Source organism: Panthera onca, chromosome B2 (assembly GCF_046562875.1).
Source record: "Panthera onca isolate mPanOnc1 chromosome B2, mPanOnc1 haplotype 2, whole genome shotgun sequence".
In the NCBI taxonomy this organism is placed as follows: Eukaryota; Metazoa; Chordata; class Mammalia; order Carnivora; family Felidae; genus Panthera; species Panthera onca.
The window spans coordinates 30,588,853-30,855,156 of NC_138343.1; the positions used below are offsets into that span (position 1 = coordinate 30,588,853).

A 266,304-nucleotide genomic window follows, 5' to 3' on the forward strand; every position below is an offset into this window, starting at 1 on the left:
TGTGCTGACAGCTCAGAGACTGAAGACTGCTTCGGATTCTGTGTCTCCCTCTCTCACTGCCCCTCCCTTGCTCACACTCTGTTTCCCTCTCCCTCAAAAATAAAAATAAACTTAAAAAAAAAAAAAAGAAAAGAAAGAAAAGAAAAGCAGAGCCCTACAACCAAGCTGCCCAGGGTTCTCTTTTCTTTCTTCCCTCATATATCCCCCTGCTTCCGCCTGCCAGCCAGAGAGTCTTCCTCTCTGTCTCCTGTGTGGTAACAGTGTGATTTACTGGCCAAGTCAAAGTATTACATCAGCTTACTCACAACTGGCAAGGGAAAGGGGGAAATTAAGCATTTACCCTGCCTTTCCCTACAAACCATGCTTCAGGGTAATCCAACAGCCTTGATGAGGGACAGCTCTTTTTTTTACCGAAGAATTCCAGGTAATAAATGGGGTAGAAATAATAGAATTTAAAAATCAACATTTCACAACCCCTCAAAATAATTGATTCAGGCAAAACCCACCTGTGAATGAAATTGACAGTTGGAAGGTTGTTGGGGGAAACTTATAAAGGAGGGGTCAGGCTGTGGCCATCTGAACCCACTGCTCAATCTCAGCTTTACTCCGAGAGGGAGGGGCAGACAGTACTTGCCCCCCAACCCCCAGGACTCGGAACAGGAAGCACACAGCACCTGTGAAGGATCTTGTCCCACTGACCACCCCCCCTCCCCAGATGGAATGGGAAGCCAAATCTTCAGGTTTGATCATTGGAAATGTGAAAGACGAAGGAGTTAAATGACACTCTGAGGAAGCTGACAAATCAGAGTGGAACGTTCTATAGGACGAATGCCTTTATTTCTGCATAGGTGTTATCAAGAAAAACAAAGAGGAGAGGTGGGACTATTGATCAACCTAGGTTTAAGACACATCAAAATAAAATGTACAGGGTTTCAGGGTGCCTGAGTGGCTCAGTCGGTTAAGCATCCAATTCTCGATTTCAGCTCATGATCTCATGGTTTGTGGGTTGAGCCCCGCATCCGACTCTGCACTGGCAATGAAGAGCCTCTCTCGCTCCTAAACATAAATAAATAAACTTAAAAAAAAAAAAAAGGAAATACGTAGGTTTTTTGGATCCTGATTTATTTTATTTTATTTTATTTTATTTTATTTTATTTATTTTATTTTTTGAGAGAGAACAAGCAGGTGAGGGGCAGAGACAGAGGGAGACACAGAACCCAAAGCAGGCTCCAGGCTCCAAACTGTCAGCATAGAGCCCTATGCGGGACTGGAACTCACAAACTGTGAGATCATGACCTGAGCTGAAATCAGCTGCTCAACTGACTGAGCCACCCAGGCACCCCTGGATCCTGATTTGAACAAATCAACTATAAATAAGACATTGAGACATTTGATGAAATTTGCACGTTGACTGGGTATTAGATAATACCAGAGTTAGTTATGGGTGTGCAATGGCATTATGGTTACATAATAAAATGTTCCATTTTAAAGGGTGAGATACACACTCAAGAATGTAAGGGTGGAGGCACCTGGGTGGCTCAGTTTATTGAGTGTTTGACTCGATTTCAGCTCTGCTTATATTTCAAGGTCGTGGGATCCTTGTTGGGCTCCTTGCTGAATGTGGAGCCTGCTTAAGATTCTGTCTCTCCCTCTGCCCCTCTCCCCTGCTCTTTTGCATGAACTTTCGCTCTTAAAAAGAAAAAAAAAAAAAAAAAAAGGAAAAAAGGTAGGGATGAATGTCACAAGGTCTGATATTTGCTTCAAAGTATTTCAACAAAGAGGGGTGCCTGGGTGGCTCAATTGGTTAAGCATTTAACTCTTGGTTTTGGCTCAGGTCATGATCTCACAGTTTGTGGAATCAAGCTCTGTGTCAGGCTCGGTGTTAACAGTGCAAAGCTGGCTTGGGATTTTTCTCTCTACCTCTCTCTCTCTCTCTCTCGCTCAAAAAAAAAAAAAAAATCAAAGTGAAAAAGAAAAAATAAGAAGCAAACGTTGGATACATAGGGTGTACACGGGGTTCATTAACCCATTTTCTCTACCTTTGTTTTCACAAATGTCTGTAAGTCAAAAAATTAAAGTATTACATTATTGACCACAAATTCTGGATAAAATATAACAAAATTAAATTACACCATATCCTCATATACAGTGAGATTATTCCATTTTTTCACTTTTTCTGATGGAATGAATTATCCTAACATTTCTTAGAGAAGGAAGTTGAAAGTAAAATAAACTGCAACTGTATGTCAATGTGACCCTTATTCCTCAGTCTTTGACATTCTTTCATTTTTTAAAAATTTAAAAAAAAAAAATTTTTTTTTTTAACATTTATTTATTTTTGAGACAAAGAGAGACAGAGCATGAACGGGGGAGGGTCAGAGAGAGAGGGAGACACAGAATCTGAAACAGGCTCCAGGCTCTGAGCAGTCAGCACAGAGCCCGACGCGGGGCTCAAACTCACATACCGCGAGATCGTGACCTGAGCCGAAGTCGGACGCTTAACCGACTGAGCCACCCAGACGCCCCTCATTTTTTAAAATTTTTATTGAGGGAGCGGGGGGAGGGGTAGAGGAAAAGGGAGATTTTTTTTTTTTTTTTTTTTTTTTTTTGAGAGAGAGAGAGAGAACATGAGCAGGAAAGGAAAGGAAACAGAGAGAGGAGAGAAGAATCCCAGGCAGGCTCCACATTGTCAGCACAGAGCCCAATGTGGGGCTTGAACTCATGAACCGTGAGATCATGACCTGAGCTGAAACCAAGAGTCAGGATGCTTAACCAATTGACCCACCCAGCGCCCCCTGAGTCTTTGAGATTCAGACCACCAAAGCTTATGTAGGCATTGTATTTTCTTTCCACATGGAGTAAAGGCATGGCTCTTCCACTCATGTGTTCAATAGCATCTGCCTTAGGATGGTGCTATTTTCTCAGGTAAATTGTCACAATGCTTATTTCTCTGCTGGGCTGGGCTGGCCTGGGAAAGGCTTTCCATCTGCATTTCACACACCTGCCCCTGGCTTGATGGAAGACAGTATCCCACTCCATCTCAGATATAAAACAGAGCAGATTGCTTAATATCTCATGGGGCTCCCCCTGCTACTCCTCATGACACCTATGAAGATGAATCTGTTTTTCTGTGATGAGGAAGATGTGAAAGGGAAAAGAGGATTTAACCGCCAAAGTGCTGCGACTTTCATGGGCAACAGCAGCTTCTTCCACAGAGCTCATTCCCAGCCTCTTACAAGTGTACGTGAAGAACACGCATCTGCATGGACAGAACCACAGAGACATTACAAGTGCTCACTCTCCTTCATTAAAAACGTTAAGTTTACAAATAGTTCAATTTATAAATAGTCTAGGTGGGTGGCGCACCTAGTTCTTTACCCTGAATCCAAATATTGCCCTTACAGTACTTTCACCAACCTGCTCCATAGCCAGTATCTTACCCTAAAGAGGAAGCTCAGCCTTCCCCAATTCCCTGAGTCCAAATATATTCAATTCCACAGGCCTACCTAACCCCGCCTAAAAAAAGGACCAATCACTGCCCTAGGAAGGCAAAAGGGGGTAGGGGGCCAGAGCCAGCAATGATGTGGAAGGGATGTGCTCCTAAGTGAGGGCAGGACACCCTGTATGGAACAAGCCAGGCTTGTAGTCCTAAAAGAGTGACTTCCCTGTCAAAGAGAAATCGATTTTGCAAAAGGCTACAGTCTACAGGCAGGTGGAACTGTCTTTTAGGCACCTCTAGCAGACCCGCTACGGGCCCATGGTTCTGAAGGCTGAGTCCAGGGCCTTCTACTCTGGTGGCAGGTGTACAGCTCAGAGTGTCCCATACACGCTGACTTTGGCCAGGGAGATACTCTCGGTGTACTGATTCCGGCCTTTCTCATACAGGACGTAGAGCTGGGGGGCCTGGTCCTTCCCGCCTACGTTGCCCTCCAGGGCTGCCAGTGAGGAGTAGCCACTGGGGCCTGGCCACAGCTGGACTGTCTCTTTCCGCCATGATGTACCATTGCTGAAACTCCAACGCAGGGTCAGGTTCACTCCTGGGGAGGGCAGCAGAGTCAGAAAAAGGAGGGTCTGTGGCCACACCCTCTCTAGATAAAAGGGGCTCCCCTGACGACCCCCCGCCCCCAACAGACACTCACGGAACTCTGGATGGGCTGGATTGGAGAAGAAGACAATGCCGGAGCTGGTGGCTACAGCTCCTGCAGCTACCACAGGGTCCACAAGCTCAGGGTCGAAGGTCACATCGCGAGGCCGTATGGTATCACAGGCATCGTAGCTGCGGAGGACAATTCGGCAATGGCAGTGGTAGTTGTTCTGGTTCCGGGCGTTGATGACGACTGAGCCATCTGGGAGCTCATAGGGCTGAAGAGAGGGAAAATGGCTTCAGGAAGACCCAAGGAAGGGGGCAGGGCAAATCCTGGGTCTGTGAGTGAAATGGTGCTCTGGAGGGCAGGGCCTGTGGAGTGGGTGGGGAATAGCCCATGGACTCCTGACCTGGCACTCATCAGGGTTGAAATCGTTTTCCCGCTTGGGCTGGCCATAGGGGATGCCGCTGACCCCACTGCCATAGCGCCAGGTGGCACCGTGATCATCACTGAGGAGGCAGAAGACCCCATCCCGCTCCAGTGTCCCATGGCCACACACGATGAGGCGGCCCTTCTGCGGCTCCCGCTGTTTCTGTGGGAAAGGAAGCTGGATGTCACTGAGGGAGACACTGTAGAGGCTCACAGGTAGAGAAGGAGAACCCATCACCTCCTAAGTGTGAGAATACATCTGGTCCTCTTCAATTCTGTCCTTGGTACTGAGGGTCCCAGGAGGATCCCATAAGTATCCACTGCCTGAATTAAGAAACTCTTGCAGAATAAGCTCCTTTAGGACATCTAGGGTATACACCAGATAGGTTGTGCATCAAACAAGGGGGTCCAGCCACAGAGGTGTATGGGAGCTTAAACCCATGCTTGGTGTGCTCACTCACCAAGCTGTGTACAACCCCCAAATGGGAAGACAATGGCAAAATTCTATCTTTCCTCAGGAGGGGGTTCCTCCCAGGATGCCCCTTTCTTCCAAGGAATCCCATCTAAGAGAAAATCTGACTTCATAAGTCCTTCTCCCTGGGAAAAAGTCTAACTGGGGGCATCTTCCAGACTCTCCAAAAGGCAGCCCCCTCCACCCATCTCAGGATAGAGACCTGAATGCCTGAGCCTGGTCCGGGGGCAAACATCTCGGTGCCAATATCCAAGGAGAGGTTCCGGGGAGGGCTCCAGGAAACACCATCATCTTTGCTCCACACCAACATAGTGGAGGCCACCTGGCAGCCAGCCTTGTGAGCACAGAGGGAATAGAAAAGAAACACCACTCCTGTCTCCATATCGTTCACCACTGCCCCCAGGTTCAGCCCATCCGGGGTGTCCCCATCATCTACAATGAAGGCTGTAGGAGACCATGTGCTGCCTAAAGAAAAAAGAGAAGAAATCCAGGGTGAGCACTCGAAGCCTTTTCTACCTCTCCCTGTTAATTTCCACCTCTTGCTAGGGCTCTAAGGCCTTAGAATGGCCCCAGAGCCCTAAAAACCTGCCTCCCCCACCCCCGCCTTACGTGTCTGACCTTATCTATTCTACCCTTGCTCACTCCATCCTATCCCACAAGCTCCTTCTCATTCCTCAAATAGTTTTCTCCTGGAGAAAAGCCACAGGCTTGTGACATCTGCCTGGTACACTCTTCCTCAGGGTTACTCTCACCTTCTTTACTCAAAAGTCACCTATTTAAAATTGCAACCAATCTGCAACATCTTGTTTTATTTCTCTCCATTATATTTATCCCTTTCCAATACAAAAAATAAACTTGCCTATTTATTATGCTTATTGTCGGTCTCCCCACAGACAATATAAGCCCCACGAGGACAGGGATTTTTGGTCTACTTTGTTCACAGCCATACTCACACAACCTAGAACAGTTTCTGTATATAGCAGGTGCTCAATAAATTTTGAATGTTCAACCCTAGGTGATTACAATTTCCAGATCACTGCTCTGTACTGCTTCCCTCCTTAAGTCCCCTCAGGGACTCAGGCCTCGAGCCTTCCCAGAGGTCCTATGTCAAGAGCCCTTGGGCAGGTCAGTCTCCCCACCCATCCAGCCTAACACCAGCACTTGCCACTCAGGAATCTTTATACCTTGGTCCAAGGACCTACGAAGAGCAATGAACTTGGCCCCCTCATCCGATGTGGACATTTTTCTGGCCTCAGCAAAGGCAAGGAGAGTGCCCTGAGGAGTGGTTGTGATGAGCGGAATTCGGAAGGTGTGCACAGAACCGATCTGCCTCCCGCTTACCCACAGCAGCTGCTCCATGGTCACCAGCGGCTGAACCTGCGAAGGGAGGAGGAAGGATCAATACAAATTTGACTTCAGGTTTTAGGACGGTTGAATAGTGGCTCCGAGTCGAGTGTCCCTGGGAAAGACGGGGTGCTGGGAATCAGAGTGGGAGGGGGTGTGTGTCCTAGAATAAGGAAGGGGAACCTGAGGACAGTTTGGAACAAAGCTGGGGGCTCGGAGCGGGGGAAGGGCTCTGAGGGGAGAAGGAACCTTCTGGGAGGTTGGAGGTGGAGAAGGAGCTGGAATGAAGAGGAGACTCAGAGGGCAAGAGGACAAGGACCCGTTGAGGAAGAGGGGTTGGGAATGGATGGAGGAAACGGGGTCCGAGAGCGGCGGGAGAGTCCCTCGGAGGAGAGGGATCTCAGCAGCCCGCGTCCCGGGGGACGCTGGATACAGACCACCCGCGTGGGTCGGGGATGGGGATATACGAGGGGAGACTCACCAGGCTGAAGTCATTCTTTGCCCTAGCGCCAGATTCTGCCAGAGACAAAAGCAGCAGGAAGATGATCGTGGCCAATACCTGAACTCTACAGCCTCCCCAGAACCCCGGCATCCGCGGGTCCCCGGGTCTGCCCAGGAGCACTTGTCCGGCTCGATCCGCCATCATCTCTCCCCGGGCAGCCAGACCCAAGCCCCCTGGGTTAGACGCGGGCTGGCGTCTGTCAGCTGACCGGGCCCTTTAAATGCTAGCTATTCCCTCCCCACCACCCCCACCCGTCCCGAGTCGAGCCACCTGCCGCACTTCCGCGACTCTAATTGGCTGACTCCTCTCTCTGACTCCCCACATGACCTTTTAGCGCCTTGGAGCTGGACCCTCCAATTGGCTCTTTCTGAAGCCCCAGAGCCTGTGACCTGGACTTCATCCCAGCTTATTGGCTGGGATGAAGAAGAGGCTGGCATCATTCCGCAGGAACCTTTTGATTGGCCGTGGCACCGGGGAGCGTCATGGGGGCGGAGCCTATTTTAAAGGGCTAGTGGCGAAAAAAAAAAGCGACCAAAAAAAGGACTGCATGTCATGGAGGGAATGAAAGTCTCAGACTTTTTGAGAAAACAAAATATCAACCTTTAATAAATTTTTTTAAACTACAAAATCGAGATCTGGAAGGAGGGGTGAGGCTGGGAGGCTGTACAGGAGGGGTGCAGCCCTGAATCAGGGCCGCATCTTTCATTTCTTCCTCTTCTTGTCCCCCGGGAGCGCTTCGTTCTTCTTGCCTAGAATCTTCAGAAGGGCTGTGGGCATGTAGTACGGCTTGTTCAGGGAGCCGTCATTCCTCTCCAGGTCTTCCACTGAGCCGCAACACAGACCGTTAGAGCGGACCCTCTGGGGCCACCCCACTCCCCGGGAAAATCAGGGAAGACGAGACAAGCTGCCTGGTTTTAGGCTGCAACGCCACGGGCTGTTCTTTTCGGGTCAGGTTTTGTAACCTACTGGGTAGGTTATATAATTTGTTTCTCATCGGTAAAGTGTGATCAATAATATTTCATAGCGTGGTAACGCTAACAACAACAACAACAACAACAACAACAACAAAATGCATGTCAATCGGGTATTACAGATTGGAGTGGGTACTAAATCTTGAATGTAGAGTTGACCCTTGAGCGACACATGGGCTAAGGGGCGCTGACCTCAGTGCAGTCAACAATCCACCTATGACTTTTGATTCCCCAAATTTAATAGCCTACTGTTGATCCAAAGTTGGACTGATAATATAAACAGACAAGACATATGTTGTATGTTATATACACTGTGTATTGTATTCTTACAATAAAATAACCTAGGGAAAAAATGTTAAGAAAATCCTAAGAAAGAGAAAATACATTTACAGTATTGTACGGTATTTATCAAAAAGAATCCACACTTAAGTTGATCTGTGGAGTCCAAACCTGTGTTGCTCAATGGTCAACTGTATGTAGGAGGGTAAGAAAATCCCCACTCACTACAGCCATCTGCTGGGAAGTCTTTTGTGACTAACTTCTAGTTAGGGAAGGGTACCAGAGTCCTCTCCCCTGAAATGTTCTTTCTTGGGGGACCCTGCCAATTAGCAAACTAGCAAAGTTGTTGTTAACTAGCAAAATTGCTGTTTCTAAAAGCACCAGGTCTCCAAAAAACCCTAAATAATCTGGCACCTTGAAATTTGGGAGAACTGGTAGAGGGTGTCTACTTACAGAAACAGAGAAAGAGTGTGTCCACACACATGCCAAAAACACTGAAGAAGCCGTTGGCGATGACGTAGGCTCCCAGGATGGAGACCTGGAAGATACAGGACGTGTTAGACTTCCTTTGGGGGGTTGCTGGACCGCAAGGCAGAGCCAGGGAATCACTCACCATGATGGGCAGCCAGTAATAGTTGAGGGAGGGGCTCTCAAAATTTGTGCCCAGCCCCTGGATTCGACCGGTGAAAAAAAAGAAGGACAGGACCCCTGTGGGAGAGGTCTGGAGGTCAGTGTCATCCCTTCTCTGAGGTCACCTGTTTGGCTGCCCTGTGCCCCTGCCCTTTGTGCCTGTAACTCCCAGCCCTGGTTCTTACCAACACCTCCAACCACCAGCAGCTTCCCAAAGAACAGCAGCAAGTCTGTAACTTTGTCCAGAACGACCACCCTGTATGGCAAGTTGGGGTGGGTCGGGCATGAGGGGACTGGCAGAGTTAGAAATGGGACTGGCTATATAAGTTGCTGTGTCAGATGTAAAACGAAAATTGGTCACATTTGAAGATGGATGGAGGCAGCAGAACATTAAACCAAGCTCGAGGCCCTCTGAGCACAGCATGCCCAGGAACCCGGCCTTGGGTGGGAGATCATGGGGGTGGGGGACAACCTGACCTGACAATGTTCCGCATGAGCAGCATGAAGGCATTTTTGGCTGAGACACAGAAATTCTTCCCGTAGATGGCAATCTGAGTGAGGTCGAAAGATCAGAGTTACCTGTGCACAGCTTACCTGGGCCAGGGCAGGGGCCTGGGCCAAGGGACCCCAGAGCAAGGGGCTGCTTGTGTAGGAGGGCTTACCATGATGTAGGCATTGCGGTTTAGGAACTTGATAAACTTCTCCAGGCACCAGAGGCAGCACTTAAAGCAGCACATGATGCAGCGGGCCACAGGGTTCTGGGCTCCTGGGAGTAAAGGGGAGCGGGGGGGGGACGACTTATGTTTGGTCACTGGCCCCTGACAGCCGCTCCCCAAGGGGCTAGCTGCTCACCTCTCAGTTTGTTGTCAATGTACTCCAAAACGACCCGGGCTATCTGCACAAGGGTCAGGATGAGGGCTCCAAAGGCTAGCGACCCAGTGTGGTATCTGCAGAGGGGTTAAGTAGAGGCAGCTCCAGGACCCCTGGACTCCCATGCTCACAATTCCCAGCTCCCTGCCCCAGGCTTACCGGAGTGTGCGGATGAAGGCAGAGATCAGGGGGAAGGTGGGGATGTCCCGACGCTTGTCCAAGGCCCAGTAGAAGGAGGCAAAAGCCCCAGCCAGGACACACTGGCCCAGGGCCAGTACCCAGTTGAGGGTCCAGAATAGCCCAAGGACCCCATAGATTTGCAAGTTGAAGAGAGAACGCTGGACCAGACCCGTGGATGAGTAGCTCTGGAAGATGCACATCAGTCCTGGGCATGAGGAGTTCACGGGTTGGGCCTGGGGGTGACAGAGTAGAGTCATTCCCAGCCAACTCCTGCCACTCCCAGAGTAGCAGCCTCCCTGAATTGGGGAAGCCATTTCCTTCCAGAAGATTCTTCTCCAGGTTCAAGTTGGGTTCAGACTGCCTATCATGTGAGAGTAATTAGTTTTCCCTCAGTCTCCATATGGACACAAGAGCATCCAGGCCTCGTGGGCTGAGCCTTAATGGCGTGAAGGCAGTGTGACCAGCACCTTGGCACCCAATCAGCAATCCCCTCTAAAATAGCCTCTGCAACTTCCACTGAATGCTTTCTAGCGAAAATGAACAGACTGGGTATTAGCTGGTATTAAGGAATCATTGCTAACCTTGTTGGGTATGATAGTGGTATAGTCGTTATGCTTTTTAAAAATCCTTATCTGTTGCGGCACCTGGTGGGCTCAGTCAGTAGAGCATGTGACTTTTGATCTTAGGGTCAAGCCTCACATTGGGGGGTAGAGATTACTTTAAAAAAAAAAAAAAAAAAAAAAACCCCGGGGTGCCTGGGTGGCTCAGTCCAACTCCTGCTCAGGTCATGATCTTGTGGTCCGTGAGTTCAAGCAGCGCATCAGGCTCTGTGCTGACAGCTCGGAGCCTGGAGCCTGCTTCAAATTCTGTGTCTCCCTCTCTCTCTCTGCCCCTCCCCCACTCATGCTCTGTCTCTCTCTCTCTGTGTCAAAAATAAATAAAAACATTAAAAAAAAAAAAGAGTCCTTATCTGTGGAGATCCATCCTGATGTGTCTACAAGTGAATTGGCGCTCATGTCCAGAATTTACCTTTAAAAACTCCAGAAAAAAAGAATTGCAGGGGTGGGGAGGAATGGATGAAACAGGACAGTGGGAAGTTGAGGGTTTGTGTGTGTTTGAAAATTTCCATGATAAAAAGTAAGAAACTGAAATTTAAAAACCACCCTGTCCAGCAAATGTGACAAAAATCTTGATAATTGCTGAAATTGCTCAGTGTATGTTTGAAATTTTATAAGAAAATAAACTACTTTGCCCTTCGTGTGGCTTTGTGTCAGTCTCTGCTGCTAGATCCTGAGCAAGTCGAAAGCAAGAACCAGGTCATTTGCAGCTTTGCATACCTAGTGCCTGGCACATGGTGGGTCCTCCCTAATGTAAACCAGTCTCCCTCCCCTTTTATAGAGTGAGCTGATGCCTGTGCGTCCCAGCTCAGATGAGTTGGCCACATGAAAGCTCTGAGGACAGCAGATTGCGGGCAGTTCAGTGCCACTTTCTGAGAGCCTGCAGGGAGTGTGGGGAAGGCCGAGTCCCACCCGCCTCTTGCCTAGGGTGCCGCCATGTTCCCAGGGAGAAAGACTTCAAAAGACTAAGCAAAACTGGAGCACCTGGGTGTCTCTGTCGGTTAAGTGTCACACTCTTGATCTCAGGGTCATGAGTTCAAGTGTTGCACTGGGCCCCGTGCTGGGCTTGAACCCTATCTAAAACAAAAACAACTAAACAAAAACGCATCTACAACTGTCAGCTCTTATCAGGTGCCAGACATTGTTCAAAGCACTTTATGTGCCCAATGTTGTTTAATCTTCTCAGCTCCCCTGAGGACAGATATTAGGATTATCTCCATTTTACAGATGAATGGACTGAGACTGGAGACTGAGTAGCTAATGTCCTCCTGGCAGAGGCAAGTCCAGGGGAGGAGTGGGAAGTGCTGGTAGCCAGCTTTCCCAGGGCCAGTATGCCTTCTCTTCCAGCCTCAGTTTCCTTCTCTGAATAAGGAGGTAGCTCGGCAGGAGTACTGGATCTGGAGTCCAGTGCTGGCTCCCTTTCTGGCTCTGCTGGGGACCTGTTGTGTGACCTTGAGTGAACTCCTTTTTCTCTCTGGTCCTCAGTCTCTGCTGCACAATGAGGGATTTGGAGCAGTTGGCCCCTAAGGTCACTTCACCCCCATGGATGCCTCCATGTCCACCCTAAGTCCCCTCACCATGGGGTTGCATGATGTATTCATTTGCACTTTCTCGCAGCTGGGCAAACTGGCGTTGGGTGCCCAGAGGACATATTGGGGTTGCCCCGATGTGGCCAGGTACCCAGAGGGGAGTCAAGGAAAGCATAGTCACATGGCGGTCTCTACAGGTCTCCTCCTCAGAGACCCATTCCCAGGTACTTGTGCAGGTCGTTCACTGCACAAAGGATTGGAATTCAGCCTGGGCTCACTCCTTCAACTCTGTCCAGGGGCAGGCCTGTGTCTGCCCAGGGGAAGGGGCACCTTCTTCCAATTGCACTAAGGCATTTTATAGGTGAGTATTGCCCCTCCCCTCCCCCCAGGAGGACCTGGCCATGTGAACAAAGGATACAGGGCGGTCATGGCCCAGTAGACAATGCAGATGAGCAGGAGGACAAAGGTGACCAGCGGGTAGAACATGGTAGACATCATGTGCCCCACAGCCCTGTAGGAAGGTAAGAATAGTCTACCAGCATGGCCCCGGTCCCCAGCCCCCACCCAGCTTCTCATGGGGCTGACCCTGGCAAGGTCCCCACCTCTGTCCTTGCCAGGGTCTGCTCTGTCCCCCCAGGCTGGGCACATAGGAGGTGCTAATTGAACAAACTGAATTGAATGAATCAGGCGCTAGGGACCCTTGGAGGAAATTAGAATCACAGAGAAGCCATCTGGGCAGCTTCTGGGAGAGTAAGGGAACAGGGTCCTCAAAGTATGGTCTCTTGATGGTCCTAGTTGGGAAAAAGCTGCTACTTCTCCTCCGTGTGTCTGGGCTCCTGCTGGGCTCCAGCCCATCAACCGCAACCACCACCACCGCAGCTAACACTCAATCCTCCTAATGGAGGGTCTGCTTCACGTTCTGGGAACCTGACAAGACACTAACTCACTTAATCCTCATGATAACCCTACAAAGTAAGAACTATTATTACCCCCATTTTATAGATGGGCAAACCGAGTCTCAGAAAAACGGAGTCAAACGGCAGTGTTAACCACTGCATAATTCTGCCCTTCCCCTCCAGGGCTCCCTGCCACCTTCCCAGAATTGCCGTTCCATGCCTGCACCCCCCGTCCTCTGCCCCATCTCCCTCCCAGACAGGCCCTGACTTGCTGGCCTCCTTCAGGAGGGCGATGGCGATGCGAATCCGCTGCCGCAGGAAGATGAGCATTAGCAGCAGGATGCCTTCAAGCACAGCCAGCACGATCACTGAGGGCGGAGAGGGGGCAGAGGGGGCAGAGGGGCCTCCGTCAGGCCCAGGGCTCAGCATGGCCTGGGGCAGCCCTCAGGTGGCTGGAAGTCCAGAGGTGGGCAGGGCACTCACAGGCCACCAGCCAGGTCTCCTGGACATTGCGGTAGGCGCTGAGGTTGGTGGTGATGCCCTGCTGAGTGATGGAGGCGCCCTTGTCCCGCAGCACTCGGTACTCCATCCAGCAGTGGTAGATGCCATATGCCAGCACGCCCAGCACCCCGAGGATCAGCACCAGCACCAGGGGCCCGGCCACCAGGCGAAGAAGCAGGATAAACAGCAGGCTCAGGACCAGAGCCACACCTAGGGCACTGGAGGCAGGGTGAGGTAGTTGAGGGTCAGACCTCAAATCTTCTCCCCTTCAGAGGCCCCCAAATGCCTCACATGCCCAATGTCCCCAGAGGTTAGTCCCCCTATCTCTTATAAATCTTGGTGGGTTTGGGGACAGGGGCCCCGGCTCCTTCGCCCCTGTCCAAAGTTTCTGTTTCAGACATTAGGGTCGGGGACAGAGGATCGGGGAGGGCAGAAGGGAAGGAGTGAGCAGCGGAATCGGTGACTCACACAAGAATCCAATACCAGGATTGGGCAAAATCTTCAAAGATCTTAACACTGATGTCACGGGCATTGAGGCTGTCAAGAAGACCACTGTTGGGGAGAGACAGAGTCAGAGGGGTTGTGTGCGGGAGGGGTGTAGGACAGAGATGTGGGGGCAGGAGGATGCCCACCTGATTCCCTGGGAGATGGAGGTGTTACTGGAAATCCCTGGGAGTTCAGGTGGAGTACTGTTCAACAGTGGAAGGCAACGCCCCAGAGCTGGAGGGAGAGAGCCGGGGCTCCTGGGTGGGAGGGCCCAGAGCTTTGCCTTTGAAAGCCTCTGGTCTCCACCCAGCCCCCTAGTGGGCTTAGGGAAGGGAGGAGAGGTGGGCTTTGCTGCTCCCCACTCTCACCCTCCCTCCAGCTGCTCTTGACTCCCCAGCCAAAAGAGAGCTCATGCCCCAGGGAGCCCAGTCCAGGCTTCCTTCTCTGTCTCTGAATACCCCCTTCCCCCACCTCCTTGCCGCTGCTGGGTTCAGACCCTAATTTCCTCTGGCCTAACTCTTACACTCCACCCCAACCTTGCCACCCTTCCACCCACCCTCTACGTGGGTGCTAGGGAGACCATGCCTCACCATTACAGGGCTCTAGGTCATTCTGCTGCTCAGACACTTCTAGGAGCTCTGCCCAGGAGTGCCCATGCTCCCTGGCCAGGCTTCAAGGCCCCCACCGGCTGAGCTCAGCCCAGTTTCCCCTCAGCTCTGTGCTTCTGCTCTCCCTGCTCCTCTCTCTGAATGTTCTCCCTCCAGAAATCCCTTCCATCTCACCTCTTCCAGGAAACCTTCTGACCCCTTCCCCATCTCCTGATGCATGTATCATGTGCCTACAGAGGCATGTATCTCCATCCTCACAATGACTTTGGCCGGCAGGCTGGCTTTGACATTTACATTCTTAAGATGAGGAAACAAAGCTCAGAGAGGATACGTAATTGGCCCAAGACCATACAGCTGGAAAGTGCTGGAATCCAGATATGATTTGGAGCATTCATTTGAGATACTTTTTATAGCATCTATATTGAGAATCAGATATCTTTTCTCATGTTATAATTAAAGTTTTTTCTCTTAAAAAATAACATGTACTATTGGAAAAAAGAACATATAGGAAGAATGAAAAAGTTGACTGTGATCCCACCACCTGGCCACGTTTGCTTGTACGTTTGAATGGACATCCGGTCTATTTCTGATTCTCGGGCAGTGTCTTTGTGAACACCTCTGATCTCTGTACCTAAAACGTAGCTCAAGCTGGGAGCAGTTTCATCTGCCCTGCGTCTATCTGGGTGCCTGGTGCACAACAGACACAGGGTCTGTCTGTAGGGTCCTGCTGCACAGGAAGATCAAGACCTGGTGCTGATTCCAATTCTGTCACGCAAGCTGTATGACTTGGCTCTCTCTGGGTCTGCCCTCCTCACCTGAGCAATAAAATCATAGGACTAGAGGATGCCTGAGGAAGGAGCACAGCTTCTCACCTGGAGCGGAAGGGAGGAGGAAACTGGGGCAGAGCTCTTGTTGCAGGCTTTGGATCACTGGCTGGGGGTGGGGGGAGGACATACAGACACACACAGAGCAGGATGAAGGAGTGAGCTCCCTCATCACCACCACCACCGTAATCACCTACCCAACTCCTCCTCACCCCCACCCATGTGCTCCCCCTTGACCACAGCGATGACATTGGAGGCAGCTCTCACCATGTCCCAGGGCACCCCTGGCAGACAAAAGTTCCTGTTTGCAGTGTAGAAGACCTCCCCAACCTTCTGTGAGAACTGGTTTACTTCCACGGTCCATGCGACCTCTGGGCAGGAGGACACGCATACCTGGGGGCAGAGAGCATGCTGAGGGGCTGGTACCCAGACCCTGGGGGAGATCTGGGCAGAGGCAGGTCCCAGGCTCTGACCTGGGGTGTGGGACACTGCAGGCCGTTCTCAGCCACCGTGATGATGTTGGTGGTCAGGACGCAGCTGAAGATGTTGAAGTAGAGAAGATACGGTTTATCTCTGCAGGAGGGAAGGAAGTGTGGGCATCAGGGCCTGGTCAGGTGTGCGGAGAGGGGAGGACTGCCAGGGCTGTGTCTCAAGAGTACAGTGGGCCCAGCCGGGGGGGCGGGGTGGGGCAGGTCCATACCATGAGACACACCACGGAGCTCCTGCCCTTAGGAAGCTCAGGCTAGGGAGATACAGGGGCCACCCAGAAGATTTCCCAGAGTTAATGGAACATCGAAATTGCTAACAAATGATTAAGAGGTTTATGACCTTGAGCAAGTCATTTAACTGCCCACTGCCTCAATTCCATCAGGTGTAAGATGATAGTACCTACTTCATAGGGATTAAATGAGTTTGTGTGGGCAAAGTACGCTGCCTGGAACATAGCACACACTGTAACTGCTCAGGTTTTATTATTTACTGAAAGTTTCCTGCATGAGGAACTGATGGCATCGCTTGGGGGATCACCCTTGTGTTTCAGATGAGGAAATCAAAGCTCAGAGAAGTTGAGTACCTTGCCCAAGGCCATACAACCAGAACTTATTAGCCTGGTTGGGGATTCAAATACCAAACTCTGAACTTGAAAATCCATGCACTTAACCATGACTCCGCCTCCTACTTTGGGGGGGCGGAAATCAGAAGCCAGGTGCCCAGGATTGGAGGCTGCTCAACATGGCCTAGAGTGGTGAGATTCAGGAAGGGTGGTGGGGGGTGGGCAGCAGAGGAAGGCTCTGGAGCTTGAGTGTTGGGGTTCTCTGCCCACCACCCACCTCACCTCCTCCTTTGTGTCCCCTTTTCCTTCCTTCATACTCACTTGTTGGCCCCCACCCCGCAGTAGGCCCCAGTAGAGTTCCTGGGGTAGAGGACCTGCCGGGGGTCTCCGTACACCCAAGCTGGAAGCAGATGCAGAGATGAATCACTGGAGGGAGGGACTTTCGGGGGCGGGGAGGAGCCATGGGGATGGTCCCTCCCCAGGTTATTGCCCCAGCCATGGCCCCAGCACAGCGTAGCTGGAAACTCACCCACGATCCCCACCACGATGTAACCCAGAATGAAGAGAAGGAAGAGGATACAGCAGACGATATCTGTACAGCTCCTGGGAGAGAAGTGGGGGAAGTTTTTGGAGAGGGGATGTGGGGAGTATGGTCTGGAGGAGTCACGGGCTGGAGAGTGGGGGGATGTTGGAGGGTGGGTACGTTTTATTTTATTTCTTTAAGAAAACCTCTCACAAGGCATCAGGAAATAAATAAGAAGCACTTGTTTCCATTTGTCGGGGCAGGGGCCACAAAAGAACAAAATACCATTTTTCTCGGTGAGTAAACTTTCTTCTGAAGTATGACACAGAAAAGTACACAACTTGTAAGTGCTCAGCTGGATGAATTTTCCCAAAAAGCAAAGGCCTGTGTAGCCAGCTCCCAGGTCAAGAAACCAGGTGAAGACTATCACTAGCACCCCAGAAGCCCCCGTGTGCCCCCTCCAGACACAAGAATCCCCCCAAGGGCCCCATTCTCTTGAGGCAGTTTTGTTTCCTTCTTTCTTTCTTCTTCTTCTTTTTTTTTTTTATAAGCTTTTTACCAATATTTCAGCAAATACAAAGCAAAACCAACCTCCTCCCCCCTCCCCCCACCAGTTGGGGCAGTGCCCAGAACTCACCTGTTCTTGATGGGACCTCGAAAGGAGGGGTCATACTTGGCTGGTTTCCCTGAGGGGCACAGGGAGGAGTGCAGTGTGAGACCCTGAGTGAATGTCTCTTCCCATCTCCTGTCCCTCCCACATCCTCCCTTACAGCATTATCCTACCCTGGCCCAGGATCCTTCCTGGGCCTCAGGAGTTTGCGGGGAGACGGACAGGGGCAGGGCTGACTGGAGAGGAAACTGGAGAGCAGGAGAGGTAGGATCAAGGCCTGGTCAGCAGCCTGACTGCTTACCATGAATTCTACCAAGGTGGCCTTGGAGGGAGGGGAAAAAGGGGCCTTAACAGGTTCTTTCCAGCTCATACCTCAAGGCTGGCAGCCAGGGAAATAGCCTTTGCTTTCTGTCCCCATCCTGGCCCTTTTCTCTTGTGTCTCCCTATGGCTGGGATGTGGGACTCTGAGTTAAGCCATCTCAGTGGCTCTCATGCCCCAATCCTTATCCCTTTCCCCTCCCTGTACCCAGTCCAGGGTGGGCACAGGTCTAGAGCACCTCAGGGAGGTCACAGCCCCTCCCCACAGCTGCCCCAGGCCCTACCTCCACCCTCTGGCCCAAGGCCATAGGGAAAGAGCCAAAGGCATTAACTCCTGCAGGGCCGGGGCATGGACGGCCCCTGTAAACCCTGATCCCCAGGCTCCTGCCAGTCTCTGGACGAGCGGTCAGGGTGACACCTGAGCCTGGCAGTTGAGATTGTGGCCGTTTGAGATTGTGGCCATGTCCTGTTCCTGGTCCTCCCTGAGTACACACAGGGAGGAGCTGGGGCCAGGCAGCTTAGGGTCCTGTGTGGGCACAGAGGAGGGAAGGGTTGGGCAAGAGTGTGGGAAGGGGTGGGATCTGTTGCTCTGGACTCTGTCCCTCCATGGCTCTCGGATATGAGATCAATGATTGACCCAAAGCTGCTCCAGGAAGTTGACCGGGGAGTCCTTACTGCTCCTTCCCCTAGCGTGCTTAGGAACTCAAGCTATGCCTCTGGGAGGCCCCTCCCTTGGGGTTCCCTCCCCTCCAGACCAGGAGCTCAGACCCCCAAACCCCAAGGGACCCCTGCAGGCAGGCTCCGAGCCCTTACTGCTCACAGGGGTCCCAGAGGCTGTGTCCCAGTTTCCTCTCCTCTCAGACTGCCCCCCACCCCTAATCTTAGGGGTCTCTGGGACAGGCTCCTAGCCCCTGTTCCTTATGGAGATTCTGCAGATAGGCTCTCTACTTCCTCTCCCCTCAGACCCTACCATTCTCAGGAACCTCTCAACCCCCTGCCTGGATCTCTCATGATACCCTGAGAAGGCTCCCCCTCCTAACAGAGACCTCAGGGGCAGGCCGTGGCCCCTTCTCCACAGAGATCCATAGCCCTAACTCCTCATAGGGACCCCCAAACACACCCCAGTCCTGCTGTCACTGTTCACAGAGACTCTGGCAGGCAGACCTCTAGTACCTTTTCCCCTCAGAGACCCCAGAGTCCAGGCTGGAACTCCTCCTCCTCACAGGGACCCCATTCCTCCTGATGGGGGCCAGACCCCGGCCTCACCACAAGCTCTGCAGCACATAGACCCTCCCAGTCCCTGAGCCCCATCCTTCTGCTCAGGCCCCTGACCCTGCCTCCTTCCCTTCAGGCTTTGCTTCCCAGGGCCCTGCCCTGCGGGACCCAGATTCCACATCTAACTTCTCATGGTGACCCCAGCTTCACTCCCCAAAGTCTCCTCAGCAAAGGCCCCAGGCCCCTAAACCCAATCCTCTTCGCAGGACTCTGGTTCTACTTCCTCCCATCAGCTCTTTTCTGGGCCCTCCCTTCAGGGACCCAGAACTCCACTCAGCTCCTCTCGGGGCCAGCCCCAGCCATCATTCCCCTAGAGCAGGCCCAGGCTGGCCTCCCCTCCCTCTGAGGGTCCCGGGCCTCTACCCTAGCCTTGCCCTCAGACTTACCATAGGCCTCATCCCCGTCCTGTTTTCCCCCCATGGCTCAGTCTCCAGAGTGATTGGAGCCAGGGAGACCTAGCAGCTCACCTGCCGCCCGCCCCGCCCTCCCACACGTCACAGCCCCACCTCCGCCTATGGTCCTGACACATTCTAGTTCCTCCTTCCAACTCCGTGCCTGGGCAGTGCCCTGCTGGAGGGCTGGAAGGCCAAGTCTGCGACAGGGGCTCGGGGCTGCCTGCCGCGGGCTCCACGGACCATGGCTTGAAGGAGCTGGCACGCTTTAAGAAAAAGCTTCATGTTTTTGCAGATTATTTCGTGGTACACTCACACCCATGACTGGACTCTGTCCACAGTGGTCTCTCACAAGCCTCCCCTCCCCTTGGGTGGCTGTCCACACCAGTCCATCCTGCTCAGTCCCTTGGGCCCACATTCCCTCTGGCTATGTGTGCTTCCTCCCTGACCAACCCCCTCTGGCCCCTCAAACAATCACCAAGACAGTTTATTACCAAACCCAGTATTTATTGAGAACAAAAGAAACCAGCTGGCATAGAGGCCCAATTTCAATTCATCAAACTTCAGCTGAGGATGGCGGACAGGGAGCGGCCAGCCCTGAAGTCACCCTCCCAGGGAAGAACCAGCTCTGGGAGAGAGGGGCTGTCAGACCTCCAGGGCCCGGCTGGGGGTCTCTGGCCGAGGAATGTGTGAAGGGGTAAGGGACAGAAGAAGGCAGCACCCCCAGGTGTGGGCTGTGAGCAGCAAGTGGCAGAGGGGGCTGCTGAGCTGGTGGCCATCCAGGGGTGGGGGACGTGTGTGGTCCGCGTTCAGGGATTGACTGGGGGCAGGGAGCCGAGCTCAGGCAACAGCTCGGGGTGGGGGTCCAGGCGGGCCAGGCGGCTCTGTTCCAGGGCAATGGCCTCGGCTGAGTGCTTGCACTTCTCAGAGCCACACTGACAGGTGAAGTATTTGCTTTTGATGTCCCAGAAGCGGTCACCATAGTCAAACCTGTCAGAGGAGCAGAAGGAGGCTATGGGATCCAAACCCAGCTGCCCAGGCCTACCCCAAAGCACCCACCCCCATTTTCTCCAGATGGACTCCAAGCCCTTTTCTGTTTCACAGACCTGCAGCACTGGCACTGCCTGTGACTCATTAGACATGCAGAAGAATCTTGGGCCCCATCCCAAATCTACTGAATCAATCTGGGAGGCTCAGGACTCCATCTACACGGACATCAGAGAGGCTCTGCTCTATCCATGCCTGGAAACCAGGCACTCTCCAGTCTTCAGCTTCTGGTCCCAAGCTTACTGCATCTCCCACACCCCTGGCACACACCAGAGACACCTCACCCCAGCTCCTCCCCAGTCCGGATGTCTCGGGAACTGAAGAAGGCAATGCGTGGAAACCGGAGGTCCTGGTGCAGCATGAAGACACGGACAGGGATGATGTTGGGGTCACACAGGTGGTTGATGAAGCGGCTGATGTTGCCATAGTAACGGGCATCAATGCAGTACACCTCTCCGTCCTGAGGGGAAGGCGTCACTCTTCACATCTACTACTACCCTGCTTGCCTGGCCAACCTCCCCACCCACAGACCATCCAGTCCCTCCTCCCCAGCTTTCCATCAGCTGGCTGGGAGCAAGGTACAGAGGGGTCTCCTGCTTACTTTGTTGTCTAGGTCGAAGAGATAAGAATCATCCTCTCTTACATCAGCCTCAGCATCGGAGATCAGCTCCCCAACGTACCTATTGGGCAGGAAGTGGTGGTTCTGAAGGTGAACAGGGGTTATCGGGAGCTCGCTCCAAGCCCTGTCTCTCCTCAGAACCCCATGGAACCCTCTTTCACAATTTGTCAGCTGCCCCGTCTGTGTCTATGAATCCCACAGACCTAGATGGCTGAGGTAGGCAGCCAAGGCAGAGTGGGCATGGAGGACAGCAGACATCTTGGGAGTGGGGGAGGAGGTGGGTGGCTCCCCTCTGGAATGAGAATGAAAAGGAGGAACAGAGGACACAACAGAGGGAACAACACTGGGCATACTCTTGCCAGCTGGGGTCTCCACCGGACAGCTGGAACAACGGGCAGGACCAGCAAATGTGGGGGAAGTTGGGGCCGGTGGGCTGGGGATGAGCTGGAGATGCAGTGGTGGGGAAGGTAAAGGGAAGGGCCTGAGCTGCACCAGAGGAAGAATCAGCGAGTAGGGAGACACCAAGCGCCTGTGGTTACAGGGATCAGTATCTATAGGCAGGTAGTTTGGGCGGGGAAATCCACGCAGGTTTAGTCACTGGGAGGTTTCTGGACTAGGAATCACACAGCAGGTGGTGGCGATGCCAGGCAGTAGCACAGGAGAGGTTGGGGCTGCAGGAAGGGACAGAGCCACAGGGACTGTGAGGAACTCTAGGAAGGAGCTGGACACAAGGACACCCACATTTAGAAAGTGGAGGAAGAGAAGTTGGTGAAAAGGGAGGATGGATGGGTCAGAGGTAGGACAGCGTCATGGGAGCCACAGCAAGGGAGAGTAGCAGACGCTGGGAGAAGGAAGATCAAGATACGGGGTGACGGGCGGGCTGTCGAGAGGTGGTATCAGCAGAAGGGCAAGGGCAAAGGCAGATTCCGGCAGGGATGAGCAGTGAGTGGATGGTGGGGAAACTGAGGCTCAGGAGGAAGGGGCCATTTGAACAAAGTTGAGAGATGACCCAATAAAGAGAAAATGGATGGTCCTGTAAAGAGGCAAGTGGGGCCAAAGGAGGCCTAGATTAAGTCTGCAGGCCATGGAGTAGGAGCCAGGGGGCAGGAGGGTTACAGATGCTGAGAAAAGAAAGAATTGCTGGAGAGAAGTGAGGCCCTGGTGACTTAGACAGAAAGGTAACTTTATCACCTCCATTTTGCAGACGAGCAAAATGAGGCTCCAGGAGGTTAAGAACTTGGCCCAGGATACCCAGTGACAGAGGCTCAATGCACGTCTGTCTCCCAGCTTGGAAAGGCAGGGGAGGGAAGATGTGGTAGTGGTGACAGAAGGTTCTGAGGTCTGAGCAGGCTGGGAGCAGGTACAATCTGGCCAGAGACGGGCAGTGGGAAGGGGTGGGACCCATCAGGGAGGAGAGCAGATGGAGGCTTGGGAGTCAACTACGGCTGTGCACCCTTCCACCCCTACTCACTCGCAGATGAAGGTTCCTTGGGGGATGGTCTGCAAGGCTCGGACCCCCCAGCCCATCTTGGCTGTTCGGTAGAGCTGCAGTCGCACTCTGGGGGCAGGAAAGGGGGTGACATTAGGCGGAGGAACCCAGAAACCCCCACCGGAGGGGACATGGGGGTGAGGTGGGGGTGAGGGTGGGCTGCAGGGGTGGGCCTCACTTGATACCACTCTGCACCACCCGGTTCTTGCAGTTTCTCCAGCAGGAACACGCCTGGTTACACTCGAAAATCAGTGGGGGCTCGATCTTGTTAAATTCCTGGAGCAGCCGTCCATCCTGGGGTCGAAGGAGGGGAGGACAAGTGGTTTCTGTATGGCGCCCACCTCAGCTGCCAAGGACCCCCAGGACTCCACAGAAAAACCCACCATGGATCCCAGTGCCACACACAGGGAGAACGGGCTGGGGGAGGCCACATGCTGGGAGCAGAGAACAGGAACCACGCCACCATGCCCTTGATTTGCATGTAGTTGGGCACAGGCTCACCTCTATCCTGGCACGCCCCTGGAAGCCCAGGGTGAGGGCACATACCTTGTCATACCAGCAGCGAATGCTGAGCTGGCCACATAGGCAGTTGGAACTGGAACAGTCGTCCACACACGTGCAGTGCTGGGGCGGGAGGCAGGGGATCAGCTCGGCCCTCAGAAGTGGCCTTGTCCCCTCAGCAACCGGCGCTCTCTGCCCCCCAACTGCTGTCCTTTCCCTGAGGTGGTTATATTAGTACAGCAGGTGGTGATGCTCCCGGGGCGAGGAACAATCAAGGTATTGCTGATTGGGGTGTCCCCAGGGCTACCGGGAGCCCATATGATACCTTCACGTGTCCCAGAAAAAGGACCCCTTTCCCAGATGCATGCAAGCCCACGCCAGAGGTCCCTTTCAGCCCCACTCCACTGGCCAGGTGCCTTGTTGGCCCACAGCTTGTGTGTCCCTCCAGGAGGTCCCGGGCCCCTGCTCACTTGCAGGTGGGTGATGTTGCGGTCGATGTTCATGGTGGACGTCTCACAGTTCTCTGAGATGTACTTGTAATCCTCCGGGCAGGGCTCCCCGTCCACACCGTTGACGCAGGGAATAGGCACGTTCTCATAACCCCGAGCCACATCCCTGATGGAAGGGAGATGGGGCTGGGGGTGCTACAGGATGGGGTCAGGGGGTCCACTAGGTACAAGGAGAGGCCTAGGAGGTTCCTGGGGCTGTGGGAGGGAAGGGCATGATTCTGGGGGTTCATCGGGGCATGGGAGGTAAGGTCGTCAAATAAACTGCAGGACACCCAATGAAAATTGGATTTTGGATAAGTAAGACGTAATTTTTTACTATGGATACATTCCAAATACTGTGTGGGATGCTCTTAACGCTAAAAAAGTACGCGCTGCTCGACTGAAATTCCAATTTAACTCTATTTCTGTTTACTGTATCTGGTATCCTAGCTGGGGGTTGGTTCTGGTGATTCAGTGGAGCCTGGGGAGGGTCTGAGGGATGTTCTGGAGGTTCAGCAGGGCTGGGGGAGAGGGCAGAAGGCTGTCCTGGGTGCAGAGGGCCCGGGCTCACCGGCAGATGATCTTCTCGGTGCGGATGGCCCGATTCCCCACTCCAAGACGAAGCTTGCGGTTGAGCTGCAGCGCAAACCACACGTCGGAGCGCTCAGGAGTCAGGTCCCATGCTGTGTCCCCCTCCTTGTTCCGCAGCTCAGGGTTCGCCCCGCGTGACAGGAACAGCCTGGGAGGGGACAGGAAGCCTGTGGGGTCTGGGGCTGCGTGAAGGCGCTGGGGCGTCAGGGCGTGGGGTGGGCTGGGGCTCACAGCACACAGTCGTGGTAGCTCTCCCGCGCTGCGATGTGCAGGGGCGTGTCACCGTGGTAGTTGACAGCGTGGAGGTCGCAGCGTGCATTGAGGAGGACCTCGGCGATGGCAGCACTGCCAGTGAAGGAGGCCCAGTGCAGGCAGATGTTTTCCTCCTGTGGACGTGGGAGGGGAAGGGTGGGTCCAAGCAGTGAGCCCTTGAACCCAGCCTCGTCCTTGCTCAGGGGGCCAGGACAGTCCCCACCTCCATTACCCCCAACAAACTCTCACGTTGTCTGTGAGGGTGACATCGGCGCCCCGTGTCAGCAGCATGCGGATCACCTCAATGTGCTTGTGCTCCGCAGCCCAGATAATGGGCGTCCATCCCCCACTGTCCTGTGGGTGGGGAGAGAGGGAAGAGGGTGAGGGGTCCCCCTTCCCCTGCCCCGGGCACGCCCAGCAGCTGGCCCTGCTTCCCAAAGGAGCATGTGGTCAAGAGCACAGGCTCTGGGGCTAGACTCTGAGTGTGAGTCTCAGCTCCATCACTCACATGCTTTGAGACTCCAGGTAAGTCTCTGGGGTCTCAGGTTCCCGATCTGTAAAATGGGACTAATAGTGTCTATTGCTCAGAGTTATGGAATAATTTTTCTCATTCTAAAAGACACATACTTCCTAGGTCTTTCCACTCAAAAGTCCTAGAACACAGTGACCCAACAGCAATAACTGCTGCTAACGACACAGACTGCAGTCTCTAAAAAAATCTCTTTGTACTAAAAGATGCACTTAAAAGCGGTTGGGTACTAACAAAAACCCCAGAAGCCTAGTTCAAGGGGCTCCTCCTGGACAAAGAATGGAACAATTCAAAGATCAATAGGCTAAAACACACCCAACATATGACAAAGTGAGAGGTGATAAAGAGTATCATTGCACACTTCCAGAGATTAAGGCAGCAACTCATCATTCTGAAAACTGACAGAAAAAGCAAAAAGGAGAAAGGTAAAGAAAAAAACACAAATGAGGAGGGAGAAAAGAGACAGGGACACGCTAGAGCAAGGCGAGATCACGGAAAGGGTCGGAGGTCAGCTGAGGTCTAAAGGGGGCCCAAAGCCCGAAGCTGAGCCAAGGACCCAGACGAAGTGGGCTGGGCAGGCAGCCAGGCCGCTGACCTGGGCGTTGACGTCCACCTGTCCTGTGCTGAGCAGCAGGCTGACCATCTCCAAATTCCCAATTTTGGCTGCATGGTGGAGGCAGGTGGAGCCATCCTCCTCCTGAGGAAGACGTGGGCAGATGAGTCCCCCGCTGGCATCTCAAACCCATCTCAAACCTAGGCCCCGGCTGGCCCGGTCACCACACCTTGCTGTAGACACAGCCGCCACGCTGCACCATGTAGCGTGCTACCTCCAGGTGGTTGTTCACCACAGCCTCCATCAGCGGGGTGCGCTGCTGCTTGTCCACTGCATTGATGTTGGCTCCTGCCTGCAAGGAGGGGGCATGGGGGCTGGCACCTCAGAAGGGCTGGGGAAGGGAGGGCATCTGGGGGCCTGGCAAATGAGGCAGAGGGCTGGGCCCATGCTGACCTGCAGCAGCACGTGGCAGATCTCCACGGAGCCCTTCTGGGCGGCCGCGTGCAGGGGCGTGCGCTTGCTCTGCTGATCGCTCTGGAAGTTGGGGTCCAGGTTGTCCACTGTGGGGAGAGCCCGCCACACCGGAAGAGGGAGGGACAAGTGGTGAGCGAGTTAGGGGGCAGGTGGGACCTCCTCCAGGAAGGCTTCTTAGGGCCCTAACCCATGTCAGGGGCCCCTCGTGAGCAATGTTGTTAACTCCTCTGAACATCCACTGGGAAGGCACAACTGATGGGTTATCTGTGTGTCTGTCTCCCCTACCACACTAACACTAAGTATTTCAGGGCAAGGACAATGGCCTTCGTTGCTGCGCTCCTGGCCCTGAGCCCAGTGTCTGGTACATAACCAGTGTTCACTCAAGGTCTGCAGAACAAACGAGTAAGTGGAATACTCACACAGCATCAGGATCACCTTCTGCAGCTCCCCTTGCTTCACCGACAGGTACAACTGCCGGGGGTGGAAGCGGAGTTTCTTCCTCCTGTCATGGCGAGGGAGAGGTGTAGGCTCCTCAGAAGGAGCATCAACCTCAAAACCTGCAGATCCACCTTTCAGCCCCAGCCCTGGCTGCCCAGCCCGAGAGCAACCCCTCATTCACCTCTCCGATTCCTGGATGACCAGGGCCTTCTCCAGGGCCTCTCGGCCTGGCCCAGGTGGCAGCCCCACGGCTGAGAGGCAGCCCCCATTGGGAAGAGTCAGGGAGGGCCCTGAGCTGTCGATGGTGTCAGCCAGAGGGTCACAGGGTGGGCGCCGGGGCTCCCCATGCCCTCGCATCCGGGCACTGTGGGAGAAGGTGCTGATGTCTACAAGCAACGGGGCCAGGGCAGGGAACAGACAGTCGGGAAAGGGGAGGCCAGTACCTGGGCTGGGAAGTGTCTGCTCTCCCGGGGGCATCCTGAGCCAGGGGTGGGGGGGCAGGGGCTGCGGTGCCAGCTGGTGGGGTCACCCCATCCCCCCGGGGGATGGTCACCTCCTGGGCCTCAGATGCATCCTCCCCACAGTGGGGACAGAAGACCATGCCGTTCAGCTGGGACACACAGGCCTTGTGGAAGCGGTGGGCCACACGGAAGTCGGGGTGGCACTCCAGGAAGGTGCCCTGGAAAATAATGTGGTCAGGATCTAGAAGACCCCTCCCCTGTGGGGCATGCTGCCTGTCTGCCCCACCGGTCACTCACCGCCGTACAGAAGTAGCCACAGCCTGGGCAGCAGTGGTGTTTGACCATGCGGGCACGGTGGGTCTCACAGAGCACCATTAGTGCCACGCGGCTTGATGGCCTCATGGTCTCCCGCTTGAGGATTGCGGCATTGCAGCCTGACAGCTGTGGCAGCGTGAACGGGTAGGAAGAGGGTGAGGCTAGAGCCCGGGGCTGGATCCCCCCCGACCCACCGGCACCTCTCTTCCCAGCTCACAGGGCCCACCTCTCCATCCACACTCTCTGTGGCCATGCACTTGTGCCCAGCTCTCTCGCTGATGCGGTCAATCTTGGGTGCCTCCATGCGGCAGCTGCAGAGGGGCAGCTCCTCAAACCCCCGCTCTGTCTCCAGTGAAGACGTGTCATTGGATACCCCTTGGACGGAGGGAAAAGGGAGCTGAGGAAGGCCATACCCATCACCCACAGGGACCACTGGTAGGGCCTCGCACCCCCGCCCTGCCTTTCCCTCCAAGCTCTAGAACTCCCAAAGCCTGGCCATGGACAGACACCTCAGCTCCGGTGGGGTCCCCCTCCTCCCCATTCCCTCCAGCCCAGAGGGTGCCCCCTAGTGGCTCTCCATCCCAGCAATTGGCAATTACCAGCGTGGTTGGGGGAGAGGGTCCCCTCGCTGGGCAGCTCCAGGGACCCCAGAGGGACCTCCATGTACTCACTGGGGCCTGAGGAGCCCACACCATTCACTCCTGACACAGAGACAGAGAGAGTGAGAGTGCGAGCTCACAGGTGCCTGGACGCGTGGGTACATGCGGGTGTACGTGCATGAGCACATGCATGAGCGTGTGTTCATGCACGCTCTCTGGGGGCTGGCAGGGGGGCTGGAGGAGGGGACCCAAAAGCAGAGGAGCCTCCTCACCTCGTGGCTCCTTGGCCCGTGGAGGCTCGCGCTTCCGCCGTTTCCGGGATGGCTTCACCCATGGGCTGTCCTTCCGCCACTTCTTCTTGGCTTTGCGCCGGCCACTGGAACCACTCTGGGATGGAGGAAGAATTAGAGAGCCTAGCCCCCAGCCCACTACCCCTGCTCTGGGGACTCAGACCTCCAGCCCCTCAGCCCCCACTCCTCAGGATGCCAGCCTCCAGCTCTTACCCTGTCAGACTGATTGCCAGACTCCTCATCTTCCTCTTCTTCTTCCTCTTCTTCTTCTTCCTCCTCTTCCTCTTCTTCCTCCTCCTCCTCTTCCTCCTCTTCCTCACTTAGTTGTTCAGCCAGAGCTTCAACCTCAGACTGGGAGAGAAGCAAGGCAGGGCTGGGGAAACAGCAACCCTCAGTCCACAGCCCTCTCTTGGGAAACAAGCAGGGCAGGACACATCCAACCCCCAAGACTCAATGAAGCAGGATAAATAAAGAACTATTACTACTGGGGTGCCCGGGTGGGTCAGTCAGTTAAGCGTCCAACTTTGGCTTAGGTCGTGATCTCATAGTTCTTGAGTTTGAGCCCTGCGTCGGGCCCTATGCTGACGGCTCAGAGCCTGGAGCCTGCTTCGAATTCTGTGTCTCCCTCTCTCTCTGCCCCTCCCCGGCCCGTACTCTGTCTGTCTCTCTCTCAAAAATAAACATTAAAAAAAAAAATTTTTAAAGAACTATTACTACTGTCCCAGGATGGCTCCCTGGAGGAGGTGAATGGACAGGAGAGGAAACAAAGGGTGTGGGATGTTAGACAGCTGTGAAAAGGAAGGCACCTCACTCACAATGATGTGTGTGAATCTTGATGACATATTAAGCAAAAAAAAAAAAGTTCCAGAAAACAAGCACATGTTTTATGCTTTTTATGAAATTCGTATGTAGATAGGACTACCAGCGGTTGCTAAAAATACCAGATGAAAAGCTAATGAAGAACTTTGTAATAAGGAGAAGGTTGACGTCACAGAAATCTACTATCAATCTTAAATACCACTAACAAAAAGATAAGACGTCCCATGCCCGCTTATGCGATGCAAGAGGAAGCATGCATACCAGCTATCAAATCTTCTCACCATTAAAAACAAAAACACACCCAAAGCTGATTATGCTTTTAGAACTAGTTTATAAAAAATATTAAGGGGGCGCCTGAATGACTTAGTCGGTTAAGCATCCTACTTTGGCTCAAGATCTCACAGTTCGTGAGTTCAAGCCCTGCATTGGGCTATCTGCTGTCAGTGCAGAGCCTGCTCTGGAACCTCTGTCTCCCTCTCTCTAAAATAAATAAACATTTAAAAAAAAGAAAAAAGAACATGTCAGTCGCCACCCAGTCAACTAATTTTAAACGAGAAATTCTGTAGGACAACCAACCTGGCTTCTTCAACAAATAAATGGCAAAAAAAACCCCCTTCTTTTTCAAAGACAGGTAAACCTACCTTTACATCAAGAGAGGCCTAAGGCAAATGTCAATCAAACCAATGTATGGAGCTCATTTGAATCTGGACAAACAAAAACCCATCTATGAAACAACTGAGAACACATGAACACTCATAGCAAGGTGACGGCTACATTTTCTAGGTTGTGAAAACAGTTAAGCAGTGATATTAAAAAACAGGAAGAGGGCGCCTGGGTGGCTCAGTCAGTTAAGTATCTGACTTCAGCTCAGGCCAGGGTCTTGCAGTTCATGAGTTTGAGCTCTGCGACGGGCTCTGTGCTGACAGCTCAAAGCCTGGACCCTGCTTCTCTCTCTGCCCCTTCCCGGCTCACACTCTGTTTCTTTCTCTCTCAAAAATAAATAAAAACACTAAAAAATAAAAATAAAAAACAGGAAGAGGCCTGATGTTTAGAGATACATATGAAAACATTTCCAGATAAAACGATGTGATGGCTACTTTAAAGCAGTCAGGGAGGTGGGTGTGCTAGGGGAGGAAGAGAGGAGTCAAGAGAGGCTGTGTACTGAAAATTGCTGGAGCCAGGTGAGGCTTCATGAGGGCTCACCCTTTGCTCTTTTGTATGTTATTTGAAGTTTTCCGTGAAAAAATGTTAAAAAAAAAAAAAAAAAAGCACAACAGGTAAGACAGCATTATACTGCACAGGCACTTGTAGGAGATAAAACCAAACCAAGAGCAAAAGAATAAACAAGCAAGCAAACAACAAAATGGAATGCTAAACCCCAAGTCCAGGATGGTGGTTGCCACCATGGAGAGGAGCAAGGGGAGGGACTGGGGTGGAGCATGCACTGGAAGTTACGGACCGTATGGGGCCCTGAATTAGGGGGTGTTCACAAGGTAAAAAGGAAAGAGACAAGGCAGGGAATGAAAGACTGGCGATTGAGCCTTGAACAAGGTACGTGCTGGCAGGGAGGTAGGCTAGCTCCTTCTCACCTTGCTGTCAGAGTCCACACGCTCATCCACAGAGTAGGAGTCGTAGTAGAGGCTGAAGTCGTCCCCCACCACTGTCTCCCACTCCTCTAGGGACCCTGGGTCCCCTTTCTCCATGGTCACTTCTCCTGAACCCCGGGCAGAACCCAACTCCTCCGACTAGGAAAAGATCAGAAAAATGGAAGCTGCTGGTACTTCCCCCCCAGCCCATTTCCCTTGAGGGCAGGATGAGGCCCCCTAGGTGGAGAGGCCTTGTTTTCTGCCTCTCCAGGCTCACCAGGCCACCACTGGAGTTCAGCTTCCTCCTTTTGGCCACATCTAGAAGGAGAGAGAGAAAGGAGTAAGGCCTGTCCTTAACCCTCAGGACCCTGAGGTCTCATCCAGCAGCAGGTTGGGTGGGAGGTGGGACTGACCTGAGGTCATCTTCCCCAAGGAGTGCACGTCATCACTCATGCGGAAATGCTGCACTTCAGGGGGCCGCTTCTCAGGGACTGGGGGCTGGGGGCCGAGAGGGAGCACACTTAGGGTCGGGAGTATCTCTGGTTGGGCCTGGGGGCCTGGATTAGCCTGCAGCCCTGGGTGAGGTGGAGGGTAGTTGAGCCACACCCTCAAAAACACCATTTGAAGCTCCAGTGAACCAGAATGTGGCAATCACAAGAACTGCTGTATCCCCAGAAGTAGTATGTTAAGCACATCCCACACCTAACACTTATCTCTTCAAGATCGCAGAAGCAGGCCCTTTTTTGCCCATTTTACAGATGAGAAAACAAAGGTTCATGCTTTGCCTAAAGCTACCTAAACCATACCCAAAACAAAATCATACCAAGAGCCCTAAAAATATTGTCATAAAGCTTCTGAAATTCTGGGGCTTTGGTCCTTTCCCTCACCTCCTACCCCTTAGGGATTCATAGTAAAACCCTTAGAACCTTTAAAAAAGGGAGCAGGGACAGTGTCAAAGGGAGGAAAAAGTTCCCTTGGGGCTTGCTTTGAGGTAGAAAGAAAGAGTGGTCTGAAGTTTCTTTAGTCATTATCATAAGAATAATTATAAAAGTAGCTACACAATTAACTCTCTAACCTTTGTCTTATCTACTTCCCTCTCCCCAAGAATGTAAACTCCAGGAAGACAGAAACTTGTCTGTTTGTTCAGATTAACCCCCAGCCCAGAATTTGACACACTGTAGCCCCTAGGTAAATATGTGAAACTGGGAATAGATTAGAAAAGGTCTGAATAAAGTGTAAAAAAAAAAAAAAAAATGTAAAGAAAGTCCACAAGGGGTTTACAGTGGATTACTCCTGTCTCCCCACTCCAACCCTCTCCCTCAATCCTCACCTGCCCATTTCCTGGTTTGGACATAGTTTTTCTGGCTCGGTGGACCTTGGGCTGCCCCTCTGGGCTGGGTGTGGCCGGAGGGGGTTCAGGCCCTGCTGCTGCCGCCCCCTGGGCTCCCGGCATACTCAGCAGCCTCATAGCTAAACTCTGGACCGATGGGGGTGATTTTCCAGCCCCTGTCATTGACATCTTGGCCCGGCTGGGACAGGCACCCCCCTTGCTGGGGGAAGAGGGGAATGACTTTGTGGCATGGCCTGGAAAACAGACAGACAGGCAGGCAAAGGCAAGATAAGAGGAAAAGTAGTCAGAGGATACCCCACTTCACCCCCCACCCCAAGACTCCCCAGCCTCTCACCCAGCAGGATGCGGCCCCCATGGAGGTCCCCATCTCCCTCGAGATTCTCAGATTCATCTCCAATGAGTGGTGTGGCTCCTACAGGGGTGTCAGCCCCCTCATCACCCACGGTGACCGTGACAGAGGCTGGGGATGAGGGGCCAGCAGGCTCCAGGGAGTCGGGACTGGCCTTGGGTAGGGTCTCCTCACTACGAGGGGTGTCCCCCAAAGAGCCATGAACTGTAAGGGAAAAGAAAAAGTTTGGGGCTAAGCTCTCAGGGAATCCTGTGTTGGGGGAGGTGAAGGTCCAACAGGGCCCGTTTTTCTGCTGTACTCACCTCTTTCAGTGGCTCCTCTAGGCTCCTTCTCCAGCACCAGCGCCCCCATCTCAGCAGGGGCCTCCCCCTGGCAGGGGACACAAGGTAGAGGAGGGCTGGTCAGCCCTGTAGGAAGTTGGGGAGCCCAGGACGCCTGGGCTCTGGGAAGAGAGAGTAGGCTCCGGGGCCTACCTCTTCCTCTATGGGCCCCCCCCCTTCCGCGGCCTCGGCTGCCCGGGGGGGCCGCACGACCCCTCCCCCGGGCTCGCATCAACCCCCTCCCTCTCGGTAGACCCCGCATCTCTGGGGCCGAGAAGAGAGGAGGGGGAGGGGGCGGGGCCTCCGCGCCCCGGCCCCGCCCCCTCCTCCCGGCTGCACGCGCCGCTCCCCCTTTGTCCCCCAGGCCGCGGGGACCCCGGGCACCAACCCCTCCAGCGCCCGCTGCCCCCCAGCCCGGTGGACGGCCCCTCGTGCCCCTCGCGCGTGCTCCTGGGGCCCCGGCGCCCGCCGCCCACTCGGGGGCAGCCGGCGGCTGCACGCGCGCCTCCGTGCCCACTCCCCCCACCTCCCACCCCCTGGTCCCCTCATCCGCCCCCGGTGCTGGCCCTCCGGATTGCTGTAGGTCCCGTCCGGGCCCCCCGGCCCCGTTGCACCCCCGGAGCATTGCACGGGCGCGCGCTTCCCCCGGGCGCGCGCGCGGGCATGCACCCGCCTCTCCCCCTCCCCTTCCGCACCTCGGCGGCCGCCGCCGCTGCAGCTCCCGCCGCCGCCGCCATCGCCGCTTGCGCGGGGGGCTGAGCCGGCGCGCGGCCGCCCCGGGTCACGTGGGCGGGGGAGGGAGGACTAGGAGGAGCCTTAAAGGAGCCACTACGCGCCTTCTGGCCATTTTCCCCCGAGAGCAGCCTCGGAAATGGCAGTGGCTGTCCTAAGCTGGGACTGCAGGGGAGAATTCCTGCCATTCCTGGTGTCAGCTCAGCGGGGAGCCGAAGGTGAGGCACGCCTGGGTCCAGGTGTGGCTTCTCCATCCCCCGCCTGGTTTTAGGTAACGAAAGGAATGTCTGACCCTCCCAGCTCTCGGCTGCGGCTGTCTTTCCAATCTGGCCCGCGTATGCTTCTCCCGCCTCTGGGTGCTTTCTAGTTTGTGGGTCACCAGATAGAAGGGTCGGGCTCGGTTTTGGCCTTGCTTCCCTAACGAGCAAGGAGGGGGCAGTGGGGACGCGCGGACACCTTTACTCTCAACTGCTTCATGTCTCCTGGAGCAGCGTCCCCTTTTGAAAACCGGGGGCTAAACGTCTCTTCTGTTTATGCCATACATGTTACTCCACCATGTGCACTAGCGATCTGGGTAAGACCCTAGAGGCCTGAGAGCCGTTACTGCCTGGTGATACTACTGAGTAACTTCTTTTTTGCCAAACACCTTATATACATAGGCACTGCGTGGGTCACAGCCCAGCTAACAGTATGAATGATGTTACACCAATATATAACCTTGGTAGCATTATTTAGGCTACCATCCCTTTACGTATTACATTCTGGTCAAAGCCTGGAAAAAAAACCTGTGTGATTTCACACGCAGTATTTGATAGAAGCAGGTGGTTGGGGTATTGAGCACCTGAGGCCAATTCAAGGCCTTCTGGGAACTGTAGTTCTCTTTGCTTAAGAACTATTCCAGAGCTTTGTGGGAATTGTAGTCTTCCCCATACCCTAACCTGAACTATTTTTTGTTTTGTTTATTTTATTTAGCTTTCCCGAGGACATGAACCCTTCCTCAGATCATAAATGTCCAAACATTGGCTCCTGCTTAAAGTTTTGGCGGACACAATGATCACACATATAGCTCTTCCATAGCGCAGATACGAAACTCTTCCAATAGAGGGGGAGATAGTGTGTTATCACCACTGCTAATTATGAAACATAAGTGTGGGATATCTGCCAGGTGCTGAGGTTGTAGAATTTGGAGGGTCCCCAGCCAGAGAAGCCCACTTGCACAATCCCCTTCTCTCCTCAAGTCTCCTTCACGCATGAGGCCTACAGGAGTTGTGCGGAGTGTAGAGCAAATGGCATGAGAGAGAAGCTGTCTAGGGTGGGATAGTCATACACATGCAGTTGCCAGACAGAGTATAAAGAAAAAATAAAGTGTTTTTTTTATTATTTTTTATTTTGTGGAAAACAAAAGCAGAAAAACTAAAACCCCAAACTCCAGAAAAAATCCTAAAAAATACGTTTTGTTTTCTTAAAAAATACTGTATAAGTCTCTACTCCTCTCCCTCCCTCCCCAAACAGACCTCCATGTATCCTTTCATCTAAGTGCCCTACCCCCCACCCCCACCACTGTTCATCCTTCTTGCTATTGTCCCCCACTTCATATCTACCCAGGACCCTTATCCCCATGTTCTCTTACCTGGCACCTGACATGGTTCTCCCTAGTTTTGGTGAGTCTTTACCCATAATCCCATTCCCCCAGCATGCAAGAACTGTCTCCCTACTTCCTTTTCTGGAATTCAATAATCCTTTCCCCCTACCACTCCCTCTCCCAAGGATCTATTCTATGCAGGAGTACATAAACTGCCTCCTGCCAAATTCCCTCCCAATTCCCACCCCCCCACCCCCCATCTCAAGATATATCAGAACCTCTCCCTGGGCAGCCTTAACCAGGAATAAAGCATTTTTGTCTTTTTTTTTTTTCCTCATTCCATAAGACCCTTTCCCTCCCTCCACATATCCATGCATGTCTAAGAGAAGAAAATCTTTCTCTGGGAGCCCATATTCTCTTGGTCTTCTCAAAGAACCCTCTCCCTCTCCATTCTTTTTTTCTGAAAAGGCAGGGGTCCTCTCTCCAAGGAATCTTCAGCCCCTCCCTCAGGATATATCCGCTCAGGTTCCCCACCGTACCTGCCTGTTCCCGACCCTCCCACCCCCCTACCTATTCTCCTGGGCCAGGGAGCTCCCTTCAGCCCAGGGACCCCCGCCTCCTGGCCCCCGAGCCTGCCCCACTAGCGGATGAGGACGTTGATCTCTGCCACACTGGCCTCCAACACGTTCTCTGCCGTTGTCTTGCCATGCTGCTCCTTGAGGTGCCGCCTAATGGCAGGCTTGTGAGCGAAGCGCACGTCGCAGTAGGAGCAGCGATAGGGCCTCGCTCCAGAGTGTAGGTTGAGGTGGTCGTGCAGCGTGGACTTCTGTGTGAAGCACTTGCCGCAGATGCCACACGAGTGCGACTTGACGCCGCGGTGCACGTTCATGTGGCGGTTGAGGTTGCTGCTGTGGTTGAACTGCTTGCCGCAGCGTGGGCACATGAAGATGAAGTGCTGCGCCCGCATGTGGAAGACCAGCTTCTCCACGCCCTGGAACACTTCCGGGCACTTGGTACACTTGATGTTCTTTAGGGGGTTTCCACTGGAAAAGCCCCCGGGCAGGGGTCCCCGGCTGCTCCCTGCCCCCAGGCTGCCCCCCGCCCCCCGGGCAGCCATGGCCACTGCTGCTGCCTCCACCAGGCCCGAGGTGGCCCCCACGCTGGCTCTGCCTCCAGGGATCAACAGCAAACCCTCCCCTTCTGCGTCCTCGGACAGGCTATAGCAGGCTTTCACTACACCCTGTGGTGGGGCCACAGTGCTGGGGGGCACGCTGCTCTGGGCCAGCTCCCCAAGGTGGCTGCCCACCGAGCCTCCGATGCTCAAGCCTCCTCCCAAACCTCCGGGAGGTTTGAGCCGGTGTGCCACCTCCAAGGCCGACTCCACTTTGACGATGCAGATGTCAGACACGTCCTCGTCCTCGTCCTCATCTTCTTCCTCAGCCTTCAGCTCCAGATCCTCATCCAGAGGGAACTCCAGTTTCACAGGCCGTAGGAGTGGAGGGGGCAAAGGGGGTGGGGGTGGGGGCTTGGGGGCTGGCTTTGGGGTCCTAGCAGGAGGGAGCAGGGATTTGGTGGCACTGACACTGCTCACAAGGCTGGCATCGCTGACCCCATCCTCTTTGAGGCCTATTTTGGGCTCAATGAACTGGCTGAGGGCGTTCCTGCATTTCTCCACCACGTGCTCCATCTGCAGGTAAGAGGCAGCCGTCAGGTAGTTGACGATGTCCCTGACGGCGAATTCCAGAGCGCCCGTGTAGCAGGACAGGAGCAGGTCGGCCACGATGCGTGCACTGTGCATCAGTGAGACCTGCAGCTCAGAACTGGGGTTCAGTAGGAACTGGTCCCGCAGGAAAGGCGAGCAGGCGGCCAGGATGACCTTGTGGCCACGAAACTTGAGGCTGTCGGCCACAATGGTCACGTCGCAAAACCGCTCCTCTGCGCGGAGCTGGTTCATGTTCCGCAGGGTAGCGGCCTCGTGGCCCGGCAGCTGGAAGCGCAGGACTTCCACCCCAGAGGCCATTGTGGCGGGGGTGGGCAACCCTGGTTGGGAAGGAAACCGGTCAGAGACAAAGGTCTCTGGTTCGCCTAAGCCAAGGCTCCAGGCCCCTCGCTCCCATTCTTGCCCAGCATCCCAGTTTCAGCTCTCCCAGTCTTCAGGCCCGTTCCTCAGTTTCCCCAGTCCCTGGGGAAGCGCTCTCCCTCCGAGAGAACGGAGGCGTGGTTCCCGGGGGCGGGGCAGCGGCGTCCACACCCCCCCCCCCCTCGCCGGACCGCCCGCGAGGATGGGGCGAGCCCGCGCGCCCAAGGGGAAGGCTGGAGAAACCTGGAGCAGAGGCCTGGGGCTCTGGGCTCCGGGGTGGCCCGGGCTGCAGCCTTTTCTCACCCCGCCCCCTTTCCCCGCTGCTTCATTCCTCCGCCCCCCCTTTGCACGTTTGCACGCGCCTTTCACGTCCTCCCCCCGCCGCCTGCACGCTTCGTGCACGCCCCCCCCACGTTCAGAGCTCCGTGGCACGCCCCCCCAGCCCCACGACCCTGAGTGCACGCGCCTCTCACCTGGCCCGGTTCCGCGCGCTGTTTTTTCCCCCCCTATCTCCCCCACCCCCCCAGGGTCGGCAGCGCCCCCAAACACGGGCAGAGCCTGGGCAGCGCGCAGGCGCGGGGGTGCACGAGGCGCGCGCGCGGGGCCAGCTCCGCGTGGGCGTAAGGAGGGAGGGGCGGGGGCGGCTCGTGCAGTGTGTTCCAGGCCCCGCGCGCCTCGGCGTCGGCGAGAACTCGGGGAGGAGGAAGAGGGGAGGGAATTAAAGGAGCAGGATTCGCCCCTTCCAGACCCCCCTTTCTTCACCAGCCCCCCCCCACGCGGTTAAAGGGCCGGATGGCCTGGCCTCCCCTTTGGCCGGTATTATTTGTCCGCCAGAGCGGAAATACGTTCCACACCCCCCTTTCTCGCTCCCCCTCCTCTGTGCCTCCGGGCCCCGCGGCACGTCTGCGCGTGCGTGCCAAGAGCCGCGCGGAGGCCCGCTTGCTCGGGCCCGCCCCCCGTTCCCGGCTGCCTGGGGCGCCGTCCGCTCTGCGCCCCGCAGAGCGCGCCCCCGCCCGCGCTCCCCGCCAGCCCAGCTCCAGCAGACAGTGCTGCCACCTGCTCCCTGTGGTAGCGCCGCTCTGGCCCAGCTGTGCCGAGCAGGACAGGGTTGCAACCGCAGCCCTTCCCGGGAACCCAGACCGCCCCGCGGCTATCAGAGCCGTTGGTCGCTGTTGCCCACGCGTGCATCCTCTGTTTGGTATGTTCATAGTTTCTCCAGCCACACTTCAAGACTTTTTCCAACTCTTCTGAAGTTAGTGACCACCCTAGCCCTCCTGGCCCAAAAGATTATTTAACTTCTTACTGAAACAATGCAGTGTCCTCAACTTTCCTCCGTCTCACAGTCGTGTAACATCACACCCATCCGACCTTCCCCTCCATTCTCAGAATTGATCCCACTTCTTGCCAAGGCAAACGTCCTCCACTTTTATGTACTGTCTATGACCTCGCCTATTTCACCCCTACTGTGTAATTAGCTCAAGTATTAATTTTTCTAATTATGCGATTATTTATGTCAGTGTGATTTTACCGTCTTTAATCTTTCCAACTGCAGCCGTCCTTCCAATCCCTTCCCTGCTCCTCCAAGGGACTGGCAAGGTTAGAGCTCCACCGCCTTAAACAAAACCTCCCATCAACTCTGCACCTCTTTCTTCTCTTTCTGTGTCACTCGCAAACTAACCTGCAGTCTCCACAGATTTACCAACAGCATTTATTAGCACCTCAAGGACTTCCCCCCTCTTTCTTGCACACTCACTTCCCTACCCATTGAAGTCCAGGTGAAAAAGCCTCTGCTTCCCACTGATTGGATTGGTTTATTACATACTCCAGGAGACTAGAGCATTTTTCTTAGCATCAATTCTGATGAAACTGCCTGTTATATAATGGGTTCGACCTCTGGCTTCCTTCATTAGATCATAAACTTCTTGATTGCAGGAATTATGTCATGGGTTATATTTTGCAAATAAAAGGTATGCAATAAATGACTGACTGCTGAAGTCATTCCTCTTCAGTTCAGCCAGCATCCACCCATAAAAAGTTTGTTCCTGACTTAAACTGAATTCCTGAACTCAAAGAGATACCCTTGAGTGGGAGAGTGGGGGCAGTGTTTAGGTCGTGCTTGACTCTGCCTTTCCCTTTTAAATTCTCTGCCTTTTATGTCTGCACTCAGTTCTCTTTATTCTAAAATGCCCTCTTTGTAGAACTCTCCTTTGTAGTCAGGCCATATGAATCTGAGAAAGAACTTTGGCTTTTGTGTCAGACACACCTAGGCTCAAAGCTATATTCCACTCCTTTTTTTTTTTTTTTTTTTTAAGTTTATTTATTGAGAGAGAGAGAGAGAGAGAGAGGGAGGGAGGGAGGGAGAATCCCAAGCAGGCTCCACGCTGTCAGTGCAGAGCCTGATGCAGGGCTCAATCCCATGACCCTGGGATCATGACCTGAGCTAAGATCAAGAGTCACATGTTCAACCAACTGAGCCATCCAGGCGCCCCGAGGTATGTGTATTTTTTGTGTACATCTGGGGAAAGTGGTCTAGGACTAGCTAGCTCATGGCTTACAGCACCATTCTTGGTTACTGATGGAGGCAAACAGTGGTCTAGATAATCCCAAACAGGAAGAGTTACACATTTCTCTGAGACATTCCAAGTAGCTTTGGCAGTGGATGTACTTTTGCATTCTACGTAGCCTAGACTGGAATAATTTATATTCCTTGAGCTACCAGCAGGAAAGGAGGAGGGAAGTTAGTCTGGACTTTTAATCCATAGGCTTGTACAACTTTTCCTGTATAACAATAAAACCTCCAACTTCTTTTTCTTTCTTTGACCCACACTCAGCTCTTGCCCTCGCTGTAGGAACCCTGAGTCCTGCTCGGCTGCTACCTACCTCTCCTGTTGTCTGAGCTACTTCCAGGCCTGTGGTACCTGCCTCAGGCCTGCTGGTGTCCATGCAAATGACCTAATACATACCCCAATTAAAAAACAAAAATGGTCCAGTGTATTTTATGTTTTCTTAGAATTACTTGCATGGTTCAGAATTCAAAAAGTGTATTTATTGAACAAGAGAGGGAATCAATACAAAATGGGGATTCTTTGCTTGATTATCAAGATAATACATTTGACGGGCACCTGGGTGGCTCAGTCGGTTAAGCAGCCAACTTTGGCTCAGGTCACATTCTCGCGGTCCGTGAGTTCGAGCCCTGCATCGGGCTCTGTGCTGACTGCTCAGAGCCTGGAGCCTGTTTCAGATTCTGTGTCTCCCTCTCTCTGACCCTCCCCCATTCATGCTCTGTCTCTCTCTGTCTCAAAAATAAATAAACGTTAAAAAAAATTTTTTTTAATTAAAAAAAACAATAAAAAAAGATAATACATTTGATATTCTTTTGGGAGAGCATTTTTACCTTGGTGGGGAATAAGGGCTCAGAGCACATGATCAAAAATCTTTCTATCACCTTGGGAATCTTGGCCAGCGAAACGGTTCAAGTAATAGCTCAACAAAAAGTAGAAACCCACCTTGACAAGATTAGAGGACAAGACATTTGGCTGCAACAGATTCCTACTGAAGTCCCAGGAACAAAATGGGATTGGTATTCTGGTCTGTTTTTCTGGATTCCTTAAGGAATTCGATCAATACTCTGGGCATTAACCCAAGCGGGATTATCTATCTTGGCTATTCTTTTAATGATTTATCTACTCATAAATGTGGCATGAGATGCTGCTCAAGGCAGCAAAAGCAGAAACTAATTAATGGTTGTCCAAAGCTTTGAAGTTAGGCCAGGCACCAGAGTACTTACGGTTAGGAGCAAAACACTTTTTTATTAAATTTTTAAATGTTTATTTATTTTTGAGAGACAGAGAGAGACAGCATGAGCAGGGGAGGGGCAGAGAGAGAGGAAGACATAGAATCTGAAGCAGGTTCTAGGCTGTGAGCTGTCAGCACAGAGCCTGACGTGGGGCTCAAAATCATGAACCTCGAGATCATGACCTGAGCCGAAGTCGGATGCTTAACCAACTAAGCCATTCAGATGCCCCAGGAGCAAAACACTTTCATTCCCTATGATCCTGACCTCCACCCCTCCTCAGCAGGAAGTAGCTAGAGCAGTCATTGTCCCTATCCCTCAAAGCTCCCTGAATTTAGACATAGCTGCCTCTGACCAGTCACAGAGCCCTTGGTTACTATTAAAGAAACCTGTAAACTTGCCTTAGGAAGTAACATCATGTTGCCTCCTGAGAAGTCTGTGGGGTGCTGTTCTGCCTGAGATGTCAAACATAACATGCCACGTGTACAAGAAAAGAAATAATAATAGTTTGCAGCTTAGGAATAGTCATGGGATGTACAACTTCTGCCTTTGTACTCTAGAGATGATATCACTGAGCACAATCTGCTGAGAAGGTCTTGCAGTTCCAGGCCCCTAAAGAGGAACAGCCAAGCCCCTGCAGCAGAGCGACCACCTCACTGCACTCACACCAAAACCTGACAAGGAGATGCCGAGAGGGAGAAGATGGTCAAGAAAGGAAATATTACAGTCGATCAATCGGCATGATCCAAGACCCTAAGACCCTTACCCTGAACTTTCACCCTTTAAGAACCCCTGCTTGTAAGCCAACGGGGAATTTAGGACGTTAAGCACTAGCTCCCCATTCTCCTGGGTGGCACCACACCAATAAATAGCCGATTTTTCTTCCTTCCAAAAACAAAGCCAAAAACCAAACAAAACCAACCCAAGCCAACCCCCCCAACAAAATGACCAACCAACTAAACAAATAAAACATCCCAAAGACCACAAATTCAAAAAGTGTAAAAGGGTACAGACTGCCCCACTCCCCACGAGGCCTCTGGGCATCTCGGGCATCTCCCCCTTTCTGTTACGTCCCCTCCTTCCCTTTGTCACGTGCAGCACTCAGCTGCTCTGACTTTAGCGGCACCCTTCAGTTAGGTTCTGGGGGGGGGGGATGCTTTATGTACCTGGAAGAGCCCCTTCCTCCACCACGCCCACCATGCCCTTCCTACCTACCCACTCTCCTGAGTCTCCTACCCCTCTCCTGATCAATCTCTTTCTCTCAGCAGACTGGAGTGCTCTCCTTCACACCCCAAACATCCCTTTCTTCATTCATCCTTATTCCCCTTTCCTTAATGTCAGAGCCTGTTGAAAGCCCTCCCTTCCCTCCTATATCCCACTCTTAATCTTGCCTTCTGTTTCTTGCCCTCCTGGGCTTTATACTTGCCCCTTTACTTTAAACCCAGACAAGTCTTTGCTGCCTTAAGAGAAAAAAATCTTTTTTATTTTTTTTTATTTTTTTTTTTAACGTTTATTTATTTTTGAGACAGAGAGAGACAGAGCATGAACGGGGGAGGGTCAGAGAGAGAGGGAGACACAGAATCAGAAGCAGGCTCCAGGCTCTGAGCCATCAGCCCAGAGCCCGACGCGGGGCTCGAACTCACGGACCGTGAGATCGTGACCTGAGCTGAAGTCGGACGCTCAACCGACTGAGCCACCCAGGCGCCCCCTAGAGAAAAAAATCTTTCTTCAGCTTGATCCCTCTCTTGGCTGCCACCACACTCCACACTCCAGCGTAGCCAGCATTGTGATTGTTTACTCTCCTTGACTCGCTTCATGCTCATCCTCTCTCCTAAGAACCTGTATTGTGAAGACATTATACACATTGAAGAGCGTATAAAATGAGCACATATAGGGGCGCCTGGGTGGCTCAGTCGGTTGAGCATCTGACTTCGGCTCAGGTCATGATCTCGCGTTCTGTGAGTTCGAGCCCCGCGTCGGGCTCTGTGCTGACAGCTCAGAGCCTGGAGCCTGTTTCAGATTCTGTGTCTCCCTCTCTCTGCCCCTCCCCTGTTCATGCTCTGTCTCTCCCTGTCTCAAAAATAAATAAAACGTTAAAAAAATTAAAATAAATAAAATGAGCACATATAAAGACAAATGAAACAAAATATTTGGGTATCTGACCGTAGCTTAAGAAATAAATTCCCAGGGGGCACCTGGGTGGGTCAGTTGGTTAAGCGTTCGACTCCTGATTTTGGCTCAGGTCATGATCTCCAGGTTCATAGGTTCCAGCCTGGAGTCTGGCTCTGCGCTGGTGATGCAGAGCCTGCTTGGGATTCTCTCTCTCTCTCTCTCTCTCTCTCTCTCGGTCTCTTTCTCTCCCCCCTTCCCTGCTCTTGTTCTCTCTCTCTCTCTCTCTCTCAAAACAAACAAACAAACAAACAAAAAGAAATTCCCAGGACCTTAGATGTCTCTTGGGCTCCACACTGACTGCATCCCTCTCCCTTCCTGCAGGGTGACCGCTACCCTGAATTTCTCAAATATAGATCCATTTCTTGTCTTGAAATTTCCTTTATCTGTGCACGTTGTAGGTGTTCCTCAATAGCATGCTGTTTAGCTTTGTGTGTTAGATCTTCACATAGATGGAATCGTAGTTTATGTGTTTTTTAACTCGTTCTGACTTTGTTGAGTTGTAATCTTCTTTCTATTGGGTGCTTACACCTAGTTAATCCTTTGTCCTGTTGATGAGCATTTGTGTTATTTAAATTGGTGGTTATTACTACAATGTTGCTGTGAGCCCTCTTTTAGTCTTTTCTGGGTATGACATGTAGGCTTCTCCAGGGCAGCAGGCTTCAAACTAGGAACGTGTATCCCTGTACTGTAAGAGGACTGTCCAGGGGGTAGGTGGACCTGGATAGATGTAAGGGAACCCTTCTCAGATCGGACTCTCCCAAAAGGCATAGGGGTGCTGATGGACCTGAAGAGGCCCCTGTGAAGGAGAAACACGTGTCCCCATCCCCTTGCCCAACTCTCCCTTACCACAGAAACTAGGCCCCAGGGGGAATCAGGAGGGTGAAAACACCAGGGCACCAAAAGGGACAATTCCAAAATCTATGTTGGTTCTGAGAAAGTGAGTGACCTAGTGACATCATTCTACAAGTCAGCTACTTTCTCTGTATTTCAACAAAGTTACGTGTATTTATTATTTTATCCTTTTTATTATTGAGGTGAAATCTACATAACATGCAACTAACCATTTTGAGGTGAAAAATTCAATGGCATTTAGTACATTCACAGTGTTGTGCAACCCCAACTTCTATCCACTTTTGTCTCATTCCAAAACATTTTTATCACCCCAAAAGAAACCTTGTACCCATTAAACAGTTGCTTCCCTCCTTCCTCCAGCTTCCAGAAACTACCAATATGTGTTCTGTTTCTGTGGAATGATCTATTCTGGATATTTTGTATAAATGGAATCCTACAGTATGTGGTCCTATGTCTGGCTTCTCTCACATGCATAATACCTTTTTTTTTTTTTTTGTATAATTTTGTTTTTTAAAAGTTTATTTATTTATTTTGAGAGAGAGAGAGCGAGAGAGAGAGCACGTGAGCTGGGAATGGGAAGAGAGAAAGTGAGAGAGAAAATCCCAAGGAGATTCCACACTGTTAGTGCAGAGCCTGATGTGGGGCTTGAACTCATGAACCATGAGATCATGACCTGAGCTAAAATCAAGAGTCAGACGCTTAACCAACTGAGGCACCCAGGCGCCCCTGGCATAATACCTTTTGAGGTTCATCCATGTTGTAGCATGTATCAGTACTTCATTCCTTTTTTTTTTTTTTTAATGTTTATTTATTTTTGAGACAGACAGAGCACGAGCAGGGGAGGGGCAGAGAGAGAGGGAGACACAGAACCAGAAGCAGGCTTCAGGCTCCGAGCTGTCAGCATAGAGCCCGATGCGGGGCTTGAACTCACAAACCGTGAGATCATGACCTGAGCCGAAGTTGGATGCTTAACCAACTGAGCCACTCAGGCACCCCAGTACTTCATTCCTTTTTACGGCTGACTGATACTCCAGTATATGTATAGACCACAATTTGTTCATTCCTCTGTTGATGGACGTTTGGGCTGTTTCCACCTTTTGGTGATCGTGGATAGTGCTGTTATGCACGTGTATTTGTTGAGTGCCTGTTTTTAATTTTTTGGGGTATGTACCTAGGAGTTGAATTTCTGGGTAATATGGTAGTTCTATGTATAGCTTTTGAGGAACCATCAAACAGTTTTCCACAGCTGTTGAATCATTTTATATTCCCACCAGCACATTGTATGGCGGTTCCATTCTCTCCACATCCTAGGTGTCACTTCCTAGTGGGTGAAGTGGTATCTCATTGTGGTTTTGATTTGCATTTCCCTAATGACTAACGATATTGAGTATCTTTTCATGTGGTTGTTGGTGCCACTTGTATATCTTCTCTGGGAAATATCTGTTCAAGTCCTTTGACCATTTTTAAATTGAGTTGTTTGCCTTTTTGTTGTGGAGTTGTAAGGGTTCTTTATATATTCTGCATACTAGATCCTTACAGGATATATGATTTACAAATATTTTCTCCCATTCTGTAGGTTGTCTTTTTTACTTTCTTGATAAAATGTCTTCAGATTGGGGCACCTGGCTGGCTCATTCGGTAGAGTGTGCGACTCTTCAGGCTGTATGTTGGGTGTAGAGCTTACTAAAAAAAAAGCCTTTAGATGCACACACATATATATTTTTTAACGTTTATTTATTTTTGAGACACAGAGAGACAGAGCATGAATAGGGGAGGGGCAGAGAGAGAGGGAGACACAGAATCTGAAACAGGCTGCAGGTTCTAAGCGGTCAGCACAGAGCCCGACGCGGGGCTCGAACTCACGGACCGTGAGATCATGACCTGAGCCGAAGTCGGACGCTTAACCGACCAAGCCACCCAGGCGCCCCGAAGATGCCCACATATTTTTAATTTGGATGAAGCCCAATTTATCTGTTTTTTCTTTTGTTGCTTGTGCTTTTGGTGTCCATATCTAAGAAACCATCACGAAGGGGCACCTGGCTGGCTCAGTTGGAAGAGCGTGCCACTCTTTTTTTAATTTATTTTTGAGAGGGAGAGAGACACGTAAACGGGGGAAGGGCAGAGGGAGAGGAGGACACAGAATCCAAAGCAGGCTCCAGGCTCTGAGCTATCAGTATAGAGCCTGATGCTGGGCTCAAACTCACAAACCACGAGATCATTACCTGAGTCGAAGTCAAATGCTCAACCAACTGAGCCACCCAGGTGCCCCAGGAGCAGGCCACTCTTGATCTCAGGGTTGTGAGTTTGAGGCCCACATTGGGTATAGAGATTGATGAGGGAAACAAAGACAAGAGAAATGTAAGATAAATTAAATCTCCTTACAGTGTAGCCCACTGATAGACACCTGGAACACGCAGAGTGTGACCTTGCTCAAGGAGCTCATGGCTGCCTTACTTCCTTGATGTTTTTGTTTCATTAAACACTAAAAGTAACCTTATCTTCACAGTAGCTAGCCCCTTAAGGTCCTGAAAGCCTTTCTTTCAAATTCCTTAGAGACTTACTCTATCCGTCACCCCCACTAACTGAAAAGTGTATGTCAGTCACTCCTCACAGCTCCAGTGCAACTCTTTCTATCCCCGGGTCCTGTCCTCATGCTTTAATAAAATCATCTTTTTGCACCAAAGACGTCTCAAGAATTCTTTCTTGGCCATTTGCTCAAGAACCCCATCAGAGATTACTAAAAAAATAGATAAACTTAAAAAAAAATCACCAAATCAAAGGTCATGAAAATTTAGGTTTTCTTCTATCGGTTTTACGGCTTAAGCTTTTATGTATTTATGTTGTTGATCCACTTTGAATTAATTTTTGTATCCAATGTGAGGTAGGGGTTTAACTTCATTCTTTTGCATGGGAATATCCAGTTTTTCCAGCACCATTTGTTGAAGAGACCAGCTGATTTTTTATTATAAGTCACCATGTTTTGGTACATAACTTCGTGTGATTTCAAAGAACTTCAAAGAACTTAGTGAGATTGCTATGACAAAACTCTTTCCATTTCCATCTGCATATGAAATAAAATGTTCAGTTCTTACGTCTACAAAAATTATTAAACTAGGAATATAATTCATGCTGAATCCTGCCTAATTCTAGCAAATAAGTAATGTTGACCCATAAATACATGAATTAATTAAAAAGAAGGTGTCCCAACCATCTTAGACTTTCACTTCTTTTTAAAAAATATTACATATTATTAACTTATTTTTTTTTTTAACATTTATGTATGTACGTATGTGAGCTCTACACCCAACATGGGGCTTGAACTCAACACCCTGAGATCCAGAGTCGCACACTTTACTGATTGAGCCAGCCAGGCACTCCTAGGATTGCACTTCTTTTTTTTTTTTTAATTACAAAAATTGTTTTAATGTTTATTTATTTATTTTGAGGGGGAGGGGAAAGGCAGAGGGAGACAGATAGAGAGAATCCCAAGCAGCTCTGAGCTATCAGTGCAGGGTCCCATGTGGGGCTCCATCCCATGAATTGTGAGATTTTGACTTGAGCCAAAATCAAGAGTTGGATGCTCAACCCACTGAGCCACCTAGACACCCCTAGAACTGGACATAAAAAAATTTTTTTTTAAATCTTTATTTATTTTTGAGAGAGAGACAGAGTGTGAGCAGGGGAGGACCAGAAAGAGAGGCAGACACAGAATCTGAAGCAGGCTTCAGGCCCCAAGCTGTCACACACAGCCCGATGTGGGCTCGAACTCACGAACCGTGAGATCATGACCTGAGCTGAAGTCAGACACTCAACTGACTGAGCCACCCAGGTGCCCCTAGAATTGTACTTCTAATCTAATATCGTTTTATTTTATTTTTAAAAAATATTTATTTACTGTTGAGAGTGAGAGAAACAGAGCGTGAGTGGGGGAAGGGCACAGAGAGAGGGAGACACAGAATCCAAAGCAGGCTCCAGGCTCCAGGCTCCGATCTGTCAGCAGAGAGTCCAATGCGGGGCTTGAACTCATAAACTGTGAGATCGTGACGTCAGCTGAAGTCCAATGCTTAACCGACTGAGCCACCCAGGTACCCCTATTTTTTATGCTTAATTTGTATATATTCATGTTGTTTTGACAAATTAATTATTAATGATAATCATAATAATTAATCCAGAAGAAAAAGTTTAAAATTTAGAGCTGTAAGGCCACAAGAAATTTTAAAAATTCAATTAAAAAAATGTTTATGTATTTATTTTGAGTAAATAAAATAGGTGCCAGGCAGGCACCCCTAAAAATTCAGTTTTAATCTACATACATATTTTTGTTGCAGAGAACAGAATACTTTCAGGCATAAGGTACATTTTTTAAGCTAATGTTTTGAGGGGCACGTGGATGACTTAGTTAAGTGTCTGACTCTTCATTTAGGGTCAGGTCATGATCCCAGGGTTGTGAGATTGAGCCTGGTGTCAGGCTCCACGCTGAGCATGGATTCTGCTTAAGATTCTCTCTCTCTCTAAAATTAAAAAAATTAAGACAGAGGCTTCTATCTTATTTATATTAAACAAAGATAATGTTTTGATAGGTTGAAATAGAAACGTGAATTCAGAAGCAATGGAACAATGTGAAATTTCTGACTGTTAAATAAGAGAGTGGTCATGTGCTTTTTTTTCTCCTTTTTAAAATATTTATTTTTGAGAGAGAAAGAGCGAGTGGGGAGGGGTAGAGAGAATGGGGGACAGAGGATCTGAAGCAGGCTCTGTGCTGACAGCAGAGAGCCCAGAGATGGGCTCAAACTCAAGAATTGTGAGATCATGACCTGAGCTGAAGTCCGATGCTTAACCCACTGAGCCACCCAGGTGCCCCAATAACATTTTTTTTAAAGGTCAATGTTCACAACACACTGGACATTGCACCTTTTTGCAACTATTTAAACATTTGAGGAAAATTTTAGATAATAGCATAAAAATGTGCAAGGGGTCATGCATAGTTTGCAAACTTTTTTAAACACAAGCAAAAAAGCTTGAAGATGAAGTGTTTCTCACACTCACAATTCACTGTGCACATGAATCATCTGGAGATTTGTTCAAATGCAGATTCTGAGTCAGTAGGTCTAGATGGCACCTGAGATTCTGCATTTCTACAAGCTTCTGGTGATGCCAATGCTGCCAGTGGATCACACTTTGAGTAGCAAGAATCAATACACAGTAGGCCCCCACTTAGCCATGGGGAGACACATTCCAAGACCTTCAGTGGGTGCCTGACACTGTGAAGGTACTGAACCCCACATATACTATTGTGTTTTTTTTATTCTTTTTTTAAAGTTTATTTATTTAGAGAGAGACAGAGAGAGAGAGAGAGAGAGAGAGAGCGGGGGAGTGGCAGAGAGAGAGGGAGAGAATCCCAAGCAGGCTCCACACTGTCAGTGCTAAATCCGATGTGGGGCTCGAACTTACAAACCGTGAAATCATGACCTGGGCCGAAATCAAGAGCTGTATGCTTAACTGACTGAGCCACCCAGCCGCCCCTTGTTTTTTGTTTTTTTAAGTTTTGTTTTGTTTTGTTTTGGAGAGAAACAGAGACAGCAAAAGTGGGGGAGGGGCAGAGAGAGAGGGAGAGAGAGAGAATCCCAAATAGCCTCTGTGCTGCCAGCACAGAGCCCATGTGGGGCTTGAACTCACGAAACCGTGAGATCATGACCTGAGCCAAAACCAAGAGTCGCTTAACTGACTGAGCCACCCACACGCCCCATACTATTGTTTTCAATACTTACGTACCTACGATAAAGTTGAATTTATAAATTAGGTACAGGAAGAGATGAAAAAGAATAACCAAGTAAAACAGAAAAATTATAACAATATACTGTAATAAAAGTTGTATGAATGTGATCTCTCCCAAAATGTCTTATTGTACTGTACTCAAACTCTTCTTTATTATTATTTTTAATGTTTATTTATTCTTGAGAGAGAGCACGCGTGCGCGTGAGCCAGTGGGGGAGGGACAGAGAGAGAGAGAGGGAGACACAGAATCTGAAGCAGGCTCCAGGCTCTGAGCTGTCAGCACAGAGCCTGACGCAAGGCTTGAACCCATGAGCTGTGAGAACATGACCCGAGCCGAAGTCGGACACTCAACTGACTGAGCCACCCAGGCACCCCATACTCAAACTCTTCTTATGGTGATGTGAGATGATAAATTGCCTGTGATGAGATAAAAGGAGGTGAATGACAGGCATTAGGTCCTGTTGATCTATCAGAAGGAGGATCATCTGGTTTCAGACGGAGGTTGACTGTGGGTGAGTGCAGCTGCAGTAAGGGGGGTACTGCTATGCGTCTACAAGGGATGGGCTCTTCACATATTCAACTCCCCTGCCTGATGCTGAATAGGTTCTGAAGCAATTGTACCAATTTACACTACCAAACAGCACTGGCACTGCTGCTGCTTGTGAAAAGGTCACTAAAGGCTTCCTGATTTTCAGTGCTCCCCTCACTTAAGCCTTCCGCAGCCAGTGGCACATTTGACCATGCTTGTTTGATACATTGTCTTCCTTCGGTTTCTGACACCTCTTTCTTTGGGTTCCCTTCCTTCTACAACCTCAGCCTCCTCTGCAACCCCTCGCTCTTCTTCCTTTGTCCATCTTTTTACTATTGGGGTCCTTGGCCTTTATCTTGTTCTCCCTGGGTGATACCTTGTGCTTTTTTTTTTTTTTAATTTTTTTTTAATGTTTATTTATTTTTGAGACAGAGAGAGACACAGCATGAGCAGGGAAGGGGCAGAGAGAGAGGGAGACACAGAATGTGAAGCAGGCTCCAGGCTCTGAGCTGTCAGCACAGAGCCCCACGTGGGGCTCAAACTCACGAACTGTGAGATTGTGACCTGAGCCGAAGTCGGACGCTTAACCGACTGAGCCACCCAGGCGCCCGATATCTTGTGCTTTTAAGAGGTCGGTTACCACCTTGATGACTCTGTGATGGTTAGTTGTATGCGTCAACTTGGGTGGGCCACAGTATCCAATTGTTTAGTCAAACACTAATCTGGATATTTCTGTGAAGATATTTTGTAAATATGATTAACATCTACACTCAGTTGACTCTGAGTAAAGGAGATTATCCTTGAAAATGTGGGTGGACGTCAACTAATCAGTTGAAGGCCTTAGGAGCAAAAAAACCAAGGTTTCCCAGAGAAGGAATTCTGCTTCGAGACTATAACGTAAAAATCCTGCTTCAGTTTCCAGCCTGCCAGCCTGGTCTACAAATTCCAACTCAAGACCACAACATCAATTCTTCCCTGAGTTTCCAGCCTGCTGGCCTGCCTTATGGATTTTGGACTCAGCAGTCCCCATAATTGCATGAACCATTTCCTTAAAATAAGTCTCTATGTATTTATGTTTCTGCTGCTCTGGAGAACCTGGACTGATACAGATTCTCATGTTTCTGTCTCCCACCAGACCTGCCTCCTGTTTCCAGTCTAGAATATCTATTTCCTCCCGAGTCTTCTAAAGGTACTTAAAACACGGTGTGTCCTGGATAGAATCTGTTCTCTTTCTCCCCAAACCCATTTCTTCTCCTATAGGTGTCACCATCCATCTTATCAGCCAAGCTAAAACCTGGGATTCAATATGGACTTCTCTTTGTACTTCATCCCTCATATATAGTTAGCCACCAAATCCTTTCCCCATCCATTTAATAAGTATGTAAGTTTCTATGTCCCAATGGTGAGCTAGTGCTGGTGGTTCAAAGGAGAGTAAGACACATTTGCTGAAACCCTTGTTAATGGGAATATAAAATGGGACAGCCACTATGAAAACAGTACGGTGTTTCCTCAAAAAAATTAAAAATAGAATTACTGGGGCACCTGGGTGGCTCAATTGATTAAGTGGCTGACTCTTGAATTTCAGCTCAGGTCATAATCACGCGGTTTGTGCAGAGCCTGCTTGGGATTCTCTCTCCTCCTCTTTCTTTGCCCCTCCCTTGCTCTCTCTCTCTCTCTCTCTCTCTCTCTCAAAAATAAGATAAAAATAAAAATAGAATTACCATGTGATTCAGAAACTCTGGGTATACAGCCAAAAGAATTGAAAGCAGAGAGATAGTAGTACATCCATATTCACAGCAACATTACTCACAGTAGCTAAAAACAACCCAAATGCCCATCACCAGATGACTGGATAAGCAAAATGTGGGTACACATACAATAGACTATTAGTCTTAAAAAGGATGGAAATTCTGACACAGGCTACAACATGGATGAACTTAAGGACCCTGTGCTAAGGGAAATTAGCCAGACGCAGAAGGACAAATACTGTATGATTCCATTTATATGAGATACTTAGAGCAGTAAAAATTATAGAGACAGAAAAAGCAGGGTACCAGGGGGATACCAGATACCAGGGCTGGGGGGGGGGGGCGGGGAACAAGGAGTTAGTGTTTAATGGGTATAGAGTTTCAGTTTTACAAGATGAAATGAATTATGGAGATGGATGGTGGTGATGATGCATGACGTTATAAATGTATTTAATGCCACTGAATTGTACACTTGAAAATGGTTAAGATGGTAAATGTTATGTGTATTTTACTGCTTAAAAAAAACTTCTAAAGAAATGAGAAATAAATTGATTTAGTAGTGAATAATCATTTTAATACAGAAAATTGTCCTGTCAAACAATAATTCTTGAAAAAGAAACCTATCTCTTTAGTAGCTAAAAACCTGTATCTGTTTATTGGACCCATTTTGCTTCTCTTGTTGGTTTCCCAGGAAGCTAAAACCTCTCTAATATTTCACTGCCCTTTAAAGTGAATAATAAAATGTTAATTTGTAAAAAACCAAAAAGACATTTCCTACCCTCAAAAAGACTACGGTTAATAAACAGGCAGTCAGAGTATGCTGGGGTAAGTGCAGAGATGCAGGCAGCTGGGTGTCCATGGAGCTCAGCGGAGAGCGCAGAGGCGCCTCCGGGGCCTTCTCCTCACTTGTCCTGGCTCTTCTTCCCCACTTCTCTGCTTCTGTTTAGGCCCTTGTCTCTTGCAAGGATTATAAATGTCTCCTAACTGGCCTTCCAATTCACCATCTATACTGTTTCCAGAATAATATTTTTGAAATACAGATGAAATCCTATCACTTCCTTTATCTAAAATGCCATAGAACTAATTGCCTTACAGGGTACCAACCTGGCTCCTGCATAGGGCATGCTCTCCTCCACGGTCTCATCTTACTGTGGCCTCCCCTTCCCTCTCTCACCCTAAAACTTCCTAAACGTCCTGCAGTTCCCTAACTGTACTCTGGGGTTCCAGACTCCAACCGGTTACTCACGCAGATCGCTTTGCCTGGACTGCCCTCTCTCTTCCTTGTTGGGTAGTTGAATATATTCATCTTTAAAAATTTTTTAAAAATACTTATTTATTTTTGAGAGACAGAGCACAAGTGGGGGAGGGACAGAGAGAGAAGGAGACACAGAATCCGAAGCAGGCTCCAGGCTCTGAACTGTCAGCACAGAGCCCAACACGGGGCTCGAACCCACAAACTGTGAGATCATGACCTGAGCCAAAGTTGGATGCTCAACTGACTGAGCCATCCAGGCCCCCCTGAATATATTCATCTTTTAAAGCTTATCTCCAGTTTCTCTAAGAAACTTTTCTGAACCTCTGAGAGATCTGATACCTTCCTCTTTGCCTGTCTGTGAACTTCAGATGCACTCTTATCTCAGCTTGTATCAGTCATAATGGCTAAATAATGCTGCAGTAACAAAGACCACCACAATCTCAGTAGCTTAACACAAAAGTTTTGTTACTCATTCATGTTACCTTTTGGGCCAGTGGGGTGGGGTTAGGGGGCCTCTGATCACTGTAATCACTTGGGGATCCAGGCTAAAGAAGGCTCCACCCAAAGAAGGCGCTTCAGTATCTCCGGTTGCATTGGCAATTAGCACTCCTGTCTGGAAAGAACAACACACAAGGCTTATGCTCACATTTCACTGGGGAGAGCAAGCTATTTGGCTATGCTTAACTTCAAGAGTGCTGAGAAATTCAATCCTACCATGTGCTTGGAAGAAGGCAGAAAATAGGAAAATTGGTGAACAGCCTTAATGACTACCACAGCTTGGTGCAGTGCTTACCTGCTTCCTTCTCTCCTACTGGACACTGGGGATCCCAAGCGTGTCACAGGGTCCCTGCCCTTGACCAGTTGGTGTTCCAGTAATGGGGAGAGACCAGTAAACCAATGGATTGTAATTCTCTGTGTTAATGTTACACAGGTTTGACCTGGTGTGTTGGTTGAGGAAAGCCAGTGAAAGGAGAGCAATGGATTATGGGAGAGGTGAACGGGGAAAGGGACAATTTTTGTGACCCTGAAAGCAGAGGCTGAGATGTAGGTGTAGGCAGTTAATTTAGGTGATTCCAGAAAGCAGAAGTGAGGCAGTGTGATATCATGAAGAAGGAAAAGCCAATTTAGGGGATAATAGCGAAGTTACTGTTGTGTGAGATGGAAATTTGATTCCACTGGAACTTTCTGAAGAGAGAAACAGAATGTCTCTGGAAATTGCCCACTGGAAGGACAGGGGACAGGAGCATTTAGCCACCAGTTCCATTCTCTGATTGATTGCAGGTTGGCTCTGGGGCATTATTTTCCCTGTCTTTCCCATTTGTGCTTGCCCACTGGGCACTGAGGCCCTGGAAAAGGCCCAGGTTGGGATGATTTAGCACAAGGTGAGTCTGAGCTCCAAAGATCTGTCCACATCAGCCATAGCTGAAATCAGAGAGGGGCAGAGAAGATACAGGATCCAGGAAGTGGCTGCTACAGGGGCCTAATGTTTATTGAATTAGTGCTTCCTGTCAGTTGCTATGCTAGGTGCTAATTTATGTAACTTACCCTCATTTAATACAGCAACCTTATGAAGTAGGTTTTGTGGTAATGTATAGAAAGATGGTAGCATGTCATCTGAGCAAGTATAATAGGTGCTCTGACAGGGTGGCTCTACCTTCATTTGGTCATTTCAAAAAGGTCTATCTCAGAAATGGGATTTTAAAAATGCAGATATGACTGGGCTGCAAAGAACTGACTCATGGCTAATAACACTCATGAAAGACTAATGTATGAATGGCTCATTTATTAATTTCAGTGGTAGGTGTAACTTGCAAGATGATTCAATGTGTTCCCCGAGCTTTATTATTTATTTATTTTTGATATTTTTGACAGTGCTTATTGTGGCAGGGTCTTTGTATCTTATCTAGTCTTTTTATTTGTTTGATCTGAGTGGTCAAAGGGGGTTAAATTTTTTTATATTTTAACTTTGTAGTATGGAAACTTTCAAACCTACACAAAAGCAGGTAGAATAACCTGCAGATAACTCAGCTTTAATCATTTTTGACAGTTTTCCAGCCTTGCTTCATCTGGCCTTCCCCTTCCACTGGAGGATTTTAAAGCAAATGCCAGACTTCGTATCAGTCCATCTGTATATACCACTGTTTGTATACTTAACATCAAAAGAATTTTAAGACAATTTCACCCCAATGATCATACCTAACAAAATGAACCATAATCCATAATATCATCTGCTATGGCCTCTCTATGTTCAAATTTTCCTGAGTCTCAGAAATGTCCTTTCACAGTTGATTTGTTAGAATCAGGATCTAAGCAAGGGTCACACATTGCATTTGGGTGATATGACCCTTAATTCTTTCAGTCTATAACAGTTTTCTTCCATCTTTTCATGACAGTTATTTGTAAAGAATCCAGATCCTTTGTTCTGTTATTCCATATACTCTAAAATGTGGAATAAAATTCTAATTCAGAGAACAATTAAACATTTTATAAAAAATGTTCAAAAGAGGCATTTCATTTGTGAGAGGCCGAAAAGTGGAAAGAAGTGTTTTAAGGGAACTAAAAGACTTGAGCTTTTACATAAAAAATTTATAATGAAATTATGTTTTAAAATTAAATTTTGGGGAGAGGGTGGGAAATGGCTAGAAAGGGCACAAGAGAAACTTGTGGGGTGGGAAATGTTCCATATCTTTTTTTCCTTAATGTTTATTTATTTTTGAGAGAGAGTGAGAGAGAGCACAAGCAGGAGAGGGGCAGAGAATCCAAAGTTGGGCTCTGTGCTGACAGCAGCGAGCCTGATGGGGGCTCAAATTCAGGAACTGCGAGATCATGACCTGAGCCAAAATTGGACACTCAACTGACTGAGCCACTCGGGCGCCTCAGTTCCATATCTTGATATGAGTTGTGGTTACTCGAGTGACGATCCGTGTAAAAAGTCAATAAGTTGTACACATAAGACTGTGCACTTTATGTGTGTTATATCTCAATAAAGAAAAGATAATGCAAGTAGTGTGTCAAAGGTGAAGAGTCACATGTTATTAAAAATAGATTTGATCATTACATGTAGGTTTTCCAATTTGCTAACATGGTTGCTCACAGTACTTACTTACAATCCTTTTTATTTCTGTAGAATCAGGAATAACGTCCCCAATTTCATTTCTGATTCTAGTAATTTGTGTCTTCCCTTTTTTTCTTAGTCTGGCTAGCTAAAGGCTGTCAATTTTGTTGATCTTTTCAAAAGAACAACTTTTGGTTTCATCGATTTTCTCTATTGTTTTTCTAGTTTCTATTTTATTTATCTCTGCTCTGATCTTTATTACTTCCTTCCTTCTGCTAGCTTTGGGTTTAGTTTGTCCTTTTTCTAGTTCCTTTAGCTGTAAATGCAGGTTGTTGATTTGAGAACTTGTTTTTTAAATGTAAGTGTTTATACATTTCCCTCTTACTACTGCTTTTGCTGCATCCCATAAGTTTTGGTATGTTGTGTCTTCATTTTCATCCATCTTTAAGTATTTTCTAATTTCCCTTGTGATTTCTTCTTTGATCCATTGGTTGTTTAAAAGTGTGTTGTTCAGTTTCCACAAAGTTATGAGTTTTCCAGTTTTACTTTTGTTGTTGGTTGCTAACTTCATCCTATTGTGATTGGAGAAGATACTGTGTGTGGTATCTACCTTTGGAATCTATTGAGATATAATTTATGGCCTAACACATGGTGTATCCTGGAAAATGTCCCATGTGCACTGGAGAAGGGTGTGTGCGCTGTTGCTGTTGGGTAGTGTTCTGTACATCGTGTCTGTTAGATCTAGTTGGCTTGTTGTGTTGTTTAAGTCCTTTATGTTCTCACTCACTTTTTGTCTGGTTGTTCTGTTTATTATTAAGAATCGGTTATTGACATCTCCTGCTGTGACTGTAGACCTGCCTTTCTCCCTTCAATTTTGACGCTTTTTGCTTCATATATTTTGTTGGTCTGTAATTAGGTGTGTAAATGTTCTGATTGTTGTATGTCCTTGCTGTATCGAACCTTGTATTTATGTGTAATGTCCTTCTTTGTCTCTTGTAAACTTTTTAAATTTAGCTTTTTATTTTTAAAATAGTCTTAAAGATTTTTTAATGTTTGTTTGTTTGTTTATTTATTTATTTATTTATTTATTTATTTATTTTTGAGAGCGAGCACAAGCAGGGGAGGAGCAGAGAGGGGGGAGACAGAGAATCCAAAGCAGGCTCCACGCTGTCAGTACAAAGCCTGACATGGGGCTTAAACCCAAGAACTGTGAGATCATGACTTGAGCTGAAGTTGGACCCTCAACTGACTGAGCCACCAAGGCGGCCAAACATTTTTTTAAGGTTTACTTATTTATTTTGAGAGAGAGAGCAAGTGGGGGAGGGTCAGAGAGAGAGGGAGAGAGAGAGAATCCCAAGCAGACTGCAACTGTCAGCTCAGAGCCCGATGTGGGGCTTGATGTGGGGCTTGAACTCACAAACCACTGTGAGGTCATGACCTGAGCCGAAATCAAGGGTCAGACACTTAACCAGTTGAGCCACCCAGGTGCCCCTGTATTTTTTTAAATCCAGTCTGCCAGTCTCTGTATTTTGATTGGTGAGTTTAACCCATTTACATTTAAGGTAATTACTGATAAGGAGGGACTTCTGTCATTTTGCTATTTTTCTTTTTTTTTAAGTTTTTTTTTTAAGTTTATTTATTTATTTTGAGAGAGAGAGAGCACAAGCAGGGAGGGGAAGAGAGCGAGGAAGAGAGAATCCCAAGCAGGCTCCACACTGTCAACATGGATCTGGATGTGGTGCTTGAACTCACGAACCATGAGATCATGACCTCAGCCGAAACCGAGAATTGACCTCTTAACTGACTGAGTCACCCAGGTATCCCTTGCTTTTTCTTATCTGTATGCCTTATAACTTTTTTTGTCCTTCATTTCTTGCATTACTGTCTTCTTTTGTGTTTAGTTGAAACATTTTAAATTACTTTATTTCCTCTTATGTATATTTTAGAGTTATTTTCTTTGTGGTTACCATGGGATTACTTAAAAAATTTTTTTTTACATTTACTTATTTTTGAGAGACAGAGCACAAGTGGGGAGGGGCTGAGAGAGAATGAGACACAGAATCTGAAGCAGGCTCCAGGCTCTGAGCTGTCAGCACAGAGCCTGACGCAGGGCTCAAACTCATAAACCGCAAGATCATAAACTGAGCTGAAGTCGGATGCCCAACTGACTGAGCCTCCCAGGCACCCCAGCATGGGGATACTTTTAATACCCTAAAGTTATAACACTAATTTGAATTTATACCAGCTTAATTTCAATAACATACAGACTGCTCCCTTATGACTCTGTTCCAACTCCTTTTGGTTGGTGATGTCAAAATACTATATGGATGTATTTATTACCACTGAACTGTAACTTAAAGATGATTAAGATGGTAAATTTTGTTATGTACATTTTACCACAGTAAAAATTTTTAAAAATAGATATTGCTAATTTTTTAAAAAGTGGGATAATTGGAGGCATCACAATCCCAGACTTCAAGCTATACTACAAAGCTGTAATCATCAAGACAGTATGGTACTGGCACAAGAACAGACACTCAGATCAATGTAACAGAATAGAGAATCCAGAAATGGACCCACAAACGTATGGCCAACTCATCTTTGACAAAGCAGGAAAGAATGTCCAATGGAATAAAGACAGTCTCTTCAGCAAGTGGGGCTGGGAAAACTGGACAGCGACATGCAGAAGAATGAACCTGGACCACTTTCTTACACCATACACAAAAATAAACTCAAAAAGGATGAAAAACCTCAATGTAAGACAGGAAGCCATCAAAATCCTTGAGGAAAAGCAGGCAAAAACCTCTTTGATCTTGCCTACAGCAACTTGTTACTCAACACATCTCCAGAGGCAAGGGAAACAAAAGCAAAAATGAACTGCTGGGACCCCATCAAAATAAATATTCATCAAAATATTCATATTTCATCAAAATAAATATTCATCAAAATAAAAAGCTTCTGCACAGCAAAGGAAACAATCAGCAAAACTAAAAGACAGCCGACAGAATGGGAGAAGATATTTGCAAATGACATATCAGATAAAGGGTTAGTATCCAAAATTGATAAAGAACTTATCAAACTCAACACCCAAAAAACAAATAATCCAGTGAAGAAATGGGTGAAAGACATGAATAGACACTTCTCCAAAGAAGACATCCAGATGGCCAACCGACACATGAAAACATGCTCAACATCACTCATCATCAGGGAAATACAAATCAAAACCACAATGAGATACCACCTGACACCTGTCAGAATGGCTAACATTAACAACTCAAGCAACAACAGATGTTGGCGAGGATGCGGAGAAAGAGGATATCTTTTGCATTGTTGGTGGCAATGCAAGCTGTTGCATCCACTCTGGAAAACAGTATGGAGGTTCCTCAAAAAATTAGAAATAGAACTACCCTACGACCCAGCAATTGCACTACTAGGCATTTATCCACGGGATACAGGTGTGCTGTTTCAAAGGGACACATGCACCCCCATGTTTATAGCAGCACTATAAACAATAGCCAAAGTATGGAAAGAGCCCACATGTCCATCAATGGATGAATGGATAAAGAAGATGTGGTATATACATACAATGGAGTATTACTCGGCAATCAAAAAGAATGAAATCTTGCCATTTGCAACTATGCGGGTGGAACTGGAGGGTATTATGCTAAGTGAAATTAGTCAGTCAGAGAAAGACAAAAATCATATAACTTCACTCATATGAGGACTTTAAGACACAGAAAAGATGAACATAAGGGAAGGGAAACAAAAATAATACAAAAACAGGGAGGGGGACAAAACAGAAGAGACTCATAAATATGGAGAAGAAACTGAGGGTTGCTGGAGGGGTTGTGGGATGGGGGATGGGCTAAATATGTAAGGGGCATTAAGGAATCTACTCCTGAAATCATTGTTTCACTATATGCTAACTAATTCACTATATGCTAACTAACTGATGTAAATTTAAAAATAAAAAAATAAAAAAATAAAAAGTGGGATAATTGTATTATTGTTCCATTCTCAAAAAAAGGAGTACTTATCTTGTAGAGATGCATACCTATGTATAGTAACAGGTGAAATGTAATATAATGTCTTGGGTTTGTTTAAAAGTAATCCCAGAAGGAGTGGGTGGGTCTACAGATTGTCCATATATTGCTGATTGTTGAAGCTGGGTGATAGGTACATGGAGGTTCATCATATTATTCTCTTTTCTTTTTCTTTCTCTTTTATTTTGTAAAACTTCAGTCTGCAGAGAGGATGCATAAGGGTCTCCTGTTAGTAATACAGCAAGGTGGCTCTTTTGGTGTATTGGAACATTTAGGTAGATATTCAAATCACTTTTTCCTGTAAAATGACTTTTTTTTTTATACTGGGAACAAGACTGAGGATGCAAAGAGGTGCTGAGACTCCCCAGAGACCCTCTTCAAGAATCTTCCTGCCTGGTTCCAGAACGTTCTTCCATGGCTCCCTATTTTTCCCTTCATCTGTTTGAATATGTACCACATGTACCCAATAAAAAGTGCAAAGAGAAATGAAGGGGATTCCGTGATGAGTAAATCTCTCTCCTTGCCCCACACCCTATTTTCCAGCCCCCAGTTCTCCCCAAAGACAAATCTTCCATCCAGTTTTTTGTGTACCTTTCCAGAGAAATTGTATACATGTAAGGAGCATATGTTGGAAAGAGAATAGGACTGGGAGGAGGTTCTGCTGAGGTATAATCTTGAGGCTGGGGTGTAACCATGAGCCTTGATGTTACTCATGGAGCTCGTTGTTTCATTAGACCCCCCTTGTGTCCTTTCTCTGGGGAGGCTGAGGTGAGCACACAAAGAGCTAAAAGGCATATGCCCTGTGTGGGCCCTATAAGAATCTGGAGGACTGAGAGAGCTTCCTGAAGGATGAAGGATTGGAGGAGAATAGAGAAGGTGTCCCAGGAGATGGGATAGAAAGAGGCAAGCGTTCAGGAGATAGAGGACTTGGGGAGGTACAGTGTGAGGGGGTGGGTGGGGCACGGCCCTGGAGGGGGATTGAGGAATCTCAGAAGAGCCACTTCAGAGAAAGTATTAGGAAGAGGCGCTGAAGCATCGGCTATGAGTGTGGACTCAGGAGCCATGCTGCCTGGGTTTGAACCCTGGCTCTGCCACTTAGCACCTGTGTGAATCTGGGGCCAGTCGTTTAACCATTTCTGTGCCTCAGCTTCCTCATCTGTAAAGTGGGGATGACAACAGAATCTGGGTCATAGGCTTTTTTGTGAGGGTTTAGTGAGCTTCTACATATAAAGGGTTTAGAATAGTGTCTAGCACATAATGGGTCCTGTTAATATGAAGTCTTCTCCAGAAGCAGCCCCCAAAGCAAGGATTCAAGGGCAAGTAGTGCATTTGAGAGGTGGTACCAGGAAACATGGGTAGGGGAGTGGGGCAGTGGGATAGGGAAGGAAAGGAGTCAATAAAAGACAAGCAAATTTACCATTGCAGATGAGTGGAGATTAGCCCCACTGAGGAACCCTGGAGTTGTGTAGAACAGCATAATTGTCTCATGGGGGCAGCGAGCCAGCTGGGATATTTATATGCCCATTTCTTGTAGTCACAGGTTGAGGGTGGCTTTCAGGGGGCCTTAGTTCTCTGGCATTCCCAGCTTTCTATACACAGGTGAAGCAGGACACCAGAGAAACCTTCAGGCAAAGAGCTGCTATTGGAAGTCAGTGTCCCTCCCCAATGGTGGGGCCCAAAGGATGTGAGTGAGGTAAGGACAGATCCCCTACAAATATAAAGAGGCATGTTGAGTAATATTGACTCCACAGCTAAAATCACCTGGTAGCTATGAATCAGGCCAAGTCAGCCTAGTTTCCAAAACTAGGGGGTGATCTGGAAATGAGAATTGGCACTACAGTCACCATGGAAGGTTGAGGGTGGTAGATCCTAAGATGTCAGTTAGATCCATGTTTAAGTGCCCAGACTGGACAAGGAATAGACTGTGGCCAAGAGAAGACACAACAGGGGCCCTGTCTGGTTTGCCAGCCTGTTTACTCTTTATAGGAAATTTTCAACGTTTTTTTTTTTTTTTTTTTGGGACAGAGAGAGACAGAGCATGAACGGGGGAGGGGCAGAGAGAGAGGGAGACACAGAATCGGAAACAGGCTCCAGGCTCCGAGCCATCAGCCCAGAGCCTGACGCGGGGCTCGAACTCACGGACCGCGAGATCGTGACCTGGCTGAAGTCGGACGCTTAACCGACTGCGCCACCCAGGCGCCCCGAGGAAATTTTCAAGGAGCTCATAGTAAGGCATCTTGAAAGGACATCACATCATCATTTCTTATTTATTTATTTATTTATTTATTTATTTATTTATTTAGAGCATGCATGTGTGGGTGAGGGGGGAGAGAGAGAGAGAGAGAGGGAGAGAGGGAGAGATTGAATCTTAAGCAGGCTCTGCGCTCAGGGCAGAGCCCACCTGGGGGCTTGATGTCACAACCTGAGACTAAATCAAAAGTCTGACACTTAATTGACTGAGCCATCCAGGTGCCCCTGTCATTTCTTTTTATTTAACCTGTGATAGGAGATAAGTCACAGAGTATGGTGTGTTGCTTCCTTCCTTTAGAATTGGTTCCCTGGAAGTAAGTATTAGAAGCCTTGAACTGATGAGAAGAAATTTGGACAAGAGGGAAGACGCTGGCAGGAGTGGAGGGGCTGTCATTTTAAGCATTAGTTACCTCCTTCCTTCTATCTGGGGTGAAAACAGGTGCATTTGCCAGGCTTTTTAATGATGCAAAAAAAGGACTAGCCAGGATCACCTTCACCAAATGGGGATCTACTGAAAATCTACTTGGGAGTCTAAAGAAGGGAATAAAGATCTGATGTCTTCAGGTCCAGAGCCTCTCAGGTAATGGTCCTCCCACACTAGACTGGGCCTCATGGAGAACTGGAGCAGGGACCCAACTCCAGTGACCCACTTTTTTGTTCACCTTGATTTGCCACTAGGCTTTGTGGTGTTTCCACAAACAGTTTCCCATCATAGTTGACCTCCTCTGTTTTGCATGTTGTTGTCTCCTGAAATCCATTCTCTTCCAATATAGTATTAGAGTTCCAACTGTGCACATGGTAAGCAAACTAGAGACCACATTTCCAAGCCTGTCATATAACCAAGTTTTTGCCCACAGAATATAAGTGGAAGAGTTGGGTGAATTTCCATGACCTTACTTGTCCTCTATTTTTTTCTTTTTTTTTTTTTAGGAGTATTTTTTTACTTTATTTATTTATTTTGAGAGAGAGAGAGTTCAAATGGGGGAGGGACAGAGAGACAGATGGAGAGAGAGAGAGAATCCCAAACAGACTCCTCACTGTCAGCATGGAGTCCAATGTGGGGCTCGAACTCTCAAACCACAAGATAATGACCTGAGCCAAAGTTGGACACTTAACTGACTGAGCCACCTCGGTGTCCCCCCTGCCCCCCATTTTTTATTTCATTCCACTTACTTGGGACTGGAAGACTTTGACCATGCAGACAAGGACAATTCTCAATGGTATGGCAGAGCCACCCGATGGAAGGAGCCTGAGATCCTGAGTGATACTGATGAGCAACAGTGCCCTGCCAGCCAAGGCCACCCTTGCCATATCAGCCCTGTCTGCTTACACTGAGGCTCTTATTTGGGAGAGATGTAAACTTCTACCTTATTTAAATCACTATATTTTGGGCTGTCTTTATGTATAGCAGTTTAGTTTAGACCTTGATAAACACATGTCTGTGGGTGGTGCCTTTGGCTCTCACATTGATTTCTGGCTAAGTGTATTAGTTAGAAACATGTTTGGCTGCTAAAACAAAGGCTAGAACAACAGTGGCTTACATGGGCTGAGCATAAGTGGTCCAGGGGAGTCATGGTAGGCCTGCAGGATTGGGGAGCAGAACTTCTTTAATTCTGTTTCTTTCTCACCATCAACATGTGACTTCCATCTTGTGGTCTAAGGTGGCTGTTTTGGCTTCTACCCATCTGTCTGCATTCCAGCCAGGAGGAAGGGGAGAAGAAAAAATGGAGGAGCACATCCTGTAAAAAAAAAAATGTTTATTTATTTTTGAGAGAAACACCAAGGAGGGGGGAAGTGCAGAGAGAGAGGGCAACAGAGGATCCAAAGCCAGCTCTGTGCTGACAGCAGAGAGCCTGATGTGGGGCTCACAAACCATGAGATCATGACCCGAACTGAAGTTGGATGCTCAACTGACTGAGCCATCCAGTGTGCCCACACACCCCTTTCTTTAAGGGCATACTCCAGGGGTCCAGTGGAAAACTTGCAAGTTTTAATACTTAAGGAAGAAGGGATAATGGGTTCTGACACACTGCTAAGTTTATTTAACTTAACAAATGCTGAGAAAAAGTCACAAAAGAAAGACACCCTATTACTTAAAGGCAGCTATTACACATGAGCTGGGTGGATGTGTTAGTCTGCTCAGGTTCCATAACAAAATACTCTAGACTGAGTGGCTTAAACAGAAATATATTTTCTCACAGTTCCGGAGACTGGAAGCCTGAGACCAGGGTGTCAGCATAGTTGGTTTCTGGCGAGGACTCTCTTCCTGGCTTACAGACAGTCATCTTCATGTGGCCTTTCCTCTGTGACACATGGGGATGGGAAGGAAGTGTCTAAGATAGAGAGAGAGAGAGAGGGAGAGAGAGAGAGAAGGAGGGGGAGGAGGAAGAAGAGGAAGAGAGAAAGAGTGAGGGAGGGAGAGAGGGAGAGAGAGAAAGAAAGAGCACTCTGGTGTCTCTTCTTATAAAGACACTTGTCCCAGGGCACCTGGGTGGCTCAGTCGGTTAAGTGTCTGACTTCAGCTAAGGTCATGATCTCGTGGTTTGTGAGTTTGAGCCTCACATCGGACTCTGTGCTGACAGCTCGGAGCCTGGAGCCTGCTTTGGATTCTGCGTTTCCCTCTGTCTTTGCCCTGCTCGTGCTCTGTCTCCCTCTCTCTCAAAAAATGAATAAACATTTAAAAAATTTTAAATAAAGACACTTATCCTATTGGATCAATGCTCCATATGGTCTCATAACCTTAATTCTCTTTATAGACCCTATCATCTTTAAATATAGTCATATTGGGGCTAGGGCTTCAGGATATGAATTTTGGGTGACGTGATTCAGTTCATAGCAGTGGCCTAAGGAAGGTACCCCAAATTCAGGGACTAGGTATTCAGTCAAGGTGAGGGTTCATTATGTTCTGATAACTAACAGCTCCCAAATTTCACTTGCCTTAGTGGTTTGCAAAATGTGGCCATAAATCTCTCCTATTCTAGTGTGTATGCCTCTTTGCAATATGACTTTGCTATTCTTCTCATCATGAGGTAAAGTTTCCCCCACCCTTACTGGCCCTGTGATTTGCTGTCACCAGTAGAACATGGTGGAAGTGACGTTGTGTGACTTCTGAAGATAGGCCTCAAGAGACTGTACAGCTTTCACTTTGGATCTCTTGGAATGCTTTCCTGAGACTGCTTATGCTCTGCAAGGCTAAGGATGAAAGACCATGGGAGAGAGAGAACTCTGGGTGTCCAACTGTTCTTGCTGAACTCAGCCGTCACTGCATGATGTGAGTCCAGGCAACAGCAGCAGCAGAAGCACCGGGCCAACCCACAGAATCATGAGAAAGAAGAAATCATGTTTTTAAGCGCCTAAATTTTGGGTGATATCTGTTTTTTCCAACAGCAGTGGTAATGTAATAGATTAAAACAAAGATTTTTTTTTTTGCTCATATTATGTACATATCCTATGAGGGTCAGCAGAGGAGTGCTTTTGGTGTCAACTCAGGAACGTGAGCTGGTCTCCACCATCTTGAATGTTGCCATACAGGGGGAAAAAAGCACAGTGAGGACTGCACTGGCTCATAAAGCTACCATCTAGAAATGATACATGTCACTTACATTCATATTTCATTGGCCAATGCAAGTGGATAGGGAATTTCAATCCTGCTATGTGACTGAAGGAAGACAAAGCCAGAATCTTTGTGAACATCTCCCTTAAGAGAGTTTATTTCTCTGTTAACAATATGAGTAGTAGGGCAGGGCTGGTATGACATCAACACAGCGTCAGGGACCCAGGCTTCTCTGTCTGCTTGCTCTGCCATCCTCTGGATGTTGTGCTTCAATCACCATCAGATTGATATGTTATTTTATTTTTGTTTTCTTTTAAAGTTCATTTATTTATTTTGAGAGTGGGGGAGGGGATCCCAAGCAGGCTTTGCATTGTCAGCACAGAGACTGATGCGGGGCTCAATCCCATGAACTACAGGATGATGACTTGAGCCGAGATCAAGAGTCAGGCACTCAACAGACTGAACCACCCAGCGCTCCTACCATCAGGTGTATATTTTAGCCTATGGAAAGGGGAGGATACTCCCCTTTTATTTTAGGGGCATAACTTGGAAGTAACATGTATCAGTTCTGCTCAATTCCTATTGGCCAGAACCAGGTCACCAGTTACCTAGCTGCCGGGGTAGCTGGGAAATGTAGTCTTTGGCTAAGTGACTATGTGTCTTGCTAAACATCTTACTGTAGAAGGAGGGAAAGAGAACAGATACTGGGTGCCAGGGAAGCACCAGCAGCTGTGCCACAGCAGCAGCTTTGGGACCCCCAACACCGAGGATATCATGGTCTTCCTGCATTCAGTCAGTTTTGTCCAAGTGTGAGCCCTATTTTGCATATGTGTTTGGAAGAAGTTATTTGTGTGTATGTATGTATATATGGATATATATATAATTTTAAATTCTAGTTAACATATAGTGTAATAATGATTTCAGGAAATAGAATAAATAAAATTTAGTGATTCGTCACTCGCATGTAACACCCAGTACTCATCCCAACAAGTGTCCTTCCTTAATGCCCATTACCCTATTAGCCTATCCACCCACCCAACACCCTTCCAGCAACCCTCAGTTTGTCCTCTGTAAGAGTCTCTTATGGTTTGCCTCCCTCTCTGTTTTTATATTATTTTTGCTTCCCTTCCCCTATGTTCGTCTGTTTTGTTTCTTAAATTCCACATATGAGTGAAATCATATAGTATTTGTCTTTCTCTGACTGACTTATTTTGCTTCGCATAATACCCTCCAGTTCCATCCACATAGTTGCAAATGGCAAGATTTCATTCTTTTTGATTGCTGTGTAATACTCCATTGTGTATATATACCACATCTTCTTTATCCATTCGTCCATCGATGGACATTTGGGCTCTTTCCATACTTTGGCTATTGTCGATAGCACTGCTATAGACATTGGGGGTGCATGTGCCCCTTCGAATCAGCATTTTTGGATCCTTTCGGTAAATATTCAGTAGAGCAATTGCTGGGTTATAGGGTAGTTCTATTTTTATTTAAGAAGTTATTTGTAAATCAAAAGAGTTTTCACAAACTTAAATGATTACTTCAGAGATGTTTCACATCTATCTGTTTATTTATTTATTTTAAGAGAGAGTGAGCATGTGGTTGCATACGTGTGAGTGAGGGAGGGGCGGGGGGTGGGAGAGAGAAAGAGAGAGGATACCAAACAGGCTTCATGCTCAGTGCAGAGCCCTACTCGGGCTTGATCCCATCACTCAGATCATGACCTGAGCTGAAATCAAGAGTCAGACACTCAACAACTGAGCCACTCAGGTGCTCCATTTCATCCTAATTTTTTTATTTAAAATTTTTACTTATTTATTTATTATTATTTTTTTTTTGATGTTTATTTTTTGAGAGAGAGAGAGCCCATGTGAATGAGTAGGGGAGGGGCAGAGAGAGAGGGAGAGAGAGGATTTGAAGCAGTCTCTGTGTTAACAGCAGAGAGCCCAATACAGGGCTTGAACTCATGAACTGTGAGATCATGACCTGAGCCGAAGTCAGACGCTTAACCAACTGAGCCACGCAGGTGCCCCTCATCTTTATTTTTAATTGATCTTATTTATTCATATCCCACATTGTTTGACAAAGTATTAAAGAGACTTCTGTGGATAGGGGGGTAACATGTTAGCTTAGAGTTTGTTTCCTTCCGGCATTTCATACAACTACAGTGTGTAATTTAAAGACATATCCAAAATCCCCAAATACCTTTGTTCCTTTGGGTAACCAATCCCAGACTTATTTATTTTATGAGTGGGAATTTTTTCTACTGGACTTCCCGTAGAAGTGTTTTACACATCTTGCAGTCTCCAAAACTAAGCATTGATTTCATTTTTACCTGCAGATTTCACTCTAGAGGTTGCAAGGAAGAACAAGATTGTGATTCTTCCAATTTATCAAGACTGTCTGAGAAAATTAGCCTCCATTCCTTGGAGATTTATGTTCAAGAACACAGTGCTGTCCCAGGCTCTCAGGAAATAAAGTCCACTTGGACACCCAAGAGAAAACTGAAACTTTACTTAAATAAACAATTTTGCAATATCTTGGATGGTTTGTGGGTTTGCGTGCTTGAGACGACGCATGCAAGAGCATGTGTGTGTGTGCGTGTGTGTGTGTGAGGGGTGTGCAGGCTGAGAGCGGTAGGAAAAGCTTATGGTGCAGATCAACTGACTAGGATATGTGGGGATTAGGGAGATGGGCAAGGGCTTCACCCTCTCAGCTCAGTCTCCAATCCCTGATTTTTTTTCCATGCTAAGAGCACATCCCCCTTGCCACTCCCTAGTTGTCCTTCTCTGGCAGCAAATAAAGCAGCTGCTGAGCCAGCTCTGGGTTTCGGGAAGTCAGATGACCTTTTCCCTCTGCAGGCTCTCTGCCTCTCTCTGCCTCAAGGTGGACACCATGGACCCACTGATGGCTTTCCTTTGCCTGTTGTCCCTGTACCCAGGTAGGAGCAGGGGAGGGGAATTCTGGGGTCCCTGTGCTGCCCAGGTTGAGTTCCCACTTGTAAATGGACAATCTCTCTTGCTTTCCTTTTCTCATCTTTTCTCCATTTCTGTGTTGTGTCCCACACTCACAGGCTTGGCTGCAGCCACCCCCTCTTGCCCTCAGAACGTGAATATCTCCGGTGGCACTTTCACCCTCAGCCATGGCTGGGCCCCTGGGAGTGTCCTCACCTACTCCTGTCCCGTGGGCCGCTACCCAGTCCCAGCATCGCGGCTGTGCAAGAGCAACGGACGGTGGCAGACCCTGAGATCCACCCAGCTGACAAAGGCAGTCTGCAAACGTGAGGCTCTCTGTGGGTCTTGCTTAGGGTGCCCACCAGTGGCTTCTCCAGATCTTCCATTTAAGAGTTGCTCAGGGTGGGGCTTACCCTGACTAGGTGATGTGCAGGGATGGCCGGGATGCTTTTCCATGGGGCTTTTCAACATAGTGGGAAAATGCCCATTGTCCATAGCAAGGCGTTAGAGGAAGGCTTTGATGGAGATTGTGGGGTACTAAAGCCGGATTTTTTAAACACTTGGGATGATTTTTTTTTTTAATATTTAACAATTGACTGCATAGTCCCAATCATTCAGAATATGTGCCGGAGTCCCTTGTCGTGCCAGGTGTTACGCCTTTGGTTGTCCACTTGTGGGACATCTGAGGACCTCAGGGGAGAGGCTGGGATGACCATGCCCTCAGAGGGCTGAGAGAAGTGGTTATTTATCAATCTATTAGGTTGAACTGTGTGAAATTGCCAAAATTCAACCAATTGCCACAAGCAGCGATTTCACATACAACAACCCAATATTTTGACAACCAGTTGGCTATTCCCATGCACCCAAAATGAGCATCCCTCAGCCCAGGTGTTATCCATCCATGCCTATATTCTCATTCCCTTCTCTCCCTCCAGCTGTTCGCTGTCCAGGTCCTGTTTCCTTTGAGAATGGCATGTTCACCCCACGGCTCGGGTCTTACCCTGTGGGTGGCAACCTGAGCTTCGAGTGTGAGGACGGTTTCACACTGCGGGGCTCGCCTGTGCGCCAGTGTCGCCCCAATGGCATGTGGGATGGGGAGACAGCTGTGTGTGACAATGGTGGTGAGTGCCCTGACTGATGGCTGTATGGCGGCTGGGGTCTCCTGGGAAACTTGGAGTAAGATGTGTGCCCCGGGGGGCCTCTGTGGGGACAGGGGCCTCGTGTTTCCGATGCCAAAATAATATTTCCTGAATTTTGGTAAATTGAGGTCTACAGGTCACACATCACCAGCCTGCAGGGAGCCTGGCTGAGGCAGGTGGTGCTAAGCCTCGGATCCGACATGAAGGCTTCACACACTCTGTCCAGCTTTTCCAAATACCTCAAAGCAAGACTAGTGCTGTGCTTAGTACCTGCCCCTGCTGCCAGTTTGGGCCCAAGCCTGGCTCTGACTTGGGCAGCCTTTGGCCAGGTTATTTAACCTCTCAGTGCCCCAATTTTCACATCTAAAATGGAGATAGTAAGAGTGGCCACCAGATGAGGTTGCCGTGTGGATTAAGTGAGTTGATGTTAGTAAGTGTCTAGAAGAGTCCCTGGGGTCTGGTAAGTGACACATATACTTTTGTCATGGTTATTACTGGCCCTGTCAATGGTGGGGAGGTTCTGCTTGATAGAAGTGGGGCTCCCAGGAGTCTCTGGAGCCACATTGCCTGGGGGTTTTGGGAGCTTCCTGGATGATAGTTCTGAGCACATAATACAGAAGACACGGAGTCCACGAGATGGTAGGACCATACCGTGACCCAGTGGGCCAGCCATTGGTTCTCTACTTATATTCATGACTCTGCCAAATAGCCATTGATTCAAACATAAATAGAATCGATTTGAAAATTGAGGTGCAATCTACCTAAAGTGTACAAACCTTAAGTATTCAGCTCTGTGAGCTTTTGCACATGTATCCACCAGTATAATCACCATGCAAGGTAGAGAACACGTCCGGCAAAGTAGGAGGCTCCTCCTGTCCACTGCTGACCGCAGGGTCACCACTCTGACTTCTGTCCCCATAGTTTATTTTAGTTCATTCTTACATTTCATACAAGTGGAATCATATAGAATATGTTCTTTTGGCATCTGGCTTCCTTTACTCAACATTCTGCCCGTGAGATTTATCCGTTTGTTATTTTTTATTGCTGTGTAGTTTCCTTATACAAATAGATTATAATTTATTTACGCATTCTCTTGTTGATGGGCATTGGGGTTCTTTCCAGTTTGGGGCTATTATAAGTAAAGCACTATGAGCGTCCTTATACATAACTGCTGGTGCACATATGAACTTTCTTCTCTTGAGCATGTTGTCTAGGAGTGGAATTGTCCACTCGCAGATTGGCATTTGTTTAGTTTTAGTAGAGGCTCCAGCAATGTATCTGAGTGCTGGTTGCCTGACATCCTCTCTGACACTTGGAATTATCCAAGTTTTAGCCATCTTGGTGGGTGTGTAGTGATGCCTCACTGTGGTTTATGAAGTGCAAATAGTATCTGTGTAGGTGTAGGGCTTGTCAGCTAGCATCTTCCCTGGGGCTCTGGGACGGATGCAGGCTGAGTCCCTGGGTTGGGACTGGGATGCTTTAGCTGGCATCTGAGGCCACTGAGTTCTAAACATTTTGCCCTATTAAGATTTTCCACACATACCCTTGGGAAGCACAGTTGTGGTGTCTCCCAAGGAGGAGGCCAAATGACCCACAGAGCTTCCACAGGTCTGGAGAGGAGGAAGAGCTCTGAGGGAGAAAGTGGGTGAGCGGGGCCAAAAGGCTGAGGAGGGGTGCCCCTGCTCACTGCCATCTTCCTTTGTTCACTCACAGCTGGCTACTGCCCCAACCCGGGCATCTCGGTGGGTGCCGTGCGGACAGGGTCTCGTTTCGGGCTTGGAGACAAAGTCACCTACCGCTGCTCCTCAAATCTGGTGCTGACCGGGTCTGCGGAGCGGGAGTGCCAGAGTAATGGGGTCTGGAGTGGGACGGAACCCATATGCCGCCGTGAGTAGCCAGCTGCCCTGACCCTCCAGAGATTCCCTGGGCATCCTACCCCTGACTCTGGCTGACCTCAGTGGCTCTTCCCACAGAGCCCTACTCTTATGACTTTCCTGAGGATGTGGCCCCTGCCCTGGGTGCCTCCTTGTCCCACCTACTTGGAGCCACCAATCCCACCCAGAAGAAAAAAAGTGAGTGTTTGGGGTGGGGACAGTAGGGTGCTGGGCCTGGGATTGGAGGAGCAGTCTTCCCAGAAGATGCTCAGAGCTTCCAGAAAGCTCAGTGGCAGCTGAACTGACTGGAGGGGAGGCAGGGAGGCCCTATCCTTTAGCAAGAGGGCTGGTGGGAGGTGGATGTGAATCAACCCCTTCCATGTTTCTCACAGAAAGCGTGGGCCGTAAAATCCAAATCCAGCGCTCTGGTCACCTGAACCTCTACCTGCTCCTGGATGCCTCTCAGAGTGTGGCCGAAGATGACTTTCACATCTTCAAGGAGAGCGCCAGTCTTATGGTGGACAGGGTCAGGAAATCGGAGTCTGTTTACAGAGGAGGCCTTCCTATGCCCACTGTCTCTCTCTGGTTCCTTCCCTTCCTCAGAATCCCACTTACAGCCCACTTCCTCCAAAAAGCCCTCCTAGAGTATGGGCATTCCATGCAGGAATCGTGGATTCAATTTATAGAATCACACAAACACTCCTGGGATACTTACTATGTGTCAGGCACTGTGCTGGGTGCTGGGTGCTGGGGGACATCAAAGATGAACAAGGCTGAAGTCCTACTTCCCAGGAACCCATAATCTAGAATGGTGGTCTCCACAGAAGGGTATACAAAATAATTCAGTGCGGTATGGTAGACAAGTACTGGTATCCTTGTTGAATAATTTCAATTTAAATTAAACCAATAACTTAATATTTAAGACTTACCTTTAAAAATTCCAAATTTTTAAATATTTAAAATGTGTATAATATATTTGAATGGCATGCTTTATAAATATGAGTCACTTTTTATAAATATATATACCTATATTTAGATATGTGCTCAAAATGTTTTTAATGATGAGATGCATGAACAGGAGAGTTTGGAAGCCACTTAGTATAGATTCTTTGCCAGCACTTTGCCTGGTAACTTTTCACAATAGTTTATGTAGATATATGTTTTCCTTCCCACCTACAGTAAACAAGGCAGTTTACCTACAGTAAACAAGGCAGTTTTTATGCTCCTTAGAGTCTCTGAAGACCTGTAGTGTCCACTAAGCTGTGGGGCAGCAAAATCTGCTAGTTAGAGAAGTGCCTCAGATTCATGTGGACAGGTGCAAATTCGACCTCCACTTTGCACCAGTGGTGTGATCTGGGGCAAGGCAATAAGCTTCAATGTCCTCATCTGTAAAATAGGGCCTTCTCACCCCCTCCCAGAATTGATGTAAGGATGCATGAGGAGTGAGTGAGCCTATCAAAGACAGTAGATGGTCCACAAATGTCAGTTTCCTGGCTCCCTGCAATCAGCAGTCTCTTAGTAAGTGACTACTTGTGGCCCTTGCCTCTGTCAGCCTTGGTCCAGGCTCTCTGCCTCCTCTGGAGCCCTTGGCTTGCTCTCTAACCCTCTCTTCTTTGGCCTCTCACTTGCCCTTCACAGATTTTCAGCTTTGAGATCAATGTGAGTGTCGCCATAATCACCTTTGCATCAAAGCCCAAAATCATCATGTCTGTTCTGCACGACAACTCGAGGGATGCGACTGAAGTGATCAACAGTCTGGACAATATCAACTATAAAGGTACAGGTGTCATCAAATGAAGGCGATGAGGCAGGGGGGAGGATAAGCTGTCTGCGCCTGCAAAGAGATTTGGGACAAATTAGAGAGCGAGGCCCTTTGGTGACATTCAAGTCTCAGGGCTCTGGGGCTCAGGTTCCTCAGGTGGGGATAGCTTCCAAGTCAGGTTCGTGGTGGCCGACTCCCAGCTCCCACCAGCTCATGGCTTACTCTAATGTGCTACATGTCCAAATCCTTCACACAGGTCTTTGGCTCCTTCCTCCTGCCAGAACTACATGGGCTTTCTTGGCTCACCACTGGAGTCTCCCCCATGTCATTATGAAACTACCCGGGTGGTAGAAACCAGATGGCTACAACCACCCAGGTTCCTTGGAAACTCCATCTTTGAATCTTGAGAGTATAGAGTGGCCACTGGGTTATGCAGTCTATCTAAGGGGAAAGGTTTTTAATGTTTGAACAGGCAATGATGCCAAACCTTTGGCTAGCTAATGTCCGAGTTTATCAAGTCAGTTGATAAATGCATTTCCAATGGTTGGGAGAAGAGAGTGATTCCCTTCTCCCAGGTGGGAAGTGTTTAAGACAGTCCTTCCTCTTCACATAATCCAGACCATGAAAATGGAACTGGGACAAACACCTATGCAGCTTTAGATAGTGTCCATATCATGATGAATAACCAGATGCAACGCCTCGGAATGAGCACAGCGGCCTGGCAGGAAATCCGACATGCCATCATCCTTCTGACAGATGGTGAGTATGGTCATCTCTGCGAGTGAGTCTGGCACAGTGGAAGGAGCACCCATGTAGTGTCAGGACACCTGCATTCTGGCTCTCCCTCTGCCACTTTGGGACTAAGTTTCTTGTTTGTGTAGTAGAAATAGTGTTGATGGTGACAATGGAATGACAATGATGATGATGATAGTCATAGCTGCCCTCCTTCCCTTACACAATGTTTATGGACAACAATTGAAGTACTTTGTGTAAAAGTGCTTTATGATTACAAATATCAATTATTGTTACTACCTGGGAGGTTGCCTTGAGTCAGCTGGCAGGGGAGGGGGTTGGCTTTGGGGCAGGAATGTCAAGGCGCACAGATAGGACAGACTGTGTAGTGGATCTGGGCTATGCCATTTATCTCTTGATCATGTCCATAGAACTTGGTTTTCTTGCCTGTATAATTAGGATACCTACACTACCTGAGGTTTCAGGAGAATCAAATGAGATACAGTTTATGAAGCTCCTGGCCCAGTGCCTGGAATGTAGAGAATTTCAGTAAATAACATATCTTGAAACACACACGGGAAGTGGTAAAGGTTGAGATTCCCAGGCTGAATGCCCGCTCCTCCGAGACTATGGGGAGTCCGGACATACACCCCAGATGGACAATTCTTTTCCCTCCGTTCTAGGAAAGTCTAACATGGGTGGCTCCCCCAAGCTGGCTGTTGACAATATCAAAGAGATCTTGAACATCAACCAGCAGAGGAACGACTACCTGGGTGAGCCTCTACCCCGCCCCCAGCTGTGCTGCCCCTGCAGGGGCACAATTTGGGCAGCCAGCAGTCTGGTCCACACCTTGGCTTTGTTTCCAGTGAGACCTCAGGCTGTGTCGTTCTGTGTGAAGGCAGCTTAGAGTCATACCGAACAATCTGGAGTCAAATGGCCCCGAAGTTTTAGCCTTTGAGCCTTGGTTTCATCTTGGGTTGGCCGTGGCTGTGGGCAGTTTCTGCATTTGCAGAAACTAGAGGGGGAGGGTGCTAGGACCTACCTAGCACCTACCTCAGAGGCCAATAGGGGCGAATGCTCAGCTCTTACTTGGTACAGGGGAACAGTGTATGTGAGTGGCCACTGCCACCATTGTGGCCATGAACCTCTCCAGAGAGGAAAAAGGACTGGATTCCTTGTAGGGACTGTCCCTGGCATTTCCTCTTTCAGGGGTATAGATAACTAATGCTTTGGCAGTTGTAGGTTCGAAAGGAATAATTCCTCAGGTTCAGACTAAACACAAATTGCACTGATATTTGACCAGAAAAGAATTTCAGACGGAAGTGCTCCGGATAAGTGAGGATTATCTTTTGAGCCTCCAAGTTTCACTTTCCCCTTGGGTCCTCTCTTTCTTGTTCATGCCACCAACCCTACCTGCCCAGTAGGGGCAAGCGGATTCCTTTTTAGAACTCTAGCTTCGCGAACGCAAAGCCCAAACTCTCCTCCCAAACTCCTTAGCATCACTGGGCTAGGGCTAAATGCTCAAAACACCTTATTGAAAAGAAGCAGGAACGGAAGGGACGTAGGCACAGAAAACACATGGTACATAATTGTCCAACCTCACAGTGACCACTTCTGGCCTGCCTGAGGATAGATTGCTTCCTGAGAAAAGCCTTATCTCCCAGTCTATCTGAGCATCTCACTCTTTGCATGCCACCCAGGATCCTCTGGGAGTCAAAAATGGCCAAAAGGGATGCAAAGTGTCGTAGACTCTGGGTCTAAAGTTCTCTCTTGTCTAGCAAAAGAGCGGGACGCAGGATTGAAAGTGAGAAATGGCTAATGTCCGGGAAAAGACCAGAGCCCTGAATAAGGTCCTTGCCCCATTTTTATTAGGATCAGAAGGCTTACAAACATGGCAATGGATGTGCACAAAGAGACAATGAATCTGTGAACATTAACTTGTGGACGTGAGGGAAAGGGGGTCTTGAGGATATTAGTGGTTGGGGGTTTGGGTTAATACAAAACAAAATCCGGGTGCCAGACAGTCGGGAGGAGGGTTGTTTACAGCCGACGTGAGGCAGCACCTCTGTTTATCTTAGCTAGCCTAGGGAATGAGACCGGTAGGACAAATAACCTCAGGGTTGACAAGGCACCTTTTCTTTTGTTAGCCATCTCTGCTCTGGGCTGCTCTGCCTGCAGTGCAGCGGTCCATAGTCCAATTCACCAGTTTACCTAACCCAGCCCTATCCTTCTGTGAAAGCAGCTTTCTGCTATAGTACTAAATTTGGGGTGCTTTCACCCTGAATATCTAATCTTGTTCATTTTGTATTCCTATGTATTGGGTAGCTTTGTGCCATTTCTATTTCAGGCCTTTGCCTCTATTTTGGGGGCTCTGCACCCCTCTCTATTTTGTGGTACCTTCACACCACCCTATTTCTGGCACCTTTGCACCTCCTTATTATCAGGGTGCCTTTGCACCCCCCTATTCTTGGGGTGTCAATCTGGTTTACCCAAACTCGGGTGTGAGCACTTTATGACTTTGTATTTCTTTATGCCTTGTCAACCCATTGGTGTAAGCCCAGGGGATTCCTAAGCTTATGTCCCACAGCAAAGCATGGGGGAAGACTGGAGTCTGTGGGCCGCCACCCCAAAGCAGCTCTGACTGGCACCCATGCTGGCTGGAAGGGAGGGCACGGATGATTGTGTGGGTCCAAATTCTCCAGTGGGAAGAGATGGCTCCAGGCCCCTCTCTCAGAGCCTACACTTTACAGAGGAACCAGATCTGAAGTTTTGCCTCCATGCATGCTCATGAGCTCCTTATTCAGTCATATAAATGTACTTACTGAAAGTCTCTCCTGGACACCATTCTAAGGATGCAGCTGTGAACAAAACGACAAAAATATCTTGCTGGGGTTGTCATCCTGGAGGGGCCATGTATTAGTCTTCTAGGCCCGCTGCAACCACAAGCTTGCGTGGCTTAAAATAACAGAAACTTATTCTCTCACATTCAGGAGCCTAGAAGTCCAAAATCAAGGTTATCAGAAGGGCCCTGCTCCCTCTGGAGGCTTTAGGCAAAGACTCTATTTCCAAATAAGGTCACATTGACAGGTACTAGGGGTTAGGACTTGAATATATCTCTTTGAGGGACACAATTCTACCCACTGTAGGCATTAAACAAGACAAATAAGGAAACTATATGGCATGGTAGATAGTGACACATGCCAAGGTATAAAATGGAGCAGAGAGGGAATGGAATTGTCTGAGGCATTGCAGTTTTAGACAAGGAGACCAGGGAAGGCCTTGCTGAGATGGTGACATTTGAGTCAAGACTTGAAAAGGTAAGAAAGTGAGCCATGGGGACAGTCTGAGAAGGAGTGAACCAGGCAGACGCATAGCTTATACAAAAGGCCTGGGGTGGGAGTGTGCTTGCAAATTTGTGGAACTTTGAGGAGGCTCTATGGAAGGGAGTGAAGGGTGAGGAGTGGTAGGAAGTGAGTTCAGATAGGTAGTAGGGGGTGAGGGTCCAGCTCATTTAGAGCTTTGTAGGACCCAGTAAATTCCAAATGATAGTTTCCTGTCTCACAGGGTAGCCCTTCAGCCACTAGATTCTGGTGATTTCCTTCTTCTCATCAGACATCTATGCCATTGGGGTGGGCAAGCTGGATGTGGACTGGAAAGAGCTGAATGAACTGGGGTCCAAGAAGGATGGTGAGCGCCATGCCTTCATTCTACAGGACACAAATGCTCTGTACCAGGTCTTTGAGCACATGCTGGGTGAGTGCGCTTTGCCCTCTTCAGAGTGGGGTGGGTGGTGAGGAGCCAGCAAGAGCTCCAGGTGGGGAACGTGCTCACAGTGCCCCTCACATACCTCTTTCCCCCTTTGCTCCCAATACCCACAGATGTCTCCAAGCTCACAGACACCATCTGTGGGGTGGGGAACATGTCAGCCAATGCCTCTGCCCAGGAGAGGACACCCTGGCATGTCACTATTAAGGTACCAGGAAGGAGGGATGGGGCTTGGATCCCAGAGGTGGAAGAAGCCATGGGCCAGAGACATAGCAGTTCCTGAAGATCACCTGTTTCCCTGCAGCCTAAGAGCCAGGAGACCTGCCGGGGGGCCCTCATCTCAGACCAATGGGTCCTGACAGCTGCTCACTGCTTCCGCCATGCTGAGAACAGCTCTCTGTGGAGGGTCAATGTGGGTAAGGCAAGGCCCACACCAGGTTCCTGAGCCCATGGCCAGGGCTGCCACCCTTTGTTCCTAGTCCCTGGCCCCTTCAGGGGCCCTGGGCCAGCCTAATCTGCCATATTATTCACAGGGGATCCTAACTCCCAGTGGGGCAAAGACTTCAGTATTGAGAAGGCCGTGATCTCCTCGGGGTTTGATGTCTTTGCCAAAAAGAATCAGGGAATCTTGGAGTTCTATGGTGATGACATTGCCCTGTTGAAGCTGGCCCAGAAAGTGAAGATGTCCACCCATGCCAGGTGCTGGAGTCTGGGATGAGAGGGCATCCTCTGGGGGAGAGTGCTCTGGGGAGTCCCAGAGGAGGGGACATAGGGAATGCGCCTGTGTGACCCTTGTCCTTCTCCCCAGGCCCATTTGCCTTCCCTGCACGGTGGAGGCAAATCTGGCTCTGCGGAGACCTCCAGGCAGCACCTGCCGAGACCATGGTGAGTGCTGGGGCTTAGGGTGCATGAGGAGCTAGGACCAAGGCTTAGGAGTGATGACATGGGCTGTGCAACAGCCCCCAATCTGGAGCCTGGATGCTGGGTAAAGGGACCAGCACCACACCCCTTTCTCCTTGACCACAGAAAGTGAACTTCTGAACAAACTGAGTGTTCCTGCTCATTTTGTGGCCTTGAATGGGAGCAAACTGAACATTAACCTCAAGATGGGGACAGAGGTGAGGATCTCAGGTCTGGGATGCTGCGGGGGAATGGGACTCCTCTGTGGCAGCTCCTCAAAAGTCTCTCTTTGTCCCTTCCTCCTCCAGCTCTGGCCGCTTTCTCCATCTGACCCTGTGTTACCCCTCCTACAGGCCTAGCTGAACTTCTAGGTGTCCCCTGGGACTGCTTATTCTCTCCTCTCTGTTCCACCCCTGCCACAGTGGACAAGCTGCATCCAGGTCGTCTCCCAAGACAGAACCACGTTCCCTGACTTGACGGATGTCAGAGAGGTGGTGACAGACCAGTTCCTATGCAGTGGAACCGAGAATGATGACAATCCCTGCAGGGGTGAGCCCCTCCCACCCCCCACCCACGAGCCTGGATTCCTGAGGGAAAGTCCACCAATGTCCCTGTGACCAGCATGCATGCCAGGGCACTGGTGCACTGCCCTGATAACAAGGGAGCAGGGTGAGTCAGGATGACAGTCTCTTGCCCCTCCTTTCTGACAGGAGAATCTGGGGGAGCAGTTTTCCTTGAGCGGAGATACAGATTTTTTCAGGTGAGGAGAGAAGGGGGAGGAAGCTCATGGGACTCGGGCTACAGAATCTTGACCTTAAAGGAGGCTGAGGGAGGCCTTTGGATGAGCCAGGGAGGTTGAAGCTTGGAGCTGGGGCTGTGACAGCCTCCCACCCCATTCTCTCCTTCTTCCAGGTGGGCCTGGTGAGTTGGGGTCTCTACAACCCCTGTGGCAACAGCAATAAAAACTCCCGCCAAAAGGCTCCCAGGGGCAAGATCCCACCACCACGAGATTTTCACATCAATCTCTTTCGCCTACAGCCCTGGCTGAGGCAGCACCTGGAGGGTATCTTGAACTTTTTGCCCCTCTAATTGTGGTTACTGACTCCTCTGTTGTCTTGCCAGCATCTGTCAGTCTCCCACTCTTGAACTTCTACTATCAGACCCCATGACCTATCTATGCTCACAGCTCTAGGACCCCGTGCAGCACATCCAAGCTGTGGAAACCCCAGGGCCCCACCCTCTGCTGTGCTTGGCTCACTCTCCTTTCATTTTCATGTGGAATTTCCCAGTTTTGAAATTAATAAAAATTGATGATTTCCTCATCTGTCTGTGTCTCTGCCTGGGGGCTGGCCAGGGGGCAGAGGATTCCAGAATGATTCCAGGAACAACAGGGAGGCAGGTCAGAGACCCTGCTGGACAAACAGTGGGTGGACTCTGCTCCATAACAGAGTCAACAGGGAGTGAGCCAGCCTTACTTCTGGTCCCTAAGGGGGCGGTCTGGGATTACTGGGGAGGAACTGGAGCTGAGAGGTGGTATTGAAAGGGTAGGGCTTATGCAGTTCCTATTTCCTTGGCTGGCACCTCGGTGGGGGCCCTCCCACCTGGACATTCCGGAAAGTGATGTGGGTAGGTGGGGTTAGCCACAGGTGCCAGAACACAGATTGCATAAAAGGCTGGAGGTTGTGGGGGGCAGGGGAAGGGTGTGCGACCAGGCCCAGGTCTGAAGTTTGTTTGGATATCAAGCCAGCAGACAGGCAGCACAAGCCGGGATAGACCATCTTGTCCCCATACCTGGTTTCTCTCCTGCCTTCCATCGCTATGGGGAGCAGTCTCAGTCCCCAACTCTGCCTGGTATTCTTGGTGCTGGGCCTCTTGTCTGGAGGTAAGAGAGAGGGTCACCACTCCCCTCCCCCCACTTCCTGCTGCCCCCAGTATTCCTCCTTGGCCTTGGGAGGCTGGGCTTCATCAGCCTTTTTCTTTAGGTGGGAGCATACCACCATTGACTGTGGTTGGGCCCCAAGGCTCCTGCTCTCTGGAAGGAGTAGAGATCAAAGGTGGCTCCTTCAGGCTTCTCAAGGAGGGCCAGGCACTGGAGTATGTGTGTCCCTCTGGCTTCTACCCATACCCTGTGCAGATTCGTACCTGCAGATCCACAGGGTCCTGGAGCACCCTGCGGACCCAAGACCAAAAGATTGTCAAGACGGCAGAATGCAGAGGTTGGAGGGCAGTGAGGGTGGGTACGGGTCAATGGAGGGGTGGAACAGGTGGTGACCAGGGGCCAGACTAGCATACTATTAGAGTTGCATTGAGGCCAGGAAGGTTAGCAGGGGGAGCTGAGCAAACACAGGAGCTGTCTAGGGCTGAAGGAGGGAGAGAGGGAGGAGGAAGGGAGTGAATCTTCACTGAGCATCTACCCTGTGTCAGGCAACCCTGGCAGTAAAAAGAACACTCAGAAATTGGAAACGAGGAGAAGCAGGAGTCATCATAGGTTGAGCGTTGATGCTGTCTGTGGGACCAAGAAGGCACTGTTTCTCTGTGACAGGGTCCCTGAGACCAGGAGGGAAACTCTCAAGTGAAGCCCTTCCTTCTCAGTAACTTCTACTTGTCTCCCTCCCCCAAAGCAATTCGCTGCCCAAGACCACAGGAATTTGAGAATGGGGAATACTGGCCCCGGACCCCCTACTACAATTTGAGCGATGAGATCTCTTTCCGCTGCTATGATGGCTACACTCTCCGGGGCTCTGCCAATCGCACCTGCCAAGCAACTGGTCGGTGGGATGGACAAACAGCCATCTGCGATGATGGAGGTGAGAAGCGTCCCCTCCCCTGGTGATGGTGTCTTCTCCCTGACCATGTTCCAGCCTGAGGAACCAGCACCACAACTCTTGTGCTCTACCGTGCCATCTGGGCCTCAGGATTTGGCCCTCACCTCCATGTTTCATGCTTCTGCAGCGGGGTACTGCCCTAACCCGGGCATCCCCCTTGGCACAAGGAAGGTGGGCAACCACTATCGCCTTGAAGACAGAGTCACCTACTACTGCAACCGGGGTCTCACCCTTCGTGGCTCCCAGCAGCGAACATGCCAGGAGGGTGGCTCTTGGAGTGGAACAGAACCTTCCTGCCAAGGTGACTCTTGACCCATGCCCAGGGGTCAAATCCTGCTCTTTTATCCTCATATCCCTACACCAGTTCCCCCTAATGCAACCCAGCTCCTTCCTCACTTCTAAACCTGCCTGTAGAACTTCCTTCACTACTGAGCCCTTCCCATCCTGGAAACCCACCATCCCACCTCACTGGCCACCGTGTCTCTGACCCTCACACACTTGCCAACACCCCCCAGACATTTTACCTGATTTCTGACCTCTCCCAGACTCCTTTATGTATGACATCCCCGAAGAGGTAGCCGAAGCCTTCCTGTCTTCCCTGACGGAGACCATTGAAGGAGTAGATGCTGAGGATGGGCATAGCCCAGGTTTGGAGGCAGAGAGGGGAGGGAGGCAGGAAATTGGGAGAGGATGAAGGGCCAGGAGAACCATGCATGCTGGAGCCTGAATTTCTCTGGTGGCACCCAGGGGAACAACAGAAGAGGAAGATTATCCTGGACCCCTCGGGCTCCATGAACATCTATCTGGTGTTGGATGCATCAGACAGCATTGGGATCGGCAACTTCACAAGGGCCAAGAACTGTCTCAAAGACTTCATTGAGAAGGTGGGCCCCCTTCCCCCCTGAATGTGAACTCACTGCCCATCCAGGACTAGTTCCCTGATGTTTCCAGACCCTCTGAGACACAAGGTCCCAGAAAACCTCTGGTCCTATTCTGTCCTCCTTCCCTTCCTTTTACTGGAAGCAGTTTCTTGACCTTTAACCCAATCATCCATCAGCCCCAGGGTGATCAGTCAGCCCTTGAGTCTCTGACTGTAACTTTCCCTGTCCCAGAAAAGCTGCTGACCTCTCCCAAACATAGTATTCTTTCAATGCCATGACCCGTTGCTCCCCTAACCCACAGGTGGCAAGTTATGGGGTGAAGCCAAAATATGGTCTAGTGACCTATGCTACAGTCCCCAAAATTTTGATCAGAGTGTCCGATGAAAACAGCAGCGATGCAGACTGGGTTACAAGGGCAATCGACAATATCGACTATGAAGGTCAGAGGTTAGGGAAGGGACTGGTGGGGAGTTCACTTTGGGGTCAGAGAAGTCAAAAGGTTCAGGGTTGTTGTGAGGAGGAGGTAGTGAGACCAAGTGGGAAGGCAGGGTGGACCACTTTGCAGTCTATGGTTGGACAGCAGGCTCATTGAGGAATATGGATTACTGGGAACTTGTTGGGGGCTGAGAAGGTCACTTTGTGGTCAAAGGGAAGTCAGCGGGGTGACAACTCAAAAAACTGAAAAATGTGGTATCTCAGTTGTGATAGGCCTTGAAGGTTCATAGATGACTTGGAAGACCAGGCAAGGTGAGATCTTCCTTTTTCACAGATCACAAGTTGAAGGCAGGCACTAACACCAAGAAGGCCCTCCAGGCAATTTACAACATGATGAGCTGGCCGGGGAACCAACCCCCTGAAGGCTGGAACCGCACCCGCCACGTCATCATTCTCATGACTGATGGTCAGAAGGGACCTTTTCCTGCCCCAGGCTTCCCACCCTTTCATACCAGTATATGGCTGTTTGGTCCACATGTAACACTAGACTCATGGCTGGGGCTCTGAGCAGCACTGAGGGCCCCAACCATGTTGATCTTTCCTGTGACCCTTTACAAGGAGACACCCTTCTTAAGTCTCTCTGTCACTTCCATCCCCTTAACCTGCTTACCCAGGGGTACCTGGGTGGCTTGGTTGGTTGGGCTTCTGAATTCGGCTCAGGTCATGATCCTGCAGTTCGTGAGTTGGAGCCCGGTTGTCAGGCTTGGTGCTGATATCTCAGAGCCTATAGCCTGCTTCAGATTCTGTGTCTCCCTCTCTCTGCCCCTCCTCCACTCTCTCTCAAAAATGAATAAACATTAAAATTTTTTTTTTAAATTAAAAAGCTGAAATTTTACCTTCAGCCATTAAAAACAAAAAAACAACCTGCTTACCCAGCCATGTGTCACTACTAGCCAATTTATCTTCCTTGACCCTCTTCTTTACTTGCCTCTCACCTTCACGGTCCCTGTCTCTTCTGCAGGCTTGCACAACATGGGTGGGGACCCAGTCTCTGTCATTCATGAGATCCGGAGCTTGCTGGACATTGGGAGGGATCGCAAAAACCTAAGGGAGGATTATCTGGGTGAGTTTTTGGCCTTGGACCCAGCACCTTGCTTTCTCAGCTCCTGCCCCCAGGGTTTGGACACTCACCCTCCCTTTTTCTCCCTCAGATGTCTATGTGTTTGGGGTTGGGCCTCTGGTGAACCAAGAGAACATCAATGCTTTGGCTTCCAAGAAGGATAAAGAACAACATGTGTTCAAAGTCAAGGACATGGAAGACCTGGAAGATGTTTTCAAACAAATGCTTGGTAGGAAGATACCGGGAGGGTATAAAGAGGTCAGGAAATGCCCCAGGTATCCCAAGGTCACTCATACTTCCTCTCCTCCTGAAGCCTTGGCAGTCTGGGATGGCTTTCTCATTGCTCCTTCTCTACCTCAGTCACACTCTGGTCTCCTGGCACTATCCACTTCCTGATCTTAGAATCACCGAGTTCTGAACAACATTGGAGATCTTGTCAAGTGTCTCATTTTACAGATGTGCAAAGTGAGGCCAAGAGCAGCCCAGGCACAGCAAGCAAGCAAGAGTTGGGCCTGAAAACAGCCAGGTCTCCCAACTCTTAGTTCCAACTTCTTTTCACTATACTGCCACAGTTCCTTGCCCCCAATGTAAGGAAACAAATGCCCCTTTCTTTTCCTTATGGGCTTCTGCTCCTCATAGCTGTGTAGGCGGGCCTCCCCGAAAGGCCGAGCATCCCAGGTTTCAGCACATTCTCCTTTCTTGTTAGATGAAACTCGGACTCTGGGACTCTGTGGAATGGTTTGGGAGCACAAGAAAGGTAGTGATTACCACAAGCAACCGTGGCAGGCCAAGATCTCAGTCACTGTAAGCACAGCTTCCTGGTGGTGGGGACCTGTGGGAGGTGAGGTCAGGTGGAATGGGGGTAGGGGAAGGGCAAAATGTAGTGTTTGTGGAAGTTAAGCTTTCCCCCCTGCCATTCTGTTCCCAGCGCCCTTTGAAAGGACATGAGACCTGTATGGGGGCCGTGGTGTCTGAGTACTACGTGCTGACAGCAGCACACTGTTTCACGGTGGATGATCGGAATCATTCAATCAAGGTCAGCGTGGGTAAGGATGCAGTGAATCAATCCTGAGCTTCAGCTGTGCTCCCTGGGCAACACCTTCTACTTCCTCAGGAGCCCACCCTTCCAACACCCCCCCCCCCCCCCCCCCAGTCCTCAAAGCAGCCCCCTCCCTTGCACACTGGGCTGCTTGGGGGCAGGGCGGAAGACTTGGGAGTTAGGAAGGATGTGGGGCCAGAAGCAGGAGGCTGCCCAGAGAAGTAGGATGTCCTGACATACCCACTCTCCTACCTTAGGAGGGATGAAGCAGGACTTGGAAATAGATAAAGTCCTATTTCACCCTAACTACGACATCAATGGGAAAAAAGCAGAAGGCATTCCTGAATTTTATGACTATGATGTGGCCCTTATCAGACTCAAGGAGAAGCTCAAGTATGGCCAGACTCTCAGGTGAGCCCTCTGGACCCCTGAGGAGAAAAGTCTGGGCAAATTGGAGCTACAGGCCTGGGGCAGGTCAAGTCTGCTGTCCCTGAGTTTCCCCATCTCTCCTTAACAGGCCTATTTGTCTCCCCTGCACCCAGGGAACAAATCAAGCTTTGAGGCTTCCACTGTCAACCACTTGCCAGCAACAGAGTAAGACATTCAGGGAAAGTAGCACAAGGGAATGATGCCAAGAGACAAGTGGGGCATGACAGGGTGCTGCAGGAGCCAGCCTGGTCTCCAGCACACAGAAAAGGGTTGAAGGACATTTGCTGAGTGACAAAGGCAATAGAGAGATGGTGGGGGGCAGAGAGAGTGCTAAAATGACCCCTACTGTCCATTTGTCCAGTGGAAGAGCTGCTCCCTGCAAAGGATATCAAAGCTCTGTTTGTGTCAGAGTTGTCCAAAGATAGGAAGAAGTCGCTGATTCGGAAGGAGGTCTACATCAAGAACGGGGAAAAGGTGAGGAATATGGGATCCTAAGCAGGTCCTCTAGGCCCCAGTTCTTCCTAAGCATGCTCTGCTTATCACCCCTTTCTCCTCTGTGCTTTATACCTCACCTACAGAAATCCAGCTGTGAGAGAGATGCTCAATATGCCCTAGGCTATGACAAAGTCAAGGACATCTCTAAAGTGGTCACCCCCAGGTTCCTTTGCACTGGAGGGGTGGATCCCTATACTGACCCCAACACTTGCAAAGGTAAGAGAAGGCTCTTTGGTTGTGCTACATGTTCTTAAAGCCCAAGAATCGTTTTCCCTACAGCCTCTCCTCTCCTGTAGGTGATTCTGGTGGTCCCCTGATCATTCATAAGAGGAGTCGCTTCATTCAAGTGAGTTTCCCCTCTCCTGTCTGTGGGGAGATGCCAAGTGGTCAGCATGGGCCCTAAAGCAGGAAAGTTCAATGCATGTGGCTGGAAAGGGAAGGACAGAGCCTGCCTCCTTCCAACTACTTCTTGAAATGGCCGGGTTGGGGCAATGTCTGGCCTGTGTGCTAGAGAGCAGGACTGAGCTGGGTCCCCAGTCTAATTCTTCTAGGTCAACTCAGATGCACTTGGGAGTAGTTGAGCTTCCTGGGATTAGGAAGGAATTCTACCAGATGATTAGTGGCATCCCCTTGCCCTCTCCAGGTTGGTGTGATCAGCTGGGGTGTAGTGGATGTCTGCAAAGACCAGAGGCGGTGGCGACAGGTACCTGCTCATGCCCGAGACTTTCACATCAACCTCTTCCAAGTGCTGCCCTGGCTCAGGGAGAAACTCAAAGAAGAGGATTTGGATTTTCTATAAGGGATTTCCTGCTGGAAAGGGGGATGAGATCAAATTAAAACAGCTGCAACAATACCTGTGTTCAAGATCCTTTTGGGGTAAGGGGGAGGGGAACGTGCACTGGCCATGTGTTACAACTGAGATAAAATCTAACAGCCGTTTTTAAAGGCTCAACCCCAATCCCAAGTGCTGAAAAACCAGAGGCTGAGGGAGATGTGTGAGCTTCCACCTCAGTGTTTTACTGAGACCAGTGTTGGTGCAGATGAGGCACACGGAATCCAGCTCCATTCTCTAGAAGCCATCCACAAGGTTCTCCTTGTAGACATCATCACTGTAGACAATCTGGGTCCTCTTGTCCCGGTGGCAACCCTTAGGGCTGTTCTGGACAGCTAGGGAGGGAGGAAAGGATTGGTTAAGGTCTGAAGCATTGCATCTGAGCACTGGTGAGGCCAGAGGCTCAGAGTCTGACCAGCTCACTCCTTGCCTTTGGCCCTTGGAAGCCCAATTTCAATGCTGCCCTCTGGTGGCCAGGCTGGCCTGTCTCCCTTTGGCTCCCTTAGGCCAACCCATCCCCATGGCAAGGAGCACATGCTGTTAATGTGGCACATGCAGATACTGCAAGGAATGTTTTGTTCTTAGAACAGCTCCCCAAGGTAATCGTTGTGATAACTGAATGATGTTAACCCACTACATCAAAATATTAAAAATTAGAAGATCTCTGTAGCCCTTTGTTGACATGTTAGTCATTTCTTGTTCCTTCTTTTAGTTTGGAGGGCCACTCTTGCTCTGAACGCCCCTTTCTGCCTAACTCCTTTGCCAGGAAAGCCAACAGGTATAGTGGGCTATTCACACTAAGAAATGCTACTAGCCTCAATAGGGGAGCTCATTCTGGGTGTGGCTTTGGCCTAAAACATTCTTCAAGCCTCAGGTTGTTCCTTCCCCTTCTTTTTTTCCTCCCTACATCAACATGTCCCTCTTGCATCTCATCTCGGAGGATTCTATCCCTGCCATTCTGGGACTACAGTCACTCACCCCACGCCAGCCTCCATTCTCTTGGATCTTTGTACCTTGACACTTCTATCACTACCCAGGTTCCATAGTTTGTGTTCTTTGGTTTTAATGGCCTCTGATGCTGCTCCCTGAATATCCCCCAGGCCCAGGCCTGCGTAATTTTTTTCTTCAAATTCAATCTTCCCTGAGATTACTACCATTTTGCAGCCACTCTGTGATACAGAGGATTGTGATCCATGTTTTCAGTCCTCACTTCACACCCAAGTTCCAGATCTCTAATTTCAAATGCTTATTTTATAAAGCCAACTATACTCCATCTCAAAATAAACACGGTCGTGTTCACTAACCTCACTCACTAACCTCACTCACTTCCACTTTCTTCCCTGTTCCAGTTATTACTGCTTCGGGAGTTGTTCTCAATCCTTCTCTCTCCTTCACACTAAGAAATCTTCTTCCATCTCTAACTGACAGAGAGTCTGACAATTCTCATTCCCATGGCCTCCACACAGATCCAGACATCTATCAACTCTAGGGAATCCTGGGACATGCAGGGGAGCAAAGAGAGGAGGCGAGCTGTGGGAAAGAGGATGAAAGAGGAAGAATCCATTCTTACCAAGGGAGCCCCAGACAGACTTGCCAGTGGCAGCATCCAGCATGGGCTGTTTGCGGGCAATGCTGACTTTGAGCTGTACGGACTCCACCTGGGTCCCATTGAGCTGGGGAAGAAGAGGGGTGGAGGTAAAGGATGGGGGAGGGGGGAAACATTACAGACAAAGAAAAGGAGAATTTCCAAGAGTTGCCATCCTAGGAACAGACTAAGAATCTAAGAATACATTTCTTGTGTGGATAGAAAAAGACTTCCTCTATCAAGAGGAAACAATTTCCTCCTGGCTCCCAGTGTTTTAAAGAGAAAACATGAGGATGGCAGTAGGGATGGGAAGAACAGGTCTGGGAAGTCCCAACCTCAGCAACGGCCTGATCTGCTGATTCCATTTTTTCATAGGTGACGAAGGCACAGCTAGGATGAGAGAAAACAGGATCAGTAGAGGGCCTATGGGCTCTTGTGGACCCAACCAAACCCAGTGCTCATAGGCCACCGGAGATAGGCTGGTGTTCTCCCTCAAACCCAGGTCCTCCCAGGACTTATCATCTTGTCCCACTACCATCCTTACTTTCTGGGTGGGTCCATGGAGAGGTCAATGATGTTTCCAAAGGGAGAGAAGGCCCCACGGAGGAGGGTGGGTGTCATGTCCTCTCCATACACATAGAGAGTATTCCCCTTCCGAGGGGCCCTGCGTTCAGGGAACGAGTCCGACCCTGTGGGGTCAGGAGTCACAGTCACAACGTGCAACCCATCTCAGGCTCCACTTTAAGAGGCCACTTTAGTGGGACCTGCCTAAACCCTTTCACTTTTTCTACCAGCCCAGATCACTCACTGCGGAACGGGCCCTCTCGTTCTCGATCACGGTCCCTGTCCCGATCGCGGTCCCTGTCCCGATCGCGGTCCCGTTCCCGATCTCGGTCTCGATCCCGTTCCCGATCTCGGTCTCTGTCTCGGTCTCGATCCCGTTCCCGATCTCGGTCTCTGTCTCGGTTCCGCTCACGACTGTGGTCCCGGCTGCGGCTTCGGGGAGGGGAGGCTGAGGAGTGGGCACCACCACGTTCTTCATAGCCCCAGTCAAAGCTTCGAGGAGGACCGTCACCAGCCCCTGGGCCCTCTGCCTCTTCCCCATCTGGCCCTAGTTCCCGAAGCCGATCACTGGAAGACACAAAACTGGGGGGAGGCAGATAGTGAGGATCAAAGGGGCCCTTTACTTCATCTTCCCAGACCCTGTGGAGACTCAACACTCCCTCTGCAGCCCCAGCTCCTTCCACTCCAGCCCTAAACCTCCCAAGGATCCAGGCAATTGACCTCCCCTACTCCCCCAATTGGGACTCAGTCCTCTCTCTAGCTCTCTAACCTCTCATACAGAGATTTCCTCTGGGGCCGTCTGGATGACTGCAAAAGAAACCAAGGACAGTTAAGATGAGTCCTAGTTGATGGCATGTGGCCCCAAATATGTGGGTCTCTCATTTTCCTCATTCCCCAACCTCTCAGGGACAGAGAGTTGAGAACCATACCTCCTGCAGATCGTCGTCAGCAGATATGCTTCTCTGGAACGGCTGGAAAGTGGGGACTGGCCCCTTCTCAGGGTCCTGGGAAGGTCGTAGAGGTCTACTTCAATGTGAGAGCAGAAGGCTGCCTAACCATGGGACAGAAGGGATTCCTCTTCCCTCACCCTCTTCTTGGCTTTCCTCTGGCCTTTTATCCTCCCTTTTAATTCCTTTGCGCATTTCTTATTTGATTATGTGGTGTTTTTCATAAGTGACCTAATATATACACAGAGTATTTAGCTTATCTGTACATTTCTTGGACCTGCTGACATCTTCAACCTGTTCAACTTCTCAGAACAACAAGACTCAGGAGCTCGAATATGTGCCACAGAATGTATGAGATACGGAATTTGGAAGTCAGTCAGTGTCTTCACATTTTACAGATAAGAAACCTGAAACTCGGACTGGTACGACAATTTTCCCAGAACTGAATAGGCATTACTTTCCCCCTAAATGTTACCTCCACTCCAACTTGGAAGGACGCCCTCTGAAGTCAAGGGTCCCCTGAACAATCCTTCTGCTTGTGCTCACCTTTAACTTCCCCTCTAGGGTTCGAGAACGTTTGAAGCCCGAGTTCTTGGTCTCGGCCTTGATGGCACTGATGGCTCCTGACTTCACCAGCTGCTTTGCCTGCTCTGTTGCCGTGGCTGTGTCCACCACAGGCTGCTCTGACAGTGCTGGAGTGGTGAGGGAAGGAGGCATTATTTTGGCCACGCTCTGAGAGAGGTCAGAGCCATGTTGCCCATTTCCAGTCTATCCCCAGTTCCCCCCGTCACTCACAGCGTTTCACACCGCCTTGGCTGGCTGTGCTGCTACTACTTTGCTTCTTCAGAGCCAACAATGCCTTTTTCTGGGAATGAGAGCGAGAAGAGAGGGGTTGGTGAGGGCCAGTCCCTGGCTAGGTCCTCTCCCAAGGTCCCTGGACACTTCACTCCAGGGGACGCCTTTCTCAGAAAACAATGCAAATGGTGTCCCTGGAGTGGTGCACTGACACATGAGTGCACTCATGAGTGCACTACCACTCACACATGATTCACTGGGATCATTTACAATACCAGTGATACGTAATCTAGCCAAACCATTGTATCCAGAGGCTTTCCCGAGCCTCAGTTTTTGAAGTGGAAGAAAAGGAATTTGACCATGGACCAGAACCCTAAGATATGAGCTATAAGTAAGCACAAGCCTACATGCCTTTCTCAGGGGGCTTCATCCATTCATTCCCTGCATATTTAACGAGGACACGCCATTATTTTGTAACAGGGGTATGCAAGAGTATGAGACATTGTTCCTCCCCTTAAGAAGTTTACAGTCTGAGAAATAAGACCATTAGACACAATTATCAAGAGCGATCGTAAGAGGCGCAAATTGCTTGTAGCTGAGAGCAAATAAGATTATCTGATGCCAAATGACTATTAAACTGGACCCTGGGTAGAAACTATGCAAAACAGATTGAAAGAAAAGGGCATTTTAGACAAAGAACACAGACTGAAAAAGATGTGGAAATAAGAAGGCTTTGGGAATGCATGTTTTGGGACTAGTGAATAGTTCTATCTGACTAGAAAGAGATGCCAAGGTAAGGCTGTGTTGTATAGACAATGGGAAACCACTTACAGGTTTTGAGAAAAAAGAGAGAGTTTTTTTGATTTCAGTGGTTCATTTTAATAAGAGTGAAGGAAGTCTGTCCAAGAACACACTGAGCAGCTCCTTGAGAAACCATTACAACAGACTACGTGAGTGTCAGCAAAAACTTGATCTACGGAATACACGGGAAAAAATAAACAAAAGACATTACTTCAGAGTAAGAATCAAGAAGACTTGGCAAACGTTTGGCCATGCAAATAGTGGAGATGTCAGAGAGGAGATTTTGATTCCAAACACATGGGAAAACTGAATATAGTCAGTCCTATATGGAAGATCAAGAAAAGGAACTAAGTTAGAATAGATAGAAAGATGATAGCTAGCTGCAACACTGGGAATCTGCAGGCTATCAGCAAGAGCTCGGATAGAATTGAAAAAAACAAACCTGAAGATTACCACCCCTGTGGTGGTACTAAAAGCCATGGAAAAGTTAGACAACTCGATGGCAGAATACACAGAAAAGAGAGAAGGCATACATCAAGACTTGGGAAGAGCCCCCTTGTGAGGCTTCGCGGAGAGGAGGTATGTCTCCAGGTATGAGCTGGAAGAACCCCCCATCCCTCACACTCACCCCAGGTGTTCTCAAGAGTGTAGAGTCTGTGAAAGGTTGGGCCACGCCCCCACACACTCCCTCACCTTTTTCTTGAGTTTGTTGAATTTCTTCTGCAGAGCCTCCTCCTCCTCGCTCAGTCCGGGGGGTATCACCAACATGGTGGCTCCTGGTTCAGGGGCAGGGCCCAAGACATCTTTCTCCACTGTCACCGCCCAGGGTTCACACGCCGTCCACACTGCACCCAACCGCACCCTTCCAGGCCTACCTACTCCTGTCTTTTGCCTCTCCCTACCCCTTGCTTAAACCAGGCTGCCATCCAAGCCCCCGCTCGTCGGATTCAACCAGCATTCCCTCTTCTCTCCAGGAATCACGGCCACCAGCGCCTTGAGGGACCAAGTGGCCCGGGAAGGGAGAAGCACCCCTTCCGTCGCCAAGACGATGGCATCAGACACCCCCTACCCCCGCTGGGGTTAGTATGGCAACCGCGGGGTCCAAACGGTACAGGAGGCAGTGGAACCCCCGCAGCGCTCTCAGAGCAACGAAAAGGGGAAGAAGAGAGAAGGAGCTCGTTAAAAAGGGGCGAAGGGTGAGAAGGAGAACACCTTACCTGAGGGGGCGGTAACCGGGGTCCCACGGTCTCGGGCGGCGCCCGCGCGGGCAACGGAGAGCTGGCTCAGAGCGATGACGTCGCGAGGGGTGGAGAACGCGGTAACCAAGACGGCTCAAGGCTACACACTTCCGCCCGGCACTTCCCCGGCTCAGGTCAGCCTCTCGGTAGCGCTCATCCCCACCCCGGCGGGGGTGTGTGACGGAAGTCGCCTCCACTTCCGCCCGCTTTGGGGCGGGGCTTACCCCTAGGAGTCTCGTTGCACTTCCGGTCTGCTCTGCAGCTGCTTGGGCTCCAAGATGATGGAGACGGAGCGACTTGGTGAGGGGGAGGGGGTGGAAAGAACGAGTGTTAAGGGGGGTGGCCCTTGACCTTTGACCTCTGTCCTTCCCTCTGTAGTGCTGCCTCCTCCAGATCCCTTGGATCTGCCCCTTCGGCCTGTGGAGCTGGGATGCACAGGGCACTGGGAGCTGCTGAATGTGCCTGGGGCTCCAGAGAGCACAGTGAGTGACTTTTGACCCTAACCTTTGACCCACTTTGAGCTTAAAACCTCCTCCACTATCCTTACTGTTGGACCCTAGCATAACCTCATTCTCCTGTCTCTGGATTCCTGTCATCTGGGCCTGCCTTGTGCTGGACAGACCCCAGCCCAGTGGATTGTGCTTCCAAATGTGTTTTTTCTTTTTGGAGTCACCTGTCTCCAAGCACCAGGGCACTTTGTTGGTGGCTAGCCTTTGAGGCCGTGACTCTCATCCTTAGTCCTGGGCCCCCTTTTCCTAAAACTAGTGGTTCTCAAATTTAAGTGTACATCATAATTAGTGGGGATGGGGGATTTTTAAAAATACAAATTCTTAAGCGCAGCCCCAGAGATTGTGGAATGATTGTATTTCATGTTGTATCATACTGTTTTAGTAACCACTGCTCCAGGTAAATCAGTAGCAGGTAGTTTGCCCTGTAAAGCAAGATGATCTTTGGAAAACATTGCTTCAGCTTGATAGTCCTAGTCGGTCTAGAATGTCTACCATTTCTGGTTTCAACGCAAATCACATCACTTTCTTTTTTGTCTATGTCTTCTGTTCTCTCCTTACCTAATGCCTTTCGTCTCGTCCTTTACCAGCTTCCCCACGGCCTCCCTCCCTGTGCCCCCGATCTGCAGCAGGAAACAGAGCAGTTGTTTTTATCATCTCCAGCCTGGTTGCCTCTGCATGGTGTGGAGCACTCGGCCCGGTGAGGGGTCTGGAGGGGCCTGGACTAGGGAGATAGGCCCCTGAAGGAAACTGGGAGAGGAGAGAAAGAAGACCTGAAAAGTGTTTTCATTTTCTGCAGAAAATGGCAGAGGAAGATGGATCCCTGGTCCCTCCTGGCCACACTGGGGGCCCCAGTCCCCTCAGACCTTCAGGCCCAAAGACACCCGACCACAGGCCAGATCCTGGGCTACAAAGAGGTAAGAGGTCAGGGGCCGTAAGAAGCAGAGTTGGGAAAGGGTCTGAGGCAAGCTCAGCCTCACTGGGGCTGTGGTCTCTTGCCTCAGGTCCTGCTGGAGAATACAAACCTATCGGCCACCACCTCCTTGTCTCTTCGCCGGCCCCCAGGGCCCGTCTCCCAGTCCCTGTGGGGGAATCCAACACAATACCCTTTCTGGCCAGGTGACTTTTGGGGAAAATGGGATGGTAGGAGAGGGTGCTCTCAGTCTCCAGGAAAGGGTTCCCCACCCATCTTGTATCACCCCCACCCCATGAATCCCTGTTTGTCTACCCTCTCCCCAGGTGGAATGGATGAGCCTACCATAACAGATCTGAGCACTCGGGAGGAGGCTGAGGAAGAGATAGACTTTGAGAAAGGTGAGGTGGTACCAGGATGGACCCTTGGGAGTAGGGCTGTGAGTCAGCCCTGAGGAAGAGGGGCCCAAGCCTATCAGTGGGCCACTGTTAGTCCTCTGTGCCTTTGAGAAAATTAGGAAAAGGCACCCTTGTCATAATAGTCTTTACTGTCATCTGTTGGAAAGATGGCAAAGAACCCCATTTTCAATGTCTCTGCTGTGAATGGCATCCTGTAGCATTAGGTATCGTATGACTCGTATGACTCTGTGCACTAATGCTGATTCTCTTTGTCCTTGTTTTTCAGATCTTCTTACTGTCCCACCTGGCTTCAAGAAAGGTGTGGACTTTGCACCGAAGGGTGAGTTTTAGTTTTGAGGTGGAGTGTAGGAGTGGTGGCCTTCTCCAGTGGAACAGAGATGGACCTGACCAGGTTTCACTTTTTGCCTTTGCTCCTCAGATCACCCGGCTCCAGCTCCCGGCTTGCTCAGCCTCAGCCGTTTGCTGGAACCTCTGGATTTGGGGGGGGGTGATGAGGATGAGAGTGAGGCAGTGGGCCAGCCAGGAATTCCCAGAGGAGACACTGTTTCAGCACCCCCCTGCAGTGCTTCCCTGGCCCGAGCAAGCAGCTTGGAGGACCTAGTGTTGAAGGTTGGTGGTTCTGGGCAGTTGAGGCAGGAAAGAAGAGGCCTTACTGGGGGGCTGGGGGTGGGGGTGGGGTGGCTGGCTTGGTTGGGTCTAAGAGGAAAACTGGAGCATCTTTGGGGAGGAGTGGTAACAGAGAGCTCTCTGACTGTATCTTTATCACCTCTACCCCTGGCTTTTCCAGGAAGCATCCACAGCTGAATCCCCCCCAGAGCCCCCCAAACCCCTGCCTCAGGAGCAGTGGGCTATTCCCGTGGATGTCACTTCCCCTGTTGGTGATTTCTACCGCCTCATTCCCCAGCCCGCTTTCCAGGTAGTGTGGCCCAGTCCTCACATGTTCCCCTACCTCCTCCCCGCTGCTCCCTTCATCTCCTCTTCCCACCGAGGCCAGATGCCTTCTAGCTTAGTCTTGGGCCTCACTCCCAGCCTTGCTTCGCTCTGGCATGCCAGAGCCACCTTGCATGCCCCTAGAACTGGAGGCAGGAGGGCCCCTTTCCTTTTTCCGGCCTGGCCCCCATCTATTTCTCTCTCCCACAGTGGGCATTTGAGCCGGATGTGTTTCAGAAACAGGCCATCTTGCACTTGGAGCGGCATGACTCTGTCTTTGTAGCAGCTCACACATCTGCGGGGAAGACAGTTGTGGCTGAATATGCCATTGCCCTTGCCCAGAAACACATGACACGGTATAGGTCCCCTCCCCAGCCTCTTCCTTCACCAGCTGGCCCTGTGTTCTTCTGCACCCTTTCTAAGTGTCATCTCTTCCCCACCGCTACTTCATCCTTCAGATGGGAGGTTTGGGGAAAGACTGAGATAGGGCCAGGAGTGGAGTGGGAAGATGTGGCGGGGAGAGCAGTTAGAAGACCTGCGTGGGGTGCCTGGATAGCTCAGTTGGGTAAGCATCCAACTTGGGCTCAGGTCATGATCTCATGGTTCGTGGGTTTGAGCCCCACATCGGGCTGACAGTGCAGAGCCTGTTTGGGATTCTCTGTCTCCCTCTCTCTCTCTCTGTCCCTCCCCTGTTCGCACTCTGTCTCTCTCAAATATAAATAAATAAAGGTTTAAAATTAAAAAAAAAAAAAAAAAAAAAGGAGACCTGGGTCAGCTTAGGAAGAGTTTTTGCAGGGTCGTGTCATGAAGGAGAATGTGAGGCCAGTTCAGGGGGAGAAGGGAGGCACCTGGGTTCTGGCATGCTTCTGTGGGGGCTTGGGGTGGAAGGGCAGTGCTGACCAGGAGGTGGTGCTGACTTCATGCCCTCTTCCCAGCACCATCTACACTTCGCCCATCAAGGCCCTGAGTAACCAGAAGTTCCGAGACTTTCGAAACACTTTTGGAGATGTGGGGCTGCTCACTGGGGACGTACAGCTGCACCCGGAGGCCTCCTGCCTCATTATGACAACAGAGATCCTTCGGTGAGAGATAGGCACTTAACATGGGTGGATTTTTGGTCAGGAAGGTGAGGCTGCTCTGGACAGCACGTTGACTGAGAACAGGGTGGAGACAGGAGTCACTGGGGAATCAGCCTTTGGCCTCTTCTCCCCAGCTCCATGCTGTACAGCGGTTCAGATGTCATCCGGGACCTAGAGTGGGTCATCTTTGATGAGGTTCACTACATCAACGATGCTGAGGTAAGAGGCCTGGGGGCCCCACACCCCAGTAGTTCTCTCCTGTGGGTCTAGATCGCACATCCTGGTGCACACACCTTTGCGGACCTTAACTGCCTTCTTTGCCCTCAAATGTAACTCTGGGCGCATCCCCAGGGGCAGAAGGGCAGTCCCCTCTGAGCTGACAGTGACCGGTCTTCTCTCTCTGCCCAGCGTGGGGTTGTGTGGGAGGAAGTGCTTATCATGCTCCCTGACCATGTCTCCATCATCCTTCTGAGTGCTACCGTCCCCAATGCCCTTGAGTTCGCTGACTGGATCGGGTGAGATGCGTGCCCTGGGATGCTTGGATGAAGGGGGCTGCAGCATTCCTTGGTTAGGGGTGGGGGTGAAGACTGCCACAGCAAGGAGAGTGTCTTGGGGGTGGAGAGGAGGGAGGGTTGGGGCTGGGGCACGTGTCTGACTCAGGCAACTGCAGGACCCCACTTGGACCCAGATCGTTTTGTGTCTTGGGAGATGGGATGATGGGGCCACCTTCCAGTCTGGCTCTCAGAAAAAACTGGGTGAAGCTTGGGGTGCTTGGGTGGTTCGGTCGGTTAAGCGTCTGACTTTGGCTCAGATCATAATCTCGTGGTTTGTGGATTGATCCCCATGTCGGGCTCTGTGCTGACAGCTCAGAGCCTGGAGCCTGCTTCAGATTCTGTGTCTCCCTCTGTCTCTGGCCCTCCCCTGCTCATGCTCTGTTTCACTCTCTCTCTCAAAAATAAACAAACATTAAAAAAAAACTAAAAAAAAAAAAGACTGGGTGAAGCTGGAGGGGGAAGGTGGTGGGGAAGTGGGTTACTTCTCGCACTCTTGCCACTGACCTCATTTCTACCCATTCAGGCGACTGAAACGGCGCCAGATCTATGTGATCAGCACTGTTGCCCGTCCCGTACCCCTGGAGCATTATCTCTTCACGGGGAACAGCCCCAAGACCCAGGGGGAGCTCTTTCTGTTGCTGGACTCCCGAGGTGCCTTCCACACAAAGGGGTAAGCTGGCGATGGGGCAGAGTCAGGGCTGAGTCCGCCGGGTGTGACTGTGATCAGTGACCCTCCCTGTGCCCCAGGTACTATGCAGCTGTGGAGGCCAAGAAGGAGCGGATGAGCAAACATGCCCAGACCTTTGGGGCCAAACAGCCCACGCATCAGGGGGGGCCTGCACAGGTGAGAACCAGTAGGGTTTGTGCCTGCTGCCCCCCGTTTCTCCTCTATCCATTCTTCCCTTGTTCCCTAGAGGTTTGGACTTGAGCTTTGAGTACCATCTGACTTGATACTGCTTTACCTCCCCTCTCCTCACTTTGGCCCCGACTGGTTCAGGGACTCAACCTTTGCCGCTTTCTGCCCCCTTCCCCAGGACCGCGGTGTGTACCTATCCCTCCTGGCCTCCCTCCGCACCCGTGCGCAGCTGCCTGTGGTCGTGTTCACCTTCTCGCGGGGTCGCTGTGATGAGCAAGCCTCGAGCCTCACCTCCCTGGACCTCACCACAAGTTCAGAGAAGAGTGAAATTCACCTCTTCCTGCAGCGCTGCCTTGCTCGCCTCCGTGGCTCTGACCGCCAGCTGCCCCAGGTGTGGATGGGGGTCTTGAAGACTGATGGGGATAGGATTCTCTACCACCCTATCCCTGATCATGGGCCTTGGCTCCCTGCAGGTCCTGCACATGTCTGAGCTCCTGCACCGTGGCCTGGGTGTGCACCACAGTGGCATCCTGCCCATTCTTAAGGAGATCGTGGAGATGCTTTTCAGTCGAGGCCTGGTCAAGGTACACACACTGGTAGAAGAGGGACTCTTCAGAGCACTCGTTGTTCCCTTACGGGTTGCCCAGAGGGTGGAGGGGCAGGGCTCAGACAGGACCGTGCGGTGGTTAAGAGCTTGGGCTCTAGGTCCAGATTGCCTGGGTGTGCATCCCGGCTTCTCTACTTACTCACCGTGTGACCCCAGGCAGATTACTTAACCGTCCCAAACTTTAGCTTTGCTATCTTAAAATGGAGATGCACAGAATAGGCACAGGTGGTATTCAGAAGGGAAACCCGAAAAGTTAGCAAGCATACAAAAAGTTACTAGTCATCAGAAAAATGCAAATTAAAATAGTCACGAGAGATGACGTTATAACTACTAGACTGGTAAAATTTAGGAAACTGGCTAAGGCCAAGTGTTGCCAAAGATGTAGGAGACTAGAGGATTATGGGAACTCTTATATAGGTGTAGCCTGTCTGGAGTGCACCCTGGCATTCATGAGGCAAAAATATGTACAATGTACTCTTTGACCCTAAATTCCATGTCTGGATATATACTGCGAAGAAGTTCTCACCCTAGTCTCTGAGGGAACATGTCCACTCTCCTTTGTTGGCTGTAATCTTGTGGTAGGGTGCTAGCGGTACCAAGGTACCCTTCACTGGGAGAGCAGGGAGGTCACTGTATGGGATGCATGCCACAGTGCTCTGCAGGAGCTGGAAACAATGGATTAGGTATAACCACAGGAATGGGGATGGGCATTGAAAACACTATGTGGAGAAATCAGCTAATTAATTAATTAATTAATTATTTTTGTTTAGAGTGTAGGTGACACACAATGTGTCATTAGTTTCAGGTGTACAACATGGTAATTCATTGTCTGTTTATAAAATAAACATAAGTTTATGTTTTATGCTGTATTCACCACAGTTGTAGCTGCCGTCTGTCACCATACACCGCTACCAGGATATCGTTGACTGTATTCCTTATGCTGTGCCTTTTATGCCTGTGACTTACTCATTCCTTGACTGGAAGACTGTATTTCCCACTTTCCTTCACCCATTTTGTCCATTTTTTCTGGCAATCATCAGTTTGTTCTCTGTATTTATAGGTCTGATTCTGCTGTTTGTTTCTTTATTCATTTGTTTTGTTTTTTAGATTCCACATGAGTGAGACCATATGGTTATTTGTCTTCTTCACCCTGACTTATTTCACTTAGCATACATTCTGCCCTATTTGTCTGTCCATGTTGTCACACATGGCAAGATCTCATCCTTTTTTATGGTTACATAATACTCTAACATACACACTGCATCTTCCTTATCCATTCACGTATTGATGAATACTTGGGTTGCTTCCATATCTTAGCTATTGTAAATAATGCTGAAATAAACATAGGGGTATGTATATCTTTTTGAATTAGGGTATAATGGCCTTTAACACAAGTCATGAATTATATGCACCCAAAACAAGATACAATCTGGAAGAACACATTCACACAAAAAGATACTCTAAATACATTGGGATGATTGACGGTGGGGAGATGGGCATTGGATATGGGGGTTATAAGAAAAGAAGTAGGTAGCCAGATAGACAAAGTGAAAATGATAGTACTTGCTCTATAGTTTTGCTCTGAGAGTTATTAAATGAGATCCTGTGAGTTAACTGGGACCACGCCTGGTGCCTACTCAGCCTTGGCTACAGAGTAAGGTACACTTGGCCAGGGCTGGGTGTCTGTGTGTAGCCCCTTTACTGATCTTCTCCCATCCCAGGTCTTGTTTGCCACAGAGACCTTTGCCATGGGTGTTAATATGCCTGCTCGAACAGTGGTGTTTGACTCTATGCGGAAACACGATGGCTCCACCTTCCGGGATCTGCTACCTGGAGAGTATGTGCAGATGGCGGGTCGGGCAGGCCGGAGGGGCCTGGACCCCACCGGCACTGTCATCCTGCTCTGCAAGGGCCGTGTGCCTGAGATGGCAGACCTGCACCGTATGATGATGGTGAGTCAGGGCAGTATGAGGCTGAGCTGGGAGGGCCCCAGCTCTGGGGACCTGCTGGATTCTCTCTTCCAACCCTCTTCCCCTCTCTGTTCTTTCTACGGTTGACCCTTGAACAGTGTAGGGTTAGGGGGTACTGACCTCCTGCACAGTCAGATATCCACATACAACTTTTGGCTCCCGAAAAACTTTACTGCTAATAGCCTATACTGTTGGCTGGAAGCCTTACCAATAACAGACAGATGATGAACACCTATTCGTATATGTGTTATTTGCTGCATTCTTATAATAAAGCTAGCGATAAGAAAACGTTGTGAAGAAAATTATAGGAGAGAGAAAATACTTAACAGAACTGGGCAGTATTTATTGAAAAAAATACACGTGTAGGTAGACCCCTATTGTTCAAGGGTCAACTGTACTTTTTTCTTTTGCTTGGGAGAAACCAAGGTCAGAGCAAGCAAATCCAAGGATTAGACTGAATCTCACCCCTTGTGGTCTTTTGTCATTGTGAAGACAGAACTAGGTAAAACCTTTGAGGGTCTATTTATTTAGTTTTGTTCCCTTATTTCGCAGAGGAGGTGAGTAAGCTGTTTGTCTAGGGTCCCATGGTCACAGCATGGGGACTAGATCTGCTACGGGCAGAGCCGATCCCCAGAGGGCCGGCTGGGTGGCAGCAGGTCCCACGCCAATCTCACTGCTTCTCTGGTGTGGCCCAGGGAAAGCCATCGCAGCTGCAATCTCAGTTCCGCCTCACATACACCATGATCCTGAACCTGCTGCGGGTGGACGCCCTCAGGGTGGAAGACATGATGAAGAGGAGCTTCTCCGAGTTTCCATCCCGTAAGGACAGCAAGGTGAGGAGGTTGGGATGACCAGTATACCCGGCAGCATGTTAGGACAAGGGAAGCCAGGCTGAGAGGTGGATATCTAGAGACCACCTAGAAGGTGGGGTGAAGGTGGGGAACGTGGCGTCCTGGGCCTGGAGACTCTCCTTTCATACCTTGCCACACTTCCACCCAGGCCCATGAACAGGCTCTAGCTGAACTGACCAAGAGACTAGGGACCTTAGAGGAACCTGATACGACTGGCCAACTGGTTGACCTGCCTGAGTATTACAGCTGGGGGGAGGAACTGACAGAGACCCGGAGCCTGATCCAGGTGAATGAGTGTTGTGGGGGTGATGGAGGAAGGGAGGAAGAGAATGCCACACACTGGGTGCTCCTGAACCTAGTCCCAACCTATTCTCAGTGTCCCTGTGATGCTTCCTTCATTATCCCTTTTGTGCATGTCCCCACTCTTCAGCGACGCATCATGGAGTCTGTGAATGGGCTGAAATCTCTCTCAGCAGGAAGGGTGGTGGTTGTGAAGAATCAGGAGTATCATAACACATTGGGTGTTATCCTGCAGGTGAGGGCAATGGAAATTTAGACCCCAGAGGGAGGGAGCCCTATCTCCCACCTTCCTTACTTGGTGGGAGCAATTGTAGTCATAGCAGTGCACTCATTTTCCCCTCCTGCCCTCCTTTCTCTCCCATCGCCACCACTTCATGCCTACCTCCTTGTCCTCCCTGCCCCCACTACCCTCCTCCCTCCCACCCCTGAAGACTGTTCAGATTGACTTGGCTACCAGTCCATACTGATGGGCTCTGCAGTTGTTCTGTGGTCCCTGCCTGAGGGTGGGGACCTGGTCTCTATCTTTGATGTCCACTCCTCACATTGCCCTGGCCTGGCCTCCCCACCTACCCTAGGTCTCCTCAAATTCCACCAGCAGGGTGTTTACAACCCTGATCTTGTGTGATAAGCCTGTGTCTGAGGACCCACAGGAGAGGGCACCAGCCACCCCAGATGTGCCCTACCCAGATGACCTTGTGGGATTCAAGCTGTTCCTGCCTGAAGGTGAGCATGGGGCAGATGTCCGGGTTCCTGACAGCAGTGTAGGCAGGATGTTTGGGTCCACGGCAAGGGTTGACCCTGCTCTTCCCTTTTCACAGGGCCCTGTGACCACACAGTGGCCAAGCTCCAGCCAGGAGACATTGCTGCCATCACCACCAAGGTGCTCCGGGTGAATGGGGAGAAGATCTTGGAGGACTTCAGCAAGAGGCAGCAACCAAAATTCAAGTCAGAGATGGCTGGGGAGATCCTTTTCCTGGGGAGGGGACCGTGTAATGGGGTGTAGGGAGGGGTGGTTGGGGTGTCTCCCCAGCCAGAGAAGGCTTCTCTGGAAAGGAACACTCTGCCCTAGGTCTTAAGACCTTGCTCCTTCCTCAGGAAGGATCCTCCCATTGCGGCTGTGACCACTGCTGTCCAGGAACTGCTGCGTTTGGCTCAGGCCTACCCAGCGGGACCCCCTACCCTTGACCCTGTCAATGACCTGCAGCTCAAGGATGTGTCAGTGGTTGAGGGAGGGCTCCGGGCCCGGAAGCTGGAGGAGCTGATCTGGGGGGCTCAGTGTGTGCACAGTCCCCGTTTCTCTGCCCAGGTAGAATCCTGCATGCCAGCTCCCAAGCTCAGAGGGGGAATTTTCCCTTCTGTTCTCCTCTAGACCAGCCACCCCATCTCTGCCCTTGTCCTCAGTGCCTTCCTGCCTTGGGGCAAGGGGAAGGCTAACATGCTTCTGCTGCTGGCTTTCTGCAGTACCTGAAGCTGCAGGAGCGAATGCAGATACAGAAGGAGATGGAGCGACTACGTTTCCTGCTGTCAGATCAGTCACTGTTGCTGCTCCCAGAGTATCACCAGCGAGTAGAGGTGGGAGGGGCAGGGGTAGGGGCAGGGGGCTAGTGACAGAGAAGAGAACAGGCTCCCAACACCTACCATCTTTCTTCAGGTGCTCCGAACCCTGGGTTATGTAGACGAGGCGGGCACCGTGAAGCTGGCAGGGCGGGTGGCTTGTGCCATGAGCAGTCACGAGCTGCTTCTCACTGAGCTCATGTTTGACAACGCTCTGAGTGCCCTGCGGCCAGAAGAGATTGCAGCCCTGCTCTCTGGCCTGGTCTGCCAGAGCCCTGGGGACCCTGGGGAGCAGCTCCCAAGCACCCTCAAACAGGTATGGGACACCCACCCCACTTTCTCTCCCTTGGCTGTGGCATTCCCAATCTCCACCCCCAAGTATTCCCCAGGTGAACCCTCCAGCCCTGTTAAGTGCCTCAAAGAGCTGGAATGGCTTCTTCCTTGACCTGGGGCTCCGCACTCCTAAAGAAGGAAGGCAGGGTCTGAGCCTCTCCTTGGCCATCTGCAGGGAGTAGAACGTGTCCGGGCTGTGGCCAAGCGGATTGGTGAGGTCCAGGTGGCCTGTGGCCTGAACCAGACTGTGGAGGAATTTGTCGGGGAGCTGAATTTTGGGCTGGTGGAAGTGGTGTACGAGTGGGCCCGGGGCATGGTGAGTAACTGGGGCTTTGTGGATGGCTGGCTAGGGGAGAGGCTACCCAGGTCTAACACATTCAGTCCTCACCCTGCTTCCCCCACAGCCCTTCTCTGAGTTGGCAGGGCTGTCGGGGACTCCCGAGGGCCTGGTGGTCCGTTGCATCCAGCGCTTGGCCGAGATGTGTCGCTCGCTGAGGGGGGCGGCCCGCCTGGTAGGAGAACCTGTGCTAGGTGCCAAGATGGAGACGGCAGCTACTTTGCTGCGGAGGGACATCGTCTTTGCAGCCAGCCTATACACTCAGTGAGTGGCCTGTGTAAAAATGTAGTAATAAAACAGCAAACCACCTGTGTGTACTTCAACTGTTGGGCAGGGACAACTCGGCGCAAAAAACACAGCAGGAAGAACCACCTAGAAATAGGCTTTTATCTGTGCACACGGAGACAGGACCAGCCCCTCTGAAGTCTCAGTTCTTGGGGGAAGGCGTCTTGGGGGGCGATGGGAGGTCTTGTGTCACGGCTTCCACGTACCACGTGGGCAGGAAGGCATAGGGTGCATCTTGATGTTTCGACACTGTGACTGGGCTGCCAGGCTCCCAGGAGAAGAGATAGACAAGCCTAGGGGGCACATGGAGTCACAAGTTGAGGACTGGAGGCAAACTTCTAGGACCCGGAGGGCAGGGACAGATGAATGCCTCACCTGGGGTCGTCCTGGACAACTGTGTTCTGGGCAAAACTAAGGAAGGCGGCACAGAAGTTCATGCACACGGAGGGATTCCAGCCATCACGGTCATTCTGCAGAGGGCCGAGGAGGAGGCAGAACACAGGCAGTGAAGGTGAGGCCAGAGAAGGGGCAAGGTGGACTGTGACCCGGGACACTGGACCTGTGGTCTTGGTGTGGGGGTATAGGTGGGAGCTGTAACACCACTGCCTTACCCTGACATACTCGAACATCTCCATAGTAGGAAAGGTCTTGAGGGAACAGATGAAACCCTCTGGGTTACGGAAGCCAGCAACGACATTTGGGATGCCCAGAAGGAATGACTGAGCCCACCATTTCAGAAGCTTGTGTCTGTCAGGAAAGGCAAGGGGTCAGTAGGACCCTTCCTCCACCGTCCAGCCTCTTCCCCCAAGTCCAATTTCCAGCTGTCTGTTCTAGGTTCTCACCCTGCCCACCCCCATCCTGAACCTGTAGAAGCTCCTCCATTGACCAGGGCTGTGCATCTCTTTGGAGGTCTTGAGCTCCACATAGCAGGTGGGGGGCTGTGTGGATGGGGCCTGAGGGTCTATACAGTCTACCTCCCCTGAGAAGAGCAGAGGGTGGTTTCCCAGGCGGCTGCGTAGCACAGAGCAGAAGGCCACATTGGTGTTAACCTCCCCAGAGGGGTCCGGGGAGCTTCCAGGTTTGTCTGCACAAGGAGAGAAGCAGCAACAGGGGTGGGGGCTTTCAGTCTCTGGGGAAGGGGGAGGGGGCTACAGAGCAGGGGCAACTCTCACCTGCGCACATGTATTGCTCAAACTTGTACCCCATGTACATAAGCTCTCGGAGGAGGGGTGGCCGGGCAAGCCTCTGGGCCCGAGCTGCCGGCGTCTCTACCTCACTCAGGTACAGTGTCCCCTGGAAGCGGGAGGCCGCCAGCTGCCAGCCCTCCTGCCGCTCATACGGTGTCGTCAGCAATTTTGTCAGGTGCCCTCGCCATGTCACTATGGCCCCTGCCAGCCAGCCTGGACCCCTGAGAGGGAGGAGTTAGAAGCTGAAGGTCTGACACAAGGATTAACTCAGATGACTTCCCCAAAGAATATCCTAAATTCTTTCCAAAGACTGAACTCCAGTTTTCACTCTCCTAATTTTAGAGGGTAGGTGCAGGTCTCTAGATCTACTTGTGTGCTATGCTTTGCTCACCCCTCCAGCTGGCCTCGGTGATCCAGGAGCCAACGTAGCAGGTGATCCAGCCCCTCTCGGATCTCCTCGTCCCTGGGCTGGTATCGATCAGGGTATCCGTCTCTGAGGTCAAAGTTGGGGCCTTGACCATTGGTAGGGGGTGGGCTGTAGTAGCGCAAGGCTTGAGCATTTCCATGGTACTGGCGTTGTGCATCCAGGGAGAAGCAGCCCAGTTCAGAAGGGCGCCGGTAGAAAGGGAAGGGCCCAGAGTACAGGGCGGGGTCTGTGGGCATTGAGGGTGCTGGGCCGGGGAGTTTGTTCCGAGGCTCAGCTACCTCTATGTTTTCCCCTCTTCTCTTGGTCCCTCTGCGATCCATGAGGTCCTGAGAACTGGGGGGTTGGGAAGTTACCCTTTTACAAAGGAGGCCCGGAAAAGGGGGACTCTGGTTCAGGACTAAGCTGGCCTCCGGATGGCCAGGCTCTGGTCCTGAAACAGAACCAAGGCTAGGTGCACATCCCACCTTTTCCCTTGACTTACACCCCCACCTCCAGATGCTCCAAACTCAGCTGAGGAAGGCTGCCTGGGCTTCAGATCGAGGATCTGGTTACCTCAGAGCCCGCCAACCTCGACCTCTACCTCTGTGGAGCTAAGACGTCACGGCAGGTGAGTCCAGAAGTCGGGGAGGTATGCAAGGGTGGTTTCCGCACTCCTAGACGCAATCATTCGGCGACAGGGACGGGCAGACCCCTCGGGGCGGGCAGGAGGTGCACTTTACCCGGGGAGGCGGACCACGACCCGGCCGCCCGCAGCCCGCCGCGCCGCCTACGCGTTCCAGTCCCGGAGTGCCAGCGGAGGAAGCCAATCCGAGCAGGCGTGCGGCGGCCCTCCTCCTGGCTGGGCCGAGACGGCGAGTTGACACCTTCCTCGTCCCACGTAGTCCTTCCACCCGGCCGACCGGTCTCCAGGGAGCCCGACGTCACTGCTCTGCGCCGGAAGACGACGTCTTCGCGTTCTCTTCCCTCAACACCGATCTCTTCCCTGGCAACCTGAGACCCCGGGATATGAGCCGGAAGAGACATCGTCTGGTCCCGGACTCCTTTGGGCTGAAGAGGCGGCGGGAACAGGGGCAGGCTGAGGCGGACCCCCTCAGGGGCGAGTCAGGTAGGCGTGGCAACCCTGTGCCGAGGCGGAAGGGCCCTGCTGGGAGCCGCCTTGCCCGCCGGCTCGCTTGACGGGAGCGCCGCGCCCCCCGCCCCCCTTCCCGTCACGGTGACCGGGTCTCTCCGCCTAGGGTCCGCGCGCGCGGCCGTCGCCGAGCTGGTGCAGCTGTTCCCGCGCGGCCTGTTCGAGGACGCGCTGCCGCCCATCGCGCTGAGGAGCCAGGTGTACAGCCTCGTGCCCGACCGGACGGCGGCCGACCGGCAGCTGGTGAGGGGCGTCGGAGCGACGGACGGAAGCCGCTTCCCTGCCTCGAGCGCGCTCCCGAGGGCCCCCATCACTCAGACACCCGGGCGGTCAGCCAGCCGCTCTGCGGTTCTGCAGGCGTCAGGTCTCCCCAGGCCGGGCACTACGGGGCCTAGGAAAATGCCACAGACCCTGTTAAAAGACCCGCCGGCAGTAGAGAGCATGCCACATCGTGGAAGTGGAAGAACTAATCTCTTGGGGAAACTGAGTCACCGGGCATAGTTGGAGCTTTACAGCGCTGGGAATGCAGGCAGACGTCAGATTGCCGCAGACCTTGTGCATCAGTGTTGTTTCTGCCTTACACCGAAGGCGAGGAGCTAGGAGAGAATGTTGACCAGCAGAAGGAACGGGTGTTGTGTGGATTGGGGGGAGTGAGATGAGGCAGGGAGATGGGCTCGGAAGACAATGCGGCAGAGAACTGGTGAAGTTCTAAATTAGGGAAGTGTAGTAGGGAGGGCGAGGATGGGTGGAGGTGAGGGATGTGGACAGTGGGAAGAGGAGTCAGGGATAACTCAGGTTTTCTCGATGACAGACATGAGTGGTGAGTGAACAGAGTAGGAGGACGCTGAGTTGTTGGGGCAGATGACATGTTTGATTTTGTACGAGTTGGAGGTGCATGGGGAACATCCAAAGGCAAGTGTGTTGGATATGAGGGACTGGAGGGAATTCTGGGCCAGTGCTGTAGAATTGAAGTCATTGAGATGTGAGCAGTGGTTCAGTCTGTGGATGTGGGTGAGATTGGGTAGGAAGAGTGAGTAGAGGGGTAACTTTTAACCTTTTTATAAACTTTAAAAGATAATGAAAGCTATGGCTCTTTCTCTCTAGAAAAATGCATATATGCCCCATACATACAAGGTATATGTGCGGTTTTTCACAGATCCTCTGGAGTCCAAGGTTAAGGACCTCAAGTGTGGAGTGAAAGGGCCAAATCTATAAAGCTGAGAGATAACCGCATTTAAGGCAGTGTTTCTCAAAGTACGTCCTGAGTTTTACCTGTATCAGAATCACCTACTATTAAAAAAAAAAAAAATTTAACTGGGCTGCTTATTCAAAAATACAAGTTCTTGGGACTCACCTAAGGCTAACCAATTAAAATCTCTTGAGGTAGGACCTGGGAACCTACATTTTTGAATTACTGTCCCATGTGATTCCTAGTGATGTAAGGGGAAAGCAGAGGAAGAGGAGTCTGTGGAAGAGGCTGAGAAGGAATTGCTAGAGGTAGGAGGAACCCAGGAATAGGCCTATTGAGAAAGCAAATAGATTTTTCAAGGAGGTGGAGTAGTTGGCAGTGTTAGAACCTGTGGTTTAAGGCAATGGTTGGTAAAGAGATCAAGTAAAATAATGTCCAAAGTCTGTCCATTGGTTTAGCAGGCAGAAAATTAATGGCAACCTTTCAGGAGGAAGAGAGGAAAGAAAAGGAAGATGGAGACTAGCTCCAGTTTCATGAGGAAGTGAGTTAGATGGAACCACTCCTTATAGAGTATTTGTTCTTTTTAGTTTACTGATGTTAGCCTAAATTTTAAAAAAAGCTTTAAAAATTGCACAAAGGAAAATATAAACACACACACACACACACACTTTACAGAATGTTTATAAAGCAGATACCCATTTAACTACCACCCAGGGCAGACTACAGAACACAGCCAGTATCCACATACATCACTCTCCAGTCAACATGACTTTTGTCCCTGGGAGGTAACTGTGATCCTCACTGATGTGATAATTGTTCCTTGGATTTTCTATATACCACCTATGTGTTTACCTGTAAACAACATAGCTCAGTTTTATTCATTTTGGATCTTGATCTAAACAAAATCCTATTGTATGTATGTATTTATATCTTATTAGATGAATACTTTTGAGATTCTTCTCAGTTTCACATAGCTACAGTAAATTTCATAGATTTCTATTTTATAAATATGTCCTGTTTTTTCTGTTCTAGGGAAAAAAGTTTTATGTTTATAGGAATTTGTTAATTTATCATCTGAATTTTCAAATTTATTGGTGTAAAGTTCATTTTATTGTCTATTGGATGTGTAGTGATTACCCTTTTCTCATTCTTTTTATTGACTATCTGTGCTTTTTCTAGTTCCTTCCCCCATTTTCTTGATCAGTCTCACCCGTGGCTTATCAGTTTTAATAATCTTTCAATGAATTAATGTTTAGCTTTGTTACTCTCTCATATGCATTCTATTTTATGAATGTGTCCCCTCTACTGTTGGTTTATTTTACTTCCCCCCCCCCCCCCCCCCATTAGTTTCATCGTCTCCTCCTTTCTAGTATATGCTTGTCAGGTTGTAGTTTATCTTAAGTACATGCAGATGTATATAGTTTGGGCACATATTTTAGTTATTATTCAGCTTAAAATATGTTTTAACTTCTTTTGTGATTTTTTTCTTTGACCAAGAGTTAATTATAAATGTATGTCTTAATTTGAAGCATTTTCATATTACCTCGTTGTTACTGATTTCTGACACAAATGGTATTGTGGCCAGAGAACATACACAGTATGATTTCAGTCATTTGAGTTTTATTGAGACTTGCCTTGTGCTATGTGGTCAGTTTTGCTAAATATTCTATGTATATTTGAAGAGAATATGTTTTCTTTAATTATCAATTTCTTAGTAACTGAAGGTATTAATGAAAGTTATTTCTGTACTGATTATTTTGTCTGTTTATGAGTTTATGAAAGGTAGATTAATATACTTATGCGATTATGGGTTTGCTATTGTCTCTTCAAATATTTTCCCTACTTTCCCACCTTCCCTCACCCCACATCTAGACTGTTAATTCCTTGAAGACAGGGCCTACGTCTTAATCACTATTTTATTTTAGTGTCTGGCATATGATTGGTCTTAGAAAATATATATTGGTTGTTTGATAGGCAATGGATGAGGTGGGTGGATGGGAAGGTGGGTAACTGATTTGAAAAGACTATTTAATAATCTACCTGATTCTCTCCCCACACTTTGTCCTTTGCTTAGAGAAAAACTCCCCAGTATTGGCAATAAAATCTCCCCGCCCAAAAGTGCCCAGAGTATAGCAGAGTATCTTACCCTGATACCCTTCTTTTTACTCCTATCTCTCTGGAGACAGAAGGAGCTTCAAGAGCAGGGGGAGATCAGAATCATCCAGCTAGGCTTTGACTTGGACGCTCATGGAATTATCTTCACTGAGGACTACAGGACCAGAGTGCGTGTAACTGTTTTGTGTGTGTGTGTGTGTGTGTGTGTGTGTGTGTGTGTAGAGAGAGAGAGAGAGAGAGAGAGAGAGAGAGATGGGTGTGGGGGGTAGGCAGGGAAATTGGAGAGTGGAAATAAAAAGAAAAAGAGACAATTCTACTCCACATCTCACAGAGAGGGCACAGGGTTCTGGTAATATGAAGGAGAGGAAAAGGAGGAAAAGTATGAGAAGTAGAAAGACATGAGCGAAAGAGAAAACAGGAAGAGTAATGTCCTGGAGGTGGAGGTCCGTGGCTGAGGGTGGAGCCACACCACATCTCCCATCTCTGGTTCCAGGTCCTCAAGGCCTGTGATGGCCGACCATATGCTGGGGCAGTGCAGAAGTTTCTGGCTTCAGTGCTTCCAGCCTGTGGGGATCTTAGCTTCCAGCAGGACCAAATGACACAGACCTTCGGCTTCAGGGACCCAGAGATCACGTGAGACTTGGGGCATCAACAGAATCAGGCATCTGACATTTCTCTGCCTCCCTCTGATCCCATCCTTTTCCTTCTGGTGCACCTACCAAAAAAAGGAGTCTTATTTTTAGTATAATGCCCTAAATTTGTACTCCCCCCAAGAGAGGAGGCCTATCCTACTGGGGCCTTGAACTAAAATTCAGGCGATCTGGGTGGCTAATCCAATGAATTTAGAGGCCTGGCAGGCACCATAAATGCCTATTGTGGATCTTGCTGAAACTAAGAGAATGAAGAAATGGTAGGAGCTTAGATGCCCCTAAAGCTTTCACATTAAAAAACAATGACCGGGCAAGGGTAAAGTAAAAATACCATTTCAGGGGGCCTTATCTGGCTCAGGCTCCCTATTTTGCAACCCATGGTACATGTGAAAGCATTTTATAAACCTTTTAGTAAGATGGAGTCGTGTTGAGTCATGTGTAGGCAGGGGCAGGAGCACAGAAGAAAGGCCCTCATTTCTCCTCAGGGGTTGGACTGAGAGTGTGTCAGGGCATGTGGTCAAGGAGGGCTTCTGCGAGGAGAAGCTGCTTTAGTGAACAAGTAATACAGGAGAAGAAAGTCGGGGGGCAATCCAGGTAAGGGGAGTGGAGGCAAGGGCACGGGGCACTGAACAGCAGGGTGTGGGCAGAGGAGCACTCCAGAGTGGGCTTTTGTTACCTAGTCCCCTTGCAGGGTTGCCCACGTTTTTGTGGAGACTTAGTGTCCAAACATCAGTGGGCAGGGAGATGGTTTTCATAGCTGAGGCCTCCTCCTGGCTTCCCACCCTTCTTAGGCAGCTGGTGAATGCTGGAGTCCTCACTGTCCGAGATGCTGGGAGTTGGTGGCTAGCTGTGCCTGGAGCTGGGAGATTCATCAAATATTTTGTTAAAGGTATTCCATTCGCAGCTCAAGCCCTCAGTCCCTCAAGAACAGCTTTCAGTGGCTCCTCAGGGCCCAAGCCTTACTCACCTTTCCCCTCTCCTCTGCCACTTCTCCAGGGCGCCAGGCTGTCCTCGGCATGGTCCGGAAGGCCAAGTACAGGGAGCTACTCCTATCAGAGCTCTTGGGCCGGCGGGCGCCTGCAGCGGTGCGACTTGGCCTCACCTACCACGTGCATGATCTCATTGGGGCCCAGCTGGTGGACTGGTGAGTCTACCCCCAGCTTCTGGTAGATGACAGAGCAATGGCCCAAGGTCGGATTCCCTTCTGGGACTAGCCCAGACCAAGTTCTGAGTTTTCCCCAGACTGTTGGCCTGAGTATCTTGTTCCAGCCCTGTCTTTTCTTTTACAGTGTCTCCACCACTTCTGGAACTCTCCTCCGCCTGCCAGAGACGTGAGGATTCTGCTCATCATTGCATACCTCCCTGGAGTGGGATGAGAGGGATCCAGGAGTACTGTCCAGTGGTGCCTGAGACAGGGTCACCTTGGGAGCCAGGATGGGTGTTGAGTTTGCATCTGCACAAAGGGTCAGATGTGACTGCTGCTATTTACCTGGGCTCTGACCCAGTGGTGGGGTTTGGGCAATGGTTCTCTGCCCTTCTGTGGAAGTGGAGCCAGAAACCATGCCAAGGCCATGGCTGTTGCCTTTTATGCAGCAAAGTATTGCTGTTACTCTCTTGGGATAGGAAAATGGAATTTCTGGGGAGGCTGATAAGGGAGGGCAGAGTTCTCTTTTCTTACATGTTGGGTTAACATTGCAAATAAAGTACTTCTCTGCCTGTGCTATTTCTTGGATGTCTTTTGTTTAATGTGATGTATATTTGGGCGCCTTGTTTGGGGGTAGAGTTCAAGCCAAATTTGGGCCTGAGCTTTGCCTCATTGTTCAGAGAAATAAGTACATTAAGGTCGGTTCTCCCTGTAGGATGGTGAAGGTATGCCCGATCTCCTAAACCACAGAATTTCTGTTACGGCCTACACAAAGCAAAGGCCTGGTGTCATTCAGGTTTTGTGGGGGTTGTGGTATGAGAGAAGTGTCTTGTGCCCCCTCGTGCTGAGCCACATTGGTCTCTACTCTGCCCATGCCTACTGGACCATCTCTATATATACCTGTACGCAGATACATGCAGTAGGGGGGCTTCCCAGGGCTCTGGGGTGAGAGGGGTTAACAGGGAAGGACAATATGTAACTCCAAGCCAGGATTTCCTCAGATTCTCTCAGAGACCCAGGTGCCTGGGGTGTGTGCCCTACCCCCTCCAAATACTGGGCCTAGGGCCAGTTGCATTTCTTGCCTGTCACATGGTTTCCCAGCTTAGTTTGGCCAGGGGAGGAGCAAGGTCCAGAGTCAAATCTGCTCCAAGCTCTGGGCTGACTAAAAGGAGCAGGCAGACAGACGGGTCTCATCTCTCTTGGATCTTCCAGCCATGAGGCTCCTCTGGGGGCTGATCTGGATGTCCAACTTCTTCGCCTTGTCTCTGCAGAAGCCCAGGTCCTGGAGGAAGGACACTGTAGTGCTTGAGCGGGACAGGGCTGGTGATGGGAGAGCAGGCGTGGGGGACCTAATTGTGGAGTGAGGGGTGGAGGGGCCCGAGTGTCACTGAATGCTGACCCCTTCCTGTTCTCCCTAGGTTGCTCCTGTTTTCTCCTTCTGTGGTTCACCTAGGGGTTCCTCTATCAGTGGGGCTACAGCTCCAGGATGCTCCCCGGGGACAGGTCGTGACAGGATCAGTGTTCCTGAGAAACCCATCCGGCTTGAAAGCACTCTGCTCCCCACAGGTGGACTTCACCCTCAGCTCAGAAAAAGACTTTGTGCTCCTTAGCCTCCAGGTAACTGGACTCCACTCCCTTCTACTGCTTCTTAGCACTTCCCACCCTGTCACCCTGTTCCCTTCTGTCTTTTTCTTCTTCTTTTTTTAACATTTACTTATTTATTTTTGAGAGAGAGAGAGAGAGAGAGAGAGAGAGGGAGAGAGAGAGAGAGAGAGAGAGAGAGAGAGAGAGCGCACAAGTGGGGGAGGAGCAGAGAGAGAGAGGGAGACACAGAATCCAAAGCAGGCTCCTGGTTCTGAGCTGTAAGCACAGAGCCCGACTTGGGGCTCAAGCCCACGAACCTCAAGATCATGACCTGAGCCGAAGTCTGAGGCTTAACCCACTGAGCCACCCAGATGTCCCCACCTCTGTCTTATAAGTGCTTTTGCCTTCTCACTAGCCTCCCTCCCCTCCTCTTCTTCCCCCATCTCCACACTGTTGCCTTTCCTGTTTCTATCTCGGACTCTGGCTTTTTCCTTCTGCTCTGTCTGTGATCTGCGCCCTCTCCGTCTCCTGACAGGTCTCCCTGAAAGATGCAGAAAGCTGTGGCCTCCACCTCCTCCTTGGTGGCCCTGAGGTCCAGCTAGTGGCCAAGTCACCGTGGCTGAAGAATTATCTGTCCAGAAATACAGACATTCAGGGTGTCAACCTGCGTTTCTCCTCTCGCCGAGGGCATCTCTTTCTGCAGACTGACCAGCCCGTTTATAACCCTGGCCAGCGGGGTGAGTCTGAGCCCTAGGGCCTCTACCTTTGTCACCCAGTCTGCTCAAGACACGTTTGACACCCTGTAAGTGAGATAGCCTGATCATGCCGCACAGGAAGGCTGCTTAGCAAATATTTGTTGTCCTTCCCCTCAATCCCTGGAAGCAATGGGGGCCGGACCCACCCTTTGCGAATGGATTCCTGCTCACCTCTTGCCTTCCTCTCCTAGTTCGGTACCGAGTCTTTGCTCTGGATCAGAACATGCGCCCATCCACTGACACTCTTACGGTTACAGTAGAGGTGAGACCCTGACCTCTGACCTTCTGTTCAGCAGGGCTGCTAATCTGACCTCCCTCTCATAACCACTTCTCCCATTGCAGAACTCTCATGGCCTCCTTGTGCGGAAGAAGGAAGTGTACACTCCCTCCTCCCTCTTCCAGGATGACTTTGTGATTCCCGATATCTCAGAGTGAGCTCCCCTGACCTGGAGATGGCCCCTCCCATTCCTATTTTCCTTGGCTGTCCCCCTCCAGTGCCCAGTCAGACCTCGAGTTCTCCCCCACATCCCCCAGTTCGGGTTCCCCCCACCCCCTGCCAGTCAGTCCTCCTTCCGGGAGCCAGGCCTCTGGCTGTCTGTGTGCCTCTTGCACAAGTGGGCTGAGTCCCTCTCCCACTTGTAGGCCAGGGACATGGAAGATCTCAGCCCGGTTCTCAGACGGCCGAGAATCTAACAGCAGCACCCAGTTTGAGGTGAAGAAGTATGGTAAGAGCTGGAGACACGAGGGATAGGCAGCTCCTTTCCTAAAGGAGATATGGATAGAAGGAGAGGTGGTGGGGGCAGGGCAGGAGCAGGGAGGTATGGGTACCACAGCCCTGAGGGGAGGGACGTCTTTGAAGGGTCCTTTCGCTAGACTCTGACCTGCCACCCCTTCACCCCGGGTCAGTCCTTCCCAACTTTGAGGTGAAGATTGTTCCCGGAAAGCCCTACATCCTGACAACGCCTGGCTTTCTTGATGAAATCCAATTAGACGTCCAGGCCAGGTAACTCTCCCATCCCCCACGTGGGGCACCCAGGGCTCGCCACTCAGTATGAAGGAACTGTGAAGCCCTGCCTCCCCCTTGCCTCAGCGTGCCCCCCTCCCCACCACGGACATTGCCCTTATTTCCTAGACCTAACTTCTTGATCTCTCTGTGGTGGCAGGTACATCTATGGGAAGCCAGTGCAAGGGGTGGCATATGTGCGCTTCGGGCTCCTGGGTGAGGATGGTGATAAGACTTTCCTTCGGGGGCTGGAGAGTCAGACCAAGGTAGGAAGGAGGGTGGGGGTGTGGGGAAGGTGAGGAGGGTGTGGGGGAGGTGAAGTGGGAGACAAATCGCACCCATACCCTGTTTTCTTCTTTGCCCCAGCTGGTAGATGGCCAGTGCCATATTTCCCTCTCAAAGGCTGAGGTTCAGGGTGCCCTTGAGAAGCTTAAGGTTAATGTTGCTGACCTCCCGGGGCTGCGCCTCTATGTTGCAGCTGCCATCATTGAGTCTCCAGGTGAGAGGTTTCCCTGATTATGATCCCAGACCCTTGCCTCTGACCTCTGAGCTGATCCTCTGTTCTCCAGCATCGACACCATCCTCTGTTCCTCTTACCCTTGTCTTATACCCGAAGCCAGGGAAGATCCAGGAGACTGTCTCTCCCCAGCTGTGTTTCTGGGTGGTTTTGGGAGAAGATGTCTTTTCCCCCCCTCTTTTTTCACTCATCCTTCCATCCTTCCTTCCTTCCATCCCTCCCTCCCTCCCTCCCTCCAGCCAGCAGACATATAGTAACACTATCTGTGTGCTGGGTCCTGTGTTGGCTTCTGCAAACAGAGATGAATATAAGGTGACCTGTGCCCTAAGGGGTTCACCGTCTGGTGGGCAGGAAACACTTGAGCTGTGTTCCCCCTTGCTCTCCTGTTTCTCTCTCCTTGGCTATGGCATTCTGTCTTCCACCTCTGTCTTGCAGGGGGAGAGATGGAGGAGGCAGAGCTCACATCTTGGCGTTTTGTGTCATCTCCCTTCTCCTTGGATCTTAGCAAGACTAAGCGACACCTCGTGCCTGGGGCCCCCTTTCTGCTGCAGGTTTCATCTGGAAGGGGAGGATGAGTCGGGGGAGGGGATGTTGCCAGGAGGGCACAGGGCCTCACTGGCCACTCTCCTTTGCCTGTCCCACCCTCACTCACCTAGGCCCTGGTCCGAGACATGTCTGGCTCCCCAGCTTCTGGTGTTCCTGTCAAAGTTTCTGCCACGTTGTCTTCTGGATCTGCTTCTAGAATCCAGGACTTTGAACGAAACACAGATGGGAGCGGCCAAGTCATTATTCCCATTGCTACCTCTCCGACCATCTCAGAAGTGCAGCTCTTGGTAGGACTCCCACTCGTGAGACAGGGTAGCAGAAGGAAATAAAGGCCGGCTGGCTGGCTGGCTTTCTAAGAATCCATGTCCCAGGCTGGGGGAAGGAGCTGGGTACCGGGTCCTTGCCACTGACCCTATGCCTGCCCTGCTCTTCTTTCCAGGTGTCTGCAGGCTCCCCTCATCCAGCCATAGGCAGGTTTGCTGTGAGAGCCCCACGCTCAGGCTCCCCATTCCTGTCCATTGTGCGGCCAGATCCTCGACCCCCTCGTGTCGGGGACACTCTCAACCTGAATCTGCAAGCTGTGGGCATCAGTGGGGACAGCTTCTCTCATTACTACTACATGGTGTGCATAAGCTGGGTTGTCGAGAGGGGGGCGTGCAGGGAGGATCTTAGGCAGGAAAGAACCCTTGGGGTTGGAGGGAATGGTTTCAGGATTGGGGATGTGCAGTGAAGAGGAAACAATTCTTGACCCAGATCCTATCCCGGGGCCGGATCGTGTCTGTGAATCGAGAGCCCAGAGGGGAACTGACCTCAGTCTCTGTGTTTGTGGACCATCACTTGGTACCCTCCTTCTACCTTGTGGCCTTCTACTATCATGGGGGCATCCCAGTGGCCAACTCCCTTCGAGTGGACGTCCAGGTCGGGGCCTGTGAGGGCAAGGTAACTGGCATTGGGAGAAGTGGTATGTCTGTGTGTTAGGGGGTTAAGAGAGAAAGAAGAGGGAATGAAGAAGCTCTCCCCACTCTGACTGCCCCCTACCTCCTGCCTCTGCCAGCTGGAGCTGAATGTGGACAGCAGCAAGACGTATCATCCTGGGGAGCCTGTAAAGCTCCAGTTGCAAACAGATTCTCCAGCCCTGGTGGCACTGGGAGCTGTGGACATGGCTTTGTATGCTGTGGGTGGGAGGTCCCACAAACCCCTCAACATGGGCAAGGTTTGTCAAAACCCTCTGTTCTCCCCAGCCTTCCCTCCTCTCTGTGGCTCATTCTCCTGCTGTCCTGAGCCCTGAGCCCTGGGCCCAGCTCCTAGATCTCACTCAAGCTCCCCACGGACTACCCCCAGTCTTCCCTCAAGCCCAGCCCCTTGTGGTCTCTATTTCCCTACTCTCCGTATGTCTTTCACGGTTGCTCGTACCCTGCATTCTCACCTGAAGCCGAGCACCAATCTGGCCCCTCAAGTTGTGTGCAACATCCCAGCTTTTTTTTGCCAGGTCTTCGAAGTTATGAACAGCTATGACCTTGGCTGTGGTCCTGGAGGTGGGGACAATGCCCGTCAGGTGTTTGAGGCAGCTGGTCTGGCCTTTTCTGATGGAGACGTATTGACTTCAGTCAGAAAGAGTGAGAACAGAGGAGGAAGGGGGAGTTGGGTGGTAGGGAAATCAGGAAGGAGGAGGGGTCTGAGGGTGTAAAATGGGAAGAGGATTGGCAGGATGGGCTGGGCCAGTGAAAGGGGGCAGGGAGAGGAGGTGAGAGGCCATACACCCTACTCTTGGCTGCACTTCTGCTTTCTACCAGGTATGAGCTGTCCCAAGGAGAAGAAAACCCGGAAAAAGAGAAACGTGAACTTCCAAAAGGCGATTCATGAGAAGCGTGAGTTGTGGGTGCCTATGTAGCTCTCCACTTGGGCCCAAGGGTCAGGGTGAGGGGGTTCTGCCTCTTGGCTGCTCAGCCTGTATATGGTATTTGGGGCCAGAGACCTGAGTTCTGGGGTTGAATGTGGATGGAGGCCCTCTCCACTGGCCTCGTTTGAGTTCCTGATCTCTCAGGGTGAGTCCTTGTGTATCTGGAGGTCAGGGTGGGGAATGGGATGTATCTCCTTTTGGTTCCCCCACGTTTACCCTCACCTGGCCTGCAGTGGGCGAGTATGCTTCCCAGGAAGCCAGGCGCTGCTGCCAGGATGGGCTGATACGGTTGCCCATGATACGCTCCTGTGAGCAGCGGGCGGCTCGTGTGCGGCAGCCAGGCTGCCGGGAGCCCTTCCTGTCCTGCTGCCAGTTTGCGGAGAGCCTGCGCAAGAAGTCCCAGTCCAGGAGCCAGGGGGGCCTTGCCCGAGGTGAGGCTCTGGGTGGGGCTGGGGGACAGGAAGGAGCACCTGGAAGGGCAGAATGGTCCCCTCCTCATTCCCCTCCACTGTGGTTCCCTAGCCCTAGAGGCCCTGCAGGAGGAGGACCTGATCGATGAAGATGACATTGCTGTGCGTAGCTTCTTCCCGGAGAACTGGCTCTGGAGAGTGGAAACAGTGGACCGCTTCTACCAGTGAGGGGGTGCGGTGGGCCTGGCCTTATCTCTGCGCTGTGTTTGCAGCCAGCCTAGGGTGTGACAGGGCTTCTCTCCTTTCCCACCACAGATTGTCACAGGTGCTTCCTGACTCTCTGACCACATGGGAGATCCATGGTGTGAGCTTGTCTGCAAGCACAGGTGAGATTGCCCTGCCTGGACCTCAGGCCTCCTGCTTCTGTCTCCCTCCAGCCTAGGCTCCCCACTTAGCCCTTTGCTCTTAGTATAGGACTAGGGGCAGAATGCTGGAGAAGTCTGTGTTGGCATGCACTGGGGCTGGGAGGCTAGAATGTGGCGGCAGGTGGGGGGCAGATCTGGGTCATCCCCTGCCCCTCCCGCCTGGGACCCTGTGGCCATGGTGCCCCCTGCCTCTGGTCTCTGCCCCCTCTCCCATCCCTCCCTGCCTTGTCCTTCAGGCCTGTGTGTGGCTACACCGGCCCAGCTCCGAGTGTTCCGTGAATTCCACCTGCACCTCCGCCTGCCCCTCTCTGTCCGCCGCTTTGAGCAGCTTGAGCTGCGACCTGTCCTCTACAACTACCTGGATAAAAATCTGACCGTGAGGCCTTGCAGGAGCCTGAGCACACAGGGGAGTGGGTGGGAGCTGGGGCAGGTGAAGGGTGAGGAGCCTAACTGGGCTGAGGCTCTGGCCATCCCTGTCTTCCTGCACCCAGGTGAGCGTCCATGTGACCCCAGTGGAGGGGCTGTGCCTGGCTGGAGGGGGAGGGCTGGCCCAGAGTGTACTGGTACCTGCGAGCTCTGCCCGGCCTGTTGGCTTCTCTGTGGTGCCCATGGCAGCTGCTGCTGTGTCCCTGAAGGTGGTGGCTCGAGGGTCCTTGGAGTTCCCTGTGGGGGATGCAGTGTCTAAGGTTCTACAAATTCAGGTGAGTGGAACACCTGAATCCAGGTCCCCAGGCTCCCAGATTTATACCCCCACACCCCTGCGCCCTCTCTGCTGGCCAGGCCAGAGACCCAACACCCAAACCCAATGCCTTGGTCTGTTTACATCTTCTACGATTCTGATTCAACTCTGTCCCTGAAGTTCAAACTCTAAGTCCTGGGGAGTATGCCCTGGGGAGGGCAGGCTGTGGTACTATGTGACCTCTCACAGCTATGTTTTCCCTGAGACAGAAGGAAGGGGCCATCCACACGGAGGAGATGGTCTATGAACTCAATCCCCTGGGTGAGCAGCCCCCTGCCTCCAGCCATTAGTGTCTTAATGGGGTTGTAGGTGGTGGGGGCGGGGTGGGGGGTGGTATGGGCAGCAAAACAGACTGCCAACTTCCCCCATCTCCACAGACCACCGAGGCCGGACCTTGGAGATTCCTGGCAACTCTGATCCCAATATCATTCCTGATGGAGATTTCAGCAGCTTTGTCAGGGTTACAGGTGGGAGCTGCCTCCAGTCTCTTCCCAGGAGCACCCTCAGATTCATGTGAAACCCACAGACCCCTGTTTGATCCCATGATCCCAATGGGTTCCCAGACCTGCTCTCTGATCCTTAACCCTCCACCTCCCCTATAGCCTCAGATCCATTGGACACTTTGGGCTCTAAAGGGGCCTTGTCGCCAGGAGGCCTTGCCTCCCTCCTGAGAGTTCCCACCGGCTGCGGGGAACAAACCATGATCCTCTTGGCTCCAACACTGGCCGCTTCCCGCTACCTGGACAAGACAGAGCAGTGGAGCACACTGCCCCCCGAGACCAAGGACCACGCTGTGGATCTGATCCAGAAAGGTTCTGGGGACAGGGGCAAGCAGGCATGGGGCTGAGAGAGGGCAGTTAAAGGAAGAGGGGCAACCCAAGTGGCTAGAGGGGAGAAGAAGGGAGGCACCTGGTGGGAATGGGGAGTGTGGCCTCGGGCACATACAGTGGGAGAGTGAGCGTCGCCTCAGCAGCTGCCTCTCCTCTCCAAGGCTACATGCGGATCCAGCAGTTTCGGAAGACAGATGGTTCCTATGGGGCTTGGATACAACGGGACAGCAGCACCTGGTGAGGCTGGGAGAGTGTTTCTGGGTCTCAGAGAGGGGCTGGGGCTGGTGGGGGCAGAGCCAGGTACCCTGGGAGGGTGAATAACCAGGTGTCTGAGGGAATGGGGATGTGTCCCCTACAGGGACCAGTCACTATTCCCCACTATCCCTTCCTCCCCTCTAGGCTCACGGCTTTTGTGCTGAAGGTACTGAGTTTGGCTCAGGAGCAGGTGGGTGGCTCACCTGAAAAGCTGCAGGAGACGGCCAGGTGGCTGCTGTCCCAGCAGCAGGCTGACGGTTCATTCCAGGACCCCCACCCGGTCATACACAGGGCCATGCAGGTTCGGGGCTGGGAGTTTGGACAGAGGAGCCTAGGTGGGAGGACTCTTCTTGCCCCTCCCTGCTCCTAGTTGACATCTCCTTTTCTACCCCCTTCAACTAGGGGGGCTTGGTGGGAGATGATGAGACTGTAGCACTCACGGCCTTTGTGGTCATCGCCCTTCAGCATGGGCTGGCCGTCTTCCAGGACGGCAACGCAGAGCAGCTGAAGCAGAAAGTGGTAAGAGCACCTAGGGGTCTGCCCTTTCCTGTTCCCCAGCTCTCTCCCTTTCTCTTCAGGAACCCAGGTGTCCAGCTCTGTGACCTGCCTTCCCACTTTCTCCTAGCAAACCTCCATCTCAAAAGCAAATACTTTCTTGGGAGAGAGAGCAAGCTCTGGGATCCTGGGGGCCCATGCAGCTGCCATCACTGCCTATGCCCTGACTCTCACCAAGGCTCCCGAGGACTTGCGGCGTGTTGCCCACAACAATCTCATGGCCATGGCCCAGAAGACTGGAGGTGAGTCAAGTTTTGGCAATGAACCAGGGACCCCTGAGTGTGCCCAAAGGGAGAAATTGAATGAACACCTCAAGAGGGAATGAAAGCATAAGCAAGTTAATTGGGGTAGAATCCGGAGAGCCCGACACAGAGAGCGTCACAGGGCCAGGCAACAAGGACCTGGCCCCCATTCACCTGTGGATCTCCCTTCACTTCCAGATAATGTGTACTGGGGCTCAGTCACTGGTTCTCAGAGCAATGTCGTCCCACCCACTCTGGCTCCTCGCAGCCCGGCAGACCCCCTGCCCCAGGCCCCAGCCCTGTGGATTGAAACCACAGCCTACAGCCTGCTCCACCTGCTGCTACAGGAGGGCAAGTCAGAGACGGCCGACCATGCTGCAGCCTGGCTTACTCACCAGGGCAGCTTCCAAGGGGGATTCCGCAGCACCCAGGTAGGGGCTGCCCTGGGGCTCTGGGGAAGATGGCCCTGAGACCAAGTGCCTGAGTCCTGGCTCACCTCCCCAGGACACGGTGATGGCCTTGGATGCTCTGTCTGCATACTGGATTGCTTCCCACACCATGGAAGAGAGGGGGCTCAATGTGACTCTCAGCTCCATAGGCCGCAATGGGTTCAAGTCCCATGAGCTGCAGCTGAACAACCACCAAGTTCAGGGCCTAGAGGAGGAGCTGGAGGTGAGCCACTCCCTCACCTGGCTTGCCATGACACCTGGGCCTACTGCGGCCAGGCCAGAAGCCATCCCCAGCCCACCTCCCCCCCTTGTGGAATCCCCATGGCCTCTCTTGCTGATATCCTCATGGTAAGACTTGCAGTGTGACCTGGAGAAAGTCACATAACCTCCGAGCTTCATTTTTCCCATCTCAAAATTAATAAATGCAGAGGGTACCAAACAGCGTTTTTAGGAGGCTGAGGTGAGACAGTGTACGTGAAGGTGTGTGAGAGTGTGAGATGGAAGAGAAGAGGTGGTTTTCAGGGAGGAAGTAAATTGGAGCAACGTTGTGCCCTCTTGTGCCTTTCTGACATCCTTTCCCTTTTCTGTTCCTGCAAGTTTTCCTTGGGCAGCAAGATTAATGTGAAGATAGGAGGAAACAGCAAAGGGACCTTGAAGGTGAGAGCCAGCAGCACTGGATGCCTAGGGCCCAACAGGGAGGGGCTGTGGTCTTGAGTGGGAGGCCTGAGGGCAGAGCTCATGGTTGAGGAAGGAGGGAGACACCACAGGGTTGGTGGCCCCCCTGCTCTTTCCTGGGCATTTTCCCTCACTCTGGTCTCTACCTTCTCCGGGCACCTGCTATTTCCTTTTACCCTTTAGTGTTGACGGTGCACACACGCAGCACCTCAACCCAGGCTGCTCCCCTGAGTCACAGGCCCATGTGTCCCACAGCACCTCAGACATGGCACGTCCCAAACCCCTTCTTCCTCCTGTGTCCCCTCATCTGGCTGACAGAGCCCCTTCCCCACAAGAGCCCAGCTGCCACTCTGGAGGCCATCTTAAGTGTCCCCGTCCCAGCACTTCCTTATGGTCCCAGTAATTCCTCCTCTGCTCCCCTGCCACCCTGGGCTCTTGTCACTTGTTTCCGGGACTCTGCTAAGATGGTTTGGGAACTTCTCCATACCCCCATATCTTACCGCTCTGATCCATTGTCCACACTGCCATGAGATCAACCTCCTGACAACACTAGTCAGATTAGCCCTGGAGAAAAGTCAGACTCTTCCACATACACGATCGAACCCCTGTCCACCTCCCCAGCCAGACAAAACCACTCATCTACATAGTTCTCCTCGCTTTCAGTGTTCTTACGCCGCTTTTTCCCCAAGTGACACATTCATTCTTCTCCTTCAAGCTTTGGCCAGAAGCCTTTCCTGAGCTTTCCATCCCAGCCTCCTCTGTGCACCGTGTAGAGTGCTTGCCCCTGAGTGCCGGTCCCTGCTCCCCATGACCCACCAGCTAACCCAATTCCTGGGCCTCCCATGTTTATGGACTGGTCAGGAGGGGTGAGAGGGGCTGAAGGCCTGGAATCCCTCAGCCCAGGAGATGCCCCAGCTGTGGCTCTGGAGAAAGGCCTGGGCCCCAAATGTCCTCTGTTCTCACTCCTTGTTGAGCCAGATCCTTCGTACCTACAATGTCCTGGACATGAAGAACACAACCTGTGAGGATCTTCATATTGAAGTTACAGTCATGGGCCATGTCGAATACACAAGTGAGTGTTGGGGTTGGAGGCTGTGGGGCCCCCAGGGGGCTGGTGACAGGGGCCAAGCCACAATGCCATCCCTGTGCAGTGGAAGCAAATGAGGACTATGAGGACTATGTGTATGAGGAGCTTCCAGCTAAGGATGATCCAGACAACGGTTCCCAGACCGTGACACCCCTGCAGCTGTTTGAGAGACGGCGGAGCCGCCGCCGGCGGGAGGCACCCAAGGTGGCTGATGAACAGGAGTCCAGAGTGCAGTACACCGTGTGCATCTGGTGGGTGCTGGGGGCTGCACCCGACATGGGGGAACTGCTGGGCTGGGAGACGGAAGCAGGACCGAGGCTGGGGCTGGGCATCTGCAACCCAGTGCAAGTGGGACCTGGACATGTCTCTGCAGGCGGAAAGACAAGGTGGGGCTCCCGGGCATGGCCATTGCTGAGATCACCCTGCTGAGTGGATTCAATGCCCTGCGTGCTGACCTGGAGAAGGTGTGGTCACCTGCCCAGAGGGACCCCTTGTGCCCTCTGGAGCCCTGCTCCATCCCTGAAGCCATTCCAGCTGCTGAGCCCTGTCTTGTACAGGGCCCAGGGCCACCTCCCTGTGACCATCTCTCCTTCCCCACAGCTGACCTCCCTCTCTGACCAATACGTGAGTCATTTCGAGACTGAGGGGCCCCACGTCCTGCTGTACTTTGACTCGGTGAGCAGGGAGAGGTGACGCAGGGAAGAGACCACACTAGATTTACCGAGCATATGTTACGAAGTTTCCCAGGAGACAGCTGTATGAGCAGCCAGTGCTCTTAGAGAGAACTTGGGATGTGAGCAGGGAGACAGGATAAAAGTGTGCCAGAGCAGAGTCAGGGGCAGGCCCAGGAGTCTGCGTTGCCTGTAGGCGATGGGGCTGAGCCCCTAATGCGGCGTGGGGGTCAGTGCCAGTCAGCAGGAAAGGACTTGAGAGCCGCTCATAAAGCTGAATTGGTTCAACTTGAGGGCTGCCTTTGTTTTTTGTTGTTGACCTTCCTAGTTTTTTCTGGTTTTGTTTTTGTTTTTTAAAGTTTGTTTATTTATTTTAATTTTTTAAACCTTTATTTATTTTTGAGAGAGAGAAAGAGTGCAAGCAGGGGAGGAACAGAGAGAGAGAGAGGGAGACACAGAATCCAAAGCAGGCTCCAGGCTCCAAGCTGTCATCACAGAGACCGATGCGGGGCTCAAACTCATGAACTGCGAGATCATGACCTGAACCAAAGTTGGATGCTTAACTGACTGAGCCACCCTCGCACCCCTAAACTGTATTTATTTTTGAGGGAGACAGAGACAGAGAGAGAGAGAATGCACATGTGCACACGAGAGCCAGGGAGGGGCAGAGAGAAAGGAGAGGATCCCAAGCAGGCTCCGCACTGTCATCTCCAAGCCCTATGTGGGGCTTGAACTCATGAACTGCGAGACCATGACCTGAGCCAAAATCGGTTAAGCAACCGACTGAGCTACCCCGGCACCCCTGGGGTTTGTTTTTGATATTAAAATGTATTTTCTTTTATAAAGTGATGATGGTCTTGGATGAGTTTTTGTCTTTTTGTGCCATTATTTGGCTAAAACAAAGAATTATTAACCCTTTGAGTGCCCTCAAGTGTTTTTTGAACATCAACTGTAATCTCTTGGGGAAAATATGAAAAAGCTGTGTCAATACTGTAACACCATTAGCCAGGTGTGTGTGGGTCAGGGAAGACAGACCTTGTTAGCCTGGGAAGCCAGGCAGAGGAGTTTGGTTGAACACCATCGAAGATGAGGAGCCAGGAAGATTTCTAGGCAAGGAGTTGACCTAGGCAGCCCAGCACAAGAGGGAAAGGGTCAGGGTAGGGGCTGAACTGGACCAGTGTGTGCGTGAGTAGAGGAGTCTGGGTCTAAGCTGTGAGCTGCAGCGTCATGGAGCATGGGAGAGTGACAGCAGCTGCCGTTAGGGTGACAGATAAAGGAGGGCCCAGTTGCATCGGTGAGGAAGCAAGGCTGTCAGGAGGGTGGGTAGGCTTCGGGGGCAGGCAGAGTGAATTTGGAGAACTTATAGGTCCCACAAAAATCCTAATGCAAGAATGAGGCTGAATGTTTAGCGTGGGAATCATCAGCCCGGAAGGGTTTGGTGAAAGTCAGGGAGTGGCTGAGACCTCCTCAGGGAAGTACAGGGGACAGGGGGAGCCAGGGCCAGGGAATGCGCCTCTGGGAAGGAAGAAGGGGGATGGTCAGGAATGGCGAGGTCAGAACCAGGGATGACCTTAAAAACCTTAAAAACTAACCTTAAGCTTGGAGAGTTTCGTGCAGAATATGTCCATTATGTGGGACTCTGCCAAGGGGCCAGGGGCACTGGAGACTGGAATGAGGTCACTGTTTGGCAGTGAGGTCAGCAGAGACCTTGGGGAGCAGTTCTTAGAGTTCTGGCAGCCGGAAGGTAATAGAATGTGATGGATACTGGAGATAAGACCAACGAGTACCAGAGACAGGTCAAGGATATGCAGCACAGTGGCCTTCAGGGTTCAGGGTGTGCTCTCCTGACCGCTCCTCCCCACTGTGCCAGGTCCCCACCTCCCGGGAGTGCGTGGGCTTTGGAGCTGTTCAGGAGGTGGCCGTGGGGCTAGTACAGCCGGCTAGTGCAACCCTGTATGATTACTACAACCCCGGTGAGGACTTGGGGGACACTTGGGAGGTTTGGAGTAGGTGTCCCCATATGGGACATTGGGACCTGGGGCAATGCAGGGTGGCAGGGGTGTCCTGTGGCTCCTTAGGACTGGGGAGGCAGTGAGGGGGACCTACATTCTAACTGCCCTCTCTCTTCTCCAGAGCACAAATGTTCTATCTTCTATGGGGCACCCACTAAGAGCAAACTCTTGTCCACATTGTGCTCTGCTGACGTCTGCCAGTGTGCTGAGGGTGAGAGCCAGGGCCTGGGGCAGGGGGTGGGAAGACAGAGAGGCTGGGGCCTACACTGTCTCATCTGGGCCCCCTGACACCAGGGAAGTGTCCTCGACAGCGTCGTGCCCTGGAGCGGGGCCTGCAGGAAGAGGCCGGGTACAGAATGAAGTTTGCCTGCTACTACCCCCGAGTGCAGTACGGTCAGTCTTCCCTCGCACCCAAGGCCTCTCTGCCTGGGCCTGCTCCTCTCAGCCTCAGGTGGGACAAACCTGTGCTCCCGTCTCTTGAACTCCCTTGTAGGCTTCCAGGTTAAGGTCCTCCGAGAAGATGGCAGAGCTGCCTTTCGCCTCTTCGAGACCAGAATCAGCCAAGTCCTGCACTTCAGTATGAAGGGAACAGTTGGGCGGGTGGGGCTGGGGGGATCTAGGGAGCTGAGGTCAGGGTTTGCGGCCTGGCTGCTTGGAATAGCTCAAGTTCAGAGTCTGAGCTCAAAGCCCCTCAGCATCTTAGAAGCTCTGGGCTTGTCCATAAATAGGAAAGCAGTTGTATCTCCCCATTAGTCACAGTGAGGGCAAAATGAGCGGGTCCGTGCATAGCCCCTGGCCCCTGCTTGTCCTGTACCTTCTCTTTTCCTCTGACAACCCTCATGCACATTATCCTCTCAGCCAAGGACACTAAGGCCACTGCTGGTCAGACCCGAAACTTCCTGGTTCGAGCCTCCTGCCGCCTTCGCTTGGAACCTGGGAAAGAATATTTGATCCTGGGTCTGGACGGGGCTACCTATGACCTCAAGGGAGAGTGAGTTCTCTGGGCCCCTCTGTCTCTTTCTCTCCTCACACCTCATGAGGGAACAGATCCCCAGCACCCAGACCCTGCCCCCACAGAAGCCAGGCGCTTCATGTTCTCCTCTCCCACCAGCTTATCCTCCCCACCCCTGCTGACCATCCCTTTGCCCCTACAGCCCCCAGTACCTGCTGGACTCGAATAGCTGGGTTGAGGAGATGCCCTCTGAACGCCTGTGCCGGAGCACCCGCCATCGGGAAGCCTGCGCCCAGCTCAATGACTTCCTTGAGGTGTATGGCTCTCAGGGGTGCCAGGTGTAAGGGCTGCCCTCCCATCTCCCCCAGGAGGAGCCCGAGCCAGGGAAAGGTGATGCCTGGATTGTTGCTGTGCCCGGACCCCTGGACGTGGTCCCTGGGAAGGACCAGGGACTCAATAAAGGTCTTTGGCGGCAAAGTGTCAATGCGTGTCTCCAGAACTGACTGCAGTGCCCCCCTCGAGGGGGGCCCAGGCCAGGATTTGCACGGTCTTAGGCTGTCAGAGCCTGGATGACCCTTGGGGTATCCAGCTCTCCCTGAACACTCCCAGATGACACCCTGCGAGCTCAATCCATCATAGGACCACCCCGAGTAGACTTGTGACCCATCAGCCTGCACAGGATCCAGCACCACACCGAGGCCTCTATTCTGCTGTGCCTGTGGGGTGCTCCACTGTCCTGCTGTAGCCAGTCACTGTGGCCTCACGCAGGGCTTGTGCTCAGCTTAACACCTCAGCTCTTCTGCCTTATGAATGGCTGTCTGGCCACATGTTTCCCGCTCTGCCCTTGTGCAGTTGGGAGTTCTGGGGTTTCCCGCTTTTGGCTGAGATCTGGTCTCTTGAAAGCCTGTTGATGTTTGGTCTTGTTACCAGTGGCATTAGGTAACTTTCCCAGTGTTATGCATGTCAGTACACTAAGGAGACTGCTCTTTTACTGGATGAACCCTTCTCACCTGCCTGCCTAGCTTCCCCCTGTGTGGAGGCACCTCTTGGGTCTTCAGGGCCGACCTAGAAATCCTTCTAGAGAAATCTGCCGAGATCAGTTTTGATGGAAGCTGAGTCTGTTCAGCAGCCTGCCATTCAATCATCCAATAGCAATTTGTGGGCCTCTCACTCCCTGCCACACCTTCCTTGTGCCAGGTCCCCATCCCCTGTGAAGTGTGTGATGCCCAAGAGCTGAATGGTCCCAAGTGGCACACAGTTGAGGCATCTGACCCTATCTGGGAGAAGTGAAGAGGGACAGGCTTCCCAGAGGAAGTGACATGTAAGTTGGGTTCCGAAGGCTGAGGAGTCAGGCAGAGAGACTGGGGTGCACGAGGGGCATTTGAGGCAGACGGAGGAGAATATAAAAGGCCCAGAGGCCAGGGGCAGGACTGGGCACATCTGGGGGCACTGCATGTAATCCATTATGTCTGAAGCTTGGATTTGGAGGTGGGGGCTGGTGGAGGGATGGGGCTGGCAACAATGCCATTGGTAACAAGATCAAGCATCAACAGGCTTTCAAGATACCAGATCTCAAGTCAGTTTATGAAGGTTTGTTCACAATCATGCCAGCTTTCCAGGTCACTGTTCTTTTGAATGGAGTCCCCTCCTATTCCATGCAACTTTGAGACGTTCCGGCCTTCCTTAGGATTTCAGAGGCTTCCTAGGGCTCATCTCCATGGCCCTGTACTTGCCCATCAGATCTTTCTTCCCAAACTAGTCAGCATGGGTGGCATAAACCCACTTATGAGAGCCAGGGATTCAGCTGCAGTTGTGGCAAGATGCAGCCTGGGTCCAGGAGGTCGACTAGGAGGAAGGGAGCAGCTATTACTGCCTGCCCAACCCTAGGAATCCCACCCCTGCCTTCTGCCTCCCGGTCCTGCGCATGGGTCCAGGCTGAGCCTGAGCCTCTTCCACCAGGACTTCCTGCAGTTACCTCTTTAAGCTGGCGGGTGGCACAGCCAGTGTCTCTACTCAGGGTCTCCAGCCACATAGCCTGTGCTCTGAGTAAAGCTCGAGGGGAGAAGGTCTAATGAGTCCTGGGTGCTGGGATCAGTTTACAGAGCCAGGGATGGGGAGTTGTGGATGGTCTGGGCCTTAGGTCACCTCCCACCCCCCAGGCAGCCCTGACGTCTCGGCACTGTCACCCCTTCGATATGCTCTCTCCCCCAAGCCCCTCCTTTGAGCTCCTCAACTGCCTCCTCACTCAAAGAAAGTGGTTCCTGATTGCTCTGCCAGGTCCCCACCCCCTATGGCAACAGCTTCCAGGAGAGGGCTGGACCCATGATCCCAGCTGTGGCTATCTGGTTCCTTCCTGGGGACTTTGGCATCTATGGGGGGCACGTTCAGTCATACCAGGAACCCTCCCTCGCCCTGGGGCTGGACCTATAACCTGTGGCCTCTGACCTTGAAGGCAGCCCCATTCTGCCTGTACCTGGGGTCACACGCAGCTGGACCACAGAGAGAGACCAGAGGGTGGGCGGCAGACAAGGAGGAGGGAGGAGCGACAAGTGAGGAGCTGGCCCCTCTCTTCAGCTTTTCCTTCCCCTGTCCCTGTTCTTCCAAGGCCAGTGAGGTCCCCTCTCCTGCTCTTCATTCAGTTCTCTGAGATACCACTGTGTTTGGAGAATAATTCTTATTTTTGGCTCAAGCCAGCTCTAGTTGGTCTCTTTTCCTTGCGACCAAAGAGTATATCAAGTACATAGCAAGAGCTCCAAATTGGGAGACCACATAATTCTTCATCTTCTTCAACTTTTGAGGCTGAAATACGGCACAGTGAATAATTACACTGGGACGACCCAGGCAAAGCAGGCCGCGTGGCCACCCCATCTGTAAGTTAAAAACACGCAGACCACTTTCAACTCATTTTGTTCCTCAGGCGATCCTGGACAGCATATAGGTAGGGACGGCCATTGTCTCCCCGAGACAAAGTCCGTGGCAGTAACGTGGTCCAGGGTGGGGTCGTGGTGGGCTCAGGCCAGACGAGAAGGCTCAGGCCAGAGAGTGACTACGTGTTTCTGCCTGGTTGACCTGCAGCCAGAAAACTGATTCCAGCTGTGGGAGAAAAGGTCAGGGTTGCATTTCCCTTCCTTTCTTCTTGATGGATGAGAAGCTTGCTCTTTAAAATGTGGACTCTCCAAGGCCAGGTGGACTGGTGTCTTGCCAAGACTGTGTGGGTGGGACAGTGGGCAGGGACCTGAGGGAAGGAGACCAAGGAGGCCCCAGAAGAGCCCGAGCAGCGAGGTGGATGAAGGGCCTCAAAAGCTATAAGTGGCCGCGCCAGGGCCTGTGCCTGGGTCTCTGGCCATGCTACTCCTTGGGCTGCTACTGCTGACCGCACTGGCCGGCACCCGCCTGCTGTGGAACAAGTGGAAGTACAGGAGCCTCCACCTCCCACCTCTTGCCCCCGGCTTCCTACACCTGCTGCAGCCCGACCTTCCCATCTATCTGCTTGGTCTGACTCAGAAACTGGGCCCTGTCTATAGGCTCCGCCTCGGGCTGCAAGGTGAGTCTGCTTCCTCCCTGGCCCCACCACGGTGGGGAGGTAGGGGCCTCTCCCTGCTGACATCTTGCTTTGGCTGTCCCCCAGATGTGGTGGTGCTGAACTCTAAGAGGACCATTGAGGAGGCCATGATCAGGAGATGGGTGGACTTTGCTGGCAGACCCCAGATGCCCTCCTGTAAGCATCGGGGCATTTCTTGAGGGAAGTACCAGGCTGGGGGAGGCAGGAAAGGTCAGGCCTGTGGCTTCCTTGGTCAGTTCGACCCCTCCCCTACTCGCAGATAAGCTGGTATCTCAGCCCTACCAGGACCTCTCACTAGGGGACTATTCCCTGCTCTGGAAGGCTCACAAGAAACTCACCCGCTCGGCCCTGCTGCTGGGCATCCGCAACTCCATGGAGCCACTGGTGGAGCAGCTGACCCAGGAGTTCTGTGAGGTGAGGCTGGACTCCCACAGGCACCCCGGGTCAGCTTCACTTCTCCCTGCAGCTCCGTGGCCCGTTTAGTTCCCGCTCCTTCTCCACAGCGCATGAGAGCCCAGGCCGGCACCCCTGTGGCCATCCAGAAGGAGTTCTCTTTCCTCACCTGCAGCATCATCTGTTGCCTCACCTTTGGAGACAAGGTAAAGGCTCTCTTGCTCTCACCTATGTGCCTGGGCCCTTCCTTAGCCCCTCCCTGGTCCTCTCTGGTCCTGAACTGAAAGGATTGCCCCCGCCCCCCCTTTTTTTTTTGCCAGGAGGACACCTTAGTACATGCCTTTCATGACTGTGTCCAAGATTTGATGAAAAGCTGGGAGCACTGGTCCATCCAAGTTTTGGACATAGTTCCCTTTCTCAGGGTGAGGAGGTGGAGCCCAGACTCCCTGGGTCCTGGGAGGAAGGGGTGGGAGAGCAGGCTTCCTTGCCAGCAGCTCCACTCTCTTGCTCCCTGCCCCAGTTCTTCCCCAACCCGGGCCTCCGGAGGCTGAAGCAGGCCTTGGAGAACAGGGACCGCATTGTAGAGAAGCAGCTGAAGCAGCACAAGGTGGGAACGCTGTGTGGACCCGGCTGCCCCCTAGCCCGCAGCCAGGGATACCACTGCCCCAGAGCGAGGCGTCCCACCAGTCCTGGACCCATTGCCCCCCTGAGACTCCTCTCCCCAAGCCAGGCACTCAGGCTGGTTTGCCTTCCCCCCCACAGGACAGCATGGTGGCAGGCCAGTGGAGGGACATGACCGACTACATGCTCCAAGGGATGGGGAAGCCAAGAGCGGAAAAGGGCCATGGACAGCTCCTTGAAGGACACGTGCATATGTCTGTGGTGGACCTTTTCATTGGTGGCACTGAGACCACGGCGACCACCCTCTCCTGGGCTGTGGCGTTCTTGCTTCACCACCCTGAGGTGCACCCTGGGGGCAGCCTGGCCGGGGCCACAGGAACTCAGCCCCCGGGGCGCCCACGCAGACTCTGTTCACCCAGGGGGCGGTTTCTCCTAGCTGGCAGGAAGGTTCCGCTGGGTTGCTTCAGGGAGCGGCCGGAGCCTGGGAGGCTGGGCGGCTATGGGTCAGCTAGCACAAGGTTCTGGCCCCAGACACCAGGCTTGCTCCCATTTCCCAGATTCAGCAGCGACTGCAGGAGGAGCTGGACTGTGAACTGGGCCCTGGGGCTTCAGGCTCCCGAGTCCCGCTCAAAGACCCTGCACGGTTGCCCTTGCTCACCGCCACCATCGCTGAAGTGCTGCGCCTGCGGCCTGTTGTGCCCCTGGCCCTGCCTCACCGCACCACGCGGCATAGCAGGTGACTTCCGAGAGCTGAGGATGCATGGGATGGAAAGGGGGAATCGTGGCGGGTCTCTAACTCCACCCTCTCCTCAGCATCTTAGGCTACGACATCCCTGAGGGCACGGTTGTCATCCCCAACCTGCAAGGCGCCCACTTGGACGACACAGTCTGGGAGCAGCCACATGAGTTCCGGCCGGGTGTGTGGCAGGGAGGTCACCCATGGCGTGGGGGTGGCAGAGGCTAGTCCCGGCGGCTACCGAACCCTGGGTCTTTCTGCCCACAGATCGTTTCCTGGTCCCAGGCACCAGACCGAGAGTGCTGGCCTTTGGCTGCGGAGCGCGAGTGTGCCTGGGCGAGCCGCTGGCACGCCTTGAGCTCTTTGTGGTGCTGGCACGGCTGCTCCACGCCTTCACGCTGCTGCCCCCCACGGGCCCGCTGCCCTCTCTGCGACCCAGGTCCCACTGTGGCATCAATCTCACAATGCAGCCTTTCCAGGTGCGGCTGCAGCCCCGGGGAGCAGTGGCCCTGGGGCTGAGCCAGCACCAGTGACAGGGCAGGATGCACGCCGGACACATGCCTCAGTTTCTCCTTTTATTACTCCCGTACAAACCCCTTCCCTCCCCCCCTGTAAACATGGTGCTGTGAGATCGCTGACGGAGAAGGCTCCCTCCGGTGGCTGGAGAGTGAAGGTGGCCCCTGGCTCTTCTCTCAGCGCGACCCCTCAGTGCTCGGCAGTCATACTGGGGCGCCGGAGAGGTGAGCAGTGGTCAGCCTTCCCGGGCCGCTGGGGGCCGGTAGCTTCTTGGTCTCAGCTTCATTTCCGTGAAGGGTACAGAGAACTCGAAGCCTTTCCAGTAGTACCAGCTCACCCCCTGGGCGAGGAGTTGTTGAGACGGAGTCAAAGGCAGACATCCCATTGGCTGCCACCACCCCCTTCTCCCCCCCCCCCCCCCGCCCCTCCAGGGAGATGGTTCCCAGAAGTCAATCGCCCTTCCTCTCCCCCACCCGCTTCAATGATCCTCAACCGCAAAGACTGAGGCTTAATCTGGGCTGGCCCTTCACACCCAATAAAGCATGCTCATTTCCCCCTTCAGATAACTTGGTGAGATTGGCATCATTCTTCCATTTCACAGATGAGGGCCCTGAGGCGCCAAGCGGCTCGGTAACTTGTCCTGCCACACCCCAGCAGGTTGGGCCCCAACCCACTCCCCGCTCTGGGCTGCCTCCCAGGCCCCTCACCTGGTGGTCCACTGTGCTCCCATAGAGCCCGTTGAGGTTGGCATAGTGGCAGTTCCTGTACCACCAGGCGCCGCGGTACGAGACGGCGCAGGAGATGAGCAAGTTGTTGGGGTCTCGATCACGGGCAGAAAAGACACTGCCGCTGTGGTAGCTCATGGAGTCCCCTGCACAGGTGTAGAAGGAGCAGTGAGGGCCTCCCCTCCCCCTGCCCCACCTTCCGCGGCCCCCAGGCCCACCCCTCACCTGCTGTGCCATGGTAGCCCTCCAGATGGAGGCGGTAGTACTCGGGAGCAGAGTCTACTCGGAAAGAGTCGTACTGCGCAAACACAGCCTCGTCCCCAGCCCGCAGGTCCACGCGCATGGAGTAGTCGCCGGCTTTTGTCAGGCTGTGCAAGGCCTCGTTGCCTGGGGGTAGGGAGAGTGCTCTCATCAGGGTTCTGGTGCCCACAGGGCCTCCACCCCTTCCCCGGTCCCCAATCCCTGTGAGGCACTGACCCAGCCAGAACTCCCCAGAGATGTTCCCAAAGCCATGGGCATAGTCCTCCCAGTCCCTCCAGAAGTCGGTCTGTCCGTCCATGCGGCGCTGGAACACCTGGGAAGCAGGGAAGCAGGTGGAGGCACCGTCAGCCGAAGGCTCCTGACTCAGCAGCCCCCGCCCCGTGCAGAGCCTCAGGGGCCCGTCTGCCACCCACCAGCCAGCCGCCCCCGTCGGTCTCCATGTCACAAAACACATTCAGGGGCCGCTCGCGGTTGCCATTGAGGAAGATGGTGGTGGCCCTTGAGGTGCTGGCTCCGTTCTGCATCTCTTCCCCACAGTCCCGAGGGAAGGGAATCCGGAGTCCACCTGAGAAGAGGAGAATGAGGGGCCGAGTCCTCTTCCCAAACCCTAGACCCCTGCTGCCTGCTCAGCCCCTGACCTTAGGTCCCAGTGCCCAAATACCGGTGGTGAAGGAGGTGGACACAGGCGGTGTGAGGCTCTCGCCCCACATAGCTCGGAGCCACACGCTGTACGGGGTGGAGGGAAAGAGGCCCAGGAGCTGGTGAGAGGTGACCCCTCCTGGGAGCAGGATCTCCTGTGGGACACACAGGGAGCAGGTCAGGGGAGAGGGAGGTGGAGCCCCACTGGGAGAAGCAGAGGAGGGGGCAGTACCTCCTGGAGGGGGGCCCGGGAGGGGAGTCGGCCAGTGAGGGGCGGGTGGGGGCACCTGGGTCTGTCCACCAGGGGTGTTGAAACTGAGCAGGTAGCTAGTCGGCGGGACTTGGGGCTCAGTCCAAGTGAGCAGGGCCGTGCGGGGGGTCACTTCCTTGGCCTCCAAGTCTTGGGGGGCCTCCAACCCTGGGAGGGGAAGGTGGGAACAGAAGATGGAGACAAGGCCCATCCTAGCTCCCCTGGACCTTCCCTCCCCCTGTCGCGCACACCTCACAGGCCGTACCTGTGGTGAAGGTGATGCTGGCCGGGGAGGTGAAGTTGGGGCCCCGAAGACCCCGTACCGTCGCCGTGTAGTTGGTGTGGAGCACAAGGCCACCCAGAGGGTAGTCCACAGCACTGCCAGGGGTTGAGCCCTGCAGTGGGGGGGCTGGGAGTGGGGGTGAGCATCAGCATCTGTCCCCTTCGTGCCCTGCCAGAGCCCCTCTCCCCACCCTCAGCGAGTCTTCTCCAGAGGCCTCAGCCTCGCTCACCCCCTGGGGCTGTGACACGGACGTCATATGTGTCCACAGGGGTCTGGGGGGGCTGCCAGTGCAGCAGAGCGGATCCCTCCGTCAAGTTCAGCGCACGAAGCTGGGTGGGGCCGTCAGGAACTGGGAGAAGGGAGGGGGCTCAGAGCTGTCCCCTGCTCCTCTCCCCACCCCTCACCTTCCCAAGCCCTGCTGGCCTCACCCCCTTTTCCCTCCCCCTTCATTCTCCCCCTACCTCCCGCCCGGGTCCCAGTCCATCCTACCTGTGGTGAGGAAGCCTGTGAGTGGCTCGCTCTCCTCAAAGCCACGGACGGAGACCACCGTCACCTCGTAGTGAGAGCCTGGGATCAGCCCCTTGAGTTTCTGGGTCCGGGCTCGGCCATCCACCTGCACGCTCTGTGGCTCCCCTGCAAACATGTCGGGCTTGGGAGTTTGCCCAGGGAATCAAGGAAGGGCTGCAGGGTTGTTAGAGTGCAGGGAGCAGGAGAAATGAGGGCAGGTGAGGACATGGCAAAAGGGTGTCACCTCCGTCTGCCAGCTGGTAGGAAACTTTGAAACTGTCCACTCTGGATGGTGGAGGCGTCCAGCTGACCAGGGCCGAAGTTTCCCTGATTTCGCTGAATTGAAGGTCACGGGGGCTTTCCAGAACTGAGGGGGGTGGGTGCCAAGGAGTGGCGGTGAGGGCACGGGGCAGGGGGCCTCTGGCCCCAGGATCCGCACCCCTTCTTCCAAGGCCCCAGTGGCTCCAGACTTGCTCACCACCACCCCTTTCCTCTCGATCTAGAAGAGGAAGTCTCTGTAGATTCCTCCAAGCCTTCCACCACTCACTGACCTTCCCTCTGGCTGAGGCACTAGGTCCCACCCTACAAAGTACAAAGACCCCCCACCCCACACTTTGGGGCAGCACGCGAACGTGCCCAACGTGGGGGCCTTACCTGGGCTGAGGGTGCGGGCCGTGCCCTGGATGCTGTCGGCCTTGTGGGGCCCACGCAGCCCATACAACGTAAGGGTGTATAGGGTCCCTGGACGCAGGTCCCGTAGCACCGCTGAGCGCCGTGTCCCTGGTACCATCAGCTCCCTCTGCAGCAGGGGACGCAGGTGGGGCTCCAGAGTGCTTGGTGATGGGACCCCAAAGCGGAGCAGGAAGGAGTCAAAGGCCCCAGATGGGGCCTCCCAGTTGAGCCGCAGCGAACTGGTGGTCACATCAGTCACCGACAGCTGGGACAGGCGGGGCCCTGGCTCCCCTGGGGTCTGGCCGGCAGGAGCAGACCCTGCACAGAGTGGGTGGGAGACAGAAGCACACCACCTCGGTGGCCTGGGGCAGGTCTCTTCTACCACCCCACCACGGCCTCCCACTTCCCATCTGCGAAATGGAGCTAATGCGGGGCTGGCACTGACAGGTGGGACCCACAGTGAGCACGCGTGTATAGAGCCAAGGACTGCTAGTGCACGCCTTCCTCCCTCTATAGTACCCTGCTTACGTGTCACCACCTCTGGGCACCCCCTTTAGCCCTTTCAGTCCCAGACTAGAGGTGGGGAGGCCTAGATACAGGGCCCTCAACCTCCAGTACCTGTGGTGCCCTCAGCTGAGATGGGCCCCAGGCGCTTCCCTTCATGGAGGCCATAGAGGAAGAACCTGTAGGAGGTGCTGGGCTCCAGGCCCGACACTAGGACCTTGTTCTGGTTGCCATCCACGAGCAAGGCCTGGGGCTGCCCATCCGTGTCCTGATACTGGACCACGAAGGAGTCAAAGGGGCCCTGAGCCACACTCCACGAGAGGTGCAGGGAGTCTGGGGTTATGTCGCTCACTGCCAGTGTCCTTAGCTGGGGCCCTTCAGGGTGCTCGGGGGCCTCTGTGGCTGGGCGCCAGGGGGCTGGCGTGTCCTCTTCTGGGGCTGTGTGGAAGAAGGCGAGGGGAGATGCTGAGCAGGGGTGACTGAGGCTCTTCTGGCATCTTCCTTCTCTTGACTCTGTCATTTCCCTGCCACCCCTGGGCCTCTCTGAGTCAGCACTGTGGCCCCATTACCCTCTGTTGGCTCCCTTGCTGTGTCTGAATCAGGGGCTTGCTTCCCCTTTTCTACCTTTGTGTCTTCTTATGCCTCAAGATATCTGCACAGCCTGCTCCCTCCCCACCCTCCCTGGGTGCCTAGGCTGATGGTCTGCGGTGGGAATAGCTGCTCACTCCCCGAGCTCGGGGCACATGGTCCTCCTGAGAAAAGCTGAGGAAGGAGCTGGCTGGTGAGCCAGAAAGGCAAATCACGCCCTCCAGGTTGGGCCCAAGTGCCCCGTCCCGCTGACCTGAGCTGGGTGTTAGTAACTCCCGAGGAGGAGCCTGCTCCATCATGGCAGCCACTTCTACGGGTTGCTATGCCCCTTGCCTACTTTCTGTTCCAGTTATTTTCCATTTGACAAAAAGTGCTCCTGACTCACCCACAGGAGGGGTCTGCCCCTATCTGGCAAGGCCACCCTGTGGGGAGGAAAGAGCTGCCTCAATAGAGTGATGGGGCACAGCTGGCGGCGCTGAGCAGGGTGGGGGCCTGGACGCTGGGGACCGCTGCCAGGGCCTTTCCTCACGCCTGCCCTGGTTCCAGCTTTTGATGGGCTCCTTGGTTACCATCAGAGCTGGCCCCACTGCATTTCCGTTCCTCCAGAACCCTTGGCAGGCCTCCTTATGCCCCAGGTCCTCCTGCTCACCTGTCACTCCCAGGACGGAGATGGGGCCCAGGCGCTGTCCTCCGTGGATCCCATAGAGCAGAAACTTGTATTTCCTGCCAGGCTCCAGGCCCTCTATGGTGACTTCCCGCTGGTCTTCGGCCACAGGCACTGCCCGGGGCTGCCCAGCTGTGTCCCTGTACTGGACCACAAAGGAATCAAAGAGGCCCTGGGCCACTGTCCATGAGAGGCGCAGGGAGTCTGGGGTCTCATCTGTCACTGTCAGCTCCCCCAGGCGGGGCGGGCGCTGCTGCTCCTTCTGCAGGGGAGCTGTGGAGAGTGGGAGGAGAAACTCTTGGTCAAGAGCTGCCTTTACCCCAGCCCTGGAAACTTCGGGGGCACATGAGGGTCTAGGAAAGGGTCCCTGCAGTGTGGCTGCAGTCTGCCCAAAGGAAGGAGAGCGAGCAGCTTGATCTCTCCTCTGGAGGCCACTGAGCAAACTCCTTCCTGCGCCCACTCCCTCCTCGGCGTGATCAGGGTGCTGTAAATGCATAAAAGATCACCTTGTGAGGTAGGGTGCCTGGGGGTGTAGAGAAGGGCCTCAGTTTCCCCCTGGCTCCTAACCCCTTCAGCAGGGATGTGGCTGGAGCTGACAAAAGCTCCCAGAGGGTGTCTGGGTTGTCAGGGAGACACCCCTAAATACTAAGGGCTGGGCTGGGCTGGGCAGCCAGAGCTTGGCCAGGACGTCCCCCTCTCTTGCAAGCAGCCTGGGCCGTCCTTCTGCCCACTTCCCCAGCCCTGCACTAACACCACTGGGCCAGGGCAGCCGGGTGGGGCAACACTGGGAGAACAAAGGGCAGAGCAGAACACAGAAGAGACCTGCCCAGGTGGGGATGGGTATTGGATGACGGGGTCAGAGGAGAAGACTGTAGTCACTCCCCATAGTGAGGGTTTGGGGAAGAGAATTATGCAGTCTGATTGTCCCAGGCCCCAAGTGACCATGTGCCCCATCCCTGTCTGGCCAGGGTGACTCATGGTCCTGGGAGTGGGGTAAGGGTCAGTGACCCACCTCCACCCTTCCTCAGGGGGCTGAGTAATGGGCACAATGACAGCAGATTTTTTCCATAGTCTTTTTGCAGCCAAATCCTTCCATATTTTCCACTTCTTGCTTCCATTGGGACACAGGGAGGAGGATGTGATCATTTATTAAGTGCCAATAGGTATTATTATTCATAAGTATTATGCAGGTGCAGAAACTCAGGTTCAAGGGAAAGAAGTGGCTTGCCAATGACCACAAAGCTGGCAGTTGGAATTTGAACACAGGTCTGCTTGGCTCCAAAGACTGGATTTTCTTTATTACATCAGCGGTCGGTGAATGAAGGAAATAATGCATATAAAATACTCAGAATAGTGTCTAGCATGTGACAGGGACTCAGTAAATGTTTGCTTTTGGTGTTATAAAGGCTGAAGGCAGGAGAATTAAACTGCATGGAGAGGCAGGGGTTCGGGGCAGCTCTGGGGGCTTGGAGAGGAGGCAGCTCTAGAAAAGTTGGGGTACAGGGCTGGGACTCACCTGTGGTGCCATCAGCAGAGATGGGGCCCAGCCGCTTCCTACCGGCCAGCCCATAGAGCAGGAACTTGTATTTCCTACTGGGCTCCAGGCCCGAGATGGTGACCTCACGCTGGTCTGAGGCCACAGGCACCACCTGGAGCTGCCCGTCCCTGTCCTTGTACTGGACCACGAAGGAGTCAAATTCATCCTCAGGGACTGTCCATGAGAGGCTCACAGAGTCCGGGGTCAGGTCTGTCACTGTCAGCTCCCCCAGGCGGGGAGGTTTTGTGTCTGGGGCTGGAAAAGAGAGAGAGGTGTATGGGAGAGTGACAGAAATGGTGACAGAGCAGACAGAGCTTCCTCAGGGTGCTAGGGCTGTGGGAGCTGGTTCCAGGAGCTAGAGGGAATGGCTAGGCCACATGTTAGGAAGTGGGGCGGCAGAGGAGTAGGAATAAAAGATGAGCCGAGGAAGAAAGCAGTGTCCCTCGGGATGTAGGAAAAGTAGGGAGAAGGATGAGAATGAAGGCTAAGCGGGGAGCCCTGCACATGGATTTCACTGGACTCAGTAAATAAATAGGTCTGGAGCGCGGAGCACGGAAACAAGGAACTCTAACGGTCGCCACAAGGGGGCGAAGGACACTGGGAAGGCTCCAGTGCTGAAGGTGGCCTCCAGCCTTCACTTACGGGTCTTTGCATCTGCAGCTATCGGGCCATGCCGCTTCTCATCCTGGAGTCCAAAGAGTAGGAACTTGTACTTCCGGCCGGGGGCCAGACCCGGAATGGTGATCTCACGCAGGTGTCCACCCACAGGCACTGCCTGGGGCCGCCCCTGCACATCCTTGTACTGGACCAGGAAGGAGTCGAAGACGCCCTGGGCCACGGTCCATGAGAGGTGCACTGTGTCAGAGGTCACGGCTACCACGGCCAGCTCCCCTAGGCGGGGTGCCACAGGGGGCTCTGTGGGCTGGGAGGCTGGAACAGAGCAGAGGAGGCTGAGGGGTCACTGGCGGGACCCTTCAAAAGAGAGAGAGGGACTGCCTTGCTCAGGCTATGAAATGAATGTTTTGTAGCGGGTACTTCTAGAGTGCTTAATGTGTCCCAGGCATTGCTATTAGCAGCTCACAGAGTAGCCTCACACAACGTGGGTGCCAATATCATTATCATGCCAATTTTGTGTGGCTCTGCAGCACAGAGGAGTTAAGAAATGTTTGTGAATTCACACAATTAATACGTTCAGAGTGGGATTCAAACCCAGAGACCCTGGTTCTGCAGCCACATTCTGAGTCACTAAAACACGCAGCCAGGGAGCTTGAGGAAGCCATACAGGAAAAACTAAGCAAGTCTGAGGTTCCCTATCAGGGAACGTAGAGGTAAAACTTATAAGGCACAGGGTACATGCCTACTGACTCTAAACACAGTCTCTATCATCCTCATTCAATGAAAGCATGAGGCAGGATCACCAGCACCATATGAGGAAAGAGAGGGGCCTAAAGGACCATTTGTGAGGCGTGATGATCTCTAAAGGGAGAAATCAAGAGAGCAAAGAAAGGCCCCAGCTCTCACTCACCAGTCACACCCACGGTGGACACGGGGCCCCAGCGCTGCCCCCTGTGCAGGCCATACAGGTGCATCTTGTACTTGCGCCCCGGCTCCAGGCCCCCGACGGTGACCTCACTCTCCTCACCCCCGACACGCACCACCTGGGGCCGCCCGTCCCTGTCCTTGTACTGGACAGTGAAGGAGTCGAAGTGGCCCTGGGGGACGGTCCATGAGAGGCTCAGCGAGTCTGGGGACGATCCTGTCACTGTCAGCTCCCCCAGCAGGGGCTCCTCGGGGGACTCTGGGGCCTCCGTGCTGGGCTCTGTGGGGCTGGGGGTCTCCTCCACCTCAGCAGAGGTTGGGGTCTCTTCCTCTGCAGCTGAAAAGGAGACACACAGAAAGGATGAGGCAGGATCCCCAGGATATGTCCTTGGATCTTAGGAGAATGGAGAGCTGTGACCATGTCTGGGGGCCCCAAATTCAGTTCAGAGAAGCCCATGCTTGGGGCTGGCTGGGCTTGCTCAGCTGACATCTCAAAAACATGCTTGGGGGCTTCCAGGGTCAGCAGTGGGGAACTCTGAACAGACACCAGCATAGCTCATGGAGGCCCTTCTCTGCCCGGGAGGACCCCTTGGTCCCCAAGGGGAGGCACAAAGGGCACCATGGCTCAGCCTCCAGCTAAGGGACCTCCTGCACCCCACTCACCCATCACCCGAGAGAGGTGACCCCCCTCCCTGGCTGACCCCACCCTGGGGCTTCCACCGTCCACTCACCCGTCACCCCAAAGGCAGAGACGGGGCCCGTGCGCTGGCCACCGTGGAAGCCATACAGGTTCATCTTGTACTTGTGGTCTGGCTCCAGGCCTGAGATGGTGACCTGGTCCTCATTCCCTGGCACCCTCACCGCCTTGGGCTGCCCATCCCCGTTCTTGTACTGGACCAGGAAGTGGTCAAACTGGCCCTCGGGGACAGTCCAGGAGAGGTGCAGGGAGTCGGGGGTGGCGTCTGTCACTGCCAGCTGCCCCAGCCGTGGCTTTGTGGGAGGCTCAAGGGCCATGGTGGACGGGGCTTGGGTGGTCATGGCTTCATATTCTGGAGCTGCACAGAGACACACAGGGACAGGTGAGGACAGGCAGGCAGGTCAGAGTATAAGCAGGTGTATTACAAACATAAGATAATGAGGAACACAGCATCGCTGGCCACAGTGGCTCTAACTCATCTACTCTTCCCAGTCCCTCAATGTTGGCCTTCTCTGCCCCTTACCCTCATCTCGCCCTGCCCTCACCCACCCCTACCCACACCCCGCCACCTCTCCCAGTTTTTCCTGCACCCACCTCCCTTGCACACTGTGCCCTGGGCCTCCCTCCACTGGGGTCTCCTTGGCACCTCACTCCCTTCAGCTCATGTTGAGTGCTCCCAAACAGCTCAGAACCCCCTTCCTCAACTGGAAGCCTGGAATCTTCCTGGATCTGTTCCTGTCCCCAGCTGCCATGAGACTCAACAGTGTGCAACTCACTCTCAAGTTCCTCCTGGGTCTCCTCACTCCCCACACCTGCAGCCCCACCAGCCTGGCTTGCCTCACCTGCACTCCCCCAACACCGTTGCCTCTCACCTGAATCTCCACGTCCCTACTGGGCTCCCTGCCTCCCTGTCCCACCCGTTCCTCACAGGGGGCCAGGATGAGCCTTTCAGTCAGCCTTAGCTTAACTATGCAACAACACTCTCTATCCTCGGGAGAAATCCCTGGCTTCTGAGCTGTCCCTACAGCCCACCCCTACTCAAGACTCTCTCCCCAACTCAGAGGATCTCACACAAAACCCTCTTGGTCTCTCTCATGGGCCACTAGTTTCCAGTCCTTGGCACCAGTTGTGACGTGGATCTGACTCCAACACTGTCACCAAGCTAACTTCTGCCCAACTTCGGTTCTCAGCTGTCCCGTGGACACCCGCAGGCAGGCTGGCTTAGGCATGCTCCCCAGTCTGGCCTGGCCCTGGGGCTTCCTGTCATACAAATATCCCCTGTTACCTGACTGCTGGCTCACAGCCTGTCTCCCTGTGCTTGGGAGCCCCATCACCATAAGAACTTGTCTCTCTGCCATGATCAGGCTTACCCCAGGGAACTCCCACAGTGCTTGGCTCAGGGCATCCAGTCTTGTTGGCCCTTGGGAATCCTAAGTCTGGTAATACCCCAACCATGGGGCCCGGAGGTGCTTCCATCAGCATGCTGCATCCTGAACACCCTCTGTCTCCCCCTCCCCCCAGCCGCCAGTGAACTACAGAGAGGCTGAGCCTCTGGGAGAAATCAGGGATGCAAGTACAATTCTGTCCAAAAAATTCTAGGAAAGCATCCAATTGCTTTGTTGTGAGTGAGGAGTTTTGCTACTCAAAGTGTGGTCCTGCGACCAGCAGCATCCTCATCACATTAGAATGAGAATCTCTGGCCCCAGCCCAAACCTGCGCCATCTGAGCGTGCCCTTTACCAAGATCCTCGGGCCATCTGATGTGCAGAAGAAGATGTGTTGTGTCGAGTATTTGTTTTCATGCAGGTGGTAATAATGGGAAAGCGTTGTAGGGCCTTCTTCCCCACCAGCCCAGCTCTCACCCTCACTCACCAGTCACGCCCACAGTGGACACGGGGCCCCAGCGCTGCCCCCTGTGCAGACCATACAGGTGCATCTTGTACTTGCGCCCTGGCTCCAGGCCCCCGACGGTGACCTCACTGTCCTCACCCCCGACACGCACCACCTGGGGCCGCCCGTCCCTGTCCTTGTACTGGACAGTGAAGGAGTCGAAGTGGCCCTGGGGGACGGTCCATGAGAGGCTCAGCGAGTCTGGGGACGATCCTGTCACTGTCAGCTCCCCCAGCAGGGGCTCCTCGGGGGACTCTGGGGCCTCCGTGCTGGGCTCTGTGGGGCTGGGTGTCTCCTCCACAACCTCCTGGGGGGCTGAGAGAAGACAGGGGAATGGGGCTTAGTTGTCAGCTTCTCTGCTGCTGATGCCAATTAGGACAACAAAATGCATCCAGTGATAACTCCTCCAGCCGTGGAGTAGAGGCTGGAGAGCCTTTGGATTAGCCAGCTAGTAACTCGTTGATGGAGAGTGCTGAGAAGGGCTCCCAATTCCCGTCACACACGGACTGGCAGGCACCATAAACATTCAGAAGGTCATTCAGACATGTGCCAGGAGCCAAAATAATTCTCATTTACTTTGACCCAATAATCCCATTTCTGGGCAGCGATCCTAAGAAAATTATGAAAAAGCAGGAAAAAGTTGTGTCATGGGGGTCCATTACGGGATTATTCATAACAACAAGATGTGTCAGGTACCCAAATGGCCCACAGATGATTAACTTTGTTGTGGCGCTTTTACCATGAAGCATCAAATAACCATTAAAATGATGATTAATTCAGGTTGTGCAGCCGCAAAATAATGCTCACGATATAACCGATGTACAAAAACAAAGGATGAGCCAAGAATCTTATGACCACTCTGTAATGTGAAAACATGCGCTGTATGGGAAATGCAGAGAGAGGACGTGTTATTGATATTGTTATTAATGGCAATTATTGGGTCAAAAGGTGTTCTCATGAGAGAGTTTTTTCCCTATTTTTCCCTATTCCATACCAACATATTCTATAATGTTGATATTATTTCACCAGAATAATGTAGACTTAGAAAGAAACCCTGGACTATAAAAATTCATCATCGGATAGTGGGTGTGGGGGGTGGGCCGTGGGTCCCTTACACTGTCCTCCTTACTTTGTGTATGCTTGTGATTTTCTGTGACAGAGGGCAACAAAATTGACCAGTGGATCAAAAGTAACACATTCCTTTAGGGCGGGAGCTGTTATCATGTCCACTTTCTGATCATTCCCGTTCTCCCCGTCCTGCTACACTCCTAAGAAGGCACATAGAGAAAGAGGCCTATCCCCAGGAGTCAGAGAGGCTGTGTGAAATCGCTCCTTTGTCTGGAGTATGTTCAGGAGAGGATAGTGAACCTCCCAGAGCCGCTCACTGGGTGTCATAAAGGTGGTGAGCCCTACGCCCACGGAGAGGCCTTCACACGACGGCCTCTGGCGCAGGCAGATGATCTCTGTGAAGGGCTCTCACCAAGCATCAGCATTGGGCTAACACTGATTTAGAAAAGCCACCCTGACTGCCCTTTTAGAATTTAATTCACCTTGTGATTTGCCCCCCTAGTTTCTTACATTAGAAATAACTTTTTCAAAATTAGGAATGAAAGAAGTGTGAGAGTGATGGGGAAGAGACGGAAAGAGCACAAGGAAGGAGAAGATATTATGTTTAAAGGAAATATTCTCTGACTATAAAAGAAATACTCATTATTTAACAAAATTGGGCAACACAGAATAGAATAAAGCAAGAAAAGGGCTGGAACATTCTATCCTGCCCCACAAAACATGCATCTTGTGAGACGTGTTTCTTTCCAGTTTTCTTGCCATGCCATGTTATTTTCCAGTGGCTGTGATTAGCATCCTTACAAAACCTGGGGGCTCCTTTTTCAATGTAATATTATCAAGTAACTGTCTTATGTCAAAACATTTCAGTGATGGCATAAAAGCTCATCTTCTAGATGTTGCCTAATTACTTAATTGTCCCAATGTGATTGGATGCTGTCGTGTTTCTTTCTTTCTTGTGTGTGTGTGCATGCTTGCGTGTGTGCATGTGCAAATGCACCTGTACACGCATGTGTGTACGCGTGCTTGGCCTGTGCCTGACACACTTCTTAGCAGCCCAGGGGCTGACCATCAGAAGGAGGTCATGCTGGTGTGTACGATGAAGCTTCATGTCAGCAAATGCCACGCTACTAACCACAGGCCACAGACCATGGAGGAAAGGCATGAATGGGGGCCAAGGCCTGGATCCTTAAGGACTAGCAAAAGAGCAGAAGACTCATCCAGGTTACTGATGAGAAAAGGTAGCTCTCCCTGAAAACCTCTGATCCCTGCCCCATCACTCACCGGTCAGGCCCACAGTGGACACGGGGCCCCAGCGCTGCCCCCTGTGCAGGCCATACAGGTGCATCTTGTACTTGCGCCCCGGCTCCAGGCCCCCGACGGTGACCTCACTCTCCTCACCCCTGACACGCACCACCTGGGGCCGCCCGTCCCTGTCCTTGTACTGGACAGTGAAGGAGTCGAAGTGGCCCTGGGGGACGGTCCATGAGAGGCTCAGCGAGTCTGGGGACGATCCTGTCACTGTCAGCTCCCCCAGCAGGGGCTCCTCGGGGGACTCTGGGGCCTCCGTGCTGGGCTCTGTGGGGCTGGGGGTCTCCTCCACCTCAGCAGAGGTTGGGGTCTCTTCCTCTGCAGCTGAAAAGGAGACACACAGAGAGGATGAGGCAGGATCCCCAAGAGATGTCCTTGGATCTTAGGAGAATGGAGAGCTGTGACCATGTCTGGGGGCCCCAAATTCAGTTCAGAGAAGCCCATGCTTGGGGCTGGCTGGGCTTGCTCAGCTGACATCTCAAAAACATGCTTGGGGGCTTCCAGGGTCAGCAGTGGGGAACTCTGAACAGACACCAGCATAGCTCATGGAGGCCCTTCTCTGCCCGGGAGGACCCCTTGGTCCCCAAGGGGAGGCACAAAGGGCACCATGGCTCAGCCTCCAGCTAAGGGACCTCCTGCACCCCACCCACCCATCACCCGAGAGAGGTGACCCCCTCCCTGGCTGACCCCACCCTGGGGCTTCCACCGTCCACTCACCCGTCACCCCAAAGGCAGAGACGGGGCCCGTGCGCTGGCCACCGTGGAAGCCATACAGGTTCATCTTGTACTTGTGGTCTGGCTCCAGGCCTGAGATGGTGACCTGGTCCTCATTCCCTGGCACCCTCACCGCCTTGGGCTGCCCATCCCCGTTCTTGTACTGGACCAGGAAGTGGTCAAACTGGCCCTCGGGGACAGTCCAGGAGAGGTGCAGGGAGTCGGGGGTGGCGTCTGTCACTGCCAGCTGCCCCAGCCGTGGCTTGATGGGAGGCTTGGGAGTCATGGTGGGTGAGTCTGTTGGCGCTGGCATTTCTTGGTCCTTTCCTGGGGCTGGATCAGGAGATAAAGAGACTGTGTGGAAATACCTTGTGGGTTCCCTTCTCATAAAATATATTGGATTTCTCCCAGGCACACCAAGGCCCTGTAGCCTAGATGCTATCTCCCCAGAGTTAAGACATCATTTCCCTGGTTTGAATGTACAGTAACCAACAGACAGAGCATACTCTTGTGGTGACACCATGGTGGTAGGCTGGGACTGCCATGATACTCAACACGTGCATGCATTGAACCCTTGGGAGCTGCAGAGCAAATCTGTGCATAGGGACAGAACTAAGGCTTTATAATACCACCAAGCATAGCAGATAAGTCACATCAGAAGGTACATCTACTCAAGTTTGGAAATTCTACTTTGTGAGTATTTTCCTTTAATACCTCCTTTGATTTAGAAGGCTTCTGAGCATTTTAATTTTTTTTAACATTGATTCATTTTTGAGAGAGAGAGAGAGAGACAGAGCATGAGTGGGGGAGGGGCAGAGAGAGAGAGGGAGACACAGAATCCGAAGCAGGCTCCAGGCTCTGAGCTGTCAGCACAGAGCCTGACACGGGGCTTGAACCCATGGACCGAGAGATCATGACCTCAGCTGAAGCCGGATGCTTAATTGACTGAGCCACCCAGGTGCCCCTACTGAGCATTTTTAGAGATGAATTTAGATTTCACAGTTGAGGCCAAAGAGATGAGACCACATGTGATCATCTTTGCAATTGGGTTGTTTTGGACCTTGTATTAGCTCTCTCAGTAATTTATGGTACAGATGACCCATCACGCCTTCAGATTTTTCGTCTTTTCTGTTCTGCATAGGGTTTCATTCTTCCTCTTTTTAAAAATTTTTTTTTTAATGTTTATTTATTTTTGAGAGAGAGAGAGAGACAGGGACAGAGACAGAGCACGAGCAGGGGAGGAGCAGAGAGAGAGGGAGACACAGAATCTGAAACAGGCTCCAGGCTCTGAGCTATCAGCACAGAGCCCGACGCAGGGCTCGAACTCAAAAACTATGAGATCATGACCTGAGCCAAAGCTGGACGCTCAACTGACTGAGCCACCCAGGTGCCCCTTCATTCTTCCTTAATCGTTGAATTGCAAAAGCATCTTGTTTCCTATCTGTTCTGTTTGGAACCTGGGTCTTAAGCATTGAAGGGTAATAGCTCCAAAGGACCTTAACAAAAGCAACGCACAGCCCTGTTAGTGAGTAATGAAGGAAGCGAAGTGCCTTGTGAAGTTGCACATTTGACTAATACTCACCATTGAAGTAATAGCATCCATGCTGGCAGGATTCTCATAATTATGAGAGTTCATTCTAAGAATTTTCAGAGACTAATTTTCTTCCTCTTCTTTCATTACAGATGAAGAAAAGGAGGCACTGAGACATTCAGTGACTCTCTTGGGATCACACAGCTCAAATAGGCTGAGGCTTCAAACCCAGGTCTGCCTGAGTCTATGTTATTTCCCTGATGTCTTGCCTCTTCAAGGACCAAAAAGCCTGTACGTAGGGGTGCCTGGCTGGCTCAGTCAGTAGAGTGAGCAGCTTGTGATCGTGGGGCTATGAGTTTGAGTCACATGTTGAGTATAGAGTTCACTTAAAAAAAAAAAAAAAGCCTGTGTGTAAAGGCTGAGATGTTTGGGTAACACCAAAGACTTGGAGTAGAGACACTAGCAGAACCACTCTCAGGAGCTTGGGAGGCTCGGTCTCAGGGACAGTGGGACAAAAATACCTGAATACTAACAGTGAAAGAGAAACTGAGTCCAGCTAGGGCAGGGCCCAGTGTCCTGTTGCACACTCACCAGTTAAGCCGACAGTGGAGACGGGGCCCACACGCTGGCCACCATGGAAGCCATACAGATTCATCTTGTACTTGTGGTCTGGCTCCAGGCCTGAGATGGTGACCTGGTCCTCATTCCCTGGCACCCTCACCGCCTTGGGCTGCCCATCCCCGTTCTTGTACTGGACCAGGAAGTGGTCAAACTGGCCCTCGGGGACAGTCCAGGAGAGGTGCAGGGAGTCGGGGGTGGCGTCCGTCACTGCTAGCTCTCCCAAGTGTGGCTTCAGAAGGGTGTTGGCAGGGGGCTCCCCTTCAGGATCTGGGAATAGATGCAAACAGAAGCTTTCCTATTGCTAGAAGAAGTAGTTGAGGCCTCGGCTCTCCTGGATTCAGACCAGAAGGTGGGCCAGCTCTGTAAGCCTAACTTGAGACCCATTTCTGCTTATCATCAAACTTCTTGTGGTCTCCTTATGGTCTGTCAAACTTGGTAGGAAGCCTCTTAGCTCAGGGCCTTTGTAATGACTATCCCCTTTGCATGAATGTTCTGACCCCAGATGCTTGCGTGGTTCATGTCCACACTTCCTTTAACTCTTTGTTCAAATGTCACCTCTTCAGGGACAATCCTGATCACCCTATATAAAATTCCAATTCTCCCAATTGCAATGTATCCTCCCGTTTTTGGACCTGATCCCAGCAACAAATTGCAAAACAACACTTATGAGACAATCAGGAAACTAACACTACCTACATACATAATGATATTAACGAATGTTCATTTTTAAAGAAAAAATAATAGTGTGGCTATTTTTAGTCTTTAAGCATTTTTTTAAATTTTAGTCTTTAAAAAAATTTTTAATGTTTATTTATTTTTGAGAGAGAGAGATAGAGCATGAGCAGGGGAGGGGCAGAGAGAGAGGGAAACACAGAATCCAAAGCAGGCTCCAGGCTCTGAGATGTCAGCATAGAGCCTGACACGGGGCTCAAACCCACAGACTGCGAGATCATGAGCTGAGCCGAGGTTGGAGGCTCAACCAACTGAACCACCCAGGTGCCTCTATTTTTAGTCTTTTTGAAAAGAGTAATACACTTAAATATGAAGCAATGAAGTATAGAGTGTCTGGGATGAGCTTACAACAGTATATCCATACACTGGAATACTATTTGGACAAAAGGAATGATGTACACCTACAGGTTACAACATGGAACCTCAAAAACACGTTCAGTGAAAGAGGCCGGACACAGAAGAACACATATTGGGTGATACCACGTGTCTAAGTTCAGAAAAGGCAAATCTACAGAGATAGAAAGTAAATTAATGGTGGCCTGGATCTGCACATCTGCACACCAGTTTTCTTCATGGGCCGATGGAAAGTTCTAAAATTAGATAGGGCTGATGGTTGCACAACTCTGTAAATATACTAGAAATCATGAAACTGTATACTTAAAACAGGCGAATTTTATGGCATGTAAATTATATCTCAATTAAGCTGTTAATAAAGAACATATTCTGGTGGGAGGAGGGCAGAAAGAGAGTGGGATGAGCCAGGCTGGCCAGGAGGTAACATTAGGATGGCAATGGACACATAGGATTTCGTTTGCTATTTTTTTCTCTTTTGTGTGTAAATTCGAGTCGTGTATAGTAAATATTTGCTGAATGAATTAGTATTTCATGGAATTTGTTTCAACCACACACGCAAAAAAGATCTTTCCAGTGTACCCAGGCAGAGCAGAAAGCCACAAATGGGTCAAGGTATCACTGCCTCAAAGGCTTCCACTCCAGACACCACATCACACTTTCCTGAGATGTTACTAGACAAAGGGTGGGTTACGTGGGGTTTGAGGATCCTGGCTCTCCAGTGTAGGACACCTCAGAGCTCTACCAATGTAACCTTACCTGACGCAACCCAGGAGGCTCTTTAACCCTCACTCACCAGTCACGCCCACAGTGGACACAGGGCCCCAGCGCTGCCCCCTGTGCAGGCCATACAGGTGCATCTTGTACTTGCGCCCCGGCTCCAGGCCCCCGACGGTGACCTCACTCTCCTCACCCCCGACACGCACCACCTGGGGCCGCCCGTCCCTGTCCTTGTACTGGACAGTGAAGGAGTCGAAGTGGCCCTGGGGGACGGTCCATGAGAGGCTCAGCGAGTCTGGGGACGATCCTGTCACTGTCAGCTCCCCCAGCAGGGGCTCCTCGGGGGACTCTGGGGCCTCCGTGCTGGGCTCTGTGGGGCTGGGGGTCTCCTCCACCTCAGCAGAGGTTGGGGTCTCTTCCTCTGCAGCTGAAAAGGAGACACACAGAAAGGATGAGGCAGGATCCCCAGGATATGTCCTTGGATCTTAGGAGAATGGAGAGCTGTGACCATGTCTGGGGGCCCCAAATTCAGTTCAGAGAAGCCCATGCTTGGGGCTGGCTGGGCTTGCTCAGCTGACATCTCAAAAACATGCTTGGGGGCTTCCAGGGTCAGCAGTGGGGAACTCTGAACAGACACCAGCATAGCTCATGGAGGCCCTTCTCTGCCCGGGAGGACCCCTTGGTCCCCAAGGGGAGGCACAAAGGGCACCATGGCTCAGCCTCCAGCTAAGGAACTTCCTGCACCCCACTCACCCATCACCCGAGAGAGGTGACCCCCCTCCCTGGCTGACCCCACCCTGGGGCTTCCACCGTCCACTCACCCGTCACCCCAAAGGCAGAGACGGGGCCCGTGCGCTGGCCACCGTGGAAGCCATACAGGTTCATCTTGTACTTGTGGTCTGGCTCCAGGCCTGAGATGGTGACCTGGTCCTCATTCCCTGGCACCCTCACCGCCTTGGGCTGCCCATCCCCGTTCTTGTACTGGACCAGGAAGTGGTCAAACTGGCCCTCGGGGACAGTCCAGGAGAGGTGCAGGGAGTCGGGGGTGGCGTCTGTCACTGCCAGCTGCCCCAGCCGTGGCTTTGTGGGAGGCTCAAGGGCCATGGTGGACGGGGCTTGGGTGGTCATGGCTTCATATTCTGGAACTGCACAGAGACACACAGGGACAGGTGAGGACAGGCAGGCAGGTCAGAGTATAAGCAGGTGTATTACAAACATAAGATAATGAGGAACACAGCATCGCTGGCCACAGTGGCTCTAACTCATCTACTCTTCCCAGTCCCTCAATGTTGGCCTTCTCTGCCCCTTACCCTCATCTCGCCCTGCCCTCACCCACCCCTACCCACACCCCGCCACCTCTCCCAGTTTTTCCTGCACCCACCTCCCTTGCACACTGTGCCCTGGGCCTCCCTCCACTGGGGTCTCCTTGGCACCTCACTCCCTTCAGCTCATGTTGAGTGCTCCCAAACAGCTCAGAACCCCCTTCCTCAACTGGAAGCCTGGAATCTTCCTGGATCTGTTCCTGTCCCCAGCTGCCATGAGACTCAACAGTGTGCAACTCACTCTCAAGTTCCTCCTGGGTCTCCTCACTCCCCACACCTGCAGCCCCACCAGCCTGGCTTGCCTCACCTGCACTCCCCCAACACCGTTGCCTCTCACCTGAATCTCCACGTCCCTTACTGGGCTCCCTGCCTCCCTGTCCCACCCGTTCCTCACAGGGGGCCAGGATGAGCCTTTCAGTCAGCCTTAGCTTAACTATGCAACAACACTCTCTATCCTCGGGAGAAATCCCTGGCTTCTGAGCTGTCCCTACAGCCCACCCCTACTCAAGACTCTCTCCCCAACTCAGAGGATCTCACACAAAACCCTCTTGGTCTCTCTCATGGGCCACTAGTTTCCAGTCCTTGGCACCAGTTGTGACGTGGATCTGACTCCAACACTGTCACCAAGCTAACTTCTGCCCAACTTCGGTTCTCAGCTGTCCCGTGGACACCCGCAGGCAGGCTGGCTTAGGCATGCTCCCCAGTCTGGCCTGGCCCTGGGGCTTCCTGTCATACAAATATCCCCTGTTACCTGACTGCTGGCTCACAGCCTGTCTCCCTGTGCTTGGGAGCCCCATCACCATAAGAACTTGTCTCTCTGCCATGATCAGGCTTACCCCAGGGAACTCCCACAGTGCTTGGCTCAGGGCATCCAGTCTTGTTGGCCCTTGGGAATCCTAAGTCTGGTAATACCCCAACCATGGGGCCCGGAGGTGCTTCCATCAGCATGCTGCATCCTGAACACCCTCTGTCTCCCCCTCCCCCCAGCCGCCAGTGAACTACAGAGAGGCTGAGCCTCTGGGAGAAATCAGGGATGCAAGTACAATTCTGTCCAAAAAATTCTAGGAAAGCATCCAATTGCTTTGTTGTGAGTGAGGAGTTTTGCTACTCAAAGTGTGGTCCTGCGACCAGCAGCATCCTCATCACATTAGAATGAGAATCTCTGGCCCCAGCCCAAACCTGCGCCATCTGAGCGTGCCCTTTACCAAGATCCTCGGGCCATCTGATGTGCAGAAGAAGATGTGTTGTGTCGAGTATTTGTTTTCACGCAGGTGGTAATAATGGGAAAGTGTTGTAGGGCCTTCTTCCCCACCAGCCCAGCTCTCACCCTCACTCACCAGTCACGCCCACAGTGGACACGGGGCCCCAGCGCTGCCCCCTGTGCAGGCCATACAGGTGCATCTTGTACTTGCGCCCCGGCTCCAGGCCCCCGACGGTGACCTCACTCTCCTCACCCCCGACACGCACCACCTGGGGCCGCCCGTCCCTGTCCTTGTACTGGACAGTGAAGGAGTCGAAGTGGCCCTGGGGGACGGTCCATGAGAGGCTCAGCGAGTCTGGGGACGATCCTGTCACTGTCAGCTCCCCCAGCAGGGGCTCCTCGGGGGACTCTGGGGCCTCCGTGCTAGGCTCTGTGGGGCTGGGGGTCTCCTCCACCTCAGTAGAGGTTGGGGTCTCTTCCTCTGCAGCTGAAAAGGAGACACACAGAAAAGATGAGGCAGGATCCCCAGGATATGTCCTTGGATCTTAGGAGAATGGAGAGCTGTGACCATGTCTGGGGGCCCCAAATTCAGTTCAGAGAAGCCCATGCTTGGGGCTGGCTGGGCTTGCTCAGCTGACATCTCAAAAACATGCAGGAGAGTCTCCAGGATCAGCTGTGGGGAACCCTAGAGAGCCACCAGCACAGCTCATGGAGGCCCTTCTCTGCCCAGGAGGACCCCTTGGTCCCCAAGGGGAGGCACAAAGGGCACCATGGCTCAGCCTCCAGCTAAGGAACTTCCTGCACCCCACTCACCCATCACCCGAGAGAGGTGACCCCCCTCCCTGGCTGACCCCACCCTGGGGCTTCCACCGTCCACTCACCCGTCACCCCAAAGGCAGAGACGGGGCCCGTGCGCTGGCCACCGTGGAAGCCATACAGGTTCATCTTGTACTTGTGGTCTGGCTCCAGGCCTGAGATGGTGACCTGGTCCTCATTCCCTGGCACCCTCACAGCCTTGGGCTGCCCATCCCCGTTCTTGTACTGGACCAGGAAGTGGTCAAACTGGCCCTCGGGGACAGTCCAGGAGAGGTGCAGGGAGTCGGGGGTGGCGTCTGTCACTGCCAGCTGCCCCAGTTGTGGCTTGATGGGAGGTTCTGAAGGTTCATCCTCCTCTTCCCTTGGGACTGAACAGAGACAGGAGAGAGAGAGACAGAGAAGGGGGGGGGGGCAGGATGACCATGGGGACACTGCTCTCCACTGTGCTCTCACAGCCATTTGGAAGGTAGCAGAGCTCTCCTTGCTCACCTGTGAGGGCCTCAATGTGGGCAGGACCCACACGCTGCTGGCCATGGAAACCATACAGGGTCACCAGGTATCTGTGGTCAGATTCCAGGCCAGTAAGGATGATGTCATTCCGGTCACCATCTATTTTTACTACTTGGAGCTGCCCATCTTTGTCTGTGTACTGGACCTCAAAGGAGTCAAAATCTCCCTCCATCACTGTCCAGGAGAGATGCAAGGTGTCTGGCGTGGCTTCCTCCACAGTCACCTCCCCTAGGCGGGGCTCAGGCCCTGGAGGACCTAGGGCCTCAGTTTCGATATCTTCTCTGGAGGCTGGTTCAGAGAGACAGGGAGAGATGGGTGACCGGTCTGTCATTGCAAGACTCTCCAAGAAGAGAGAACGAGGGAAAGAGTGAAGGACGTGATGGCAAGAGTTCAGCAATAAAAAGGACCAACTATGATACAGGGGGATGAATTTCCAAGGGATTGGAAACCAAGCACAAAATATGTATTGTACGTTCTGTTAAAAGAGATGCTTACAAAGGCAAAACTGTAAGGAGAGAAAACAGTTAGTGGCTGCCAGAGGCTGGGTTCGGGAAAACTGATTGCAAAGGGGCATGGGGAAATGGGTTTCTTGGGTCAATGGAAATGTTTTATATCTCAGTTGTTGCAATGGTTTCATGACTTAGACATTTACCAACACTCATTGTTCACACAGAATTGTATGTAAATTATGCCTCGATAAACCTCATCCCTTCCCCTAAAAGAAGGGAAATGGGAAGCTCAGAAATCCCCTGGCTGGGTCAGGCCAGGCGAGCTGAAGCCAGAAGGAGGGACGGCATACTCTGGCCACAGCCTCACTCACCAGTCATGGCGATGGCAGAGATGGGACCCACACGTTTGCCCTGGTGCAGTCCGTACAGCAGGAGCTTATACCTGCGGTTTGGGTCCAGGCCCGGGATGCGGACCTCCCTGAGGCTGCCCTCCACAGGCACCACCTGCGGCTGCCCATCTCTGTCCTTGTACTGGACCACAAAGGAGTCAAACTGGCCCTCAGGGACTGTCCACGAGAGGCTCACAGAGTCTGGGGTCACGCTGGTCACCTGTAGCTCCTCCCCAAGATGGGGCTTTAGGGGATGCTTTGCTTTAGCATCATCCACAGCACTCCGGATCTCTGAGATGGAGACAGAAAGGAAAGAGCTGCGTGTTTCTGGTGGCCTGGGTGAACTCAAAGGGCAGGACTGAGAGGTCTGCAGACAGGGCTTTGCCACAGCTGAGTCCTATAGGGCCAGTGCTATGGGATTGTGCAAGGAGAATAACAACTGTGATGGCAGCCACCACAAGTGGCCACCTGCTTCCCTGGCCTGGCAGGTTGCTGATGCCTTCCCTGGGGGAGTCCCAGGAGCACAGCCTGGCCCTGCAGGGCATGTTCTCACCTGTGGTGCCTTCGGCAGTGAGGGGGCCATGGCGCCTCTTGCCCAGGAGCCCATAAAGGAGGAATCTGTACTTGCGGCCAGTGTCCAGAGGGGTGATGGTGACTGAGCGCTCATAGCCCTCCACAGGCACCACTTGGGGCCCATCCCTGTCCTTGAACTGGACAACAAAGGAGTCAAAGTGGCCCTCGGGGACTGTCCAGGAGAGGCGCAGTGAGTCCAGGGTGGGATCTGTCACCCACAGCTCCCCAAGGCGGGGCGGGGCCCCAAGGCTGGCGTCACCTTGGGCAGCTAAAAGAGAGGAAAGATTCTTATGTTTATTTTTTTCCAGGATGACTCTTTGACTACTTCCCGCTAGAGCTGGAAAAACCCAGGACTGCCCAAATGATCAGTGCTTCCCCAAAATATTTCCATCACCCTCCCATCTCTGCTACCGTCCCCAACTGGCTCATGCCTCCCTCCACTTAGCCAGTGTGACATCTCCGGGAAAAAAGAATCCCTAGCTTCCTGCTTATCTTATTCCTCCAACTTTCCAGACTCTTCCCGCCTACTAAAGACTATTTTCCTAGTAGGGTGCATCTTGGTTTACTTATTTTCTTTTACCAAGAAGTCTACCCTTTGTGATTTGACTGGCCCCTGGGGAAATTCTGAGGGTCCTGGGGACATCAGAGGGGGCACAGGATCCCCAATGAGTGCAGACAGCAGGTGGGAAAGCAGGATGTTATGATGGAGGTGGCCCTCATAGGACCTGGGAAAGTAGTGGGGGCTGCCAACTTGGGGTCAGGGGAGGAGAAGGGGAGCTCACATGGAGAAAGGATCTGGTGTCTGTCCCAAAGCCATCCTGAGGCCTGAGAAGGAGCTGGCCCACTGCCTTCTTGGCCAGAGAGGACGCTGACAGCATTGTTATTGCTAGAGTTTTCTGGCATCAGGGAGCCCCCAGGGGCAGGGGAGGGCCTGGACTGAAACCCAGGAAAGGGGCACAGCTGGGCTGGAATTGACTGAGACTGGCTGGGCAGCCAGCCCTGGGCTCCTCTGGTTCCCAGTTTCTGAGGCTCCAGGAAGAGGCCACAGGAGGGAAAGGGTCCTCTGGGGGCTGCAGTTAGGGGATGCAACGAGCATAAGCCAGTAGCATAAGAAAACTGGGTGATGGCAAAACTCTCAGGAGGTGACAGCTGCACAAGGTTGATGGCGGCAAGACCCAGGCAGGCAGAAAGGGCTCCTGGCTCCCTTCACCCCTCCCCCAGCACCCCCAGTCTGTCCCACCTTCCAGGAAGTGTTCTGAAGGGGCTTCCCCCATTCAACAGAAGTGGAAATTATGAAAAGAGAGAAAAAATCAACCGGCAGAGCAGACCCAGGAACTGGGCTCGTTTTCCTTGAACTGGGGCAGGCAGTGTGGCTTTTCTTTTCTTTTCTTTTTTAAGTATTTATTTATTAATTTGAGAGAGAGACAGAGCGTGAGGAGGGGAGAAGCAGAGAGAGAGGGAGACACAGAATCTGAAGCAGGCTGCAGGCTCTGAGCTGTCAGTCAGCACTGAGCCCGATATGGGGCTCGAACTCACAGACTTCGAGATCATGACCTGAGCCAAAGTCAGACTCTCAACCGACTGAGCCACCCAGGGGTCCCACTGTGGCTTTTCTTTTTTTTTTTTTTTTTTTTTTAATTTTTTTTTTTTCAACGTTTTTTATTTATTTTTGGGACAGAGAGAGACATAGCATGAACGGGGGAGGGGCAGAAAGAGAGGGAGACACAGAATCGGAAACAGGCTCCAGGCTCTGAGCCATCAGCCCAGAGCCCGATGCGGGGCTCGAACTCACGGACCGCGAGATCGTGACCTGGCTGAAGTCGGACGCTTAACCGACTGCGCCACCCAGGCGCCCCCCACTGTGGCTTTTCAAATGAATCAAAAGAGATGGACAGAGAGCAGACCAGCAGAAGGAAAGAGATAAGGCAGTGTGAAAAATGGTGGGAAGGCCGCTGGGGGGCTGGAGGGCTCTCACCTGTCTTTGCCTCCACAGAGACTGGGCTGCGTCTTTTCCCATCCTGAATCCCAAAGAGCAGGAACTTATATTTCCTACTGGGCTCCAGGCCAGGGATGGTGACCTCGCGCTGGTCTGCGGCCACAGGCACCACCTGGGGCTGCCCATCCCTGTCTTTGTACTGGACCACAAAGGAGTCGAATTCACCCTCAGGGACCGTCCACGAGAGGCTCACAGAGTCCTGGGTCAGGTCTGTCACTGTCAGCTCCCCGAGGTGTGGCTCCTGGGGGGACTCTGTGGTTGGGGCTGGAGGGAGGGGAGCTAGGATCCAGGAAAACAAAGAACATGGCTGAGGTCTTGGGCAGGAGAACTTCCCCCTTGAACTTCTGGCCTCCCAGGGCCTCAAGGGATCCTTAAACTAAGATGAGAAACAGTTACATCCATATTTTCCCTGACCTGTAACTGAAATGTAGCATTTCCTTCAATGATGAATATAGGTGACAAACCACTGAGGTACCAGCAGTACCTGTGACTTTGTTCTATTAGGAATCAACAGATGTTTTCCCATCACCTTAGAATTACTACAGAAATTTCAAAATACCATTTACTCTCATGACCAACTACTTCTAAACATGGGTATGTTATTATACAATCCTCTAACTCTTATTATTTAATGAATAAAGAAGTTCCTGTATTACTAAATCATAAATTTGAATTTAAAATATTTTGATAATTGAATATCAATATAATTGGCTTCCTCTGTAATCCTATGCCTTTATTTTATAGATTTTAAAACACTGCTCTGAGGGGTGCCTGGGTGGCTCAGTCAGTTGAGAGTCTGACTTCAGCTCAGGTCATGACCTTGAGATTACGGGTTCGAGCCTCATGTCAGGCTCTCCGCTGTCTACATGGAGCCTGCTTTGGATCGTCTGTCCCCCCTCTCTCTCTGCCCCACGCCCCACTCACTCTCTCTGTCTCTCTCAAATAAACTTAAAAAAATAAACTTGGGGCGCCTGGGTGGCTTGGTCGGTTAAGCGTCCGACTTCGGCTCAGGTCATGATCTCACGGTCCGTGGGTTCGAGCCCCACGTCGGGCTCTGTGCTGACAGCTCAGAGCCTGGAGCCTGTTTCAGATTCTGTGTCTCCCTCTCTCTCTGCCCCTCCCCTGTTCATGCTCTGTCTCTCTCTGTCTCAAAAATAAACAAACGTTAAAAAAAATTTTTTTTTAAATAAAAAAAAATAATAAACTTAATTTAAAAAAGATAATAAAACACTGCTCTGAGAGGGGTCCATGGGTTTCACCAGACACTGGCAGAAGAAACGGCGGCAACCTGTGCCCAGGAAGCTAAGAGCAAGGGCCACTTCTGGGAGGAAGGCAGGCTATAGCACCCAGGGTGCTAAGGGCCTCTGAGGAGAGATTCAAGGGATGTGTGCCATTTAAGCTCAACTAGAAAAAAAGGGCATCAGGGGAAGGTGGCAGCTGTGTCCAGGTCACAGCAGGGTTGTAAAGAGAAAGGAAGGAAACAGCTGTGGGCAATCAGGGGAGACAAACAGTCTGCAACTGGATTTAGATCAAATGGAAGCAAGACATTCCTGCCTGGGGGAAAGGGCAGAATGGAGATGGGGACTGGGAGGGCAGGGAAGATTCTAGCTGGGGAAGACGCCAAGGGGCCAGGGAACAGAGTAAGGTACCTGTGACCTCAGGAAGGACCTGTGGAAGCCACTGAGGCAGGATCTCAGAGAGGGTTGTGGGGTGGGGAGGATTCTGGGTAACCAGGGATGGGGACGGCCTCATCCCTGCTCACTCACCGGTCACAGCTACCACAGAGAGGGGGCCCACACGCTGGCCACCATGCAGCCCATAGAAGTTCATCTTGTATTTGCGTGCAGGCTCCAGGCCGGGGATGGTGACCTCACGCTGGTCTGAGGCCACAGGCACCACCTGGGGCTGCCCGTCCCTGTCCTTGTACTGGACCATGAAGGAGTCAAACTGGCCCTCTGGGACTGTCCATGCGAGGCCCACGGAGTTGGGGGTCACATCTGTCACTGTCAGCTCTCCCAGGTGTGGCTCCAGGGTGGGCTCCGTGGCTGGAGTCTCTTCCGGTTGTGGAGCTGATAGAGACGGTGGGAGACCGTTAGGAAAAGCCCCTCTTTCCCTTGTTAGTAGTTATGTCTGTTGTTTTTGTGGTGCCCACGAGGTGGTTCTGATTAAAACTACACTAATTTGGCAACATCTGTCTGGCCACAACCCCTCACTCAGTCCCTGCCAGGATCTGGGGCTGTGCTGGGGCTGGGGAGGGGTGTGCACCATCACTGAGACCCTGGTAAAGTGGCTGAACTTCCCTTGTGCGTCAGTGCTCCAAGTCCCCTCTCCCGGGACCCGCAGACTCAGTGTTTGCCTGGCATCTTCGTTGGGTGCCTGGTCTGTGTCTCAAACTCATTAAGTCCAAAACCGGGCTCAGAGACTCCCCACCCGCCACACCTGCTCAGTCCACAGCCTCCCCACATTGGCAAAGCCACAACTTCATTCTGGGCATTGTCCGAGTCCTCTCACACCCCACATCTAGCCTGTGAGGAAATTCTGTTGTCCCCTTCAGCAGCTGATGCCCCCTCACTAACTCTGCCCCGCTGCCTCCATCCCCAAGCACCAAGTGCCACCGGCTCTTACTGGGCTACCAGGGTCTCCTAAATCACCTCCCTCCTCCACCCTCATCCTGCCTCCGATCAATGTTAGTCAGAGCCTGTTCCCAAAATGACTTCCATGTCACTCAGGGCAAAAGCCTCTGAGGTCCCAAGTGATTGATCATCTCTCACATATCCCCCTCCCCCCATTCCAAACATTCCTGGCTTGCCCACAAATGGTCAGGGCACTTTCCCTCTGCCCTGGATCTTCTTCCCAAAGGCCTGCGTGCCTTGTCCTCTCCCTCCTTCGCTTAGAGAGGCCATTTCCTACCCCCTTTCTACCGATTCACCATCTCGCCTGCTGGACTTGGCTTTTCTCTCCAGGGCTAATCACTGTCACGTTCAGTAGCGCTGACAGATTTGTGCAGTTTGGTGTCTGTTTCCCTCTGCTAGAATGTGACCTCCATGGGCAGGGGCTTAGCCTTGCTCACGGCTGTGTCCCCAGCACCTGGCACACTGTGGGTGCTCCACAAATGCTTGTTAAATTACTGAGTGGTCTGCACGACTCTGCTGGGAAAGGCTGAGCTCAGAACCTGTTGGTCCCCACTGCCCCAGAATCAGCTGAGTGTGGGTGGCATTCCTCAATAGTGACCAAATCTGGAAGGTGGTCCCAAGAAGTAAAACAGTGGAGGAGGCTGCTGGGTGTGGTTCCCAAGAGCTGTTTTCTCTGGCGTCTGCAGGAGGATAAGACTAAGCTCCAGACAGATAAAACCTGCTTTAAAAATGGGTCGTTGGTGAGGCCTCAGAAAGAAATGATTCTGAGCGGGGAGGGCAGGGCTGAAGGCAGCTTAAGGTGGGTGGGAGTGGCTGCATCTACTCAGTACCAGGTATGAGAGCTGGTATTGTATTTCATGTTCCTTCTACCTCTGATAGGTCCTGTAGCATCCATTGCCTGCTCATTTGTGCCCTGTCTGTACTTCTTTTTGTAAGGAAGAGAAACTGTCCCTCACTGTCAAATAAGCCTTACTGTTGTGGCTTGGCTTACCTGGAAAAGGTAGAACTACAACTACCCATGGGCATGCCAGTACCATGTTGCATTTGACGTAATCTTTTTCTAATTTAGAAATGTTTCTTTTCTTCCTTCCTTTCTTCCTTCCTTCTTTCTCTTTTCTTCCTTCCTTCCTCCTTCCCTCTCTCTCTGTCTCTCCTTTCTGTCCTTCCTTCCTTCTTTCCTTCCTTCCTTCCTTCCTTCCTTTCAGTAGGCCTCATGCCCAGCACAGAGCTCAATGCAGGGCTCAAATTCATGACCCTGAGATCAAGACCTGAGCTGAGATCAAGAGTCACACACTTAACTGACTGAGCCACCCAGAGGCCCCTAGAAATGTTTCTAATAGGCTATGTACATATTTTCTCCTGGCAGTGGTACAGCATGTGCTTTATGCCAGGCACAGCCCCTTGGTCAGCTCAGCAGGCTCCAGCTACCCATCACTTTTCCTACTCTGATAATGGAGCTAACTGAAGAACAAAAAGAAATTAGGAGTAGAAGGTTCTGTAAACTAAGCCAGCCAAGTCACTGTAAGGTTGGGCTTTGTGGGAGTACAGAAACCATGCTCTGAAAACTTGTTTTTCTGCTTTTAAGTGTTTAATCTTCCTCCTTATACTAAAAGTTGTTTTGAAAAAGGTGTGTCTGTTTCAGTGAGCAAAGGGAAAAGAGAGGCCCCTTCCTGTGACCGAGGTGGGCAAGTCAGCAGGAGAATAGCCAAGTCCCAGAGGTCTGCCTTGGTTCTGGTCCCCAGCTGCTGAGACCCTGGAGGGATTCCCCAGGCTGCTTCCTCTGTGGTGCCCAGGTGGCCCCAACCTGGGCCCGAGGCAGGGAGTGGAACGGATGTCCCTCTTTGCTTCAAAGTCACTCACTGGATGAGTGGTAAAGAAAGTTTCCAGCTACTGTTGGAGAGGCCCAATGCCTCATGCACATCCGACCACCTAAGCAGCTAAACCAGCCAAAGAGGACAGAGCAAACCCCAGACTCAGGATAATTATAATCATCTTTGTGGCAACACTGGCAGCATGTGTACTCTGTGCCTGCCCTTTCTTAGTGCTTCATGTCTGTTAACTCATTTAATCCTCACTACAATTCTGTGGGCGGCTGTTACTGTCCTCATTTTACACATGAGGAAACAGGCACAGAAAATTTAAAATTGTTAAAGGTCACAAAGCTGGTTATATCCCAGTCCCTGGCAAACTGCTCTTTTTAGGTCCTCCCTCGGTAAGGGGCAGGGTAGGAGGAGGTGGTGGGGGCAAGGGGTCATACTACCACTGCAGCAAGGGAGAGCAATAGCCACAGGAAGGCTGGGGGCCACTGGTGGGAGGAAAAGGAAGCAGGCCCTAGCTCTCACTCACCAGTCACGCCCACGGTGGACACGGGGCCCCAGCGCTGCCCCCTGTGCAGGCCATACAGGTGCATCTTGTACTTGCGCCCCGGCTCCAGGCCCCCGACGGTGACCTCACTCTCCTCACCCCCGACACGCACCACCTGGGGCCGCCCGTCCCTGTCCTTGTACTGGACAGTGAAGGAGTCGAAGTGGCCCTGGGGGACGGTCCACGAGAGGCTCAGCGAGTCTGGGGACGATCCTGTCACTGTCAGCTCCCCCAGCAGGGGCTCCTCGGGGGACTCTGGGGCCTCCGTGCTGGGCTCTGTGGGGCCGGGGGTCTCCTCCACCTCGGTGGGGCTGGGTGTCTCCTCCACAACCTCCTGGGGGGCTGAGAGAAGAGATGAGGATACAGACTTACAGCCTAACTTGCTTTGTTGGCGAATTATGACAATCAAGTATATCCAGCAAATAAAGTCCTCAAGCCATAGGCTTTGGGGTTCGGGTAGCATTTGTATCAGCCATTCAGTAACTCATTGGAGAGAGTTGAGACAGGCCCCTGAACCCTGTAGATACTGCTGGCAGGAATTGTACTGGTGGATTCTGTGGGGGTGACCGCAGTCTGAGAAAAGAGCTGAGATGGGAAGAAAGGAAATTCTGGGGAACTTTCTCCCATGTCCTCTGACAGTGCTGAAATCGAGGGGGCAGTAAGGCGTCTTCACATTTGCCTTCTTCCCTTTCAGCTCCACACCTCCCTAGGGCTTTCCAGCTGCCCCACCCCACTTACCAAGACACCAGACAGAATCTACCTTGGCTAGGGCCTCCCTGGACAGTCCTGTCCCTCCTTCTACTTCAGACAAGAGTGGGAGAAAGATTTGGGGTAGAAGGCTAGGGAGGGCCATGCTCTTCCCTAGTGGGGTCTAGAATCACAGCCCTGAGGGTACCTATCCACTGTCTGGCAACTAGGTCTCTGCTGAGGCTCCATGGAGACGGGAGACTGGCTTCTGTAACCCACTCCCTGGTCCACAGGGTATTACTCAGGGGACAGGAGATTGAAGAGGGAGGAGGCAACAATGGGGAAGTTAGGGAGATAAAGGAGACAAAAAAGGATACTGGGAAGGGAGAGAATCAGGGAGAAATAGCAGCTCATTCTTTTTTTTTTTAATTTTTAAATGTTTATTTATTTTGAGAGAGAGAGAGAGAGAGAGCGAGAGCGGGAGAGGAGCAGAGAGAGAGGGGAAGACAGAATCTGAAGCAGGCTGCAAGCTCTGAGCTGTCAGCACAGAGCCTGACACAGGGCTTGAACCCACAGACCATGAGATGATGACCCAAGCCGAAGTTGGATGTTTGACTGAGCCACCCAGGCACGCCCCTAGCAGCTCATTCTTATAAGTTTCGATGTGCCAGGCACTGTTCTAAGTATGTATGTTTGTACATTAACTGATTTAATTCTAATGACTCTGTGAAGCAGTAGTGACCATTATTATCCTCATTTGACAGATGAGAAAGCTGAGGTACAGAGAGATTTAGTAATTTGTGCAAGGTCCATAGGGAATAAACTGTAGAGCTAGGATTAAAATCCAGGCAGTTGGATCCAGAGCCCATGCTCCCACCCATGATGCTGCAAAACCACAGAAATGGTGCTGACCCAGGGCGGCGGGCAGGGGGGCTGGACAGGTGGGAGAATGAGGGGAAGTAGGGGGACTGAGAGGGAGCCCTTTGCCCTGCTCCCAGGTGGCTGGGAACCAGGGATGTGGGGGCCTGGGAAGAGGCCTTTTCATGCCAGAAACATGGAAACACGGGACTCTTGTTCCTTGGATCTGCCAGCTCTGAACAGGGCAAGCAATGGCGGGAAGGTGCAGGGAGCCCGCAACAGAAGCTCAGAAATGACAGCACCCCAAGCCAGGCCATGATAGGGGAAGCAACACAGTGGCTGAGGATATCTGTGGAGAGGACAGCCTGGGGCGGAGGGATGATTCCGGGCATTCGGAATGGGAAAAATGAGGCCGGTTCTTGGAGATGGAGGAGCACAGCTGAGGAGAAGGTCAGGGGCTGCTGGCTGGGTGAGAAGTCCTGGGATGTGGGGAAGTCCAGGGTAGAGGCTTGGCAGAACTGGAGCCCAGAAAGAGAAGGTGGAGAGAAGTACGAAGGAGTCCCGGGGCCAGGTCCTGCCCAGAGGACCGGGGGCTGGCAGTGGAGGGAGGCCTGTGTGGCCCTGACTCACCTGTGACAGCCACCACAGACACAGGCCCCACACGCTGCCTGCCATGAAGCCCATAGAGGTTCATCTTATACTTCCGGTGCGACTCCAGGCCAGGAATGGTGACCTCGTTCTCATCACCCCTGACGGGCACTGCCTGGAACTGCCCCTGCGCGTCCTTGTACTGGACCATGAAGGAGTCGAAGGAACCCTGGGTCACTGTCCAGGACAGGTGCAGGGAGTCTGGGGTCACACGAGTCACCATCAGTTCCCCCAGCAGGGGCCGCTCTGGGAACTCTGGGTGGAGGAGCTCCTCTCTCTTCTCTGAGGCTGTAAATAAGAGGATCCACTGAGGGCTATACTGGCAGCCCCAGATTGGTGTTTGGGGTTCGGAGGGGTTGTCATACCTGGCGGGTGGGTCACTAATCAATCAGCATGAGTGCTGAACTCCTGGGAAGTCTGGCAGAGCCAGGGTATGATACATCTTCTGGGCCTCGGGGAACAGCTGAATGGGATGGAAGGGACCCAGCAGTACAGGGGAGGCTGGCTATCCCTCAGCCTGGGAGTGGGGCCAGGATTCAGAGTCCGCCATCTCACTGGGAGGCCCCAGCTGGTTCCTGGCTGAGGGCAAGGGTGTGGAAGGCTGGGAGGGGTCATGGGGGAGCTTAGGTAGTTGCCCCTCACCTGTGGTGCCATCAGCTGTGAGGGGGCCGTGCCGCTTCTTGTTGGCAATCCCAAACAGAGTGAATCTGTACTTGTGGTCAGGGTCCAGGGAGGAGACAATGACCGAGCGCTCAGGCCCTTCCACAGGCACCAGCTGGGGCTGTCCGTTCCTGTCCCTGTATTGGACTACGAAGGAGTCAAACTGGCCCTCAGGGACAGTCCAAGAGAGGTGCAGTGAATCTGGGGTGGGATCTGTCACCCACAGCTTTCCCAGGCGGGGTGGAGTCACTGAGCTGGGATCACTCTGAGGCACTGAGAGGAAGGGTAGAGAAAAGGAGGAACACAGGTCAAAGGAGAAGGGAGATCCATCTCCCACATTGGGATGCTGGGTGAGGTTGTGCAGGCTGTTCCCTGCACAAAGGCGCATGGCTGAGGGAGGACCAAGAGACTAAAATTCAGCCAGCCTCTCCTTGCCAAGCTGTGTGCCCTGGCATGGGGCTACGCTCACCTAGAGAAGGGGTGCCTTCTTCTAAATGGCACAGAAGCACCTTATGGACTAGTGCGGCCCTGAATCTATCCGCAGCCTAGTGACGGACTTCAGAGAGAAGGGAGCCCAGCCATCCCTTTCTGTGTCTCCGTAGCCAGGGAAGCCTTCCAGGACAATCTCTACTGCTTCCAGGCTTAACTACTAGCTGCTCTCTCCTCCAAGAGAGCGAAGTGCGATCTTTGGAGCGTTTTACTATGGGAGAGTCTTCCACACCTGTGCTCTGGGCCCCACTTCCTCCTTTCTCACACCGCACCACCAACCCCTCACTCCCTGCCACTGTGCCCTCAGCATTGATAGGAGCTCCTCCTCTCAGTTGCTAGCTCTCTCCAGCTTCCACCCTCCCTCCTTGCTCTCTCTTCCTTGCCCAGATTCCAGAAAGAGACGTCTATACTGGTTGTAGCCATGTCCGCACCTCCATCACCCTCTCAATCCGGCTCCACCTTCCACTGGCAGCTCTCCCCGGGGTCAGTGGTGGCCTCGCCATTGCTAAGTCCTGCGGACGCTCTGTAGCCCTGAATCACTCTTATGGAATCTGACATGTCTGGCCACACCCTTAATTTTGGCATCCAGGACACCACTCTCTCTGGCCGTGCCCCTCTCCCCAGATCACCTCCTTGGGCTACCTTGCACGCTCCTCTTTCTCTGCTCGGGCCCTGAGTGCTGTCCATCTCCAGGGTTCCAGCCGCCCCGTCTCTTCTCCCCCTACAACCTCACTCTGGCTCCTGCCCATTGGCACCGAGGACACCCAAGCACCCTCTTCAGGCCTTCTCTCTGCCCTCCAGACCTGTGAGGGCAGCAGAGATAACCCCTCAGCCCACCACTTTCTGCTTGAGTGCCCTCTCCCTCTCAGTGCCTTGACTCTCCTCATCCATAAATGGGTATGTCTCATGGGGCTGCTGTAGGCAGTAAGTGTGATGACGCACTTAGAACATCTTAAACACATTTGACAGTTAAATGCTCACGCTGTGCTGTTCCTCACCTCTGCTGTCCCTTGCCTCAGGGAATGGAACTGTTTGATCTAGAACATGGGAGTTCCTGGGCCTCCTCATCATCCTTCACCTCCCACACCCAGCCTCACTGCCACCCTTCCAGCCAGGCCAGCATCATTTCCTGCTGGCTCTTAACTCACTTCTCCAGCTATTCTCTGCAGCAGCCTCAGTGTTATTTGTAAGATAAGCATGAAATCATGTCACTCCCACTTAAAACCCTTCAGAGGCCCCCTGGGGCCCTCAAATAAGTGCCAAGCTCCTCAGTCAGACACACAAGACCAGTCCCTTCAGCTCTCCAGGTACCCTGCTCTCCATCCAGAGGAAACAGATTGTACAGGGCCACACTCACTGTCACCTCATTCTCCATGGCTCCCTCTGTCTGCACTGCCCTCCTCAACCTCTCTGCCTGACCTGCCACTATTTTCCCTTCGGGATTCACCTCAGGCACCACTGCCTCCAGGAAGCCTTCCTGGAGTTCCCAAAGCACTGGGAAGACCTCCTTCAAGACTTTGCACGGGGGCAGAGATAGGAGTGTGTGTGAAGGCTCTCACTCACAGATCTTGGCTTCAGCCACCAGGGGGCCATGCCTCTTCTTGCCCAGGAGCCCATATAGCACAAATTTGTACTTGCGGCCAAGGTCCAGGTTGGTGATGAGGGCCGAGCGCTGGGACCCCTCCACAGGGACAACCTGGGGCCCGTCCCTGTCCTTGTACTGGATCACGAAGGAGTCGAACTCGCCCTCAGGGACCGTCCATTGCAGGAGCAGGGAGTTGGAGGCCATGCCAGTCACTGTCAGCTCACCCAGATGTGGCGGGGCCAAGGGCTTCCCAGGCTTTGCCCCATCCCTGTCTGGAATGTGGGGAACAAAAGTAAAGCAGTTGGATTCAACCCCTGCCTTGTCCCTGGTCTCCTTCCCTTTCCTCAGCCCATTAGGTCCCTCCTTCCTGGACAGCTCCCTCCCTCAAAGCTTCCGTTTTCCTACCCTCAGCCCTCTGTGAGTAGCCAGCCATCTCTGTCTGGAATGAGAACTTTAGCCCTTCCCTTGTGCTAGCCTCCCCGCCCCTCACAAAGGTCCCAGTCTCTCTCCATACCAAGACCTTTGAGGGAGTTTCAGGTCCCCCCTGGTTCTTCCTGAGTCAAAACCTCCTCATTGCTGTTTTGGAGCAGCTGAAGACTCCTCCACCCACTTGGACTTTTCTCTCCCTCACCACCCTCTCTCCTAGTGCTGAGCTTGATCTGGAGTGGCAGAGAGCGACTTACCCTAGTCCCGTAAAGAGGGACCAGGAGGGAACACGAGAGTCGGGAAGCCCAGGCCCTATCCCTCACTGTTTCCACAAACCTCACCCATCTCTGATGCCCTGCTGGCTGTGGAGTCCCCCACGCTAAAGAACTTCCATCCCCGGGAGAAACTGGCTGATGGGACCATGGAGCACTGTCCACTGCAGGCCAGGCTCCCAGGGTGGTGGGCTACCATCCCAGTGAAGGGATGGCGGGGGCTGTGGGGAAGAGAAGGGGAAGAGGGGGCTAAGGGTCAGTATCCTCAGGGCTAGAGGCCTTCCCACACCTACCCACAGAGATCTGTGGGGTGGGAGGGACAGAGGGGTGACCAGGAATTGGGGAGGACACAGGCAAAGAAAGCTGCAGGTGGAGAGCCAGAAGCCTACAGCCTCTCTCCTTGACTCCCTGTCGTACCCTCTGACCTTCCTCCCATCTGCTATTCCCCTTCCCTACCCACCTTGCCATTGTTCTAAGACCCCCTCCATTCCTCTTTCCTCTGAACCCTCAACTGCAACCTTTTCTCTTCTTGTTTGCTTTTACCACTCCAACCCAAACACCAGCACTGCCCTTCAATCCTCTCCCACCTCAGAAGCCCTGATGGCCCAGCCCCTCCCCCGCCCTCAGGACACTAATCTGAACAGAGTTTAGGATATACCCATAATGCCTTGGTAGATAAGAGGGGCAGAGGACTCGCCCTCCGGGGGGACCCCACGAAGCGACAGCTCATAGGGGACGCCGGGAGGTGGTGAGGGCACCAGAGCCTGGCGGACGTCCCCTGGCAGTAGTTCCTCATGTGCCCCTGGCCCCTCGGGCACCCGGAGGCGCAGCTGGAAGTGGGCAAACGTGTCAGGCTGAGCAGTCCAAGCGACGCGGAGGTGCCCCGTCTTGTCTTTGCCCAGCACCCTCAACTCTCCTAGTTCCTGGGGGCGCTGCTGTAGTTCAGGGGCCCGGGCCCCTTGAGTGGTTGAAGGGCCTGAGGGAGGAGGCTCATCCGTGGCCGCCAAGAGGCCTGAGGGAGAGGACCCTGGGAAGGGGCAGGGAGAGAAAACAAGAGAGTCGAGAATGAGAGCCAGAAGGGAAATCCCAGCCCCCAGGTTCTGCCTTCTAGCCTCTCAGAGCCTATAGACCCTCCCTCTTCTGCTTCTGAGTCCACTCGCTGGACCACCTCATCCTTCCAAGGGTCTGCCCCATCCTCCCAACACCCCTGTCCACCCCATTCTTAAACAGACAAACCTGCAGGCAATAAATAAAAGAACTAAATCTGGCCATCCCTCCCCTCACAAGGCTCCTATGACCCCCAGCCCCACAGATTTCCATGTCCTTCCCTAAGTACATCCCCTTCCCTACTGGGTGGTGGTCGTGGCTTCCATTAGTGCTGCAGTGAGAAGCCTGGAAGAAAGGAGGAGATGTGGTGTTAGGGAAGGCGGATGCAAGTAGAGAGTGGGTAGTGAGGAGAGAGGGAAAAGAGGGTGTGTATGGGGGGTACATCCAGCTCAGGTGGCATCTGGGCCCTAGGGGGGAAGAACAGGTCCACAACCCTCCCCAGGGCAGCCAGAGAGCACCCCTCCCCTGAGCCCGGCATCGTTCCTGTGGAAGAGACAAGCATGAAGTGAGCCGGGAGGTCTGGAAAGACAGCTCAAGAAGCAGTGGTTTCACCTCTCACAGACACAAGCTGCCTGATGGTTTCAAGGCCATCCCCACGCCGCAGTCCCCATGTGTCCCTTTGAGGTCAAGGCCAAATTGTGGAAAATAGTAACCGCTGACCACAGCCTTCTGCCACCCTCACTACAGTGAGTCAGAGTTGAGGAGTGCTGGTTTCACTCCGGTGACCACCCCAACTGCTCCAGTGAGTTTTTGCAGACCCTCCCATCCCCCTAAATGCCCCTTCCCTTGCCCAGGATGGCAATCCTGACAAAGTGTCTGGGGAACCTTAAAGACCAGGTCTCCCTGGCCCCGGGTATGCCCGAGGGCCCTGGGGTGGAGATGGCTTTCTAGGAACACAGAAGGGCATGCTTTGTTGTGGAGTCCCCTGGAGCCTGGACGGGGAAGGGCTTGAAGGCCGAGGAGTGTGGTGGGTGGGGGTGGGGTGGCAGTCTGAGCAGTGAGGCAGTGGGAGGAACTCTTGGATGCAGACTCCAAAGGCAGGTGAGGCTGGGCAGGGAATGGGTGGTCCCGCGGCCCCAGCCCATGCTACCTGTGGTGGTGATGAAGGCGTAGGACTTGGAGGTCTGCCCTGCCCGCACCCCGTGGACCTCCACGTGGTAGGTGGTGCCGGGCCTGAGGTCGGGTAGGCTGACGGTGCGCGTGGTGCCCGGCACGGTCAGCTCCCCGCCGGGGCCCTCTGCCGGCGGCTGGGGCCGCCAACGCAGCACCACGCGCTCGAAGTGGCCGCGAAGCCCGTCAAGGGATACGAGTAGTGCGCCGTCCGCGGAACTGCCCAGGACCTCGGGCTTGGGGTGGCGGGGCGCAGCCACCCGATCGACGCCTTCGGGCGAGAGGCCGTAGATGCCCTGGTTGGAGTCCCGCTTCCAGGTGCCGGGGTCGGGGCTGGCGGTGGGGCGGGGGCGACGGGGATGGGGGGCCGGGGAGCCGACGGGGGCGGCAGCCGCCCGACGCCGCTGCAAGTATTCGTGGATGTGGCGCGCCACCGACGCGTAGGTCTGGTTGGCCCGCAGTGGGTAGCCATGAGCCCGCAGGTGGCGCTCCAGGTCTTGCACGGTGCCGCGGAAGCGGCCCAGCTCGGCGGTCAGGTTGCCCCACGCCCGCCGGGGGGGCTGCGGCAGGCTAGGCCCAGGCCGAGGCTCCTCCTCCCCATCCTCCGCGGGCCGCGAGGGCCTAGCGGGACGTGAGGGCCTAGGGGGCCGCGGGGCCGGAGCAGGCCGGGGGCGGGGCTTGGGGGGCGGGGCTGGGGGGCGAACCTCCGGGTAACTGTAGTGGCCGGGTGCTGCCGGGGGCAAAAAAGGGGGAAGGGGAGAGCAGGTCAGTGGCAGCCCCCACTCCCCACCGCCCCTGCGCTCCTCCCCACGGCAGCCCCGCACTCCCTCCCCCCCGCCCCGCCCCCAACCGGAGCCAGAGGCCTCTTGCTCGTGCCCCAGCCCCACCTGGAAAGAGAACCAGAGAAAGGAGTCAGTGTCCCAGGAGCCCCTCCCCGCTCGCCCTCCAAGCCCGCCATTGTTGGTGCCCTAGAAAGAAGAGAGAAGCCAGCAGGTGGGGCCCTGTGTCTGAAGGAGAGAAAGGGGAGTGGGAGGAGAGAATGTGAGCTACAGCGAGGTGGGCGTCCCTCTGTCACAGGAAAAGAAATTAAATATCCATCTGTTAAGAGACCTTGAGGATTAGTGGAAAATTACTGCTCTGAGACCAAATTCCCCCCAGCCCCAATCCTAAAGTCAACAGGAATGCGGGTCTCTGATCTGCCCAATTCCAATCCCTACAAGGTCTGACCACCAACTGTGAGCACAGGCCTGCGTCTAAATTTCAAGCAAAATCTACCCCATCTGCGTGAGTCAGACATCATCTTCTATTTACTGCTTCTCTCCATGGGGCAGGTTCCTCCCCTCCCTCCCCCCATACTCCAACCTGCAGCCTTCCTACAGGCCTCCAAGCACCCTAGGGCTTTGTCTTCCCATGGCCCAGTTACAGAGCAAGTCCCCAGCAGGTGATTTGTGACTACCCCTGCCCTGCCCAGGTGCATTCAGAGGAGCCTGTGAACCCTAGATATGGGCTCCCAAAGAAGGGGCTGCTCCACAAAGAAACTGGGTCCTTCCTTAACCCCTGGCCAGGCATACCTGTGTTGGCCCTGACAGAAGCCGGGTAGCTTACTGCCCGGCCCCGCTCTGCAGTGACAGTCACTACATATTCCACGCCTGGCATCAGGTCCGTCAGCAGTGTTCCATCTGCCTCAGGGGGTACCTCCAGCCGCACCCTCTGGTTGCCGGCACTGACATAGGACACCACGAATCGGTCCACCTCAGCCTGGGGTCGCAGCCAGCTGAGCTCCAGTGTGGTTGGTGTCACAGCCACCACTCGGAGGTCCTGGGGGCCGTCGATCACTAGCCAGGTTAGAGAGAAGAGAGATCAGGTGGGAGTCTAGTTCTTCAGTCACCAGCTTTCACTCTAAGAGCTCTGTCACCATCCAGTTCCTCCCTTCTGCTTTCCTGGGGGCAGATTCCCAGCCACCCCTCTCAAATCCAAATCTCCAACCAGGACCCTTCCCTCAGCCCCAGCTCTCACTGGTGGTGATGGTCTTGGAAGCAGGAGGGCCCCAGTTAGTCCCTCGAAGGGCACGGACAGTGACCTGGTACTCCTGGCCAGGAGCCAGTCCTCTCTGGTCATAGGCTGAGGCAGAGCTGGGTACTCGTGCTGTGAATGGGGGGCTCACCCCCTCTGTCTGCAAGAAAGAGAGCACCAGGTGGTTTAAGGCTGATGGTCTCACCCCTGCTGCCCAATCTTCCTTATCTCTTCTTTCTCCAAACTCCAGTTGCTGTCAACACGGAATTGTGTAGAACTTGGTCCTGTGCAGCTGGGGAGCGTGGTGGTAGCAGCAAACACATCTAAAATGCTTAGTCCCAGGGCACCTGGTGGCTCAGTCATTAAGTATCTGACTTCAGCTCAGGTCATGATCTCAGGTTCATGATATGGAGCCCCACGTTGGGTGAGCTCAAGCCCTGCTTCTCTCTCTCTTTTTCTCTCTAACCCTCGCTCACTTGCACCCTTTCTCTCTCTCTCAAAAAATGAAATGAAATGAAATAAAATAAAATAAAATAAAATAATATATAAAATGCTTAGCCCGTACCAGGTGCTATTCAAGGCAACTTGTGTATATCAACTCACTTAATCCTCATAAGAACCGTATGAGGTAGATCATGTTATTCCCATTGGACAGATGAAGAAACCAAGGTACAAAAGGATTAAGTATCTTGCCCAACATTTGCCCCAGCCTCAGCCTCCCCACAGACACCCACCCCTGGCTGGGTATTGTGGGTGTGACCCTTGTCATGACGCATTAGGCACTTCTCTGGTCTCCTGAGCAGGGTTGGAGGCCACTCAAAAACAAAGTCCACCTGCCCTAAATTCTTTACAAACGTTCCCCAATTTTGTGCCTGGCATTGTGCTGGGCATGATGAAAGACATGTCCCCCATCCTCAGCTCATGTTAAAGCTGATTAGATCTCTACCCAGATCTCTGTGGCATACAGGCCTGTGAGTGAACCACTGCTCCAAGTGCACACATAAGGTATTATGATTACCTGTGGTGACCCCACAGGAGATATACCAGCTCCAGAAGGGTCTCCTGGAGTGCCAGCCACTGGGGAAACAGGAGGAATGGACATCTGTGAGCAGTCTAACTGCCCCGAATTTCACTGGGCTGTCTAGCTAGGACAGCTAATAAGGACGCTCTGTTCTGCTTAGCTATGTTGGCCATGATGAGGGCACCTCCATCCAGCCAAGTAGGATTGGAAATTTCAAAAGGTACTCTCCTAAACCAAGAAAATTGTGGGGAAACCAACACAGTAAATAGCAAAGTACAAAACCAGATGAGATGCCACGTAGAGATTTCTGGGTTGAGGATGAAAGAAAGCTTTGTCAGAGTTTTGTTGGTTGAAAATTTTTCCGGGCACACAGGACCCCTGCTCCTCTCCTACTCACCCTGCCCTAGGATACCCCAGTCTGGGAGGCCTTTGGATGGGCTTCACCTAAAGACCCATGAAGTCCTCATCCTTCCTAGAACTCTCTCTCTCTCTTTCTTTCTCCCCTTATTCCCCCAACCCAACAACACACACACACACACACACACACACACACACACACACACACGGCCCTTGGGTGCTCCCTGATGATGTCTGGTCCTTCCAGCAAGACAAGCCATCTTGTTCTTCAGACCACCTTCTCCCTTCAGACTGCCTACGTGAACCTTTTAGACACCTCTTAGTCCCTGCTAAGATCAATTTGGGAATCGTCCCCTGAAAGTGCCACTGTCAGTCTAATCGACCTCTCTCATTTGCCTGGTCTGAGACAGGCTCTCTACCAGATGCTGGCGTCCCTTGCTGCTTCACTGTCCTTGGTGAGTTTCTAACCTTATTTCTGATACCAACTTCATGGTTCCAGGTGGGGGTGCCACCCTGCTTGGGCGCTGGAATTTCCCCCACCATCTTCCACCTTTCAGACCAGACCTCAAACACAAACTTTTCTAAGGCCATGAGGTCTTGTGTCCCAATGAAAGCGTGGCGTAGTCCAGTTTCTAGGCTGCAGAATACAGCCAAATCAAGAATGCTGGACCCTCCTCTTCAAGGGCTCACCGTCCTGAGTTTCCTCATGCTTCCTCTCACATTCAGAGAGGAACCAGCCTTTTGCAAAATAGCAACATTCCTTGAGTTAGTGGTCCTCCCTCAGGCTTGGGGTGTATCAGAATCCCCCGGAGGGCTTGTTACAGTGCAGGTTACTGGGCTCCAGGCCCAGAGCTCCTAATTCAGTAGCTCTGGAGCTGGAGTCTGCCCATTGGCATGTGTAACAAGCTCCCTCCTGGGTGATGCTAATGCTTCAGGTCCCGGGAATATGCCTTGAGAACCACTGAGTCAGAGTAGCAATGCCACGTATGCATGGAGAAGGAGAAATGTTTCTTCTTCCGCGTTCTGAAAACCATTCCAGTGACTAGGAGTGTCCCTTTGCCAGCAACAGCAGAGGCTGGGCTTTGCGATGGAGTGCTTCTGGAAAAGGGAGTGGATAAGGTAGAGATAGGCTTCTAAGAAGATAGCAGTGCCTGAGGACAGCCAGCTACCAATACTCTGTGCCAACAGAAATGGGCAGAGAGCGCTGGCCAAAGCAAGAGGCAGGATTCCAGAGGCCAGCCACAGAAAGCTTAGAAAGCAGTCTGAAGGCCAGTAGCACAGGCTAACATGGAGTCCAAGAGAGGTGTTGGGGACCAACTTTACAGGAGCATTTTCCACACCCGGGCTCAAAGGGAACCCAGAATGTGACAGAGGTTCATACCCAGAGATGGGTTGAGCCGGACCCAGGCCAGCTCGACCTCACCTGGCCCCATGGTGAGGGAGGAAGCCTAGAGCTTTGGCTGGGAAACTTCTTGGAAACACTTCTTGAAAACACCGGAGGATGGGTTTGTATTTACTAAGAGCAGAGGACAAAGCTTTCCTGCAAGTCCCTTCTATCTCAAGTGTTTAATTCTTTCCCTGCAGTTGCTTAAGAAAGTTGTTCCTTTTAAAAGTCCTATCCTCTCAAGATCAGAGCTATGTAAATAATATGTACACAGAAGAGAGTGGGAGCAACACTTAAAAATGTTAACAGTGCTTGTTTTAGTGTGAAGCAGCCAAGAATTATTTGCTTTTTCCTCTAGTTGCCAAATTCTTGTCTTGTGATTATATTATTTTTATAACCAAAAACAACAACAAAAACACTTCACAGAAGAAAAAATCTAAGCTGTACTGGTTGCACTGCAAAGCTGGGATTTCTGCCTCTGTTTCTACCAGACAGTAAGGAGAGACAGAGCATGGCAGGGGTCTGGTCTTGTGGCTATAACAAAAGGACTTAGAATGAACAGCCTCTCCCCCTCCCCTGCCAAAAAAAAAAAAAAAAAAAAAAGAATGATCAGGTCAATTAGGGTGGGGTTGACAGCCAGCACCTCTGAACTGTCCCTTCTGTCCTTGACCCTTCCTAGGGTTTAGGCCCTGGGAGTTATTCATTCTTCCAGAGTTCTGGCCAGGCAGAGATTAGGATAAATGGCCTACTCACCCATGGCATTTGTGGGAAGATGCAGGAAAACATGAGCTAGACAGTAGAGATGTCAAATGATTTGGAGCTGGGAGGCCAAACATATCATAAAAGCCCAATCTGCATAAAAGGAGGTCTCTAATGAGAGGCCATGAGGCTTTGACCTTAGGGTGCCCCCAAATATTTTAAGAGCGAGTTGGAAGGAGACAGAGAAAGAATGCTTTGCAGTGCACTGATGACACGGAGGCGGGAAAAGCAGTTCACAGACTCAAATTATTGCAACAGCCTAGACAGCTTGGCCCAAACCAGAAAAGATAACACTGAACAGAGCCACATGCAGAGGCCTATATTTAGGCTGAGAAAGTGTATATAGTTGAATGTCATCTTTTTATCTTTTTTTTCTTTTCTTCTTTCTTTTTTTCCATGTTTATCTACATTTTCTAAAGTTTCTACACTGAGCCTACATGACCTTTATAATAAAAGTCACTTAAAAACGGTTTTGATTGAAAACAGCTGACAGTTTTTGTGACCACAAGTTAATACACACCGACTCTGAAAAAAAGTGCCCGTGTCTCCAGAGTTAGCCAGAAGGACTACTGGACTCCTCCTTGCCCCCACATTTTGGGGGCAAATGCAAAAAGTACGAGGCACTAGAGGAGGGAACCCAGGAATTGTGGGATTCGGGAAACAAAGCCTTAGGGAAAAGGGGTGAAGAGACCAGTGGGTCTGGCCTGGAGAGAATGAAGAGTGTGGTGATCACTGATGTTTCCAAATACCTGAAAGCCTGTGGTAGAGGACATGGGGAAAGCAATGGCAACATTCTGATGCTGGTGGAGGCCCAACTAGGGCCAATGGATGGATGTCAGAATGGGGCAGATTTAGATTCAGCAACAACAGAAAGAACTACCAGTAATGACCAACAACGGACTGGACAGCCTCTGGAAGTACTGAGCTCACTGTCACCAGAGGTATTCCAGCAGCAGTGAACTGATGCTGCAGAGGCCTTCTGGACCCAGTGTGGGGTAGGACGAGAAGGCCTTCCATAGGAGCTTCAGGAACCTAGCCACCTGACTACCTAGAACTTCCTGCTTGAGGTGAGAACTCCCTCCCCCGAGGCCTGCCCACTCAACCTCCTCCTGCAGCTGGGCTCTCACCGTGGGAATGAACTGAATTTCATAGGCATCCACAGTGCCAGGAGCCCGGGTCCACTCTGTCCGAACCGTCGTCTCCTCCAAGAGGTGCATCCTCATGCCCTCGATGGCTGGCACCTCTGCCCAGGAAAATGAGATACGGGAAGGTGGTTAGCCTAAGGCAGCCCCTCACCCCCTACCCCTATCACACACACCCCCCCCCCCCCACTCAGGGTCACACCAAAAGATGGATCCCAGTTCCTGCTCCTCTCTGGAGGTGGGGCAAAGCTGGCAGAGGCCTCAACAGGCCCTGGGGTCTCCTTCACCTCCCCCCCCCCCCATCTCCCGGAACACAGAATCTCTCTAAAAGCAACTAAAGGAGCTCCAACCTGCCCATTAGAGATTTGAAAGCAGGTCCTGCCTGCAGGACCCCCTGCCCCCATGGTTCTGCTGCTCCTGGTGGACACTGGCTCTCTGTCTTCTATGACTGCCCCCCACCCCAAACCCCAATAACTGACCTCCTTCACACTTTCTCCAGTCCCTGGGTTCCTAGGCCTCAGGCTCAGGCCTTCCCACGGGCTCTGGATCCCAGTTCCTGACCCATCCTATTGGGGAAGGCTACCTGCTCACCTTCCCCGCAGTCCTCCCCTGCATAGCCATCTTGACAGATGCAGCTGCCCTCACGACACTCTCCCCTGCCGCGGCAGTCCCCGGGGCACGTCTGAATGGCACAGTCCGGTCCTCGGAAGCCCTCGACGCATACACACTGGCCCGCACGGCACAGTTCCCGGGGCCCACAGCCCCCAGGGCAGGCGCTGGCGGGAGGCTCTTCCTGCCCACAGTCCTCCCCGCTATAGCCCACGTGGCACACGCACGCTCCCTGCACACAGCGCCCACGGCCCCGGCAGTCTGCCGGGCAGGTGCGGGTGGCACAGGAGGGCCCAGTGTAGCCCGAGTCGCACACGCAGCGCCCGTCCTCACAGCGGCCGCGCTGGTGGCAGTTGGAAGGGCAGGTACGAAGGCCACAGTCCTCGCCTGCGTAGCCCTCCCAACAGGTGCACACACCGTCCTGGCACAGGCCGTGCTGGCTGCAGTCGCGCGGGCACCGCCTTACGCTGCAGTCCTCGCCTGAGTAGCCATCGTCGCACACGCAGCGCCCGTCCAGGCACTGGCCGCGACCGTGGCAACCTCCTGGGCAGCTGCGCACGCCACAGTCCTCTCCCTCGTAGCCCGCGTTGCACACACACACGCCGTCCTCACAGCGGCCGCGACCGCGGCAGTCCCCAGGGCACCGACGGCTCCCGCAGTCCTCACCCGCGAAGCCCGGGTTGCACACGCAGCGGCCGTCCACGCAGCGGCCGCGCCCACGACAGTCGCCGGGGCAGGCGCGCGTGCCGCAGTCTCGGCCTGTATACCCGGGCCAACACACGCAGCGGCCACTCTCGCAACGGCCCCGGCCGCGACAGTCCCCGGGACAGCTGCGCACCCCGCAGTCCTCGCCGCTGAAGCCTGCGTTGCACACGCACACGCCGTTCTCGCAGCGCCCGCGGCCCCGACAGTCGCGGGGGCAGGCGCGTGAGCCACAGTCAGGCCCCGTGTACCCCGGCCAGCACACGCAGCGGCCGTCCTCGCAGCGGCCCCTTTGGTTGCAGTCGGCCGGGCAGCTGCGCACTCCGCAGTCGTCCCCGCTGTAGCCTACGTCGCAGATGCATTCGCCGTCCTCGCAGCGCCCGCGGCCCCGGCAGTCTCGCGGGCACGTCCGGGTGCCGCAGTCCTCGCCCGCGTACCCAGGCCAGCACACACAGCGGCCGTCCACGCAGCGCCCGCCCTCGCCACAGTCCCACGGGCAGCTCCGCGAGCCGCAGTCGTCGCCGGTGTAGCCGGGGTCGCACACGCAGCGCCCGTCCTCGCAGCGACCTCTCTGGCTGCAGCCCCGGGGGCAGCTCCTCACCGCACAGTCCTCGCCGGTGTAGCCGTGGTCGCACACGCAGCGTCCGTTCTCGCAGCGCCCCCTCTGGCTGCAACCTCTAGGGCAGCTCCTCTTCCCACAGTCGTCGCCAGTGTAGCCGGGGTCGCACACGCAGCGCCCGTCCTCGCAGCGCCCCCTCTGGCTGCAGCCCCGGGGGCACGAGCGCAGGCTGCAGTCGTCTCCAGAGAAGCCAGCCCGGCACACGCACACGCCTTGCACACAGCGCCCGCGGCCGTTGCAGTCCCCGGGACAGGAGGGCCAGCCGCAGCTGGGGCCGCTGTAGCCAGGGAAGCACACGCAGCGCCCGCGGACACAGCGACCCTGATCGTTGCAGTCATCTGGGCAGGATCCGGAGCCTGAGGGTGGGGAGGATGGGGACACCCCAGCGCCTGTAGGGTCTGAGCAGGTGGGCCCACCCCAGCCTGGTTCACAGGAGCAGGCACAGCGGCTCAGGTCAAACACGCCATGGAGACTACAGAGGCTACGAACGTCTGTCTGGCCTGGAGGAAGAGGGAGAGGCAGGCCTCAGTCTCTCTGGGGAGAGAGATGGAGCCCATGCAGTGCTCCCCTGGCCAGGAGGGCCAGGCTCGTTTCATAAGGTCATCTTTGTGTCCAGGTACTCCTAGTCAATATATGTGGCCTCTGGAGGCCCCAGCATATGCTTGGGGACAGGAGAGGGAGGTGCTGACATCAAGCCTGGTGGCTTCTCTCTCCGACTTGTGCCCCGAGCTGCACTCATCACCCCCAAGGGGGAAGATGGGATGCCTTTTTCTAATTCATACCAAGGTCCTTTAGGGACTAGTGATGCCACACTTGCCCACCTTCCTCTTTTTTTGTGCCCCCTCGCATGATCATCTGCTCACCTGTGCCAGCCTGGGCAGAGGCAGGACAACATGTCCCAGTGCACTGTTCCTTGAGGCCTTTCACCAGCTCCTCCAGGATCTCTAACCGGACCTTCAGGGCCTGCACCTCTGAAGCAGGGACTGGGGGCTCCGTGCCGGGGGGACAACCACAGCCAGATGAAGGGGGCAGGTTGATGCGGTGGGTAAACACCACCTGCTTCTCCCCTCCTTCCACATTGTGCTCATAAAGCCGAGAAGAGGGGCTTCCCCCTATTGGCTCCACTGTGCGGCCTCCTGGCTGGGGAGGGGGGCGTGGGGCTGGGAGTGTCACATTGGACCGTGGAGAGAAAGGGCCTGCTCTGACTGTGCCCAGAAGTACCAGGAAGGCCAGTCTGGAGATTAGGAACCATTGGGCTGGCATCACTCAGGAGGCTGTGAGGAGAGAGGACACATGTGAGCAGTTCTCAGAGAAGGAGACAAGATGGCTCCCCACCTCCCTCAATATACACATCCACAGTCCCACCACCCACAACCAATCTACCCAACTCACATGCATGTAAAACTCCACATTCAACCCAACCTAAGGGATACCCTCCTTGGGCAGAGGGCATCCTTTTTTTTTTTTTTTTTTTTTTTACCGTTCCATCCACACTGGTCTTTTGTTTGTGCCACAGATACTACAAGCTTACATTAGCCCAAGGACCTTTTAGCTGTACGTTCTCTGCATCTGGGATGCTCTTCAAGACTGGCTCCTTCTTGCTCAAATCTTAACTCACATGTCTTTGATCCCAGAGACCTTCCCTGCGGCCCAGGAGGAATGTTTTCCATTACTCTCTATCACAGTATCCTGCCTATGTTCTTCATGGCATTTACTGCTGCCTGAATCACCCGTTCGTTTAGGTACTTGCCTGTTATCTTTCTCCCACCACTGAAGTGGGAACTCCATCAGAACAGGGACCTCGTCTGTCCTGGCACTGCTATATACCTGTGCCTGACACCCAGGGGCTACCCAACACATTTATGTCGAACAGATCAGCAGATGATTGTATGAGGCCAATCCTTCCACAAGCATCTGGCTCTCAGCGTCCACTGTCTTCTTAGGTGAAGATTACCCTCTCTTTCCCTTTTATTCAATCCCTCACTCTCCACTAAATCCTTCCCATCAACTTTCATAGGAGCTTGGGGTGCCTGGGTGGCTTAGTTGGTTGGGTGACTTCAGCTCGGGTCATGATCTCACGGTTTGTGGGTTCAAGCCCTGCATCGGCCTTTGTTCTGACAGCTCGGAGTCTGGAGCCTGCTTCAGATTCTGTGTCTCCCTCTCTCTCCCTCCACCTCCCCTCACACTCAGTCTCTCTCTTTCCCTCTCTCTCTGTCTCAAAAATAAATGAATATTAAAAAAAAATTTAACTTTCACAGGAGCTCAAATATCTCCCATTGTTTAAAAGAATCCTTCTACCTGAATGTGAGACAGGAAACCATCAAAATCCTAGTGGAGAAAGCAGGAAAAACCTCTCTGACCTCAGCCGCAGCAATTTCTTACTTGACACATCTCCAAAGGCAAGGGAATTAACAGCAAAAATGAACGATTGGGACCTCATGAAGATAAAAAGCTTCTGCACTGCAAAGGAAACAATCAACAAAACTAAAAGGCAACCGACGGAATGGGAAAAGATATTCGCAAATGACATATTGAACAAAGGGCTAGTATCCAAAATCTATAAAGAACTCACCAAACTCCACACCCGAAAAACAAATAATCCAGTGAAGAAATGGGCAGAAAACATGAGTAGACACTTCTCTAAAGAAGACATCCAGATGGCCAACAGGCACATGAAAAAATGCTCAACATCGCTCCTCATCAGGGAAATACAAATCAAAACCACACTCAGATACCACCTCACACCAGTCAGAGTGGCTAAAATGAACAAATCAGGAGATGCTGGCGAGGATGTGGAGAAACGGGAACCCTCTTGCACTGTTGGTGGGAATGCAAACTGGTGCAGCCACTCTGGAAAACAGTGTGGAGGTTCCTCAAAAAATTAAAAATAGACCTACCCTATGACCCAGGAATAGCACTGCTAGGAATTTACCCAAAGGATACAGGAGTGCTGATGCATAGGGGCACTTGTACCCCAATGTTTATAGCAGCACTTTCAACAATAGCCAAATTATGGAAAGAGCCTAAATGTCCATCAACTGATGAATGGATAAAGAAATTGTGGTTTATATACACAATGGAATACTACGTGGCAATGAGAAAGAATGAAATATGGCCTTTTGTAGCAATGTGGATGGAACTGGAGAGTGTTATGCTAAGTGAAATAAGCCATACAGAGAAAGACAGATACCATATGGTTTCACTCTTATGTGGATCCTGAGAAACTTAACAGAAACCCATGGGGGAGGGGAAGAAAAAAAAAGTTAGAGAGGGAGGGAGGCAAACCATAAAACTGAGAATAAACTGAGGGTTGATGGGGGGTGGGAGGGAGGGGAAAGTGGGTGATGGGCATTGAGGAGGGCACCTGTTGGGATGAGCACCGGGTGTTGTATGGAAACCAATCTGACAATAAATTTCATGTAAAAAAATAAAAATAAAAGAATCCTTCTTCCTCAGTTCATACATTACCAAAAACCTTGCAATTAGAAATGTGCAAGGAAGGATAGAACAGAATAGTGTCCAGATACAGACCCACATGCATGTGGTCGGTCACCTGACAAAGGTGACACTGTGATTAAAAACAGACGCTCTTTCTGATAAATGAGAAAAGATCCAACTGGAAAAAAAAAATCTGTCTCTACCTTATGTCCACCAACAGAAATTAATTTGAAGTGAATCTCAGGGACCTAATTATGAAAGGTAAAGCAATACCTTTCAGAACAGTATCATATAGAAGAAAAATAGGAGAAAATTTTTGACAAGCTTAGAGTAAGCAAAGATTTTTTAAAACCTGACCACACAAGATATAACCATAAAAGATTTCACACAAAACCTAACCATAAAAAAGAGACAGATACCTTAGGACTCATGAAGTTGATCACTTCTGGCCATCCAGGGACACCATTTAGAGAATAAGAACACAAGCCATAGACTGAAATAAAATACATGAGAAACGCGGAGAGGTAGCGAGGGAGGGAGAGAGGTAGAGATGGATATTGAACAAGAGTGAGAGAGATGATTAAAATCTGAGATACAAAAAAAATCTGCAAAACAAAAAATAACAAACAAAAAGACAGGCAACCCAGTCTTTCAAATTGACAAAAGCCTTAAATAGATACTCTAGAAAGGAATATATCCAAAGGGCCAATAAACATATGGAAAATAAACATATATATGTGCATAACAAAACTAGCAAACAGGGAAATGCAAATTAAAACCACAATGAGCTGCCATTATTTTGCCGTCAGAATGGCTAAATTAAAGGGCTTGTTGTTGCATGATATTGGCAAGAATGTAAAGCAAATGGAACTCTCATCTATTGCCAGCAGGAGCAAAAATTAGTGCAACCACTTTGGAAAACTGTTAGGCAGTATCTGCTAAGACACATAGCCTATAACCCAGCAATTCCACTTCGGTAAATATCCAACAGAAATGACTGCATGTATCCTCCAAAAGACATGTACAAGAATGTTCATGAAAATTTTTTCATATTAGCCAAGTGAAACAACTTAAGTGTCCATTAATAGTACAATGGATAAACAAATTGTGGCACAATCATACAATGGACTATTACAGTGATGAAAACACCCTCCTGCTACATGTAACAACATAAACAATTTCACACACATAAAGCTGGCAGAAGAAACCAGACATAAAAAAAGAACATTGTAAATGATGTTGTTTACATGAGGTTCCAAAACAGGCAGAGTTAATCTTTACTAGAAGACAGGATAGGATTACTGAAAATATTTTGTACTTTGATCTGGGTGGTGGTTAAACGGATGTATACATATTCAAAGATTAATTGAGCTATACACTTTAGATTTGTGCGTTTCACAATATGAAAGGTATATCTTTTTTTTTTTTTTGAGAGAGAGAGAGAGAGAAAGAGAATGAGTGGGAGAAGGGCATAGGGAGAGAGAATCCTAAACTGGCTCCACGCCCAGAGTGGAACCTGACACGGGGCTCAAACTTATGGCCATGAGATAATGACATGAGCAGAAATTAAGAGTCAGACATTCAACTGACTGAGCCACCCAAGAGACCCTGAAAGTTATGTCTTAAAACAACAACAACAACAACAACAACAACAACAACAACAACAATCTCATCTCCCTCAATCTCATACTTCTTCCAGGCAGCACATATTTCGCTCCCCAACTTCATGGCCTCAGTTGTCAAAAGATTTACCTGTACTAGGAATGCAAGCTGGTGCAGCCACTCTGGAAAAAAGTTTGGAGGTTCCTCAAAAAGCAAAAAATAGAACTACCCTACGGCCCAGCAATTGCACTACTAGGCATTTATCCAAGGGATACAGGTGTGCTGTTTCAAAGGGACACATGCACCCCCATGTTTATAGCAGCACTATCAACAGTAGCCAAAGTATGGAAAGAGCCCAAATGTCCATCAATGGGTGAATGGATAAAGAAGATGTGGTGTGTATATATATATATATATATATATATATATATATACACACACACACACACAATGGAGTATTACTCAGCAATCAAAAAGAATGAAATCTTGCCATTTGCAACTACGTGGATGGAACTGGAGGGTATTATGCTAAGTGAAATTAGTCAGAGAAAGACAAAAATCATATGACTTCACTGATATGAGGACTTTAAGAGACAAAACAGACGAACGGAAGGGAAGGGAAACAAAAATAATATAAAAACAGGGAGGGGGACAAAACAGAAGAGACTCATAAATATGGAGAACAAACTGAGGGTTACTGGAGGGGTTGTGGGAAGGGGGATGGGCTAAATGGGTAAGGGACACTAAGGAATCTACTCCTGAAATCATTGTTGCACTATATGCTAACTAATTTGGATGTAGATTTAAAAAAATAAAACATTAAATTAAAATTAAAGAAAGAAGATTTACCTGTACTTGCTGTTTCCATTTCTCCAAATCCCATGAATGCCCCTCTGCACTCCCCTCTGGCTTCCCCACCTCCTTTCAACCTATCAAACAGCCCTCCCTAAGATCTCCCAAAGATCTCAATGTCACAGAATCTGAGAAACATTTGTCTTCATCTTACTTGACCTGTCTTAAAAATCACTGGACATAGTTCACCACATCTTCCATTTTAAAACATTCTGTATCTGTGCTGTTAATATGGTAGCCAGGAGAGCTATGTGGCTCTTGAATACTTGAAATGTGCCTAGAGTAACTGAAAAACTGATTTTACTCAGTATTTAAAATTTTTTTAAATGTTTAGTTTTGAAAAAGAGAGACATAGTGCAAACAGGGGATGGGGCAGAGAGAGAGAGAGAGAGAGAGAGAGAGAGAGAGAACCCAAAGTAGAGTCCAGGCTCCGAGCTGTCAGCACAGAGCCCAATGCGGGACTCAAACCCACAAACCACGGGATCATGACCTGAGCCGAAGTCAGACACTCAACCGACTGAGCCACCCAGGTGCCCCTATTCAGTATTTTTTAAAAGCTCCCCAGGTGATTGTAATGTGCAACCAGAGTGGAGATCTACTTCTCTAGTCACTCACCCAGTACTTTCACCCAGACCCATGATTTTAATTTCCAAATTATACCCCAATTTATAAATTAGCCCATTCCTCTTCTCTTAACTCCAAGTAATATATCTAATTGCCTACTTGCTTGGCATCTCTTCTTGAGCACCTCATATTCAACATCTCCAAAACTGGACTATGGTCACCCTTCCTGTGCCCCATCCCTTCTCCACTGTGTTCTCCACCACAACTCACAGTGCCACCTTCCATCCAGTTTTACAACTAGAAACCTAACCCCCATCAACACCACCATATGTTGACATATTTGCCCTTTTTTTTAATGCTTATTTGTTTATTTTGAGAGAGAGACAGAGAGAGAGAGAGAGAGCTGGGGAGGGAGAGAGCGAGAAAGAGACAGAATCTCAAGCAGGTTCCACACTGTCAGTTCAGAGCCTGATGCAGGGCTCAAACTCATGAATGAACGGTGAGATCATGACCTGAGCCAAAATCAAGAGTCGGATACTCAACTGACTGTGCCACCCAGGCGTCCCTCTCATTAACATCTCTTTAATTTGCTCACTTCTCTCCCTCTTGACATTGTTAGAATTCAAGCCATCACCTGCCCTTTGCTTGACAACTGTATTCACCTCCTAGCTGGTCCCTCTGCTCCCTTGTCACCCCATACAATCTCACAAAGACAACTAGGATGTCCCACTCCCCCTAAATACTCTCCAGTGTCTCTCTTCTGAATTCCTTTCAAAGGCTGACAAACAGCCCTGCCTCATCTGGCCCCTGTTGACCTCTCCCACCTCATCACCCATAACACTTCCCTCCCTCTCTCCATTCCAGTCCCACTGACCTTACATCCCTCACCCTCTTCCCAGACTTTTGTATATGTGAAACCCTCTTCCCTTCCCTCGTGGCCTCCTTATCCCTTATGTCTCAACTTCATGTTGCTTCCTCAGGGAACCTTTCCTGCCCAGGTCAGGTTCCCCCTCACATCAAAGCACCATGTAACTCCCATTTGTACCATGTATAACAATTTATAATCATATATTTATTGGTGGGATTATTTTAATACTTTTTTGTCTACACTCAATCTTACCTACTAGATTATAAGGTCCATGAGGGCAGGCATGGCCCTGATTTTTTTCTTGGCTGTTGTATCCTTGCATCTAGACATATTAGGTGCTCGATAAATATTGACCATATGAGTGAATGAAAAGTTCAGTTTAAGCTGAGGACTAGCATCAGGGCTAGAACCAAGAACAGGACCAAGGTCAGGGCTAGGACCACGGACAGTGTCTGGGACAGGAAGTTGGATAGAAACCACAGCACAGGCAGAAACTGGCTAGAGAGGCCAGGTGTGGATTCTGGCAGGGCTGGATAGTACAAGCACTTTAGAAAACCATTTTGCAGAATCTATGAAATCTACCAGAGCTCTATGCGAACCCTATGATCCGCCAATTCCACCCCCAGGAATATACCCATCAGAGCAGTACTACTCATAATAGCCCAAACCGGGAACTACCCAAATATCTCACCTCAGTAGAATGGATTAAATAAAGCATGGTTTATTCATACTGCAACTATATGTAGTAACATGGATGGATCTCACCAATATGCGGTTGAGCAAAAGAAGCCAGACACAAGAGAGAACATGCTGTAAAATTGTATTTATATGAAGTCTGAGGAGGGACAATGTTAATTGGTAGTGTTACAGGTCAGAGGTGTGGTGCTCTTGGGGGAGTAGCGACCAGAAGGGCATAGTGGGGAAATTCTGAGGTGCCAAGAATATCCTGTGTCTTGATCTAGGTGCTGGTATCCAGCTGTTTGTGGAATCCACTGAAGCAAGGATTGGGCCGCACAGAAAGAAAAGAGGTGTTCAGGGTGAGCCAGGGCAGGGGGCTGCGGCAAAGGGACATGGAGGGTTCAGTCCAGGTGAAGGGTTAAGGAGAGGTGTAGGCAGGCGCCCAGCTCTTCTGGACCAGAGACTGGAGAGAGGAGGGCAGGGTGAGTGTGGAAACGCTGACCGGCGAGGAGGGAAGGGACGGTGACCAACACACACACATTTCCTGGCTTCCTACCCATAAACTTCTTGAGCCTGAGAAAAGGGAGTTTTCAGGGCTCCCCGCCACCAGCCCAGGAGAGACGGAAGGAAAGCTGGACAACAGTGAAAGAGCATTTCCACACTAAGAGGCACCGTGCCGGAGAAGGTCCAGGCAGAGAGGCCTGGCCTGCAGACAGCTGCCCTTCCCTGGGCCCCTCGGCCCTTCTGTCAGCTTGGAGTGTAGCCTTGGGTATAAGGTGGGCTCTGACCCACCCTCAAATCCTGTCACTCTGTGTCTAAGGCCATGCAAACCAAGGGGTGCATGCACACATAAACACATGTACACATCCAAATATACCTGAGTGTGCACTCATCCACAAATACAAGTATGAACACACTTATACACAAATAAACCTGCAACTTTGCAGGCACGCATGTGTGAGTGTGTGCACAGGTGTGTGTGCGCACAATCTCCTCTTCACGGCTCCTCCACACGTATTCATTGGGTGATGCCTAAGAAAGCTGATTTCTCGCTGGCTCAGGGGGCAGCTGTGTGAGGCAAAGAACATAGTTGGAACCAGATGGGAGGCCCTGCTCTAAAGGGAAGCAGCAGATACCTGGTGCCCCACACCCCTGGGGGCCTTTGTCAGTTGTCCAGTCCCCCTCCCCACCACTGGATCCTGCATCTTTCCCAACTCGGTGGTGGGGTGGGGGAGGGGGACAGGTTCCCTGCTGCAGGAAGGAGAGAAGCTGGAAGGTAGCAAGGCAGGCCTGAGAGGATAGGGGTAGCCTCCCCAATTCACAGCCTGGAGCCTCCTTCCCCACCCCCACTCCTGCCCTGTCACCACCTCTCCACCTCCTCACCTCCAACTCTGGGAAGAATTCTGCTCTTCTCTCAGCACTAGGAAAGCAAAGAACTTGGGTGTTTCTTGTGTTTCCCCCTCATCATCCCCCCCCTACTGCTGTGTCTGGGGCGCCTTTCTGCAGTGGGGAGGGGGGACTCGGCTTCCCCCTTTCGGCATCCTCCTCACAGTTGGAGGGCTGGCAGAGATGGGGGCATCCTCCCAAGCTGTGACTCAGCTTGCCTGGTATTCATGTTGTGGCCAACTTTGACACTTTGCTCATCAGGGACTGTTGGTCCCAAGAGGTGTGAAGAAGGGCCGGCTTCCATGAGGGATGTTCCAGAGTTGGGCGATTTGGGCCCCACCCCCCTGCCTCCCTCTGCCCTTCATGCCACCTGAGTGGTGAAAGTAGAAGGATTCCAGGAGTGTGAGAGGAAGGAGGGCGATGGGGGGTGGGTGGTTCCAGATATTGGGTTGAAGCCAGAAGGTAAGGAGGTGCCAGGGAGGGGGAATTTGGGGGGATCCAGATGCCCTTTATTCTGGGGAGCTATGGGCCAGAGGAATGGAAAAAGTAAGAGGATTTCTGGGCTCCCAGTGGGAAAGAGTCAGGGGGCAATGAGAGACAGGAAGGTGGGTTCAGGTCCTGCACTGAGTGACCAGGACTCAGGGGGAAGGAAGTCTGAAGAACTAAGGTGCCGTGTCTCCAAGGGAGTGGAAACAGGGGAGAGAAAGAGGGGAGGGAGCGGGATGCGGGAAGCGGGTGGGGACTGGAAGCGGACAGCCGGCAGCTGCGGTGTTTCCGACTTGCTTCCCAGTAGTTCCTCCGGGTTCCATTTCCAGTTGTTTCCAAGCCATTAAATTCTTTCCAGGCGAGATAAGGGGCCCGCCCGCCCCACCCAGGGCGTGTCACGTGTAGGGGGCAGGGGGAGGTTTAGACGGACAGAAGCAAGGAGAGCCTGGAAGGGGGACGGAAGGAAGACGGAGCTCCTGTGCCCCTGGAGGCATCTCTTAGTCAGCCCGGCCCCGCTGAACCGTGAGTCATGGGTGCAGAGCTCTCAGCCAAGAACAAGTTTTAGGATCCTTTCCGCAAGCTCTGTGCCCTTCCCAGACCTGGGAATCCTGACTTTGCTTCATTTCAGAGTTTCTTAAAGGCTCAAGACCCCCAGACCTCCCTCCCAGATCCTATAACCCACATGCTGAGAGGCTCCCTCTGGCACCTTCCCGGAGGTGTAGCCTCGGCTGCTCCAACCAGAGCACTTGGGGTCCCAACCAGAGCACTTTACTCCTGAGATCCAGCTGGCCACTGGTTCAGCCTCCAGCCCCTTGTTTCCCCCAGTCAGGGCACCTCCGAGTCCTACCTCATCGATAACCACCTCCACCCTGGTGCCACCACCTGATCCCATCCAAACGCTGCGCGCGCGCGCGCGCACACACACACACACACACACACACACACACCCTCCATAGGGAGTCTAGTCCCCAGTGCAACGTCCCTTTTCCTCTGTCCCAACAGAAAGTCTCTGCTCTGCGAGGCTCTCCTGAGAGCTCTCCCGTCACACCTTCGCCTGGGGTGTAGGGGTAGGACAGAGCCCCCACCGCTCCCAGCTCTTCCCTTGTTCTCCCCAGAGCTCTGCTGCTTACCTGGGCAACAAGCGGCTGCAGTGCCTCTGCACCTGCTCTGTCCCTGACCTTGTGAGGGGAGTTCTCAAGACAGGGCAGAGCTACCGTGTCTTGGCAGCCCTGAGCTCCTTGGAGGTCCCCTTGCTTGCTCCCTGCAGCAGGGGCTCACGGAGCTGCGACCCGACCGTCGATCTCGGCAGCGACAGCAAGAAGGAGGGAGCCTGCAGTGAGCAGGGGGAGGAGAAGGGGAGGACCAGCATGAGGTCAGGGAGGGGAGCGGAGATAGGGCAGGTCCTCCCACCCCTCCAGTCCCTGCCAGGCCTTCCCAACGTCATCGAATGCCACCCCTCCTCCCCTCCCTGTCTGGGATCACCGAGTCTCACAATACCGTCTTGCCTCCTGCATCCCTGGTCCTACCTCCCACACCCTTTCCCTGTCCCATTTTTACTCTTCCTCCCCACCCTAGTTTTTGCCCAACCTGACATCCCCAATCCCTTATGCCATTTCTCCTTTCCCCCCACCATTTCCCCACCTGTTGCTCCTGCTCTCTCACTGGGTTCTCCTCTCTACCAGCACCCTTCCTCTTGGCCAGCCCCTCTTCCTCCTCCCTCCCTGGCACCTCCTCTCCCACCTCTGCCCTGCTCCCACTTTGCTCCAGCTTGGATCCTGTCCCTCTTGCCTGTTGCCCAGCACCGGTTCTTTCTCTGCTCCCCCACTCCCCCTTCCCCACCCCAGCCACTGCCATTCTTTCCTGGGAGTGTGGGGCAGGGGCAGGGGTGAAGGAAGCCCCCCTCGACCCTTTCCTGCCTGGTCCCTTTGCTTCCACCTGCACCTGTCTCTTCCTCTCCTATCTTTTCTGCTGGCCCTGTCCTTACACTGCCTCTCCCATCCGTTCTGGTCAGTCCACCTGTTCTCAGCTTGGGATCATTGCCCCCTTTTCATTCGCCTACCTCAGCAAATTCTAGAGAAATGGCAGATGAGGCTTGAGTGCTTGGCTGAGCACCAAGATATATGACTTGGGAAGGAAGTTGGGGTTCAGGAGAGACAGGGAAGAGAAGCTGGAAATTTAGGAGGGAGGCTTAGGGAGGGAGACAGAGCTAGAGGCGGGAGGCAGATATGGGGGGGGGGGTAATGAATGGGAGGGTGTAGTCAGCAGAAAGCCGAAAGGAGCTGATGTTGTTCGGGTGCTACAGGGGAGCAAGAGCAGAGGTAGGAAGAGTTGGGGGCTCAGGAAAGAAAGCACTTTGACCTCAGGCAGAGACAGGAAGACTGATACCAGAGGACAGGGCAGCAGACACTCCCACATAAGGATGGCTCTTTCTCTGGCTCCATATCCCTTTGTGCTCCCTACCCTTACGATGGGCTGAAAAGAAGACTTTTGTCACAGAAGTATCCAGGGTGAGGCAACCCCACCAGGTTTCACAGGGATTGAGTTCTTGCTACCTCGCTACCAACCTCATCATCAGGGAGTAGCTTGGCCTAGTCACAGGTGATGGGTGAAAGGGACCTGGAGGAGCCTGTATGTGCCCATCTGCCACTTAGGTTGGGGCACGGGTGTCTGCACCCCAGACTGGATCCCCCTGGTTACAGGTGTGTGTTGTTCCTGCATCAGGGCACACTGGCACAGTGTATGGCTGCCACATGGCCAGTTAGCTCCCTGTGGCCGAGGGCAAAGGCTTGCATGGACCCTCGCGTGGGTGTCCCCGTGTGTGTCTGGGTGTGTGTGTGGCTGTTTTTTTCCTGGCTTTGATGGGGAGGATGAAGTCAGCATCTTGGACGGAACTGGGCTCAGCTTCCTTCCTCTGCCTTGGCCCAAAGCCCCCAGAGCCTGGAGTGGGTAATAGCTTCCCTCTGATTGGGAGGGCTGGGGGGAAGCACATGAAAGAGTGGGGAGGGAGAGTCTGAAACAGCATTATTTGGGGAGAACAGACTGCACAGAGGATGAATTTTCTCTCACATTCCCAGATTTTGGTAATTCCGTCTCATGGTTATAGCCATTGTTCTTCCTATGTCTTATTCTTGGTTTTATGATTTACTAAGTACGGCCACCATAAGTATACTTGTCCCACAGAGTGGCCAGGAGCCCCTGGAGATGTGAGAACTCGAAGGATGGCTGTGGGGTGTTCAGGAAGTCCACGACTAGGAACAGATGGGATACGAATCTCAGAGAACAGAATGGGATTGCAAACATTTACAAGGTTACAAGGCATTTGGAGAAGCCACTGTAGGCTTAACAGACATAATTCCAGTTTCTGAGATCATCATTGTCTAAAATTTGATTCACCCCCTGGATTTCCAGCTCTTGGAGGAGCTCCCGTCTTACATGTTTGCATTTCATCAGTAAAGCACAGACATTGCATCGCACAGGTGCCTAATGAATTCTTGTCACTGTTGAGTTATGAAAAGACTGGGTGAGAAGGATGGGGAAAGGGAGTCTGGCAGGAGCCCCAGACCTAATGGTCAGAGCCCGTTGCCTTCACTGAGGTGTTTCAGGTGACGGTAGAAAGATCGGTGTTGCTGACAACTGTCCACATGCTCTGGCTTGTGGTCTCAGAATCCTCAGTCCAGGTGTCTTCAGCTCTGGGCGCTCATCCTTGAAAGAACCTCCATGTCCCTGTCCTGACCTCAGGAGGATATGGGAGAAAAGATACAGACAGGAAGGAAAGGAAAGACCAGGAGAAGGGAGGGAAGAAAAAGAATGAGGGCAATTAAGGGCAAGGACCTGAAGGAGAAGAGAAGGAATGAAGAGAGGCCAGGGGCTGTGATCCAAGGGAGCAGTCCCAGAGAGGGGGAAGAGAGAAAAACAGTTGTACTGGGCTTCCGTTGACAAAACACTTTCCAACACAGTGCAGGCATTTGATCAATCCCACTTTGTGGCTGAGGAAATGGAGGGTCACAGACATTAGGTGACTTGTCCAAGGGACTTTGCTAGTGGTGATAAAGGTGAGCCTCAACCCAGATTTTCTGATTCCAAAGCATGTATTCTCTCCCCTTCCCCAGGAACAGCCTTGGAAAGATGCAAGGCTTAGGGCAGAAACAAATGAAGGGGCTTCTGGAAGAACTTGTTTGAGAAGGAAGGGTAGAAGATCTGGATTTCTAGAACTTTTTTTCTGAATTCAGTTGCTATGCAGATTTGGTAAGAAACCACCAAGTTTAAGATAGGGGACTCAACATTCCACTACTGAGGGGTGGGACTGGGAGATGGTGAGGAAGGGGAGCTCAGAGAGAGGAGACAGCCTGACATGAGATGGAAGAGAACCACGAGGCTGGGGCTGAAAAGGGGGCCACAGAGCCACAGAAGGAAGGATTTGGACCCATAAAACTTCCTTTGCCTGGAGACACGGGTGTGGGGAGAAGGGAGGGGGGAGGACATTTCTATCTCGTGACAAAAGAAAGTCACACAATTGTTTTGTTCTCTGCTCTGGGGCGGGTGGGCGCCTGTATTTACCAGAGGGACCGAGGTCGCTGTGGCAACCACACATCTGGGCCCCCGAATCCAGATGTGCTGTATCCAGAAGCCATAGCAGAACGATGAGGCAAGCATTAGGCTCTCTAGTCCTGGCCCCCACAGCTGGGAAGAGGACGGGGGATTGCAGTGGTGAAGGGGGAGGAAGGGGGAGAGGGCTGAAGCGGGGGAGAGGAGAGGAAGTCGCCCCACAGGACAAGGAATGTGGACAGAGGAACAGGACCGGGGAGGGGGTGGCATGAAAAGGGAGGAGTTGAGCACAGGGTCAGCAGCAGGAGGAGGTGAGAAGAACAAGTAAAAAGAAAGGGAAGAGAGAGTGGAACAGGAGGGAGGAAGGGCAAAACACAAAAGGGACAAGAAACAACAAGATGAACATAGACCGAAGAGTCCAAAAGAGAAGGTGAGGGCTCCCAGTGGACAGAGGGCAAAGAGAGGCGGGAAAGGAAAGGAATTTGGTGCAAAGAGGCAGAGGCAATGGGTCAGGGAGGATAAGAGGAACAAAAGTCCGGATCCCGAGGAAGGAAAGCGGCCCAACAGAAAGACAAAGTGGGCCTGGGACAGGAGGGGCCAACAGGAGGTGCAGGAGTGACAGTGGCCATACACTGAGGTGGCCTGGGATAAGGCTGTGGCTGCAGAGCCACATGGGCCTGGAGGGCGGCAGCCAGAGACTGACCTGCCTTCACCTTCCTGCCTTGCACACCCCTGCTCCATGCCTCTCCTGATCCTTTCCACCACTCCACTCACTGGGCCAATAGTGTCGACTGCCAGTTCACATCAAGGTGCCAGCTGTCCCCTGCCACTCAGCCAGATGCGTTGCAGGCCCCACCTCAGGGCCCCAAGTCTGAGATGCCAACACTCAAGCACTTTCCTGAGCTGGGGTCAGTACAGAGAGAGATGGGACAATGAAACAGTGATGAACCTAGTTGGGATTAAGAGTGGAATAGAGGAGAAAAGGACAGTGTAAATGCAAAGAGAAAGGTGTAAGGAACAAGGGACAGGTGCACCTTCCAGGGACCAGGCACGTGAATATCTTTTACCCTTACACCAACCCTGAGAAGTAGGTAGGAGTATTCTGCTTTACAGATGAGGAAACTAAGGCCCCAAGTGTTTAAGTTACATATCAAGGGCATCCACTAATGAAAGGTAAAGCAGGGAATCCAACTCAGGTGATCTGTCTCCCAAATCCTTGCTCTTGCACTGGGCCTGGATAAGCCTCGAGGGATGTGGGGACAGGGAAGCCGAAAAGCTAGGGCTGTGCTCCGGAGGGAGGAGAGGCCTAGTTCCTGGGAGCCCTGGTTCCAGGTTGCCATAGTTACTCAGTCTGTTTTCACCCCAAACACAGTAATGGGGAGTGGGGGAGCCTGGCTAGACACGTGAGGTTCTCCCCTCCTCCTTCAGGCCTGGGCTTGTGGCCCGGGCGGCCCCTGTCCAGTCATCTGGGCGTTGAGCCCAGGCCCAGCCCACACCCTCTAGCTGACCCAGGACACTCCTGCAGGGCCAGGCCTGAGGCGCTGCTGGACAAGAGCCGCCGATGGGATCCCCCCAGGTTGAGTGAGATTTGGCCCCTCACCCTGTCCTTTTCCCCTTCCTCCTAATTAGAAGCACAGCCTTTCCTGCCAGGTCCGTTCTCATCCTTTTCTTTCACCTGGACTCACAAGTCTCAGTCTCCCCAAGTTTAGGGCTAAGAAGATGCTCTTGAACATCTCCCCTTCCCTCCAAACACTGCCCCCTTCTCCACTGTGGCCCCTCCTTTCTGGCTCACAGCCTTCTGGCCCCAGCTCTGCTGTTTGTTCAAGTTGCTCCTCCTGGAAATCAAGGGAGGGGAGGGAGAACCTGCTAGAATGCAGGAGACCCAGGGACGCTGCTTACCCCAAAGGGCGTGGGGCCCCCTGTCCTTCCTGTTTACTCAGACACATTCCAGGGATCTGTATCCTCAGGGCTGTCATGCCAGGAGACATCCCACCCTCATCACCCCCCCCGCCCCCCGCCGCCCCCACCGCTAGACACAGACATGCCCCAGTGTTGTAGGGGCGGGGACAAGGGAATGACATGAGGTCTGGGATCCCACACCCATCCCACCCCAGAGCCAGCTATGTCTTCAGTGCTTGGTTGTCTGATATACTGTCAGTACAGAAGCCACTTTCCCCCAATTCCCCGTCCTGAGCCAGGAAGGCAGTCACCGTTCCTTCAACTCCCTCCAAGTTGTTTATTTAATAATAAAAAAGAAGATATACATATACATAAACCTGATCTCCCACCACCATCCCTCCTTTACTCCCAGTAACTAGCTCCAAAATGTAAAAATGTCCCTTGTCCCTCCCGGGGACCAAATTCCCACCTCCACCCCCTAAACAGAGAAACAAAAGAATAAAGAGTGTGCAGGAGTCCACCTACCCCAAAACTTAATCTCGAAAGAAGCAGGAATTAGGGGTTCAGAGAAATGAGAGGAGCCCTATATTCCAAAAAGGGGTGAGAAGAGAGGTAAACCCCCTCACCCCCAAATAAGGGCTTAACCCCACACCCTGTCTTTCCTTTACCAATTGCCCCAAGCCCAGGGATCAGAGAACTTAGAAAAGCCCCACTTGGTCACCCCCCACCTCCCGTCCCCCACCACCAGCTCTAAGTCAGTGTGAGTTGCACAGGTCAGGGGTGATTGAGGTAGAGGGGCTGGTGGGAGGCCTGGCGTGCCTGGCCGGCTGCAGAAGCTGGCAAGGGGCCACCTGTGGCATTGCCTGGGGTCGAGGATGGCTGTTTTCGGAGTGAGGGAGGCACCGTGGAGGTCTTGATGTGAATCACCCGGGTGTCCATGACCTCACACTCGATCTGCATCATCTCCTCATAGTCTCCTGGAGCCCCCCGGCCTGACAGGGTCTCTGTGAGAAGGAGAGAGTTAAGAAAGAGGAGAAGCGCAGGCAAACAGAGAGGAAAAAAGTAGAGGTGGGCAGGGAGGGAGGGGCAATGGTGAGGAGACGGTCCATAGCAGGAGTTGAATGAGAGGGTAGGGATGGGGTTGGTACAGGGAGAGGAAAGGGGCAGGAAAAGCAAATGACATCGATGAGTCACAGAGGACACATATGATTGAGGTCACAGAGGAAAGGACAGGAAGAGAACACAGAAGGTGAGAATCTGGCCATTCCCAGCCCACCCCCTCTGTCCATACCTCCTTGAGCACCATCACCAAGGGATGGCCTGCACCCTTGTCTTCCTCCCACGTCTCCTGCATTCGGTTTTTCTCTCCATCCATTTCCTGCATCTTCTCAGCCAGGAGTCTAGCCTCTCTCTGGAATGGCCCACTCCTCTCTCCACTTCCCCCTCAGCTCCTCATGCTGGATCTCCCTATCAGAACCTCCCCATTGCTCGATTTCAGGACCCCTCCCCAGATCTGGCAGGGAGAGAATTACCATTGGGGGCCATGGCAGGCATCACCAGGGACATCTTGGGCCGAGAGGTCTTGTTGTGGCTGATGGCAGGGAGCAGCAAGTGGTCCTGGGAAACAAAGGGGCCGGGCCAGAGGGCTGGAGGAAAAGATGTGGACAGGCTCTCCCCACCTCTACTCTATAGCCTCAGCCTGAAGACAGATTGCTGGAGAGCGCAGGGTGACAGGGATGGGGCAGGGAAGGACTCACCCTTCGGAAGGACACAACATAAAATGTGTCTTCTCGTCGGTCAATTGCATCCAGGAACTCTGGCTGCGAACGGTCTGGGTGGCGATATAGCTGCAGTTGGCCCACAGAATCCCTAGCCAGGAGGGGAAACAGGATTTGGGAGAAACTAAGCCCCATGCCCAGTCCCCACCGGGGAAGATGGGAGAGGGTAAGAGAAAAAGACACGAGACCCCAGTGGATGAGGGAGGCATAACGCCATTGGTGGCAATGATGACAGACACAGGATAGCTTCTGGGGGTGTAGCTCTTTAGAGTGAAACCTCCCTTAGTAACAGATAAGCACCCTCATAGACTCACCTTTCTGGGGGCCCAGGGGGTTGGGTGGGAACTGCCTTAACTGGAGGCGACTTCTTCCAGAGCTGAGACTTCTGGAAGGAGAAGTATCTAAGGATTTGAAGAGGGTAAAGGGAAAAGGGAAAGAGACAGACGGCCCCTGGAAGCTGATGCCACCTCACACCCACCCCTCCACTTCCCCCAAATGATCCCTCAAACCTCCACAATGAGATGCTCCCTCAAAATCCCCAGGACATTTAGTCTTCCAGTGGCCTTCCTTGAACCAGCCCTAGCCCCTCCTACCTGTCTCTCCTGGGCCCTCTGGGGGATCTTCCGCCGGCCTCTCTGGTGACGCTGGACCCAGCCGCTCAGCTCGTCCGCAAGCCTAGGGAAACAGAGGGGTAACACCTCTGTAAGGAGCCAGAGCTCCCATTTTCCTTGCCCGAGCACAGGACAGGGAAGAGAGGGCAGGGAGAACTGGTGCTTCAGTACACAGGGATAGCCAGGCCGCCTGTGGAGGGGGCCTCAGAGGACAGGGAAGATGCCCCAGCTGGGGATCCCCCACACCTCAGGGACTCGGTTCGGTTGAAGTGCCGGCAATCAGAGGAGAGGAAGAGCTGGTCCAGGTCTCTCAGCAGCAGCTCCTTGGCACTGCCCCCCAGGAAGGCTGTCAGGTTCCTGGAGTGAGGAAGGGAGGAGGCAATGATTAGAGGCTGCCCACGCCCTTCCCCCAACAGAACAGGCAACGATGGCAGGAGAACTCTGGTTCCCCTAGGAAGAAAAAGTAAGTTTTGGAGAGGAGATACACTCAGCATCCCCAAAAGAGAGAGGGCCCTCTCCTTACCTGAAACTTGGCCGGCCTGGGGGGCTGGGCTGGGGCTCCTCAGGGCCCAGGGAGGAACCCTGGAGGGGTTCAACTCCATGAACCGGCTCTTGCGCTGAGAACTCCAGCAAGTGTCTCCGGGGTCGAGGCTCCTCTCCGCTCATCCGAGGAGAGATGGGAGCTGGAGGAGGGTCACTGATGCTGAGGATGAGGAAGGATCGAGTAAGGAATTCCAGCCTGGTCCAGGGGCTGGTTAAGATCATGGGCTCTGCAGAAAGCCTGCCTGGCTTCCAATCTATCCTGCAGAGCGAATCCCTTCATGTGTACGACGGGAATGAGAACCATCGCTACCTAACAAAGCCAGGAAGCACGAGGAGCTCAGCAAGCACTTAAAAGTCACTATCTTTACCATTGTTATTACCACCATCTGCTCCAGGACACACCATTTGAGAGAAATGATGGAAGGAGAAGGGACTGGCTGGATGCCCCGTGGGTGCTGAGGACAGCTGTGCTGCCTGCGTGTAAGTGGAATGAAAGGGCCTGTGCCAAGGCAGGCAGGCAGGCAGCTGTGAGGGTGGGCTCCACCCAGAAACTTTGGGGGAGGCAGGGAAGGTCTCACCTGACAGGTCCAAAGTTGAAGGCAATGAAAAGAAGGAACACCATGATGCAGACCACCTTCCTGTTTCCAGACCCTAACTTGAGCTCGCTGTTCTAAGGTGAGAGAGAGAGATGAGAGAGGGGGTGAGTCATCCCCAAGGAGCCTGCCTGTATTCCCAGGGGCCTGGGACCGACCCGTCTTACTTCGGCCAGCAGGGCCTCCAGCCGCCGCCGGAGGGCAGCATTCTCCCTGCGGAGCTGCTGGTTGTCGGCCAGCACAGCCTGCAGCCGAGCCTCCAGCCCCTGCAGATACTCCTTCTTCTTCCTCCTGGACTGGCAGGCCGACTCCCGGTTCTTGATCATTCGCTGCTGCCGCTTCAGCAGCTTTGCCTAGGGTACCGGGAGGATCAGAAAAGGAATGACAGAGGGGTGGGAGAGGGGAACTATGCCTCCCAACTTCAGGAACTGATTACCCAATGCTCACACTGGCCACTCTATCCCCTTCCTGACCTCTACCGACACAGCCAGAGACGGGTTATTCCTCTCTGCTAAAGCTTTCCACAGAAGGAGCCCTTCTCTCAACCACTCCCTGCTCCTGTCCTCAGAGCTGAGAGAAGTCAGACTGTAGGAAGGACTTCCTCCATCCTGGTTCCTGGTGCAAACTCAGTTCCTTTCCTTGCTGGGTGGGGTCTTCCTTCCTCTCAATTCTTTTTAGGGCCCACACTTTAACTTTGCCATAATTAAAGAACACTTTACCTGGTTTTCCCCTAGGAAACAGCCTCCCTCTTCCAACTACTGCCACAACCATAACACAGTATGGGTCCCCTGCCTTAGATTTACTGACACCAATGCCATTTCTTCATCTTCAGTGATAGCAAAACTAAGGATCCTAAAATTACAGAGTTGATACTCATATATAAACAGGGACCCACTCTGACCTTCAGGATCATCTATGGCTTTGCTTCCTCACTTTTCGATCCCTCCTCATTCCACAATTCTCTCTTCCATGGCAGACTTCCTCCCCATTACTAGTCTTACTCCTCTCCTCCCCAGTACTTACATCCACTTCAGGTGGGCAGGAGTTCCCAGGCATAGGAGCTGGAACAATGCTCTTCCTTTCAGGCCTTGGAGCAGGGGGGGCCGGCCCCTCAGGCTGGACCCGAATAGCACCTTGGATGAGGACAACTGGTGACACTGGGGCAAGTGAGCAGGAGAAGGAGGTGAGAGCTGTTCTTGTGTCCATACCCGTACCTGAACACCCAAGGGCTGGGAGCCTCAATGGCTGTGAGCTCCCCGAGAAAGTCAATCCAGTCCGGCTCCTTCTCTCCTATTTTAGTACCTGGGGGTGGTTGGACAAGAGGCTGCAAAAGGATGGTGGTGCTGGGAGGCACAGCTCTGGGTGGCATTGGGACAGTGGTTATCACCACAGGTTTGGGCTGCAGCGGTGGCTTTCGGGTGGGCAGGGCTTTGCCTGAAGGAAGGGAAAAGGAAGAAAGGAAGGAATGTCAGGACTAGAGGCCTCTTCCCGGGGATCCCAATGTATCAGCTTGCCCCATTACCTAAGGAGCCATCGGAGGATGGGCCCATGCTGATCTGGACACCTCCAAGTGGGGGGCCTAGGACATCCCGCAGGAGACACCCTTGAGGGGATGGGGACTCTGTCTTCACTTCCAGTACCTCCTCTCCTATAAAACCCTGTGTTGGGCATTCCAAAAGATATGTGAGTCAGGAGGGATATCAAGGAGAAGGAGCTGAAGAAGAGAATGCTTTCATACCCCTGAGAGGCAGAAGGAGCTCACTGGAATGTCTGGAGAGAGTAAGAAAGGTTGATGCTCACCTGGTTGGGGGACTCTGCTGAGAGCAGGGAAGCCTCAGAGTTGATGGAGGAAGATGGAGAGACAGGCTCTAGCTTGGTCTGGACATCTGTGGGGTGTCAGGATAATATAAAATGCTGGGTATCAGATAAACACTGAAGGAGAAGAGGATTAAGATAGGGGATGGAAGACATGGTCCTTCCCCCTTGTACCAAAAACTAAGACTATTCTGGCCCTAGGCATGCAATCCAGAAGGCAGAGAACTATGGGGTTGCTGACCTGCTGGCTCTCTTCCTACTTCTTTGCCCAGAACTTTCCTTTCTCCTTCACTGGCTCCTGAAGCTGTCTCTATGCTGACAGCAGCCAAGTCTGAATTTCTACCCTTGACTGCTCCCCTGTGTCCCAATGCTGACTCCCAAGGTGCCTGCTGGTCATTCCTTTCTTGTGCCCCACCACCCACCCAAATTCAAGCTGGCCTTAAATGGGGCTCACAGCTTGTCCCTTCACACAAATTCCCTTTTTACTCCGTCAGGCTCCCAGGCACCAAATCACAAAGCCTCAGTCACCTCTGAGCCTTCCTGGCCTCTGTTAAATCCATCTGTGAGACTTGCTGGTCACCCCATGTGGGTGAAATAAAAGTCATCTGAGGGCCAGATTCAACCCCAAGGTCAACAGTCTGCCACTACCTTTGGTCCATACAACTCTTTTAGGTACTTAATTATAGAACTGCCAATATTGCTATTTAAAAATTTCAACTTATGTTTATGAATAGGTAATATACTCACAAAACTCCAAAGGACCAAAAGGTAATTCAGTGAAGTGGATCTCCTTCCCTTTCTTGTCTACCAGCCACCTGGATCCCTCCTCAGAGATGATCACTATTTGATTATTAACCACGTGTTATGACACTCATGAGACTCTCCAAAAGCAAAGATTATGTTTTATGCTTCCTGTCTATCAAACTGATGGGTAAAGCACAGGCCCTCAGAAGATAACCTAAATACAAGGGGACAATTGACTCCTTTGCAAAGTCCTCAACAGTCAAGGTTTATATCCTTATCTTGTTTGCGAATGTGATCTGTTTCTCTCTCCAAACCCATTTTCTATACTAACCTGCCCCGCCCTGAGGCTGGGGAGGAAAACAGAATGGACTGCATCACTGGGCTCCCTTGCCAAAGACAGGCAGTGCCAGGAAATCCTGAAGGCGCTTTGTAATCCACAACAGTGAATTCAGCACATTCCCTGGCCTGGGGGCTCGTGCTCTTGCAATACCTATCTGCCCTAGCATGAAACTCTGGCATCAAATCCTACGCAGGAAGTCACTGCAATTCTTCCATTCTATGTCATTCTTTCTGCCTCTTTTCAGAATCCAAATATCTTTCTTGAGGAACTGTATCCAGTCCTGCCTCTCCATGATCCATTCTCTCTACTCTGTCACCAGAGTCAGCTTCCTAATCACACTGTTCTCCTGCTCAATTCTTCAGTCTCCCAACTGCGCATAGGATAAAAGCTAAGAGTCCCTTAGCACCGTTCTCACTTGGCCTGCAGCCTCTGCAACTTTCTTTCCATTTCCCACTCCCTCCTCACATCCACTCTGAGGAGATACAAGCTCCCTAGATACACACACACACACACACACACACACACACACACACACGTGTGCGCACATGCCACAGTCCCCACATTCATCTTGTGCCTAATTTCTATGTGTCCTTCAAACTCAGTTCAGGAAATGCTTCCTCCAGGAGCACATCACTGATCCAGCCCCAATAGGGTGAGCTGCCCCTCTTATGAGTTTTCATGGCACCTTGCGATGTCTATCCTGGAGTTCCCACACCTGCAGCAACTGGTATCTGTCTTTCCCCTCCCTCCACACTACAGGATTCTTGGGTCAGCATGATGCTCACATCTTCTTCATCTTGCATTCCCAGCACCCCGTCCAGTATGTGGCATGGAGTAGGTGCTCTATAAATGTTTACTGTGTAAACACCTAAGAGTAAATAAACTTAGTAACACTTAGTGAAATAGTGCAAGTAATGTTAACTGTAGGATCTAGGAGTTGGGTATATGGAATTTCAACTTTTCTGTATGTTTGAAAAATTTTTATAATAAAACTTCAGGGGTGGGAAATAAATAAATATGCCCTAAAATACTGTCCATAAGTTTTTTAAAAATGCAAAGCAACGGGGCCGGGGCAGGGGGGACAGGTGCCTGGGTGACTTAGTCAGTTAAACGTCTGACATCAGCCAGGTCATGATCTCAGGGTCCCTGAGTTTGAGCCCCACATGGCATCAGGCTCTTCCGGCTCTCCTCTATCAGCACAGAGTCTGATTCAGATCCTCTGTCCCCACTTTCTCTGTCCCTCCCCTGCTTACTTTCTCTCTCTCTCTCTCTCCTGCTGCCTTGGTAAAGCCCCTCTCCCATCTACCCTGCCTTGGTAAAGCCTGGGGGTGGTAGCAGGCTGTTATTACCTGAGGGGTCATCAGAGGTGGGACCCACATTGATCTGGACCGTTTCAAATGGGGATGTTGGATCATCTCCTAGGAGGCAGAGTGGGGGTGCCAAGGACTCTGTCTTCACAACCAGCACCTCCCCTACAGCAGGGACCTGGGTGAGAGTGGGGTGAAGTGGTGGGGGCTCAGAAAAAATAAAACAAGGAAGGTGTTGAGAGCAAGAGTAAGAACAAAAGTTTTTACTAATTTTTAACTAGCTTTTACTGATTACTAATTATTTGACATTCTGGTTTTACTGAGTATCTCCTTAAGCTGTCTCTGGCCCCTCGTTTTCTCTATATTATTCCTGGGAGGGTTGATGAAGTCTCATCATTTCAAATATTGCCTTAGAATGGACAACTGGGGCAAGAGCAATTTCAGAATTCTCAGCAGTTAACAACTCTCTTCTTCCTGGCCTCACCATGGCTGCCACATATCTCTATTTATTAAAATGACTCCATCTTCACTTACAGACAACCACAGAGGAGACATGGAAAATGAGGATATTAAAGAAATCCAAAGGCACCACCACTACTCCATGACCCATAGCACACAAAACATTTTCTCAGCACCTATGCATGAAGGGGCTGGAACACCATCCCTGCCACAAACAGCAGAAGGAAGGAGATGGTTCTCTCACCTGGCTAGAGGGCTCTGTGGAAAGACGCGATGATTCAGAGCTGAGGGAGGAAGAGGAGCAGGGGGAGGATGGCTCAGACTTCACCTGAAGGTCTGGAAGAAAGGGGTTGGGGAATAACCAGGAAGCAGAGCCTGAAGAGTCCAAAACGTGCCCAAAGGCTTGGAAGTGAGGATCCCCTCACCTGGGGCAAAGGGGAAGGAACACATAAGGGGCTGAAGGAAAGAGGAGTGCACAGGCACTTATGAAGAGGAGGTGTGAGGATACAGGGGAGTGTGTAGTTCCTGGAAAACAGTGGAAAGAGAGGGTTTTGTAAGGATGCAGGAATCACAAGGGATATCTTACCTGGAAAGATAGGCAGGGGGTCCCAGGGTGGCTCAGGAGGGCTGACATCCATCCCCACATCCAGGGAACTGCTGCCAAACTGAATAAAGAAGGACATTAGATGGCAAGAATGTGAAGACAACGGCTTCATGAGCTCTGGCTTGGGGCTGAGTCCTTGTTCCGGGGCAACTCCCGACACCCAAAGGTTAGAGACAAGGCTAGAGAAGCAGTACCGGGACATCCTGCTCTGGGCAACGGAAGAGCTGCGTCTGCTCCTCCGCGACATCATCTAAGCCAGTATACAAGGTGCTGTCTGCAAGAGATGAAGAGCGTCAGGGGGTCGTCCGGTGGCCCAGCCTACAGATCTACACACAGCCCTGGGCCCATCCCTCATTGGCTCGGCTCGGCCAGACCTACCGCCCGCCCACTTGAAACGTGATACAGCCAAAGAACTTCAGCTCCTCCTTCCCCCACCCCGGAACAACTCGATGTTTTTGCTGGGAGCAGAGGTCTTTCCCAACTCCCGCATCCCCCCGAATGCACAACGAGCCCCCCTGCTCCGCCCTCTTTCGGGTGATGGATTCCGTATGTGCCCAGCCTTCCTCTATGGACCTCCGCTTCCTCCCTGCGTGCCTCAAAAGCATAGTATGCCACAGCCCTCCTCCCTCCCCCAGGCCTCACTCCGCAGACCCCAGTCCTCCGGGCTCAGCAAGTTATCGGTGAAAAAACGTGTTGGGTCCGCAATCTCGCTGAGCAGCATCAGTTCCGCCATCTTTCCCTCCCGCCCCCCAGCCATGAGACGGTCCCCCAAGACCCGCCTCTCCCCATCAGCAACTAATCAGTTGACTCTTAAAAAAAGGGGGCGGTGTCCCGGAAGCTCTACCGACCAGTAAGAGACCTGGGTGCTGAATACTTGAGATGGCTGGATAGGGCGGGCCAATGGGAGCACGGCAGAAGGACAGCACTCCCGCTGAACCGGGCTGTATAGTTTGCGCATGCGCCGGGCGGGACCCAACGAGAAAGCCTGGGAGATGTAGTTCCCGGGATTTAAAGGCCCGCCATCTCCCCAGTCCTAAATTCAGAAGTTTATGTATCGTCCATTTATCCTCGGATATGAATAAGCCCCCCAAAATGTAGCACAGGTGATCATATGGCTTTTAATGGTAAAAGAGGGAAAGAGGCGCACAGTCCACTGTTACCTCCCCTAAGAAAGCAAAAGCTAGGAATGAATGGGACATGGCTGAAACCCTCCCTCTTGGTCCCCTCAAAATCTCACGGCATAAACCACAATTCACAGGTTCCTGTCTCTTTTAAGATTTAACTTTTAATCAGCCAAACATCTTGCGCAGACCCTGAGCCAGCCCTGCATCTTGTTTCTTCCCCTGAATGATCACCTTTCCCAGCTCTTCCTGGGCTGCCCGGTTTTTGGGGTCTACCGCCAGCACCTTCCTGAGGTCAGCAGTTGCTTTTTCAAGGTTCCCAAGGGCAGCCTGGGCAACCCCCCTTCGGTACAAGGCCTTTAAATGGCCAGGTTCCCGCTCCAGCACTCGGTCACAGCTCTGGGCTGCCAACTGAGGCTGCCCTAACAGCAACTGACAGGCAGCCAGATTGGCATGAAGAACAGTTCGTTCTGGAGGGCCGGGTGGGGGTAAAGTCAGCAGCAGCCGAAGAGCCCGTCCATAGCATCTGGCAGCCCCTTCAGGGTTCCCAGCTCGAAATAATTCTGTGCCCCTTGCACGTTCTTCCCTGGCCAAGGCCTCCTTCTCACTGGCCTCCAGCTCCCAGGAGTCCCTGCCCTGAGTGAAGGAGGCCAGTGTGAGCCTGAAAGGAGGTCCAGAGTGTTCAGAGAGCTGAAGCTCTGCCTCCTCACCTTGACACATGGACTCCAAGCATTTCTCTATGAGTTCCCCCCAAGTCCCCTCCCTCCATGGGCCTAACCCCATAGTTAGCTCTGTCCATCCCTCTGGCAGGCCTGACCCAAAAGGAAACCCAAACGCCAGTACCCGGCAGCAGGAGCCCAGCTTGGGTTTGTCCAAGCCATGGCCACGGATTATGATCTTCTTAACAAAGCTCCCATCCGGACAGTACCAGAGATCAGAAGCTTGAAGGGGCTCTGGCATCTCATTGGTTGATCCACGAGACTTGGCAGAGTTTCCTTGAAGTCCAGCGGCCAGTTTTTCAGTTCCTTGAGAATTCTCTAGAATTTGGCTGGCTTGATTTGGGCTCACTCTCAGCTCAAGGATTTCAGTAGGAGGGTCTGAGGACTGCTGCTTGATCTGGGTAGTTGAATCAAGGTTCTCCTGGGGGTTCTTTTCCCATTGTTGTTGCGGTTGAGAGGTGTCCTTCTCTCCCACTGGATTGACTGGTGGCATCTCCATTTGGCTGCCTGGTCCCTTCCACCGTGGGTGAATCCACCGTGGGTGAACAGTTTTGGTCAGAAAGGGGTGGATCAGTTTCAGGTCAGCACCTAAAAAGAACACCAAAACAATGCTAATGGCAGAATTCTTATTTAGACGTCCTTTTTGTCCTCCCCTGTCCTGGGACCCAGGCCCCCAGTCCTCAAAGTCTTTTTTTTTTTTTTTTCCTCCAAAAATCCCTGCCGGACTAGAGCCTCCGGCCCACCCAAAACTAATCCAGAACTAATGCAGAACTATAAATTCCACAAATCCCTGCGGTTCGGGTAGCCGCCCCAACTACGGACACCCGATCGAGTCAAAAAGTACCTGGGCAGCCGAAACGCCTAGCCTGGTGGCAATATCCGGACCATTCGGATCACCTCTCCTTCCGAAGCTAAGTGCTTCCTGAGTACTGTCCTCAGAGTCTTGCTCCACGGGGAGAAGACGGCCGTGGGCCAGGGGCATCTGGGGACAATAACAGCTAACCCTGAGCCCGCGAGGCTGCGAATCTAATAAAATTCCTGGCAACCAATCCGGCGGAGGGAGAGACCTGGTGAGCCCGCCTTTTGGACGTGACATCATCCCCCCCCCCCCCCCCCCCCCCCGCAACCGGGAAGCTGTAGGCCTTAGCAACCGAACCTGGCCGAATCAAACCGAGCTAGCGAGGTCCGACTGGTCAGGTCATTGAGACTAAAAGTCTGGAGAAGTCCTGAAATGGGAGACTGGGGTTCAGGAGGGAGAGCGGGGGAATGAAGGAGCTGGCGGTGACTGATGGCGGTAGCAATCTTTTTAGGTGAAGACCCCAGGCCCACCCGTGCCCTGTGTTCAGGGCTCCCAGCCAGAGCCATCCAACCTACTCCTTAACCCATTCAGTCCAGGGTGCTGCAAGAGAAACCCCCAGGCCTCTTTTTCCTCATTTGCCCCTATGTCCTGGGATAGGGATTCCCTGGGATCACCTGAAGCTTCTTACCTGTTCCCTCATACTCATCACTGCCTTTCAAGTCTTCTTCCTGAAGAAATCTTAGTCCTTTTCAAACTTTGATGTGCATACATATCATTTGGGGAAACTTAAATCTCAGGTTTGGATTTAGGAAGTCTGGGTTGGGCCCTACATTCTGCATTTTTCTTTTTTTTTTTTTAATTTTTTTTTTAACGTTTATTTATTTTTGAGACAGAGAGAGACAGAGCACGAATGGGGGAGGGGCAGAGAGAGAGGGAGACACAGAATCGTAAGCAGGCTCCAGGCTCTGAGCCATCAGCCCAGAGCCCGATGCGGGGCTCGAACTCACGGACCGTGAGATCGTGACCTGAGTTGAAGTCGGACGCTTAACCGACTGAGCCACCCAGGCGCCCCTCTTTTTCTTTTTTTAAGTTTACATCCAAGTTAGTTAGCATATTGTACAATAATGGTTTCAGGAGTAGATTCCAGTGATTCATCCCTTATGTATAACACCCAGTGCTCATCCCAACAAGGGTCTTCTTTAATGCCCCTTACCCGTTTAGCCCATCACCTCACCCACAACTCCTCCAGCAACCCTCAGTTTGTTCTCTATATTTAAGAGTCTCTTATGTTTGGGGTGCCTGGGTGGCTCAGTCAGTTAAGCATCTGACTTTGGCTTAGGTCATGATCTCATGGTTTGTGAGTTCGAGCCCCGTGTCAGGCTCTGTGCTGACAGCCCAGAGCTTGGAACCTGCTTTGGATTCTGTGTCTCCCTCTATCTCTGTCCCTCTGCTGCTTGCACTCTGTCTTGCTGTCTCTCAAAAATAAATAAAAACATTAAAAAAATTTTTTTAAGTCTCTTATGTTTTGTCCCCCTCCCTGTTTTTATATTATTTTTGCTTCCCTTCCCTTATGTTCATCTGTTTTGTATCTTAAAGTCCTCATATGAGTGAAGTCATATATTTGTCTTTCTCTGACTAATTTCGCTTAGCATTATATCCTCAAGTTCCATCCACATTGTTGCAAATGGCAAGATTTCATCCTTTTTTGATTGCCGAGTAATACTCCATTGTATATGTATACCACATCTTCTTTATCCCTTCATCTGTCCATGGACATTTGGGCTCTTTCCATACTTTGGCTATTGTCAGTAGTGCTGCTATAAACATTGGGGTGCATGTGCCCCTTTGAAACAGCACATCTGTGTCCCTTGGATAAATACCTAGTAGTGCAATTGCTGGGTTGTAAGGTAGTTCTATTTTTAATTTTTTGAGGAACCTCCATACTGTTTTCCAGAGTGGATGCACCAGTTTGCACCAGCAGTGCAAAAAAAGATCCTCTTTCTCTGCATCCTCACCAATATCTGTTGTTGCTTGAGTTAATTTTAGCTATTCTGACTGGTGTGAGGTGGTATCTCATTGTGGTTTTGATTTGTATTTCCCTGATGATGAGTGATGTTGAACATTTTTTCACGTGTCTGTTTAGCCCTTTGGATGTCTTCTTTGGAAAAGTGTCTATTCATGTCTTTTGCCCATTTCTTCACTGGGTTATTTGTTTTTTGGGTGTTCAGTCTGATAAGTTCTTTATAGATTTTGGATACTAACCCTTTATTTGATAAGTCATTTACAAATATCTTCTCCCCTTCTGCCAGTTGCCTTTTAGTTTTGCTGATTGTTTCCTTCACTGTGCAGAAGATTTTTATGTTGATGAGGTCCCAATAGTTCATTTTTGCTTTTGTTTCCCTTGCCTCCAGAGACATGTCAAGTAAGAAGTTGCTGTGGCTGAGGTCAAAGAGGTTTTTGCCTGCTTTCTCCTCTAGGATTTTGATGGCTTCCTGTCTTAACGTTTAGTTCTTTCATCCATTTTGAGCTTATTTTTGTGTATGGTGTAAGAAGGTGGTCCAGGTTCATTTTTCCGCATGTTGCTGTCCAGTTTTCCCAACATCATTTGCTGAAGAAACTGTCTTTATTCCACTGGATATTCTTTCCTGCTTTGTCAAAGATTAGTTGGTCATATGTTTATTGGTCCATTTCTGGGTTCTCTATTCTGTTCCATTGATCTAAGTGTCTGTTTTTGTGCCAGTCTTGATGTTTACATACTGTCTTGATGATTACAGCTGTTTAATACATCTTGAAGCCCAGGATTGTGATGTCTTCTGCTTTGGTTTTCTTTTTCAGGATGGCTTTGGCTATTTGGGGTCTTTTCTGGTGCCATACAAATTTTAGGATTGTTCTGTGAACAATCCTGTTCTAGTTCTGTGAAGAGTGATGATGTTATTTTGATAGGGTTTTTAATTTTTTTAAATGTTTATTTATTTTTGAGAGAGACAGAGACAGAGCATGAGCAGGGAAGGACAACGAGAGAGGGAGACAGAATCTGAAGCAGGCTTCAGGATCTGAGCTGTCAGCACAGAGCCCGACGCAGGCCTGAACCCACGACCTGAGCCGAAGTCGGTCACTTAACCAACTGAGCCACCCAGGCACCCCTACATTCTGCATTTCTAACAAGCTCTTGAATGGTGATGCTGCTGGTCCATGAACCACACTTTGAATGATATGATTCAAGAATAACCTTATCCCATTCTCTTCACCCTTGCTCTGTGCCCCTTCAGTTGGTCCTGTATTTTGTATATATAACTGGCATAACCTGTTCCATTGGGCGTGTCACTGGATGGAAAACTGGTCCTCTTCCTCCTCCTAATAAAAGAAGTAGGTCCCACACAAAAGTGTGATTCAGCCTTGCTTGACCAGCTCCCAGCACTGGCTGGGCCACCACAGCTCTTCAGGGAAGGAGAATCCCATTCTCAGTACTTCACTTTGGCTCCTTCTTCACTACAAAAACCATGCCAGGACAGCCAGGAAGGGAGGTAGTTTCCTCATTAGGCACAGAATTGTGTCAGAACAGTCCTCTCCATTTTGTGTTGAGACTCAAGTCATTAACCTAGACTTTTTCCCAAGTTTTACTTCTGGGTTCTGGGTCAGAATAACCTTAGTCCACTGCTATCTTTTCCCGTATGGCTAAATAGTCTGATTCTTGTAATCCCAGGCTCCCTTGTAAGCCCAGGCTCCTATTGAAAATTAATCCACATTTTCTCCCTCTCTCCTTCCCCCTTTCCATTTCTAGCGTTTTTTGAAAAGGCAAGAAGTCTAGAATGAGTCGCAAAAGTTTGATTACACCCTAATCCATGGACAAAGTTTGCTAATTTGTGTTGTATGCCTTAACTGAGAGGGCCACTCTGATGACCCTTCAAAGATCAGCTTCTCTCAGTGAAAAGAAACTGTATTCTGCTACAAATGTATTGCTTTGTAATGTTCTCTTATTGTTTTGTGTGTATGTGTTTCAGTTCCAACAGACTCGAGAGGGCAGAGGCTTTGTCTCTATATTTTTGTGTTTCTCCTTCCTTCCTTCCTTCCTTCCTTCCTTCCTTCCTTCCTTCCTTCCTTCCTCCTTCAACAAATGCTTATTGAGCACATGCTATGTTCCAGGCAGCATGCTAGGAATTGAGGGTACATAGATGAATGAGATAGACACAGTCTCTGCTCTCATGGAACTTCTAGTCCGTCAAGAAAATAGTAATTACAGTAGCACGGAGAAGTGTGAGATGCTATGAGAGTGGATGAAGGATTAGGAGATATTCCTTAGGGATGAGACATTCTTACTGCCATTCAAAGAATGAGTTAGAACTACATCTCAGTTCTATAGAACCCATATTGAAAACCACTGAATTAAGTGGTCGACTTTGTCTCTTCAGGTGATCCCTTGTCACCATTGTGACTATAAAAACAAATACAAGCATAGGCACATAAACTCCTAAAGAAAGTAATCCAAATCATCCAAAATGAAAATATTTTTGTATATTTTTAAATTTTTATTTATTTTTTATTAAATTTTTTTTAATGTTTATTTTTTGAGAGAGAGAGACAGAGGGTGAGCAGGGGAAGGGCAGAGAGAGAGGGAGACACAGAATCCAAAGCAGGAGCTGTCAGCACAGAGCCAGACATGGGGCTCAAACCTACAAACTGTGAGATCATGACCTGAGCCAAAGTGGGACATTTAACAGACTGAGCCACCCAGGTGCCCCAAAAATATTTTTTTAAATAAATAAAATTTTAATTTCATCAAAATGAAAACACATTTAAATTTTATGTAAGAAGACTCGGAATTCTCAGAGGAGGAACCCATGGATCTTTAGGTTCCCCCGGTCTCAGCTTGAGAAACAGAGGAGTAGGAAGGGACAAAGATGTGAAGACTCAGAAATGGGGAAAAGCATAGGTTCTTCCCCAAAGTGTTGCTGCATGAATGTTAACTGCCTCACTGCTTGCTCTCTCCTGGTTCCCTGCCCCTTGAGCCTCATCATGCGGGGACTCCGCTCTCTAGGGATAGTCACTAAGGAATTGGGAAGAAGTGGGGAAACACGCTAGGAGGATTATATCCCCAGGCCTGACTAGAGAACATGGGATCTGAGTCTGAGGAGGACACAAAGAGGATGACAAGTGAAAATTTGCTTACCTGTTGGGGTAGAGGCTTGGACTGAAGAGTGAGGAAGGAACACTGTTTCTCATCTTTCTCTTTCCCCTAAAGATTTGAGAATGAACTGGAAGAAGAGCAGCCTTGAGGGAAAGAGATGAAAAGGAACTTTCTTCTCCAAGTGACTAGATTCAATCCCAACCTCCCACTACAAGTGTCTCCTGCTCTCCCTCTTCTTTTGGTGTTTCAGGGACTAACCTCACAGCACCAAATTGTATGGGTGCTTTGGAACATGACTTACCTTGTGTCTAAGACATTTCTCCTGTCTCAGGTGAAAGGGATGGGAGGGAGTAGCACACAGGAACCTCTGGAAAGGAAATGAGATCATAGGAGACTCTGTGTTAAGAAAGTCAGAGAGACATCTTGGGAGAATGGAAGGACTTGGGGTGGAGGTGGGGTCACTGCTTTTGCAATCTGTGATTATAGACAATAGACCCTATTCTGGAATAATTCTTCCTTCATCCAAGTCATTATAAAGGACATTTAATGCCTTGTTGAAGATCATTCTGAGGGAAATCTCCACATATGACAAGTTTGTGAGGATTTACCTGTAAATAATTGTTTTTAAACCCCACCTGGTGTCATTTCTGTCCTGTCTTTCTTCTTTCTTCTTTCTTTTTTCTGAGTCATATCTTTTCAAGGTAACTCAGAGTATCTGGCCATATTCTGGTGCTCTTCTTGCCTTATCCTATATGGGCATTGTGTGTGTGTGTGTGTGTGTGTGTGTGTGTGTGTGTGTGTGTGTTTTAATGGAAGGATAGTTGACACACAATGTTACATTAGTTTCAGGTGGACAATGTAATGACAGGACAAGTCTATATGTTATGCCACGCTCAACCACAAGTGTAGAGCCCGTTTGTCACTATACAGTATTATCATAATAGAATTGACCATATTCCCTATGTTGAACTTTTAATCCCTGTGACTTATTCATTCCACAACTAGGAGCCTGTATTCCCTGTTCTTCATACACTTTGCCCATCTCCTTGCCTTCCTCCCCTCTGGCAGCCATCAGTTTGTCCTCTGTATTTATGGGTCTGTTTCTGCTCCACGGGGGCGTTGTTTTGCCGTCATCAAAGATCTAACCTGATGGCAGAAGCTGAGAGAAGAGGTTCAGGAACTGGTGCAAGATAATTTGTGAGCTGGTGGTTGTTCCTTGTTGTCTCCATACACACAAAGCATATGGCACCTTCCCTCTAAATGGGTGAAGTAAGATTCTTATTCATTCAATAATCTTTACTGAGTACTCAGAACTTGTCAATGGAACACAGAGAGAAATATAGAGAGATCCCCACCAGCAGTCTAATAGGGTAAGGTCATAGTTAACAAAAGCTCCAGAGGCAAGCATACAACTGATAAGTGGCAGGGAGGTTATTTCCAACTGGGGGGTGATCTGAAAAGGAGTCCAGAGGGTTGAGTCTTGGAGGATGGACATGATTTTGACCTGCAGAGATTGCAGGAGTTTGTTTATTGCAGGTGAAGGAAGCAATACAAGTCAGGAGAGATAAGGAAATGAAAGCCACTTTACATCCAGTATTATTCATCTCTGGCTTGTCAATCTCAGCTTTCTCAGAGATCTCAATATCCCATGCGGGCTGCCCTGTCACCAGGCATCAAGATGGTTGGAATTTTTTATACCCTCACATTCCTCTGCATTCCATACTCACCACATGGCACCATATGCTGCAGTTACTCTCTGCGATTTATCATCAGCACGAGAGACAAAAATTCTAGCTTTCCAAAGGCTAAATAAATTTCCCCTTCTGTTTAGCTTTGGTGGTTTCTGTGGTTTTAGTTCTGTTGGGATTTATGTCAAAATTGTTCCTCCCTCCTCTGCTCCCAAAGCATTTTAGGGTTGTATTATAGGCAGGGTTTTCAGGCAGGATGAAGCAGTGAAAGGCAGACTTTTCCACAGAGAAATGTTTAATGATAAGAGCTGCTCTTTACCAAATCTTGGCCATGCATTATGACCACAATACCAGGCACAGGGCTGTTTTTTATTTATTTTTTAATGTTTATTTATTTTTGAGAGAGAGAGAGAGAGAGCATGGGAGGGGCAGAGATAGAGAGGGGGAGAGAAGAATCTGAAGCAGGCTCCTTGCTGACAATGGTGAGTCCATTATGGAGCTCGAACTTATAAACCATGAGATCATGACCTGAGCTGAAGTAGGACACTTAATCGACTGAGGCCCCTTGTGCTGTTTTTAATCATGATGAGGAGAAGCTTCCTTGTAGAGGTGATATTTGTGCAAAGACATGAATGAGCAAGGGAGCAGGCGTGCAGATAACTGGAGGAAGAGTGTCCAGGAAGACAAAAACAGGAGTGCAAAGGCCCTAGGCGGAAAGGAATTGGATTTTTATGTTAAATTCCTAGCGGCTCAGAGACCAGCAAGGAGGCCAGAGTGGGTGAAGCAGAGTAAACAAGGCAAAGGGTGGGAGGGGATGAAGTCAAGGAGGTGGGGAAGAAACAAGGTCTGGTAGGCTTCATAGGCCAACATATTTTGGACCTTATTCTAAGTGTATATATGGTAGCCACCAGAAGGTTTGAGCAAGGTGAGTGATAGCATCTGGTAATTTACAAGATCACTCTGGTGCTCGCTTGGGCAGGATGTATAATAAAAGATCACTTTGATTTCTTTTTTTTTTTAATTTTTTCTTTTTTAACATTTATTTGTTTTTGAAACAGAGAGAGGCAGAGCATGAACAGGGGAGGGGCAGAGAGAGAGGGAGACACAGAATCTGAAACAGGCTCCAGGCTCTGAGCTGTCAGCACAGAGCCCGACGCGGGGCTTGAACTCACGGTCCGTGAGATCATGACCTGAGCCGAAGTCGAACCTTAACCGACCGAGCCACCCAGGCGCCCCAAGATCACTTTGATTTCTGCATGGAGAATGGACTGTATCAGTCAAAAATGGAAGCAGAAAATCCAGTTAAGGGGTTAGTTCAAGGGACAATGGTAGCTGTGGGAGCTTGGATTAGGCAGAGGATCAAGGGAAGGGTCCTGAAGCCCTCTAATATGTAGGTGTCTGGAAGAGGAGTAGGAGCTGTCAATGAAGACAAAAGGAGCAGCAAATAAGGAATTAGGGAATACAATACTTTTTTTAGTTGGATCCAGAAAGAGTATTAAAGTGAAGAAAGCATTTCAAGGAGGAAGAAGTGTTTGACTGTGTCACATGTTGCTGATGGTCTAGTTCAGCATTTCTCAATCTTGACACAGGTATATTACAAAGTAATTTAATGAACATCATGCAGCTTAAGAAATAAAATCTCCCTGGGGCACCTGGGTGGCTCAGTTGGTTGAGAGTCCAACTTCGGCTCAGGTCATGATCTCATGGTCTGTGAGTTTGAGTCCCGCGTTGAGCCCCAGCAGGCCTGGAGCCTGCTTCAGATTCTGTGTCTCCCTCTCTCTCTGTCCCTCCCCTGCTCATGCTCTGTCTCTCTCTGTCTCAAAAATAAATAAAAACATTAAAAAAGATTTTGAGAAATAAAATCTCCCTGCCATTGTTAAAGTTCCCTGTGTGTCCCTCTCCAATTGGATTTCCTCTCCTGCCAAGGGGTATCTACTATTCTGAATGTTGTGCTTTCACTGCATAGGTAAATAGAAAATGAGAGGTTTATTTTTCCTTCTCAAACGTGAGCTGTATTATTACAGCATCTTTGTATGATGATGGGAATGTTTCAGTAAAGAGGGGGAAACTGATTATGTAAGAGAGGTAGGAGATAATTTTAAGAGTCTCATTTCTGAAAGGTGGGAAGGGACAGGACCCCAATGTACAGATGGGGTGGCAACTGGGAGCAGGTCAGCTTCTATGCAGTAACAAGAAGGCAATAAATACAGCTGAAAACCAAATGAACTAGTAGATTTGAGGGTGGAACCAGGGGGAAGTTCTCTTCTGAAATTTTCTGTTTTCTCACTGAATAGGAAGGAAGGTTGCCATCTTGTGAAATTGCAGTCTCAGACTTGGGGGATGTGAACAGCTTGGGGCAATGTGAGCTTGCAGGCCATACTGAGGGCTGATAGGAAGTGAGACCAGTCAATATGACTGTGTATTTTCCCCCAGACATATTCAGCTGTTGGGGGCAGGTGCGGAGCAGACAGAATTGGATTTAACCGGGACTAAAATGTGTCTGAATGAGAGGGGCCAGGAATAAAAGGGCAAGGGCTGAGAGGTGATGACAGTATTGAACCGTGAGATCTATACTGGGTAATAAGGGAAGTGAAAAATTGAGGGGAACAAATATGAAAGAAGAGTGAGAGAGTCGATGGATGGAAGGTCTGGGTGGGATTGAAGAACTTTTGGAATGAGGTACTGAATGGAAGAAGGGGTGACATGCAAAGACTGAACAGATTTGGGAGGGGTGGCAGTTATTGATGGTAACCCAGCTGGAGGTAGGACACAGAGAAGAGTGGCTAAGGAGTGGGGGAAAACCTTGGTGGAAGTGATGAAGGACAGGAATTGATCAGGGTGCTGGATGGTTATTTACAGGGCTATTCAAGCCCCCCCCCCCCCCCCCGCAAAGTAATGAAATGACAGACGTGGTGGTAAAGAGGAAGGAAGGCAGTAACCTATGTACTGAATCTTCAATGAACGAGGGGGAATGATGACCCAGAATCAAACGATTGGGGGAATCAGACCTCTCAAGTAGATGTTAGAAGGGTCCAGAGCCTCTCCTAGAGGATGGGATCTCTGTCTGTAGTGGTGCAAGAATCAAGAGCACCACACAGGGAAGGAATTCAGGTAAACTGGGAGGGAAATCAAATTGGAATACACTTCTTAAGGGAGGAATCTGGGTGAAGAGATCTGGAGGAAGCCATTGTCATTCATTTCTTCCTCTGCCTAATTCTTTTCCATTCAATTGAGTTCAAAGAGTGGTACAAGAGGTTCTATCTGAGGAGGATCTGAAAACCAGAGCTAAACCAAATTTGGCTCCTGCCTTCTAGTAGCTCACAAAGTGAGATGTTTACATCAAGACCTCAGGTGGGAGGGTGCCTGGGTGGCTCAGTGGGTTAAGCCTCTGGCTCTTGGGTTCAGCTCAGGTCATGATCTCACAGTTCTGGGGTTCGAGCCCCATGTTGGACTAGCACCTGCACAGCCTGCTTGGAATTCTCTCTTCCTGCCCCCCCCATAAGTAAATAAACTTTCATTTATTTTTGTAAGGATTTTTAAAAGGTTTATGTATTTATATTGAGAGAGAGCGTGCGCGCATGAGCAGGGGAGGAGCAGAGAGAGAGGAGGACAGAGGATCTGAAATGGGCTCTGCACTGACAGCAGTGAGCCTGATGTGGGGCTCCAACTCACAAACTATGAGATCATGACCTGGGTCGAAGTCAGATGCTTAACTGACTGAACCACCCAGGTGCCCCTAAGTAAATAAACGTTAAAAAAAAAAAAACAAAACCCAAAAACAGAAACAAACAAAAACAACAACATCTCAGGTGGGAAGACATGGGAAAATGCAGATAAAGTGAACAATGTGTAGGTTTTAGATCTGCATACCTTTCTCTTAAAGAAAGTTGCTCTAGTTGAAGCCATAGGCTCCCCCCTCCTCCTCCCTTTGTGGTCCCTAAACTTCCTCTAAGCCTATGGTTTGCAATCTTGGCTGCCCTTTGGAATTACCTGGGGATGTCTAAAAAAATATTGATGCCTGAGTCTCACCCTTAGAGACTGTGATTTAATTGGTTCAGGATGTGACCTGGGCTTTGGGATTTTTAAAAGCTCCCAGATGACTCTAATGTATAGCCAGGGGTGAGAATCATTGCTCCAAGGAATGCCTGGAGCTCTGTTTAGAAGTGATTGCTTTAGTCAAATCCATAGGAGAGAAATTCCTTCCTGCTTGAGTTGGGGTGAATTGATCTGAGCCCTAAAGGATAGGTAAATTTTGGCCAAGTGGAGACGCAAATGTGAAGGGAGAACATCGTGAGCTCAAGCTTAGATGTGGTCCGAAACACATGACAAGCAGCAAACAATTTGGTTTGTAAGAGACAGAGTTTAGAGAAAGAGGTCTGAGATTTGAGAACAGCTGGGCAAAAACCTGGGGGTGGAATGATGAGTAATGCAGTTTGGTCGGAGATTAGGATGAAGAGAGAAAGCTGGATGGTTTTAAATTATGGAAGGGAGTGAAGGCCAGATTACAATTTTATAAATAATTGAGTAAGCTATAGGGAATCTTGAAGGAGTTTTGAGAAGTGAAGTTATAAAAAAAAAAAGCATGTTTAGGGAGGGTAACCTGACAGCAGTGTTGAGGGAGACTTGGAGCTGCGAGAGGTAAGAGAGGTAGGAAGTAGGGAGATCGTTTAGAGGAGCTGTTGCAGCAATCCCAGATGAGGTCATTATTCAGACAAGCGCTGGGGAAAAGTTACAGATTCAAAAGATATTGTGATGATAAAATTGATTTAGCTTGACAGCACACCAAAAAGTAAAGGCAGGAGAAAGATGGAGGGAACATCAAGTTTTCAGATAAGGGTGATGGGGGAAATGGTGCCATTAAGAGAGACAGGGAAGCAGGTTTTCAGTAGCATCTCATCATTTTGGTTTGGAACATGCTGAGTTTAGAGGACAAGCAGTATGGTCCATGTGGCCGTATTCCACAGGCACTGGAAGAATGCCTGCATATACATATATAGGTTGGAGAATGTCTCTGACAACTCAGACTGCTGTAACAAAATACCACAAACTGTGAATGGCTTATAAACAACAGGAGTTATTTCTCACAGTTCTGGAGGCCAGGAAGTTTAACATCCAGGTGGTGGCAGATTTGGTGTAAGGTGCGAGCCCCCTCTGGTACATGGAATGCTGTCCTCTCACTGTGTCCTCATGTGGTGGAAGGGACAAGGGAGCTCTCTGGGGTCTCTTTTTATAAGGGCACTAATCTTTTTTTTTTTAACATTTATTTTTGAGAGAGAGAGAGAGAGAGAGAGAGAGAGAGTGTGAGTGGGGGAGGGGCAGAGAGAGAGGGAGACACAGAATCTGAAGCAGGCTCCAGGCTCCAAGCTGTCAGCACAGAGCCCGATGTGCGGCTTGAACTCATGAACCATGAAATCATGACCTGAGCTGAAGTCGGATGCTCAACCGACTGAGCCACCCAGGCGTCCCAAGGGCACTAATCTTATTCATGAAGGTCTGTCCTCATGACTAATCACTTCCCAAAGGCCCCACCAACACGCTTAGGATTAGATTTCAACTGATCTAATTAATTTGAGGAGAACACGAACATTTGGTCCATGGCAGAAAAACATTTAGTTAGAAATGATCTCTGAATTTGGAGTGGATGGGAAAGTCTCTGAAAAGGGTAAAATCTAGAGATAGACACTTAGGGGAAGGGAGGGAAAAAAAAGAGGGGGGCATGATTTGAAGTATGTACAGAGGTGGGGGGGAGATAACATGTCTGTGAACTAGATGAGTGGAGAATCTAGGGACAAGGGACAAACATGGGAGGGTTCAGAAAGGCACTGCATATATACTGTGCAAATGCCATTGATTTTGGTTCCTAGTAATTTCTGGTAACTTTGGTTCTTGGTAACTTCTGGTATTTGAGAGAGCAGTTTCAGTAGAGAAGGGAGTGGAAATATGTTTTAAAGGGTTAAGAAATAGTGGGTATGAAAAAAAGAGAGACACAGACACATCTCTGACAATACTTATATAAGGGAGGGGGGAATGAGTAGGTGGTGAGGAAGTGGAAGCTGCAAATGTGAATTCTTTTTTCAAGATCTTTGGTGAACAAAACACATTAAATCTGAAACGTCCAAAGGGGAACCCATGATTTCCATAGTCCATCTCATCCTTCTCCCATGTCTCCTATCTCGGTGCATGGTTTTCCTTCAGATTCTCAACTCCATGAGGTCGGTGTTCACATCTATTGTCTGGGCAGATGTCTTGCCAGCATCCTGCATGGCACCTGCATGTTGTATGAATGCGCAAATTCAGCATAGAACCCTGTCCTGCAGGTGTACAGATGGATACCAAGTCCACTGCTTGTGCACCCCTACACCAGAGGCCTCCTGGTTGACCTCAGGGTACCAGTGGGCAACTAGCCCTAGCTGGACTTGAGAGCCTAGTGACCTCTTCTCTGGGGCTCTGCTGTGGTCTGAATATTTGTGCTCCCCACCAAATTCATACGTTGAAATCCTAATGCACAATTTGATGGTATTAGGAGGTGGGGGTCTTTGGGAGGTGCTTAAGGTCATGAAGGTGGAACTCTCATGAATGGGATTAGTGCTTTTGTAAAAAAGACCCTAGAGAGCTCCCTTGCCCCTGCCACCATGTAAGGATACAATGAGAGGTCTGTAACTCAGAAGAGGGCCCTCACCCAACTATACTGGCAGCCTGCTGTCAGACTTCCAGCCTTCAGAACTGTGAGAAATAAATTTCTGTTACTTATAAGTCACCGAGTCAATAGCATTTTTGTTCTAGCAGCCTGTGTGGACTGCGATGGCCTCCCATAGCACTCTGCTCCCTTTGCCTTCCCCATGCAGGTACAACATACCATGCAGGGCTCTAATCCAAGTTGTTTACCACCCTCCAGCCTGAAGGCAGGAACAGCTGTAAGCAGTTGGCATCTTTTCCCTGTCACCCTATTAGAATAGTCTGTCCTTTTCTCCTGATTTCCTGGAGTTCTGGGATAGATACTTGGGTCTACTTGTAAATTCCCTCTCTTCAAAGCCCTAAGCCCAGTCTAATAGCAGGTGAAAAATGTGTGCTGGGGGAAAGAAATCCCCACCAAGAATGGACCCCATACCAGATTTCCCTGGTAGGATTCCTAAGGAGTCTCCCCTCCCCCCTCCCATGGTTGTGTCTGTCTCTGTGGTGTCTTGGGAATCTGTCTCCTCCCACTTTTGTCTCTGTCAGATTTCTTTTATCTTTCTTTCCCTCGGAAGGGAAGCTAAGAGGAGGTAAAAGAGGGAACCAAAGGAGGAGGGTCTTTGTAAGGCGGCAGTCTTCGGAATTGCGGGTGATAAATCCACTTAGTCTCTTTAATATTCTTTCAGAAATTCACACACACTCTCACGCACAAATCAGAACAAGGTAGGGACTGGCGAGGGGAGCGGGGAACGGGGCTGGCTCCTCCTGACGTTGGGAGGTCCTACCCTGGGTTACCTTCTGCCCGGCTGCCCACTGATTGGAATAGGTGGAAGGGAATATTTACAGACAACGGGGACGTTCGTCATCCCGGGGTGAAAGGTCCTAAACTGGGAACCTCCGAAATCTCATTCCAAAATTACCAAAAGTAGAGGTTCTGGGATTAGCAAGAAAATAGTAAGAGACCTGGGTGGAGAAGACAAAACTGTACCATCAAAAATGAGAGAGCGTGGGGGCGTAACTACCTCGGGGCTAGGTCCCCGCGCCAGGAGAAGGGGAGGAGTGTGTCAGTCTGGGGGCGAGGCCTAGCGCCACAACCCAATCACCGGACGCAGTCACCTCGCGGGGAAGGAAAGGAAGGCGGAGCCTGCCGCCCTGGAGGCGGGGTTTTGACAGAGCCAGGGCGGAGCCTATAGAGGAGGCGGGGCTTTGGGGACCGGTCTCCCAGCGGCGAGTGGAGACCCAAGGAGCTCCGCTGGGGTCGCTGCATTTAGAGGCGGCGGGGTACTGGAGTGACTGAGGGCCCGGCATTTGGCGGGGATCCCGGAAAGTGGCATCCCTGGGGGGGGGGTGGGTTTTTTCGGGGTTCCTGAGGAACTGGATTCGGAGCGTGCCCGCAAGGCGAGAGGTTCCGTGGAGGCAGAGTTTAGGATGTATCGAAATTCGGTGGCCCCAGAGGCAGGTGTGCGGGGCACCCACTGGATCCGCTGCGTGGCTGCAGAACGCGCTTGGGAGGTTGAGGGGCGGGGCGGGGCCAGGCCGGGTGCGTCCTTACGGATCCCAGTAGTTCTCATGGTGCTGAGCGGCAATGATGATGACTACGGTGAGGATGGTACAGAGCACCATGGCTGCGATGCCCACCGCTAGGGAGATGAAGGAGAAGTTCCGGGCCTCGCGGGAAGCGATCTCGGCAGACACCATGTCTCCGCGGGCCAAGGCCGTGCGCACCTGCGGGAGACGGGCGGAAGAAAGCTGATCAGAGCTGCTGCTCCCTCTGAGATGCTTCCCAGAACATTCGGCACTCCCTTGGAATAAGAAAAACCGGGTGAGGGCTCCCTTCCCAGATGCCCGCCCTCTCCCCCACTTCCACCTGCACTGCCTTGAAGATGGCGATGATGCCCGTAGGCCAGAAGCAACAGATGGTGGTCAGCACCGCGATGGGCATGTAGTCGTGCGGCGGGCGCCTCGGCTCTAGCAGGGCCAGCCCTGGGGCCTGGGGCGGCGGGGGGAGCGTGGAGGCTACTCCCGTCCCCCCCGGGGTCCCGCCTGTATAGGGCTGTGTAGAGAAGGTTGGGGGGAGAGAATGTCATTCCCATCGTCTCTGAGCCCACCAACATTCTGTGTCTGGCACAATGGTTTTTAAAGCACAATTCTTGCACGTTGCTTCTCAGAGAAACTTATCATCCACGACCCTTCCAGGACACCCATAAATTCCACTAGGTTCTTCTCTCTTCACTGCTGTCATTAACCCTATATTCTTGGTGATCTCCACACTCCCTCTCCCAAGGTATGGCCGCACCAGGGCTGCCCTGGCCTCACTTCAGACCTCGTTTCTTCTCTCCAAATATCTGCCTGGCCTTCCCTATTCAGTCAGTTCCAGGTTTACTCTCCCTTATCCTCCTCCATGTTTCCCAGGTTTCGTTTCTTCTCCCCCTCTCTCCAGGCTGTTTCCTTCTTTCAAACCTCCTCTGGACTTCTAGGCTCCGTTCCCCTTCTCTGACCCCAAATGACTACTAGACCCTCCAACCCCCCAACCCCCATTCCCAAGCCTTTCCTAGTCCCTCCTCTCTCTAGGCCTTGTCCTAGGAACGCCGCCTGGTCCCAGGCCCTGTTTTTCTGTCTCACTAGCCCCCTGTGTGTCCCCACCCCTTCCTCCCAAGCCCCATCCGCCCTGTACTCACCGTGCCCACTGGGTAGACCGGCACGTAGGCAGTGCAAGGCTGCAGCTGTAAGGGGTAGCCGGGGGCTACATAGCCCCCCAGTGGCAGCGTGCCTACCGCCCCCGTGTGCGTGGGCACTACGAAGCCCGGAGCCTGGGCCGTATGGGAGGGCGCCGGCGGGGGTGGGGCGGCGGCGGCCGGCGGCGGCGGGGGCAGTGGGCCCTCGAAGCGAGTCTCCTGCAGGTAAGGGTCGGGTGGCATGCGGGGCAAGGTAGCGCAGCCGGGTGGGGGCGCCCCGGCGGCCGGGCCAGGTGGAGCGTGGTGTGGCGGTCGCGGCAGGGTGGCGGAGGATGAGGGACCGCGCTGACCAGTGGCCACGGAAGAAGCCAGGCCGCCTGCCCCCAAGCGCGGGAGGGTGGCGGTCCCGGACTGGTGGTAGTGGTGGTGGTGGTGATGGTGAGAGGAAGGGGCTGCCTGTGGGGGTGGGGCAGGGGGTTCGGCCGGGGGCTGGGGGGCATTATAGGGTGGTGGAGAGGTGTGAGGCACTGAGTCTGAGAGGCCTGGGGGCAGTGAGCACAGGAGAGGGTATGGGGAGAGAGGCAAGACAGGCAGAGAAGAGATAAGGGGGTAGGGGGAGATACAGGGACAGGGATGGAGAAAGATAATGGGAGAGACAGAGGAGATGGGTGAGAAGCCATCTCTTGGTCTTAGGGGCAGGAAAGGGGTTGTATCTAAGCCATCTGCCCACCCCCCTTGTTTCTTTCAATCTAGTTTTGAAGTGGAAACCCTCCTCTGCTCATCTCCCCCTTCAGCAACGGTGCCCACAGCTTTCACCTGCACACCCAAGCTATGGCTGCCTTGGGCTTGCCCATCTGAGCTAGTCCTGTGTGTGCACGTGTGTAGACATGCAACACTGTGTTAACATGTGCTCAATTCAACAGTTGTATAAACACATGAAGGATGACATATTCCACTCTGTCTTCTTGCACTGGGGATGGGTGCCCTAGCCTCTCTGGGAATCTCAGCACCTCATTTAGGGCAGATAAACAAGGGTCTTCTGGATTCTACTCCCCTGACAACCTCCATCTCATCATGTTTTTATTATTTCCCCACTGAATGTCTCCATGTGAGCCAGTGTCATCTGTCCATCTGTCACTCCCAATGATGCTATCCCTGCAGCACCTGGCTGATGCTAAGCCACTCTTGTACTTCCTTCACCCTTTCAACCTGTCCCCTTTCCATGTTGTTGGCAAGGGGACAAGGCTGAGATTGGAAGGAGAGGAAGGAGGGGAATACAGAAAGAGAAGGGGATGGGGGGGGGGGTTGAGAGCTGGACCGAAATGAAATGAAATAGAATTGCCCCCCCCCCCAACGGAGGGGTGAGGGAGGGGGTTGGGGCCAAGGATTGGGGGGAGAGTCTGGAGATGGTGGAAAGGGCAGGAGGTTTTGTTGTTGTTTTTTACCTGACTTTTCCGATGACATGCCTGTGGTGTCGCTGGGACAGGGTGTCTGCAGCGGGAGTCGGGGTCCCTGGCTGGCGTCGGAGTCTTGGTGTGCGGATTGCGCAGCCGGCGCAGCGGCAGCACAGAGATGGAGAGATGAAGACAGCGGCGGGGGGCGGAGGGAGAGCAGGGAAGGGGGGGGAGCTTAAAGGGGCCGAGGAGAGGGAAGGGGAGAGTTTCCGAGGTACCCTCACTAGGTCTCTCCTCCTCTCACCCCGGCATTCAGGCCCCCAGTTTGGGCTCCCTTGGAGTTGTCATGGAAACAGGGAGGCGAGCTAGACCAGGCAAGGCGGGTGGGACTAAGGGAAGGAAGGAGTGGGGGGGGGGGGGGAGGGGGGAGAACTCTCTAGAGTCTTCCCCTCCAAGACTGGCTACAGTGATTATACTGTGGGAGGAAGTGAGCAGGTGCTTGGTGGATTCAATACCCCAGTCCCCACCGGATCTGGTTCACCTTAGTCAGATGTCCCCCTCCTCAGCTTCCCTCAGAGTCCCTGCAAGTTCTCAGGACCTTCTCCCAAATGCTTGGCCTTAGCTGCCCCCGCTTTAAGAAAGATAACTGCGTGAGAGAGAACTGCAGAGTTGAGACCTGCGATGACCTGAAAGAGTTCCCAGGGTTATGGTCTGGGTAAATTGCAGGTAAAGTGGGGGGCTTGGGTCTAGAGTATTTCCAGGGGAGTTGGACCTGCGGTTAGGGGGGGGTGGGGGTGGGAGAAGGACAGAGAGTAAGTTTGGGGGATAATATATGCTCTTTCCCCACTTGATTATCGGGCTTCTTAGAGTTCCTGGGCCCCTCAGTGTTCAGATCCATTTTTTAAAATCCCACCCATCCACCCACCACCTCTGCCAAGACGCAACGCCACCTCCTGAGTGACAGGAGTGCGAGGTTCAGGGCACAGCAGTAATTGCAGTCTTTTATTTGTTCATTGTATCTTGGGGGCACGTATATGGGGAGGGGAGGTGAAGACAGGCCGTCTACCGAGACTTACAGGAGCTGGGCTTTTTGCGAAAAGGCAGTCGGGAACCCTCCCCTACCTCCACCTTCAGATTAGTACTGCCCAACCCCCACCCGAGGCAGTCGCCCTCCCGGGCTGTGTCCTCGCCCTCGCGTCCAAGTGGAGCCTACAGAGCTCCAGACATTTAGGTCACGGCCCCAAGCTGGTTGTTCCAGTTTCCAAGGCGTTTGCCTGAGCCCCCGACCCCCCATTGCCACCCCATCCTCACACTACAGACTCGGGGCACAGATTGGTTTTATTGAGAGACTTTAGACCGGCAAAGACCTTGTGAACAGGAGGGATTCAGACAAGCTTCGAAATCCTTTTCTCAACGGAAGCGTCTTTAAATGCTAAGCAAAAGCCCACCTAGGTATCGGGTAGGGATCAAGGCGGAGTTGCGGGACGTCTGGAGCTCGGAAGTCTGGAAGGGGTTCGAAGGTCTGCGTCGGGAGCCGCACACAGGAACTCCCGGCTAAAGGCCGATTGTGGGGGTCTCTCAAGTTGAAAGACTGGTGCAAACCACGCACGCGTGAGTCAGCGCTGCCCCAGGGGCCCTCCGCCCCCTGGAGGTGGGTCGTGTACCAGGAGTGGAGTAGAGTAGGCCAGGAGAAACTGGGCCAGGCTGCACTTTTAGCTCGAGGGGCCTCGAGGACTCTTCGCGTCTCTGGAGACAAGGGCACTACACCCACTTCATAATGAAGAGTTGTAAGACGCTGACCTGGGGCCTGCCGGCGGGCGGGTGGGGATGGGGAGGGGTCCGCTTGGGCTGGCTTCAGCCCTGATCCGGTGGCATGAGACGAAATGCGGAGGACTGCCTTTCCGCAGCGCCCTCCCACCTCCCGCGGGGGCAGGGGAACTTCACGTTCCGCAGCGGAGCCGGACGCCCGAATTGGGAAGTGGGGCGAATCGAGACCAGGAATTCGGACCCTGGTGTCGCAAGTGCCTGGCAGGGCCAGAACTGGCCTTCTCACGATTCCCAGGATTTGTTTGATGCTTCTTCCTCTCCCCACCAGTCTAAAATGGATCGCTCTGTCTTTTTCCTCCCCCGCTCGCGGAGTGCAGTGGAATGTTCCATTGCCCCTCCAGTCCTGGGCCTGCGTTACAGGGGACGCGGGCACGGTTGCCAGGGAAAGCCCCGGACGTGACGGCGAAGCGCGACCCCTAGCAGCCTCCCCTCTCCCATCCGTCATTCCCCTGCGCGAGCTCTCTTCACACCCTTCCCCTCCCCCCACCTTGCGGGTTCCAGTCTAGGGAGAAGTAAACAGCTGGCGGAGCCAGGCTCACGGACCTAGGCCAGGTGGGAGCTTGCATTCTCCAGAAGCCTGCGCTGCTGCTCGGGGGTCTTTCTTGCAAAACCCAGGGTCGTGCATGGCTGGGATGATGCATTAAGAAGATCCTCGGCCTAGGGACCGAGTCCCCGTAGAGTTGGGGGCGGGGCTTCGGGTGCGCGTCCGTGCGTCAATGTGTAGGGGTGTGTGTTTCCCCACAACCTTGAAGTAAGTTAAAAGTAGGCTGTTTTGTGACCTGAACCTAGTGTGAGCACCGGCGGGGAGGGGGCTCTTGATGCCAGGCGTCTGCTTCGAGGGGAGGGTGTGTTGTCATCTCTCTCACAGGCCCTCATCGCCCCCTTCTCAGGCGGGAGCATGCTGGGGCTCAGGGGGCTGCGGCTGCCCCCGGCGGGGATCCTGCTCCTGTTGCCGTTCCTGCCGCTGCTGCTGCTGCCCGCAGCCCCCGCGCCCCATCGCGCTCCCTACAAGCCGGTCATCGTGGTGCACGGGCTCTTTGACAGCTCGTACAGCTTCCGCCACCTGCTGGAATATATCAACGAGGTCTGGTAGGGGACACCCTGTTGTGGGGCGTTGGAGGCGTCTGTAGTGGCTGGGGAAAGAGAATGGGGAACCGAAAGTTGCCATTCTGGGCCTGCTCAGTTCCTGGAGGAGCTGGTGCTGGCGTTGGGAGATCGGGGGATGAGATCCCTGGTTCTAGCAGGGCACAATTAGGCATGTGGACACTGCCCAGGGGGGCGGTGTGGAGGGGCTCCACAGTCCATCCCCTGTTGCAGCATTGCCCCCTTCCCACAGACACACCCCGGGACTGTGGTGACAGTGCTCGATCTCTTCGATGGGAGAGAGAGCTTGCGACCCTTGTGGGAACAGGTGCAAGGGTTCGGAGAGGCTGTGGCCCCCATCATGGCAAAGGCCCCTCAAGGGGTGCATCTCATCTGCTACTCGCAGGGTAGGCGCCCTCCCCCTCCCAACTCCTAAGCCCTCTCTGAGGCTTGATCTTTATCTGAGGGACACATTCTAGTGTCCCCTTTTCTGAACCACATTCTTCCAGCCCTGGTACCTGAGCCCTACTTTTCTGACTTCCTTCAGCACTTGGGTCTTATCTCTGTGTCCTGAGTGGGAGGGAGGCTCCCTGCACTGCTGTCCCCTTTTGCCATTACCCATGGTTCTTGGAAATAAGGGATAATGGGGAAGTAAAAAACACCCTACAGTTAGAGTCAGAAGACCCAGAATCTAATCTGGCTCTGTCACTTACATGATGTATATAGCCTTTTGCCACAGGGTGTGCCTGTTTTCTCTGGGCCTCAGTCTCCTTATGTATATTGTGGTGGGTGGAGGGGGGTGCCTAGTGGAGAGGCTGTTGGCCTGGCTGTCCCTGAGTCCCTGTCCAATGTGGTGTTCTACCTTCAGGGGGCCTGGTGTGCCGGGCGCTGCTCTCTGTCATGGATGAGCACAATGTGGATTCTTTCATCTCTCTCTCCTCTCCACAAATGGGACAGTATGGAGGTGAGCAGATATCGTGAGGTCAAAGGGGGCCCCGAGTTTTGAGGACACAAAGGTTTGGGGCCACTTGATACTGCTGTTCTCTTGCCAGATACAGACTATTTGAAGTGGCTCTTCCCTACCTCTATGAGGTCTAACCTCTATCGGATCTGCTATAGCCCCTGGGGCCAGGAATTCTCCATCTGCAACTACTGGCACGGTGAGTAGGGGATGCCAAACGGGACTCCATGAGAGGGTGCCCTGGAGGGTAGGGCCGGCTGCTCCCACCCGTACCATAACCAACAGCAGTGATGATGAAGATAACTTCATGTAATGAGCACTTACTGTGTGAACAGTCGCTGTTCAGAATGCTTTATGTGTGTTACCTTATCACCTCAGAGTATAGTCTGGTGCAGAGATCACAAGCCAGATAGTACATATTTTTGGTTTTGCAGGCCATATGGTCTCTGTCGCAAATACAATTCTGCCACAGTAGTTTGAAAGCAACCATACACCATATGTAAATGCATGTATCTGTGTTCCAAAAAACTTTATTTATACAGGTAAGCAGTGGGCTGGGTTTGGCCCATGGTCCATAGTTTGCAAACACCTAGTGTAGTTTTTAAGACCATGGATGCTGGGTCCAGACTACTTGTGTTTGAAGCTTGACCCTGTCGGGTGACTGTGGACAAGTTACTTAACCTTACTGTGGCTGTTTTCCTTATCTGTAAAATAATAATCTAGTATCTACCCAATAGGTGCTTGTGAAGATTGAATAAATTAACAAATGTAATGTACTTTGAACAGTATCTGACATAGTAAGTGCTGGACAAAGGTGTTTGGTATCGTGTTTACAATTATTATTATTGTTGATACTATTCACGTTACCTGCTATTGTAGTCTCCTGGTTGTTTTTTCAGACTCTGGTCTTGTTTCTTTTCCCTGCTTCTCTATCTTTCTAACTGCTGTTTGTACCTAGACCCCCACCACGATGACTTGTACCTCAACGCCAGCAGCTTTCTGGCCCTGATCAATGGGGAAAGAGATCATCCCAATGCCACTGGTGAGACTCCAGGCTCCTGTCTGGGTCCCGTTTTCTGCTTCTCCAACCCCCTGTGTTTCCCTCTCCAACCTGGCCTGACCCCTGTGACTGACTCAGGCTCTTTTCTTCCCACCCTTTAGCATGGAGGAAGAACTTTCTTCGTGTGGGCCGCCTGGTGCTGATTGGGGGCCCTGATGATGGTGTTATTACCCCCTGGCAGTCCAGGTAATATGGGACTGTGTGGCCCAAAGATTGGCTAAGGATACCCCTTAGCCCCCAACAATTAATCTCCTGCCTGAAACTGGCCTGTACCTCCCACTGGTCAGCTAATGCTCCCATCCTCCATATATCCTGTCACTCAACAACAAAACCTGGTAGTCATTCCTCAATGCCTTGTATCTAGCCCGTCAGACTCTACTTCCTCTCCAACCCTAAACCCCTGCTTTGTAAAAACTTTTTTTTTTTTAATTTTTTTTTAACGTTTATTTATTTTTGAGACAGAGTGAGACAGAGCATGAACGGGGGAGGGGCAGAGAGAGAGGGAGACACAGAATCAGAAGCAGGCTCCAGGCTCTGAGCCATCAGCCCAGAGCCCGACGCGGGGCTCGAACTCACAGACCGTGAGATCGTGACCTGGGCCGAAGTCGGACGTCTAACCGACTGAGCCACCCAGGCGCCCCTGTAAAAACTTTTAACTTTGAAATAATTACAGATTCATAGGAAGTTGCAAAGATAGTTTAGAGAGGTCCTACATAGGTATCTTTTGCCCGGTTCCCCCAGTGATTGCATCCTATGTAACTACAGCACAGTATCAAAACCAGGAAATCGCCATTGGTAGGATGTGTGTGTATAATTCCATGCCACGTTTCCTTCTACCTCTTTTATATACCTGGACTTTTGTAATAGCCTCCAGCCTTATCTCCTCCATCCGATTTCTCAGGAAAATCTATGGCTCCATTGTGCTATGTGTGGGCCTCTGCTGCAATTCATCATGAGTGATCTGAAGTGTCACCTAAGCTCCTTTAGTCATTCAACAAATATTTATTGAGCACTGTATATATGCCCAGGCCCTGTTCTGGGCCATTGGGATGCAGCGGTAAATGAAAGAGAAGTCCCCACTCTTACGTAGTTTAATTTCTAGTGTGGGAGACAGAAAAATAGATGCAAATATGTATGTCAGGTGGTGATGAGACAGGCAGGGGAAGGGATTAGAGGGTGACTGGACCCTATGTCAGATAGTGGCTAGATAAGTCCTGGAAGACTTGTCATGGGAGTAGAAACTTAAGGAAGTGAGGGAAGGAGCTGTGCAACAATCTGGGGGTGGGGGGGAAAACGACTCAGGGAAAAGGAGTGGCACCTACAGAGGTCCTGGGGCTGGTGTGAGGAATAGGGTTGCCAGTGTGGCTAGAGCCCAGGAAGCTGGGAAGGGGGTGGGAGAGGAGATGAAAGAGGTAGCAGGGAGCCAGTAATATTGACCCTTTGTAGGGCAAAGTAAGGCCCTTGTTTTTTATTTTTGTTTTTTCCTAAAATATACAGAACATAAAATTTACCATTTTAAGTGTGCAGTGCAGCGGCAATGAAGCACATTGGCATTCTTGTGTAACCATCACCACCATCCATATTCAGAACTTTTTTTTTCTTCCCAAACTGAAACTCCATAGCCATTAAACAAGAACTCCCCATCCCTGCCTCCCCCCAGCTCCTGGCAACCATGGCCCTTGATTTTTTAATCTGAGTGAGATGAAAAAGGCATTGGAGGGTTTTAAGTGAAGGAGTCATGTTCCTTATAATAGCAAGGGTTGGGATTTATTCTATCTCATTTTACATCTATGACCCTCTGAAGATTGTAATAGCTCACAGTTATATAGCACCTTTTATGTCCCAAGGCACAATTCTAAGTACTTTTCAAATAAATCTCCTTTAATCCTCCTTTGACATATAAGGAGACAGGGTTCATGGTAATTACTATTATCCTTGTTTAACATGTAAGGAAACTTAGGTGCAAGGAGCTTAAATAACTTGTCTCCATTCATAGAGTTAGTAACTGGTGAAGTCAGGCTATCTAACTTAACCAGGGTGTTTCACTTCCTCTCTGAAAAGGAAGTATTCTTAAATAGGACAAAGAGGATAAGTAATATGCTCAACCACATACATTTGGGAGTGTGTGGCAGAGCTGGAGTTCACATCCAGGTCTGTGTGCCCCTACTGCTCTCCTATACCTGATGAAATCCAGCCCCTCCATGTGGCCTTCAGGCCTCCAACCCAGCTCCCCCATGTGCCCAACTGGGCCTCACCTCTGTACCTTTGCTCCTGCTCTTCCGTTTGCTGGGGGATCAGCCTTCCCTAGTGGAGAGTACCTCACTGGGAAGGCTTTGTTGGTGCTCTAAAACCAGCGGGGTGGTCTTTTTTTGTTCCCATTGTCCCTTGGACTTAGCACTATTAACGTTTGTTGTTCATGGTCAGTGCCCACTCACTGCCCATGCCAATTAAATATTACTTTTCAAAATTTTAAGACCTTTTTATTTTGAAATAACTTCATACTTAATGAGTTGCTTAAGTATTACAAAACAATTGTGTGTACTCTTCACCTAGATTTTCTAAAGGTTACCATTTTGCCATGTTTATGTCCTCATTCTTTCTTCCCTCTAAATATGTATATGGGGGTATAGGTGTGTTTGTGAACCATTTGAGAGTAGGTTGTAGACATGATGTCTCTTTACTCCTAAAACTTCAGTGTGTCAGTGTCTGTTTTGTGTATACAGGACTTGTCTTTACATATCCACAATATAATTATCAAAGTCAGGAAGTTAACATCAATAAGATACTCTATAGACCTTATTCAAATATTTTCCAGTTGTCCTCATAGGGGGAAAAAAAAATGTAGTCCAAGATCTAACCTGGGATCATGTGTTGCATTTACTTGTCCGTGTCTCTTTAGTCTCTCTCTCTTTTTTTTTTTTTTTTTTTCTGGGGTATTTCCTCTGTCTTCGTCCATTACACTGATATTTTTGAACTATTTTGTGGAATGTCCCTTAGTTTGGGTTTGTTGGCTGTTTCCTCATGATTAGATTCAGGTTTGCATTTTTGATGGGACTCTGTAGAAGCAATGCTGTAGCCTCTGTGTCACCTTGTGAGGTACATGATATCCACTTGAATATTTTGGGTGTCTTCCTTGCTGCCTATCTCCCAATAGGCCATGAGTTCCTGAGGTCCCTCCCCTAGCCTACCTTGATTTTCTCCCGCTCTCCTGATAACCTCCTCCCCTGCCCACCCTCAATCTCTTTGTAGCTTCTTTGGTTTCTATGATGCAAATGAGACGGTCTTGGAGATGGAGGAGCAACTGGTGAGCCCCCTGGGATGACTTCCCCTTTCTTCTGGCACAGCCCCACCTCAGTCTGTAGCCCTCCCTGCCACTGACCCCTTGAGCTGAAGGGTTCACCCTGTGGGGAGGGGACCTGGGACACCAGGAGGAGCTCACTTTGTTTCTCCTTTTATGACTCTTTGCCCACCTTGAAGGTTTATCTGCGGGATTCTTTTGGGTTGAAGACTCTCTTGGCTCGGGGAGCCATAGTGAGGTGTCCGATGGCTGGGATCTCCCATACGGCCTGGCACTCCAACCGTACCCTTTATGAGACCTGCATTGAACCTTGGCTCTCCTGAGGATGTCCTCAGGGATCCCTCAGGAACTTCCCAGCCCAGAGACCAAGCGGTGGCCTTGGAAAGCAGATGTGAGCTCCGGTGTGCCTGCAACCACCCCATTGCTCCCACACTGCCCCCACCAACCAGGGCTCCCAGGACTCCTTTCCTGTGCTCCTCTGTAGATGACAAATCCTGGTCTCCCCCAACCTCATGTTTGGGGTTTGCTCCACGCTCTCTCACTCTCCCGAGGCCGGGAAGAGAGAAACCAGGTTTTTATCTCGTGGCTGCTCCTGCTGCTGTGGCTGCTCTGTCTCTGGCTGTATAGGAGAACCCAGCCCCTGCCCACTACAGGGGTCTCCTTCTAGGCCACTCAGGACATTTTTAGCTCCTGTTCTCCCCATGTTCCCTTTTTCTCAGCCCTCCCAACTCCCAGGAAGGACTACCCATGAGAGTGGGGTTCTGAGGCTCCCCTATGGGGACAGTTCCGTTCTTGAAATGTCAGTGTTGGGGAATATCTATGGCCTGTGAGGCCCATCTCAGGTTTGGGGATCCCCCAGTCCCTCTGTTCAGTGTTGGGGTACCCCCTGGGAGCCTAGTGTCTTTGAGGCCCCAGCCCCTTTTAGCTACCATTGAATGGGTGTTAACCCTGTATTTATGGAAATAAAAGTCCATTTCCTCAGTGTGGTTTGGCTCCTTTCCAGGTGAGGGGGACCTGGCTCCCCAAGGAGGGTGGGGATGGAGAGCCTGAGGTCTGGGTGCCCGGATGCCTGGTGTGGGGTGGGACCCCCTTGGCGTTTCCGCTCTCTAAATGCCCATTCTGTGTGGGTTCCTGATTCTCTGTGGGTTCTTTCCTGCAGAGGACAATTCTCTTCCTGTTCCAGCCTAAGCCTGGGGGGCTGAGCCCAGGGCTTCAGTGGTTTGTGCCCTAGCCTCATGGGTGGAATGCGTCTGCCACCCCCAGGCTAGACGAGGGGGCTAAGGGTCAGGGTGGGCATTTGTTGCACCCCTTTTCGACCTTTGTAGGCCTGAGTTGGGTGAGGGGCTGGACAATGAGCCTCCTCTTCCTTAAAAGAAGGAATTTTGGTGGAGACAATAGGGCCCTGTCTGCTCTGGTATGGGGGGCGGTGGCTGACTCAACTCTGCCCCCCACCCCCAGGCCCTAACAAATGTCATCATCAAATGGGGGCAATTTCCCCTTAGTGCCATGGGCTTCCCCCCCCCCCCCCCCCGCCTTGTCCCTTTGTGACGATTTGCCCTCCTTTCTTTCCTCATTGAATCTTGCCTCTTCTCCCATGACCTGACCCTGCTTTTCTCTGCCAGCTCTCTCTCCCTGTTCCTCAGTTCTCCCCGAGTCTGTGTTGGGTTGAGGGGTGTGTCAAGAGCCAGGGGTACTGGTGGTGTTACAGAGCTGGTAGCCTCTGCTGATCTGGGGAGTCCAGAAATAAGGGGGTTCATAGAGTTTGGAATTTACTTCTAGGGGGCCCTTTGCTGGGGTGGTGGTGAAGGTAGTGGGACTTAGACCCATGGAGCTGATCAAGCAGGAGCTGTGAAGGAGGCTTGTGGGAGGGGGCAGGGATGGGAGGATTCTGTCTGGCCCAGCCCCTCCTCTCCTTTCCAGCCTGCCCAACCCGCCCACCAGTCTGAGCTGCTGTTGCTGAGGCTGGTCTGCTGGAAGTCTCCGGGAGAGAGGGAAAGACAGGTGGGGAGACAGTGTCAACGGGGAATGAGCCTTAGTGTGAGTGTGAGTTGGGGAGTGTGGTAGGAGTGAGGGTGTGGGTATGTGGGGTAGTAGGAATGTGTTTAAGGTGCAGTTTCCAGGTGCATGGGTTTGTGTGCAGGGTGTGAGGGGGTGTAATGGTGAATATCTGAGACTTTGAAGGTAGAAAAATTAAGATAGAAGAGGGTTTGTTACAGATAGGAAGGTTATGGGCAGAGTGTGTGTGTAGAGAAGATGGAGGGAGTGTGTTGGGGTGTGCAATTGCATGCATGCTTGGACCATGCTGTGCTGGATGAAGGGGTCGTGTTAAATGTACACGCAGGTGTAGACAATCCTGGTGGCTAGTGCAAATGTGTACAAGTGAACGTACTAACTCCCTTAGAGGGCACTAGCAGACTGCTTTTGGAGGGGCTGGAGCTGGAAAACTTATGGGAGACGGGAATGGCCTCCATTAACCTCTTCTTGCCTGCAGCCTGCAGTTTGGAGTCAAGGAGAATCATGGGGTCCAGGGATGAACCGTGCAGTCTCTTAGGCGGACTCTCCTTCCTCCTGCTACTGATGTCAGTCCAGGGGGCCAAGGGTGGATCCCTCAAAGAGAGGTGATGACAGGGGGGCAGGTCCAGGGGTGAGGTCTTCAGAAAACCTGCTGGGGGTGGGGCGTCAACAGGTGGCAAAACCATGAAGTTTAGAATGGGGGTGAGGTGGTCACCTCCAGGGAGGGCAGGGCCTCAATGGAGACTTAAGGGAAATGGGACTCCTGACCGCTCCCAGGTCACTGAATGTGTCTTACCTTCTCTGGCATGGGTGCAGCCAGGGGGTCTGCTCCAAGCAGATGCTCGTGGTCCCCCTCCATTACAACGAGTCCTACAGCCAACCAGTGTATAAGCCCTACCTGACCATGTGTGATGGAAGACGCATCTGCAGCACCTACAGGTGAGGGATAGGGAGGCTGGACTCTGGAGTCTTTCAAGAAGAAATTCAAGAACCCAGACCAAAACCCATAAACCAATGTTCAGAGCCGGGTCTATGTTCCAGGACCACATACCGTGTGGCGTGGAGGGAGGTGAGGAGGGAGGTGCCGCAGACCCACGTCGTGTGCTGCCAGGGCTGGAAGAAGCGGCATCCAGGGGCCCTCACCTGTGATGGTGAGACTGGGTCTTCCCAGGCCTGGGGTCAGGGTGCCCCGCAGGGCTGGGGAGGCAGGCAGTGGGTCTGGTTTTGAACCACCCTTCTGTGCCCACAGCCATTTGTGCCAAGCCGTGTCAGAACCGAGGCGTCTGCGTTAGGCCAGAGCAGTGCGAGTGCGCCCCAGGCTGGGGTGGGAAGCACTGTCATGTGGGTGAGTCACCTCGCCCTGCACCCCCATACAGTGGCACCAGGACCTCATACCTTTGGGGTGCCAGCTCGCCCCCACCCTTCAGCCCCCATCTTCTCTCCCATAACTAGACGTGGATGAATGTAGGACTGGTGTTGCCCTCTGCTCGCACCGTTGCCTCAATACCGCAGGCAGCTTCACTTGTGGCTGTCCTCAAGGCCTGGTGCTGGGTCTGGACAGGCGCACCTGCACAGAGGGCGCCCCGGAGCCCCCAACTGGTGCCAACATCCTCAGTGTGGCAGGTGAGTGGGAGCATGGGTGGCAACGAGGGCCTGCACTCAACTGGGCAGTGGGTCACGCCCTCTTTTGTCCCAGTTCGGGAAGCAGAACAAGATGAGCGTGCCCTGAGACAGGAGATTTGGGAGCTTCAAGGGCGCCTGGAGCGGCTGGAGCAGGTGAATGTTGGTGCCTGGGTCCAACCCCTCTTGGCAGGGTGTGCTCCACCCCCAACACTCTGAAGCGTCCCTTCCTTTGTAGTGGGCAGGTCAGGCCGGGGCCTGGGTCCGAGCCATGCTGCCCATGCCACCTGAAGAGCTACACCCGGAACAGGTGGCAGAGCTATGGGGCCGTGGCGACAGGATCGAGTCTCTCAGCGACCAAGTGCTGCTGCTGGAGGAGAGGCTAGGTGCCTGTAAGTCCTCATGCCCTTCTCTGCTTGAATCCCCATCCTCAATAGCTGCCCCCAGCTCTCCTGGACACCCTTCCCTGGTTCACTTTTCTCTTTTCCCCAAACCCTTCCCCAACACTCAGTCTCCGCATACTCCTCAGATACCCATATTTCACCCCTTCTTCTGGTACCCTGTCCCCAGTCCACTTATTGTTGGGTGAGAGTGTCTCCAGTGCCCTGGCAGCCCCAGAAGTCCACAGCCAATGTGTCTGCCTCCTTGTCATTCACCAGGCTCCTGTGAGGACAACAGCCTGGGCCCGGGCCTCAATCTCAATCGGCGGCCAATAAGGAACCCCTCCAGAGCCCCTGCCCCCTAATTTATACAGAAACTGGCCCCACTAATCCTCTGGGATTGGCCAGCTGGGGAAGCGAAGATAAGGTTATCTGCCACTAAGGAGCAATGAGTGATGGAAACTTACGAGAGCTGAAGGAAGGGGAAAAGATGGGTGCCTTGGGCCCACCCCTGAGTCTTCTGGCTGGGGGAGGTGGCCTAGGCGAGAACCACTTCAATGCCTTAACAAATGCAGCCAGAAAGTGCCCAGATCTCTCTCTCTCTCTCTCAATCTTTATTCTCGGGTTTCTTGCTGTTATCCAGATAATTAATAAAAACCACACAAAACTGGGTCCCACCCTCTCTTTTTGCTCCCAGCCCACCTTCCCAGTTGTGGGCACAGGTCTGGGGTGGGAGGCAGGAGTGGCTAATGCCACAGGGAGGAAATGAAAACTGGCTCAGAGAGGGGAAGCCTCAAAAGAAAGAGAAATAAATTAAAAGCCCTCCCATCCCCTCCAGCCAGGGTTCAGTTCCTTTCCCCAACTTCCCAGGGAGCAGAAGTGTGCAGCACCTAATGTCTGCCTCTTCCCCTTGTGTCTGGTTAGAATGGTACAGCCGGGCTGCAGGGGACTGGGTTGGGGCCAGGACCACTGAAGAACTGTACCACAGGGATGGGGGGAAGCAGAAATGTGGAGACCAAACTGGCATCTAGGAGTATGCTCACCCCTGGGCACCTGGGTATGGGCAGGATGAAACCTCTGAGTGAGAAGAGTCCAGCCTCCACTGATAGGAGGCTCCATGGGAGGGAGGGTGAGGGTGCTGAGGAGTGTTCCCAGGATAAGCCAGGAATGTTCCAGGCATTGCTTCCAGCCACAGTGTGAGGAGTCCTCACAAACGGATAAGTCCACTGAATCCATGGACTTGTGGTAGGGTATTGTTCCATAGAATGGATGAGTCCACTGGCCAATGTGGGGTGGAGAGGGAGAGAAGATCACAAAAGAAGAGGGTCCCCTGGGGAAAGGATGGTGTGCTCCCACCCTTGTGTAGGTGAGCCACTGGAGATGAGGGGGAGGCAACTGTCCCAAAGACAAGATGGCACAGGAGGTGGGTGGGGGTCAGAGTGGAGACTGCACCGAGGCAAGAGAGTCCATGGGGGGAACTGGGAAGGGGCAAGGAGCGGTGCTATATCCACATTCACTTCAGAAATTGAAGATTCCAAAGAGGAGAACAGTGGGGAGAGGAGAAACAAGGAAGTGGGCTTGGCCCTGCTTCAGGGCCCACTGGGTTGGTAGGTGTGGGAGGAACTTGGGGGTAGATGGGAAGGGAGCTCAGAGCCGGGCGTCGCCCACCCCTCCAGGCTTCTTCAGACAGTCACCACCGCCCCGGCCATCAGTGGAGATTTCCCGGAAAACGGTGAGCATGGAGTGCCGGACTCTGTCAGCCAGAGCTGGGACGTCATCTGGTGTCAGCCCTTCTGTGGGCACTGGGGGCAGCACCCGTACCTGACATCGCCCTGGGAGGGGGTGAGCACCATCATGGGCTGTCTACCTAGGCCTTTGCTCACAGGCAGGGCCCAGTTCCTGAGCTCTCCCGCTACTCCCTCCCCAACCTTTCAGTTCTCTTCCCCCTACCCTGGACAATTGCCCCTCTGCTTGCCAGCTGCTATCTGTTTTAAGGCCCTCTTGCACAAAGCCTTCCCAGTCCGGACACCTCCTTAGCACCCTTCCAGCCCCCATCATCTAGGATTAGCTTTCACTGCCAAGTGTTACTACAGCTTTGCACACACAGGTCTTATCTTTCCCTCTGGGCAGTAATGGCCCCTGTTGGAGGGATCAAGTGTTACCCATGTAGCAGGGTATGGTGGGAGCTTAATAAATATTTATTAGTTGATGTGGGGTCACTGGATGATCCTTTGGACATCTCAGTTCGGACACTGACCAATCCTCCTGTCTCATGGGGATGTCTACCCTCTCTCTCCCATGGCCTTTCTAGCCACCCCCAGCCCCAGATCTACTCAGAGCCCTCACCCGAAGTGAAGCGACGCTCCTTCTTGCAATAGAAGTCTTGATAGGAGGACATGACTATGGGGACAATGGGAACCTGGGGAAAGGGAAAAGCAAACAGCCCACAGTTCCCTTCCAAGGCCCCCATGACAAACATCTGCCAAGAAAGAAAAGAATGGTGGAAGCTGGGGGCTCAGTAGCAGAGGGGGAAATAGTAATTACCTGGGCCTGTACTGCAAGGTGGAAGGCGCCACGTTTGAAGGGCAGCATGGAGCCATTGTGGTTTCTCGTGCCCTCTGGAAAAACCCAGACCCGCACCTGGGGAAGACAGAGGTCAAGAAGACATACACAGAGGGGTCCAAAAACGGTCATGAGGCTGTAATGGACCTTTGAGGGCCGCTGGCCCTGCTCTACTCCCCAGTGTTGCCACCCCCCTTTGCCACAGGGGACTCACGTCCTGGGTGAGCAGGGTCTGGGCAACTTCAGACATGACACTGATGGCATCCCCAGTGCGCTTCCGGTCGATGAAGATGACTCCTGCCAGCCAGCAGGCCAGTCCAGCAGAGCCAGCCCACAGCAGCTCACGCTTGGCAATGGGCACACAGCGGCCTGGCAGTACCTCCATCATCCCTAAGGCAAAGGTCGGGGGTGGGAGTGAAGATCAGGGTAGAGGTAAAGTGTCATAGGAAACAGGCCATCTCCCACATTCTTAAGGACGGAGATAGGGGAGAGGGGGCGGGAAGCCCTGAGGAGGATGGGGTGATTAAGTACATATTAGCCTACTTATGAGGGTAAGAAGGACTGAGGGAAAGGGAAAGGGAGCAATGTCCAGACGAAGGGGAGTTGTGGACCCCTAGCGGAAGAGATTCTGGGGAAGGGGGAAGGGCATAACTGGGGGAGGTATGCCCTACGAGGGGTCTCACCAAGCAGGTCGAGTGAGCTCTGGTGGTTGGAGACCACGACGTAGGGCTGTGAGGGAGGGAAGTGGTGGGCCCCACGCACCTCCACTCGGATCCCATACAGGTATTTGATGTGGAGCAGCATCAGACGCAAGATCCTGTGGGGTCACGGCAAGGGGTTCCAGCAGGACCCACTGATGTCCATCAGCACACCTCACCCACCCCCCGCCACTGCCTTTCTGGGCATCTGCAGTTCTCTCTCCTTCCTTGTCCCTGGGCTCTCTCCATCTTCCTTACACATCCCACAACCTCCCCACCCACTGCTCACTTCGGACTCTTAGGTTCTCTCATCACCCAAAACCCCTTGGCCCTCACTTCATGTTCTCAACGTTGCGTCCTCGCACAGCACACACAGGGATGGCGAGCACCGCCAGGAAGAGGATCCAGCCATTGTAGAAGGCCATCTTGAAGAAGTATTTGGCACTGGGGCTGCAGAACCACAGGGTGGGCAGCAGGAAGAGCAGCAGCAGGAAGAGCAGCAGCAGCACAGGCCATACCCCCGGCCACAACTCCATTCTGGCCACCTGCAGGGGACCGGCAAGAGACAGTGGGCCTCGTTCCTGGAGGGGAGTGGGATGGGCAAGGCACAGAAGGCACGGTTTGGGGAGCTAGGAGGACAAGGGCCAGAGACACAGGATGGGGTCAGGGCTCCCATCAAAACCTGCCCAGACAGCCTCTCTAGGATGGGGGCGGTGGGAACAGGAGCTCGGGACTGCTCACCCAGCCCTCTCTCAGAAGCCTCCAGAAATATTCACAAAGACAAGAGACATGACACATGAACACCCACAACTCACAGACGTGTGATAATAGGACAACAATAACAATAACAAACACTTGTAGCTGGTAAGGGTCTTAGGATGGTCTATACCTGTCTAATACAGTAGCCACCAGCCACATATGGCTACCAAGCACTGGAAATGTGGCCTAGTTTGAACTGAATTGTGCTGGAAGTGTAAAATATGTATCAGATTTCAGACTTTGAATGAAAAACAGAATGTAAAATATCCCATTAATAATCTTTTGTATTGATTACATTTTGAAATCAACCTTTCTGGATACCGAATTCAATAGAATATATTATTAAAATTAATTCCACCTTGTTACTTTTTACGTTTTGATGTATCTTCCAGAAAATTAAAAATTACACCGTGGCTTTTATTATATATCTGTTGGATTAGGGTTGATCTATAGACTATGTTAAACCTTAAATATGAACCACATAATTTACATTTTTCGGAGATAGGCCCAGAGAGGTTAAAGAACTTACCTGTGGTGATATGGCTCCTAAGAGGCACTTCCTAGTTGAAACCTAAGTGGCTTGTGTTCCTAACCACAGTTATGCTGCGGCCAGTATGTATGCACACAGGTGGACACACAGCAGACAGCAAATACAGTGAAAGGCACAAAACACCCACAGACATTCTCAAGGGCAGACTGGCAAGAATAAAGGCTCTGTCACTAACAAAAACACAAACACACAGTCATACGAAGACTGACCCACTGACACACACATGCAAACTTACAATCACACCCAGTAACAGATAAAGGAAAGTAAATGCATAACTAGAAAAATCCCTCTCCACCAAGGTGTCCAACCTCCCTCCCCTTCCTGTTTCCAGATAAACCCATGGACATACCAGGAGTTGCTGCCTCTATCAATCCTGCCTCCGCAGGCAGGCAAACAAACCCTTACTCCTCCTTCTTTCCCTTCCAGCGACACCGGAGGCGACCTGGTCAGGCAGGTATATAATATGTTAAGGCCTGACCAAATGAAAGAAAGAGGGGAGAGAGTAAAAGCGACTCACACCATCTGCCCTGGGAGAGGAAAGAGTTGAGGAGGAAGAGGTGCAGGCACACAGAACCTGCCTTTTAGGTTCTTCCTCCTTCCTCCACTCTGTCCTACTGCTGGGGGCAGGGTCACAAGTCACAAAAAGGTGTTCAGGCAAATACCTGTCACTTTCAGCAAGGCTACAGTCACTGTCTTCTAATGACAGGAAGGACTATGTTCAAAGGTAAAGGCCATTGCCAACCAGTGAAGGTTCAGAAGCAATAGAGGAAACAGGAGACTCTGCCAACTCTAAAGCTATAGGCTTGATTTGCTCTATCCCACTGCCCTTGTAAGTCTGGACCAGCATTTCTCTCCCCTGGACTATTTGCGACAGGTTCCTAACTCTGCTCCTCCAATTCGTCATCCACATGGCAACCACAGAGATTTTTCTGTAACACAAATCTGAGCATTTCTCCGTCTTCTAAAAGGCCCTTTCGACAAGTTGACTTCTGCTTACATCTTTGGCCACATGCCCACAAGAGTCCTTTTTGCTCCAAATTGATTTACTTCAGTTCTTCAGACACACCATGATCTTTCATGCTTCTGTGCTGTGAACAGGCTGGTCCCTTTGGCTGGAATGCCCTTCTGTCTTTCACTTGCCTGACCCAGCTCAGCGTCACACTTTGGAAGTCTTCTTGAACCCCTCCTGGCCTGAGTTTTCATTACACTTTTATCTTGATCACTGGTTCTCAAAGTGTAGAAATACATATTCTTGGACCTCACCCCAGATCTCCTGAATCAAATCCTGGGCCTTAGGCCCAAGAATAGGTATTTTAACTCCCCCAAGTGAGGGACAGCCCTCCAAATGAGTCTGATGTGCACAGCAGTTTGAGAACCACTGATCTTGACACCACAGTGTAAGTAACTGCTCATTTTTGTTTCCTTCCCCAGTCTGTAAGCAGCCTGAGGGCAGGAACTCTGTCATTTCCCCAATACCCAGGACAGAAGGAGGAGATAGTGCTCAATAAACATGCTGAACAGATTATAAGGCTGTATACACAGCCTGTCATAGTTAATGACAGAGCCAATTATGAATCAGATAGCTACACTCTTGAGGACTATTAACTATGAAAAGAAAAGTCATCAAGAAAGCAATGAACACAACAAAAAGCCTAACGGTAACCTACTCTGAATATACACATACACTATATGGTCACACTGAGGGAGGAACAACAATCAAGATGGTACATCCCATCTCACACAAAAGAGAAACATACAGAATGGGGATTAACATGCCACCAGGGAAAGATGCTGCTGTCATCAAATACATGCCAACAGTGCAAAAAGAGTGAGGGACAGATAATGTGCACAGCAGGGTTGACCTGAGGCATGCACTGAGCTCCATGAACACAGACTGTACACAGCCACGAAAGAGATAATGTATGTGAAAAGACATAGACCAGGAAGGTCAGCAAGGTAAGGCATATGGGAATGGTTCTCTGGGGACATGGAGGCCCAGTTACCTTTCTCTCTAGTACGTGACATTAAGTGACCCTCTCCGGAGCAGAAATGTCGAAAGATTTATAAGCACTGTGAAGTGCCATATGGGTTAATGGGCATATGACTCACAAAATATACTGTCAATAAAATTATTAAATAAATAGAATGTGTAACCAGAAGCACACATGCTGCGGTCATGTCACATCAGCATATCATGCGAAGGAGCATGCGTATGTGCGGTGTAAACCGTGACTGGGAAAACATGCAGCAAACAGGCCAATCCGATCACATCATGAGTGTGCACTAGTGAACTAAACCACAGGATACCACACATGAAGACTTGCATACGACAGGATCATGGACATAACATACGAACCAAAATAAGGAAGGTATAACCTTTACACGCAAAAAGTAAACACGCAAAAGCATAAAATGTGCAAGAAACATGAAACCACATAATAGATGCAATATATAAAAACTCACACATTTGAACAATGTCAAGACTGGACATGAGATATGGACATAAGATATGAGAATGGGCAATTCTGATGGAAAATAACACATCATCTCTCCACAGTCCATGGATAGCATAGGGAGAAGCTAGCCGCACATAAGCCATTAAACATGTCAAAGGCACACAGATTCAGTGTAGAAAACATGGCCCCCCACAAAGCATCTGTGTGTCAGTAAGGATCTAGCCCAGTGTGGATGGCCACTGAGAAAGGTCCTGTGCCTAGATGGAAACAGAGGTGTCTGAGGGCATTCCTAGGAAGCAAATTCTGCTGGGGGAAGGAGGGCAATAAACCGCCTTCTCCCGGCCACAACCCCCCAAGAGTCATGTGGGGCCAAAGGGCAGGAAAAGGAATTGGGGAAGGTGTCGGGAATTCCCTCTTCAGGGCCCTGTCCACACCCCCATCCCAAATTCGCAGGGTCTCCGCCGTGTCTCTTCCATCCTTCCTCCCTCTCAGGGCCCCTCTCCTTTCCCCAGCAACCCTCTCCCCAGTCCGCCTCCCAGACCCAATCTCTCCCCCATCCCCTCCTCCAAGTCCCTCTCGGCACCCTCCTCCCGCCTCCTCCCATCCCATTCCCGCCCCCACCTCAGTGGGGTGGGGGGCCCGGGGGGCTGGCCCCCTCCCCAGCCAGGCTGCGGCAGCGGTGGTGGCGGGTGGCTGTCTCTGCCTCGGTCGGGGTGTCGGTGCCAAGGGGGCGACAGGATTTGGGGGTGTCCTAGCCCCGGCCGATGGAGGGGAGGTGAGAGTGGGAGGCTGGGCCCATTGCGGTAGGAATGGTGGGGGGGTTGTCCCCCCAGCTCCCTCCCTCCCTCCCTTCCTGCTGTCTCTCTGAGGGCTGGGGCTGCTGTTGCCGCTATCCCCCCCCTACCCCTCCCCAACGCCTGCCGGTTTCCGGGGCTGGCCAGGAAGTAGAGGGCGGTGATGGGCGGCCTGTTTTGCCAATCGACTCCCAGGGACCCACGCATCTTTTCGCCGCATCGACCAGTGGGCTCTCGGTAGCTCCGCCCCGCGAGCGCTCCGCTGGGCTCTGCCTCCGCCTCTGGCCTTCTCTGGCTCCAGCTGCATCCTTTTTTCCTCCAATTCCCTTTCAGCACACACGGCTTGTGTGTCCCTTGGTGCTGTATTCCTTCCTTTGCCCATTCCTTCTTCATCAGGTCTCCTCTTCCTGGAAATTTCACTGGGTTTCTTCCTTTCTCCTTAACTCCCTTATCCGCTGTTTATTCCCTCCAACTCTTCTCCAAAAACCTCTTTCCTGTCCCCCGTTCATTTCCAGGTAGTTTCAAGCACCTACTAAATGCCAAGCACTGAGTTCTTCACCTGTCTTCTCTCAAGGGCCCCATCTCACCTCACCTGGCCCTCCAGCTCTCTACCGGTTCTCTTTGACCTTTGCTCTCCCCACCCCTTCCCGCATTTGCTCCCAGCATCCCGGCTCCCTCTTCCAGACGCCTCTCTGGTCTTTAAAGAGAAGGGATACTTACTTTCAGGCCCTCTCCCTGCCCCTGTCCTCCCATGCTCTTTATTTAACCTCAGTACTTTTTCTTTTCTAGTTCCTTCCTATCAGTCTCCCTAGTCACTGAGGCGGTGTGAGACAGCCTCCCTCCCCAACACAGAGTCTGGGTGCATCTTTTCTTCCAATGAAAACTGGGCATTAGGGTTGCTTTTTAAAAAAAAAATGAGAATGCTAGATTACTCTGGGATGAGCATGCCTCCTTAATTTTGTAGCCATGTATCTGTTCCCTCTCCAGCCCTCGATCTCCTCTTTCCCATACTTCCACATTCCTTTACCAGGATCATCCATCACTCCTCTCTTTGTTTCCACCTCTCAGTAACTTTTTTCCTGAACCTTGACAGGCCTCCGGTACTTTAACCTCCCCCGCCCTCCTCTAGGGAACTCCCAACTTCTCACCATGCCTCACTTGAGTCACGTGGGACCTTTTATCTGGGTGTTGCTGTACTGCCCTCAGCCTGTGTCTGTCCCCGCTGCCAGACACACCTTCGCCCTGCTTGAATTTACTCTCCCTGAGGTAGACGATGCAAAGAACACTGGGAGTGGGAAGGCTGTTACCTAGTTCTGCTCCTTGGGCCACAGTGAGGGTCACTGACTGTAGAAAAGACCCAAACTCGTACAATATGCCCAAGCTCTGAAGCACCTTGCCCAAGTCCCAGGGGTCCAACCCTGGAGGAAGACCCCAGTTCTGCGGGATACATTATAGGACGGAAGGGGCGGGCCTAACCTCATTCCGCCTCGGGTCGCCCGAAAAGGGGCGTGCCTTGCCCCCTCGGTACCCACTCACAAAGAGGGTTTAAAACCTGCTTTTAAGGTTTAAAACGGAGTCGAGGTTAACTCTGTCATACTGTGTCACATTAAAAAGGTGTGGGCCTTTAGTTCTGTTCTGCAAATCACCTAAGGAGGAGCGGGCTGAGTCCTCCAGCCGAGGGAGATGGGTTAACACCAGCTCCGCAGATATGTGTTCGCACAATCCAAACGTCGAGCTGATCCCAGTTCTGCTCCCTTCTTCACTAAAAGGGAGGGGCGAAGCCAAGTTCTGCTCTCTACGTCACCGAAGGAGGCCGGAGCCATTTTGAACCCTGAGACCCTAGTACTTGCTCTCTTGCCGAGCTCTTCGCCGTCTTTTCCGATCTCGGCCAATCAGAGGTGAAAGAAACGGCCCAATCAGCCTGGAGAGACCACAGCCGGAGGCCCCGGATGAGGCCGAGCCAAAGTCTTTGAACCTCAAACCCCGCCAATCGTAGAGTAGTCACCATGGCGACAAGATAGAGGTGAAGGGGTGGGACCAGAGAAGGCTTAACCTTCACAGGATTGGCCCACCTCTTCCCGCCGCCTGCAGCTCATGCGCACTTTCCTTAACCACCATTTTCTATCGAGTTCCAGCCAATCAAGGGCTTTGGAGCCCTAAGCTCCAAAGCCCAATAGGAATCCGGACATTCTCTGAAAGGGGAAGTGAAGGAAAGAAAGGGGACTTGTAGTAGGCGAGGCCTGTGTAGTCCCGAACCAATTGCTTATGGCCTTTGGTTATGATTGGCAGTTACTCAGACGAATAAAGCTCCCCCGGGTCGGGCGACCGGACGTATCGAGTTGTTACCAATCCCGTCGCATTGCATACTGACTGAGACTGTATCAGCCAATAATCATTGTGCAAGGGCGGGACTGCGCAAACCTCACCCCTACCCTTTGGACCAATCCTTTCTTTTGAATTGTGTGATTGGCGGGCACTCAGGCCAATAGTGCCTAGAAAACTTTGAAGCCCTCCCAAAGATCGTGGGCCGGAGGCGGTTTCTTGTTGGGGCGTGTGTATGTGTGTTTTTGAGGGGATTAAGGGTACGTGAAGGCGAAACAGAACAGTCCATGGCGGCAGCGGAGGAGGAGGACGGGGGCCCCGAAGGGCCAAACCGCGAGCGGGGCGGGGCGGGCGCGACCTTCGAATGTAATATATGTCTGGAGACTGCTCGCGAAGCTGTGGTCAGTGTGTGTGGCCACCTGTATTGGTGAGAATCCGGGAGTGGGAGAAAAGTGGGGCTCACCTCCATACTAGGGAGGCTGGGGGCGGGGTGGCATACAATCATACAAGATAATGGAGGTCACGTCCCCGTAGGTGAGGCCCGAGAAGGGGACTTAATGTCTCTTTGAGTATGTGTGGGCAAGAGAGTCACGTCTGTACAGAGGAGACCCATAGAACGGAGAGTCATTGGAACTAGGAGGTGAGAGGTATGGTGTGTTAAGAAGTGGGGCCGGACCGGGGGTAGGGCGGGAACAGCACATCTGTACAGGCGAGACCCGAGCTACCTTACCCCGGAAAGTGAGGGGTCTTAGCTGTACAGGTTAGACTCAAAGGTTAGGGGTGGCACACGTTGCTTGAGTAGGTTGAGACCTAGGGATGTGGAATCCCATTCAGATGAGATATTGGTAAGCAGTGGTATGACAACCTGAGGAGAAGGGCACTGAAGGAGCAACCCTGAGAAGTTAAAGGTTTGTGGAAATAGGGACTTTATTGAGCCTAGAAGAGAGGAAAAGGAGTAGTGGGAGAAGGTGCTAGTAAAAGGGGGTCTGGTTTGGGAGTGATAAGGCCAAGGACAGGGCTAGGACTGAAAGAGGAGATCTGGAAAGCTGTGGTTGAAAAGAACTGGAAACTAAGTCGAAAGGCAGAGAAGGGAGGAGATGGGTGTGTGTGTGTGTGTGTGTGTGTGTGTGTGTGTGTGTGTCTTTGTGTCTTTGTGTGTTTGGGGAGAGGAAAAGGTTGACCATGTTGAGGATGGATATAGCTTTAGATGTTGTAAGATCAGAGAAGAAGGAAGGCCAGATTGGCATGGTAGAGGTTGCAGAAAATGGGAAAAGAAGCAGGTAGTACCTGGGAGAGGGGGTGAGATGGGACTCTATGAGGTTGGGTCCGTGTCTCTTTTCTGTAGCTGGTTTGACCTTCTTTTTTTCGCCCCCATCCAGTTGGCCCTGTCTTCATCAGGTGCGTACTCAGAGGAGATGAAGAGGGAAATGGGGAGGTCTGAGGAGTTCAAAGACCCTGCTGTGTACTGGAAACCACTTCATTTTCTCCCCCAGTGGCTGGAGACACGGCCAGAGCGGCAAGAATGCCCAGTGTGTAAAGCTGGGATCAGCAGAGAAAAGGTTGTCCCTCTTTATGGTCGAGGGAGCCAGAAGCCCCAGGACCCCAGGTGAGAGAGAGGGGCTGGTGCTGAGGGAAGATGGAAGGCTTCTGCCCTGGCAGTGGGGTGTAGAAGGGGAGAGAACACTTCTTGCTAGTCTCTCTCCTATTCCTCAGATTGAAAACTCCACCCCGCCCCCAGGGCCAGCGACCAGCTCCAGAGAGCAGAGGGGTGAGTCTTGTCTGATTGTGTTTTTTCCTTGCAAAGACCTGCCCTGTTCCCCTCTGACTTTCTCCACCTTCCTAGGGATTCCAGTCATTTGGTGATACCGGGGGCTTTCACTTCTCATTTGGTGTTGGTGCTTTTCCCTTTGGCTTTTTCACCACCGTCTTCAACACCCATGACCCATTGCATCGGGGTACAGGTAAGAGCCTTCCCTCAGCTCCTAGCAGGGAGCCCTCTGAACCCACTCAGTCCCCTTCCCAATGTAGGAGTGGATGCTTCTTCCACAGCTTTCCTCTCTCCTACAGGTGTGGATCTGGGACAGGGTCACTCGGCCTCCAGCTGGCAGGACTCCCTGTTCCTGTTTCTCGCCATCTTCTTCTTTTTCTGGCTGCTCAGTATTTGAGCTTTGTCTCCTTCCTACCCACCTCCGGCCAGAGGAGAATCAGTATTGGGGGTCCTTGCTGACCCTTCCTGACTCCTGGCCCCTCCTCCCCAACCACTCCATTTGTACTGGCTGAGGCCAACCCTGGCCACTTTCTAGGAGGGTGCGGGGAGGAGGAGTGACAGAATATGGAAGAACCTTCTGCTTTGAACTCACTGAGTAGCATCATAACTCCCAGCTCTGGGATGGGAGGACAGACAGAAGAGAATGTCTGTTTCTTCTCTCTACTGATCCTTTCTTGATTTGGTGTTGAAAGATGGGCAAGTCTCCCTCTGATTCTCCCCTACTTTCCCCTTGTTGATTTAACTTAATTTTTCTCTCCCCAGTGTCTATTATGGGTTCTGACTTAAGTGCTTCCTTCCCCTCACTACCTCCTTTATTATAAATTGAATAAACAAGGTGAGATGTATTGATGGAAGCTCTGCCCACCTTTGTCCTTACCTCCTTCCTTCCAGAACAGGAGCAGCTTCTCTCTAACTTGAGTAAATATCTGCGTGGTGTGGGGAAGCATGAGGGTGAGCCTCTCTCCTTCAAGGCTTTCAAGGGTTCAGGGGTGAGGGCATCTTACACATACACATACACACACACATACATGAGCAAATAGGGCAAGGTGTTTACTTCTCACTGTTGGGAGGCTCTGGTTGTGGAAGCACGTTTGGTGAGGTGGGTACAGTTACACAGGAAAGAACTAGTGTGGGGCCAGAACAGAGCAGGGGTGAGGGGAAAGAAAATGGAGGTGATGGATGGAGTCTGGCTGTGCATCCCTCAAGGCCCTGCTGCACTGCCCTCAGCTGCCTCAGGCTCCTCTGACTGATTCAGCTCTTCGCGCTCCTCCTCCTCCTCCTCCTCCTGGTTTTCTGGGGCCTTCCTGAGGAGGAAGATGGGGGAGAATACTGTACATGGTTCCCGGCACTCCATCATTGCTCCCCCTTACCTCCCTTCTTGCTGCCTGGAAGTCTCAAGTCTGAGGTCTCTGGCTTTCTCCACTTACCTCTCCTCTCCTTGGCGTCGCTGTCTTTGCCATATGATGGCCCCAATGAGCAGGGCAGCCATCCCCAGGCCTCCCAGGATCCCCAGGGCTAGGGCTACAGTTCCCAGCCCCTGCCCTTCCAAAGAACCTGTAGAGAGATGCAGAGAAGTGAGGGCCTGGCCCCTCCCACTCACCATTCCTTTCTGGTCAGCCATCCCCCAGACCATCCCCCAGTCACTTTGGCCGTTGGGAATGCCTCACCTGCAGTTGGCCCCTCCTCTGTTTCTGAAAGACAAAGTCAGAGCAAGTTAGAAGGGAAGGTCTCAATGTGAGAGAAAGTAGGCTATTTAGTGGGAGCCCCAGTGGAGTCTTTCCCTTTCTTCAGTTCAGAGGAGAGAGGGGACAGGCTGTCTTGGTATGGCTTGGGTGGGGCAGAGGAGGCCTGGGTGTGGGTACATGGAGGGGACAGTGCCAGGATGGAGTAGGGAATTCGAGTCTGCACCATCCCTTAGCCCAGCCCCAGGGTTCCTGGGATTTGGAGAGAGGTCTCCTCACCGATGATGTGGACACTGACAGCACGGCTTTCCTGGGGCCCATGGCTGGGATGGGTGGCTACACAGCTGTAGGTTCCCTGGTCCTGAGGTCTTACCTCAGAGAGGAGCAGCACAGGGTTGGGGGTAAGGGGCAGGGGCACGCCCTGTGGGGAGAAGGGGGATAGGAGACTATTACAACGTGTAATATGTTTGCACACGTCCCATACTCCTATCTTTGTCTCCATATCTTCTGATATTCTGTCGTCTTCCCCAGGTCCTTGCCTGCCTCTCTATGAGCCTCCTGTCCTAGTTGCCAGTGATGTGTCTGTCTACTTCCCAGCCCCCTCTCCAGGTCACTCACGTCCTTGATCCAGTGGATTTGAAGGGAGGACTGGGCAGGGGTTTCACAGGTCAGGGTCACGGTACCACCAGGAGCTACTGTTCCACCTTCTGGCTCTACCACCAATTGGACCTCCAGAGGCACAGGCTCTGGGGGTGGGGGCATGAGGTTGAGAGTTATACCTATGTGTGGTCCCTGTGGCCATGGGCTTCACTTTTCCCTCCTTGAGGGCCAAACTTTCAGGCCCTCCCCACCTCCACTCACCCCAGACGCTGAGCTGGATGGGGGTCGTGTGTAGGGCTTGGCGCCGGGGAAGGCCAGGACTGAAGCTACAGGAGAAAGTGGGATGGGGAGCTCCTCCCCGGGCTGGGGTCACCATCAGTTCTGACTGGAGTGTGAAAAGCCCTGTTTCAGGGTGTCTCCTGGTCTCTTCCTGCACGGACACTCCTATGGCGGGGAGGAGAAGGAAGGACAAGGCAAGACCTCCCAGGGTGGATATGGGAGGGGTCAGAAAGAAGGCAGCAGGAGGGGGAACTTTGGGACTTACCTTTGCCATCAGGTATGAGGGGTTTCCCATCCAAGTGCCAGTTAAGAGTTCCGGCAGGGTAGCCCCCCTTGGACAAACATGTCCCCACCTGGGGAAAGAGTAACCATCACCTTTGAAAATAAGAGACTACACACACACGCGCACACAAACGCATACACCTACACGGACACGGCTTACACCCCCTTCCTCTTCTCAGAACTGCTTTCTACTTCTCCCCTTTTCTTCCACTACCTTATTGGGGACACCAGCCATGAGTTCAGAGGCAGGATCCACAATTTCTGGCTTCCCAGGAATCTCTGAAGGAGGGAAAATTTCAATCAGAGGCTGCAGCTCTGAAGACTCTCACAACCCAGGTGTGGGAACTGGGGCATCTGAAGTCACAGGTTCTCACACACCAGGGCCAAGGAGTCGAGGGCTGGGGTTGAAGACTTTTCCTTAGATGAAAGGTGGGCCATGGAGAAGGCCCTGAACTCTTACGGTAGACTCGGACTTGGTAGGTTGACCTCGTCTCCTTTCCATTCCTGCTTTTTGCCTGGCACCGGAAAGTCCCCTCATCCTGGATCCCTACTGCCGGCAGGAGGAGGGAGCCATTGGGGAGCACTCGAGCTACACTATCCCAGGGACCTCCCTGGGGAGACAGGACCTTCCAAGCTTCTGTTCGGCCTGTGTTCTGGGGACAGAGGAGAGGGGCCTGAGCAGGGCAGGTCCTTTGGGAAAGGACTCCTGAGGCAGGGAGGTGGGGATACAAATCATCGCTGGTCTCTCTGGAAGTGGGGAAGCTGTGACAGGAGCCCTGCTTACCAGTTTCCATTCCAACTGCTGGGGTGGTTTCTTGGGGGCCCCCCTACAGTTCAGCACCAGTGGCTTCCCAATCCGGGCTGTGACGTTTCGGTCGCCTACTACTGCCCCTGGGAGACAGTACAATGGTGGAAGGGTAGGAGGGAAATGGGGGCTAATAAAACTAGGACAAGGTGGGTGAGGGAGCTTGAAGAGCAGTGCCCAGGTTCCAGGAAAGTTCTGGGCAGATTTGGGGAGGACAGAGTGCTTTCTGCAGGGAGGATTGGTGTGAGGGGAGTGGCTCACCCCACAGACTGAAGACCAGCACCCAGGCTCCAGCCGCTGCCCCTGCTGCCATCCTGCTTCCTTCCCAGGCTCCTTGCTCTGTCTGCCCCTCACTGCTGTGGCCACCGCCCTAGGTGGGGCTTGCACCTTCTCCCCTACCCCCATCTTCCCGTCCTGTCCCGTCACAGGGAATGCTAGGAATTCATGCTTCTTGGACAAGAGTACTTCAGATACTAGGAGAAAGTTATCACCCCACCCTTAGGCACTGCCAGTCTCTGGGCCCAGCCATATCCATGGGGGTGGGGAGTGTACCTCCTAGGGTGTCTTCTCACTCAGGACCCCCAACCCATCCCATCAGTCCACGGAGGGCTTGCCTGGTAGAAAACTGGAGACCACTGAGGGCTTGCTGGTAAGACAATGGGAGCCCCATATGGCTTAGGCAAGGTTGCTAGGCAACAGGGTTCAGGCCAGGCTTTTTCCCTTGAGGAGGGGGTGAGGGTGAACCATGGGGCCTGGGTGGTGAGGGCAAGGCTGGGGGAACTTGGGAAAAACACCTGTTTGGGGCTTTATGAGAAAAAGATTTTTTTTTCTGGGGTTTTTCATGTTTTTGAAAATAATTCTCAACTAAACCCAGGGAAAAAAGAAAATTCTTTATTTAAAACTGTGTGTGTGTGTGTGTGTGTGTGTATGTGTGTATGTGTTTTCTTTTTTCCTGTGAAACTACAAGTTTACAAGTGAGGAGAGAACTGCCCCCAGCCCGTGCCTCCCACCCACCACCCATCACACATCTAACCTGCTCCCCTTCAGTCCTGCCTGGATCTTTGACAGAAGAGGTTCCCCACTAGGACAGTCTCGTAAAATCCTGAGGATGTTTGAGGGGTTCAGATGGTAAGAGTTCTGGCCAAGGATGGGACATTGGTGATTTTACTTTCCCACATACCTGGCTTTTTGCAACCTCCCTCCTCTCTCCCCACCCTCCTGATTTTGAACTGAGAATAAAAGATGCCTCATTTCTGGGGAAATGGAGGGAGATAACATAACACAAGCACCCAACCCACATTAACATATTTGGCAATAAGCCCCTCCCCATTCTTTCCCCTCCAATCTGCAAATAGTAGTTAAAAAAAAAAAAAAAGATTTAAAGACGTGTCACTCACAGGGAAAGGTGGCATTTCCTCAAAGTTACCGAGTCCAGCCCTGCCCAAGGATTGAGGGAAGTGGGGGGTGGGGACAGGTCAGCAGAGCAAGCCCCTATCTCCACAGCAAATGCAGCAAAGAGCTGCCTGCATAAGCAAAGAACATCCAACTAAGTGATTTTAGGGGTGCAGGCTTGGTGCCCTGCTAAATGTACTTTCTGGTGGACAGGACTGGAGCCAGCTGGGCCTCTTTGCAAGTTCTGTTTGTTCCCCTTTCTCTTATCATGACCCCTTTGGCTATCACCCCTAACATGGGAAAGCAAGAAATTAAAAAAAAAAAAAAAGTCAATATATTTATAAAAACATCTACTTCCCCAAACTAAAAATTAAGAACCAATAACAGCAACAAAAATTTTTCAAAATACAGATGGATCCCAGGGTTTTGTTTCTTTCCTTAACAAAACAAAACAAAACAACAACAAAAATTCAACCCCAAAGCCCAGTCAACAATTCCCTAAAGTAGCAGAAACTCCCTCCGAGGTAGATATCTGAGTCAGACACTCTAGTCCACCGAGCGATTCTATTGGTTTAAGATGAGCTGCGTATGAGGTAATAAAGCCATCTGGAGGGGCAGGGGGTGGGGAGGCACAGGGTTCATGGCCCATGTCCTCTGTCCAGAAGGTGTGTCCCCAGTTTTGGCATCTCTGGTTGGGCAGGGCTGGCTTCTCCACAGATCCCAGAGCAGATAAGTGGGGTGGGGGAGCCCAGAGAAAAGAGAAATGGAATATAGTACGGGGTGGAGGGGGATGGAAAGACAGCAGAGGGAAAGGGATCTGAACAATAGGATTCTGGGTTTTGTGACAGAAAGGAAGAGAAAGACTGAAAAAAAAGTTAAAAAGAGGGAGACAGACCCCACTCTCCCCTTAGGGGAGCCCATTCTCCCTGCCACGTAGTCAGCACCCCCAGCACTGAGAGAGTCTGGTTGGGGAAGGGATGACCCCATTTGCCCTTCTCTGTCTTGTGCTTCTCCTGTGTCTGGGGTTTGTCCTCTGGATGCCTGTGTCCTCTTCAAGAGTCGCCTTGTGAGCCCCCACCCCTGTGGCCCTGAGGGGCAAGATCAGTTGGAAGTGTCAGAGTGAACGCTCCCTGGTCCCTCTGTCGGGGACGTCACTGAGGATGGGGTTACAGCCTCCTGCCAGCCACCGTTTGCCTGGAAAAAGAGAGAGACGGTTGGGGCAGGGCTCTGGGAAGTCTAGTGTGGGGATAACACTGCCAGCGAAAAGGCCCTCTTGTCCTGGTGAAAGTTGGACAAAGAGAGCTTCATGTATCCACTCACCCTCATTTCCCGAGGGCTGTACATCTGGCCTCCCCCAAGGTTATCCCCGTAGCCCCCTGGCCCCATTGAGTGTCGGAGTGATTCCACCTGCAGGCAGCAAAGAAGGGTATGACACAGTGACGAGTCTTATACCTTGAAGAGAGGGAAACCGAGTTTGGGAAAGCCCTACGCAAGGGGAGATGGGCCACCTGACCTGGGAAGCAGAGTAGGAATCTCCGTTGAGCCCGGGCATCCCCAGAAACATGTCTCCGGATCCTGAGAGATTGAAAGAGCCGCCAGAGCCTTGGTGGGGGGGGAGGGGGAGGGGGAGTAGAGAAGGGATTAGAGAAGAGTATAACACAGCCTTTGATGGCAGACAGGATTCTCACCACAGCTCTGGTTTCCGAAAAGCCCTATGAACTAGTTCTGGGGGTGCACCACTATATGCAAATTATCTGTAAGACAACACTGCAACACTCAGAAGGAGCAGGCAGTTTCTGAGCCTCCCCACTCCGTCCCTGGCCACTTGCTGGAAGATAGAAGTAACTTCACTGGAGTGGCCTCTGTCCCCTGACATCTCCATCCCATCTCAGCTAGGTCCTTCTCACCCCCAAAGGCCCCCTCTCAGCTGTGATCCTGCCTAGATAGGAAGTGGGAACAAAAGCAGGAAGCGTGCAAGATAGCCAGCCAGGATGGCAGTGGGGTCCACCTGCAGACGAAGGGGGTGTCGGGGAGCTGGTGCGGCTGTGGCCCCCCTGGGTGACTGACACGGCGGTCTTGACAGCATAGATGTTTGCTTCCTCTTGGAACTTTCCAATATTTTTCTTATACCGAATCCGCTTGTTGCCAAACCAGTTGGAGACCTGTGGGGTGTTGAGCAGAAAGCAGAGTCAGGTAGAGAACTTTATGTTAAGTCCCTCAGTCAGTAGAATCAGAGAGCTTTTGACCTGAAAACTCCTCCCCAAGCCTCCCTAATACCTGAGAGACAGTGATTCCGCACTTCTTGGCAAGCTCCTCCTTAGCCTCCTCACTAGGATATGGGTTACTCAGATGCGAGTAGAAATACTCATTGAGGACCTCAGTGGCCTGTTTGCTGAAGTTGCGGCGTTTTCGTCTACAGAAGAGGGAGAAAGGTGGTGAGGAGGCCGGCTGTTCGGGCAAGGCCTCCATCTTGCCTAACTCTGGAGAATGCCACTGCTATAGGGTACCATGTTGTGTTGCACGGTGGCCCAGGGGCTTGGAGAAGAATGGGAAAGAGCCCAGGGTTGGGGGCTGGCCTGGGCCTCTGAGCCCCACCTGGCATCCAAGAAGCGGGAACGCAGGATCATGACAGCCTCACAGGTGCTCTGCTTGAGCTGCATCTGGATGGCGCTGAACTTCCGATGGATGATGCTCACCATGCGCTCCATCTCCTTGGGTGCCACAGGCCGTGTGCGGCTCTGTTCCCTCAGCAGGTTCATGACGTGGGTTGTGAACTCGTTACACGCCTATAGTGGGAGCCAGTGGGTTGTGAGGAGGGGCCCTTTGGCCCTGGGATTCCCCTCAGGAGCCTCTCCTTTCACCCACTCCAGCCTGTCTCCTCACCTGCTCATATTTCTCCAGCTCCGAGTGGTAGATGTGGCGGATCTGAGCAAGTTTGCTGCGATAGTCCGAGTGTTCGATGGAGTTGTCAGGGGACACGCCGCCCCCGGAGGCTGCTGCGGCCGCAGCTGCTGCTGCTGAGCCCCCTCCTTTCTCAGGCCCAGCCACACCCTCTGCCAGAAGCATGTTGTCCAGGCGCATCAGCTGTGGGTCCACCGGCTCCTCCTCTTGGGAGCTTCGAATGCTAAGGCCTAGCATACAGGCCAATGAACTTAGGGACCCAGGGAACCCACAGCCAGCTCTCAGCCCTCCTAGTGTCTTCCTGGAGACCCAAGTTTCCAGGTTTTGGTTCCCTCCCTAGTTCCCCTTAGCAACTTCCCTAACCCCTACTGTTCTCAGGGCCCCAGGGTATCAAACTCTGAGCCTGAGTCCTATAAAGAACAGGATTCTGTCCCCAGAAGGGAGAAATCAGAGGGGGTCCCACATACCGGTTTTCTCCTTGATTTCACACAGGACACTAAAGAGAGCAGGCTTCATGCGGTGGCAGTTGAGGGCGTGTTTCCTTGGGAGGAAGGGGAGAGAAGAGTTGAGGAGCTATAGAAACAGAGGAGGGATCGAGTGAGGGAGACCATGAGGGTGAGAGGGGCGCCTCTGAACCAGCAGGGAGGTACAAAATGGGGGTGGGGGCAGAATGGAGTTGGGGGGTTCTTGGGAAGAGATCAGCTCCCTGAGTGTGGAAATGTGGAGAAGCTGCTTGGCTTAAGGAAGATGGAGGGAAGATGCAGGCAGCAAGATAAAAGCACTGTGGGCATGTACGGGGGCTGTGGGAAATGGGTCTACAGGGGTAGAGAAGGAGAGTTTGGGGGTGACTGCTGACATGAGGGTGACTAGGTAGACTGCAGAGGAAAAGAGATGCAGACTGCAAGAAGAGTCAGAGTTTGAGGTGCCAGAGAGGGGTTGGAGGAGTTGAATATAGATGTGTGTGGAGGGTCCTGGGACTGAACAAGGCAGGAGGCTCTGATGCTCCTAGTGTCCTGCTGAACAGGGGCCAAGGGTGGGGGAGGACCCTTGAAGGCTGGGCCATGGTGGAGAGGAGCAGTAGGAGCTTTGGGAAGCGCTATGGAGGTCCCCAGGCCTGGAGAGTATGGGGGTGGGCTGGGAGGAGAGTTAAGACAGCATAGCAGTTTTTTAGTCTGAGGGCCAGAACAGGGCTCTGGAGATGGAACATGTTCGAGGGAGTATGGCAGTCAGTGGGGAGTTTGGGGGGGGGGGGGTGAGGCCACCCTGGGTTCCCCTCTTTGAAGGTTTCAGGGCCTGGGGGTGAGGGGAGGTTCGTGAAGGAGGGCTTATCTTGGAGCTCCCAGGAGTAAGGAGAGAAGAGAGCTTTAGGATCCTGGAGCCGATCCTGGAGTAGGGGGTGGGGGCGACTCCCAGAAGATTCAGAGCTTGTGAATGGGGTTTCTGCTGGGTCTGTGTGGGGTCCCGGGGTGGGGGCACTCACTTGGCCTGGGCCTCGTCCAGGCTCTGGTCGGTGATGGTCATTATCTGCTGCAGAATGTCCCCGATGTCTTGCTTCCCTCGGCCTCCCGGGACCCCCCCGCTACCCCCACCGGGGTCTCCGCCACCGGGAGGCTCGCCAGGGCCCCCAGGCTCCCCACCCACCAATCCCAGGCCCCCCCGGCCCCCACCTGGAGGGGGCGGCCCCAGCAGCCGCTCGTCCATAGTTGGGGGGGGGGCCCTGAGGCCCCCTCCCTGCTCCGCCCCTCCCCCCGCCTGGTTACTTCCCCCCCCACAAACTCAGTGGGGCCGCTGCTCCCTCCGCCCCAACCCCCGCCCGTCTCCCCCCTCCCGGCTTTCCCGGAGGTTCACCCCGGCCCTGAAGGGAGACCTGGGGTACCGGCTGGGCCCCCCACAGGAGACCCCGGCCCCCGGCGGCGGAGAAAATGGAGCCGGAGAGAGAGAGGAGGCCCAAGCGGGGGTGTGTGTGAGAGAGAGAGAGAGAGAGAGGGAGGAGGGAGAAGGGGGGAGCGAGGGAGGGAGGCGGGGGGGGGGGGCGGGGAGGGGAGCCGGAGAGGAAGAGGAGGGGAGAAGAGAGGAGGAACAGGGAGGAGCTGGGGGCGGAGAAAGACACATAGAAACAGAGGAACTAGCATCGAGTGGAGGAGGGGAGAGGGAAGAGGGGACGAGGGGAGGAGACTAGACCTTGTGGGGGGGTGGGATATGCTTAGGCCCGGGGGCTGGACTTCGGTGGCCTCGGAAGGGCGGGGTGGGGGGGCGGGAGGCGTATTGGGGCTCAGGGGCCGCAACTTGGGTTCTGAATTAGGGAATCTAGGTGTTGTGGACTCCGGCCCCTAGAATCCCTGGGTTCACAGACAGCTCAGTTCATATTTCTTCTCCTAATGACTCCCCTCCCTGTTCTACTTAATTAAAACCAGGAGAGGGGGGGCTGGGGGGGTATAATTAGGGAGGTCTCCAACCGCTGCTTAATAAGCCAGTAATTAACCAGCCAGGGAGGGGAGCTGGCCTCTCGCCAAAGTAGGGAAAGAGGCGGCCTCTTGGCCTCACCTTCCTATCCCCCCCTCGCCCCCCCCGCCCCCCCCCCCTCCCGCAGCCCCAAACACCAGTCTTCGTCAGTCCAGAGGAGAATTACATTTATTCATACAACCAAAACATCGGACTCGGAGCAGCAGTGGGGAGGGAGGGTGGGCAGTGCTAAGTGTCCATTCACAGCCTGTAGGCCCCTCAGTCCTGGGGTGGCAGTGCTGGTGGTGGGGTGGGCGAATGGTCTTACCTTTTTCAATGCCCTCTCTTCCTTTCTTCTTACTGGGAAGGAGGGTGGAACTGTCTCTCAGGTCCTAACTTTGGGAGATTTGCCTTCTCTTGGGAGATGGAGGCCTGAGCCCTCAGATCCTGCCTAGTGGCTAGACTACTGGGGGTATCCCCACAGCTCAGGACCAAGACTTCCAGCCACTCCTTGGGATCAGGGGAGGGGGTGGGGTGTTTCCCAGTGGCTGGGATCTTCTCACTGCTTCAAGCTCCCATGTACTGGGGGAGGGAGTTAAATGACCATCCTACCCTATTCCCAGGACTTTCACCTCCTCTGTTCCTCGGGAAGGTGGATGAAGATGATGGATATTGAGATTTCTCCTGGGTCTTCCAGTCTCTGGTGCCCCTGCCAAGCAGGGGTTGAGGGCATGCTGCCCAGGTTTGAGCCCCAGGAGTGTGGAGGGGCTGGTGGAGGGGCTCACGTCTCAGCAGGTATGTGTGGGGGGCCGGGACCTTTGCTCCTCCATTCGACCTCCACCCTGAACTCTCAGCAGCAACTCCAGGAGCTCCTGTCCCCCTGGGGGTAGGGGAGGCTCTGACCGCTGGGCTTCCATCCGCTGGCACTAGAGGAGTGGAGGGAAGGGAGGGTGTTGCTGAGATTTTAAGAGGGGCAGGCCTTGCAAGGAGCCAAGGCTGGCGAGAGGGGTATGTAGGATACATGTGATGGGGATGGAGGGACCGGGGCCTGGCCAGGGGATAGATGGTGGGGAGGAGGGGTAGGGCCCAAAAGAGAACAAGGGCCAAGAAACCAGAAAGCCTGGGTCTTGCCTTCTGGGGAGGTGTCTCACCTGGTGACTGAGGATAGTGCTGTAGAGCTGTTCTCTGTCCTCAAGAGGCCGAAGTGGGGCTGGGGCTATGCTTGGGGGGTTCTGGGGGATGTGGAAGGTGGCTCTTTGCTCCTCTAGGCGGCGGGACTGGGCCTCAGCCACCAAATCCAGAAGGAGCTCAGTCTGCAGGGAGAGCAGGGAGGCCGAGCAGGGCCCCAGGGCTGGGGAGAGGAGGGGTAGGGCTCAGAGACCCAGAGAAGTTGGCAGACAGGAGGGGTGGTGGTGCTAGATGACTTGGAGTGAGAGCTGAGGGGGTGCAATGGGGAATCAGGAGGAGGTGGGGAGAGGGCCTTGGTAATGGGATCAGGAAGGATGTGGGCACCAAGGTGAGGGAGCTCCCTGGGCCAGTGAGGGTACCTGTGTGGCGGGTCCCTGGAGGAGGAGGGGACGGAGGAGCAGATCGCCAAGGCCGAGTGGTGGTGTTCACAGGGGGCCAGCCATGCTCATCCTGATGGGGGCCCTGATGCTGGGAGACATCCGGTCCAATCAAGTGGGGGTGTGGTGGGCAGGGGGCTAGGCTGACAGCCCATTTCCTCTTTCTGTGTCTCTGTTCCTGCCTCAGTTTGCCCAAGCCCTTCCAAGTCCCCGGAGTCCCCTTTCACTGAGTCCCTGCCCCACATCCTCTTACCTCCCTCTCTCCCAGTGTCAGCCTCCCCAGCCCAGTGCGCAGCTCACCTGGTCACCATTCTCTTCTTCCTGGGGTCTCTCGGCCTCCATCCCCTGGAGGGGAGAAATTGATGGGGGTGGGGTAGCTGGGATTTGGGAGGAGGGCTGGAACCCTAGGTTCCTGAGGGGAGTGGGGGCTGGAAGGGGTGGGGGTGAGCCAGGGGCTGGATGCCTGGGTACTGAGCAGGAAGCTGGGTTCCTGGTCAGCCCCCCCACGGGCCCCGCCCATCCCTGTCAACTTCCTCTAGTTCTCTTTTCCCACCCAAACTACTTGCTCGACCTCTCTTGCCCCAGGGGAGCACAGAGACTGGGAAAAGCGTCTCCAGCTGCAGTAGTGGAGGGGGTTTATCATAGAGAATGACTCTTGGTCTTCACATCTCCAGAGTTTCAGTAGTCCCTCAACCCTAGGCTCTGTTCTTTCCACTCCCCTCCTCCCCTTCAGCTCTTTCTGTCAACACAGGAACTAGCTACACAGGAAGTGGTTTTACTCCTCAGAACCCCCCCCCCCCCCGCCCACTCCCCCAGGTCCCCTTCCTAAGAGGACCCTGATGTAGGCTTTGTCCCTCTTCTGTGTCCCAGCTTCCCACAGACTATGGGGACTGGGAGGGGCATGGTTCCAATGGGAAGCAAAGTACTCAGACCCAGGGATGTTGGGCCCTCAAACATGTACATATACCCCTAGCAGTGGCTCTAACACACAGTAAGTATTCAATAAATATGTGTTGGATAGTTATCCCTGCCCTCTAGGTGCTTATAGTCTATTCAGGGGACAAGATATGTACCAAATATGAGACAAGGGGCAGGGGAAACTTTCCTCTGGTTATGAATGAAGGGTATAGAAATGGAAAAGGGAGATGACCTTCTCCCTGGCTTGGTCTCAATACTGGTCAGGCGAGCTGGCACCAGGGTGGGAACAGGATAGAGATATTTGGGACCTCTAAATGGCAACCTGCCATATTATGAAGTTTACAGCTGAGTGACTTGGAGCATGAAGTCAACTCTAGTGATCAAGAGATCTAGTTCTACCACTTAATGCCTTGCAATCTTGGGCAAATAAAATCTCTGTGCCTCAGTTTCTCAAAAAGTAAAATGGAGCTTTAATAGCACCTACCTTATAGAATTGATGTGAGGATTAAGTGCGATAATTTGGCATATAGTGAATGCTCAATAAATGGTAGTTACTATTAGCTTTCAAAATGCCTCATGCCTCCATGTCTCAGGCCCATCACCATTAAAGAGGTGTAACCATGTTTCTGAAAGGTGTATGTTTGAGATGCTCTCTCCATCTGCCTTAACTTGAGGCCTTAGGAATCTCCTAAGTGCTCATAACTAAATGCCCTTTGAAGGGGATAAAGGGTATACATAGTTATGTGTGGTTTCTCCCTGGGCTACTAGAGACTCTTACTTTCAGGTGATACTCTAAAATAACAATAGTATCCCGGAAATCTACTTATTCTCGCTCTTGAACTGTACTCAAAGCCTCCATCCAAAGAGGACTTTTTTTTTTTTTTTTCCTACGTAGGCTTCACACCCAGCGCAGGGCTCTGAACTCATGACCCTGAGATCGAGTCAGACGCTTAACCAACTGAACCACCCAGGTGGCCCCTAAAGGGATGCCTTTGTTCTTAGAGCACAAAATTCTGAAGACTCTTTGCAGCCATTCCCATGAGTGGAATTTTTTCCCATTCCACTCAACTCTTCCAAAAAAAGGTTAACACTTCAAATAAGCTTTATTATGGGATGACAGATTTGAGGTTCTTAAATAGATAGTGGTGGCGAGAAGAATGACGCTTCATCCCTGGGATGGTTTGTTGAGGAGGGAAGTGGGTAAAGTGCAAGGAGTCATCAGCTGGAGTGGCCCTTGGCTCACACACTTCAGCACCTACACAGTGCCTGGCACATAGTAGGTACTCTGTAAATATTTGTCAGCTATTTGTGGATGACAGAGGTTTCCTTTGGATACCGTATACAGGAAAGAACTTACATCCTTTACGTTTGTAGTAATTGGTTCCACTCCACCCTTCTGTAGCTCCTCACCCTTATTTTCTGGGAGAAGGGCTGGGCCCTCTTCATTCAGGGCTGCAGCTTCTCCACGTGTAAGACGAGGAGGAGTGGGCATAGTCACTTTGGGAGGGACACAATACTCTTGACTCCTCACTTTTGGGGATCCAGGATCTTAAAATCTGGAGTGTTTCCAGGCTGTCCTATAATGGGTGCTCATTTTTAGAATCCCTGTCATGTAGCGTCCTATTTTTGACCCTCGCCTCCCGCGTTTAAAGGCGTTACTTGGTGGGTTGGAGAATCCCAGGCGACTTGAGGGGATCCCCGCTCCGGGGACGGCGTAAGGCAAGGAGGCGGGATTGGAGTGTTGGAGCCGCAGGCTCTCAGGGTCACCCAATCGCAGGGCCAATCGTCGGCTGAGGCCCCACCCCCGCCCCCGGAAGCGGCCCCGGATCTTCCTGGCACTACAGCAGGGTTGGGCCGAGGCCCGCGCATGCCTGGAGAAAACCTACGGCCTCCGGGGGACAGGCCGCCTCCTGCTCCTTTCGATGGGCTCCGGCAATGCGAATAGGCTCCACCCCCACGCGCAGCCCATTCTAATGACAAAGTCTGGGTTTGCGGACATGCTCCGCCCCCACGCGGACCAGCCCCAGCTGACAGCGTCCGGTTGCGCGACAGAGCCCCGCCCCGCCGCGGGGGCAAGCTTCCCGACGCGGTACGCGAGCGCGGGAAGGCTCCCGCCCCGCGGCCGGGCGTGGCTTTGTGACGCGCTTCTAGTGACCCCGCCCCCTCCAGTAGCGTCAGCAGATCCCAGTGGTTACGCTGGCGAGCGATGTCTCCGGGCGCTAGCCCGGCGTGGTCCCGCAGTCCTCGGGCCGCTCCTAATCCCAGCAGCAGTTGAGCTACTTCCACCGCCCCTTCTCGGGCCGCCAGGAACAGCGGCGTCTGCTCCTGTACCGGAAGAAACAGCCAGAGGGCGAGATCAGGGAGGGCCACGCCCACAGGGCTGGCCCTTCCGGACTCCACTCTCTTGACGACTGGCCCCTCCCCATTCAGGTTGCGTGGCATTCCCGCTCTTTCTGCCTCTCCCACGCTCGTTTTCTTTTTTCTCTTTCTTTCTTAATTTCTTTGTTTCTTTTTCTTTCTTTCTTTCTTTCTTTCTTTCTTTCTTTCTTTCTTTCTTTCTTTCTTTCTTTCTTTCTCTCTTTCCTGTCTCTTCCTTTTTCTTTCTTTTCTTTTTCTTTTTTTTTTTTGTAGGGAGCCCACTCTCGGTCTAACCCTGCCGTCCTGGGCATCTTTATCGGCTCCGGCCTGGAGAAGGGAGCGGGCGGCCCGGGCGTTGTTCACGGCGGCGGCCCAGTGCAGCGCGGTTTTTCCTAGGGGACGACATGGGAGGTTGTTACCCAGAGGCTGGGGACCAGACGCCTGGGTTCCTGTTTCCCACGGATTCTGGTTTAGAGGGAAGGACTTATTCGGGCTGGCTGGGTTACTTCAAAGGCGGAAGTGTTGCCTGGGTGACCGCCGGTTGGCCGGAAGCCTTGCTTCTAGTAACGTCACCGGCGCGCGGGAGGGACAATGGGGCATTGTTCTGGGCACGGTGGGACCGGGAGACCTCCCCCCACGAGACCCTTCCCCCTTCTCACAGACACTTCTTCCCCAGCCTATTTTCCAGTGGACTAGGGCAGTGTGTGTATGTTGTTCAGGATGAAAGGGGAAGACAACGTTTTATACTGTCACCACACCGCAGGTTTACCACCCTGACAGCTAGGTGGGATGGAATACCCCAGCCTCCAGTTGGTCCTTCAGCTGCTTCCTTTTTTTTTTTTTTTTTTTTTTGCCTCTTACTCACACCCCATCTGTGCAATTTCTCCATAGCACAACTCCAACCTCTCCGGATTCATACCCCATTTATCTCTGGCCCCCACATCTGCTTGGGCTGCAATCAGTTCTTCAACCAGGTCCTCCACCGCCAGCCTAGCGGCCAGCATCAGGGCTGTGGTCCCGTCCTCTGTCCGTGCATCCACTGCAGTCTGTCTGCTGCGGAGCAGGAGCTGGGGGGTCAAAGGGGGGCAGTGATCCCTGGTATGTTCTGGACTGCTAGCTCAGGTCCCTCACACTCTTAACCACCCCCAAACCCATATTCAGTTATCTGTTGTTTTTCCTTTCAGATCCCCAATCTCATATCACCTTCCTCTCTGCCAAACCCTAGGGGATGCTTTTGCCCAGGTTTACTTATGAGTTTGCCCCCTGTTCCCTTTAGCGATCCCAGTGTGCACTGACCTGGCAAACCTCCCGAGCGTCAGCAGCCACAGCGGTGTGAAGTGGGGTGCGCCCTGCTCG

The 266,304-nt window shown here is 52.0% G+C and overlaps 24 protein-coding genes across 65 annotated transcripts in view; 9 read left to right on the forward strand and 15 right to left on the reverse strand.

The window, feature by feature from the left end:
* Nucleotides 1-3,288: 3,288 nt before the first annotated feature.
* Nucleotides 3,289-7,061, reverse strand: NEU1 (neuraminidase 1). The gene is made up of 6 exons (XM_060615168.2): nt 6,812-7,061; nt 6,171-6,363; nt 5,189-5,451; nt 4,495-4,677; nt 4,140-4,362; nt 3,289-4,037 (listed from the first exon to the last, which is right to left on the reverse strand). The coding sequence occupies exons 1-6, from the start codon at nt 6,974-6,976 to the stop codon at nt 3,811-3,813; spliced, it is 1,254 nt and encodes a 417-aa protein (XP_060471151.1). The 5' UTR covers nt 6,977-7,061; the 3' UTR covers nt 3,289-3,810.
* Nucleotides 7,062-7,419: 358 nt separating this feature from the next.
* On the reverse strand, nt 7,420-19,481 carry SLC44A4 (solute carrier family 44 member 4). 2 transcript variants are annotated; one of them, XM_060615166.2, is made up of 21 exons: nt 19,387-19,481; nt 17,435-17,483; nt 16,804-16,877; nt 16,596-16,674; nt 15,697-15,796; nt 15,491-15,616; nt 15,272-15,332; nt 13,938-14,025; nt 13,774-13,857; nt 13,288-13,523; nt 13,073-13,172; nt 12,324-12,419; nt 11,957-12,056; nt 9,742-9,995; nt 9,565-9,659; nt 9,375-9,478; nt 9,190-9,263; nt 8,898-8,968; nt 8,696-8,790; nt 8,536-8,620; nt 7,420-7,656 (listed from the first exon to the last, which is right to left on the reverse strand). In XM_060615166.2, exons 1-21 carry the CDS (start codon nt 19,418-19,420, stop codon nt 7,535-7,537), a joined length of 2,127 nt encoding a protein of 708 aa, XP_060471149.1. In that variant the 5' UTR covers nt 19,421-19,481; the 3' UTR covers nt 7,420-7,534. The 2 variants fall into 2 exon arrangements, with proteins under 2 accessions (XP_060471149.1, XP_060471150.1); XM_060615167.2 differs by lacking the exons at nt 13,073-13,172; nt 13,288-13,523.
* Nucleotides 19,482-19,878: 397 nt separating this feature from the next.
* Nucleotides 19,879-33,238, reverse strand: EHMT2 (euchromatic histone lysine methyltransferase 2). 7 transcript variants are annotated; one of them, XM_060615175.2, is made up of 28 exons: nt 33,159-33,238; nt 32,446-32,512; nt 32,129-32,347; nt 31,774-32,027; nt 30,857-30,941; nt 30,721-30,761; nt 30,447-30,602; nt 28,252-28,389; nt 28,021-28,135; nt 27,749-27,850; nt 27,376-27,524; nt 27,132-27,275; nt 26,817-27,052; nt 26,555-26,737; nt 26,355-26,437; nt 25,915-26,021; nt 25,691-25,813; nt 25,504-25,605; nt 24,629-24,733; nt 24,359-24,513; nt 24,108-24,275; nt 23,519-23,663; nt 23,094-23,171; nt 22,726-22,841; nt 22,530-22,616; nt 21,041-21,119; nt 20,724-20,899; nt 19,879-20,382 (listed from the first exon to the last, which is right to left on the reverse strand). In XM_060615175.2, the coding sequence occupies exons 1-28, from the start codon at nt 33,198-33,200 to the stop codon at nt 20,202-20,204; spliced, it is 3,636 nt and encodes a 1,211-aa protein (XP_060471158.1). In that variant the 5' UTR covers nt 33,201-33,238; the 3' UTR covers nt 19,879-20,201. The 7 variants fall into 7 exon arrangements, with proteins under 7 accessions (XP_060471158.1, XP_060471159.1, XP_060471153.1 ...); XM_060615176.2 differs by lacking the exon at nt 27,749-27,850; XM_060615170.2 differs by lacking the exon at nt 33,159-33,238 and having other exon boundaries at nt 32,446-33,000.
* Nucleotides 33,239-35,089: 1,851 nt separating this feature from the next.
* Nucleotides 35,090-37,434, reverse strand: ZBTB12 (zinc finger and BTB domain containing 12). Its single transcript, XM_060615184.2, has 2 exons — nt 37,331-37,434; nt 35,090-36,817 (listed from the first exon to the last, which is right to left on the reverse strand). The coding sequence occupies exon 2, from the start codon at nt 36,795-36,797 to the stop codon at nt 35,418-35,420; it is 1,380 nt and encodes a 459-aa protein (XP_060471167.1). The 5' UTR covers nt 36,798-36,817; nt 37,331-37,434; the 3' UTR covers nt 35,090-35,417.
* Nucleotides 37,435-37,636: 202 nt separating this feature from the next.
* C2 (complement C2) lies at nt 37,637-80,333 on the forward strand. Of its 2 annotated transcripts, none has more exons than XM_078446757.1 (18): nt 37,637-38,055; nt 68,959-69,165; nt 69,775-69,960; nt 71,692-71,865; nt 71,952-72,050; nt 72,245-72,378; nt 73,491-73,629; nt 74,233-74,373; nt 75,030-75,119; nt 77,959-78,099; nt 78,225-78,319; nt 78,416-78,527; nt 78,645-78,810; nt 78,920-78,996; nt 79,138-79,229; nt 79,434-79,560; nt 79,722-79,771; nt 79,924-80,333. In XM_078446757.1, exons 1-18 carry the CDS (start codon nt 37,650-37,652, stop codon nt 80,098-80,100), a joined length of 2,613 nt encoding a protein of 870 aa, XP_078302883.1. In that variant the 5' UTR covers nt 37,637-37,649; the 3' UTR covers nt 80,101-80,333. The 2 variants fall into 2 exon arrangements, with proteins under 2 accessions (XP_078302883.1, XP_060471162.2); XM_060615179.2 differs by lacking the exon at nt 37,637-38,055 and adding an exon at nt 68,665-68,826.
* Nucleotides 80,334-80,784: 451 nt separating this feature from the next.
* Nucleotides 80,785-87,088, forward strand: CFB (complement factor B). The gene is made up of 18 exons (XM_060615180.2): nt 80,785-80,893; nt 80,994-81,227; nt 81,633-81,818; nt 81,964-82,137; nt 82,382-82,483; nt 82,584-82,720; nt 83,019-83,157; nt 83,487-83,618; nt 84,174-84,275; nt 84,364-84,501; nt 84,979-85,076; nt 85,201-85,318; nt 85,569-85,722; nt 85,829-85,905; nt 86,102-86,214; nt 86,319-86,451; nt 86,532-86,581; nt 86,879-87,088. The coding sequence occupies exons 1-18, from the start codon at nt 80,830-80,832 to the stop codon at nt 87,032-87,034; spliced, it is 2,307 nt and encodes a 768-aa protein (XP_060471163.1). The 5' UTR covers nt 80,785-80,829; the 3' UTR covers nt 87,035-87,088.
* A 2-nt stretch (nt 87,089-87,090) lies between these two features.
* Nucleotides 87,091-93,097, reverse strand: NELFE (negative elongation factor complex member E). Its single transcript, XM_060615189.2, has 11 exons — nt 92,977-93,097; nt 92,453-92,535; nt 90,959-91,028; nt 90,710-90,855; nt 90,146-90,220; nt 89,986-90,023; nt 89,461-89,798; nt 89,197-89,341; nt 88,988-89,042; nt 88,638-88,740; nt 87,091-87,402 (listed from the first exon to the last, which is right to left on the reverse strand). The coding sequence occupies exons 2-11, from the start codon at nt 92,525-92,527 to the stop codon at nt 87,305-87,307; spliced, it is 1,143 nt and encodes a 380-aa protein (XP_060471172.1). The 5' UTR covers nt 92,528-92,535; nt 92,977-93,097; the 3' UTR covers nt 87,091-87,304.
* An 88-nt stretch (nt 93,098-93,185) lies between these two features.
* Nucleotides 93,186-104,529, forward strand: SKIC2 (SKI2 subunit of superkiller complex). Its single transcript, XM_060615178.2, has 28 exons — nt 93,186-93,297; nt 93,376-93,479; nt 94,094-94,203; nt 94,303-94,420; nt 94,508-94,622; nt 94,743-94,817; nt 95,101-95,154; nt 95,254-95,444; nt 95,623-95,751; nt 95,976-96,121; nt 96,701-96,847; nt 96,979-97,063; nt 97,253-97,359; nt 97,922-98,068; nt 98,146-98,242; nt 98,433-98,645; nt 98,728-98,838; nt 100,583-100,813; nt 101,527-101,664; nt 101,831-101,968; nt 102,113-102,217; nt 102,558-102,705; nt 102,801-102,927; nt 103,078-103,288; nt 103,444-103,554; nt 103,634-103,852; nt 104,045-104,185; nt 104,274-104,529. The coding sequence occupies exons 1-28, from the start codon at nt 93,276-93,278 to the stop codon at nt 104,472-104,474; spliced, it is 3,741 nt and encodes a 1,246-aa protein (XP_060471161.1). The 5' UTR covers nt 93,186-93,275; the 3' UTR covers nt 104,475-104,529.
* Nucleotides 104,530-104,572: 43 nt separating this feature from the next.
* DXO (decapping exoribonuclease) lies at nt 104,573-106,939 on the reverse strand. 4 transcript variants are annotated; one of them, XM_060615188.2, is made up of 7 exons: nt 106,825-106,939; nt 106,070-106,438; nt 105,664-105,899; nt 105,356-105,575; nt 105,103-105,238; nt 104,867-104,961; nt 104,573-104,784 (listed from the first exon to the last, which is right to left on the reverse strand). In XM_060615188.2, the coding sequence occupies exons 2-7, from the start codon at nt 106,423-106,425 to the stop codon at nt 104,634-104,636; spliced, it is 1,194 nt and encodes a 397-aa protein (XP_060471171.2). In that variant the 5' UTR covers nt 106,426-106,438; nt 106,825-106,939; the 3' UTR covers nt 104,573-104,633. The 4 variants fall into 4 exon arrangements, with proteins under 4 accessions (XP_060471171.2, XP_060471170.2, XP_060471169.2 ...); XM_060615187.2 differs by having other exon boundaries at nt 106,686-106,931; XM_060615186.2 differs by having other exon boundaries at nt 106,658-106,931.
* A 26-nt stretch (nt 106,940-106,965) lies between these two features.
* WHR1 (winged helix repair factor 1) lies at nt 106,966-112,911 on the forward strand. 2 transcript variants are annotated; one of them, XM_060615192.2, is made up of 7 exons: nt 106,966-107,210; nt 107,341-107,477; nt 110,610-110,705; nt 111,032-111,171; nt 111,980-112,077; nt 112,185-112,332; nt 112,478-112,911. In XM_060615192.2, the coding sequence occupies exons 1-7, from the start codon at nt 107,111-107,113 to the stop codon at nt 112,521-112,523; spliced, it is 765 nt and encodes a 254-aa protein (XP_060471175.2). In that variant the 5' UTR covers nt 106,966-107,110; the 3' UTR covers nt 112,524-112,911. The 2 variants fall into 2 exon arrangements, with proteins under 2 accessions (XP_060471175.2, XP_060471173.2); XM_060615190.2 differs by lacking the exon at nt 110,610-110,705 and having other exon boundaries at nt 106,988-107,210.
* Nucleotides 112,912-113,472: 561 nt separating this feature from the next.
* Nucleotides 113,473-128,423, forward strand: LOC132666915 (complement C4-A-like). The gene is made up of 41 exons (XM_060615169.3): nt 113,473-113,611; nt 113,751-113,949; nt 114,452-114,653; nt 114,863-114,933; nt 115,014-115,102; nt 115,314-115,396; nt 115,578-115,674; nt 115,835-115,940; nt 116,041-116,173; nt 116,627-116,742; nt 116,848-117,024; nt 117,177-117,359; nt 117,491-117,676; nt 117,792-117,950; nt 118,227-118,353; nt 118,531-118,605; nt 118,871-119,068; nt 119,160-119,271; nt 119,363-119,433; nt 119,709-119,848; nt 119,964-120,173; nt 120,421-120,472; nt 120,589-120,678; nt 120,814-121,023; nt 121,203-121,278; nt 121,441-121,597; nt 121,699-121,815; nt 121,922-122,093; nt 122,292-122,524; nt 122,598-122,765; nt 123,140-123,199; nt 124,196-124,289; nt 124,369-124,555; nt 124,678-124,768; nt 124,905-124,979; nt 126,846-126,948; nt 127,109-127,198; nt 127,282-127,380; nt 127,481-127,564; nt 127,846-127,978; nt 128,142-128,423. The coding sequence occupies exons 1-41, from the start codon at nt 113,547-113,549 to the stop codon at nt 128,281-128,283; spliced, it is 5,232 nt and encodes a 1,743-aa protein (XP_060471152.3). The 5' UTR covers nt 113,473-113,546; the 3' UTR covers nt 128,284-128,423.
* A 114-nt stretch (nt 128,424-128,537) lies between these two features.
* Nucleotides 128,538-134,333, forward strand: CYP21A2 (cytochrome P450 family 21 subfamily A member 2). 2 transcript variants are annotated; one of them, XM_060615181.3, is made up of 10 exons: nt 128,538-131,483; nt 131,568-131,657; nt 131,761-131,915; nt 132,005-132,100; nt 132,215-132,316; nt 132,415-132,501; nt 132,657-132,857; nt 133,073-133,251; nt 133,329-133,432; nt 133,519-134,333. In XM_060615181.3, the coding sequence occupies exons 1-10, from the start codon at nt 131,285-131,287 to the stop codon at nt 133,782-133,784; spliced, it is 1,479 nt and encodes a 492-aa protein (XP_060471164.3). In that variant the 5' UTR covers nt 128,538-131,284; the 3' UTR covers nt 133,785-134,333. The 2 variants fall into 2 exon arrangements, with proteins under 2 accessions (XP_060471164.3, XP_060471166.3); XM_060615183.3 differs by lacking the exon at nt 132,415-132,501.
* On the reverse strand, nt 133,814-191,470 carry TNXB (tenascin XB). Of its 11 annotated transcripts, none has more exons than XM_078446747.2 (43): nt 191,273-191,468; nt 181,132-181,542; nt 178,930-180,768; nt 178,324-178,439; nt 173,679-173,835; nt 173,234-173,497; nt 171,643-172,392; nt 170,104-170,472; nt 168,726-169,019; nt 166,656-166,946; nt 165,996-166,301; nt 163,803-164,162; nt 160,590-160,892; nt 158,803-159,102; nt 156,808-157,095; nt 156,237-156,545; nt 155,396-155,704; nt 154,972-155,274; nt 154,227-154,577; nt 152,389-152,712; nt 151,644-151,994; nt 149,735-150,031; nt 147,616-147,945; nt 146,872-147,222; nt 144,505-144,837; nt 142,668-142,991; nt 141,923-142,273; nt 141,040-141,327; nt 140,377-140,652; nt 138,846-139,133; nt 137,723-138,046; nt 137,087-137,422; nt 136,677-136,799; nt 136,415-136,558; nt 136,155-136,274; nt 135,908-136,051; nt 135,680-135,810; nt 135,415-135,547; nt 135,167-135,318; nt 134,970-135,066; nt 134,718-134,879; nt 134,475-134,638; nt 133,814-134,107 (listed from the first exon to the last, which is right to left on the reverse strand). In XM_078446747.2, the coding sequence occupies exons 2-43, from the start codon at nt 181,529-181,531 to the stop codon at nt 134,003-134,005; spliced, it is 12,957 nt and encodes a 4,318-aa protein (XP_078302873.2). In that variant the 5' UTR covers nt 181,532-181,542; nt 191,273-191,468; the 3' UTR covers nt 133,814-134,002. The 11 variants fall into 11 exon arrangements, with proteins under 11 accessions (XP_078302873.2, XP_078302872.2, XP_078302876.2 ...); XM_078446746.2 differs by having other exon boundaries at nt 147,616-147,966; XM_078446750.2 differs by lacking the exon at nt 137,723-138,046 and having other exon boundaries at nt 147,616-147,966; nt 191,273-191,469.
* Nucleotides 191,471-196,903: 5,433 nt separating this feature from the next.
* On the reverse strand, nt 196,904-206,164 carry ATF6B (activating transcription factor 6 beta). 4 transcript variants are annotated; one of them, XM_060615194.2, is made up of 19 exons: nt 206,032-206,164; nt 205,575-205,654; nt 205,363-205,441; nt 205,021-205,112; nt 204,360-204,495; nt 202,674-202,766; nt 201,912-201,997; nt 201,634-201,769; nt 201,414-201,545; nt 201,135-201,268; nt 200,279-200,464; nt 200,097-200,188; nt 199,499-199,678; nt 199,222-199,332; nt 198,958-199,039; nt 198,679-198,749; nt 198,344-198,455; nt 198,119-198,203; nt 196,904-197,590 (listed from the first exon to the last, which is right to left on the reverse strand). In XM_060615194.2, the coding sequence occupies exons 1-19, from the start codon at nt 206,135-206,137 to the stop codon at nt 197,361-197,363; spliced, it is 2,223 nt and encodes a 740-aa protein (XP_060471177.1). In that variant the 5' UTR covers nt 206,138-206,164; the 3' UTR covers nt 196,904-197,360. The 4 variants fall into 4 exon arrangements, with proteins under 4 accessions (XP_060471177.1, XP_060471176.1, XP_060471179.1 ...); XM_060615193.2 differs by having other exon boundaries at nt 206,023-206,153; XM_060615196.2 differs by lacking the exon at nt 202,674-202,766 and having other exon boundaries at nt 206,032-206,163.
* Nucleotides 206,165-206,645: 481 nt separating this feature from the next.
* FKBPL (FKBP prolyl isomerase like) lies at nt 206,646-208,274 on the reverse strand. The gene is made up of 2 exons (XM_060615197.3): nt 208,065-208,274; nt 206,646-207,808 (listed from the first exon to the last, which is right to left on the reverse strand). The coding sequence occupies exon 2, from the start codon at nt 207,717-207,719 to the stop codon at nt 206,670-206,672; it is 1,050 nt and encodes a 349-aa protein (XP_060471180.1). The 5' UTR covers nt 207,720-207,808; nt 208,065-208,274; the 3' UTR covers nt 206,646-206,669.
* A 13,873-nt stretch (nt 208,275-222,147) lies between these two features.
* Nucleotides 222,148-225,976, reverse strand: PRRT1 (proline rich transmembrane protein 1). The gene is made up of 4 exons (XM_060615200.3): nt 225,625-225,976; nt 224,183-224,721; nt 223,372-223,557; nt 222,148-223,229 (listed from the first exon to the last, which is right to left on the reverse strand). The coding sequence occupies exons 1-4, from the start codon at nt 225,641-225,643 to the stop codon at nt 223,053-223,055; spliced, it is 921 nt and encodes a 306-aa protein (XP_060471183.1). The 5' UTR covers nt 225,644-225,976; the 3' UTR covers nt 222,148-223,052.
* Nucleotides 225,977-227,242: 1,266 nt separating this feature from the next.
* On the forward strand, nt 227,243-234,783 carry PPT2 (palmitoyl-protein thioesterase 2). Of its 5 annotated transcripts, none has more exons than XM_060614314.3 (10): nt 227,243-227,360; nt 227,718-227,952; nt 228,291-228,484; nt 228,737-228,890; nt 229,352-229,447; nt 229,536-229,643; nt 230,403-230,486; nt 230,606-230,690; nt 233,754-233,808; nt 233,982-234,783. In XM_060614314.3, exons 3-10 carry the CDS (start codon nt 228,299-228,301, stop codon nt 234,123-234,125), a joined length of 912 nt encoding a protein of 303 aa, XP_060470297.1. In that variant the 5' UTR covers nt 227,243-227,360; nt 227,718-227,952; nt 228,291-228,298; the 3' UTR covers nt 234,126-234,783. The 5 variants fall into 5 exon arrangements, with proteins under 5 accessions (XP_060470297.1, XP_060470295.1, XP_060470298.1 ...); XM_060614315.3 differs by having other exon boundaries at nt 227,244-227,360; nt 227,902-227,952; XM_060614312.3 differs by lacking the exon at nt 227,718-227,952.
* Nucleotides 234,784-234,897: 114 nt separating this feature from the next.
* On the forward strand, nt 234,898-238,487 carry EGFL8 (EGF like domain multiple 8). 5 transcript variants are annotated; one of them, XM_060614302.3, is made up of 8 exons: nt 234,898-235,845; nt 236,294-236,420; nt 236,632-236,754; nt 236,857-236,966; nt 237,065-237,160; nt 237,268-237,438; nt 237,512-237,591; nt 237,674-238,088. In XM_060614302.3, the coding sequence occupies exons 2-8, from the start codon at nt 236,320-236,322 to the stop codon at nt 238,022-238,024; spliced, it is 1,032 nt and encodes a 343-aa protein (XP_060470285.2). In that variant the 5' UTR covers nt 234,898-235,845; nt 236,294-236,319; the 3' UTR covers nt 238,025-238,088. The 5 variants fall into 5 exon arrangements, with proteins under 5 accessions (XP_060470285.2, XP_060470286.2, XP_060470284.2 ...); XM_060614303.3 differs by having other exon boundaries at nt 234,898-235,839; XM_060614301.3 differs by having other exon boundaries at nt 234,898-235,803.
* Nucleotides 238,407-247,528, reverse strand: AGPAT1 (1-acylglycerol-3-phosphate O-acyltransferase 1). Of its 2 annotated transcripts, none has more exons than XM_060614317.3 (7): nt 247,281-247,528; nt 241,412-241,620; nt 241,061-241,194; nt 240,592-240,767; nt 240,360-240,455; nt 240,162-240,234; nt 238,407-239,647 (listed from the first exon to the last, which is right to left on the reverse strand). In XM_060614317.3, the coding sequence occupies exons 2-7, from the start codon at nt 241,609-241,611 to the stop codon at nt 239,463-239,465; spliced, it is 864 nt and encodes a 287-aa protein (XP_060470300.1). In that variant the 5' UTR covers nt 241,612-241,620; nt 247,281-247,528; the 3' UTR covers nt 238,407-239,462. The 2 variants fall into 2 exon arrangements, with proteins under 2 accessions (XP_060470300.1, XP_060470301.1); XM_060614318.2 differs by lacking the exon at nt 247,281-247,528 and adding an exon at nt 245,462-245,566.
* Nucleotides 247,529-248,148: 620 nt separating this feature from the next.
* On the forward strand, nt 248,149-250,569 carry RNF5 (ring finger protein 5). Of its 2 annotated transcripts, XM_060614340.3 has the most exons (6): nt 248,149-248,383; nt 249,336-249,354; nt 249,450-249,562; nt 249,670-249,724; nt 249,800-249,917; nt 250,024-250,569. In XM_060614340.3, the coding sequence occupies exons 1-6, from the start codon at nt 248,244-248,246 to the stop codon at nt 250,119-250,121; spliced, it is 543 nt and encodes a 180-aa protein (XP_060470323.2). In that variant the 5' UTR covers nt 248,149-248,243; the 3' UTR covers nt 250,122-250,569. The 2 variants fall into 2 exon arrangements, with proteins under 2 accessions (XP_060470323.2, XP_060470324.2); XM_060614341.3 differs by lacking the exon at nt 249,336-249,354 and having other exon boundaries at nt 248,274-248,383.
* A 184-nt stretch (nt 250,570-250,753) lies between these two features.
* Nucleotides 250,754-254,125, reverse strand: AGER (advanced glycosylation end-product specific receptor). 4 transcript variants are annotated; one of them, XM_060614296.2, is made up of 11 exons: nt 253,634-253,918; nt 253,352-253,458; nt 253,028-253,220; nt 252,782-252,846; nt 252,551-252,638; nt 252,268-252,450; nt 252,025-252,152; nt 251,686-251,827; nt 251,392-251,415; nt 251,152-251,278; nt 250,754-251,053 (listed from the first exon to the last, which is right to left on the reverse strand). In XM_060614296.2, exons 1-11 carry the CDS (start codon nt 253,683-253,685, stop codon nt 250,957-250,959), a joined length of 1,206 nt encoding a protein of 401 aa, XP_060470279.1. In that variant the 5' UTR covers nt 253,686-253,918; the 3' UTR covers nt 250,754-250,956. The 4 variants fall into 4 exon arrangements, with proteins under 4 accessions (XP_060470279.1, XP_060470278.1, XP_060470280.1 ...); XM_060614295.2 differs by having other exon boundaries at nt 250,754-251,028; nt 253,634-253,916; XM_060614297.2 differs by lacking the exon at nt 253,634-253,918 and adding an exon at nt 253,925-254,125 and having other exon boundaries at nt 250,754-251,028; nt 253,028-253,458.
* Nucleotides 254,126-254,242: 117 nt separating this feature from the next.
* Nucleotides 254,243-259,412, reverse strand: PBX2 (PBX homeobox 2). The gene is made up of 9 exons (XM_060614293.3): nt 259,146-259,412; nt 258,133-258,206; nt 257,648-257,895; nt 257,360-257,550; nt 257,042-257,177; nt 256,773-256,926; nt 256,278-256,366; nt 256,085-256,171; nt 254,243-255,958 (listed from the first exon to the last, which is right to left on the reverse strand). The coding sequence occupies exons 1-9, from the start codon at nt 259,364-259,366 to the stop codon at nt 255,866-255,868; spliced, it is 1,293 nt and encodes a 430-aa protein (XP_060470276.1). The 5' UTR covers nt 259,367-259,412; the 3' UTR covers nt 254,243-255,865.
* Nucleotides 259,413-260,278: 866 nt separating this feature from the next.
* On the reverse strand, nt 260,279-262,388 carry GPSM3 (G protein signaling modulator 3). Of its 2 annotated transcripts, XM_078446759.2 has the most exons (5): nt 262,244-262,388; nt 261,973-262,017; nt 261,655-261,763; nt 261,259-261,458; nt 260,279-261,033 (listed from the first exon to the last, which is right to left on the reverse strand). In XM_078446759.2, exons 1-5 carry the CDS (start codon nt 262,313-262,315, stop codon nt 260,896-260,898), a joined length of 564 nt encoding a protein of 187 aa, XP_078302885.1. In that variant the 5' UTR covers nt 262,316-262,388; the 3' UTR covers nt 260,279-260,895. The 2 variants fall into 2 exon arrangements, with proteins under 2 accessions (XP_078302885.1, XP_060470326.1); XM_060614343.2 differs by lacking the exon at nt 262,244-262,388 and having other exon boundaries at nt 261,973-262,229.
* A 1,286-nt stretch (nt 262,389-263,674) lies between these two features.
* The window catches only part of NOTCH4 (notch receptor 4), a 22,327-nt gene continuing 19,697 nt past the window's right edge, over nt 263,675-266,304 (reverse strand). For both annotated transcript variants that reach the window (XM_060614232.3, XM_060614231.3), the window contains exons 27-30: nt 266,245-266,304; nt 265,868-266,015; nt 265,243-265,340; nt 263,675-264,915 (exon numbers count right to left, since the gene is read on the reverse strand). The exon at nt 266,245-266,304 is cut by the window's right edge and continues 236 nt beyond it. In XM_060614232.3, the coding sequence (XP_060470215.2) occupies nt 264,211-264,915; nt 265,243-265,340; nt 265,868-266,015; nt 266,245-266,304 (1,011 nt within the window). In that variant the 3' untranslated portion in view covers nt 263,675-264,210. The remainder of the gene's footprint in view (nt 264,916-265,242; nt 265,341-265,867; nt 266,016-266,244) is intronic.

Bases quoted from the DNA above. Each gene is read 5' to 3' on its own strand.
- ZBTB12 (XM_060615184.2), bottom strand. From the start codon at position 36,797: ATGGCCTCTGGGGTGGAAGTCCTGCGCTTCCAGCTGCCGGGCCACGAG.
- TNXB (XM_078446746.2), bottom strand. From the start codon at position 181,531: ATGCCAGCCCAATGGTTCCTAATCTCCAGACTGGCCTTCCTGGTACTT. The intron at 164,163-165,995 runs GTGAGTCAGGGC...CTCTTCTCTCAG, and splicing joins GTCTGTGGTGGCTGTCACAG to CCCCCCAGGAGGTTGTGGAG. The intron at 151,995-152,388 runs GTGAGTGGACGG...TCTCCTTTTCAG, and splicing joins CTCTGCCTTTGGGGTGACGG to CTGCAGAGGAAGAGACCCCA.
- NEU1 (XM_060615168.2), bottom strand. From the start codon at position 6,976: ATGATGGCGGATCGAGCCGGACAAGTGCTCCTGGGCAGACCCGGGGAC. The intron at 4,678-5,188 runs GTCTCTATCCTG...CCTTTCCCACAG, and splicing joins GACCAGGCTCAGGCATTCAG to AAACAGCGGGAGCCGCAGAA. The intron at 4,038-4,139 runs GTGAGTGTCTGT...TGCCCTCCCCAG, and splicing joins TCCAGCCCATCCAGAGTTCC to GAGTGAACCTGACCCTGCGT.
- PBX2 (XM_060614293.3), bottom strand. From the start codon at position 259,366: ATGGACGAGCGGCTGCTGGGGCCGCCCCCTCCAGGTGGGGGCCGGGGG. The intron at 258,207-259,145 runs GTGAGTGCCCCC...CTTCCTCCCAAG, and splicing joins CTGGACGAGGCCCAGGCCAA to GAAACACGCCCTCAACTGCC. The intron at 256,367-256,772 runs GTGGACCCCACT...CCCCCCACCAAG, and splicing joins GACACCCCCTTCGTCTGCAG to GCTCTGGCGGCTCTTTCAAT.
- SLC44A4 (XM_060615166.2), bottom strand. From the start codon at position 19,420: ATGGGGGGAAAACAGGACGGGGATGAGGCCTATG. The intron at 17,484-19,386 runs GTAAGTCTGAGG...TGTGCCCCTCAG, and splicing joins GGACGGGGATGAGGCCTATG to GGAAACCAGCCAAGTATGAC. The intron at 13,173-13,287 runs GTGAGTGCCCTG...CTCCGCCCTCAG, and splicing joins GGAGACCTGGCTGGTGGCCT to TGATCGTGCTGGCTGTGCTT.
- LOC132666915 (XM_060615169.3), top strand. From the start codon at position 113,547: ATGAGGCTCCTCTGGGGGCTGATCTGGATGTCCAACTTCTTCGCCTTG. The intron at 114,654-114,862 runs GTGAGTCTGAGC...TTCCTCTCCTAG, and splicing joins TTATAACCCTGGCCAGCGGG to TTCGGTACCGAGTCTTTGCT. The intron at 119,272-119,362 runs GTGAGGGGGTGC...TTCCCACCACAG, and splicing joins ACAGTGGACCGCTTCTACCA to ATTGTCACAGGTGCTTCCTG.
- AGPAT1 (XM_060614317.3), bottom strand. From the start codon at position 241,611: ATGGAGTTGTGGCCGGGGGTATGGCCTGTGCTGCTGCTGCTCTTCCTG. The intron at 240,768-241,060 runs GTGAGACCCCTC...CCTTTGCCTTAG, and splicing joins GAGCTCACTCGACCTGCTTG to GGATGATGGAGGTACTGCCA. The intron at 240,235-240,359 runs GTAATTACTATT...CCCTTTCCCCAG, and splicing joins ACCTTGCAGTACAGGCCCAG to GTTCCCATTGTCCCCATAGT.
- ATF6B (XM_060615193.2), bottom strand. From the start codon at position 206,137: ATGGCTGGGGGGCGGGAGGGAAAGATGGCGGAACTGATGCTGCTCAGC. The intron at 200,465-201,134 runs GTAAGTACTGGG...CCGGTACCCTAG, and splicing joins CCTGCCCACCTGAAGTGGAT to GCAAAGCTGCTGAAGCGGCA. The intron at 198,456-198,678 runs GTGAGTCTATGA...CCTCCTGGCTAG, and splicing joins CCCCCTGGGCCCCCAGAAAG to GGATTCTGTGGGCCAACTGC.
- EGFL8 (XM_060614302.3), top strand. From the start codon at position 236,320: ATGGGGTCCAGGGATGAACCGTGCAGTCTCTTAGGCGGACTCTCCTTC. The intron at 237,161-237,267 runs GTGAGTCACCTC...TCCCATAACTAG, and splicing joins TGGGAAGCACTGTCATGTGG to ACGTGGATGAATGTAGGACT. The intron at 237,592-237,673 runs GTGAATGTTGGT...CTTCCTTTGTAG, and splicing joins GCCTGGAGCGGCTGGAGCAG to TGGGCAGGTCAGGCCGGGGC.
- NELFE (XM_060615189.2), bottom strand. From the start codon at position 92,527: ATGTTGGTGATACCCCCCGGACTGAGCGAGGAGGAGGAGGCTCTGCAG. The intron at 91,029-92,452 runs GTGAGGGAGTGT...TCTCATTCCCAG, and splicing joins TCAACAAACTCAAGAAAAAG to AAAAAGGCATTGTTGGCTCT. The intron at 89,799-89,985 runs GTTAGAGAGCTA...GCCTCCCCCCAG, and splicing joins AGGAAATCTCTGTATGAGAG to TTTTGTGTCTTCCAGTGATC.
- DXO (XM_060615188.2), bottom strand. From the start codon at position 106,425: ATGGATCGCAGAGGGACCAAGAGAAGAGGGGAAAACATAGAGGTAGCT. The intron at 105,900-106,069 runs GTGAGCAAAGCA...CCTCCCTCTCAG, and splicing joins CACCGAGGCCAGCTGGAGGG to GGGTCCAGGCTGGCTGGCAG. The intron at 104,785-104,866 runs GTGAGGCATTCA...TGTGCCCCCTAG, and splicing joins GTTGTCCAGGACGACCCCAG to GCTTGTCTATCTCTTCTCCT.
- PPT2 (XM_060614312.3), top strand. The intron at 228,485-228,736 runs GTCTGGTAGGGG...CCCTTCCCACAG, and splicing joins TGCTGGAATATATCAACGAG to ACACACCCCGGGACTGTGGT. The intron at 229,448-229,535 runs GTGAGCAGATAT...TTCTCTTGCCAG, and splicing joins ACAAATGGGACAGTATGGAG to ATACAGACTATTTGAAGTGG.
- AGER (XM_060614295.2), bottom strand. From the start codon at position 253,685: ATGGCAGCAGGGGCAGCGGCTGGAGCCTGGGTGCTGGTCTTCAGTCTG. The intron at 253,459-253,633 runs GTGAGCCACTCC...ACTGTCTCCCAG, and splicing joins GCTGGTCTTCAGTCTGTGGG to GGGCAGTAGTAGGCGACCGA. The intron at 252,451-252,550 runs GTAAGTCCCAAA...TCCCCGCCATAG, and splicing joins CCTCATACCTGATGGCAAAG to GAGTGTCCGTGCAGGAAGAG.
- CFB (XM_060615180.2), top strand. From the start codon at position 80,830: ATGGGGAGCAGTCTCAGTCCCCAACTCTGCCTGGTATTCTTGGTGCTG. The intron at 82,138-82,381 runs GTGACTCTTGAC...GACCTCTCCCAG, and splicing joins AACAGAACCTTCCTGCCAAG to ACTCCTTTATGTATGACATC. The intron at 85,319-85,568 runs GTAAGGATGCAG...CTCCTACCTTAG, and splicing joins TTCAATCAAGGTCAGCGTGG to GAGGGATGAAGCAGGACTTG.
- FKBPL (XM_060615197.3), bottom strand. From the start codon at position 207,719: ATGGAGATGCCACCAGTCAATCCAGTGGGAGAGAAGGACACCTCTCAA.
- RNF5 (XM_060614340.3), top strand. From the start codon at position 248,244: ATGGCGGCAGCGGAGGAGGAGGACGGGGGCCCCGAAGGGCCAAACCGC. The intron at 249,725-249,799 runs GTGAGTCTTGTC...CCACCTTCCTAG, and splicing joins CAGCTCCAGAGAGCAGAGGG to GGATTCCAGTCATTTGGTGA. The intron at 249,918-250,023 runs GTAAGAGCCTTC...TCTCTCCTACAG, and splicing joins CCCATTGCATCGGGGTACAG to GTGTGGATCTGGGACAGGGT.
- PRRT1 (XM_060615200.3), bottom strand. The intron at 223,558-224,182 runs GTGAGTACAGGG...TTCTCTACACAG, and splicing joins CGGTCTACCCAGTGGGCACG to CCCTATACAGGCGGGACCCC. The intron at 223,230-223,371 runs GTGGAAGTGGGG...CGTCTCCCGCAG, and splicing joins CCATCTTCAAGGCAGTGCAG to GTGCGCACGGCCTTGGCCCG.
- WHR1 (XM_060615192.2), top strand. From the start codon at position 107,111: ATGAGCCGGAAGAGACATCGTCTGGTCCCGGACTCCTTTGGGCTGAAG. The intron at 107,211-107,340 runs GTAGGCGTGGCA...CTCTCCGCCTAG, and splicing joins CCCCCTCAGGGGCGAGTCAG to GGTCCGCGCGCGCGGCCGTC. The intron at 111,172-111,979 runs GTGAGACTTGGG...CACCCTTCTTAG, and splicing joins TTCAGGGACCCAGAGATCAC to GCAGCTGGTGAATGCTGGAG.
- SKIC2 (XM_060615178.2), top strand. From the start codon at position 93,276: ATGATGGAGACGGAGCGACTTG. The intron at 94,421-94,507 runs GTAAGAGGTCAG...CTCTTGCCTCAG, and splicing joins AGATCCTGGGCTACAAAGAG to GTCCTGCTGGAGAATACAAA. The intron at 98,069-98,145 runs GTAAGCTGGCGA...CCTGTGCCCCAG, and splicing joins GGTGCCTTCCACACAAAGGG to GTACTATGCAGCTGTGGAGG.
- GPSM3 (XM_078446759.2), bottom strand. From the start codon at position 262,315: ATGATAAACCCCCTCCACTACTGCAGCTGGAGACGCTTTTCCCAGTCT. The intron at 262,018-262,243 runs GTCGAGCAAGTA...TCTCCCCTCCAG, and splicing joins GCTCCCCTGGGGCAAGAGAG to GGGATGGAGGCCGAGAGACC. The intron at 261,034-261,258 runs GTGAGACACCTC...CCACTCCTCTAG, and splicing joins GCACTATCCTCAGTCACCAG to TGCCAGCGGATGGAAGCCCA.
- CYP21A2 (XM_060615181.3), top strand. From the start codon at position 131,285: ATGCTACTCCTTGGGCTGCTACTGCTGACCGCACTGGCCGGCACCCGC. The intron at 133,252-133,328 runs GTGACTTCCGAG...CCCTCTCCTCAG, and splicing joins CGCACCACGCGGCATAGCAG to CATCTTAGGCTACGACATCC. The intron at 133,433-133,518 runs GTGTGTGGCAGG...TTCTGCCCACAG, and splicing joins GCCACATGAGTTCCGGCCGG to ATCGTTTCCTGGTCCCAGGC.
- C2 (XM_078446757.1), top strand. From the start codon at position 37,650: ATGGCCTGGCCTCCCCTTTGGCCGGTATTATTTGTCCGCCAGAGCGGA. The intron at 74,374-75,029 runs GTGAGTATGGTC...CCTCCGTTCTAG, and splicing joins CATCATCCTTCTGACAGATG to GAAAGTCTAACATGGGTGGC. The intron at 79,772-79,923 runs GTGAGGAGAGAA...TCCTTCTTCCAG, and splicing joins GGAGATACAGATTTTTTCAG to GTGGGCCTGGTGAGTTGGGG.
- EHMT2 (XM_060615170.2), bottom strand. From the start codon at position 32,725: ATGCGGGGTCTACCGAGAGGGAGGGGGTTGATGCGAGCCCGGGGGAGG. The intron at 26,438-26,554 runs GTGAATGAGGGG...TCGCCATGACAG, and splicing joins GTCATCCAGGAATCGGAGAG to GAGGAAGAAACTCCGCTTCC. The intron at 25,606-25,690 runs GTGTGGTGACCG...CGTCTTCCTCAG, and splicing joins GCGGCTGTGTCTACAGCAAG to GAGGAGGATGGCTCCACCTG.